We start from the raw sequence: 278,767 nt of genomic DNA, 5'->3' as shown, positions 1-278,767 counted from the left end.
GAGCAGATAACGGCAGCGTTGACAACAAAGTTGTGCACGTTTACCTGCTCCCGCATCCAGATGGACGTGAATGCTACTTGCCGGGTGTAGTAAATGAATGCTCGTAGCTGTCTGGGCGCTCAAACAGCGTACATGTACGTCTATAGCCTCAAAATGTAAAATTGTGGACTTCACAAAACGAAAGAACATGGTAACATATGAATATAACATCAGTGAGTCACAGTTAGAATCGGTAAACTCGTACAAATACCAGTGTATAACATTTAGTAGCGACATGAAATGAAATGATCCAGACAGGACTAATAGGGTATATTGAACAATTTCAGAAAAGGGCAGCAGGAATGGTGAAAGGATTGTTCAATCCATGGGAAGGTTCACAGAGATGTTGAAAGGACTGAACTGGCAGACTCTTGAAGACAGATGTAAGCTATCTCGCGAAAGCTCACTTATAAAGTTCCAAGAACGCGTGTCAATGATGACTCTTGGAATATACTCGAACTACACCCCCTACGTATTGTTCTCGATAGGATCGTGCGGACAAGACTAGATTAATTACAACAAGCACGAAGGCATTTAAACTGCCATTCTTTCCGTGCTTCATACTTGAGTGGAAAGGGAAAAAGCCTTAATTACTGTTAGGACGGAGAGAACCCGCTGCCATGCACTTCACAGTGGTTTGCAGAGCATAGATGTAGATTTAACTTATACTAGAGAGATTACTCAGACCCAAATACACTCCTGGAAATTGAAATAAGAACACCGTGAATTCATTGTCCCAGGAAGGGGAAACTTTATTGACACATTCCTGGGGTCAGATACATCACATGATCACACTGACAGAACCACAGGCACGTAGACACAGGCAACAGAGCATGCACAATGTCGGCACTCGTACAGTGTATATCCACCTTTCGCAGCAATGCAGGCTGCTATTCTCCCATGGAGACGATCGTAGAGATGCTGGATGTAGTCCTGTGGAACGGCTTGCCATGCCATTTCCACCTGGCGCCTCAGTTGGACCAGCGTTCGTGCTGGACGTGCAGACCGCGTGAGACGGCGCTTCATCCAGTCCCAAACATGCTCAATGGGGGACAGATCCGGAGATCTTGCTGGCCAGGGTAGTTGACTTACACCTTCTAGAGCACGTTGGGTGGCACGGGATACATGCGGACGTGCATTGTCCTGTTGGAACAGCAAGTTCCCTTGCCGGTCTAGGAATGGTAGAACGATGGGTTCGATGACGGTTTGGATGTACCGTGCACTATTCAGTGTCTCCTCGACAATCACCAGTGGTGTACGGCCAGTGTAGGAGATCGCTCCCCACACCATGATGCCGGGTGTTGGCCCTGTGTGCCTCGGTCGTATGCAGTCCTGATTGTGGCGCTCACCTGCAAGGCGCCAAACACGCATACGACCATCATTGGCACCAAGGCAGAAGCGACTCTCATCGCTGAAGACGACACGTCTCCATTCGTCCCTCCATTCACGCCTGTCGCAACACCACTGGAGGCGGGCTGCACGATGTTGGGGCGTGAGCGGAAGACGGCCTAACGGTGTGCGGGACCGTAGCCCAGCTTCATGGAGACGGTTGCGAATGGTCCTCGCCGATACCCCAGGAGCAACAGTGTCCCTAATTTGCTGGGAAGTGGCGGTGCGGTCCCCTACGGCACTGCGTAGGATCCTACGGTCTTGGCGTGCATCCGTGCGTCGCTGCGGTCCGGTCCCAGGTCGACGGGCACGTGCACCTTCCGCCGACCACTGGCGACAACATCGATGTACTGTGGAGACCTAACGCCCCACGTGTTGAGCAATTCGGCGGTACGTCCACACGGCCTCCCGCATGCCCACTATACGCCCTCGCTCAAAGTCCGTCAACTGCACATACAGTTCACGTCCACGCTGTCGCGGCATGCTACCAGTGTTAAAGACTGCGATGGAGCTCCGTATGCCACGGCAAACTGGCTGACACTGACGGCGGCGGTGCACAAATGCTGCGCAGCTAGCGCCATTCGACGGCCAACACCGCGGTTCCTGGTGTGTCCGCTGTGCCGTGCATGTGATCATTGCTTGTACAGCCCTCTCGCAGTGTCCAGAGCAAGTATGGTGGGTCTGACACACCGGTGTCAATGTGTTCTTTTTTCCATTTCCAGGAGTGTATATGAATTAAAATCGTCATAACTTCTGAACTGTTTGCGTTAGTATGTTCAAACTGCACTGTTGGCCGTGGGGCATGATGGCAATTAGTATGTGCTGTATGGTTTGGTTTATCAACGAAGCCCACTTTCGTGTAGATTGGTTCATCAATAAGCAAAACTGTTGCGTTTGAGGGACTGAAAATCTGCATTTCGCGATCGAGAAGTCTCTTCTCCCTCAACAGGTGTCTATGTACTGCGAAATGTGCAGTCACAGAATAATCAGTGCAATACTCCTTGACGGCACGGTGACTACCGAATGATACGTGAGGGTTTCGGAAGACGATTTCATCCCCATTATCCAAAGTTTTGTATCCCACCTGGAAGGCGGTGCGTGGGTCTGCTCCTGTAAACCGAAGGGTAGGCCGAATGTAGGAAGCTAGGAGGAGCAGGTGAGGTAGAACTCTCGGTACTGCAATTAAAAGTGGTTTTACTATATAACAACACAATAACTTGAATATAAAAATTGTAACTTAACTTTGGCTGAGATGAGCACGTAGGTGTGAAGCTGTACGAGGTGCATTCAAGTTCTAAGGCCTCCGATTTTTTTTCTCCGGACTGGAAAGAGATAGAAACATGCGCATTGTTTTAAAATGAGGCCGCGTTCATTGTCAATACGTCCCAGAGAAGGCAGCACTGTAAGGCAGATGGAATTTTACCGCCAGCGGCGAGAATGAGAACTGTTTTAAATACTTAAAATGGCGACGTTTTCCTTACTTGAACAGCGTGCAATCATTCGTTTTCTGAATTTGCGTGGTGTGAAACCAATTGAAATTCATCAACAGTTGAAGGAGACATGTGGTGATGGAGTTATGGATGTGTCGAAAGTGCGTTCGTGGGTGTGACAGTTTAATGAAGGCAGAACATTGTGCGACAACAAACCGAAACAACCTCGGGCTGGCACAAGCCGGTCTGATGACATGATCGAGAAAGTGGAGAGAATTGTTTTGGGGGATCGCCGAATGACTGTTGAACAGATCGCCTCCAGAGTTGGCATTTCTGTGGGTTCTGTGCACACAATCCTCCATGACGACCTGAAAATGCGAAAAGTGTCATCCAGGTGTGTGCCACGAATGCTGACAGACGACCACATGGCTGCCCGTGTGGCATGTTGCCAAGCAATGTTGACGCGCAACGACAGCATGAATGGGACTTTCTTTTCGTCGGTTGTGACAATGGATGAGACATGGATGCCATTTTTCAATCCAGAAACAAAGCATCAGTCAGCTCAATGGAAGCACACAGATTCACCGCCACCAAAAAAATTTCGGGTAACCGCCAGTGATGAAAAAATGATGGTGTCCATGTTCTGGGACAGCGGGGGCGTAATCCTTACCCACTGCGTTCCAAAGGGCACTACGGTAACAGTCGCATCCTACGAAAATGTTTTGAAGAACAAATTCCTTCCTGCACTGCAACAAAAACGTCCGGGAAGGGCTGCGCATGTGCTGTTTCACCAAGACAACGCACCCGCACATCAAGCTAATGTTACACAACAGTTTCTTCGTGATAACAACTTTGAAGTGATTCCTCATGCTCCCTACTCACCTGACCTGGCTCCTAGTGACTTTTGGCTTTTTCCAACAATGAAAGACACTCTCTGTGGCCGCACATTCACCAGCCATGCTGCTATTGCCTCAGCGATTTTCCAGTGGTCAAAACAGACTCCTAAAGAAGCCTTCGCCGCTGCCATGGAATCATGGCGTCAGCATTGTGAAAAATGTGTACGTCTGCAGGGCGCTTACGTCGAGAAGTAACGCCAGTTTCATCGATTTCGGGCGAGTAGTTAATTAGAAAAAAAATCAGAGGCCTTAGAACTTGAATGCACCTCGTATAACAACACAATAACTTGAATATAAAAATTGTAACTTAACTTTGGCTGAGATGAGCACATAGGTGTGAAGCTGTACATCAGTCAAATCTAACATCGGCTAGAAGTTACAAAGGCAAAATCTGTAGTGGCTTGCTCACTAGGAAATAGAAATAATGTTACTTGGTCGTCTACACAGAATCAAATGGGGAGAATCTGGAGTGGCTAGAGGGCGCTGTCGTCGGTGTCAGTGTCGTAGTTCCAACCTAAGAACTTGTATCTACGCCGTGGCATCGTAGCTATCGATACCACATCGCTCCCCCCTGAAACGGCGCACCGTCATTCAGTAGGGCTACCGACGGCAGGTGGAGGGCTCAGGGGCGGCGTAACTGAGGGAGCGGACAGCGAAACTGCCGGGGCGTGCTGCCCACCCGCGACCCCGAATTGCTCGCGAAGGGGCGAGGAAAACGCCCCGTGGAAAACCTGCCCAGGCTGCGCACCGCAATTGGGTATGCTCGGATGAGGAGGCGGAGCAACGACCACCATGAGCGACGGCGGCGGCGGCGTGACGGCAGCCTCAGCGTCCATCGGTTCCGGCACCGCGGAGCAACATGGCGGAGAGGGCGTCGGCTGGAGGTGGGGACGTGACGGCGGCGAGAGACGCCCATCCCGTGCAGGTGCCCAGACCGGCAGCGGCGACGATGGCAGGAGTGGCGGAGGCTCCGTCGGTGGAGTCGTGGGCTGAGGCGGTGGAAGCCGCGAAGCCTCCAATTCTGCCAGAAAACAACCAGCGGCAGTAAACCGAGGACGGCATAAACGGATCCGGTTCTGTTGTCGCTTGACAGTGCCAGAGGTACCAGAAATGACAAATAAGGTGTGGCCAAGCTGGCGAAGAATGCACCCCTGCACCTAGTGCTGCCTGCCAGAGAAAACGCGATAGAACACCAAACCGTGCGGCGCCAAGCCAGAACGAGGCGAAGCAGCGGGAGCGCGCGGTGGCAGGTGCAATAGCTGCAGGCAGCGACCGATGGGCATGGCCATGTAGCAATTCCACTGGGGAACAGGTGCTGTGCGGCTGGGTGCGATATGAAGTAACGGGGGGGGGGGGGGTTGGGGTTGGGTTGTTTGGGGAAGGAGACCACAGACAGCGAGGTCATCGGTCTCATCAGATTAGGGAAGGATGGGGAAGGAAGTCGGCCGTGCCCTTTCAGAGGAACCATCCCAGCATTTGCCTGGAGTGATTTAGGGAAATCACGGAAAACCTAAATCAGGATGGCCGGACGCAGGATTGAGCAGTCGTCCTCCTGAATACGAGTCCAGTGTCTAACCACTGCGCCACCTCGCTCGGTGATATGAAGCAAGGAAAGACCAGAGTGCGTGAAAGTGCGTGCCGCGCAAGTTGCTCGGCTGCGACTTAACGCACAAAGCGTTCAGCCTCGCCGATCGATTGAGGGTGGAATGGGGCTGAGGTCAGATGTCGAATGCCATTAGCAGTACAGAACGCTTCAGACTTTGAGGACACAAACTGGAGGGCATTGTCAGAGACAATAACTTCAGGAAGGCCCTCAATGCAGAAAATAAATTTCAAAGCCCGAACAGTACTGACAGATGTAGTAGAAGACATAGGTACAACAAAAGAGAAGTTGCTGTACGCTTCAATAACTATCAACCAGCGGGTGTCCCGGAAAGGACCCGCAAAATCAATATGAATGCGCTGCCAAGGCTCAGTAGGAGTCGGCCACGCAATGAAGCACTGGCGGGGAGCAGATTGATGCTCCGCGCAAGATTGACAATTAGCAAACAAATTCTCAATTTGTTTATCAATGCCGACCCAAGTGCAGTGACGACGCCCTAATGCCTTCGTCCGCACTATACCCCAATGACCAGTGTGCAGTAATCGAAGGATTTCCAACTGAAGCGAACGAGGTACAACCACACGAGACTGATCATTGTCAATTGTTACAAGATAACACTATGGTATACAGAAAAGTTGTGACGTTGCGCAAAGTAACGTAGAACAAGTGGATCACGAATCTGCGTAGCAGATGCAGGCCACTGAGTATGAATATACTACAAAAGAATCTGCAAAGAAGCATCGGCGGCTGTCGCGGCAGCAATGCGACGAAAATCCATCGAAAAACCATCAGCTAATTCCTTATCTTGCGAATCCATAAACATGCATGACAATTCAGAAGAATCAAACACGTCGTCAGGACCTATAGGTAAACGAGACAAAGCATCAGCATTGCCATGCTGGGTCGAAGGCCGAAACAAAATTTCGTAATTGTAGTCAGACAAAAACAAGGACCAACGTTGCAACTTTTGTGCAGTATGGGCCGGAACTGGCTTTGACGGATGGAACAACGACGTCAAAGGCAGTGACCAAATAGAACTTACGACCGTACAAAAAATCATGAAACTTTGTCACTCCATATACAATAGCTAAGGCTTCTTTCTCGATTTGAGAATAGTTTTGCTGGGCAGAATTGAGCAACTTAGACGCAGAAGCGATCGGGCGATCGACAGAATTAGTGCGGTGCGAGAGAACCGCTCCTATGCCATGAGAAGATGCATCGACAGCCAAAACAACGGTCTAGAGGTATCGAACGGAATCAAACAGTTATCACTCAACAAAGCAGATTTGAGCTTGTGGAAAGCAGCATCACATTCGGAAGACCAAACAAAAGAAACGGTTTTACGACGAAGGCGATGCAGAGACGCTGCAATCTGCGCTGCATTTGGTATAAACCGAATATAAAATGTAATTTTGCCCAACAGACAATTTCTTTCAAGTTCCTAGGTGCTGACAAGTCTCTAATAGCACTGAGATGTGACGGCGAGGGGTGGATACCCTGTCCGTTAATCATATTCATAAATACTGAATTTCAGTTTGAAACAATTTGCAGTTGTCTCTGTTGCGCTTGAGTCCTGCCTGCGAAAGTACAGTAAATAAGGCACGCAAATTCTGCAAATGTTCGTCAGGGGTGCGACCTGATACAACAATATCGTCCAGATAATGGGAACAACCAGGGACAGTGGCACACAACTGCTGCAAGTAAGACTGAAAAATAGCAGGAGCCGAAGCACAACCGAACGGAAGGTGGCGAAACTGGAACGATCCAAAGTGGGTGTTGATCACAAAATAGCGCTGTGACTGTTCGTCGAGCGGAATCCGAAAGTATGCATCCCGCAAGTCAATCGTGGAAAAGAATTTTCCCGCACCAAGTCTTCAGGACGCGGTAAGGGAAACATAGCGACCACTGTCTGGGGATTTACAGTAGACTTAAAGTCAGCACAAATACGAAGACGACCGTTTGGTTTTTTCACACACACTATAGGCGAAGCCCGTGGCGAAGCAGAAACAAGTTCAATGACAACATTGTCTTGCAAATGCTAAAGTTCTCAGCTACGGTCTCGCGCAGTGCGTGCGGTACCGGGCGTGCACGCTGGAAAATACAGGGTGTTTCAAAAATGTCCAGTATATTTGAAACGGCAATAAAAACTGAACGAGCAGCGATAGAAATACACCGTTTGTTGCAGTATGCTTGGGACAACAGTACATTTTCAGGCGGACAAACTTTCGAAATTACAGTAGTTACAATTTTCAACAACAGATGGCGCTGCAAGTGATGTGAAAGATATACACTCCTGGAAATTGAAATAATAACACCGTGAATTCATTGTCCCAGAAAGGGGAAACTTTATTGACACATTCCTGGGGTCAGATACATCACATGATCACACTGACAGAACCACAGGCACATAGACACAGGCAACAGAGCATGCACAATGTCGGCACTAGTACAGTGTATATCCACCTTTCGCAGCAATGCAGGCTGCTATTCTCCCATGGAGACGATCGTAGAGATGCTGGATGTAGTCCTGTGGAACGGCTTGCCATGCCATTTCCACCTGGCGCCTCAGTTGGACCAGCGTTCGTGCAGACCGCGTGAGACGACGCTTCATCCAGTCCCAAACATGCTCAATGGGGGACAGATCCGGAGATCTTGCTGGCCAGGGTAGTTGACTTACACCTTCTAGAGCACGTTGGGTGGCACGGGATACATGCGGACGTGCATTGTCCTGTTGGAACAGCAAGTTCCCTTGCCGGTCTAGGAATGGTAGAACGATGGGTTCGATGACGGTTTGGATGTACCGTGCACTATTCAGTGTCCCCTCGACGATCACCAGTGGTGTACGGCCAGTGTAGGAGATCGCTCCCCACACCATGATGCCGGGTGTTGGCCCTGTGTGCCTCGGTCGTATGCAGTCCTGATTGTGGCGCTCACCTGCACGGCGCCAAACACGCATACGACCATCATTGGCACCAAGGCAGAAGCGACTCTCATCGCTGAAGACGACACGTCTCCATTCGTCCCTCCATTCACGCCTGTCGCGACACCACTGGAGGCGGGCTGCACGATGTTGGGGCGTGAGCGGAAGACGGCCTAACGGTGTGCGGGACCGTAGCCCAGCTTCATGGAGACGGTTGCGAATGGTCCTCGCCGATACCCCAGGAGCAACAGTGTCCCTAATTTGCTGGGAAGTGGCGGTGCGGTCCTCTACGGCACTGCGTAGGATCCTACGGTCTTGGCGTGCATCCGTGCGTCGCTGCGGTCCGGTCCCAGGTCGACGGGCACGTGCACCTTCCGCCGACCACTGGCGACAACATCGATGTACTGTGGAGACCTAACGCCCCACGTGTTGAGCAATTCGGCGGTACGTCCACCCGGCCTCCCGCATGCCCACTATACGCCCTCGCTCAAAGTCCGTCAACTGCACATACGGTTCACGTCCACGCTGTCGCGGCATGCTACCAGTGTTAAAGACTGCGATGGAGCTCCGTATGCCACGGCAAACTGGCTGACACTGACGGCGGCGGTGCACAAATGCTGCGCAGCTAGCGCCATTCGACGGCCAACACCGCGGTTCCTGGTGTGTCCGCTGTGCCGTGCGTGTGATCATTGCTTGTACAGCCCTCTCGCAGTGTCCGGAGCAAGTATGGTGGGTCTGACACACCGGTGTCAATGTGTTCTTTTTTCCATTTCCAGGAGTGTAGAAGACAACGCAGTCTGTGGGTGCGCCATTCTGTACGTCGTCTTTCTGCTGTAAGCGTGTGCTGTTCACAACGTGCAAGTGTGCTGTAGACAACATGGTTTATTCCTTAGAACAGAGGATTTTTCTGGTGTTGGAATTCCACCGCCTAGAACACCGTGTTGTTGCAACAAGACGAAGTTTTCAACGGAGGTTTAATGTAACCAAAGGACCGAAAAGCGATACAATAAAGGATCTGTTTGAAAAATTTAAACGGACTGGGAACGTGACGGATGAACGTGCTGGAAAGGTAGGGCGACCGCGTACAGCAACCACAGAGGGCAACGCGCAGCTAGTGCAGCAGGTGATCCAACAGCGGCCTCGGGTTTCCGTTCGCCGTGTTGCAGCTGCGGTCCAAATGACGCCAACGTCCACGTATCGTCTCATGCGCCAGAGTTTACACCTCTGTCCATACAAAATTCAAACGCGGCAACCCCTCAGCGCCGCTACCATTGCTGCACGAGAGACAGTCGCTAACGATATAGTGGACAGGATCGATGACGGCGATATGCATGTGGGCAGCATTTGGTTTACTGACGAAGCTTATTTTTACCTGGACGGCTTCGTCAATAAACAGAACTGGCGCATATGGGGAACCGAAAAGCCCCATGTTGCAGTCCCATCGTCCCTGCATCCTCAAAAAGTACTGGTCTGGGCCGCCATTTCTTCCAAAGGAATCATTGGCCCATTTTTCAGATCCGAAACGATTACTGCATCACGCTATCTGGACATTATTCGTGAATTTGTGGCGGTACAACTGCCTTAGACGACACTGCGAACACCTCGTGGTTTATGCAAGATGGTGCCCGGCCACATCGCACGGCCGACGTCTTTAATTTCCTGAATGAATATTTCGATGATCGTGTGATTGCTTTGGGCTATCCGAAACATACAGGAGGCGGCGTGGATTGGCCTCCCTATTCGCCAGACATGAACCCCTGTGACTTCTTTCTGTGGGGACACTTGAAAGACCAGGTGTACCGCCAGAATCCAGAAACAATTGAACAGCTGAAGCAGTACATCCCATCTGCATGTGAAGCCATTCCGCCAGACACGTTGTCAAAGGTTTCGGGTAATCTCATTCAGAGACTACGCCATATTATTGCTACGCATGGTGGATATGTGGAAAATATCGTACTATAGAGTTTCCCAGACCGCAGCGCCATCTGTTGTTGAAAATTTTAACTACTGTAATTTCGAAAGTTTGTCTGCCTGAAAATGTACTGTTGTCCCAAGCATATTGCAACAAACGGTGTATTTCTATCGCTGCTCGTTTAGTTTTTATTGCCGTTTCAAATATACCGGTCATTTTTGAAACACCCTGTAGGTATGGCATTGTCTTTAACTACAACATGCGCTGCAAGGTCTGCGGCGCAACCAAGGCCATCAGAAAGGAGTCCAGCAAAATCATCGCACACGGCAGCAACACTGTCTGCATGGTCTAGCGTCGATGCAAAGTACTGTACATTATCCTGAATTGTGAGGCCAAAAAGTTCAAATGCGTCCATGCCAAAAATGTTCGTAGCATCACTAGAGCGGAGCACATGGAAAGACACCGTACGTGTCGTTGTACCATATGTGGCTTGCAAACTACACACGCCGAGCACTGAGATTTCCTGTCCAGTAAATGCAGTAAGTGTGTAATGGGAACGACGAAGTGGGGGTGAACCAAGTAAGTCATACGTTGATTTGTTCAGTAAAGAAACTGACGCACCAGTGTCCAGCTGCATGCGAACAGAACGTCTACAAATGTGCAAAGTTACAAAAGGTTTCCTCGCATCGCACTGAATGAAAGAGGAAGCGTCTGGCAAAATTTGATTCACACGAAAAGCTGTAGAAGAACGTGAAGCAGAAGGCTTTGAATAAATGACATTAACGTCCATAGGCTGATGTGAATCATGATCACGGCGGTTTCCGTTGAGGCAACGCCCATGCGAGTTACGCGAATGGGAGACAGGGTGTGAATTAGTGTTTCTCTTACTACACACAGCTTGCACGTGTCCTTTCTTAGTACAAAAATAACACTGTGCTTGATTGGATGGGCAACTGTCCCGTGGGTGGTCACGAAAGCAGTTCGGACATGATTTCAGTTTCTGAGTAGGTTCCAGGTGTGAAACTTGTTTACGTGCGCGCGAGTGGCGCGGCGTGGCTGGCTGTGCTGGGGCCAGGCGGGAGGGAACATGTGCCGCGCTAACAGTATACACACCCGGGTCACGTTGAATGCGGCAGTAGCCATGTCTAATGTATCTTGTCTGTGTAGCAAGTCCACTGCTTCCTGCAAAGACGGGTTTTTAAATTTTAGGATTTGCTCGCGGATGCAGTGATTCGACACATTCTGTGCAATAGTGTCTCTAATCATTATACTCACATATGAGCATCCACATGACCAATTAAAGTCACAATCAGATGTTAGTCCCTGAAGGTCCGCTAACCATGACTTAGTGGACTGAGTAGGACCACGCCGGAGACGAAAGAATCTGTAGCGTGCAGCTACCACATTGACACTGTCTTGGAAGTGGGAGTTCAAAGTATCAATCACTTCATCGTAAGTTTTAGTTTCTGGGCGGGTGGTGGGAAACAATATTACGAGCACACGGCATAACACAACAGCCGCATTGGCAATGAAAAAAGCAAGCCGCTCTGTACCTGGTATGTTGTATGCTGCGAAGTGTGCCTCGAGCTGGGCGATGTATTCTGGCCAGCGTTCAACATCAGGATTGAAGGCAAGAAATGGAGGCGCCGAAGTAGCTGCAGTTTGGAGTGTGACCAGTCCATTTATGGCAACAAGCAGCTGCGTCATTTGCTGAGCCTGAAAACGTACAAGATCGAACAGCGAAGCCTGTTCCTGTGGCAAAGTCATGGCTTACACAAATGAAAGTCTTATAGCGAAAGGTGGGAGCACTCAGATACAGTCACACTGGGCAAGCACGAAAAGAAAGCAGTACCGAGCAAGAAAGACTCGTCGCCAACTTTTGTGTCCCGCGTGTGGGTCTGCTCCTGTAAACTGAAGGGTAGGCCGAATGTAGGAAGCTAGGAGGAGCAGCCGAGGTAGAACTCTCGCTACTGCATTAAAAAGTGGTTCTACTATATCACAACACAATAACTTGAGTACATAATTTGTAACTTTGGCTGAGATGAGCACTTAGGTGCAAACCTGTACATCAATCAAATCTGACATCGGCTAGAAGTTACAAAGGCTGTAGTGGCTCGCCCACTAGGAAATAGAAACAATGTTGCTTGGTCCTCTACTCGGAATCAAATGGGGAGAATCTGGAGCGGCGCTCGTACAGCTGCACAGCGCCGGCTAGTGGTCGCTGTCGTCGATGTTGGTGTCGTAGTGCCAACCTAAGAACTTGTACCTACGCCGTGGCATTGTAGCTATCGACATCACACAAAGTGACCATAATTTCGACAAGATGTGGTTCACGCAAGACGGACCTCGACCTCACCGAAACAGGAGAGTGCTTGATGTCCTGGAGGAGCACCTTGGGGACTGCATTCTGGCTCTGGGATATCCAGAGGCCTCTGGCACAAGCGTCGATTGGCCGCCATATTCTCCACATCTGAACACATGCGACTCCTTTTTATAGGGCTATATTAAGGACAAGGTATACAGCAATAACCCTAAAACCATTGGTGAGCTGGAAACAGCCATTCAGGAGGTTATCGACAGCATCGATGTTCCGACACTGCTGCAGGTCATGCAGAATTTCGCTATTCGTCTGTGCCACACCATTGCCAGCGATGGCAAGCAAACTAGTCATAACTTAAATCCGAATATCTTTAGTGACGTTTACATGTTGAATAAAGTGTGTGCACGCCGTAGTTTGTAACTAATTTTTTTATTTTCATATTATTTAGTAATTGTCAAATGGCTCTGAGCACTATGGGATTTAACTGCTGAGGTCATCAGTCCCCGAGGACTTAGAACTACTTAAACCTAACTAACCTAAGGACATCACACACATCCATACCCGAGGCAGGATTCGAACCTGCGACCTTAGCGGTCGCACGGTTCCAGACTGTAGCGCCTAGAACCGCTCGGCCACCCCAGCCGGATGGAATTGTCACCCTGCATTTATTTCAGTTCTGTTAGTCCAGCTCCTCTTTGTCCCCTCCTCTCCATACATCTCCTCTGAACCCTCCCCCCTTTATGGCCATCTCTTTCTCTCCCTTTCTCTGTCACCTCCTCCTCCCCCCTCCTCACCACCCACCACTCTCTGTCCATATCCTCCTCTTCCCGTTCTGCATCCATCTCCTCCTCGCCTCATATCTCTGTAACTACATACAGTACAACGTTATACATACATCAAAAAAATTTGGCATCAAAGAGAGACAGGAACTGTCGATGACATGACTCGCTCAGGCCGCCCAAGGGCTATTACTGCACTGGATGACCGCTACCTACGGATTATGGCTCGGAGGAACCGTGACAACAACGACACCTTGTTGAGTAGTGCTTTTCGTGCAGCCACAGGACGTCGTGTTACGGATCAAACTGTGCACAATAGGCTGCATGATGCGCAACTTCACTCCCAGCGTCCTTGGCGAGGTTCATCTTTGCAACCACGACACTATGCAGCGCGGTACAGATAGGCCCAACAACATGCCGAATGGACCGCTGAGTGTGCTCCCTGCCGCCGTTGGATAAGCAGCTGCAGCAGCAAGTCGTATACTCCAAGCTCACTCATTTGTTACACAGTTTAATTCTTAATTTCTTTGCGTGTTTTTGGTACTTGCATTGTTTAATTCATAAATTTCGGGCGTATTATAGTATTTGAGAGTTGTAGCATCGCGTTTTAGTACCTGAATAGTGTAAAATCGCGTAGTCTCCTTCCGCCGCCGAGCAGTGTGTCAGCAGTGTGCAAGTAGCAGCATTACTGCATTTACTAGGCAATCTTGTATTTTAATAACCGTTTAAATTTTGTGTCGATTTGTTTGCGCTCTCTGTAAATTAGTTCAGACGTTCTTTGCACAACAGTTTTTAGCATGGATAGGGACTTCAACTGCTGTGTTCGGATGCAGGCTGAGTTGGCATCCCTTCGCTCCCAGCTTCAGGTAGTGTTGGCTTCGGTCACACAGCTTGAGGCTGTTGCCAATGGGCATCACTGTGGGGGTCTGGATGGGGGTTTGTCGGGGACGGCCAGCTCGTCCCACGCATCCCCCGATCGAACTACGACTGTGGTTGCCCGGGATACTGCCCGCATTGAGGCTGATCCCTCACCTGTGGTAGAGTGGGAAGTCGTCTCAAGGTGTGGCAGGGGGCGAAAGACATTCCGGAGGGCTGAACGGAAGGCCTCTCCAGTTTGTCTGACGAACCAGTTTCAGGCTCTGTCTCAGGCTGATACTGATCTTCGGCCTGACATGGCTGCTTGTCCTGTTCCAGAGGTTGCCCCTCAGTCTGCAAGATCCGGGCGGTCACAGAGGGTGGGCTTACTGGCAGTTGGGAGCTCCAACGTCAGGCGCGTAATGGGGCCCCTTAGGGATATGGCAGCAAGAGAGGGGAAGAAAACCAATGTGCACTCCGTGTGCATACCGGAGGGAGTCATTCCAGATGTGGAAAGGGTCCTTCCGGATGCCATTAAGGGTACAGAGTGCACCCATCTGCAGATGGTCGCTCATGTCGGCACCAATGATGTGTGTCGCTATGGATCGGAGGAAATCCTCTCTGGCTTCCGGCGGCTATCTGATTTGGTGAAGACTGCCATCTCGCTAGCGGGATGAAAGCAGAGCTCACCATCTGCAGCATCGTCGACAGGACTGACTGCGGACCTTTAGTACAGAGCCGAGTGGAGGGTCTCAATCAGAGGCTGAGACGGTTCTGCGACCGTGTGGGCTGCAGATTCCTCGACTTGCGCCATAGGGTGGTGGGGTTTCGGGTTCCGCTGGGTAGGTCAGGAGTCAATTACACGCAACAAGCGGCTACACGGGTAGCAGGGGTTGTGTGGCGTGGGCTGGGCGGTTTTTTTAGGTTAGATGGCCTTGGGAAAGTACAGAAAGGGCAACAGCCTCAACGGGTGCGGGGCAAAGTCAGGACATGCGGGGACCAAGCAGAAATCGGTATTGTAATTGTAAACTGTCGAAGCTGCGTTGATAAAGTACCGGAACTTCAAGCGCTGATAGAAAGCACCGAAGCTGAAATCGTTATAGGTACAGAAAGCTGGCTGAAGCCAGAGATAAATTCTGCCGAAATTTTTACAAAGGTACAGACGGTGTTTAGAAAGGATAGATTGCATGCAACCGGTGGTGGAGTGTTCGTCGCTGTTAGTAGTAGTTTATCCTGTAGTGAAGTAGAAGTGGATATTTCCTGTGAATTATTATGGGTGGAGGTTACACTCAACAACAGAGCTAGGTTAATAATTGGCTCCTTTTACCGACCATTAGTGGCAGAACAACTGAGAGAAAATCTGGAATACATTTCACATAAATTTTCTCAGCATGTTATAGTCTTAGATGGAGATTTCAATTTACCAGATATAGACTGGGACACTCAGGTGTTTAGGACGGGTGGTAGGGACAGAGCATCGAGTGACATTATACTGAGTGCACTATCCGAAAATTACCTCGAGCAATTAAACAGAGAACCGACTCGTGGAGATAACATCTTGGACCTACTGATAACAAACAGACCCGAACTTTTCGACTGTGTATGTGCAGAACAGGGAATCAGTGATCATAAGGCCGTTGCAGCATCCCTGAATATGGAAGTTAATAGGAATATAAAAAAAGGGAGGAAGGTTTATCTGTTTAGCAAGAGTAATAGAAGGCAGATTTCAGACTACCTAACAGATCAAAACGAAAATTTCTGTTCCGACACTGACAATGTTGAGTCTTTATGGAAAAAGTTCAAGGCAATCGTAAAATGCGTTTTAGACAGGTACGTGCCGAGTAAAACTGCGAGGGACGGGAAAAACCCACTGTGGTACAACAACAAAGTTAGGAAACTACTGCGAAAGCAAAGAGAGCTTCACTCCAAGTTTAAACGCAGCCAAAACCTTTCAGACAAACAGAAGCTAAACGATGTCAAAATTAGCGTAAGGAGGGCTATGCGTGAAGCGTTCAGTGAATTCGAAAGTAAAATTCTATGTACCGACTTGACAGAAAATCCTAGGAAGTTCTGGTCTTACGTTAAATCAGTAAGTGGCTCGATACAGCATATCCAGAAACTCCGGGATGATGAAGGCATTGAAACAGAGGATGACACGCGTAAAGCTGAAATACTAAACACCTTTTTCCAAAGCTGTTTTACAGAGGAAGACCGCACTGCAGTTCCCTCTCGAAATCCCCGCACAAACGAAAAAATGGCTGACATCGAAATAAGTGTCCAAGGAATATAAAAGCAACTGGAATCACTCAACAGAGGAAAGTCCACTGGACCTGAAGGGATACCAATTCGATTCTACACAGAGTACGCGAAAGAACTTGCCCCCCTTCTAACAGCAAGTCTCTAGAGGAACGGAAGGTTCCAAATGATTGGAAAAGAGCACAGGTAGTTCCAGTCTTCAAGAAGGGTCGTCGAGCAGATGCGCAAAACTATAGACCTATATCCCTGACGTCGATCTGTTGTAGAATTTTAGAACATGTTTTTTGCTCGAGTACCATGTCGTTTTTGGAAACCCAGAATCTACTATGTAGGAATCAACATGGATTCCGGAAACAGCGATCGTGTGAGACCCAACTCCCTTTATTTGTTCATGAGACCCAGAAAATATTAGATACAGGCTCCCAGGTAGATGCTATTTTTCTTGACTTCCGGAAGGCGTTCGATACAGTTCCGCACTGCCGCCTGATAAACAAAGTAAGAGCCTACGGAATATCAGACCAGCTGTGTGGCTGGATTGAAGAGTTTTTAGCAAACAGAACACAGCATGTTGTTATCAATGGAGAGACGTCTACAGACGTTAAAGTAACCTCTGGCGTGCCACAGGGGAGTGTTATGGGACCATTGCTTTTCACAATATATATAAATGACCTAGTAGATAGTGTCGGAAGTTCCATGCGGCTTTTCGCGGATGATGCTGTAGTATACAGAGAAGTTGCAGCATTAGAAAATTGTAGCGAAATGCAGGAAGATCTGCAGCGGATAGGCACTTGGTACAGGGAGTGGCAACTGACCCTTAACATAGACAAATGTAATGTATTGCGAATACATAGAAAGAAGGATCCTTTATTGTATGATTATATGATAGCGGAACAAACACTGGTAGCAGTTACTTCTGTAAAATATCTGGGAGTATGCGTGCGGAACGATTTGAAGTGGAATGATCATATAAAATTAATTGTTGGTAAGGCGGGTACCAGGTTGAGATTCATTGGGAGAGTCCTTAGAAAATGTAGTCCATCAACAAAGGAGGTGGCTTACAAAACACTCGTTCGACCTATACTTGAGTATTGCTCATCAGTGTGGGATCCGTACCAGATCGGGTTGACGGAGGAGATAGAGAAAATCCAAAGAAGATCGGCGCGTTTCGTCACAGGGTTATTTGGTAACCGTGATAGCGTTACGGAGATGTTTAACAAACTCAAGTGGCAGACTCTGCAAGAGAGGCGCTCTGCATCGCGGTGTAGCTTGCTCGCCAGGTTTCGAGAGGGTGCGTTTCTGGATGAGGTATCGAATATATTGCTTCCCCCTACTTATACCTCCCGAGCAGATCACGAATGTAAAATTAGACAGATTAGAGCGCGCACGGAGGCTTTCAGACAGTCGTTCTTCCCGCGAACCATACGCGACTGGAACAGGAAAGGGAGGTAATGACAGTGGCACGTCAAGTGCCCTCCGCCACACACCGTTGGGTGGCTTGCGGAGTATAAATGTAGATGTAGATGTAGATTGGCATCATTTCCTCTTCACCGATTAGTGTCGCATATGCCTTCAACAAGACAATCGTCAGAGACGTGTTTGGAGGTAACCCGGTCAGGCTGAATGCCTGAGACACACTGTCCAAGGAGTGCAGCAAGGTGGAGGTTCGCTGCTGTTTTGGTGTGGCATTATGTGGAGCCGACGTACGCCGCTGGTGGTCAGGGAAGACGCTGTAACGGCTGTACGATATGTGAATGCCATCCTCCGACCGATAGTGCAACCATATCGGCAGCATATTGGCGAGGCATTCGTCTTCAAGGATGACAATTCACGCGCCTATCGTGCACATCTTGTGAATGACTTCCTTCAGGATAACGATATCACTAGACTAGAGTGGCCAGCATGTTCTCCAGATATGAACCCTATCGAACATGCATGGGATAGATTGAAAAGGGCTGTTTATGGGCGACGTGACCCACCAACCACTCTGAGGGATCTACGCCGAATCGCGGTTGAGGAGTGGGACAACCTGGACCAACAGTGCCTTGATGAATACAGGCATGCATCAATGCAAGAGGACGTGCTACTGGGTATTTGAGGTACCGGTGTATACAGAAGTCTGGACCACCACCTCTGAAGGTCTCACTGTATAGTGGTACAATATGCGATATGTGGTTTTCATGAGCAATAAAAAGGGTGAAAATGATGTTTATGTTGATCTCTATCCCAATTTTCTGTACAGGTTCCGGAACTCACGGAAGATGTCTGGAGAACATGCTGTCCGCTCTAGTCTAGCAATGTCGTTATCCTGAAGGGAGTAATTCACAAGATATGCACGATAGGGGCGCGAATTGTCGTCCATGAAGACGAATGCCTCGCCAATATGCTACCGATATGGTGGCACTATCGGTCGAAGGATGGCATTCACCTATCGTACTGCCATAACCGCGCCTTCCATGACCACCAGCGGCATACGTCGGCTCCACATAATGCCACCCCAAAACAGCAGCGAACCTCCACCTTGCTGCACTCGTTGGACAGTGTGTCTAAAGCTTTCAGCCTGACCGGGTTACCTCCCAACAAGTCTCCTGGTTGAAGGCATATGCGACACTCATCGGTGAAGAGAACGTGATGCCAATCCTGAGCGGTCCATTCGGCATGTTGTTGAGCCCATCTGGACCGCGTTGCATGGTGTTGTGGTTGCAAAGATGGACCTCGCCATGGACGCTGGGAGTGAAGTTGCGCATCATGCAGCCTATTGTGCACAGCTTGATTCGTAACACGACGTCCTGTGGCTGCAAGTTCAACAAGTTGGCGTTGCTGTCAGGGTTCCTCCGAGCCATAATCTGTAGGTAGCGGTCATCCACTGCAGTAGTAGCGTTTGGGCGGCCTGAGCAAGGCATGTCATCGACAGTTCCTATCTCTTCCATGTCCGAACAACATCGCTTTGGTAAACTCCGAGACGCCTGGACGCTTCTCTTTTTGACAGCCCTTCCTGGCACAAAGTAACAATGCGGACACGATCGAACAGCGGTATTGACCGGCTAGGCATGACTGAACTACAGACAACACGAGCCGTATACCTCCTACCTGGTGGAATGACTGGAACTGATTGGCTGTCGGACCCCCTCCGTCTAATAGGCGCTGCTCTTGCTTGGTTGTAAACATCATTGGGCGGGTTTAGTGACATCTCTGAACAGTCAAATGGACTGTATCTGTGATACAATATCCACAGTCCACGTCTATCTTCAGGAGTTTTGGCAACTGGGTGATGCAAAACTTTTTTTGATGCATGTATTTCAGTTCTCTTAGTCCATCTCCTCTTTCCCCCTCCTATCCGTAAATCTCCTCTGACCCGTCTATTAAAGAACTAGGCCCAACATCGTAGAGATTAGGTCTACAGAGCGGTACTGTTATTGCATTTAAACGAATAAGGATGGTATTAAGAGTTCCAGTATTCAGTTTTGTTTATATTTGCGGTCAATTCTGAGATCCTTCTTGTCGAAAACTTCAGTCACAGAGTTGTAGGACGAGTAAAACGGCAACAAAGCAAGTTGAGAAGGTCCTGTTTGCGACTGTGTATTTAGAAGATCAGTTTTTATTCTCTGCAACGCCGAAAATGATCTTTCTGCCAAAGCACTTTTTGCAGGAATGGTTAAAGCTAATTTCCTTAGTTTTGCTGCACAGGAGGTGAGATACTCACTTTGTCTAAATATCGGCTGGTTCCAGAATTCCTCTGAAGAATGTACACTACTGGGCTATTACAATTGTTACACCACGAAGATGACGTGCTACAGACGTGAAATTTATCCGACAGGAAGAAGATGCTATGATATGCAAATTATTAGCTTTTCAGAGCATTCACACAAGGTTGGCGCCGGTGGCGACACCTACAACATGCTGACATGAAGAAAGTTTCCAACCGATTTCTCATACACAAGCAGCAGTTGACCGGCGTTGCCTGGTGAAACGTTGTTGTGATGCCTCGTGTAAAGAGGAGAAATGCGTACCATCACGTTTCCGACTTTGATAAAGGTCGGATTGTAGCCTGTCGCGACATTGCTACTCGCGTTCGACGAGATCCAATGACTGTTAGCAGAATATGGAATCGATGGGTTCAGGAGGGTAATACGGAACGTCGTGCTGGATCCCAACGGCCTCGTATCACTAGCAGTAGAGATGACAGGCATCTTACTCGCATGGCTGCAACGGATCCTGCAGCCACGTCTCGATCCCTGAGTCAACAGGTGGGGACGTTTGCAAGACAACAACCATCTGCACGAACAGTTCGGCGACGTTTGCAGCAGCATGGACGATCATCTCAGAGACCATGGCTGCGGTTACCCTTACGCTGCATCACAGACAGGAGCGCCTGCGATGGTGTACTCAATGACGAACCTGGGTGCACGAATGGCAAAACGTCATTTTTTCGGATGAATCCAGGTTCTATTTACAGCATCATGATGGTCGCATCCGTGTTTGGTGACATCGCGGTGAACGCACATTGGAAGCGTGTATTCGTCATCGCCATACTGGCGTATCACCCGGCGTGATGGTATGGGGTGCCATTGGTTACACGTCTCGGTCACCTCTTGTTCGCATTGACTGCACTTTGAGCAGTGGACGTTACATTTCAGATGTGTTACGACCCGTGGCTCTACCCTTCATTCGATCCCTACGATACCCTTCATTTCAGCAGGATAATGCACGACTGCATGTTGCAGGTCCTGCACGGGCCTTTCTGGATACAGAAAATGTTCGACTGCTGCCCTGGCCAGCACATTCTCCACTCTCTCACCAATTGAATACGTGTGGTCATTGGTGGCCGAGCAACTGGCTCGTCACAATACGCCAGTCACTACTCTTGATGAACTGTGGTAACATGTTGAAGCTGCATGGGCAGCTGTACCTGTACACGCCTGCCAAGCTCTGTTTGACTCAATGCCCAGGCGTATCAAGGCCGTTATTACTGCCAGAGGTGGTTGTTCTGGGTACTGATTTCTCAGGATTTATACACCCAAATTGCGTGAAAATGTAATCACATGTCAGTTCTAGTATAATATATTTGTCCAATGAATATCCGTTTATCATCTGCATTTCTTCTTGGTGTAGCAATTTTAATGGCCAGTAGAGTATCACAGTTAGCTACGTTCTTAGTCAAGGGATATCAAAGTGTCCAACGTAGGATACCAGCAAGGAATTAAATGCAGCCTCAGGGGAGTTATCTGCATATTGGCTATACTTTCCATAGTTCATAAATGAAAGAAACTCTAAATTATCCAAGTCAGTATACCTGTCAGTTAACTGACGGAAAACAGTATCAACGATTTCAGTTACGCCGTCCCAATGCTTTTTTTTCTTGGAGGCACACCATCGCTTTCTTCTGTCTCGGTTTTAGATCACACTTCTAATTAACCACGAAGTTCCTGTAAGTCAGTCTTAAAGTGGCCTTCTTTCTTTAAACAATAGTCCACACCAAACAGTTTAGTTTGTAGTGTTTTGAAAAGAGCTGCTGACTTTGGAAATACATATTAAGCAAGAAACTACTTTTGGCACATGCTCGTGTTTCACCACGCCATACATTAGAATCATCAAACACAGACTTGAAAAGCCCTTCTTATTCAGTCCTATAGTTCGCCAGCAGATCAATTAATCTGCTTCTTTTTATAATCGTGGTATTTCATAATGAAGGGGAAACGTCGTTTGATGAATTCACCCAAAGCGTTGGATCTTTTAGATGATTTGGAGAAGAAAGAGGCAAATCCGGAAATCGTCTGAAAAAATATTTTGCACTCCCTTATATGTTTAAAAATCTGTTTCAGTACTAAATTCGGTTTATGAGCATAGCAATGTGCGAGGAGAGCTGAGGAGTATTTGCCTCTCACAAGTTTTTGTGCCCCATTATGTTGCCCAGCCATGACAGCACAGCCATCGTATGCTTCAGCTACAAGTTTTCTAGCACAATCAAATTCACTTATGCAGCCAAAGACATGCTATGCTATGCTAGCGGAATTTCGGTTATCAGTTAACCAATCCGTAAATCTCTCACACATACTGCAAAACAGCTGAATGTTGGAACTGGCTTGAAACATCAACCATTTCATCCATTTGGCGTTTCTTTTTGTTATTTCAAAATAGCTGTGCGAATTATCTCAGCACTGGAATCGATGAGGTCATTCTGTATCTCACTTGGGATACCTTGAAAAACAGTTACCGTAAGCCTGCAAGTGAATTCTCGGACATTCATCTTTATGTGCCATTAAGTGTAACGGATCAACATAATTGCTCCGATTATCACTGTTCTCTGTTTCATCGTCACCTCCGAAAGGAAGCTTTAGTTCAGCTAGGAAACATGTAACATCAGTTAAACAATCCACAACGTGTGTATTTTTCTTTACTTGATCGTTGTGTTTCTGAACATTTATTATCAAGGCACTGTTCAAACAAAAATCTATCCGTGTACTGCCAAATTTAATGAGTGTCCACGAAAATGTGATATGGTCCTTGTAATTTTCGTGCCGTTTCCTTAAGTTGTTGAAACCGTTAATATCAATCACGCCATTTTTTTGTCCACAATAAGTCAAAAGAAAACAGAACACATGGCCGACCGTACAATTTTTGTGACTCTTCACAGCCACATAATCATCTGTAAGAGGAGTATCAAGATTTTCCATACTGTTGTTACTATATTTAAATGTGGAAGACTTGTTGTAGGCCGTCTCCTGTTTGATCACGTAATTTTTTCCCTCAAAACTACGTCCTCCAAACGGGTGTTACCACAGACTTTCTAGGACATATTTATAATCTAACACGTTTGTATCTTTTGAGGAGCCTGCTACTTCGTCCATATTGCTTCAGAAGCCTAACTTCACATTTATGTAGAAACTAATTTAAAATCAAAAAAAAGTTTACCTGTTCACTGAAACTACAATGCATATATAATCAATGTACTACAACACTATGAAACACTAAAATATGTTACCTGATTTGTATCTGAACACTTCAGCACTGTATAGCACAAAATAGTAATACAAGTGTCTTTAGAAGAGCTAGAGGATCGTCGGAGCTATGCTTATTATCAACTGTCTGTAGCCCTTGAGTAACCCCAAGGGTAACTTCTTTTTTTTGTTGTGTTGTCGCCCATACCGGTTTTGCACAGATGTGTATCTGTGTAGCTTCGAGTTCCACTTTGAAGGCCAGCATTTCTCTATTGTTGTGTTTCTATTTGGATAGGTAAGTTATTTATTTTTCAGTGTTAAATGTCTATATCATTGAGTTGAAACAAAATATCGTATCATATGCTAGTATAGGGAGAAAGCTGGTTCTGGGCCACTCTGCATTGCTGCCAGATGTATGCAAGATGGCGACGATGACATCATTCAAGTTGGCGGATTTTGGCGGGAAAATTTAATTTTGGTGAGAAAGTGCCACGCCCCCTTCCCTCCCCTCCCCCAGAAAAAAGCTGGGAAGTTCAAATTCCAATAGGATAATGCATCACACCACAGTTATCTATAGTGACCTAAGACAATCGCAGGTAGATAGGACAGTTGGGCTGCCTCCACTACCCTAAGTCACCCGACTGCCACCTCTGCCTAGGAACTGGCGCCAAGTTTGAATTTTGGCAATAAAGAAAGGTCACTTGGGGTTTCACTACCAACCTAAGAAAATCACGGGAAGATAGGTCACCTGGCCTACTTCTACTAACCTAAGTCACCTGACCACCACCTCTTCTTAGGAACTGGAGCCAAGTTTGAATTTTGGCAGTAAAGAAAGGTCACTTGGGGTTTCGCTACCAACCTTAAAATTGCTGCAAATAAAGGACACTTGGACTAAACTCAGTCACCGGACCGCCATCTCTTCCTAGCGATTCGTGTGAAATGGAATCAGCCTGTACTGGGCTGCTGGAGAGGGGAAGGAGTGAACTTTATTTATTTTTGAACAATTTATTTAGAACTGGAGATATTTATCACAGTGATACAGAACACACAATCTGACATGTCACTCAGCATACAGACCTCCAACTACTCCTAAATAACTCATGTATAATGCTCCACACATGTGCCTGCCAATTGTAAACTGTCAAAATAACGCATTGCACAGCCTACAGACATGCAAACCACTCGTAAACAATGCAATACATTTACATCCAGAGAGCCAAACAACTCCTATACTGCCAAAGTAATAATCCATCTAAAAAAATTCTGCAAACATGCTTGCTAATCGTCAACGATCGAAATCATGCACCAGTCTTTTTTCAAACAGTTATAGACAGCACCACCATCCAGTGTGTTCGCTAGGGGGTCGAGACTGCAACTGACTTGGTACACACTACCACCAGCAGAGGGTGCTGTTGTCAGTGATGTCATCTGATAACACAACTACCGTTATTGTAGATGTTGGCATACATTGTGTTCACCTTGAGGCCTAGTACATATTGACACCACCAGAGAGCGCTACCGTGGACTTGGAATGAATTTTCGCAAATGCCACTCCCACCTGGACTTGGAAGGAAATAGTTAAAGTCTCCACCACGATCCACAACCAACTGCCATGTCCCCTTACCAACCCATGGTGGGAAAACGACTCTGCCTATGATGCGCAAAAGTTTTCATTTTGCAAGCAATGTCTCCACGACGAGATCTAGAGTCCAACTGACCTAGTACACATTACTGCCACCAGAGGGTGCTGTCATCCCTCCTGTGACCTAATCCCAGATGGTGGTCTGGAGGTGGAAAAATGGCGTGAAAATGACTCAGACACCGCTGGGCTGCTGGGAAGGGTAAGGAAGGAGTGTACTCTATTTATTTTCGAACACTTTATTTAGGATTGGAGTATATTTATCACACTGATACAGAACACACGCTCTGATATGCCACACAGCATACAGACCTCCAACTACTCCTAAATAACTCATGTGTAATGCTCCACACATGCGCCTGTCAACTGTAAACTGTCAAAATAACGCATTGCACAGCCTACAGACATGAAAATCACTCGTAAATAATGCAATACATTTACATCCAGAGAGCCAAACAACTCCTAAATCGTCCAAATAATTATCCATCTAAAAGACTCTGCAAACATGTTTGCTAATCATCAACTATCGAATCATGCACCAGTCTTTATTTAAACAATTATAGACAGCACCACCATCCAGTGTGTTTGCCAGGAGGTCTGGACTCCAACTGACTTAGTACACACTACCACCAGCAGAGGGTGCTGTCGTCTGTGACGTCATCTGATGATGCAACTACCGTTATTCAAGATGGTGGCATACATTGTGTTCACCTTGAGGCCTAGTACATATTAACACCACCAGAGAGCGCTACCGTGGACTTGGAATGAATTTTCGCAAATGCCACTCCCACCTGGACTTGGAAGGAAATAGTTAAAGTCTCCACCATTATCCACAAATTACTGCCACGTCCCCTTACAAACCCACGATGGGAAAACAATACTACCTATGATGGATATAAGTTTTTATTTTGAAAGCAATGTCTCCACCACGAGATCTAGAGTCCAACTGACCTAGTACACATTACTGCCACCAGAGGGTTCTGTCATCCCTCCTATGACCTAATCCCAGATGATGGTCTGGAGGGGGAAAAATGGTATGAAAATGACACAGCCTGCACTGGGCTACTGGGGAGAGTAAGGAAGGAGTGTACTCTATTTATTTTCGAACACTTTATTTAGGCATAGAGTATATTTATCACACTGACACAAAACACACGCTCTTACATGCCTGGGGTCACGCTGCACAGTCCACAGATCTGTAAACTACTCCTAAATAATGCTCTCCAGACATGCAAACAACTCCTAATTTACCGAAGTAATTTCAGTACAGACATGCAGACTACTCCTAAATAATGCAGCACAGTGATATGTGGACACGCCCAGTACTCGTAAACTATCCAAATAACACACAGCGCAGCCTACAGACCTGCTCACAAATTAATGCAACAGACACGCAGTCAATGCATGCAGACACCGTCCACCACCCCCTGTCCAGTAGAGCGCACTGAAGGTTAGTGGCAACCCCTGTGAAGTGACATGACCATCAGCTGTCAAATTACACACGGATGCCCTCAGGCATGAGGCGGCGACGTCCCATTCATACTTGACACCAGAGAAATTCCTATTCAAAAATGTGTTCACCTAGGCACCGATGCTGGCATAACTGGCCAGGGACGCACGTGTTCTCACAGTCACAAGCTGCCACCGGACACAGGTGATAGTTGCATCTATTTTCAGGTATACAGTGGCTGTTATACTGACATCACGGAACTCCAAGCCACAGCCCCATAAGCAAGACACCTCCAGACAGCACTTGTCTTTATTGTTGATGACAGAGTAGCTACAAACCTTCGCAAGCGCATATAACAATGTTCTCAATCTTATACTCATATCACATGACTATGCAAAAAAAAAAAAAAAAAAAAACCTCGCAGAAATTTTATACTGTCCCAGAAATAGTTCTCACTTTCTTCGTGTCTCAGCTTGTATGCATGAAAATCCTTGCCCTAACAGAACGTGTTTGCGAAAATAATGCAGAACAACGTCGAATGCAGTCTTCCCAGCGCTCCTAACATGATAGCCTTCAACATATGTAAATGTTCTCACCGATATGTAGAGGCTCTTATATCCCCGCACAAAGGATCTGTATGAATCGAGCATTATGATTGGCTCTTATCGAATTTACCCGCCGAATTACTGTTGTCATCAGTATTGAAGCAACATACACCTTTTCTTTCTTTCTGCAGACGGGACTTTCAGTGGTAAAATTATTTTGCACGGATCGCTAAAGTGTATTGACAGTTAAACCTGTAAAGTTGTTTACAGAACATCAAATACATGTGAGACTCACAAGGATATTGGAATCCAAGAACATATTTACCAGTGTAACTGCAATTAAATATTATGATTGCTGCTACAGTCTGACACCGATCGATGTACAGGTAATGTCACCTGTTGACAGCTGTGCTTCTGGAACGAATCTCAGTAACTATAGCGCACATAATTTTCCATGTAAAAAATCTCTCACGGTTACCAATGTGCTGAATGTGTACGTACCTCACGATAGGACACATAGTCATCCTCTCTAGTCATGCCACAACATAAACCACAGTAACTTTACAATGCAATATATACACATTTTACACACTATAAGCCACAGTAACTTTACAATGCAATATATACACATTTTACACCAACAGTACAGTTATCTTTGATATCTGTACAGAACATGACAAAATTATGGTATACCTACACTCACAATGGCTATATGTCTCGATACTCCTCAGTCCTAGGGAAGCACCGTCCACCTTTTCTTTCTTTCTACAGACGAGACTTTAAGTGGCAATAAACTATTTTACACTGAACGCCATATTTCAGGGACAACTTAACCTCGCAAAGTGCCATACATATTGTCAAATACAGAAAGACTCTTACTCAGTTACACTGATGACAGGAGCTTGAATACAAGAACACAAGTATTTTTGCATCGTTTACCATAATATTAAATCATTTTTGCAGTTCTTCCCCCAAGCACACAGCAGTAGCCTCCCGATCGCTCATGCAACATAATTCCAAAGATATACACTGGAAATTATTTCTCCACAAACCTGAAACTTTAGCTAAGTGGAGTGAGCTCTAGATCACTGAGTAACTAGAAACAAACAAATGAACAATTATATTTCCATCTGCGAATACCGATCTCGCTAGACACAAAATCATCCCTATAATTTACAAACCAACTAAGGTGTTTCTCATGTCTAGAGAACAAGGAAACGTCTCTTTCACCTGCTAGATGCACACCCCACAATCGATCTTCTCTCAACTAAATAAAGGTGCAAAATGTGCAGAAGCAGTCAACCAAACAATTTACATGGGAGGACATAACAGTCCAACGCAAACGCACCTCGCACCTCCATATTCATTCTCAAATTTCCACTTGATCACGAAAGCTATCCCACACATACTAAGTATTAGTTCAATATTCGGTCGTCTAGAGGATGGCAAAGTTAACTCAGATACATTCCTACACTCCAACAGGCCTTTGCATTCAGACAGATGCTGCTGTTAACAGGAAACGTGAATCATTCCCACCACATGCCATGCATACACGGAATCATTCTAGAAAATCCGTTCCATATATGTTTTACCCTTATACTTACAATTAAATGTTACGATCACGGTCTCGATTGAACAGCATTCGACAATGAGCGAAGTATAGGAAATACACCCTGCTGAAGGTTGTGGCTCTGAAATGGAAATATATGTACCTTCCTTACGACTGGACATAGTCATTTCCTTTACACAAACACATACTTAATAAACGCAATGCTCAAGTGCGAACATATTACACATCCCCTACTACTAAGTATAAATCTTCGTCAATAGCTGATTGCCTACGATACGAAATAATACTGTCCAAAAATCAGTGATGGGTGTGGATGTCTCTTAGATTTCTTCCTGCGAGTGCTACCACTGTATCTTCGAAAGAGAGATGTAATCGGCCAGATGTTAAAAAAAAACCAATCACGACAACTGCTCCATGATACTGTCACATGCGATCTTGGTTCTACAAGTGCACACAAATATCCATCTTAAAAGCTATACCCACTTTACAAATCGAGATACGACATTACCTCTGAATAAGGTGGTTTTCTTTCCAGACAAATTCCGTGACGGTGATCGTAGTTATGTGTATTATCAGCCCACAATGCAACCTCGTCATAAAATTACCGCATTTTGAAAGTGTTTCAGCTAAGGAACGTGGTATGTAAGCGGTATTTGCGACTCCCTCACACCGCCCCAGCTAGATAATTCTATAGTACTTTTAGCGCATTCTGTCTCAAGACCATATCAGAGGTTTCGCAATATATCCACTGAGTTATAGGCGATGACTGATTGAGAAGGAACACAAACAGTAGTAGTAGATGGTGTACCAATTGAGGTCGTAAGAAAATGTACACTAGCTTCCCAGATCTCTAGTGTTACGCTATCCATTCAAGCACATACCTGCATTGGATCCTATTGACAATTGATTTAATGATTACAACCACTACTTAATCATATTTCTGGCACTCTCATATCTCGAAATGAGTCAGCTTTCCCGAACCTAGCTACTACAGTAAAATTCCAACATGATTTTAGTCACCCCCTACGCATCTTACAACTGCTCCCATTTCTACAGCTTTCTGCATGTGATCATTCCAATTTAAGTCAGAAGTGAGAATAAGTTGGATAAACACATATCCACCACCTTCTGCAACACATGTAGAAACAGGAAGACCTGAGTTACTGCAACAGGACCATGTTTTGGCCATTTGGTGGAAATGCACATGATGTGATACATCTCCAAACTAGATACAGATACTACAGTCCAAAGCAGATCCGCATCCATTCAAATCAGTCAGCTCAACATGCTATCATTGTTAGTCTTTACCTCCCAAGAGAGAAAAATTTTGAAATATAAAGCTCAACTAACTTCATCCGATATAGAAGTCACCCAGGCATCAATGCTGGCTTGATGATGGAAAGCTGTGGTTGGGCTCCAGTGCGGAGAAAGAAATTTCCCAATGCTCCCCAGAATAGTGCAGCGTGCATCCATCCAACCATTCCTAACGGTATACACAGTCCCTCACCGAATTTACACCTCAAACTGCTGTTGCTACTGCCTCCTGTGTGGCACGATCCTATTAAATATACAGGCACTGAAGAGTCCACTTTTAAGTTCGATCACCTATACTCTAGGCGAATGATCGTAACCCACAGACTATACTAAGTCACAAAAGACGTTCCCTCTGGTCCTGTTTAGTTGTTTGAAACACTGTTTTCTAACACGCTTTTGTACAATGTCAAACACTTCGTTTTTCTGCCATGACTTCGAGGCCTGTGCCAGGTTCTAAACTGACATTAAAAAGTTCTGATCCACGGCCTTTTGCAGGAAACTAGACGTTGCACAGTGTAAATCATGTTCTTATGGTGGATACCATAACATGCAACACATCACTTTCACACTGACGGAATAACTGATAACTCTACGTTCCTCATATTGCAGCCATCACTGTTTCGGTGCAATCTGCCCCAGAAGGTCATAGCCCAGCTACCAAAACTCAATCTCTAACTCAAACAAGCGATGTCAGTCAATCATTATGTGGTGACCAATAGAGTGCCAAGTGCACAAATGGGATGGAAAAGACACCATCAATGTACTCTAATAATAAGCATCACAGTTGATAGTGCAAACCATTTTAGCAATGACAGTAACCTCAACACCTGCCAATGATGTGACAGCATGTTTCCTCCAGTTTCAGTATCATAGCTAAACCACCACGTCTCCACTTTGCGAGTATCATTGCAAATATAAATAGATGACTGTGCAGTACATCCATTCAGTGTTAATTCTCGAACACATGAATCATCAAAGTATGCCCCACAGTGCTCCACATATTTCCATCACATCGAGCATAGTTTTTAATTTACCATTTATCTCCCTACATATGGGAGTCACAGAGGATTTTCGCGGTCTTAAGGTAAAATTAGAGAGTGAAAGACCCTCCTCGTACTGTCATTGACCAACACGCCCTGCAGCACGATTAGTGAATTAATCTGCAACTGATCAGAAGTATACCGCTACACTTCACGTCTCATCGAGCCCTCACCCATCCAAGTGTATGAGATTTCTCGAGATGCGCCCATGTCGAGGAGATTAGCATTCCTTATCGATGTATAGTAACAGATTTCAAAGTATCATGATGTAATAGCATATGGTTAAGAAGAACAAGAAACGAATGATTTTTATACGCAATGGATCTCCAGACGAATGGAGTTCGACGCATTTTTACTTAAATCAATGGTTTTATCAACTCTAAAATATTGTTCTAGAATCTAGGATCGGTACCTGGAAGGTATTGGTAAAAGAGAGCATAAACACACACACTCCTAAGGCTACAATGTTCTGCACTTAAAATGCGATAATGTTAGATCGCATGCGTTTCCAACCGACCAGCCATATGGAATATAACGCTGTTAATATTCCAATGTAAGAAATATATTTCATGCGCAAGACATACACCCTTCTTCCCGATATCTCTTCGATAAACTATCTAATTGAACCGCAAAACGAAAAAAAAACTACTTCCTTAAAACTTTGACTCTGTGTGATACAAGAACAATACAGCTGCCAGCAGGGGTTGCCGAGTGGTTCTAGGCGCTACAGTCTGGCACCGCGCGACCACAAAAGTCCTAGGTTCGAATCTTGCCTTGGGCATGGATGTGTGTGATGTCCTTAGGTTAGTTAGGTTTAAGTAGTTCTAAGTTCTTGGGGACTGATGACCTCAGAAGCTAAGACCCATAATGCTCAGAGCCATTTGAACCATTTTATACACGCATCAGACCTATATAAAATGATTGTTAGTAACAGCCAATAGCTCTTAGAAGGAAACAGATAAAGGCATAGCACCAGTGTCCGACATGCGTAAATTACAGGTCATTCCATCACAAACTATGTAAACAGCAACTATGTCGGGCAAATGTGTACACGAGGATTGCAGCACCTCACAAGCACCTATCGCTAACTTAGTTTTGACACTGAAGTCTCGATTTTACACCCAAGTCTAGATCTCATGGTGGAGACATTGCTTGCAAAACAAAAACTTATGTCCATCATAGGCAGAGTCGTTTTCCCACCATTTCCCCCACCATCTTGGATCGTGTCATGTGCTGTGTACGTTAGTACACGTTATTGCACGTTAGTACATGTTAGTACACATTACTGCACGTTAGTACACTTTAGTACACGTGAGTGTGAGTTAGCCCGACAACATGGGTTGGTAAGGGGACGTGGCGGTCAGTTGAGGTTCGTGGTGGAGACTTTAACTATTTCCTTCCAAGTCCAGGTGGGAGTGGCATTTGCGAAAATTCATTCCAAGTCCACGGTCGCGCTCTCTGGTGGTGTCAATATGTACTAGGCCTCAAGGTGAACACAATGTATGCCACCATCTTGAGTAATGGTAGTCATGTCATCAGATGACGTCACGGACGACAGCACCCTCTGCTGGTGGTAGTGTGTACCAAGTCAGTTGGAGTCGAGACCTCCTGGCGAACACACTCGATGGTGGTGCTATCGATAATTGTTTAAATAAAGACTGGTGCATGATTTCGATAGTTGACAATTAGCAAGCATGTTTGCAGAGTCTTTTGGATGGATTATTATTTTGACGATTTAGGAGTTGTTTGGCTCGCTGGATGTAAATGTAATGCATTATTTACGAGTGATTTGCGTGTCTGTAGCTGTGCAATGCGTTATTTTGACAGTTTACAATTGGCAGGCGCATGTGTGGAGCATTATACATGAGTTATTTAGGAGTAGTGTGAGGTCTGTATGCTGTGTGGCATGTCAGAGCATGTGTTCTGTACCACTGTGATAAATATTCTCCAGAGCTGAATAAATTGTTCGAAAATAAATAAAGTTCACTCCTTCCTCTCTCCAGCAGCCCAGTGCAGGTTGCTTCCATTGCACACGAATCCCTATTGCAGCCATTTTCTGATGTTGGTAGCGAAACCCCAAGTGACCTTTCTTTACTGTCAAAATTCAAACTTGGCGCCAGTTCCTAGGAAGAGGTGGCGATCAGGTGACTTAGCTAATTGGAGGTAGACTAGCTGACCTATCTTCCCACGATTTTCTTAGGTTGGTAGCAAAACCCCAAGTAACCTTTCTTTAGTGCCAAAATTCAAACTTTGCGCCAGTTCCTAGGAAGAGGTGGCGGTAGGGTGACTTAGGTTAGTGGATGTAGCCCAATTGTCCTATCTTCCCACGATTTTCTTAGGTTAGTATGGATAACTGTGGTGTGATGCATTATCCTGTTGGAATCTGAACTTCCCGTCGTTTCTCTGGAGGAGGGGAGGGGAGGGGAGGGGGGTGTGGCACTTTCCTGTCAAAATTCAAAGTTCCCGCCAAAATCCGCCATCTTGATTGACATCATGGCCATCCAACTTGGATGACATGATTGCAGCCATCTTGGATACATCTGGCAACAATGCAGAGTGGCCCAGAAAAGGCTTTGTCCCAATACTTATGGTTCGCATTGCATTTCTGTTTCTACTCTTTTTACATTTTCGTTGATGTTTACAGTCACACTTACTGCTAATATTTGGATGTCCATACAAAACAAAAGAAGGAATGTTGAGATAACTTCAGACCCAGCAACATTGTTGGCTTGGTTTGACTAACTTTGTTATACAGAGGAGGATCTCATCTTCTTTGATGATAGGTGGTTGATTTGTGGAAGGGCACCAAACAGTGAAGTCATTGGCTCTTCTTTGATGATTCTGAAGGAGAAGAAGACTACGTAGCGCTCAGTGACCACCAGCCATCTTCTCAGCTGACGATGTCAGAGGATGAAGAACAAGATGTTTCAAGTGACAATGCAAATGAAGGATACTTCTTAGATAAAAATAAGAGACAAAATTGCTGAAACAGAAGCCCCCAACCAACACACATACTCGGGCACACAATAATATATCTATCTGACTGGATCGCGAAATATAGCCTGAGAAATCAAATTTGAATCTAGCCTGTTACGGCTTTTCTTTGTTGATACTGTCATTAGAATAATAACCAATTCTAGAAATATTTACATTGAAATAGCCAGGTCTCATTTTGGCAGGGGTCGAGATGCCCATAGTACTGATGAAACAGAAGTCAGAGTATAGTTGAGTTTCTGTATCTTATAGGCACAAGACCATCTAGGAAAAGCACTCATCAAATTTAGGACAGTTCCAAAGGCAATGGCCTATAATCATGTTGCCTATCAGTGAGTGAACAAAGATCTCACTTTCTCTTACGATCCTTACATTTTGATGATGTAAGAGACAGAAACTTCAGAAATGAAACTGACAAGTTAGTTCCCACAAGAGACTTGTTTGAAACAATAGTACATAATTTCCAGAAATATTTCTCATCAAGCAAGTACCGTACTGTAGATGAACAAATGTTAACGTTTACGGGTAACTGTCTTTTCGGCAGATCATACCTAGCAAACCCGCTACGTTCAGGTTGAAAACCTTTGCCGTAGTTAATGCTAAGACAGCATAAAAAATAAATTTAGAAATCTTTGATGGTTTGCAGTCTGATGGATCTTATAAACAAAGCAGTAGCCTAAATGATGTAATAAGAGTGGTGGAGCCAAATGCAGGCACTAACAGAAATTTAACCACCAATAATTAATTTTCGACACATCTTCGTACTGGAAGTCTCAAAGACAAGGGTCTCATGTATGTGGGAAAACTTCGCCGAAATAAGTGCTAAGTGCCTTTGGAGTTTCTTCCAGGTAAACAAATAATAGAAATCATACTGTCCCAATAAGAATAAAGCTGCCCTTGGAATTTCTACAATGCACCAATGTTATCGACAGCCTGAGATCTTAACATTTTACAGCATGACAAAAGTTGGCATGGACTTGGTTGAACAGCTGTCTCAAAAAAATGATGTGGTTCGAATTACAATTGCAGTGTTCTACAGTCTACTACACTTAGCTGCAATAAATGATTTATGCATTTATAAATTCAATAAAAATGAAGATAAAGCGCTGAAGAGAATAACTTTCCTAACTAATTTTGTATGAAAACTTACAAAGCTCCAAATAGAAATGAGGCGTTAACCACCCCCCTTTCTAAGGAGGGTCAGAAGACATAGACTTCTACTGCTTGGAATGGAAGAGACTGTGTACAGGCCACAAGAGGAAAGAAAGGGGAGAACTGGAAGATGTTAAAAGCGTGGTAGATCGCGGCACAAATCAGTCAGCAAGTAGTGTGTTGGGTGCGGTAAGTGGAGCTGTCCTGATCATTTGAAGAAAGTTTGTGCCAATTGTTTGGACAGTTCGACCTGAAATAATACATATGTCAGAAAGTGATTTTGGAAATATTTGTTTAATTGTTATATTAGTGAGACTCATACACAGGTTTTGAATTATATGGCTCACAAACCACACTTAATCATTTTTACTGTAATAAAAGTTCACTTTTGTTTGTTGTCAAATGTTATGTGTGGTTATTGTAATTTATATAGTGCATTCAAGTGAAGAGTTGAGTAATTTATTGAATCCCATATCATTACGAAAGCATATATCCTAATTTGTTTCATCATTTTAACAATGAACACACATTTTAACAATGAACACAATAACACTGAAAACAATAACGGGTTTTAGCTCTCACCCACACGACCAATAATGTAGCAAAAACTACTGCAGGGCTAACAGCTACACAATTCTCCTCTTTCTCTAGCAGCAGCGAGAGAGGGGATGAACCTTGCAATGGGATGCGTGCGCACCGTTAATCCCTGTTACTGGGAAGTTACAGGAGTCTAGCCTATAGCTGGCCAACTCTGTGGCCATTGAAACTGGAGCCTGTCACACTGACAGCCATTAATGTCTTAAATGCCCCCGGGTTAACATTGCTTTTTATAAGTATGCCGGCAACTGGAATTGTAGATAAAATATATATCAAGAATGTCTAAAAGAAAAAAAAATGTATTTTATCTGTAACTGAAGTCGGTGATTACTGCAGTTTCCTGCATGCCTCACCCCTGGTTGTCAGAGAAAAAAGGTTTCGTAAATGTTCGAAATTATGGTAAAAATGGCTCTGAGCACTATGGGACTTAACTTCTGAGGTCATCTGTCCCCTAGAACTTAGAACTACTTAAACCTAACTAACCTAAGGACATCACACACATCCATGCCTAGGCAGGATTCGAACCTGCGACCGCAGAGGTCGCGCGACTCCAGACAGTAGCGCCTAGAACCACTCGGCCACTCCAGCAAAATTATGTGTAATGTTTGTTGCAAGTCAGTAAGTACTCACTTTTTCAGATACTGGATACGTTAGAGTAGCCACACATCATGCAACATGTATTAAACGTGCAAAACGATGTTGACATTCGGCGCGGTGGCTGATGGAAGAGACTGCAAAGGCATTTCCCATTTACAGCCCCAAGCATCAGCCAGCGTGTCGAGTGTCAACTTTGTTTGCGCGTTTAATATATTATGCAACAAATTTTGTTGTATGGAGTAAGACAGTATAATCGTATCACGCCATTGAAACTGGAGCCTGTCACACTGACAGCCATTAATGTCTTTAATGCCCCCGGGTTAACATTGCTTTTTATAAGTATGCCGGCAACTGGAATTGTAGATAAAATATATATCAAGAATGTCTAAAAGAAAAAAAAATGTATTTTATCTGTAACTGAAGTCGGTGATTACTGCAGTTTCCTGCATGCCTCACCCCTGGTTGTCAGAGAAAAAAGGTTTCGTAAATGTTCGAAATTATGGTAAAAATGGCTCTGAGCACTATGGGACTTAACTTCTGAGGTCATCTGTCCCCTAGAGCTTAGAACTACTTAAACCTAACTAACCTAAGGACATCACACACATCCATGCCGAGGCAGGATTCGAACCTGCGACCGCAGAGGTCGCGCGACTCCAGACAGTAGCGCCTAGAACCACTCGGCCACTCCAGCAAAATTATGTGTAATGTTTGTTGCAAGTCAGTAAGTACTCACTTTTTCAGATACTGGATACGTTAGAGTAGCCACACATTATGCAACATGTATTAAATGTGCAAAACGATGTTGACATTCGGCGCGGTGGCTGATGGAAGAGATTGCAAAGGCATTTCCCATTTACAGCCCCAAGCATCAGCCAGCGTGTCGAGTGTCAACTTTGTTTGCGCGTTTAATATATTATGCAACAAATTTTGTTGTATGGAGTAAGACAGTATAATCGTATCACGCAACATATATCAACCAAGAGAAGCACTTTCAGAAATACGATGAAGTTCAACAGCTTTTTCAAAGAGAAAATATTTTTCCCGAATTCGCGTAATATTCTTCGAATCGATTAAGTACCTTGTACTACACACTTTACACTGAATAGTGCCTGCCTGAAGTCCTACAATCTTTGAAGAACCTATGACCAAAGTCAAGAGTGGATACATGGTTCCCCCATCACGACAATGCTCCAGCTCACCGCGCCAAAACATGCATAAAGTATTTGTAGGGTAGAGGACAGAAATTTCTTGAGCATCCACCTTACAGTCCAGACTTTGCTTCTTGTGTCTTTGCACAGTTCTAGGTGTGAAAATGAAGCTCAAAGTAGTGCAGCTTTCAAATGATGAGTACCTCCCAAGGGCTTGGGACAAGTAGTGTGCCTTACTCCCTACAGAAACTTGGGAGAGGTGATTTAGGGATTGGTTTTGGAGGACGGAGAGGTGTATTCAATGTGGCGGAAACTATTTCGAAGAAATTAAAGAAATAAAGCTGTATTGCAAAACTTTCCTAGTTCTATTCGTATATTTAAAAGTTCTGTGTTAGTTTTTCACACATCTCAGTGTTTATGACATCATATGTTCTGAACTTTGTGTTGTACAATGATATAATTTTTTAAGTATTACATTCATTGGCGACACAAATAAAAGTGGCCTGGTGAACAGAACTCCAGGATACAAAGAAACACAGCAGAGGAATGGAAATACAGTACTAACATGACTATAGGAGGTGTTGATAGTGACCACCATCCATCTGTTGGTGCTTTTGGGGCCTGACCAGCAAGTTGCTGAAGGCAGATCAAGGTTAGACTGCTGGAATTGCTGCAATCTCATCCGAAATGTTCTGCTACAGTTCTTAAGACTATTAGGTTTGTCACAATACACTTAAGACTAGTGGCCACCCAACATAAAATAATCACACACTGACAGATCAGGTGGCATGGGTGGCCAGCTAGGGCTGCGACCACACTGACCTCTGTTAACAACTCTGTAAGGGGTGAAGATTGTGTAATGTGATTCAAGGTTTGCCTGGCAGTATGGGCAGTTGCTCCATGCTGTTGGAAGTAACTGCAGGTCTTTTCCTGGCACTTTTTGGAGTGTTTTCTTACTTATTCAAAATAGATTCTGCCTGACACCATTTTCAGACTAAGCATTGCATGGCACTCTTCACTGACACTTTGACACATTAAACGTCTAAGTGAACAACTGGCCACACTGTTTCCACTACTTTGTTGTCATGTAACTTTCCTCAATGGACACCCGCTGCTCCACTGTGAGTATCATCCCCTTTCCACAGCTCCACTCACACTGACACAGCCCACACTACACTCTGAACTGGTGTGAATCATGTGACAGGCATACCGATGGTGTGCATGTTACGGAGAGTGGTTATTTGCATACATTCCCGTACAACGGTATCCAATCGTCTAGACTACTGTCATTTGCCACACCTTATACATGTGAACACTGCCTGCAAAATATGCTGCGGACAGTAGTAAAGAAGTAATAAATTAAAACGTCATGCCTGATGTGAAAAAATGTATTTAGCGATAAACTTTTTTCCTTTCATCATTATGTGGCGGCTGTCAGCAAGGAAAAGTTTCATAAAGGCTTGAAAATTTGTTGCAAGTCACTTAGTGCTCTCGTTCTTAAATACTGTGTAAATAAAATCTATGTATTTGCATGTCATGCTCTACACTTCTCTTTCACCACACCCTTACCCCTGTGATACATCCCCTCAGTGTTTTTTTCCAGACAGTGAGTGATATGTGTACCACATTTGGTTGAAATCAGGCAGGTTATTTCGCAGGAGATGTGAAATGTACATACACACGTAATAGGTATGACCGTCTTGTTTTTTGTGATCCAATTTTGACGAAATATATTGTGTACGGTGCACCTAACTACACTGAAGTTACCAGTGAAATCCCCACAAAATCCGTGTAGTATTTTTGGAGATTAGCATGTTCACAGAGACAGACAAGAAAGTTTTAAAACACAAAGGAATTATAGACATTGGTTGTGGATGGACAATAATTTAAATCAATGGAGAAAGTTGAAAATTTATGCCAGACTGGAATTTGGACCCGGATCTCCTGCTAACTAGGCAAATGCACTGACCACTGTGCCATTCACTGACCACTGTGCCATCCAGGCCCAGCAGTCATCGTAGCAGCAGAGACTACCTTATCACAGTTCCCATCAGATCCAAATTCTCAACTTATCCACACACTACCAATTATCAGCATTTTACCAATTCCTGTAAGAATTCAAGCCAGATGTGCATCTGCACTGAGAGATCATTGGCTGTACTCACCTTAATTATATATACATGTGTGTGTGTGTGTGTGTGTGTGTGTGTGTGTGTGTGTGTGTGTGTTGTTTCAGAAAACATGCCACTAGGAGCAGAGACCACATATAAAAAAAATTGTAAATCTTCTTTAAATCATGGTATCTTCTTTTGTGATTAGGTTTTGATGAACTAACTTCTATATGGTACCCTGACCTACGCTCAAGTTACCTCTAAAAACCCACGTGAATTCATCTAGCAGTATTGGAGATTACCGTGTCCAGAGACAAACAGACAGCCACAATGGGTTAATTGGTTACAGATTTATTATTAGTATTGATCGATAACACAATGTTTCACTCCAAGGTAACAGGAAATACTCAGAAGGACTTTAGTTTGAAATATGATGAGTGTTAATTAGCTATCACATCATCTTGGATCTTTCTGTGGCTGTAATCGGTTGCATGTACTTGCTTCCTATAGTTAGTGAAGTAACAAAATATCCTTAGTGGAATATAAATAATGGAAGTAGTAAAGGCCATTGTGGTCTGTAGACACATGGACAAAACACAGAAAACTGTAAGCTTTTATACAAGTTCTTTTTCATTTTATGAGAAAACTGCCTTTTGCATGATACTGTTTAATAAAATACTTCTTACATTACATTTTTATTTATACATTACCTTCAGTAGTCTTGCTATGCTAGTCCTGTAGCATTATGGGAGAGAGTTTGTAGGATTTGGAAGAAATGTCCAGAAGCATCTGAAAAGTTGAGGATCAGCCAAATTGTCCATTATATTCATTGTGCCAGAAGTGCTAGTCCCACAACACCATAGAAGACTGTGGTGTCTGGAAGAAGTATGGAAAAGCTTCCAGGCCACACTGTGATGTATGCCAGGTCACGCAATTGGTTTAACAATGCCCCTGTAATGCATTCTGATGTATTTCAAACTTGCAGAATTCTTGGGTGTTTGCCTGGATCACATTGTAACTTCTTCACAATATTTCAGAAAACAGTCTTGTTGCCATCTTCAGATGGTTCCTAATGACTGCTGCTCTGCTTGCTGATCACTACCCCTGAAAGATGCATTCAAGGTTCAGGTCTCAAACTAATACACCATTTTAACTAGTCACATGTAACAGACCTAGCATACATTCCATATAATGCACAGAAATTCTATCCCTGTTAATGCACTGTATCTAGAGCAGTAAAATAAACATCTTATTGTGAAATTTTTGACAACAGAAAGAAATCCATCTGAAGTTAGTGGCCTGTAGCTTTCATCTGACCTGGAGCAATACATGAACAAAATTAAGTTTACAAAGCAATGAAACTATATTTTGTGCTCAAAATCAGTAGTTTGTGAGGACACGATTGTTGCAATAAGATGATGCAAATGATGGTAGTAAATCAAACAGGCTTTCAGGCTGAAACTAAGAAATACTAATGACTTCTTTTTTATCCTCACAGGATGAAAAATGTGTAGAAGTGCAGTAAGGACACACAGTAGATGACATATTTTAATTCTTTCCCAAAATATTCTTAGAACATTATGAATTTTACAATGTGTCAGGAAAAATTACAATAGACACTGAGTGATATAGTGACATTACAGGTTAAATTGTTCAGCATGTGTACCGACAAAGAAAGAGTCACTGAAGAACTCAAGACTCTTTGAGCCAGCACTCTTTGATTGAGCCAGCACTGAACTGCAATTCAACAACACCTGCAGATGGAACCAATACCAATGAAGAAGCAGCAAAAAATGCATATGTTCCATATGCTGGAACTGTTTGTGGGAGGATGGGGGAATTATGATTCCAAATGTATACAAATTTCCAAAACTAAAAAATATACTATGTTGTGTGAATTATATTCTAAGACTCTAAAACCTGAATGCATACCACATGAAATGTCATTGTGGTAAGTCATGTTTTGTACAGATTAAAAGAATAATTGAACAAGGAAGTAAAGAACACAAGCAGTACATCTGTCTAAAGCAGCCAACTAAATCAAATGTCACTGAACAATCCTCACCTGTGAGCATAAAATAAAATACAAGGTTATCAGTATTATGTTGCGTCCTGGGGATGGTATATTAAAGGAATTAACTGCGATGAGAGTGACAGATAAATTAATCAACACTGACAGAGCCTTTAGCTTACATAATTCTCAGGATCTGGCTCTTCGTTTATTCAAATCATGTCAGAAAAGGTTTCAAAGCTCTCTCTCTCTCTCTCTCTCTCTCTCTCTCTCTCTCTCTCTCTCTTCTCTCTCTACTCATAGATGAACATCTATCTAGAGGATTTTAGTGAAGAGTTTCATCTTGTAGCATTTTCCTTAGTCAAACTTTGTTAAATTTTAGCACAACTTTTCTGTTGGAAATGATGGACCCTGCTATTGTTTAATGGCCCCAGAAAGCAATTGCTGGCCCACTGCAAAGCATGTACTGTCCAAAGTTTGGTTCGAGTCCAAACACCAAGCAGCAAAATCTGAGCTCAACACATGACAAAGACAACTAGAGAAAGTCTTGATATGATAACTTGTTGTAACCCACAAAAGAAACTATGTTAGTTTGGATGGAGATACAAGGTTAGGATTCCAAGTACAGATGTCTTGGTGACTTCTGTTCAAGTTTCATTGTTACTTTTAGTTACATATTTTGTAACAGCTGTGACAGGCTCTTATTAATCTATCTGTGTGTTCTGCTGTAGCAATGTCAATAAGAAAAGTGTCAATATAGTTGTTTTATATATTTCAGATTTTTTGTGAATATAGAAAAGCGTCATAACTGCCCTCCCTCCTTTTAATAACAGTAATCTAGTTATGTCAGGTAATGCCCCATTACAGTTTATGCATTTCTGTTTTAATGAAGCACACTCAAGCTCTCTTAGTAGAATGGATGTTGATTGGATTAATGACTAAACATTCCTTTCTTATCCAAGTTGTTGAGAAAATAAAGGTATTTTATCCCATCCTTATAATCCATGTGGTTAAAATAAGGGTCGCATACTCCAAGATACAAGACACACCTTAAGATGGATGCTGAAGCGACCCCAGCATGCACAGTGCAAGAGGACTGGTAGTAATGACCCGCCTGCAGCTAAGGAACACTTGGTGTTTCAAATCCATACCAAGCCATTAATTAAGTTCTCTCAGGTGAGTGCCATTCTGAACAATCCAATATATGCATATGGTTTTGTGGGAGTATTACAGGTAGGTTGAACACTGAAAATGATACATTGTTGGAACATCTGTCCTGTTGGCTAATTTTCCAAATGTTCCCACATCTAAAACAATTTGTGGCAGGAAAACTTCTTAGTTCAGTGTGAAGGTTATGGAAGATGTGGTTAGATATTTTACAAATTTTCAACTCACATATCAAAGATGAAACATACTTACTAGAGAAGCAATGCATGGAATGGATTAAGAAAAGAGGGAACTTTGTTTAAAGAATAATGTTTTTCACTTAAAAACACAGCCCTCCACTGCGAGGCCTAGAACTCTATTCCTTATCCATATACATTACTTGCTGTACTATTCAGACAATGTTGGCTTTATTTATTTATTTATTTATTTATTGTTCCATGGGACCAAATTAAGGATAAGTCTCCATGGTCATGGAACGAGTCAATAAATGAAATTATAACACGATATTAGAAACAGATAAAATGAAATATAAAAAAACATATTCAGGTGACAAGTCATAAGTTTAAATAAAGAAAATCAACAATGTAACACTAGAATTTGCTTAATTTTTTAGCTCTTCCAGAAGCTCCTCGACAGAATAGAAGGAGCGAGCCATGAGGAAACTATTCAGTTTAGACTTAAAAGAGTTTGGGCTACTGCTAAGATTTTTGAGTTCTTGTGGTAGCTTATTGAAAATGGATGCAGCAGAATACTGCACTCCTTTCTGCACAAGAGTCAAGGAAGTGCAATCAACATGCAGATTGGATTTCTGCCTAGTATTAACTGAGTGAAAGCTGCTAACTCTTGGGAATAGGCTAATATTGCTAACAACAAACGACATTAAAGAAAATATATTCTGTGAGGGCAATGTCAGAATTCCCAGACTATTGAATAGGGGTCAACAAGAGGTTGTCGAACTTACACCACGTATAGCTCGAACAGGCCATTTTTGAGCCAAAAATACCCTTTTTGAATCAGAAGAATTACCCCAAAAAATAATACCATATGACATAAGCATATGAAAATATATGAAGTAGACTACTTTTCATGTTGAAGTGTCACTTATTTCAGATACTGTTCTAATGGTAAATAAAGCAGCATTTAGTTTCTGAACAAAATCCTGGACATGGGCTTTCCACAACAGCTTACTATCTATCCGAATGCCTAGGAACTTGAACTGTTCCGTCTCGGTTATAATATGCCCATTCTGTCTGATCAAAATATCGGTTCTTCTTGAATTGTGAGTTAGAAACTGTAAAAACTGAGTCTTGCTGTGATTTAGCATCAAATTATTTTCCACAAGCCACGAACTTATTTCATGAACTACATTATTTGATACTGTTTCAATATTACACACAAGATCCTTCACTACCAAGCTGGTGTCATCAGCAAATAGAAATATTTTTGAATCACCTGTAATACTAGAAGGCATATCATTTATATAAATAAGAAACAGCAGTGGCCCCAGCACCGACCCTTGGGGAACGCCCCACTTAACAGTGCCCCATTGGGACTGAACATCACTACCACTCTCAATATTGCGGAGAATTACCTTCTGCTTTCTGTTCTTAAAGTAAGAGGTGAACCAATTGTAAGCTACTCCCCTTATTCCATAATGGTCCAACTTCTGCAGTAATGTTTTGTGGTCAACACAGTCAAAAGCCTTCGTTAAATCAAAGAAAACACCTAACATTTGCAACCTTTTATTTAATCCATCCAAAACCTCACAGAGAAAAGAGAATATAGCATTTTCAGTTGTTAAACCATTTCTAAAACCAAACTGAACATTTGACAGCAAATTATGTGAATTTAAATGCTCCAGTAACCTTGTATATACAACCTTCTTGATAACTTTAGCAAACACCGATGGCATAGAAATAGGTCTAAAATTGTCAACATTATCAATGTCTCACTTTTTATAAGGTGACTTCACTACCGAGTACTTTAATCGGTCAGAAAACTGACCACTCCTAAAGGAAAAGTTACAGATATGGCTAAGTACTGGGCACACATAGAACAATACTTCAGTATTCTACTAGATACCATGTCATATCCATGAGAGTTCTTGGTCTTTAGTGATTTAATTATTAACTCAATCTCCCTCTTGTCAGTATCATGGAGGAGCATTTCAGGTAACAGTCTTGGAACACTTTTTTCTAAGAGCACTATATGATTTCCTGTTGGGACTAGGTTTCTATTTAGTTCACCTGCTATATTCAGAAAGTGATTATTAAATACTGTACATATAAGCGACTTATCAGTAACACGGACATTCCCACTACGCACTGATTCTATATCCTCGACCTGTCTCTGCAGACCAGCCACTTCCTGTACGACTGAGCATATGGTTTTAATTTTACCCTGAGACTTAGCTATTCTATCTGCATACCACATACTTTTTGCCTTCCTAATAACATTTTTAAGCACCTTACAATACTGTTTGTAATGGGATGCTGCATTTAGATTTTGACTGTTTCTAACGTTTTGATATAATTGCCACTTTGTTCTACAAGATATTCTTATCCCTCTAGTCAGCCACCCAGGCTGCCTGTTTGTGCTAGTACCCTGTTTTGAACGTTCTAATGGAAAGTAACTTTCAAAGAGCATGAGAAAAGTCTTGAGAAAAGCATTATATTTATCATCTACTGTATCAGCGCTATAAACATCTTGCCACTCTTGTTCCTTGATAAGGTTTACAAAGGTCTCTACAGCAACTGGATCAGCTTTCCTAAACAGCTGATGACTATATTTAACATGTGTTGCAGCACAAAAATCTTTTAGAGTTAAAATTTGTGCATCATGATCTGAAAGGCCATTCACCTTTTTGCTAACAGAATGCCCTTCTAGTAATGAGGAGTGAACAAAAATGTTGTCTATGGTTGTTCTACTGTTCCCTTGCACTCTCATTGGAAAGAATACGGTTTGCATAAGATTATATGAATTAAGGAGGTCTACCAGCATCCTCTTCCTTGCACAATCACTTATACAATTAATATTGAAGTCACCACATATAACTAACTTTTTGTATTTCCTATAAAGTGAACCAAGAACCTCCTCTAGCTTTAGCAAAAATGTTGTGAAATCGGAGTCTGGGGATCTATAAACAACAACAGTTAGAAGTTTAGCTCCATTAAATTTAACCACACCTGCACAACATTCAAACACATTTTCAGTGCAGTACTTTGAAATATCAATTGACTCAAATAGGATGCCGTTTTTCACATACATGGCTACTCCCCCACACCGCAAAGGGCTCCTCGAAAAGCTGCCAGTCAACCTGTATCCTGGTACAGGAAGCCTCTGAATTATCTCCTTATTTAAGAAGTGTTCAGATATACCAATAATTTCAGAGTCAACATCTATAAGCAGTTCACTAACTTTATCTCTAATATCTTGTATATTTTGATGAAATATACTAATTCCCTCATTACTCGGATACGTAAGCTTTGTCAAAAGTGGTTCCTTTGTTAGAGAGACTTCCCTTAAGCAGGAATACCTATCAGCTGACTTCAATCTAAAAAAGGTGCAGCTCTAACACCCACTACTGCAGGAATTTTCCCATGAGTGATCCCACCCACCCCACCTATGCTGTCACCTATAAGCTTTGCCAACCTCCCCTTCCCATACCTGTTGAGGTGCAGGCCATGTCTAGTGAAATCTGTCCTGCTGATAGACTCCACTGACACCACTGAAATGTGACCCATGCTGTCTGTCATCAGCGCACCCCCAAGTCTCATGTTATTACGCCTGACGGCTGTATTAAGATGAGGCCGATCGTGATGCTGAAACAGTTCCATGAAATGCACATTCGTGTTGCCAGTCTGAGTGGCTATCTTTTCCAGGTCACCATCTATGTCATACTCCCCATCCCTATCAATACTATTACCAGCCCCACCCACAATCACTACCTGATCCTCTTTAGTAAAATCCCTACATAACTCCCCTATGTTAACAGTCACCTGAGCCAATCCTGCATTAGGCTTCACAATGCTGGTGACCTGCTACTCACTCCCCAGCACTTCCTGCAACTGCTGGCCTACACCTCTGCCATGAGAACTACCTAACAGCAGAACTTTCTTCTTCCTCTTCGACTTTGCAACTGTTCTAGCCACCGTAACTACTGAGGTCTGCTGCATGCTTCCTACATCTACAGCTACTAGAGATTCCTCTCCCCTAGACTCTGACAGTTGGTCATATCTATTGTAAACACCAATAGTAAAACTATCTGAAAATCTTCTTCTCCTAGTAGATCTCTTGCCAACATCCAACTCCCATTCCCCAACCCCCTTCTCCCTCCTCATCCTATCTAGCTCCTCCTGTGCATTTTTCAACTGAACCTGAAGGGCACAGATCTTACGCTCCTGCTCCTCTATCAACTTAATCTTGCTACATAACCTGCAGTTCCAGGAGAGGATCTCACCAGAATGCCCACTGGCTTCCCCACTGCATTCCCCCCAGTGAAAATACTTCGAACAAGTCTCACACCGCAATCCACTACTCACGAACCTACGGCAAAGCCCACACTTCTCACTCATGATAAAATTTTACTTTTTATAAGTTCCGCTACTACAATAAGATGTTAAAAACCTGACTACAATAATCACAAACTTACTCTACAAGGGAAGTAACTACTATTATTAACAGTATTAATAAACAACAAATGTGAATATAACAAAAGACTAATACAGAAAGAGAATCAAACGTCTAATGACACAGTAACGAAGCTGAAAACAGTTCCCAAAAGGTTCTTCTGAAATTATTCACCAGAAAACACTAAAAACACCAGTTGAAGACTACTTAAGTTCCTAAATAAACCACTATACACAAACAATTAATTAGTACTTAGCTTTCGATGTGCCGCTACAGCTGCAACTTTAGCAATTTATGTACACATAACTATCAATTATAATCATTTACATGTCATAAATTACTTTGAATGTTACATAGTATTCAAACCATTCATGTGTATCCTCCATGATACTGCACTTTCCCCAATAAGAGTATCATTATTATTATTTCTTAAATACTCTCAACAAACACTCAATTACTTTGCTTATTTATTTACCTTGACTTCAAGTTTGATAGATCACAGCATGAAGAAGAACCTCAAGGTACGTATAATGAATGAGAAAATATTTTAGTATGGATGTCATTTACTATAACTTCTTCTAGAGTTTAATTTTTTAAACACACAAATCTATTCAAACTAAATTACTGCTCTGTTACAGACACTAAGCCAATAGTAAGAGTGGAATGCTTAAACCAAAAGACAATCCTAAAACTGAATAGGATCCAGAATGAGATTTTCACTCTGCAGCGGAGTGTGCGTTGATATGAAACTTCCTGGCAGATTTAAACTTTGTGCTGGACCGAGACACGAACTCAGGACCTTTGCCTTTCGCGGGCAGGTGCTTTACCAACTGAGCCACCCAAGCACGACTCACGCCCCATCCTCACAGCTTTACTTCTGCCAGTACCTCTTCTCCTACCTTCCAAACTTTACAGAAGCTCTCCTGCTAATACAAAAACAATAATTGATCACAACCCTAAATAGGTATGTAGGAACACAAATGGTATCTCCACCCAAATATGTTGATCATACAGTCATTTAAAACCTGTTGATAAGAAATCAATAATCGATGACATGCTAGATAGGTATATGAGAAACATAGATGATGTCTCCAGCCAAACAAATAAGAGTTTATAAGGCACAACAGAAAGGGGCTTGTTGCACAACCTTATACAAACATGTTCACTTTGTTGCTTGCTCTGAGATAAAAGGGTAGCTGTGCAGAGCCCAAGGCGAAAGTTTAACCTCGCTCACATACTGTAGGTAACTAGAGAAATGGAAGCCATGTTTAAGAGATTAATGAAGATGAAAAATTTCTACAGCATTTTGACAGCAATTTTACCCAAGAAAAAAAACAGGATGAGATAGGGAAAAACATTAGATAACACCTGTGATTGAAGTATCTGGCAGGCGGAGAGAGTTCTATGTCACTCAAAGAATAAGCAGTAAAGATGGAATGAAGAACAATGTCTATTGTAAAATCTTACCAAAAAATGTAAAACTTTTCTCAACATTTTTAAACAGAAAGCAGATCAAAACAATAGCAGAAATATTATTTAGTTCCTGACAGTTGTGACTCAAATGATATATTACTATGACTGCTCACCCAACTCATATACAATCTTGTCCTCCTTTTAACAGTGGCAGCAAACTCAATTACATATAATACACAATGGCACTAGTATTGCAATCAGTGCAAGCACACATACGCAAACAGAAGAAATGGTAAACAATGTCTTTAAAAGTATCATTAACTGGTTTTCTATCAATGGGCACAATCTCGATTTTAAAAAAAAAAAAAAAAAATTAGTTCTGCACATCTAGCAGTACTATACCAATGGTAAGTATCATATTTGGCGTGAAAATAGAGTGGAAACTTCCAAATTCTTAGGCACCCGTATTGATGAGAATTTAAACTGGAAAAAGTACGCTTTAGAATTCCTAAAAAAACTTGTTCACCACATTTCTGCTTAGAATCATTGCAAATTTTAGGGAGAGACAAATCAGTAAGTTGGCTTATTTTGCATGCTTTCATACAATAATAATGTCATATGGAATAATGTTCTGGGGAAACACATCTTTAAGAAAGAAAGCTTTCATTGCTCAAAAATGTGCTGTAACAATAATATGTGATGCCTACCCACCATCATCTTGTATTCATCTGTTTAACCTCTTAATATATGTATTATTTACTATATGATGGTTCTTTTTTCAACTTATTTTTTTATTGCCAAAATGAAATATTCAGTGAAGCACAATAATGACAGTAACAAAGAAATTATTTTTTAGGTGCTTAACAATGGATATTTTCACCTCTAAATAGCCCCTGGTTTAACCTTTTTTTTTTTCTTCTTAAAATTACAGTAATTCTGTGCATCGAAGAACTAAAAGTGAACAGCAACACTAACCATTAAAATTTAGAGCCATTTTTTATATGCTTGTGACTGTGTGAAATAACCTGAAGCAAGGATCAATACACAAAGCTCCCTCCATGCCTTCTTCCCTCTGGCATCACACACACTACTGCACATCCTACACATTCTTGTCGGATTCTGCTTCTTCTCAGTCGGTGGAATCATAGACGGAAAATGCCGTCCAACAAGTCACGTTGGGGTTGATTTTGCTGATGGATGGCCCGCTGCTTTGGGTAAACATTCCTCACCCTGATGTTTGGCAATGAGCTGTTCAGCGACAGCCGCGCGAAAGTCAAGGGCAGTAAGCTTTCCTCCATGTTTTTATATAGGACAAAGGCCTTCGATTCTGCTAATTCCAATAGATGAAAAAATATCCTCTTGTAAAACTTTTTACCCCTCTTGCATGGCAATGGATTGTTTGCAATGTGCTGATCAACTTTATCCACACCCCCCATTGTGTCATTATAGGAAAATACAGCCACTGGTTTGGCAATATATATTTGTTTCTTACTTTCCGTATTTGTATTTTTGCATTGTGGATAGTGGACAGCATGCAGACGTCTCTCTTATCTTTCCATTTCACTGCAGTCAGTTTACCTCACTGGAATGCTGCAACCTCCCCTTTCTTCAGTTTCTTGGTCAGGAAAGAAGGCGGCATTTCTTTTCTTGCAGGACGCACGGTGACATACATATCTGTTCTTTCTGTTAGCAGAAGGTCAACAAGCTGGGGAGAACTTTAATAATTATCTAGAGTCAAGCAGTATCCCATATTTAGCAAGGGTTGCATTAGTGTCATTACAATTTGTGACAGCATTGGCAGATCCTTGTATTCTTCCTCAAATATAGTGCCATTGCCAATGTAAATAATTATGGACAAAACATATCCAGTCTGTGACTCACACAACATGAATGTTTTTATGCCAAACCTAGCTCTCTTGAGCGGCAAATACCGGATCCATCCCAGTCACCCTTTATATAACAGCAGGCTTTCACCTACGGTGACATCTCTTTCTGGAACACAGCTGTTTCTAAATTTAGCCGACATGTAGCTCACAATAGGCCATACTTTATTCAGTTTGGGTTGTGGATGGCTTTCTGCATTATAGGTTGCATTGTCCGAAAAATGTAAGTTCTTCTTCAAATTGACAAACCTCTTGAATGGTAGATCCTCTCTAAAAATTGGTGTGGCTAATGTAGCTCTTTTTGTCCAGTACATCTGATATTTGGGTTTTTTCACAATGCTGTGTAACAATATTACAGCAACAAATATGTACATCTCATCAATTGTTGTTGGCTTCCATGCATGGACGTTTGTTTGTGTTGCATATTTGTTGGTCTTGGTAACTAAAATTTGCATGTATCCGTCATCAATGAACTGTCTAAAATAATGCAAGACATCTTCAATACAGGGTTCACCATTAATTTGAGGTTTACCTGTGAAAGGAAAACGTGGTGGAGCAGGTGGCAGTGGCTTAGATGGATCTATCTCGTACCACACTCTGGTGCTTGCAATGTCACACTCAGAAGAAACTGATTCATCACTTCCTTCTTCCAAACTCTCTTCATAGCTATCTTCAGAACTCTCAGACCCACTAAATTCAATATCAAACTCATCTTCACTCTCCATTTTCATAAAACGTGAGAAAATAACAGGCAAACTGCAAGAACAGATTGTAGAGTGACCGCTAGTACAACTCCCTGATTCAGAGACATCTCTTGCCAGAAATATACACTTCAGAGTAACACACCACAGTGACATCAAGGAACTGCCAAAACATGAGATAGAACGAGTAAATTTGGCCTTTTAAAACGTGTGCCAGTCAGAAATGATAAGCCCAAGTATACTCGACATTTTATTATATCGTCAGAATTAAAAAAACGAGTATACTCGGGATTTTTTGTTAAGCGGTTAAGGAGTTGAGCATACTGACTACTGCTTCACAGTATATTTATTATTATGAAGTTTATCATCATGAGGTTTTTTGTAAATAATCAATTGCAATTCAAAAGGAACAGTGATGTTCATAATTACAATACTAGAAGGAAAATTGACATTCATTATTTGACTTTAAGGTTGTCTTTAGCACAGAAAGGGGTGCACAATGGTCCAACTAAAATTTTTGATCACTTACCCAGTGATATAAAATGTCAAACAGACAACAAAGCAAAATGTGAAAACAAACTGAAAAGTTTTTCCTTGATAACTGCTTCTATCCCAGAAAAGAATTTCTATTATTGTTATGTCTAAAAGGTGGCAGATAGAAGTTATTAACTCACATCTTTATGATTTATCATGCAAAATAATCCATGGAACATGAGACTACTTAATTAATTTATTATCTCAAAGGCTAATGCAGTGGTTTACTCTAGCTGGTACTGCATCACCACGAATTGGCTTCTCGTAAATGTAACACACCTTGAGCAGTATGGGAACCATTGGATGGCACAGTCTGTGGAATATATTATTGCAGAGCTCATAAAAAGTGAGGAGTTAACACCTGCACATTTTCATTCACTCATTGATTGAATGAATGAATATGACTGATGCAATGCCTTTTACTAAATTAGAGCGTAGCATGGTGGTCATCTGAATGCTTTGGATAAGAGGCTATTTGCATGACTAATTGCCAGAATCAAAAAACCTGACAAAACAGACTTCATCCTGCATATGAAATTTCCACTGTTGTAACTGTAAGATAAATGGAATTTTCTAGTAGATTAAAACCATGTGCAAGACTGAGACTCAATCCCAGGATGTTTGACTTTCACTGGCAAGTGCTCTACCAACTGAGCCATTCAAGCACAAGACATGACCCAGTCTCACAGCTTTACTTCTGCCAGTACCTCATCTTCTAGCTTCAAAACATATATTTTATCTACCAGGAAGTTTTTTTATCAGAGCACACTCTGCTGCAGATTTGAAAAGGAAAAATTCATTTTGTATAACATAAATGCGCCAGAAAGACAGAGCTGCAGATTATATATGGGTGCTGTGGAAATAGCTACTAACAAAAACAATATTCCAACTTGGACTAAACTGTGGAACAGGAAAATTTAACATCTTCCATCAAAACATAAGCAATCTTCTTTTAAGAAGATTTAACATGTATATCGATACACTAATAGACAGAGCATGAGGAATGCCACATGTTTAATGTGCTTATCAGAGCATCCCTTTGAAACATCTGAATTGAAACAGGCAAATCTAGATAGATATAAGCTCAAATTATATTACTGTATATCAGTAAAAGGAAATGGGTAGTGAATATGAAAGGTCAATTGAATCTGATCAGCAAATGAAGTTCATTGCTAATACAAGGTACATAAACCACAAAAGAAGGCATTATACATGGACCTCATCAGGAGATAGAACTAGACACCAATTAGATTACATTGTGGTGGATAACAGACAAGCAATGCAGTGAAAAACTCTCAGGGACCGGCATTAATAGCAATCATGTGATAGTCATGATAGAAATGAGCATAAAACTGTTAGATGACCCAGGTATTTTCACCTCTGGTGAGAAAAATGAGATGTCAGGATGACAATACATTTGTTTAAGTAACTTCTTTACTGTGACCCTCAGCCATTGTACATCAGGAAAAGATTGGAGGTGTCCAGTTGCCTCTCATGCAAAACAATAGACGTCCTGCATTGGTGACAGCGCAAGTGGTGGGGCCGACCTCGTCATCACTTGAATGCTGTTGTCAGCGATACCTCCAGCTGCAACTGTGATGACAGTACAGCAGCAGCTGATGATACCACAGAGGCATTCATGACCTCACTTCAGCAATCGGGCAGCTCTCTGCTCCAACAGCTGCTGCTCTTGTGACTTAGGGCAGGCTGTCACATCCCACGGCCAAATGGATATCCCACACTGCATTCCAGGATGTCGCTCTGGGTGTCACAGGCTCACGGTGTAGGCTGTGATACTGAGAAGAGAATATTGTAGTACACAAATGGCTGGTTACTTATACATTCCAGACTATGTTCATTTAGGGCTTAAGGCACATACTCTAAGCCCTTTTGTGGTGACAAATGAGAAAAGACTTCTGTCCTACCACTAGCATATTGCAGTGTCAGCTGATCTGTACCTCACTGCACTGGCTCTGCTTTACAACACCTGTCGGCCGTGTTTTGCTTCACTATGCATAACATTCCCGCCCACTTGTGGCTAGCTCTATTGCAACTCACTTCCGCTCTAGTATACTTTATGACCAAATACAGAGTGAGGACATGGAACCTGAACATAATAGAAGAGAAGAAGGAATGAGAAAACTGAAAGAGAACATAACCCAAACCGACAAACACAAAATGAAAAGTGCTGTAATTGAAACAACAAAAGAAGAAGTGGGTCACTTCCAAGGAACCAGAGCAAAGAAATTATGAGCAACAACAGTAACGATAAAAACAAGGAGGATGAGAATGATCAATGTTCAAAAGACTGAATAAAGAATGAGATAAGAGACACAGAAAGGAAGGGAGCAGTGCTTAAAAGAAGAATGTAATGACATAGAAGATCTGACATAATTTATAAGAAGGTGTGGAGAGCTGCTTAAGATAAACAGACTGTGAACTGTAGAGGAAGAAAAACTGAGGATGAAAATGTTTAAGATACCATATGAGGAAGAAGAAATAACAAAGAGACAGAATGGGCATATGGAAGACTTATATAGAGTAAAGGAGAAACCTGATCTAATCATTGAAATGGAAGATGAAATAGAGTCAGAGGAAAAAGGAACTTCATTTCTGATCTCTGAAGTAGAAAGAGTGGCAAAAGAAATGAAGAGAGATGAATCTGCTGGATTTGGTGGTCTTCCTATAGAATTATTTGAGTGTATGGATGAAAAGGGCATAGCAAAAATGACAGTTTTGTGCAATGTGATATACAAAAGTTGTACATGACCAGTACACTTTGTCAAAAAAGTTACCAAGAAATGCACAGAATACAGAACAGTAACTAGCCTATAATCCCTCATGCTGCCTAAATTATGTTGAAAGTATGGAATTATATATTGGTATGTCTAATGGGAGAGAACACAGGGGAAGAGCAAATTGGATTCAGAATATGGACAGGTATAAGAGATGCTATTGGATAATTATTATGATTGTTGAAAGATATATTGCAAGAGGAGAAGGAATGAGTTTGTGTTTGATAGATCTGGAAGAGGCCTTTGACTCAGTGAAAGTGGATAAGATGATGGAAATTCTAAAATTGAAGAAAGTGAACTGGAAGGACAGGAGACTAATTAAGCAGTTCTACACAAGGCAGAAGGCAACCCTGGATCTTAGAACTAGTATGAAAGACTGGTTTGAAATTGCAAAATGAGCAAGACAAGGTTGTCTTTCACCAAGTCTGTTTACCATACATACAAAAAATTTGGCAGTGAAAACACAAGAAGTAGGGGAGGAAGGAGTAAGCATAGGAGGCCAAAAGATCAACTGCATCAGATTTGCTGATGACATGATACCGTTAGCTGAAAAAAACAATATCCTTTCAAATAACGCTATCCAGACTTGACTGCAAGACTAGAGAATGAAAATTGACCAAAAAGAAACAGTACAGATATTTTGGGAGCATGTTAACTGATAACTGAACAAGTGGAAAGGAAATAACATTAATAACTGCAATGGCAAAGCAAACCTTTCAAAAAAAGAACTACTTATTTTGCAACAATTGGGGTTGCAGTTACGGAAAAGGTTTGTATGTAGTGTTTTTTCTGCAGGACTGTGAGAGCTGGACATGGAAGAAGAGAGAAAGAGACAAAATTGAAGAATTCAAGATGTGGGTTTGAAGAAGAATGGAGAAAATAAAATGGATGGATAAAGTGAAGAACAGTGAAACACTGCAAAGAGAAAAGGAACAAAGAACCTTTGCTGTGATGTGGATTGCATCAGCTGTGTAATTAAAATTGGCAATATGCTGAGCATTTACATGATAGCAGCTACTTTTATTTTTAGAGTTCATGATTTATAGTTAGCTATTTTCACTTATGTATCTCTCCCCCTCTCCTTCTCTCTCTGAAAAACACTGTGATTAGACATTCAGAAACGCTACTTTGCAGTAGGAGTTTTCAACCAGATATTTCATTTTATGTTGACAGAGCTCAGTTTCTTACAGACATTATTAATATGTTTTTTTCCATTTCAGGTCATTATCCACAAGAATACCTAAGAATCTAGCAGATTCTACTTCTTCCAGCCTTGTTCCATCAACCTCTAAATCCATGTCTACAGCATTTTCCTTTATTTTAAACACTGCATACATAGTCTTTTTTAGATTTATAACCAGTTCATTTTCCAAAAGCCATTGAGCTGTGACATTTACAGATATGTATGCTCTTCTCTCAAGCTGTTCCATATTTTGGTCTCTATTTAGTATTGTCATGTCATCAGCATACAATATTTTCTTTTCTTCCTCCTCAACACCTATATCACTAAAAAATACATTAAATAACAATGGCCTCATTACCGAACCCTGATAAGAAATTTTATCCTCAAAGTTGAGTTATCCCAAAATATTACACCATAACACAGTATCGGGTAAAAATAGTAAAAGTAAGCCACATTTCTAACATTCTTATTTCCAGAATCTGCTGTTATCCTTAACACAAAAGTTCCAGAACTCATGCATTTCACAAGATCAGTTACACATGACTTCCAGCTCAGAGTCTATCAATATATATGCGTACTGTGAGGATTTAGAATATTCTGTTTCATTAACTGATGTTCCCCCATGTCCTTCTTTTTTTTTTGTCTGATAGCACTGATCAATGACATCAATAGTTCTCAACGTCCAGTTTTGGACTGTTTCTTACAATAAAGTTCCCAGTTCAAACTGAAGGCCATACTGCAATAGTCTCTGACAAATTTCTCTTAAACTGAAATATTTTCCATGATTTTGGGGTAAATTCTACTGCAAATATTTTACCTAACCATGCTGGTCAAATGATAGCAGTAAAATATGCCCAGGTCCTCCTGTGCAACATATATGTCTTAAGATATCTATTTGGAACAGTCAAAATCTGTTTCTGTAAACATAAATACAACTGTGCATGACAAAAATTATTTAACAGAAACAGTAATTATGATCATCTCTAGATGACAATAACGTTGTACTTTATAAAAAGATAAATATTGTGACATTGTTGTCTTTCCTGGCGAGTTGAACTAATAAAGTTTGAATTTCCAGCTGAGTGAAACCATTCTTGCCAGAAGAAACTGGGAGTAACTGCTCATTGAAATATTGCAACATTTTAATGAATTCATCTAGGTGAAATCCAGGATAATTTACATGATGAAAATATTTAAAGTTAACAGTGTTGATGAAAAATGTATTCCTACAGCAGTATGAGTATTGTTTAAAAGCAAACATGTATGAAATGAAACAAAATTAAGGACAGTGTATGGATAACACCCGCATATGAAGTATCTTGGGCCAGGAAGCCAGAGCTCTACCTAATTCAGAGCAAAAGCTGTAGTGCAAACTCCATTACCAGAATTATTGCAAAGTCCTTCAGTCTGTTATCTGAAAAGCAGATCCATGTAGTGTGTAGAAATAATAAAACATTCCAGGAATAAAGGAAAACAAACTGTGACAACATATGGACATGCCTAATAAACTGTGAAATATACCGTAGATAAAGCAGATTCTGTTGAGTATACACTATACACACTACTAACAGGCGTCAGTGTAAAACACTGTACACTACCCACAAAGGCAAAACAAAAACCATTAGTTCACAGACAAACCTGAATAGGAGAGATAAATATATGGCTGAGCTTCAGGCAGAAAATTTATGCCGCCCCCCTACCCCCCACACCCATCACACAAAGTAAGATCCCTGTGGTTATTGATTCAGATGGGTTCCTTTATTGGTTAGATAGCAATCAAATATCCAGTCGTGAAAGAAGTTACGACGACTGAGGAGCCACACAAAGAGCTTAAGAATGCACAGAAGAGTATGGTTACCATATTTCATCACAACATTAGGGTCTTGCCTAGCAAGGAAGAAGAGCTTCTTGTCTGTTTGAAAAACTGAGAGACCTCTGACGAGACAGATGTCCTGTAGCTATCTGAGAGCAACATATCCAAAAGGTTAGAGAAGTTAAACATAAAAGATTACACTCTGGCACCATACTTATGTAGAACCAATATGGGAAAAGGAGGAGTTGTTACATATATAAAGAGAGAACACAAGATAAATTGAATCAAGTTGATTATGTAGTGATCAGCGCATATAAGTGTGTGCGTGTGAATTAAAACTGAAAAATAGCTCACTTTTAATTATAACTGTGTATAGATTGCCAATGGGGAATTTTGAACTGTTGTGAGGCATATGGATTCATTAGTATGCTATCTGTCAAACAGCAGCAAGCAGTTAATAGTTGGTGGTGCCTGCTGTTGATCTTCTAAAGGATTCTGATAGGAAAAATAGTCTGGAAACATTATTTGAATCCTACAATTTCATCTCAGTAACTAATTTTCCAATAAAGATGGATAAAGACAGTAGGACTCTAATTGTTTTCTTTGATGAAGCTCAAAGCACAAAAATATTTACCCTGTAACATACGCTCCTACGATCAGGATAGTAAGTTATTTAGAATAAATAAAACTCTATATTACAGCATAGACTCCTCAGTGGAAATCTTGTAGAATAATTAATGATTTCAGGGCATACCGAAATTTGTTTGAACATTTTTAAGAATAGTTTGCAAGGGGTGACTTGGACTGCAGATTCTGACACATAATGTAATCTATTCCGTAATATATTCATAACTAAAGGGATAAAATATCCTGTGAAGGAAAAATGGAAATGTATCTGTTGGCAAAAACAAGTAAAGATCCTGCTGTAGTTGCACACTTCAAAACCTACTCAGCATTACTAACAAAGGTTATTAAAAAATCAGAGACCACACACATTATGTTATACATTACTAGTTCCAACAACAGACTTCAGGAACTATGGAATATACTAAAATGACCTATCCATAACTCTGCCATAGCCAGTCTCAAGCCCGGTTGGGAAAGGAGGAGGGGGAGGAGTAACAGCTCATTAAAAAACCTTGGTTCACCTGGCCCGGGTGATAGTACCTTGTGAGGGCCCCTTGCCAGGGATATGGTGTAGACCTCAACAGCAGCAAAGGTGGAGAAGATGGACTTCGGTATGGCGGAGTTGGCAGAAGAGGCAGCCTCTTGTCCAATGCGAAAGTGGACAGAGAGCTTGACAGTTCCACATGTTAGTGGCGGTACCCCAACAGTGTCTGTTCCACATGTTATTGGCGGCTGAATAACTAATATTCCAAGCTAACAACCTGGTCTTACTTTGTGAATTCAGGGATGACTTTGCATTCCCTACTGTTTACAATTTACAGCTTCAAGTCGCAAAATGGAAAGTTCGCATAATGGATGCTCTACCCCAGGTGGTAACTCTGATGAGGAATCCACCATTACATCATGTAATGTAATGGGACATAGGATTCTGGGGAGTCCCAACATTTGAGATGGGATGTATTGAAAATCGTTCCAAGTTTCAGTTCAAGAGGTACTGCTTTGGAATATTAAATATAAATTCTCTTCTGAAAATTGGGAAACAAAAGGAATTAGAATTATTTCTGCAGAAGAACGATATAGAAATTATAGCAGTCCAGGAAACATGATTCTTAGATGAGAATGTAGTTGATATACATCATTATAGTATTTATAAAGGGAAACCAGCAGTGAGAATAATGGAAAACATGCTGATGTTTGTAAACAAACAAATTGTAGACAGTGTAACAGAATTTAGATTGAATTCAGAAAGAATATCCATGTTAACAATAAAGTGCAAGAATAAAAGCTACACCCCATATACTGTCATGCACCTATAAACGCAGACAACAAAATAAATTTGGAGAAAGTCAATCAATTCTGGGATCTTTTAGAATCTGAAATTTCTATCATACCTAAAAACAACATTAAAATACTTCTTGGTGACTTCGATATGCAAATTGGGAGGGAAAATTGATTTAGGACTATTGTAGGTGAATATCCAGCACACTCAAGAACAAACAGAAATGGCGAAAGACTGATCAATATGTGTAAAATGTTCCAGTTAAAACTCATGTCCACACATTTCTGTAAACTACCAAGAAAAGCCAAAACTCGGAGACATCCAAATCCAAACCTAGGAGAATTTCAACTGGATCATATAGCCATATCTAAAAGGTATATCACAGAAATTATGAATGTTAAAATAGTCAGAAATGGGGAATTCAACTCAGATCATTATCTCTCTAAGATTAGGATAAAATTTCTCCCATCTAAAACAAAAAAGGCGACCAAGAAAGTGATCAGATACAACACCACTACAGCTAATGTTACAAAAGAAAATATAGAAAAATTTAGAGAAGAAATTGAGACAAATAAAGAAGGTGATTGGTGTGAACTCCAGATGCAAATAACTCAAGAAGCAGAGAAAACTTTAGGATTGGCCAAGAATAAAAAGAAGACATGGTGGAATGAGGAGTGTGAAGAAGCACTAATAGAAAGAGTTCAAAAATGGAGAAAGTGGAGATGTTCAAAAAAAGAGGAAGACCTTGAACAATTCAGACAACAAAGAAAAGAAACATCAAAAATAATCTGGAAAATCAAAAGAAACTTTGAAAATTCCCAGCTAATTGAAATAGAAGAAAATTTCACCAAAAATAATACTAGAAACTTCCACCAAACTTTTAAACACATACTTCAAGGATATCAGGCACCAAGTATTTGTTCAAAGATGAAAATGGCAAATTGGGATTAAATAACAAAGAAAATTGTGAAATTTTAGCAAATTGTTTTGAAAAGCTGTTAAATTGTCCAGTTCCAACAGATAAATTAGAATTTCCAGTGACATGTCAAAATCTAGAGGAAGATTTCTCACCAATAGAGTTAGAAATTCATGAAACCATCAAAACATTCAAAACAATATAGCAAGCAGTGAAGACTCCATTACAGCAGAATTATTGAAGTGGTCAGAACCAAAAATCATAAAGGATCTACAGCGGCTTTTTGACAACATTTGGAAAACTGAAAAGATTCCAGTTGAATGGAAAGCAGCATTAATCCACTCGCTACATAAAAAGGGAGACAAAGAACTGTCAATAATTACAGAGGAGTGTCACTTCTGCCAGTGGCATACAAAATATTATCAAAAATTCTCCTGAACAGAGTGTTAGATACTTTAGACAATCAACTGGGAGAGTATCAGGGTGGTTTTTGAAAAGGAAGATCCTGTGCAGAACAAATTTTTAACTTAAAATCAATAATTTACCATAGAATGTTAACCAGCAAATTAATAATAGTGCCATTTATTGATTTCAAGAAAGCATTTGATTGTATAGACAGAGAAACAATAGATAAGATCTTTAGAGAATTTGGTATTAAATCAAAATTAGCAAATATTTAATTCATGAAACACTAACAGCTACAATATCTAAAGTCAAATTTATGGGAGAAGTAACTCAGCCTTTTGAAATAAAAACCGGTGTTAGACAAGGTGATAGTTTATCACCTTTACTGTTTAATTGTGTTCTAGAAAAAAATTTTAAGGATCTGCAATTTGGAGCTAAAAAATCACAAAACTGAACCAATAACTCTAGGAAGGGCAACAAATGGAATTAAGGTAAACTGCTTGGCTTTTGCCAATGATTTTGCAATACTTTCAGAAAACCTGACAGAAGCAGTTATTCAGATAAACCTTCTGGGAAAAATAGCGAACAGAACTGGTCTCAAAATTTCAGCTGAAAAAAAAAAAAAAAAAATTCATGACAAATATAAAAAAATGTGCCAAAATTCATAGAAATACAACTTGGAAAATTAGAGTGAGTAAATAAATTTAAATATCTTGGAGAGACAATACAACAGAATGGACTAAAAAAAATCTGCAAGAGATGTAAGAATTAACAAAATGGAAAGAGCATATGTATTGACCAAAAATATTTACAACAGGAAATGTGTATCTAGAAAAACAAAACTGAAACACTACACCACAATGGTATGACTAGAATGTTTGCGTGGATCTGAATGCCTAACAATGAACTATAACACGGACAGACTAGAGGTACTGGAAAGAAGGGTTATTAGAAAAATAATGGGTGCAATAAAAACTGCAGGTGGTTGGAAAATAAGAAGTAATGAGGAGATCTACAAAAATATAGAGAAAATATCTGAAGTAATGGCCAAACGAAGATTAACCTTTTTTGGACGCCTCTACCGAATGGATGTAAATAGACTAACGAAACAAATACTCCTATATTTCTGAAAGAAGAAACTGACAGTAGCATGGAGTCAGAAATAAGGAAAGATCTAGAAAGAAACAACATCAAAGAATCAGAAATAGCTGAAAGAAACCATTTTAAAATAAAATGGAAAAGCAGAAGAAATAAAAAATTGGGAACAACATGGACAGAAGAAGAGAAGAGACTTCATGGGGAGAAAATGAGGGAATACTGGAAAAACAGGAAATAACAACAATAAAAAATGACTGACAGGACAGGATAACACAACTATTAATTTAAATGGAAAGGCTATAAATGATCAGTCACATGTAGCAGATACATTTAATAAACATTTCTTAAAATATGTAGTAGAAAATGTAGGAAAATCAAAAACATGTTGTTGCTGCACTGAAATTATTAATTTAGAGTGGCTGGGTAAAAATTAAGAAACCTTCCTCAGTTAATGCAGGAAGTCAGAGAAGCATGTCAAGTCAGATGGTAGGGCAGAGTTACCCCAGAGTTATCTGCTGATGCACCAAGTACTGCTGCCAAAGTGTAAAGGTAGTTACCTCATGTTGTCACCAAGCAGAGAGGCCAACAGTGTAAATAACACCAACACAGTAGAAAGGCCCATCAAAGCCACAGGCATTTGGCTTATGTGATAAAAACTGATGCTGTAGCAAAACTATGATTGGCCAATACAATACAGACACTCATCATTTTCAGCCAAAGGTATCACAGTCTGCCAGGCACCAGTCCTGAGAAGGCACCTACATCGGTCCATGATTCTACAAGTTTCCATGGCTCACTCATTCTCTCTGGACTCCACCTGCTACCAGCTGTAGTCCAACCACTAGTGCCTAGTCCGATGCCGTGGACATAAGGGCCTCCAACAGGAGTGGACCACTTGGGGGACCAACTTCAGCTGCTGTCAGTATTTCAACATGGAGGTCTGTGGATCTCATCCAGGGCTGTGCAGCCATTCAATTGCCATCACCCTTGTGGGCAAACTCGATGCCGCCTACCTCTGCTTTGGGTAGACAATGCTGTCGTAAGCTGCTCTTTCTGCACCAGGTTCACGGGATGATCCTGTGCCCCACAGCATGCATTGTCCATTTCTTTGACTATATGAACCATGAAATTCTGTTTGATAAACAAAAATATAACAGCCGTAATGGGAACATCTATCTTTCATGTGCAGAATATTACCAGGAAAACGGAATTTAAGTCACAGTGAAACAACTGCAATGCAGGTATTCAAAATAGGAGAGCATGAAGTACAAAGTCCCATAAGATTCAGTGTTGGAAATACTTCTGATCTAATCCCACAAAAATGACATCCTAATTACTTCAAATGACTGCAAGAAACAGTTGTGTCTGATTATGACAAGTGTGTCACTCAAGAGCCCAAATTCAACCAAACTAAACACAGACCAGCCAATATCTGAATAGGCCTAAATATGATACAAAGGAAACAGTTCAAGCATCAATCTCACCATGACACATACTACACTTTTTGAAACACTAAAACCTATCCAATGCTACCAAAAGTAAACATTAAAGATCAGTCGCCATATTAAACACATTGGGCAAAATTCCTTGGTTAACAATAAAGTGGAGTCACCATTCAAAATGTTTGCACTCTGCAGGGTATCTCACTGTATTGAGTTGAAGTAAACTGCTTTAATTAATAGTCTGGGGAATACACTCTGTATTCCAAACACAAAAACGAGCTATCAGAATCAAATGCAATACAAAAAGACAAGATTCATGTTGTCATGTGTCCCCATGTATGAAAGTAGTAGCATATTCAGCGATGAGCTTGTTGGAGATGATGCAGAAATCCTACTTTACCATTCATGTCAAGGTCATGGGGGAGCTGGTTTGCCATTACCTTTCTCCAAGGGCATATCTCTATTGTGTGAATGACTGTGATGCATGCATGTGCAGTGTAATGTGGGGTTTATGTTTCTAAAGATGAAAGGAATGGAGAGGATTAAACTTGTGCCAGCACATAGCCTATTCCTTTCAAAGAATATATGTGATTTTATCTCCGCTGTATCTTCTATTGACTTGTCCTACATCTATATTAAATGTTGTTTCCCTGATACGTCCTGATTTCTAGGCACGTTTTAGCGTTTTTCCCTGAAAATCTTTCGGTCTAAAGGGTAAGTTAAGATGTAAGTTGACAAGCTGTCTTTGCAGTTACAGTACAAGGAACAATATTGAAAACGAGGAAATATCTAAAAAAAAAAAAAATTGCAAGCAGATGGTGCTTCCCGATGTGAGCAAACATCTTCTATAATAACATCAACATCTCTTGTAATGAACTGCTTTAGATGGAGAAAGGAAGACAAATATTATATGCGTGTTTTGTTAAGGTCACTGATGTCATTTTCGTTCAATAAAATGAAACACATTTGGTGAAAAAAATACACATTTTCTTGGAGTCGCAAGTCAGATTTAAAATACCTTCACTGATTTCAGAAATAACCTCAGAGAAAAGTAAGCCTCTTGAAAGAAGTTCAGAAGGTGGGGAGGGATTGTGTAAACCAACACTGTAGGTGACCACCAATAAAATGTTGGTTCTACTATGTTCATTGTAGTCGTTTATTACCCACTGTGTTATAGCTACTTTTTTGCAGGTATTAATATTATTTTCCATTGTTTGATTTTATAGATATTGTGTAATTTTTCTTTCGAGAAATATATGAGTACATAGTTTGCAAACCACCAGTGACTGACACAATTTTCTTCTTCTTATCATCCATTTCTAACATATAAACTACTTTTGAAGTGCCAAAATGTACTATAACAAATAAAATGTCTACAAAACACCACATTGTACAACATGTTTATGGTGAGGCAGTCGCAATTCCTGAAATCCATTGCCCATGGCCTCTGGTCTGCTGAGGAGCACCGCAGTCCTCAGTCCATGAATAAAGCACAAAGATCTGGTTCATTATGCCATGCACAAACAGACCCGGTGTGCGGGCAGATGGGTGAGACTAGATCTGATGGGCAGGGCCTGCACATTAGTGGGACCTGAATGGCTTCAGATCGGCAGGCCCAATCCATTACAGATAACCAGAGAAATAGCCTGCAGTTTTGGCCCATTGCGGAAATTCACTCATGTGGCCAGTTATTCATGGGCCACAGACAGTATGTTGATGAAATGAGATCACGGTGATCAATCCATGCAACAGATAACTTGTTCAAATACTCTGAAATCAATAATAATGAGGATAGGTATCAACTCACCATAAAGATGATTGCAGAGCCACAGACAGGCACGTAGAAAAGTCAATCACACTCTCATAACTAAATTTTCTGCCCCAGCTTTTGTCAAAAATGAGAGCACTCACCCATTCACATAATTACTCAAGGCACAAGTCCTGCACACATGGCCACCATTTACGGCCGCTGTGTCTACAGTCTCTGAGAATCATTACCAACAAACAACTTCTCATGTGTACCTGCTTCTCTTCAGCACCTGCCAGGCTAGCAGCAAGAAGTGGTGACAGCACTGACTGCAAGCCGAGGGCGAATGGTAGGAAGGGCAGAAGCAGTGGTAATGAGGGAGTAGGGAAGCGATGAACATACTCAGCTGCAACCATCCAACAATGATGCAGGACCCCTCGGTAAACGAACCATTTCATCTACTGAAACAAAAACAATATTTTTCCAGTGTTTTCTTTCAAATTTCCCTGATGAGTTTGAAATTCCCTGATTTTCAGAACCTGTGGCAATCCTGATTATACTCTGTGGTAATGAAAGTGAAGTAAAAAAGGTATTTATTCAGCAAAACCATGCAGCAGGAGTATTATTTGAAGCAGATAACCATATCTCATGATCAGTCCTCTTCAGAGACTGTGAAGTTCCTACCATCACTTGCCATCACCTTTCCCATATAAAAATGTTTCAGATGAACTGCAGTTCGCACAATCAGAATGTAAGACACAAAGTCAATTTGCACCCTGTTGTCAAAAATCGGGATAGGTTCTCATATTCAGATGCACAGGTCCTCAACCTTTTGTTATCAGACATAATGGGTGAAAAATTAAATCTCTACACATAAAAAAATGAAAAACTTACCTTACTATTCACTCCTACTAATTACATCATTTAGATTGAAGAACTGAAAACTTCTGTTGGTTAAATGACAAATAGCTAGGGTTCCATAGTTACATATGCTGATAGTGATTAAACTTTGATTTTTAAATGTAAGCTTCCAACAGGAGATAGATGCCAGTTCCATAACACCTGGAAGTAAACAGTTTTACATCTTTTTCCAAAGTACTGGCTTTCTCCTAATTTTACTATATTGAATTTATTTTGTGTGTAAACCACATTGACACATGTTGGTGGGTTGTTTGATGTGTGTAAGTTTTTGAGAGCATATAAGTCAGTAGTCTGTAGCTTCAAGAAGTAGATGTTAAAGTTCACCCGTCACATAAAACAAGATTTGTAAAATACTTTGGTGTACAAATGGACAACAAAACCAAATTGTAATAAATATATAGCCTATTATTAGCTACTCAAAAGATTTAAGCTTACCATACTCAGTACTATTTCTTACTGCGAGATCCTATTAATGTTAATCAATTATCCTCACATCTGACAGTTTCTGTTTACAGGAACCACAATGAAGAAAGAATAATGTGAACTTCAGGCTTTCACTAGCAAAAATCTCTTAATTATAGTCACACATGAATGAAATACGAGAACTATTGACTTGTGTCCCCTATTTTGATTATGTTTATTTTGATGTATCATTTATTTTCATTTCCATTTTTATTCATCAGTGCTGTTATTTGTATCTGATTAATGACTCCAGATTGCATTATGATTAATTGTATATGTTCTGCAAGTGTAAAAAAGGTACTTGCATGTTATTTGCTACTTTTATTATAAAGGCACTATATATGTTGTTGCAAATGCATATTCATTTTTCTAGTGACTGACTCATGTTACCATACATTTTAGGTCCACATTGTTTTACATAAAGGGCATTACTTTTTATTTATTACTGAAGACATTTGATTTGTTAATTTGCTTTTGTGAAATGACATCCATCAGTAATCACTATTACAAAAAGGCAATAATTTCAGCCTAGTCTGAAAACTGCAGTGTTCCTGTTTCACATAGATTTCTGACAGATCATAAAATATGTTAGCTATAGTAATTATTGAAAGGCTTTATTGAATGATTATGAAATTAGAATGATACAATCGATGCAGCTTATAAACTACATTATACATCTGTGCAGCATCTCAGTACTATTTCAGTACAAGGAGGAATGCATTTTATTATTCTACAACAGTCTTAAACATCACACTTCACACACGCTTAACACATTTTCATTATCCTGCAACACTCTTTAAACATAACACTTCATATGTACTTAAATGTCAATATTGTTATTATGTTTTTCACAGTTAATGGAGTGAATAACTGATCATTGTTTAGAAAAATCATAGGCCTTATGACATTTCAACGAAATATATACTGTACTGTTATTTTCACACATTTCTAACACTGAGGTGAGAGAAAATATAAAATACATTCAGTAATAATAGGCAAGACTGTGCCAATTTCCTAACAAAACATGTATATTCTTAAGTTTAGCACAAAAGTGTTGAACTTTGGATTTCTGATATGTAGCCTAGTAATAAACAGTACCGGTAAAAAATGTACTGATGCATACAGATATTCACAGCAATGTGGTAGGCAATGTCAGATGTGCAAATGATAATTTTCTTGTTTGTCAGTGAACAATCACTACAGTGAAAAAAAAAAAAAGAACCTGACATCTCAAATGAACATTGACTGTCATTACCTATATGAAGCAATTTTATCTTCATAAAACAGCTGGAAATCGCTACTTTTCTGATTACAAAATCACTAAAACTCTATTAACAAAACAATTTACAAAGTTCATTAAACCCATTATTAAAAGCTATTTGTGCCACAGTTGCGTTATTTACATTTTTGCAGTTTTTTATGGCAAGAAATACAGCATGTTTTACGTTCTTTAATTCATTTAACTCTTTCAGCACTGTGTTATTCTTTTTGCTTACTCTAATAAACATAGATTCAATCAGTTTTAGAGTCTCTGTAATTTCTTTTTTACCTCCTTCTTGAGCGAAATGTAGTGGTGTTTTTTTGCCTGTTTTGGTTCTTGCATCGTATACTGCACCATGTTGCAATAAGGTGCACAATATTCCATGATGCCCAAATTTTGCTGCATAATGTAGTGGAGTAACACCATTACTGTTACTCAAATTAATACTGGCCCCATTTTTAAGCAAAACGTTAACAACGTCTAAATGTCCTTTCCATGATGCATACATAAGTGGAGTTCCATACTTCACGCTTCTGCTGTTGACTGGTGCCCCTTCTTTAACACATTTTTCAATTTCAACACACTTGGCTCTTGTCACAGCTTTAAACAGATTTTCAACAGCACACAATAAAGCAATTAATTCTTCGTTTCTTCTCATCGCAGCAATTTGTGAAACGGTAATGTTATCAAAGAAAGATACGGTCGTCACATCATAATACGCACCGTTCTCCAACAGGTATCTAGAGGTTGCTAAATCGCCATACTTAACGGCTACGTGCAGAGCTGTTTCATCGTTGCTTCCCTTTGCATTTATATCAGCTCCGTTTTCGATGAGAGCTCGCACAGTATTCATTTTTGAGTGCTGCGCTTCTGCACCCGAGTGTCCCGACGCCCCTAGAGGAACTAGGATGGAACCCTCATCTGCTGCAAAGTGAAGTGCCGTCCAGTCTGTGTGATCGCGAGCATTAACTTCGGCTCCTTTTGCCAAAAGGTATTTAACTACTTCGACATGCCAGTAGTCTGCTGCAAAATGCAGTGGTGTAGTCTGCTTTTCAGTCCTCGCATCAATTTTAGCACCGCTGACAGTTAGAATTTTTGTAGTATCCAAATGGCCGTCGTAAGCTGCGCTATGCAATGGCGTCCACATCCTGTCGTCAGTCGCATTAACATCAGCTTTGTTTGTGACCAGGATGTTCACTACATCGGTGAAATCAATCGCTGCAGCAAGGTGCAGGGGTGTTCGTCCAATCTTTTCCCGCGCATTCACGCTAGCACCTTTCGCAATCAAAAGTCTAGCGGTTTCCGCTGGGTATCCACTGTGCGCTGCATTATGCAAAGGGGTCCATCCCTCTTCATCTGTCGCATTCACATCTGCTCCACTATTTATTAAAAACTGACTTACTGCGGCTTGTCTGTTCTGTATAGACACGTGCAATGGAGTGAAGCCTTCCAGATTCTTTGCATTAATCGCGGCCTGGCTCTGGATCAGCAGTTTTACTATGTTAACATTTCCCATTTCTGCTGCGAAATGCAGTGGTGTCACACGTTCTGAATTTCTAGCATTTACAACTGCACCGTTCTGTACAAGAAATTTGGCTACGTCTTCAAAATTCTGCGCCACAGCGGAAACAAGTGGGGTGACTTTTAGGTTGTCCTCAGCATTTACGTCTGCATTCGCAGAAACTAGTGCCTTCACTACCGACAAATGGCCATGTTGTGCGGCAAGGTGCAGTGGAACCACTTTGGAACTATTCTCAGCGTTCACTTTAGCGCCAGCACTAATCAAACAAAGCGCGAGGTTTGGGTCAGCGTTTCTGACAGCTAAATGTAACGGTGTCATTCCCCGCTCCAGCTGATTGAACAATGGGGTAGCGCAAGCCGCGAGTGCATTTACGTTACAGCCCCTTGCGATAAGCGCTTTAAGAATGTCCAAGTGGCCTTCCTCCGCAGCAATATGGATCGGTCGTATCTTAAAAATGTCTGCGGCTTCGACGTCTGCTCCTTTCGACAGCATTTCCAGGACATCTTGCAAGTTGCCGGCTCTTACAGCAGCGTGGAGTGATCTGATGATGTCGTTTGCATACATGGTTTACAGAGTATGTCACGGACACTTTACGGAGAAACACCGCACGTACCTCCTCACTGATCAAGACTTCCTTACAGAGTATGTCACGGACACTTTACGGAGAAACACCGCACGTACTTCCTCACTGATCAAGACTTCACGCCGAACTGCTACCAGCATTCACTGTTGTATCAGCAATTGTTTGCAACACTTGAGCACTCGCAACTGAAATACGCCACCCAGGTACTCCAACATCTGAAACATTAAACAACGTTGGTAATGCAGAAGCAAGAAAAAAATTATCTACGGACGTGGTCAAGGTGATACTGCCGCAAAATAATACTGCGATCACTAAACAGATTCACTGAAATATTAATATTATAAACTAAATAAACTACCCAAATATGAACACTACGGCGGATTGGTCGGTTCCTTACCAAAGAGAAAAATTTACCCGGTGAATCCCTGTTCGCTATACTAAAAAGACGTACTTAATGCTATTAATAACTATGTAAAAGTTCCTTGTCGGTAAGCAAACAGTAATATCACAAATCTGTAGGTGAATTCTTGATACATATATGAGCGCGGAAACTACCGGATGCTGCTGCCAACTGTGGGAACGGCGCTGTCTCCTCTGGTCTGCGCCATATGTCTTACGCTTCCCCCATCAGATGTCGCGCGTGCTTCTTATCCCATGACTTTAATTGACAAACTGGGAAACGGTACCTAAACAAAAGGAAGCCAAATAAGCTTATCACCTGTGGGCAACCGGCGACCAACGGGCCGGATCTTGTTTCAGTCCAGCCCACGGAAGAAACTCGTGAGAGCGAGGGGCTGCAGCATTTTGCCGCTATTCTAAAACTTCGTAAGTAAAAACATATTCATGTCGCCGAAATACATGTAAACACATGTAGATTGAGGTGAACATAAGATGAATGTACTCTCAATAACGCGTTTTTGAGGCACAATTTGTTTGCGTATCGTGTCGAGAAAGGGGTGCCATTAATAGCGGCGCGTTACCCCACAAAAATTAAACGACACGGACGCTGTAGTTATGAGTTCATGCGCTAAAGGTATATCCACAGGATGCAGACACACGGCAATAGAAAGGTATGCACAATAAATTTGTGGAAAGAACGCACTTACGCATGGGCATTCTCGTGTCCACTCGTTGCCTCATTGTGCAAGCAGTCTCCTATAAATTCCCTTCTTTGGTTGCGAGCTTCTGTTGCGTTTATTGTGCTGAAAAGGCGACAGAAAAAGGAAACACAAAAGCGGCTGTAGGTAAGTAAGTATCCAAATAACAGAGGTACGAGCAATACGACGTGATGACAGTGTTTTGTCTGCAATTTTCAAAAAAGGTCACAGCGAGAGTTCAGATTTTCTGCTTGGGAAACTGCAGTGACAAGGCTAGCAAAAAAATTTCGTTGGCTAGTAAATGGCGATTTATATACCAGTTTCAACTATTTATTCCTCATTTCATAACAAAGCACTTCAGTGATTATTCCTGAAACTGAGAAATATTGAAGGGAGGCTCTTATTCATTACCTGAAGGTTATTTAACGTTCAATTCGTCGCTTTTTATTTGTTTACATAACTTTAATCATGAAAGATGATGTGTAGATTAATATCGTCGCACTCGATAAATATGGGAATTTCATTAACGCCAGCCAGAATCAACTAGAACGGACGTTGTATTTTTCAATTTTTTTTTTTTTTTTTTTTGCATCATGAATGTGCTTCATTTCAATTTTTAGTAGTTTTTTGAGGAGATAAACATACCCCATCACTTCTTTTGTACAAATGTCAGGCTTTCCAGTTGTCGAGCTTTTAAGTCGCCATAGCATGAATATTCGTCCACAGTTTTCATTTAGGCCCACACTTTTCATAAATTTTTGGCTTATTCTTCTCAGTTTTCTACTTCTAAATTTACAGTATCTTATTGTTTACAAAAATTTGATCGGAGACCTTTCTTGTAATACTTGACGCTCAGGCCAATAGATCTCGAATTTTTATTTAAATAATCTTCAGAAGGGGCACTCAGTACGACTTCCTTCTTTGTCTGCAACTATCCTTAAACTTAAGCATCTGTCCTTTGGAGTTAACAAACATTATTCGCTTCACGGGGTAAGCTCAACACATTACACAATCAAACACACACGAGCTTCAGCTACCTGTCGCCTACTAAAAAGCGCAAAGATTCCAACCGAACGCATGTAGCAATGTGCTGTTGGAAAATTACGTGCATGCGCAATGTTGAACACGAAAATGGCATTGTGTGGACGCACTTTAAGTACGCTACTGTGGCGTCACGTGACGAAGTGTCCCGTGAGTATCAGTAACTATGTGAATCAGGCCACCCCCCACAGAATTTTTCTCCTGTGCCAACCTCTTCATCTCAGACTAGCACTTGCAACCAACGTTCGCAATTATTTACTAGATGCATTCCAATCTTTTTTCTTCGTCTACAGTTTTTACCCTCTACAACTCCCTGTAGTACTAAGGAAGTTATTTCTGATGTCCTACCATCCTGTCCCTTCTTCTTATCAGTGCTATATATTCCTTTCCTCGCCGATCCAGCGGAGAGCTTCCTCATTCCTTACCCTAACAGTCTACTTAATTTTCAACGTTCCTATGTAACACTACATCTGAAATGCTTCGATCCTCTTCTTTTCTGGTCTTCCTACAGCCCACGTTCCACTACCATACAATGACGTGCCCAAACGTACATTCTCAGAAATGTATCCCTAAAATTAAGGTCTACGTTTGATACTAGTAGACTTCTCTTGCTCAAGAAAGTTTTGTCACCAGTGCTGGTCGGCTTCTGATATCCTCCTTGTTCCGACTGTCATGGATTATTTTGCTGCTTAGCTAGCTGAATTCCTTAACTTCCTCTGCTTCGTGATCACCAATCCTGATGTTAAGTTTCTCGCTGTTCTCATTTCTGTTACTTCTCATTACTTTCGTCTCTCTTCGATTTACTCTCAGTTCATATCCTATACTTCTTAAACTGTTCATACCATTTAGCAGATCCTGTAATTCCTCTCACTTTCACTCAGAATACCAAAGTCATCAACGAATCTTATTACAGATACCCTTTCACCTTGAATTTTAATTCCATTCTTGGACCTCTCCGTAACCGCTTCTTCAATGTGTAGACAAAACAAGAGGGACGAAAGACTACATCTCTGTCTTACACCCTTTTTAATCCGAGCCCCTCGTTCCTCGTCTTCCACTCTTATTATTCGCTCTTGGTTCTCGTACATATTGTACATTACCCTTATTTCCCCTATTTTTCTCAGACTTTCGAACACGTTGCACCATTTTACATCGTAGATCGCTTTTTCCAGTTCGACAAATTCTATGAACGTGTCTTGATTTTTCTTCAGCCTTGCTTCCATTATAAACCGCCACGTCATGATTGCCTCTCTGGTGCCTTTACCTTTCCTAAGACCAAACTGTTCCTTATCTAACACACACCCAGTTTTCTTTTCCACTGTTCTGTATATTATTCTTGTCAGCAACTTGGATGCATGAGCTGATAATTTGATTGTGCGGTAATTCTCGCGCTTGTCAGCTCTTGCAATCTTCAGAATTGTGTGGATGATGTTCTTCCGAAAGTCAGATGGTATATCGCCAGACTCATACGTTTCATACACCGGCGCGAATAGTCGTTTTGTTGCGACTTTCCCCAATCATTTTACAAATTCTGATAGAATGTTATCCATCCCCTTTGCCTTATTCCATCGTAAGACTTCAACAGCTCTTTTAAACTTCCCTTCTAATACTGGATCCTGTATCTCTTCTATATCGACTCCTTTTCTTCTCCTATCACGCCATTAGAGAAGTCTTTCCACTCACAGAGGCCTTCAGTGTACTCGTCCCACGTATCTACCCCTTCTCTGCATCTAACAGTGGATTTCCCATTGCACTCTTAATGTTACCATCTCTGCTTTTAATTTCACTGAAGTGTATCTCTGTATTCCTGAGATTCCCTGAACATTTTTGTGCTTCTCTCTTTCATCGATCAGCTGAAGTATTTCTTCTGTTACCTGTTTGTGGTTTCTTTGCAGTTATGTACTTTGTACCTACGTTTTTATTTCCAACTTCTGTGATTGCCCTTTTAGAGATGTCTATTCCTCTTCAGACGAAATGCCTACTGCGCTATTTATTGTCACAGTATCTGTAGCCTCAGAAAACTTCAAGCATATCACATTCTTAGCTTTACTGTATGATTAAATGATGATGGCGTCCTCTTGGGTAAAATATTCCGGAGGTAAAATAGTCCCCCATTCGGATCTCCGGGCGGGGACTACTCAGGAGGACGTCGTTATCAGGAGAAAGAAAACTGGCGTTCTACGGATCGGAGCGTGGAATGTCAGATCCCTTAATCGGGCAGGTAGGTTAGAAAATTTAAAAAGGGAAATGGATAGGTTAAAGTTAGATATAGTGGGAATTAGTGAAGTTCGGTGGCAGGAGGAACAAGACTTTTGGTCAGGTGATTACAGGGTTATAAATACAAAATCAAATAGGGGTAATGCAGGAGTAGGTTTAATAATGAATAAAAAAATAGGAGTGCGGGTTAGCTACTACAAACAACATAGTGAACGCATTATTGTGGCCAAGATAGACACAAAGCCCATGCCTACTACAGTCGTACAAGTTTATATGCCAACTACCTCTGCAGATGATGAAGAAATAGATGAAATGTATGACGAGATAAAAGAAATTATTCAGGTAGTGAAGGGAGACGAAAATTTAATAGTCATGGGTGACTGGAATTCGTCAGTAGGAAAAGGGAGAGAAGGAAACATAGTAGGTGAATATGGATTGGGGGGAAGGAATGAAAGAGGAAGCCGCCTTGTAGAATTTTGCACAGAGCATAACTTAATCATAGCCAACACTTGGTTCAAGAATCATAAAAGAAGGTTGTATACCTGGAAGAATCCTGGAGATACTAAAAGGTATCAGATAGATTATATAATGGTAAGACAGAGATTTAGGAACCAGGTTTTAAATTGTAAGACATTTCCTGGGGCAGATGTGGATTCTGACCACAATCTATTGGTTATGAACTGCAGATTGAAACTGAAGAAACTGCAAAAAGGTGGGAATTTAAGGAGATGGGATCTGGATAAACTGAAAGAACCAGAGGTTGTAGAGAGTTTCAGGGAGAGCATAAGGGAACAATTGACCGGAATGGGGACAAGAAATACAGTAGAAGAAGAATGGGTAGCTCTGAGGAATGAAGTAGTGAAGGTAGCAGAGGATCAAGTAGGTAAAAAGACGAGGGCTAATAGAAATCCTTGGGTAACAGAAGAAATATTGAATTTAATTGATGAAAGGAGAAAATATAAAAATGCAGTAAATGAAGCAGGCAAAAAGGAATACAAACGTCTCAAAAATGATATCGACAGGAAGTGCAAAATGGCTAAGCAGGGATGGCTAGAGGACAAATGTAAGGATGTAGAGGCTTGTCTCACTAGGGGTAAGATAGATACTGCCTACAGGAAAATTAAGGAGACCTTTGGAGAGAAGAGAACCACTTGTATGAATATCAAGATCTCAGATGGCAACCCAGTTCTAAGCAAAGAAGGGAAGGCAGAAAGGTGGAAGGAGTATATAGAGGGTTTATACAAGGGCGATGTACTTGAGGACAATATTATGGAAATGGAAGAGGATGTAGATGAAGATGAAATGGGAGATAAGATACTGCGTGAAGAGTTTGACAGAGCACTGAAAGACCTGAGTCGAAACAAGGCCCCGGGAGTAGACAACATTCCATTTGAACTACTGATGGCCTCCGGAGAGCCAGTCATGACAAAACTCTACCATCTGGTGAGCACGATGTATGAGACAGGCGAAATACCCTCAGACTTCAAGAAGAATATAATAATTCCAATCACAAAGAAAGCAGGTGTTGACAGATGTGAAAATTACCGAACTATCAGTTTAATAAGTCACAGCTGCAAAATACTAACGCGAATTCTTTACAGACGAATGGAAAAACTGGTAGAAGCCGACCTCAGGGAAGATCAGTTTGGATTCCGTAGAAATGTTGGAACACGTGAGTCAATACTGACCTTACGACTTATCTTAGAAGAAAGATTAAGAAAAGGCAAACCTACGTTTCTAGCATTTGTAGACTTAGAGAAAGCTTTTGACAATGTTAACTGGAATACTCTCTTTCAAATTCTGAAGGTAGCAGGGGTAAAATACAGGGAGCGAAAGGCTATTTACAGTTTGTACAGAAACCAGATGGCAGTTATAAGAGTCGAGGGGCATGAAAGGGAAGCAGTGGTTGGGAAAGGAGTAAGACAGGGTTGTAGCCTCTCCCCGATGTTATTCAATCTGTACATTGAGCAAGCAGTAAAGGAAACAAAAGAAAAATTCGGAGTAGGTATTAAAATTCATGGAGAAGAAGTAAAAACTTTGAGGTTCGCCGATGACATTGTAATTCTGTCAGAGACAGCAAAGGACTTGGAAGAGCAGTTGAACAGAATGGACAGTGTCTTGAAAGGAAGATATAAGATGAACATCAACAAAAGTAAAACGAGGATAATGGAATGTAGTCAAATTAAGTCGGGTGATGCTGAGGGAATTAGATTAGGAAATGAGACACTTAAAGTAGTAAAGGAGTTTTGCTATTTAGGGAGTAAACTAACCGATGATGGTCGAAGTAGAGAGGATATAAAATGTAGACTGGCAATGGCAAGGAAAGCGTTTCTCAAGAAGAGGAATTTGTTAACATCGAGTATAGATTTAAGTGTCAGGAAGTCGTTTCTGAAAGCATTACACTTAGCCATGTATGGAAGTGAAACATGGACGATAACTAGTTTGGACAAGAAGAGAATAGAAGCTTTCGAAATGTGGTGCTACCGAAGAATGCTGAAGATAAGGTGGGCAGATTACGTAACTAATGAGGAGGTATTGAATAGGATTGGGGAGAAGAGAAGTTTGTGGCACAACTTGACTAGAAGAAGGGATCGGTTGGTAGGACATGTTTTGAGGCATCAAGGGATCACAAATTTAGCATTGGAGGGCAGTGTGGAGGGTAAAAATCGTAGAGGGAGACCAAGAGATGAATATACTAAGCAGATTCAGAAGGATGTAGGTTGCAGTAGATACTGGGAGATGAAGAAGCTTGCACAGGATAGAGTAGCATGGAGAGCTGCATCAAACCAGTCTCAGGACTGAAGACCACAACAACAACAGCACTTCCGTATCCCACTTCTTTGCGCACTGATTTTTCCTAACTAGCCTCTTAAACCCAGTCTACTCTTCATCACTATTATATTGCGATCTGAGTCTACATCTGCTCCTATGTACGCCTTACAATCCAGTATCTGATTTCAGAATCTCTGTCTGGCCACGATGTAATCTAACTGAAATCGTCGGCCAGAGTGGCCGAGTGGTTCTAGGCACTACAGTCTGGAACCGCGCGACCGCTACGGTCCTTAGATTAGTTAGGTTTAAGTAGTTCTAAGTTCTAGGGGACTGATGACCTCAGAGGTTAAGTCCCATAGTGCTCAGAGCGATTTGAACCATTTTTAACTGAAATCTTCCAGTATCTACCGGTCTTTTCCAAATATAACTCCTCCTCTTATGTTTCTTGAATAGAGTATTCGATATTACTTACCGAAATATTGTAGAACTCAATTAGTCTTTCTCCACTCTCACTCGTAGCACTTCCCTCACATTCACCTGTAACCCTTTCTTCCACTACTTTTCCTACAACCGCCTTCCAATCCCCCATGACTATCAGATTTTGATTTTCATTTACGTACTGATCTACCCGCTCAGTATCCTTTTGTATTTTCTCTGTTTCTTCATCTTCTGCTTGTGACGTTGGCACGTATATCTGGCCTGATTATACTCATAAGGCAAATTTGTGGTATTTTGAACTCCTGCCCTTACTGATGAAATGGGAAACACGGAGACCCAGCATGATCACGACTGGGACGAAAGTAGTGAAGCAATGTCAGAGGAGATAGAATGTCTGTGTTGAGAGCTTTAATAATACAGTATGTGCTTCTCCATCTTTGTTCGTAAGTAATTTCGCTAGGTGTCGGGTTCGCCCTGTAACTCGCGAAGTACACCAAATTAATATGTGAACACTGACGTCGCTGAAGGAAGCGTTCTCTTGTCAATTTAGATATTTTTCCCACCTCTGCTCCTTTGTTTGCATTTGTTACAAGACTATTTGCGGACACTTACCACCGGAGGATCTTGTCAATTGCGTGTCAGGGCCCTGAACTGAAATATCCTTTTGCGGGAGCGTAGCTGTTTGTCATTGAAATAACTTTCCTAGACCTACAGATGGCACGTAAGCACTGAATTGAAAGTGTGTCGCCGGCCGAGGTGGCCGAGCGGTTCTAGGCGCTACAGCCTGGAACCGCGCGACCGCTACGATCGCATGTTCGAATCCTGCCTCGGGCATGGGTGTGTGTGATGTCCTTAGGTTAGTTAGGTTTAAGAAGTTCTAAGTTCTAGGGGACTGATGACCTCAGAAGTTAAGTCCCATAGTGCTCAGAGCCATTTGAATTTGAAACTGTATCGTGTGGACGAAAGATGTTGACAGCAGCATGTTCTATGCACGGGTATCTGCGTAAATACCTGCGCAGACCGATCCATGAGCAAGGACCGACTTAACCGTAAATATAGTTGGTCACACATTCTTTTGAATTAAATATGACAAACTGTATAGTACTTGTCGAAGAATGCTCGCGTAACGTCATCTTTTCAGCTCATGTTTTCCATTCGGAAGCGATGCAATCCATACGATCAAATTCAAGGTGGTATTTGCACCTTTACTTCACAATGACTTTCGCGTCAGTAGGTGGTACTCAAATTATTCAACCTCACACTCTCTGGTCGCAAACCCAAACATTATTTACTAATCTTTTTGTTGTCAATATGGTACAAGCACGGTTTCAAGCGGGAGGTCATGGGGTGCACAACGACAACTCTATATTTTTTGTAGTATCAAGTTTGCTTCAAATTAAATATTTCTACACTACTGGCCATTAAAATTGCTACACCAAGAAGAAATGCAGATGATAAACGGGTATTCATTGGACAAATATATTATACTAGAACTAACATGTGATTACATTTTCACGCAATTGGGGTGCATAGATCCTGAGAAATCAGTACCCAGAACAACCACCTCTGGCCGTAATAACGGCCTTGATACGCCTGTGAACTGAATCAAACAGAGCTTGGATGGCGTGTACAAGTACAGCTGTCCATGCAGCTTCAACACGATACCACAGTTCATCAAGAGTAGTGACTGGCGTATTGTGACGAGTCAGTTGCTCGGCCACCATTGACCAGACGTTTTCAGTTGGTGAGAGATCTGGAGAATGTGCTGGTCAGGGCAGCAGTCAAATATTTTCTGTATCCAGAAAGGCCCGTACAGGACCTGCAACATGCGGTCGTGCATTATCCTGCTGAAATGTAGGGTTTCGCAGGGATCGAATGAAGGGTAGAGCCACGGGTCGTAACACATATGAAATGTAACGTCCACTGTTCAAAGTGCCGTCAATGCGTACAAGAGGTGACCGAGACGTGTAACCAATGGTACCCCATACCATCACGCCGGGTGATACGCCAGTACGGCGATGACGAATACACGCTTCCAATGTGCGTTCACTGCGATGTCGCCAAACACGGATGCGACCATCAAGATACGGTAAACAGAACCTGGATTCATACGAAAAAATGATGTTTTGCCATTCGTGCACCCAGGTTCGGCGTTGAGGACACCATCGCAGGCGCTCCTGTCTGTGATGCAGCGTCAAGGGTAATCGCGGCCATGGTCTTCGAGCTGATAGTCCATGCAACTGCAAACGTCGTCGAACTGTTCGTGCTGATGGTTGTTGTCTTGCAAACGTCCCCATCTGCTGACTCAGGGATCGAGACGTGGCTGCAGGATCCATTACAGCAATGGGGATAAGATGCCTGTCATCTCGATTGCTAGTGATACGAGGGCGTTGGGATCCAGCACAGCGTTCCATATTACCCTCCTGAACCCACCGATTCCATATTCTGGTAACAGTCATTGGATCTCGACCAACGCGAGCAGCAAGTCGCGATACGATAAACCGCAATCGCGATAGCCTACAATCCGACCTTTTCCAAAGTCGGATACGTGATGGTACGCATTTCTCCTCCTTACACGAGGCATCACAACAGCGTTTCACCAGGCAACGCCTCTCAACTGCTGTTTGTGTATGAGAAAACGGTTGGAAACTTTCCTCATGGCAGCACGTTGTAGGTGTCGCCACCGGCTCCAACCTTGTGTGAATTATCTGAAAAGCTTATCATTTGCCTATCACAGCATCTTCTTCCTGTCGGTTAAATTTCGCGTCTGTAACACGTCATCTTCGTGGTGTAGCAATTTTAATGGCCAGTAGTGTATTTCACTGTTGCTTCGATGTTTGACTCAACGTACAAGAATGAACACGGAGGAGGGGGCCGCCATCAGATCAACAGCAGGCTGCAGTCTGTGCATCACTGCTTTAAATCGATCCCAATGCGTAGTCACAGTTTAGGTGGGTTCGAAAGTTTCCAGTGATTAGTCATTTTTGAGAGCATTTCTTGTGCAGAACAGCGGTTTTTCTTAGTACTTCAATATGAATGTAGACAGTCTTGACAACTACAAACCTTTATTTTTGTAGTTACCGATTTCGGTCGATTACTGGCTGTCTTCAGACCTCATACCATGTTGGCAGGCGGTGGTGGTGAACGAAGCAGGCGTTACGAACTACCCGAACAACTGCTAACCGCTAACCACAAAAATTAAGGTTTCTTGCGGTCGATACTGTTTACGTTCATTTTAAAATTTCCAGCGATTGTTTGGAAAAGGTGTAATCATATAATAATGGAACTTGTCGCCTAGTATGCATAATACGATACATTTCGATATGTTTACAATCAATGGTCAACTGAATATTCTGGCATTATCCACTGGGCCATTTATATACCTTATGAGCAGTAACGTTGCTTCAAAACTCCCTCATCGTATAAATAGGTGTGCCACATGTCCCGATATATCGGGAGCGTCACCGTAATGGATCTTCTTACCCCAACAAGACTCAATTTCGTCCCGATCTTGCAAAATACTGTTACGAGCTTGGCTCAAGTATTGAAGTAACGCCACCTATTAGCTCAACATGTAAATGCAGCATCGGTTAGTTTTATTTCTGTCAACAAGTTTATTTCGACAGATGGCGTAGCATGTTGCGAATCCTGTATCGACGACGCAAGCACCTTCTAGATATAGCGCCATCGTTCGAGAAAATACCAGACTTCTCCCATAGTACGGAGCTGGTACTATTTAAGCAGCTCCAGGCTGAAGATTGGGGAAGCTGTTTCTCGTCCAGCGTGAACGGCTCCATGTTTTTTCGATTTTTAGTGTCTACACTTTTTGCCCACCGTTTTGACTGTCTTCTCTGTGCCACCTTTATGTACTACTTGTTGTCAAACTCAAGGCTGAAGAGCGGCGTATTGTGCTGCTGACAGCCCGCCTTTGTATGAGGTGTTTAAAATCACAATAAAGAAAAAAAGAAAAGAAGAAGATCGGGCAGTTCCCATTTGAATAAGGATCTGATAAGACGATTCTTTCTCAATGTAATGCGAACGCAGAGCGCATGTTAGTAATGTTTGAAGCGTTTACTGCGGGGATATAGGGCGTGAAGTGTAAAGTGACGTTTACTTCGACGACTAAAGTGTTATTGTCGACTGTTTACCGTCTAATAAACTTACCATAGCTTACGACAATCCGTGAGGATGAAAAGAGAAAGTGTCACTTTTCGGATGATTACACAAAAGCCGGCCGGTGTGGCCATGAGGTTCTAGGTGCTTCAGTCTGGAACCGCGTGACCGCTACGGTCGCAGGTTCGAATCCTGCCTCGGGCATGGATGTGTGTGATGTCCTTAGATTAGTTAGGTTTAAGTAGTTCTAAGTTCTAGGGGACTGATGACCACAGATGTTAAGTCCCATAGTGCTCAGAGCCATTTGAACCATTTGAATACACAAAAGAGCGGCCTTCTATGAAGAAAGGACGTAGGGATCAGGAAGTGTTGTGCGAGATCTGTAACTTTTTCATCTCAGTAACTCACGGAGGTAAGACAAATGTGAGACATCACATTTCTATAGATTCGCGTTAACATCGACATCAAAGCTTATTTCTATGGTTTTGATCGAAGAAAATACCCAGAAGGAACTGTCCGTTGCTATTGCAGAACTATCAGCAGCTTATAAAGCTTCCGAGCATCATCAGTCCTTCAGTTCAATTGGCTGTCCCGTAAAACTGAATGCCGCGATGAATCCGGAATCAAAAGTCGCCGCAAAGCAGTCTACAGCCAGGACCAAAGCTACAGAGATTGTTAAAAATATTCTCGCGTCAAACTCCCTGTCCAAATGCATAACACAATTGCAAGAAGATTCATTTTACGGCATAGGCAAAGAGGCATCAAATCACAAGGCTGAAAAGATGTTTGCTTTAGTTGTTCAATACTTTACTGAGAATATACCAGAGATGTTGAAGTTTGATTCGCTGAATAATGAGTCGTAGACAACTGCAAAGTTTTGTCTGGACATTTAGGACAACTGCATATTCCATTATATAAATTAATCCCTTTTTGTGGAGACAATACCAACTTCGGAGGGCTTCATCGACGCGGCCAGCCGAATGTGTTTCACCAGATTAAAGAAAAACTAGGATAAAATGTAAAAGGAATTTCATGCCTTACCCATTTTCTCCACAATGCTATATCAAGCGCTGCTGGGATGTTAACTGACGACGCTGAGATAATCGTCATGAAAATATTTAATTATTTCTCAATACAAACGGTAAGGACAGAGAAGTTCAAAGAGTTATGCTGATACGTTCATGTCAATCATCAGACTCTTCGATCTCACTCAAAAACAAGATGGCTGTCCTTACAACTTTTTTGACGGCGAAGACAGGCCACTTAAAATAATTTCAGATTTTTTCAGCAGTCCGATCAGTGAACTTTGCTTCATGTTTCTGCAGTCAAACTTGGCTCTGTTTGAAAGGAATATAAAAAGCGTGAAGAAGAATGAAGTCTCGATAACGGAAATGAGAAATATATTAATCGATACACAGAGATGTCTGAATGAAAGGAATACTGCCAATTTTATTGGCATGCAAACCAAGATGAGTTTGAACAAATTAAAGAATGTGAACCCTAACCATGAAATAATTAATTTTATTTAGAAATTTGAGGAAGAGACATTGGCTTTCTATGCCATAGCATTCAATTACGTAGAGAAATTGGCTATTTCTTTTAATAAACATGAAGTATTTGACTGGATGACGCTGTCTGAAACCCCAGATTGGGTGATGACTGAAAACACTCCATATACCTGACTAAAAATGGTGTGAATATTTCAGGCGATAACTGTTTTCAGGAATATATGTATCTGAAAAACTTTTTAGAGGCTAAGTGAGACTCGGAAGAATGGAAGTCTAAACACTCCATGGAAGAAAGGTGGATTTGTTTGCTTAAGGAAATCGAAAATCCTGAACACAATTGCCAATTGCTAAAATTATACGAGTGTTATTCTATTCGCGCACACAATGACACTGTGGAAAGAGTATTTTCGCATATGCCGGCCCAGTGGACGCACGAAAGAAATTGACTGCTGCAGGGACTGTGGAATCAATCTGGCAGTGCCAGTTTAACTACGAACTGACTTGCATGGAGTTTTACAAATACGTAAAAGGGAAAAAAAGACTTGCTGAAAAAGGTAAAATCTTAAGAAAAATATGGCTCCACTACTACTGGCGCGACACGTTCTGTGTAATTGTGTTCTAAATAAAAGCTAATTACATTAAATACATTTTTTACTTCATTTCTACACCTCCATTTCAGAGCGTGCCGACGAGCCCCCAGCTAGATATCGCAATCTTAGATATGCCTGAAGCTACTTTGACCGGTAAACCCGAGGTAAAATACAGTATATGCCACTGTATTCATATGTTGGAAGTATTGCTAGATAATTTGTAAAAATGTGACCTTCCACATATCTTTCAACAAACTGTCTCTCCTTGCAACAATATATAAGCTACCCAGTTTCACTCATTGTCTCTTTGAGGACAGATGTGTCTACTAGTGCCTGGGTAAAAAATACTCCGAGCGTGTGACAGTGTAGCTCTGTAAGCGCTAAGCTTTGGGAACAGACTGCACATTCGAATACGATAAAGACGTGGCATCTCGTATACAGAACATTGTACAAACGAATATCATATAAGGAATGAGTCTGAGAACGGAAATAACTACATTTCAGATAGTAATCGTAATACAGACGCTGAGTAAGAGGTCGATAGTGATGGTTTAGAAGATGTGGCAGCAATATCTGAAGCAAGTTATTAAGTAAGGGAAAAAAATCTGCACCACCAAGAAACATTTGTCCTCAATTATCAAATCTACTGTGAGGTCCATCACAGGAATGGACGAGCAAAGACATAGCAAAGCTATGTGTCCCCAGTGAGAGCCCACAAAACTAAAACTATGTGCAAGGCTTTCTCTAGGTTATATATAAGGAACATTAATAGTCAGTCTGCAAAGAATGTATTGGTTATGATATTGATTATAAAAGAGAACCCCCCCCCCCCCCCCCGTAATAAACTGTCTTCGTGAGATTTAATTTTCGTCATTATAAGAAGTGGGTGTTTACATCTTAAAAGTCGTTAAATACACTTTCAAAATATTCTAATGTTGTGATATATTCACGCACATTCCAATTTCCTGAATAGTTTTATGAAAATGTTATTTTCTGAATGGGGTAAAAAACACCCAACGTGTAGAGTAACCTCATGAAAATACGAGCATGTGGTTACGGGTTAACCATCTGAAGGTTTCCCTCCGTTAAGAGCGTCATACTGCGCTCTACTTTTGAGGAATTTTTCAGTCCAATCACATAGCTGGTCTGGTGTCTTGCTCGCTCGTATTTTTTTTTTCTTCTGTGAGGTAACTGCCGAATATTATCGAACGCTAACTTGTCTGACAGTTGGTGGATGGCTAAAAGGGAGGGCAGGACATGATGCTTGATCCCAACCTCCTGAATCTGGAGTACAGAGATTTTATTCGTTACAGAATTCTCGTACGCTTCTAGAGATGATTCACTATGTTTCGCTTTGGTGCAAGTTCAGGCATTTTAACGTACCGTAGACGACGACAGTGTACAATGCCATGCCTTTAGCAATTGTTGCATAACTTATTTATGTTTGGTTGTCCCATTGTTCACGGAAAATTACGCCGTTTCTTTCGGTGCAGTTGTGTTTTTATTCTGACCTAAACTTGAAGCAAATGCTGAACAGTGCTGAAACAGAGCCCCAAATTTTGTTTCTAAAGATCCCATACCCGACGCAAAGACTATCAGGTTTACACGGTCGTGTAAAGTGTTTTATAGCAGTTGTACTTGTTTCAGTGCCAACAACGCTTTTGTAGAAATTTTGCAGTCGACTGAATAGTAATACACATTTTTATCTATCATGTAGTCCATACTTGGCGCGAGATGGCGGCTTTGTACAAAAGCTTTAATTTTTCTAGTTTTCCAGAACAATATGTTATTTAAAACTTGCTGTAAATTGTTTACTTAAGTTTTCTGTCTGATTTAACTTTTTTTCAAGTACATAACTACCGTTTTTTTTGCTTTATTTAGTGATTTACAAAGACTGGCGAGAGCCTGGACGAGCCCTGCGGAAGGTCTCATCGTGCCCTTTGTTTCGATTGCAGAAATAGCCAGCTCCATATCTTCGTCAACTTTTAAAGGTCTGTAAGGTGGACTTGTGTAATAATTTCAACAAAAGAAGCTATGTTTTATTACGTAGTATTGTATGTCATTTAACAATAAAAATTGAGTATGCACACTCTCGTCAACCATCCTGCCTCCCTTTGTTGTGCGGCACAACAGTCGGTCCATAGTTAAGAAAACATTTTTTATTGATTGTTGCAGCTGCCGTGAGGTACTGAAAACTGAACTGAAAAGCTGCCCAAGTCCTTGGACTTGGGATGTTATTTCATTATTTGAAAATGTATTGTGTCATTTTAAGAGGAAAACGCTGGACTCGGAAAGTTCTCGGCAGGCACGTAGCTCTAGGCATGTATATTCAGTTTCACATTAAAAGTGAAAATTGACCAAAAGTAGACTTGGGGTGTTTCTCCATTCAGATCTTCATATTTGCTGGTCGCGGGACAACTCGTCACGTGACGCGATAGCAGCACTCCTAGCCACAAAGTCAAACTACAGCGTCCTTGACCTTTATGTTTATGAGACGACGCATCGATATGAGTAAGGCGCCCGCCCGTCCCACATTTTGTGGGAGCGTACTTGGTACTTGTAATTCCACACTTGAAGAATTAACAAAAAAGTCCCGCAAAATGCCTAATACGTTACGCATGTCACCCATTCAGGTAATTTTCACATTCACCAATCACTTCTTACTTCCATATGTCATAGGAAGTATCAATCAACTTATCAACACAGAATCTCTGTGTGACTATGTGCCGTAACATTCGCCGTCAGCTTCAAATGAAACAGAAAGAGATATAGCATATTTTAGACAAGGTGAAAAAGCACCAGTACGGCTCCCGCGAAAAGGTGGCCGATTAGTCTGTTACGCGTGGGATGCGGAGGGGAAGTTATCTGGTTTTGCTTGGAACGAGAATGTGAAAGGGAAAATGTCGACGCTAGCGTCACCAGCCTAGGGTTGCGCGTGCCTCGTACCAGACAGCTGCTGTCGCATGCATTTCACGCAGATGTAACATGCATCCTTGAAAGCGAATTATAAAGGCCTTCATCTTGAAATTCGGTACCTATTTTTAGAAGAGAAAATGAAACTAATGTAAAGTGTTGTAATACAACGCAATTATCTTAAGAAAAATAGCGAACACTGCGAGGTCACTGAGGTTGGTAGAGATCTGAAAAACACCTTCGACGCGAAGCGCTGTGACACTACATTGTTAACTCTTGTCTGTCTGCCTTGCCCCGTTTTGTGAAGTAATCTTATTGTTTTACTTAGCAGTGCGGCCAACTGCGAAAAAGTGAAGTTGTAAATTCACGAAATACTTGCAAAAAGAGTTCTCTTTTTTTATAGAGGTGTTCAACACCTTCTGAAGTACGGTGCAATGTATGCAAAGGGTGTTTTTAATTGCTCACGGCGGCAAACACGATATACAACAGCATTTAACATCGGACAAGCGTAAAAAACCGCCGTCACTGTCAGCTTACTTCTGTCAAGAAAAATACGGCTATCAAGAACTAGCACAAGCCGAAGGTTTGTGTGCCTTCAACGAGGTAAGTCACAGAGTTTTTGATCGATGGAGTGCACTTGTAAATCAATTCAAAAAGTATTCGAAAAGAAGTTTCGCTCCGGGAAAACTATAATCCGTTTATGATAAGAATAAACCTGATGCAAACAAACGCATTGATTGGTCAGAAGCCGTAGCACACGTACACTGGTGCTGTTACGCTCTTGGAAGTGGGTCCTACTCATGTATTAGATACTATTACTAAGTTAAGTTAGTTGAAACTTTAAGATATTCAAATGTATTAACAGCCATCAACGTTTTTCTTAATCACGCTTTAGTTGCGTAGTTTTTATTTAAAAAATCGTGTAGTCCAGCCTCTGCAGCGTTGTGCTCTGATTGTTGCGTTGTTACTGCGCAGAATGACAATGGCTGAGGCTACTTTCTTTTCCATAGTGAACACGCGGGTGGAACACGGTTAAAAAGTGCCGAGAAATAGGCTGTTTTTCATAAATTTACGGAGATAATCGGCTTTGAAGTTTTCGCAGCGTTCTATATATTGCAGCTGATGATCAATCACAAATTCAGCTTGTAGTGCAGTCGGTAGTGTGATGAAAAGTGAAGCAGTTCGTGTATTTGTTCAACGTTCCCCAGTCTCATTTTTTTCTAGCTCTATTTTAAATACCTACATCTCGTAATTATATAACTCCTCATCATTTTTTATGAATAATGTACGTCTTCTCGTTTCTAATTACATATATTGGACGCGAAATTTCTGTTTCCGTTTCAAATACAAATTCTTAATTACCGATGTTTTATGAAAGACCGTCCATAAAAGTTGTTTAAAGCAAGAAAACATAACAATTTAATGTTTAAGGCGAAAATGAAAAACAAGATCCTCTTTATTTAGACTATGTCCATCGTTTTATAACACAGATGTAGATGAATATCACTTTCACAGCATCGAACACACATACAAATGCTGGATTTTTACATTTGCTATTGGAACTACTGACGGCCTTGGGAGAGCCACTCCTAACAAAACTCTACAATCTGGTGAGCAAAATGTATCAGACAGGCGAAATACCCTCAGACTTCAAGAAGAATATAATAATTCCAATCCCAAAGTAAGCAGGTGTTGACAGTTGTGAAAATTACCGAACTATCAGTTTAATAAGTCACAGCTGCAAATTCTTTACAGACGAATGAAAAAACTGGTTGAAGCCGACCTCTGGGAAGATCAGTTTGGATTCCGTAGAAATGTTGGAATACTTGAGGCAAAACTGACCCTAGGATAGATTAAGGAAAGCAAACCTACGTTTCTAGCATTTGTAGACTCAGAGAAAGCTTTTGACAATGTTGACTGGAATACTCTCTTTCCAACTTTGGAGGTGGCAGGGGTAAAATACAGAGAGCGAAAGGCTATTTACAATTTGTACAGAAACCAGATGGCAGTTATAAGAGTCGAGGGACATGAAAGGGAAGCAGTGGTTGGGAAGGGAGTGAGACAGGGTTGTAGCCTCTCCCCGATGCTATTCAATCTGTATATTGAGCAAGCAGTAAAGGAAACAAAAGAAAAATTCGGAGTAGGTATTAAAATCCATGGAGAAGAAATAAAAACTTGTAATTCTGTCAGAGACAGCAAAGGACTTGGAAGAGCAGTTGAACGGAATGGACAGTGTCTTGAAAGGAGGCTATAAGATGAACATCAACAAAAGCAAAACGAGGATAATGGAATGTAGTAGATTTAAGTCGGGTGATGCTGAGGGAATTAGATTACAAAATGAGACACTTAAAGTAGTAAACGAGTTTTGCTATTTGGGGAGCAAAATAACTGATGATGGTCGAAGTAGAGAGGATACAAAATGTAGACTGGCAATGGCAAGGAAAGTGTTTCTGAAGAAGAGAAATTTGTTAACATGGAGTATAGATTTAAGTGTCAGGAAGTCGTTTCTGAAAGTATTTGTATGGAGTATAGCCATGTATGGAAGTGAAACATGGGCGATAAATAGTTTGGACAAGAAGAGAATAGAAGCTTTCGAAATGTGATGGTACAGAAGAATGCTGAAGATTAGATGGGTAGATCACATAACTAATGAGGAGGTATTGAATAGAATTGGGGAGGAGTTTGTGGCACAACTTGACAAGAAGAAGGGACCGGTTGGTAGGACATGTTCTGAGACATCAAGGGATCACAAATTTAGCATTGGAGGGCAGCGTGGAGGGTAAAAATCGTAGAGGGAGACCAAGAGATGAGTACACTAAGCAGATTCAGAAGGTTGTAGGTTGCAGTAATTACTGGGAGATGAAGAAGCTTGCACAGGATAGAGTAGCATGGAGAGGTGCATCAAACCAGTCTCAGGACTGAAGACCACAACAACAACAACAGTACCATTACAATATGAACCCAACAGAACTGATCTGGAGCCAAGCTACGGGATTTGGCCCGAGAAGTAACAAGACTCTTAAGCTGCCAGACGCACTGGAACTAACGCACGCAGCTTTTTCACACATCACTGCCGAACGCTGGCGAGATATATAACAGCTCTTATAAAAGAAGGGAAAATGCTGCGCCTGGTTGGCTTCGTGGATTTTGTTGTTGATAGACCCGTTATCAACATAGCAGGTGGCACTCCCAGAACTGAAATGTATTTCGCAAATTCGGATAAGGAGCTAAGAGATTACCAGACGACTGACTGTAAGTAATATCTTCAGTGGCTTCAATATTTAACTATGCAGTGAAATCCTTCAACACTCTCTTACGTTACACACAGCTTCGGCAGAAAAATTACCCTGTGGTTAAGTCAGGAATTTTCATCATTCTTGTTTTTAATTACAGTAGTACGTTAGCTAAAAACGATTACGTGTTGCCGTTTTCGTCTAGTCGTGCGTATTGTGGGAGATTTGCAGCGTATTATTTCATTCTGCTTAAAAAAATAAATGACATTCGAAGCTGTATTGCTCTTCTGCTCGTCTCTTTTTACGTGTAAACTGCAGCTGGCCACGTCACTGCTGGCAGCTGTACCAGCTGACCGGCCAGTGCTGTCCATGTGCGAGGCAACCGTAAAGAATGTAATTGCACCATACTCTGACAGCCTGAAGACAGAACTTCCATTTACCTGTGCATGTACATATGTTTCAAACCATGAATGACGTCAAAATACAGTATTTCCAAAGTTAGTGCGGTACTATCAGCATGCAATTGGAATTAACGTCAGAGCTCCTGAATTTAACTGGCGAAACTGCAGTCATTATATATGGTTCTTTGCTGGACTTGCTTGAAAACCACGGCCTTAAAGAGAAAGTGATTGGAATCTGTGGTGATAATGACAATACAAATTTTGGTGGAGTTCAGCGTAAAGAGCAACGTAACGTTTTTTTCAGACATAAGCAGATTTGTTGCCAGTGGGCATCGAGTATATCGTTACGAAGATATGTTCATACTTTTATATATACTCAGTGCGTGTAGAAGCTCTCAAAGATTTTTCCCAAGAGGCAGAGGTGCCGTACAAAATAATTCTGGGATGTAATAAAACAAGACGGCTTGCATAAATGTATGTATCATTGCAAGCTTAGTTTTCATCGCAAAAAAAAGTCCAGCTGTACTATATGCATCCTTGTCTAAAGGATGCTCGGAGCAGAGGCTAAAATTCGCACATGTTCAACCTGTAATATTTAACGATTCCTTGAATATGATGAAAGTACACAAAATTACACTGAAGCGCCAAAGAAACTGGTATAGGCATGCGTATCCAAATATAGAGATATGTAAACAGGCATAATACGGCGCTGTGGTCGGCAACGCCTATATAAGACAAAAAGTGTCTGGCGCAGTTTCTGGTCGGTTACTGCTGCTACAATGGCCGTTTATCAAGATTTAGGCGAGTCGGCGGCGGCGCGCGAGCAATGGGACGCAGTATCTCCGAGGTAGCGATGAATTAGGGATTTTCCCGTACGACCATTACACGAGTGTACCGTGAATATCAGAAATCCCGTAAAACATCAAATCTCCGACATCACTTCGGCCAGGGAGCACAAATCCAGAGAATTTTCTCCCTGGATAGGAGACATGGACATCCCCATTTCCAACTTCGTCAACACAGCATTTAAAATTCTTCTTGGAGGCAAAACAAACCAATACAAAATTATCAGACCTCTCTTCCTCATTATCTGTCAACTTTTGTAAGGTTTGGCCTTCATCATCTCCTGTTTTTAAATATCCCTCATCCTCAGATCCCAGCATACTGGTTGAAAAAGTTTCTGATTCATTGTCTGTATATCATCAACTAATTAATTATTTGCAGCAATCAATTCCTTCATGCTGTGGAACAAGGTCTTTTTTTTTTAAACTGATTTCGTTTTGCTCACCACTGCTGCTTCAAATTCGTCTTTGGAGTATTAGTGTAGAGTACAGTTTTCATTTGTCTCGATTTTGCTTCTCACCTCACAGCTTTTGGGAAAGATTTCCAGTCTTTAGGAGTCAGCATTCCAGTTAGGCCTGTATCTGATGTAGAAGATGAAGTATTACACGATGTTGCAGGTTCCACAGAAGAAGGTGCATCACAACTTGATATGGAGGCTGCTGGAAGCTCAGTTACTGCCGAGAGCTTCTTCAGTGAATGCCAAGAATGACGTCCTATGAAGTGGCCACAATGCAGGCCCAAAAACGAATTTCACATGTGTGTGAATTGCTAAGGAGGAGGAGGAGGAGGATATTAGTGTTTAACGTCCCGTCGACAACGAGGTCATAAGAGACGGAGCGCAAGCTCGGGTGAGGGAAGGATGGGGAAGGAAATCGGCCGTGCCCTTTCAAAGGAACCATCCCGGCATTTGCCTGAAGCGATTTAGGGAAATCACGGAAAACCTAAATCAGGATGGCCGGAGACGGGATTGAACCGTCGTCCTCCCGAATGCGAGTCCAGTGTGCTAACCACTGCGCCACCTCGCTCGGTCCGTGAATTGCTAAGGGACTCAACTGCTGAGGTCATCGGTCCCTAGGCTTACACACTACTTAAACTAACTTATGCTAAGAACAACACACACACACACACACACACACACACACACACACACACATGCCCGAGGGAGAAATCGAACCTCCGGCGGGACGGGCCACGCAATCCGTGACATGGCGGCCCGTGGTGCAAGTCTTTTTAGTTGACGCCACTTCGGCGACTTGCGTGTCGATGAGGACGATATGATGATAACACAACACCCAGTCCCTGAGCGGAGAAAATCTCCGACCCAGCCGGGGGAATCGAACCCGGGCCCTTCGCATGGCATTCCGCCGCACTGACCACTCGGCTACAGAGGCGGACATTATAAAAGTAAAATTAAGAAACAGAAAGTTGGCCTCGGTTCTGAATGAGGCCTGGAGTAACAGTGGACAGAATCCAAACTTCGCCTCTTCGACTGTCCACACTTGCCCCAAGGGGGCCATTTTAGAACTGAAACAACATGTAGCGAATGTATTTTATACTGACGAAACGTCATACAAGAAAACTAAACGCTTATGTTCCTAGATTCATAAACCACAATTTACCATATTTTCAGTACTATACTCCGATTAAATTTACTTTGTGACTGACTGATTGCAGTGGTGGTGGACCATCCCATGCAGTTTCAGCCATGACCACACTTACTCCATAACGGGTAAAGTATGAGCACACTCTAGGTATCTTTTTTTTCAGTTGATGGTCGAACTGTCGAGATTGCAAAGAATTTGTTTAATGCTTCTCTTATTGTCGATCTGATTAAGCCAAAGTATTAAATTCCAAAAAACTTATGTCAGACGGTTTTAAGATACAACATGAAGCATAAAATGTGTTTACACTAGCCCCACTTAAAAAAAAAACTTCCATTGCAAAATTCTGCAACGCCGTTATTAAAATAAAAGCAGTATTCACGACACGTAAAGAAATGTAAACATCTGAAGACAGCGCGCCAAACAATGCTGAAACATTATCATGGAAAAATTAAACCCCACAAAATCAACTGGTTACAACTAATTTGTTATAAAATATCTTCTATTTCAACAGTTTTTATTGGCTTTCGGAACGTCCCCACACAGCCATCTCAACACTGGAAATGTTATACTACAGTTTGTTTTGACAATTAAGAGAATACATTAGTTTATATCGTAATTTGGCATGAAGTCACATAGGCTTGGCAAAGGGCAGATTCTGATATAAAACAAATTTTACATCCACAGTATACTGAAAAAAAAAATGGCTCTGAGCACTATGGGACTCAACTGCTGAGATCATTAGTCCCCTAGAACTTAGAACTAGTTAAACCTAACTAACCTAAGGACATCACAAACATGCATGTCCGAGGCAGGATTCGAACCTGCGACCGTAGCGGTCTTGCGGTTCTAGACTGCAGCGCCTTTAACCGCACGGCCACTTCGGCCGGCCAGTATACTGAAAAGAATAAGTAAGACAAAATATAATACAGTATGCACAGAGGTAGTATGCTATAAAAATCCTACTGGTAACACAGTAAAAAATGATAAATCGTGGTTGGTACAAGATTGAGATACTGTATTCACAATTCGGTCCATATTAAGACTTTGTATTTAAATTAGCAATAAAATGTTCATTTGTATGTCTTGTAAGACATGTTTCAGAATTTCAACAGTTGCAGCGTCCTAAACGTCCGCAATGGACAGGAATTGTTTACTAACGTTAATATGAGGAAGAACGAAAAAAATACCACAATGAGACAGTCAGTAAGCAATTAGGAGAAAGTCTGCGATTTTTGGCCACAGCCAGGTCATTGAGGTTTTTGAAATTGAATGTGTTAATACCCACAAACACTATTAGTAAGCATTTTTTTATATTTGACCATCAATGCTTTTGATGACTGATCGCATAGGCATGAGTTGTTCGTGCAACACTAAATAAATTAAACCACGATTTCTTCGTTTATTTTAAAAACTTTGAAAGTCTAAATTGCTTGAACTTAACATGCTAATATATCGGCTACATCACACAGAAGCCCAAGTGGAAATTGTGAACAACAGATCGGCGAAAATCCGAAAATGTGTCACGGGAGAACATGCGAGCACCTCGCTCTTCCATGAATTTCTTTCTCTGGCCGGGTTGAAACCAATAGCAGGCCGGAATCAAGACGTGGGTTAGAGAAAGGAGACATTCTGTCGCAGAAGAAGTCAGTGATTTTGTTTTTTTTTTTATTTAAAACACTCAAGAGCACCGCTTTCATCTTCAAATGTCTGGCGTTAGTGTTATGATAAAATGGTAGTGACAACTCGTTCCGTAGCAATAGTAACGCCGGCTCTTTGACACACTGTCGTATTTTGTGGTGATTTTAGGTATTCTTCTTGTGCTTGTGCTGCCGCACACCGGTGGTACCAACAGCCCTATACACTGAGGTAAGTCATAGGATAGCGATATGCCCAAATACAGATGGTGGCAGTATCGCATACACAGGATGCGTTGGCGGAGCTGTCATTTCCACTCAGATGGTTCACGTGAAAAAGTTGCCAATGTGATTTTGGCCGCACGGCGGGAATGGTACGTGGATGGATGGGACATTACATTTCGGAAATCGTTAGAAAATTCAATATTCCGAGATCCACAGTGTTAAGAGTGTCCCGAGAATACCAGATTTCAGGCGTTACCTTTCACCATGGACATCGCACTGGCCGTCGGCCTTCACTTTACGACTGAGAGCAGCGGCGTTTGCACAGAGCTGTCAATGCTAACAGACAAGTAACACTGCGTGAATTAACCGCAAATCAATTTGAGACGTACTACGAACGTATCAGTTAGGAGAGTGCTGCGAAATTTGGCGTTAATGGTCAGTGGTAGCAGACAACCGACCGAGGGCCGTTTGCTAACGCACGACATTGCCTGCGGCGTCTCTTCTGGGCTCACGACCGTATCGGTTGCACCCTGTACGACTGGAGAACTGTAGCCTGCTCAGATGAGTCCCAATTTCAGCTGTTAAAGACTGGTGGTAACGTTCGAGTGTGACGCTGACCCCACGAAGCCATGGACCCAATTTGTTAACACGGCACTCTGCAAGCTTGCAGTTGCTCCATAACGGTGTAGGTTGTGTTTACAAGGAATGAACTGGGTCCTCTGGTCCACCTGAACCGATCATTAACTGGAAATGGTTATGTTCGGCTACTTGGAGCCATTCATGGTCTTCATCTACATCTATATCTACATGTACATGGTTACTCTGCAATTCACACTTAAGTGCCTGGTAGAGGGTTCATCGAACCATTTTCATACTATTTCTCTACCATTTCACTCTCGAATGGCGCGTGGGAAAAATGAACACCTAAATCTTTCCGTTCGAGCTCTGATTTCTCTTATTTTATTATTATGATCATTTCTTCCTACATAGGTGGGTGACAACAAAGTATCTTCGCATTCGGAAGAGAAAGTTGGTGATTGAAATTTAGTGAATATATCTCGCCGCAAAGAAAACTTTGTTTCAGTGACTGCCATCCCAACTCGCGTATCATATCAGTGACACTCTCACTCCTATTGCGCGATAACACGAAATGAGCTGCCCTTCTTTACACTTTTTCGATGTCCTCCTTCAGTCCTACCTGGTAAGGATCCCACATCGCACAGTAACATTCCAGCAGAGGACGGACAAGTGTCGTGGGTTTGTCGCATCTTCTGTGTTCTGCTAACAAAGCGCAGTCTTCGTTTCGCCTTCCCCACAATATTATCTATGTGGTATTTCCAATTTAAGTTTCTCGTAATTGTAATTCCTAGGTATTTAGTCGAATTGACAGCCCTTAGATCTGTGCGATTTATCCTATACCCAAAATTTATCGGATTTCTTTTAGTACCCATATGGATGACCTCGCACATTTCTTTGTTTAGTGCCAATTGCCACTTTTCGCACCATACAGAAATTCTCTCTAGATCATTTTGTAATTCTAATTGATCGTCTGATGATTTTACTAGACGGTAATTTACAGCTTCATGTGCAAACAATCTAAGGGGGCTGCACAGATTATCACCTAGATCATTTATGTAAATCAGGAACAGCAAAGGGCCTGTGACACTACCTTGCGGTACGCCAGATATCATTTCTGTTCTACTCGATGATTTACCGTCTATCACAACAAACTGTGATCTCTCTGCGAGGCAATCACGAATCCAGTCACACAACTGAGACGATACTCCACATGCACGCAATTTCATTAATAGTCACTTGTAAGGAACGGTATCAAAAGCCTTCTGGAAATCTAGGAATATGGAATAGATCTGGGATGCCTTGTCGACAGCACTCATTACTTCATGGGAATAAAGAGCTAGCTGCGTTGCACAAAAACGATGCCCAACAACGACGGAAATTTTATCGACAACAATACACCACGTCAAAGGGCCGTAATTGTTCACGATTGGTTTGAAGAACATTCTAGAGAATTCGAGCAAATGATTTTGCCACCCAGATCGCCCGCCATGAATCCCATCTAACATTTATGGGACATGATCGAGAGGTCAGTTTGTGCACAACATTCTGCAGCTGCAACACTTCCACAATTATGGACGGCTATAGGGGACTTGCAACGACTCCTTAAGTTCATTACACGCCGAAATGCTGCACTACACCGGACAAAAATAGGTCCGACAATATGTTTGGAGGTATGCCATTATTTTTGTCACCATAGTGGAATTCAGTGTTACCTCTGAATATGGTAATTCGTCCGAAACTATTCGTAACAGTAAATAAAACTTTGGATAGACTGTTTCGTTCATTACATGTTTGCTTATAGTTGCGATATGTTACTGTTAATACTTTGCTTGGAAGTAAAATTTAAATTCTCAGCTCAAAAAAAAAAAAAAAAAAAAGTTATTCATAGCTACGTGACTAAGTAAAGTAGAATATCTTAATTTTATAAAATAAGTTATAAACCTCAGCCGCTGCGTCATAGGCTTTTAATTCGAAAATTGCTCTAAAATGCTACTTTTGGTAGTTTGTTATTTCAAAATTATTTGGCCGTGTGTGGCGCAGCTTCTCGGGTATTACACTCCTACAAGATAAACTCGATTTGAAATTACTGTAGAGCTGACCATTCCAAAGCAAGTAGTGCGGCGAGCGTCACAAGAGAACACGCCAGGCATTCAGACAGTCCCACTGTGTTTCAGACGATACAGACCACGCATGACGTCATTAACTTCAATCCAATCTCTCGACCAGGTATCCACTTGGAGACTGCTTCAGAAATACTGTTCAGTTTATCTTTATCTGAACTGTGGTATTTTTTCGGTATACTTATTTGTATTACATTAAGGAAATCTTTCGGTACAATTGATTGCACCGAAAGATATGTGGAAACGAGAAATATGTTGTTCTACAGGAGGTTGTTTTAAGGCTATAAACAAAATTTTGAACACGTTTTTTAAAAGATAGGTTGTATATCGGTCCTCATGTAAAACTCGACGAATAACGAAGATTTTTAGACAGTAGAATGTTAATATCTGAGTAACTACAAGAGTTTTCTCTTTAACCACTGTTTTCTAATATATTATGCTTCTTAAATTGACATTGTTTCGATCGAAATGATCGTATAGCATTGTTGACCGGGAGGCCCCATTCGGAGGGGTTCGGCCGCGGTATTGCAAGTCCTTTAGTTGCGCCACATTGGCGACTCGCGAGTCAATGATGATGACAATGATGATGGACACACAGCACCCAGTCCCCTGACGGGAATCGAACCCAGGCCTCCTGCGTGATAGGCGGTAACGCTACCGCTACGCTACGGAGGCGGACATTGTTTCGATATCTGTATGGGATTAAGCAAAAGTCATAAAATAAACGCTTACTTTATGTAAACGAGGACATTACGGGCAGAAATGGATGTCATATATACTACTATATACAGACCAATCATTGTTTAACGTCGTTACCAAGTATCTCGAAATTCTCTAACGAACGTTCAGCTGGACATAAGCTACACATTTATATATATACTGTACAAATGAGAAAGGCTGTTAGCAAAAATTACGAAAAGTTTTAGACCTACTTTCTTCAAATTTTTTCACAAGACTGATAACTTTCAATGGACATAGGCTACAGATTGTTAGTATACACAGTATATAAATACATATACTATTTTACAAAGGGAAAATGTAGTTGGCATACCCTCCAAATGTTTCTGACGCATTTACTACAAATTTTTACACAATACTCTAAAAAAAGTTCTAACTAACATAGACTGCCTATTTTTTTAATGTATATGGTACATAAATACCTACATACTATACAAAAAATGGCATAAGTTGTCGGCAAAAATTTCGAAAAGTTCTTCACCTATTTACTTCATATTTTTACACGATACTCCACTAAATACATGTACGGACCTAGGCTATACATACTTTAATAAATGTAATGTATCTGTACTACTATATAAACACAAGTCGTCGTTTAACGTTCTCACTAAAAATCTCGAAAACTTCCTGACCGATTTACTTCAAAATTTTACACAACGCTCTACTAAACGTTAGGACGGATACATCTTTCTTAAATAATTATTTTTTATAAATATGTATATAATACATAAAGAGGAAAGGTTGTTAGCAAAAATCTCGAATTGTTCTACACTGATTTCCTTCAGACGATACTCTAGTAAAATTTGGACAGTCATAGACTATACGATGTAATATGCAAACGTTGTTAGTAAAAATCTCGAAGAGTGCTTGATCGATTTACTTCAAATTTTTGCGCAGTGCTCTAAGGCTAGACGCGCACAGGCGATTTTCCGTCGTGCGATTAGTTTGTCTCAAGAATGAAACTCGGTGGCTGCAATACGAGCGCGGGCAGCTGCGATCAAACAGTAGCATCGATTTAAGAAACGCAACCTGCTCTATTTCACGTGTGACGCGATAGTCGCAGATATTGAATGGATCACACGCACTGGCCTGCACGCACTGGCGATGCTGTTTCTCAGTCGCTCTCGCAGTGTTTGCAGACAGACGCGTTCTGTGCGCCAGCAGCATGTCTCGATGACGAGAGTTGCGCTACGGAAGACATTGTAAGTTGTGTTGTCGATCCAGAAAGACTAAATGCAGAAGTAGAAAAGAGGCCCACTCCCTACAGTAGGATATTAAAGGAGAATAGTGATCGCAAAATGAAAGATAAACTACGGGGTGAAGTGTGCTGCAGGATTATTCGGAACTGGACTGAATTGTTTCAACCAGAGAAGGATAATGAAAGCAGTGGCGGCTGCTGTGTAAGAGCACAAGATCATGTGAAGACCCTAGCTTTCGGCACCTAGCGGATTTTTTTTCTTTGAATGCTGTTAAACCTAACACAGACACAGCAATCTGAAATATACGGCACTTACATCTACCGCGCAACTGCCCCTCTCGACTCAGTAAAACTTGGCAACAGGATCGCGGGCACACCTTCACTTGTGCATGTTTTAAGGACCTTTTGCGCATGCGCAACTTTCATGACATAACTGCCCTATAGGACAAATGCATAAGGATTTAATAAACAATGTGCACGATTCACGATGTGCACAGCTATCCCTCAAGCCACGCAACTAGAAGTTTACGTCAGTGCCACCAAGTGATAACGCACTGCGGTAGACTTTTATCCCAGTTCGCTCGGTATAAATCCTGGTATATAGATGATTGTACATGACAGAAGTGCAATCCTTCCACAAATTGCTGCAGATTTCAATGCTGGGCTATCAACAAGTGTCAGCAGGAGAACCATTCAACGAAACATGATCGATATGGGATTTCGGAGCCGAAGGCTCACTCGTGTACCCTTGATGACTGCATGACACAAAGTTTTATGCCTCACCTGGGCCCGTCAACGCCAACGTTCGACTGTTGATGACAGCAAACATGTTGCCTTGGTCGGACTAGTCTCGTTTCAAATTGTATCGAGCGGATGGACGTGTGCGGGTATGGAGACAAGCTCATGAATCCATGAACCGTGCATGTCAGCTCAAGCTGGCGGAGGCTCTGTGCGGATGTGGGGCGTGTGCAGTTGGAGTGGTATGGGACCCCTGATACGTCTAGATACGACTCTGACATCCAACACGTACGAAAGCATCACCCGCATTCATTAGTGTTCATTGTGCATTCCAACGGACTTGGGCAATTCCAGAAGGACAATGAGACCCCCCACGTCCAGAATTGGTATAGAGTCGCTCCAGGATCACTCTTCTGAGTTTAAACACTTCCGCTGGCCACCAAACTCCCCGGACTTGTACATTATTGAGCATATCTGGGATGCCTTGCAACGTGCTGATGAGACCTCCACCCCCTCGTACTCTTACGGATTTATGAACAGCTCTGCAGGATTCATGGTGTTCCTTTCCCTGCAGCACTACTTCAGACATTAGTCGAGTCCATGCCACGTCGTGTTGCGGCACTTCTGCGTTTTGGGGGGGGGGGGGGGAGGGGGGGCTACACTATATTAGGCAGGTGTACCGGTTTCTTTGGCTCTTCAGTGTAGCTTGATGGAAGTTTCTCACTTGTTTGTGGATCTGAAAAACAAGTACACAAGCCAATTAAAAACGATTATATTCCTCTGAGCATACGAAATGAGTTTAAAAAATCTTATGGAGAGCGGACAAATGGACAAAAATTATTTTATCGGGCATATACGTAACTTCTATCGCATCTGCATCCAGTATCTGCAGAAATATATTCATTAGTATAGTGAATTTGAAACATATCATCGATATGGGATTTCGTAGCCGAAGGACCACTCGTGTAACCTTGATGACTGCACGACACATAGCTGTATGCCTCACCTGGGCCCGTCAACACCGACATTGGACTGTTGATGACTGAAAACATGTTGCCTGGTCGGGCGAGTCTCGTTTTAAATTGTATCGAGCAGATGGATGTGTATGGATGTGGGTACAATCTAATGAACCAATCGTCCCTGCATGTCAGCAGGGGACTGTTCAAGCTGGTAGAGATCCTGTTATGGTGTGAAGCGTGTGCAGTTGGAGTGATATGGGACCATCGATACATCTAGATACGACTCTAACTGGTGACATGCATCCATTCATGTTCACTGTGCGTTCCGACGGACTTGGGAGATTCCAGAGGGACAATGCGACGCCCCACACGTCGAGAATTGCTACAGAGTGGCTCCAGGAACACTCTTCCATGGCCGCGGAACTCCCCAGACATAAACATTATTGAGCGTATCTGGGATGCCTTGCAATGTGCAGTTCAGAAGTGATTTCCAGCCCCTCGTACTCTTACGGATTTATGGACAGACCTGCTGGATTCATGGCGTCAGTTCCCTCCAGCACTACTTCAGTCATTAGTTGAGTCCACGCCACGTCGGTTTGCGGCTGTTCTGCATGCTCGCGGGGGCCCTACACGATACTAGGCAGGTGTGCCAGTTTCTTTGGCTCTTCAGTGTATTTTGTGGGTTTCTGAATGAGTTATAGTATATTAAGTTATGAAATTTATCATACAGTAATCTGTTTGAGGTGCTGAGAATTGTAAGGGCATATAGCAATATCACCGTAGATTGTGAGATTGTAGCATTTATTCATGCTTCTGAAATCTGTTGATCTTGTGGTGAGTCACGTTTATCTGTGCTCTAGGCGCACATCGCATATATCAAAATTCCAGAAGAGCTGTGTCACTGGGTTCTTTGTTTTTCACTTAAATGTGGGGTCGATGGCGGTGAGTTTTAGACCCTTATGGGTCTCAGCTCTTCATTTGTATTGTAGTTAAGTGACCATATTGGTAGGCATTACTACTTGAGTTTAACCATTTCCACAAACGGAACTTCGTGTTTCGAGTTGGTTGTTTGCTATGGGGGAACCGGCTTTCGTGTTCAGTGTAAACAAGAATTATGTTGAGTCTATTTTAAATACTAACAGAAAAGTAAAGATGTGAGAACGGGTTGGAGTCGTGCTTGGGTACTTCAGTCGGTAGAGCACTTGCCCGCGTAGGGCAAAGGTCTCGAGTTCGAGTCTTGGTGTGGTACACAGCTTTAGTCAGTCAGGAATTTCATATCAGCGCACACTCTGCTGTAGAGTGAAAATCTCATTCTGGGAACAAAAAAGAAAATTACGAGGAATAGTTAGCCGCAAAGGAACTAGGACCTCTGGGAATAGATCCTTTGATTGAGGTAGCGACGAAATCGAATAAGCGTGATTAAAAGCGAATTTTTTTTAAACAAGGAAGTTTACAGTCAGCACAAGTCCTTGTATGCGTGCAGCAGAAGAATATCTAATTTTCAGCCCGGAAGGTAATTGGTGAACTAATACAACTCTGAGGGATAAAAAAAAAGCACGAAAACTCCCACTCACACAAAAATGCGAAATGGAGAGTTACGAAAGCTTACCTACTATTGTTTCGTTATTGCTCTAAACTGTACTCAGTTACGTAAAAAACAACAAAATCCCACCAAACAACTCTTTCTTTTGTCAGATAAGTTATCCATTTTATTATTATTATTATTATTATTATTCATGTTGTTATTGTCATTGGCTGTAGTTGTATAAATTTGTTGATAAGCATAACTGTTATACAGGGTTATACAGCAGATGCTATTAATTTCACCCTTGCAGATTTATCTGAATATTAAAACTTGTGGACGCCCAGAATGTATACTCACAAGCAGTCACTGAACAAAGGTATTTCAAAGTTCAGTAATTTTATACATTCATGTAGACAACGTTATTACTACAATTTATATTTTGTGATATATCAAAGGTACTGATCCTTGTGGAGTCACAAAGCAGTTTGCAAAGTAATCCCTAATCTGCGTACCACTCATATCAGCTGTAATTCCTGAAGGCCCACAGTGTTGCTGAAGGCATTCGTATGACTCGTCCTCGATTCATACACCGTCATTTCTTCTTACGAATACAACATGCTTTTACGGTTATGTCTGAAAAACCGACATCCACATCGAGAGGCAGATGAAATATTCTCCATTTGTTAGCCAAAATCCCAAAAGTACATTCCACCATACTACGAGCACGACGAAGTCTATAGTTGAAAACACGGTGTTTCATTGTCAGGTTTCTACTAGAATAATACCGCAAAATATGTCTAGAAGGTGCAAATGCTTCATCCCCTACAAAATTAAAAGGCTAAGTTCTCCTTCCTCGTCGTGAGGTAATTTTTGAGGATTTGTAAAGTTTAACTGATTAGGTTTCAGTCTTTGATAGAAGTTGGATTTCTTGAATACATTAGAATCCCCACTACCGCCGTGTGAGCCCACGCCTATCACAGTGAAACAAATAGTCAGCGTCCACTACACCCAAAAATCGTGTCGAAAAAAAATTCTTATAACTACAAAATTCCGAGCCACTGTTAGCAAGCTTCTTCAGTCTTACGTGCTTCCCGTTCACAGCATCAATGCAATTTGGAAAGTCAGTTCTGTCTAAAAGCTGTTGGGCAATAATCATCCAGTTTTTTCTGCCATACGAACGGGATGTAGACATTTCCACAGCGCTCGCATGTATCCTTCACAATTTCTCTGATTGTAGTGGCTCCTAGCAGATATTCGTTGTGTAATGAGCGAGAGCTGTTTCCAGTTGCAAGATATATGGAAGAAATAATATTCAGTAACTGAATTAATATTAGTCATAGGAATATTAGGCTACATACTTACAATAAAGTGTATCGTACACAGTGTTAATTTTATTCATGACAGGTAAATAAATTCAAAAGAAGTGGAAGAATCTGAAGGACTGTTTCGCGAGAGAATTGACGTCGCAGAAAAAGTCTCCTCTGGCGAGACTGCAGGAAAACGGAGAAAGTATCTGTACTTCGATGCAATGTTATTTCTGCTCCCTCGAATGGAAGGCAAACTGATCTGCAGCAACATCGAAATTCTGGCAAATAGTAAAGGATACAAGGATGGATGTGCGCCCACCAGGTTATCTTCACAAAACAACAACAACGATGCAGCACAGAGCACAAAAGTAACACATCCTACTAATAGAAATGCCAAGAAGATTTCTTCATACGATGGATATCTTTAAATATATTAAAAGAGAAACCAAAGGAAGAAATTAATGAAGACAAAAACTTTGCTCTAACGCTTGTGCCAATGCTGGCGAAGTTAAACGAAGAACAAAAACATTACGCGAAAGTGGAAATACTGAACTTGAAGAGGAATGTCACATATTATCAGCATCCACCAATTTTTCCACAGCATCTGAATATGCGTTATAGCAATACCTCTCATGCAATTTTTTCTCCAGCAACTTCATTCGTTCAGCTGTATTCGTAAAATTTATTTAATGAAATGGAACCCCCGCAAACTGTGTTTCTGTGCCCATCTGCTGTGTTGAATTACTGTGCTGAACAAGATCCTTTGCCCTGTCAATCTTTACACTGAAGGAACATAAACGAACCGTACATCTAGCCTGGTGTTTGTCATCTGTCTGACTAATGCAAGTGGAGAGTCTTTCATCTTGCAGCTACCCCTTTTTAGAAGCACAAGAACTATGAAGACTTTTTTTCTGAGCAGAGACTCCATATTTTACGTTAAGTATTTCTGTAATAATCAAAATAGTACCGGAATAATAGATTTTAAAGGAGGCAGGTATACCCGAAGAAATTTTGCCCACAAAGCAAGGATTACACTGAACAACAAATTTGAAGTGAAAGTGTGTAAATTGCATGATTTTGAGTTAGTTATGTTTATTTCAGTATAAAATGACACAAAATCATCATCTTCATAAATATTTAGCTCTAGTTTTTTTTAAAAAGTAATCTACATTTTATATAAATAACGCACTAACTAAATATGCATTCATGTTCCAAGATTCAACATAACAAATTTTAAGTGAATAATTACTTGAATCATTTTATGTGTTATGCATTGATAAATTTCAGTGGCATTCGGGAAGAACAACAGCAAAATATTAAGTAAAAATGGATATAATATTACGTGAATGAAAATACTTTGTAAGTCTACTTTGTACCAGAACTATGTAAAGCACAAAAGAAAATATATAAATTAACTGGTGACAAATGCATATAAAGGATTACAAATGTTAAATGTCCATATGTACAGTATATAGAATTACACATTTTGTTCAGAGATAAATTCAGAAGATGACCGTTTTCACTTGCCTTGACGTTTATACACATTCTCGGGGACATCCCTTATGACAGTCCACTTTCCGGCATATCTCTTCTCAAATGTGGCAATATCTTGATGAAAGAGCTCCCCATGTTCATCAGTTACTACACCACAATCTTTGGGGAAATGCATTTTAAGTTACATGTTGCAACAAAGTTTTTCGTAAGATGACAACATGTTATCTACAATCTCCTTGTAATTTATTGCTCGTTTGTTCTCTAAGAACTGTAAACAGACTGTCTTAAAACTTTTCCATGCATGCTTTTCTTCCCCTTGTATGATTTCAAAAAGCTCTCAAATTGTGGGCTTACAAAGATGCCCTCCTTTAATTTGGCATTACTTAAGTAAAGGAATTTTCGCCTTAAGTACTTAAACGCGTCACCATCTTTGTTCATTCCCTTAACAAAGTTTTTCATGAGACCCTACTTGATGTGCAAGTGTGAGAGCAGAATCTTTTTAGAGTGTACTAGAGAGTCTTTCTTAATGTTCTTTATACCTGGTTGAAGAGATTTTCTGGTGCTCCATTCATGTTTCCTGTAATGAGATGTACGTGCTCGGCTATCCCACTCACAGAGAAAGCCGTAATATTTAGTATACACTAACTGCATACCTAATAGCAGTGGAACCATTTTCAAGTCACCACAAATCTGCCATTGCGAGTCATTATACTTGATGGTTTCTAGTAAAATTTCATGTTTTGGTATGACTCTTTCATATGCACACTATGCCCAACTGGAGTATAAGGAAGCTCATTACCAATATGTAAAAGCACTGCTTTTAAGCTCAACTTCGACGAATCAATAAAGAGTCTCCACTCATCAGAGTTGCAATTAATTCTGAGAGCCTTCATTAGACCATTTATGTCTACACATGCCACAATACTATCTTGCATGTTAAAGAAAGGAATGAATTGTTGCTCTCTTCTGCAGTAGAATGAAACATTTACATTGCTTTCCAGAAAATTGCGCTGCTGCAGTCTTGATGCTAAAATCTCGGCCTTAGCTTTAGAGAGCTCCAAATCTCTAATGAGATCTCTTAACTCGTTTTGAGACAATTTTTGTGGATCATCAGTTAATGATATATTTGGAAAAAACTTTGGACCTTGTGATGTCCATGGCTCAGGACATTCAGAATCTCCATCAGAAGTAATCTCGTACTCTGTCGGTGGTAGAACTGGAGGTGGTAGAACTGGACGTATGGCAGATGGAATGTTAGAATAGATCACTGTCCGCTTCTCCTTCTTGATGGAAGGAACCATACAGTAGCAGTCACTGACATGATTAGTTGGCTCACGCCAGATTATGAGCACTGCAAAGGGCACTGAACGTCCCTTCCCAGGCATCCATTTCCTGAGGTTGTTGGCACAAGTGTTGCAGATCACATGTGGAATCCAGTGTTTATTCTGATCATCTATTTTGCACCCAAAATAGCAACTGTAAGCTTTTTTAATCAGTGGAGTTATTTGTTGTTTTTATGAAGCAAATGTCACTTTTCTACACACATAGCAAAATGTGTCAGCACTGTTAACACAAACTCGTAGCATTTTTGTTAACTTCAGTAACAGTCAACTTTAACAACTGGTAGTTAATCTGGAAACAAATGTCCAAAAATTATTTCATGTATTATTAAAGTCACTGAAGTTGAAGAGGAGGGAGACAAAAAGATCGTTAAAATTGGTATCAAAATATTGCACACAAGTAAGACTAGGGACAATAATATAATTACTAGTTATTATTAATTTGACAAACCATTATAATATTTGATTTTAAACTTAACATAAAAATCGGTATGTAATTATCTCACCGTAATAGAGTAAAATGAAAACTAGAACTAATTTTCAATTGTCTTTGTGATATTCGCGATCAGCACATTAGAACTGATAGGAATTGGCTATTTTCATTCGATTTACAGTTTCATTGTAGCACAGTGTTATACACGATTGAAATGAAGTTGTAATAGACTAGTATACTGTTCAAAAGAATTAGGGGAATATGACTTCGGGCCTCTGTCGTACTCCATTGATCAGTCATTAAGGACTGAGTATGTTATTAACTTAAACCTTTATCATTTGCAAGTTAAGTATACAACAAAACATCATTTCATCATCGATTGTTTACGTAAAAAGATCTGAAACGTCCGACGTATGTCATAAACAAAGTGCAATTAATCATTCATCCCATCATCCTGAATGTCTTTCTTTGGACTTTGAGAGCGTCAATAACGTGTATGGCTTCCGTGACCTTCTTTTGCTGTCTGTCGCCCATCTGACAAGTTCTGTATAAGTTTATGGATATCACTCTGTGGTATCCATTCCCATTCTTCAATGGGAGCCCACGAGAGTTCATAGAGCGTCTCTGGAGGAACAGGATGACTAAGATCAAGTCTGTCCCCTATATGCATTATGGGGTTCAAGTCGGGACTCACTGCCGGCAATTCCATTACTGCAATGTCCAGGCAGTGCAAGACATCTCTGCTGACGCCCGCCACATGGCCCCTGCCATTAGAAGGAATTCCGGACCATCACCGTATGCAGCATCCAACACACGGTCCAAAAGGATCTCTCGATGTAGTGCCCAACGGGAAGGCGACCATGGACAACGACAGGATCCATATGGCTGTCAACACCGAAGCCTCCCCACAATATCACACAACGTTGGAAGTCTGTCGACTTTCTAGACAACATTTGGCAGGCACCACTCACCACGGGTCTCTGTACACGAACACGGCCATCACTTTGCGTCAGAGGATATCTGGACTCGTCTGTGAATAACACTTCCCGCCAGTGGCGAAGTTGTGAGTTGACTTGAGAACTGCAGAACTGAAGGTGAACCGATAGATGTTGTCTTTTCGATTGAGGTATTCGAACAGGACGTCTGGGCTGTAAGGTCCTTTCTCGCAGCTTGTTCATTACAGTCTGATTCGTCACAGAGGCTCCAGTGGCCCTTCTGAGATTTTCTTGCAGTGCTTTGGCGGTAGCTGTACGACGCCGCAACGCCAAGATGGCCAGATATTGCTCTTCCAGTGAGACTGTAATGCGTCGGCGACCTTGCCCAACTCGCCTTCTGTACTGACCTGTCTCCCTGTGTCATGTCCACACCCTACGGATGGCGCATGGAGAGGCATTGGCATCTGCAGCAAACACGACAGCAAGCCCATCCGTCTTGGATAAAACAGACTGCCCTTGCAACTTGCACAGGATTTAGATGTCGCATTGCAAGTGCCTCGTCCAGTAAAACGTCCACGTATCACAACTGTTATTTGTGTGCCTCACCAGAAAATACCGAGACACTGGTACTCAGTTCACAGCACGCGGCGAGTGATTTTGATTGTTGCCTACAATGAAAGCGAAGATCTCCCGCCAGGAAATAAGATCACAGGTACCGCCCATATCAAAATGCATTTAACATACCGGACGTTGATTCACTTGTTTCTCTAACTCTTTTGAACTTACCAAACCAGTAGGAATCGTCCTTCCTATTGTGTTTTATTAATTCACAAATAGGTTAGACACGCTTACGAAGCACTGTTCACGATAAAGTAAAACCGCCACTGTGCTCAATTCTGAGTTCAACTCATTAACCGGTGCACGGTGTGGGCTGACGGATGCGGGCGGCGGCAGCCGAATGCTGACGGACAACGCTCGGTCAATGTCACAAAGGCAGTCCGTGCCGACAGGCAACAGCGAAACATATGTTTATTGACTTGATTTTGAAAATCAGTAAACTAGCGGACTAGTTTTACACGAAAAGAAAGAATGAATGATTCAGTCAATATGCGAAGCTACAACAGACGTTGTTGACTGTTTTAATTGGTTCTCCTGAAAAGAATGAAAGAATAATACGACCGAAGCGAAAAACTACAATCGAACAAGAAAACTGTTGTGATTCTTCAGTTTCTCCCGGCGTATTTCTTGCTCGAACAGTCCACGGGTGTACTGGCGGTCCTTAGTGTTCAACATGTCGCCATCGTAAGGTGCGCTGACGAACTGAGCCCCTGACGGCGGGGGGTCGTCTTAAATCCCCTCCCCTCGCGAGCCGTTCTCTCCGCGGTCTGCGTCCGAGCGCCAGCGGTCGGTGAGACGCTGGCGTCGGCATCTGTGGTGGCGTCGATGTAATTGCCTCGCCCGCCCTGGTCGCCCGTTCGTTTCCTTTGCTGAGTGTCTTTTTAATTAGACTCACTGCTGGTTCCCATGTCCTGCTGAGATTGTAGCCGCAATCTCGGTTGATGAGTCCGTCCCTGGTACGAATTTCGACAGCCTCTCTAATGAGACGCTGTCCCAGTATTTAGATGTCTGTGCCAGGACCCTGGTATGTTGATAGTCCATTTCGTGATTTTCGGACAAACAGTGCTCTGCTACCGCCGACTTGTTGGGGTACCCAAGTCGAGTGTGCCTCTGATGTTCTCGGCAACGATCTTCGACGGGGCGCACTGTCTGTCCAATATAGTCTTCCCACGTTGACACGGAATCTGGTATATGCCGGCCTTTCGCAAACCGAGAGATCGTCTTTGACACTTTCCAATAATGCTCGCCTTTTATTTGGTGGGCAAAAGACAGTTCCTACTCGGTGAAAATGGAAATGAGCGGATGGCATCGTTGGCCGGGAGGGCTCTATTCGGGGAAGTTCGGCCGCCAAGTGCAAGTCTCATTTCAGTCGACGCCACGTTAGGCGACTTGCGCGCCGGTGATGAGGATGAAATGATGATGAGCACAACACAACACCCAGTCCCCGAGCGGAGAAAACCTCCGGGTATCGAACCCGGGCCCGCTTGCATGGGAGCGAGCACGTTACCACCCAGCTAAGCAGGCGGAGTCCTACTCGGTGTTTCCTCAATATTAGTCCTAATTTCCCCGATAGTGCGCCAGTATACGGTATATAGGCAGTGGTTCTCTCTTTCTCCGTGACTTCTCCCGTCTCCACACGCTGTACTGCAGAGGTGGGGCGGAGAGCACGTCTGATCTGCCATTCCGAGTACCTGTTTTTCCGGAATACAGTTTTGAGGTGCTCCAGTTCTTGGGGCAGACTCTCTGCGTCAGAGTTGGGCGCGCCCTGTGCACCAGTGTTTTTAGCACCCCATTCCTCTGCGCAGGGTGTTGGTAGCTATCCGCTTGCAAATACAGGACGGTGTGCGATTTCTTCCTGCATACCCCGTTTTGTTTTCCAGCAAGCGACAGACTCGATTGTTTCCATTCGGTTGTTCCAATTACTACTTTGTGGAATTTTTCTAAAGCCTAACCTATCGTCACGTGACAGATCCTTAAATTTCTTTCCCATTCTTCTGTATTTTATCTTTGAGATCATCTTGGACGCATGAGTCGTTAAGATGACTGTGCTGTAGTTGTCACTCTCATCTGGCCTTGTTATCTTCGGGATTATGTGGAATTTTTTTCCGAAAGTCTGATAGTATGTTACGAGACTCGTAAACTCTACAAACCAAATTTAACAGTCGTTTGGTTACCAGTCCCCTCGTCAAAAGTCTTTCATACATCTTTTAAGCTCTGACTCTAATACTCGATGCTCTATATCTTCCATAGGACTCCCTTTTCATCGTCTATCATGTCAGTAGAGAGTACCTCGCCCTCAGAGAGGCCTTCAGTGTACTCTTTCCATCTGTTCACGCTCTGAGCTGCGTTTAAAGGACCCTCGACGTCATAAGGGCTGAAAAATGGATTGTTTTTATGTAATGAAATTCTGTGATTCTTCCTGATTCTAAAAATGTAGTCACATGAGAGTGCCTCATCATTTTCGTGTTAAATGGCTTTCTAAAGCAGATGCGGCTCGTGAACGCCTAGCTGTCACACTACTGTCAAACACAAAATCTTTCCTACAATGTCTCGTTATTTAATTTGGTGCCGCTGTTTCCATAGCAATTCGTTTGCGTAATATCCTCGACGAATATAACGATTATACTCTGAGCAAGGATTTCTTGCAACCGATCTCTCTGTCGATACAAGTTGATTACTTGAGTTTACTTACGTTTTCGCGCATGTTCGTCTTGTAAACTTACTGTGACTGCGTATTTCAACCATTTTACGCCGTAAAATGCCAGAAACGAAGAAGTTTAATGAGAGTTGTAAATTTTACGGTAATCAACACAAGCGTAGTGATGGAAACTGCAAAAAAGATGAAACTTACGCCACAGCGAAGTGGGGTTTGGTCCAAAAGTTCGCCAAGGTAGTGCTTCAAAACGCAAGTTGAAACATCTTAACTAAAATGAACAAGATACTGGTGTTATAAATAATGAAAATAACTGTTACATTTTAATTCTTAAGTGCAAGATTTCAGAATTGCTTTTGTCTGTTGCTAAATGTAAATACTGTAATAGTGAAAAATCCCTTACATTTAGCGAGGATAAACGTAAAATTGTAGTGGAATGTCAATCTACTGCTATTGTTGCTGTGTTAGATGGTTCCTAGCAGAAGAGAGGCCATACATCACTGCATGGTGTTACCTCTGTAGATACAGACAAGGTGCTGGACTATGAATGCAGCAGCGAGTGGTCGCTGAGGCTGAAAAAGCTGATTAAAGCCTCACAAAGGAGGCCAGAACAACAAAGAAAAGAAATAAAACCAAAGAAGAGGAAATAGACACTCAGAATCAGCAGAATTATGGAGATGGGACGTTTTGACACATTATCATTGAGAAGAAAATGACATGTAAATGTTTACTTTCAATCTCCCGTAGTCAACGTTTTTGCATACATGAATATCATTATCTCAGTCAACATTAAAGCTACAAAAACAGAATTTTGCGCAAATAATAATACAGTTCTTGCCTACTTAGTAAACCACATTAGCCCACAATGTATTAAATATTTTAAGCTGAAGCATGCAATATGTTCTCAAATTATTAGGAGAGAAAATTGACTTCTAAAAAAACATTTTTTTAAATGCACAAAACAGCAAACTGGTAAATGTTCTTGGTTTACTGTTTCAACAAGTTAATAATTAAAAGCGTAAAATTTGTTTTGACCTTTTATTCTGAATCGTGTGGAAGTACAGTGTACCTAAAATAAAAATTACACATAATTCAGTACGTAAAATAAAAATCAATTTTCACTCCAATACGTATTCCACAGTTTTAAAATCTTTCACTTTAAGATCACAATATACTACCTATTTGGTTAAAATTTTATTGCAATATTTATGAAAGTGTCTGAGTTATTAAATTTCAAAATACTAGTAAAAACTACAGAGCATGACGTCCAGGTCCCGTTAACAGTGAAATTCCCATTGCATTCTTGACGTTGATGCCCTTAGGTTTAGTTTCACCGAAAGTTGTCTTCACTTATCAGTTCTCCCGACGACCATTTCTTTTTCGATATCTCCCCATTTTTTCTACAGCCATTTCGCCTTAGTTTCCCTGCACTTACTATTTAATTCATTCCTGCCAGTTTTTGAACATTTCTGTACGTGCTTCTTTTGTCAATTGAGTTAAATATTTCTTACGTTAACCGAGGTTTGTTCCTTGTAGCTATGTTTATCTGTCCAGTTTTTATGACTGGCCATTTTACCGGTGTTTTTCTTTTACGTAAGCACAATGGCGTGAAGCTTGTAACCGCTCAATGTCATTCAATACGATCACGACCACACCCCTCGATTGACGTTAACACTCGTGGTGTCACTCTCCTTCATACATGGCAGTGGACGTTTGAAAATTCGTGACGCTAGCCCAATGGCCGTCAATTGATTTAAATGTTATTCCCGGCTGCCACGGGGATGAGGAGAAAGAACACATCCTGATGGTACCAGCATTATGCGTATTTAGATGTTCGATTAATCTGAATGGTTTGCAATGTTCCAGCGATTCTATTCGAACTCTATGCTGATGTACCGACAAGGACCATTTTCGCAGATAAACATGCAAGTACGTAATGGATGTTCAGTTTCTCAATATAGTTCGTCGCACTCACACATTATACATCCGCTGTAAGAACAATTTCATGCATTTACGTTTTTGGTGTCCCACAATATTGGTTGGCTAAATATTATGGCGATACGTTGTATACAACTTCCACAGATATTGTCTATCATCTACATCTACATCCATACTCCGCAAGCCATCAGACGGTGTGTGGCGGAGGGTACCCTGAGCACCTCTATCGGTTCTCCCTTCTTTTCCAGTCTCGTATTGTTCGTGGAAAGAAGGATTGTCGGTATGCTTCTGTGTGGGCTCTAATCTCTCTGATTTTATCCTCATGGTCTCTTCGCGAGATATACGTAGGAGGGAACAATATACTGCTAAACTCGTCGGTGAAGGTATGTTCTCGAAACTTTAACAAAAGCCCGTACCGAGCTACTGAGCGTCTCTCCTGCAGAGTCTTCCACTGGAGTTTATCTATCATCTCCGTAACGCTTTCGCGATTACTAAATGATCCTGTAACGCAGCGCGCTGCTCTCCGTTGGATCTTCTCTATCTCTTCTATCAACCCTATCTGGTACGGATCCCACACTGCTGAGCAGTATTCAAGCAGTGGGCGAACAAGCGTACTGTAACCTACTTCCTTTGTTTTCGGATTGCATTTCCTTAGGATTCTTCCAATGAATCTCAGTCTGGCATCTGCTTTACCGACGATCAACTTTATATGATCATTCCATTTTAAATCACTCCTAATGCGTACTTCCAGATAATTTATGGAATTAACTGCTTCCAGTTGCTGACCTGCTATTTTGTAGCTAAATGATAGACTACGTAATGAAGCCGAAATCGTGGATAAAATTGAAATGTAATTTGTTTAATAACACTTTTCTTCTCACTAACTAAATATGAAATATGAATCGGGATTGGAGGTTGCAATGTAACGACGTATAGGTTTGTTTATAAATGGTTTTCTTTCGACCTATGACCATGTGCAGACTTCGTCACCTACGTCAGTTACAACCAACTTCAAAATGATTTATATTCTTTTTAAATTGTCACAGAATGGTTCTTGAACGAAACTGTAAAACATCAGTTGAGTCGTAAGCAAAGAATTTCGTCACTTGGGCCAATTGGTTTGCGTAAACTCTTTCAATTTAAATTTCGTTTGTTTCTCCTCAGAACTTATATTGACACACGTTATCTTGACTTAATCGATATCAGAATCACACATTGACTAAACTTTTCAGATTCGAAGTTGCGATGAACGCTGTCAAAATCCAATAATCTTGTCAAATATATTATTAATCAGTTCACATAATTCTCCATAAATAAATCCTCAGAACACGTGTTTCAACTTTAGTAACCTCCACTAATTTATTAGCTTCCTACATACATATGTGAACTTGACCGTTAACAAACTAGGACTGACATTTTCAATAAGATTAAGCTCTCTATGACGTCATTGTTATACAAAAAGAGTACAAAAAATTCATTTTCAATTTTTAGAAGCACGACGCAACAACTCGGTTCCAGGATCTTCTGTTGCTCTTTGGCTGTCGACCCGCGACGTATAGTGGCCAGCAATTTCCTCTCTGGTCGCGGCAGCGAAGATGCTGTCTCCGTTCGTTGCGCCGCCCTCTCCGTACATGAAACATAAAAAAATACAAACTTTTAGATAATTCACCATCATTACAAAATATTACAAAAATACATAAACAAACTAAATTAAACTTATATTCACCTGCAAACTGGGCTGATACTGGTGGATGGGTGACGCTTCCATTTCGCGTCCCACTACATACCCCACCCACAAGCTCAGTTTGTCAGGTTTTAAGCGAAAATAAAACTTTTCCTATATACCATATTTAACTGGTAATACATTTTTCTCACATTTTACGTAAGCTAGAGTCCTTGTTCTTAGATAGATTTCATCCTTTTACTACGATATTGTTGTGACTATTTGTCATTTACTCTTAATTGTGCTATTATGGTAATTCATAACCGAATATATGGAGATTACTCCTCTTCATTTAATAGTTGCTAGTAAATAATAATTTAGTACGTTCTTTCACGTGGTTACATTAGGACAGAGCGTTCAAATTGTGATAAATTAGTTTTAGTATTATTCATTTACTAGAGTTATTCTTTCCAAAAATGTATTTCACTAATATGTTTCTCACAATAACTAATAGTACTATTTACTTTACTTCATTCTTTTCCCTAATGCCTTATTTATGCCTGAGGTCAAGAAGAAATCAAGCGAACTTTCTTTAGAATCTCGGCACGGCTTTCTTTACCTTCGGATACCTTGTTGGGTAATGGCAATTTATTTAGGAGAAACAAGCGAGAAAGCCCCGTTTGGTGTGTTCTATATTAACACTATTACAAACCTCTATTAAAGGCACTCTGGTATGTTCTCGTGAGCCATATAGCTCTGGACGCCCATGGTCCCTAAAGTTATTGACCATCCCCTTTGGTTCCTACTATCCGAGTAAACATGAAAATATACAAAATTTCTTTTGACCTAATAGCAAAATTTCTTCCATATAAATCCCCCTTTTGGTTATCTTTCTCTTTTTGAAGTACCAGTAGATTATTGTAGAACACTTGTTTAAGCTTTCTGTTATTTCTTTAAAATAACACGTAACTATCACGAAACTTCACATGAATGAACTATGAACGCTCTTCCGTATGTAACATATACTAAATATTAACTTATTTAGGAATGAAGGGTTTCATTTGATCAACACTATATAATCCTTTAATTACACCTGATGAACGTTCCATAAGAAGTAACGCTTTGGGATGTACAATCTTATGTACAACATATGGACCTTCAAAGATAAAGAAGAATTTTCTACATTCCTTACCGATCTTAGAACTTTTAGGATGAGATCGTACTAGCACAAGATCTCCTACCTGAAATGAGGGTTCTATAGCATGTTGATTATAACTTTTAATTCTCCGTTCGGCATTTTTAATAATCTGTTCGCAAACTTTTTCGTCTGGGATGCATTGTTGGATCTCATTTGCTGGTGGCCAAGGTAGAGCAGCTAGTAAAGGCTCACCTATAATTCGTTTGCCTAAAATTTCTATAGGTGATAATCCCGTCGTTAGGTGAGGCAATTCATTTAATATCTTTTCGAATTCAGGCATTAGTTTGGCCCACCGAGTATGTTTATGTGCACAATAAGTTCTACATAATCGTCCTAATTCTTTCATGACTCTTTCTACTAAATTACTTTGAGGGTGATATTTCGAAATTAAAATATGATTGATTCCATATTGTTTTATCATATCTTGAAACTTTTGGCTAATAAAGGCACTACCGTTGTCAGACATAAGTCGTTTAGGAATGCCCCAGTTAACAAAGTAATTTCGGGTGAGGCAACGTGTAACGCTTGCTGTATTCGCTCGTTTCAAAGTATATAGCTTCACATGTTTGGACCAACATTCCATTACAACAAACACATAAGTTAATCCTCCTGAACTACAAGCCAGAGGGCCGAAAAAATCTAATGACAGTAGATCCCACAGACCTCGAGGAATTACAGCATATAATTTATAACGCTTAGATTTGTTATTAACTTTAACCTTTTGACAGGTTTCACAAGCCCTAATAATACTTCTCACAATACGGGACATATTTTTGAAATAATAATACTTCATTAGATGTTTAATACATTTATGAATTCCAAAATGCCCGTAACCTTCATGAATATAAGTAATTAACTCGTACACAACAGTTTTCGGAATGCAGATTTTCCATCTCTGGTGTTCCCTCTGTGCTTTCCAATACAACAAGTCGTTAAAATATAACCACACACCCCGGGTGTTAACTGTTTCGTCCCCATTATTAAGGGTTTGTATAAGGTCCCTATATTGATCATCATTTCTTTGAGTGCATCTAATAGCTGTTACTATCCGTTTAACCTTACGTTCGTTCTCCTGAGTTAAAAGGAAATAAACATGGTAATTTGTTCCTGGTTCTTCTGCAATGTTAATATTCTCCATTCCTACGGGGAGTCTCGACAAAGCATCCGAAACTACATTCTGAGATCCTTTTATATACCTAATCTCGTACTGAAATTCTTGCAAGCATAATACCCAACGTAATAGTCTACGGTGAAGTAACCGACAATTGTTCAAAAAGATTAAAGCCTGATGATCAGTATATACAATTGTTTTTCTTCCCATTAATAATCCTCTAAATCGTTGAAAACCCCATACCACTGCGAGAGCTTCCTTCTCGGTTACAAAACAATTCCTTTCATGTTTATTTAAAGTTCTACTAGCGAATCCAATAGGCCGATATAATCCCTTTTCATTGGTCAGATCACCTTGGAATATTACGCAAGATACACCATAATCAGAGGCATCCGTACACATACAAAAGTCCTGATTGAAATCTGGATGGTATAACATCTTGGCTTCTGTTAACGCTCCTTTTATCTTATTAAAAACTTCCTCTTCCTCTTTTCCCCAGAGCCATACTGACTTCTCTTTTGATAAATCTAGTAATTTAGGATTGACAATATCCTGCCCTGGAAGAAATCTTCTTAGAAATCCTACCATTCCTAAGAATGATTTCAGTTGTTTCCGATTTCTAGGACTCGGACATCGAGCAATAGCTTCAATACATGCTGAGTCTGGCCTAATACCTTTACTGTCCACTATATGCCCCAAAAATCTCACTTCCTCCTTTCCTCCTTTAGATAATTTTAATGTAATTCCTCTGTCAATTAAACGGTCAAACAATTCCCGTAATATCGTTACGTGTTCTTCCCACGTTTTAGTGGCTACCAAAATATCATCTACATATAAAATAATCTTTTGTAACTATTGCTGACCCAAAGCAGAATCTAATGCCCTAATGAAAGTTGACACTGATATATTAAGACCAAAGGGTAAAACTTGGAACTGATATGATCTGCCTTCAAAAAGAAAAGCCGTATATTGCCGTGAATCCGGGTGTAATATTACTTGATGGTAGCCAGCAGTTAAATCCATTGTACTCATATAACGTGAACCAGCAATCTTAAGAAGTACGTCCTCCATAGGAATAGGTCTGTCTCTTTCCATCTCTATAATTTTATTTAACTCACGGGCATCCAGAACCAGTCGTACCCCACCAGTAGCTTTCTTAACTACCCACAAAGGACTGTTAAAAGCGCTACATGATCGTTCGATAATGTTTTGTTCTAGCATCTTACTTATTTCTCTACTAGCCGGTTCTTTGAATTGTACTGGAATAGGATAAGGTTTCTTAAAGAATGGTTTTTGATCTTTAATCTTAAGTTTACAAACGTAATCTTTAATTCTCCCCGGTTCATCTGAGAAGACGGCTCTAAATTCTAACAACAAAGATTCCAACTCTTCCTTTTCTTGTTCGGATAGACAATTCGTAGAATAACATTTTTCTTTCACTTCGGTTTCGATACTGCTACTAGCCTGACCTTGGTATACTTCATATTCAAGATCACTAAAATCTGTTAATAGGCTCATGGTCTGTGCGTACTTAATCTGTAAGGATTCGTAGCAATTTTCAGGTACTTGATTATCAGAAAACCTCACTTTAAAAGCACATGCCTCCTTATGGATGGTTAAGGAAGAGTCTTTAAAATTTAATATAGCTTTATATTTACACAGCCAATCTATACCTAAAATTATGGCCACATTTAAGTTGGCTACGACAAGTACAGAGTGAGCAATTAATTGTTTAGCAATCTCAAAAGTTAAATAAACTTCCTCAGTAATATTTTGACTTCTTTTACCAGTAACTCCTATAATTTTCACCCCAGTTACAGGCAAGGTTGGGAAATTCCAATATTTTCTTTTAAGCTGGAATAATTCTTTCGATAAAATACTTACTTCGCTACCCGAATCAATTAAAATATTTACTTCGGTATCTTTAATATAACCTTTAATAGCGGGTTTATAAGTTATATTCTCCCTTATCTGATTGTCTTCCTGAAGTAAATCTTGTTGCCAATCACCTTCCATTTGGCAGCTTAATGATAAACTGCAATTGGGTCTTGTATAATCTCGACTAACAGTTCCCTTTAGTTGACCCGTACTAAAGGACTTTACTAGTTTTCCGAACTTTCTATGATAACGTCACCTACAACTTGACCTTCATTAATTACTTGAGGGTGGTTTATCTCATGATCGTTATTGTGTAATTTCCGCATTTTAGAGTTATTACCATGATTTTGTTGGCTCTCTTTATCTTTAGATTGACGTTTTATATAACAAAACCGGCTATGATTATTGTTGTTAAATTTTCGTGGTTCTGAATTATTATTATTTCGAGGATTGTCATTTCTACCAAATCTAAATTTCTCGTCTTCCCTTTCTCTGTTAAGTATATCTAACTGTTCTAAATATCCTAATAATTCACAAGGTTGTGACCATTCCTTTTCTATCATTCTTTCCTTTACATAATACGGTAACCTACTAATTAGGACTCGTATTAGGTGACTTTCAATAATTGGTTCTTCAATTAATTTAGCACGGTTTAAATGCTATTCGAAATAATTCCTATAACCTCCCCACCGTTTAGAATATGGAGGAGGGTCTAGCAACTCTAAAGTTAAGTGTTGTTGTTTTCCTCTTGACCAATAATGTTGTTTAAACTGCTTAACAAAATCATCCCAGTCCCTAAATTCATTTCTATGCAGTACTGCCCACTCCACAGCTTCTGCTTCTAAATGTCCTATTACAAATTGAATCCTTTTTTCATTACTCCATTTAGGAGATAATGAAGTTTCAAAAGCTTTTATAAAGATTATAGGGTGAAGTTCGCCTCCTGGTTTGAATACAGGAAATCGACTTGCTACATTTGAATTTGTCGTTATATCATCCAAACATTCTGCGAGAGACATAGTTGGATTTTGTTTAGATTGCAGAGACGGAGTTGCATCGGATTGGCTTGCCGTGATTTCTTTATTTGTATTGTTGTCGTCCGAGCTAGCAAACAAGATGCGACTGTTGTCTCTGATTACGTTGTTACTTCTACTACTTGAAATGTTTTCATTATTATCTAATTCCGATAACCGTTTAGAAATTTCCTGTATTCGCATTTCTGTATTGGATACGCGATTAGCCAGTATCGATTCTTCACTGTGTTCACGATGTGAACGCTCTGTACCTTCGTCAATGTTATTATCTTTGGAGGTCTCAAGGTTACTGCATATTTCAGTAATTAAAAATTTCATGTTTTCTATTTCAGTATGATCTTTTTCTACTTGCTGAGTTAATGTCTCTAATTCTACATTATCTATTGAAGAAATCTCCACAGGTTTGGTAGAGACCTCTTTAATAGATTCTAATAATTCTCTACGAACAGTTTCTGTTTGCATAGAAAATTCATCTCGTAACATTTCGTTATTTTTCTGTATTTCATTTACAACTAAGATATTGACATTATCTAGTCTCTCGGTTAAGTCAGTAATATCATTTCGCATACGAGCTTTTTCCACACGTGATTCCTGGATATGTTCTTCTAACCTTTTACAATTATCCGCAATCTTATTACTGAGTCCTACTAGTTTTTCCTGCATTTCAACTTTAGAAGCCTCTATTTTATCACTTAATCTAGCAGTAGATTCTTCATTAGATTGTTTTAATTCCTCTTTTAATCTAGCAATAGATTCTTCGTTAGACTGTTTTAATCTAGCAGTAGATTCTTCGTTAGACTGTCTTAATCTAGCAGTAGATTCTTCGTTAGACTGTTTTAATTCCTCTTTTAATCTAGCAGTAGGTTCTTCGTTAGACTGTTTTAATTTAGCAATCGCCCTAAAAAGGGATCTCATGCTCCTATCGGACATAGACTGCTCTTCGTCTGACATTTCACTTCCCGACATTATTGTAAGATATTAACTAGTTACACACGCAGACTTGTGATCAACAATTCTGTAAAAGCACACTCCCTATGTACAACACTCCACTTCCAACTTGAAGCAGACTCACCGGACACTAATATTGTAATTTGTAGTTCTCGATGATCAGTGTGCTGCAATGGGCTGCAGATGTAACAGCCGTCGATGCAGCCGCTGAGATGCTGCGACCCCGCTTCCGCAACCGGCAGGACGCTGAGTCGAACACCGGAGACGTCACTGGCTGCAACCACGCCCGGCACCGCCGTAGACAGGCGAAGCCCTCAGCAACACCTCTAATACCAGCCGGAGGAACGCCCCCCAGCTGACGCACTGGGCCTGTTAGTTTAGGAGAAAAAGGTTGTCAGGATTTGCAGCGTTCAGCTGCTGTCCAACAGATGCGCCTTCTCGTGGAATAACTGCGTGACCGTACTGCTTGGCTGCGCTCCGTCAGATGCCCACACCCGCGAAGTCGCCACTGGCTGGTGAAGGCTCCACGAAAACTCGCGTTGCTCTCCCGAAGGACTCTTGATGTTTTGTTTCGTACCTGTGTGCCTTAATTGCACACAAGTCCTGTTTATAAGGTCGCCACGGTGCAGTGTAACGACGTATAGGTTTGTTTATAAATGGTTTTCTTTCGACCTATGACCATGTAAAGACTTCGTCACCTACGTCAGTTACAACCCACTTCAAAATGATTTATATTCTTTTTAAATTGTCACAGAATGGTTCTTGAACGAAACTGTACAACATTAGTTGAGTCGTAAGCAAAGAATTTCGTCACTTGGGCCAATTGGTTTGCGTAAACTCTTTCAATTTAAATTTCGTTTGTTTCTCCTCAGAACTTATATTGACACACGTTATCTTGACTTAATCGATATCAGAATCACACATTGACTAAACTTTTCAGATTCGAAGTTGCGATGAACGCTGTCAAAATCCAATAATCTTGTCAAATATATTATTAATCAGTTCACATAATTCTCCATAAATAAATCCTCAGAACACGTGTTTCAACTTTAGTAACCTCCACTAATTTATTAGCTTCCTACATACATATGTGAACTTGACCGTTAACAAACTAGGACTGACATTTTCAATAAGATTAAGCTCTCTATGACGTCATTGTTATACAAAAAGAGTACAAAAAATTCATTTTCAATTTTTAGAAGCACGACGCAACAACTCGGTTCCAGGATCTTCTGTTGCTCTTTGGCTGTCGACCCGCGACGTATAGTGGCCAGCAATTTCCTCTCTGGTCGCGGCAGCGAAGATGCTGTCTCCGTTCGTTGCGCCGCCCTCTCCGTACATGAAACATAAAAAAATACAAACTTTTAGATAATTCACCATCATTACAAAATATTACAAAAATACATAAACAAACTAAATTAAACTTATATTCACCTGCAAACTGGGCTGACACTGGTGGATGGGTGACGCTTCCATTTCGCGTCCGACTACAAGGTGATGATCCTATCCTTCATACATGGTAGTTAATAAGCGAACTATTTTCATGCTGGCGCGTTGTTTGTATCAATTACTCCCCGAAAGGACAACAGACCTAGGAGTGTTTCTAATTACCCTTCTAGTCTAGGCCATGGGAAGCACCTTGATGATGATGGTGATGATAATGATGATGATGATGATGTCTCTTCTCTTAATGTTCCGTGCACACGCGTTTCACAATTTTATAAAATGCGGAATTACGTAAACTATAGCTTTCCGTTGCGTACAACTTTCGTGGGTTCCACAACCATAATAGTTTCCCAAGTGTATTTTTCCCAGCTAACAAAAAAGTTCGAATTATGTGGTCGGAATCATTTTCACTTCACCCGACAATAAACGTCTCTGGTCACTTCGTCACACGTAATATATTTTAAACCTGCTTGAAGAGTCTTTAAATAATCTCCTTGACGTATTTCGCAGTCGCGTACCACTTTTTCATCGACTAGCCCGATTGCGATAACTGAAGGTAGAGAGCTCAATAATGTGTTACATGTTTTTTTATATGTATTGACAAACGAACGCGCCCGTAAATCTTTCTGTTCCGCTTGGTCTTTGCTACTTTGCTTTTTATTACTTTTCATTATATTGCTTCTTAGTAATACTGTGCAGTTATTAAAGTTTCGTATTACTTTCCCTTTTTTAATTCTTCCCCGATTTTAATTAATATGGTTCAAATGGCTCTGAGCACTATGGGACTTAATTTCTGTGGTCATCAGTCCCCTAGAACTTAGAACTGCTTAAACCTAAGTAACCTAAGGACATCACACACGTCTATGCCCGAGGCAGGATTCGAACCTGCGACCGTAGCGGTTGCGCGGTTCCAGACTGTACCGCCTAGAACCGCTCGGCCACCCCGGCCGGCTTAATTAATGTGATTCTTATTGACACGCCTGCCCGCAAAGTACCGTTATAGGCTACAGTTTGCCTCGGCTTCAAATAGCGACGTCGGCTGGCACAGTGAGCTTCTGCTACAGAATGTGCAACCTCTGCACGGAGATAGCGCAGCTGCTGGCGAACTGATTAGGGCAGGGCGATCTCCAGCGCAGGGCGGCAGGCTGGGCTCAGACAGCCGCAGCATCGCTCCTTCCGTACAAAAGCCTTGCAGTCGGCGGCAACAGTTGACTATCTCTCTGGCAGGCGCGACGCACGACTCCCCGTTTCTGATGGGCGAGACGTATAGTTTAGCTGAATGCAGTAAGAAAACCGATTACGAATTCTCTCAAGACTTGTAAAGTGTCCGGCCACATTATTGTGCCAACCTGGCAAAAGCCTGAATAATCACCGTTTGCAGCGCGGACCGGCTGCGAGACATGCAGGAAGTGCGTCAATGAAGTTTTGGAAGGTACCGACACGGATATGGAGCCGTGCCGACCCCAGAACATTGGCCAACTAGATTTATCGGCTGAGGATCTGTGGCACGAACAGCCCGACTGAGGTGGTTCCCATAGTTTCACGGTTGGGATAAATGTAAATGTCGTGTGAATGGGGCAGACCGTTCGCCGGTTGCAAGTCTTTTGATTTGACGCCACTTCGGTGGCTTGCGCGTCGATGGGGATGAAATGATGATGATTAGGACAACACAATACCCAGTCCCTGAGCGGAGAAAATCTCCGACCCAGCCGGGAATCGAACCCGGGCCCTGAGGATTGACATTCTGTCGCGCTAACCACTCAGCTACTGGGGGCGGACACGGTTGGGATTAAATTCGGGGATTTGGTAGACAGGGCAGTTCAGTGCTCTTTGAACCACGCACGTATACTGCAAGCTGTGTGACACGTTGCATTGCCCTGCTGCGAGATGCCATCGTGAGGAAGAAAAACAAACTGCATGTAGGAGAGGACATGATCCCAAACGATAGATACATACACCATTGGCCATTAAAATTGCTACACCAAGAAGAAATGCAGATGATAAACGGGTATTCATTGGACAAATATATTATACTAGAACTTACAAGTGATTACATTTTCACGCAATTTGGGTGCATAGATCCTGAGAAATCAGTACCCAGAACAACCACCTCTGGCCGTAATAACGGCCTTGATACTCCTGAGCATTGAGTCAAACAGAGCTTGGATGGCGTGTACAGGTACAAGCTGCCCATACAGCTTCAACACTATACCAGAGTTCATCAAGAGTAGTGACTGGTGTATTGCGACGAGCCAGATGCTCGGCCACCATTGACCAGACGTTCTCAGTTGGTGAGAGATCTGGAGAATGTGCTGGCCAGGGCAGCAATCGAACATTTTCTGTATCCAGAAAGGCCCGTACAGGACCTGCAACATGCGGTCGTGCATTATCCTGCTGAAATGTAGGGCTTCGCAGGGATTGAATGAAGGGTAGAGCCACGGGTCGTAACACATCTGAAATGTAACGTTCACTGTTCAGAGTGCCGTCAATGCGAAAAAGAGGTGACCGAGACGTGTAACCAACAGCACCCCATACCATCACGCCGGGTGATACGCTAGTATGGCGATGACGAATACACGCTTTCAATGTGCGTTCACCGCGATGTCGCCAAACACAGATGCAACCATCATGATGCTGTAAACAGAACCTGTATTCATGACGTATTGCCCTTCGTGCACCCAGGTTCGTCGTTGAGTACACCATCGCAGGCTCTCCTGTCTGTGATGCAGCGTCAAGGGTAACCGCAGCCATGGTCTCCGAGCTGATAGTCCATGCTGCTGCAAACGTCGTCGAACTGTTCGTGCAGATGGTTGTTGTCTTGCAAACGTCCCCATCTGTTGATTCAGGATTCGAGACCTGGCTGTACGATCGGTTACAGCCATGCGGATAAGATGCCTGTCATCTCGACTGCTAACGATACGAGGCCGTTGGGATCCAGCACGGCGTTCCGTATTACCCTCCTGAACCCACCGATTCCATTTTCTGCTAACAGTCATTGGATCTCGACCAACGCGAGCAGCAATGCCGCGATACGATAAACCGCAATCGCGATAGTTACAATCCGACCTTTTTCAAAGTCGGAAACGTGATGGTGCGCATTTCTCCTCCTTACACGAGGCATCACAACAACGTTTCACGAGGCAACGCCGGACACCTGCTGTTTGTGTGTCCGGTCAACTGCTGTTTGTGTATGAGAAATCTGTTGAAAACTTTCCTCATGTCAGCACGTTGTAGGTGTCGCCACCGGCGCCAACCTTGTGTGAACGCTCTGAAAAGCTAATCCTTTGCATATCACAGCATCTTCTTCCTGTCGGTTAAATTTCGCGTCTGTAGCACGTCATCTTCGTGGTGTAGCAATTTTAATGGCCAGTAGTGTACTTATGTTGATCCATTGTGGCTTGCTGTATGACGAGTTCGCCCATGGATTGCCACGAAAACATTCCCCTGACCACAATGCTCCCTCCTCCAGCCTGGGCTCTTTCCCAATCAGAAGTTTCACGCCGTACTAACCAACGGCGATCTGTCTGATGGTGCATAAAACGTGATTCATCTGAGAAGACCACCTGACGCCGTTCAGTCGACGGCCCATTTGCGGTACTGACGTGCAAATTCCATCCTTCGTCAGCGATGGACAACATTCAGCACAGGTACTTGAACCAGGCGTCTGCTGCAGAGGCCCATACGCGCAACGTTCGCCGAACAGTTGTTGAGGAGACACTGTTGGTAGCCCAATGGTTTATCTGGGCAGTCAATTGCTCAACAATTGCACGTCTCCTCGACCGTACACATGTCCTCAGCTGTCGTTCACCTCTGTCGTCTACGGTCTGTGGTGCACCGCAGTTGCCTCAGTGCCGGTTTTGGATAGCCCCATATTGCCAATCACTGTGCACTTTAACCGCGGCAGCATGCGAACAGTTTACAAAATTTGCCGTTTCGGAAATGCTTCCCATTTCGCTGCCCCCCCCCCCCCCTCCTCGCCCGGCCCGAAAGCCATTCGTCATGCTGTCTTGAAGGTGAATCGCTCTGTTTCCGCATTAGGCGACGACTGCACTGATCTCCGCATCCCACCGACACTCTTTAAATACTGTCCAGTACTAACGCTACCACTTACTATTTTGAATGATTATTGCACGCTGACGTCGAACATAGCCGGAAGACACATTAATGTGACTGGGCCATGTACAACTACATAGACATATACGAGTATTCTGTGCAAGCTACGGTACAGTTGTAACCCTTCTGGATCGCACCTGCAAGCTTCTTGTGGTCGAAATTGTGAACGCTAGCGCCAGTTATCCGGTTTCTGTGAATGGCTGGTCTCCAGCCTGGGATAATGGGCTTCCTTTAATCACACTAAATGGGTGGTGGCCGTAAACGTTCCTGCTGTTTTCAAGGGCGACTGATTTGCACAGGACGGCCGATTTTTCCTAATACCCTTTGGAAAAGACGTTTTTCAGAGATTTGGTAGGAAGCGGCATCTTGCTCCAAGAACGAGGCCGGCCGGTGTGGCCGTGCGGTTCTGGGCGCTTCAGTCTGGAACCGCGTGACCGCTACGGTCGCAGGTTCGAATCCTGCCCCGGGCATGGATGTGTGTGATGTCCTTAGGTTAGTCAGGTTTAAGTAGTTCTAAGTTCTAGGGGACTGATGACCATAGATGTTAAGTCTCACAGTGCTCAGAGCCATTTGAACCATTCCAAGTACGAGAGGCATTCAATAACTAATGCAACACTTTTTTTCTGAAAGCAGCTTGATTTTATTTCAATGAAACGGCCTTATGCTACGTTAGTGGTAGGGCCTGTCTGCCCGCTGGTCGACGCCGGAGTCAATGTCTCGCTTCATCATCATCCACGTGCTACTTCTCGGGGAATGCATCCCTAATTGGGCCAAATAGGAGAGGTCTGAACCGCGAGATCCGGGCTGCATTGTGGATGAGAAAGAACAGTCCCAGTTAATTTATCTGAGCCCCCTTTCGGGTGTGCAGACATGTTTGAGACCTTGCATTGTCATGGAGAAGGAAAAGTTCGTTTGGAGTTTTGTGGTGATGAACACACTGTACTCGTTTCTTCAAAGACTTTATAGAATGCTTTCCAATACTTTGTACAGTTTATAGGTGTTTCGTTTAGTTTAGTGCATGTCATGTGCCATTCCCACGTCGTCTGGCTTGTAAATAACTGTGAACATCCCGCTGGAACTGTCGGTGGCATATGAGCATGTCTTTGTCACGAGTACGAAGGAATTCTCTGTATGTACGATGGAATTCTTGGAACAGGGCAAGAGCATGTGGGGGAAGAGGAGGGTGGTCGTAGTATAGAGTGGGATATGGTTGGAAATGGCATTAGAGATGGTGTGCTGTAGGAAGCCAGCCTCACTTTGAATGTCCTCAGGATATTGAAGGTTGGAATCAGGGATTTCGATGAAAGTATGAAATTGTACATGATATGCTTTCAAATCTGGAATAGGACTGGATATTTCAGGTTGAATGATTAGGAGTGGTGTAGGTTGGGTTGGGTACAGGGTATGAGATCTGAAGAACAGGTAGGTGATTACTCCCAGTTGGATCTGTGACTTCTACTGTGGTTCGCTTCAAGATTTTTAGGGAGACAATAACGGCATTGTGGGTGTTATCTGTGTCAGGGCAGGTGTGAACAGGGAGATGGATATCGTCGCCATTGAGGACGTTGATTAATTGACGCGACCGCCGTTTTTCGGCGGGTCGGGAATGAAGATTACCCTGTGGTAAAGGTTTGGTCTATATGGATGAGGAAATCGTAAGGCATGGGATGGTTATGGGGATGTAGATAGTGGCAAGGATTACCGTGGGCTTTGGGAGAAAGGTGGTGAGGATTAGGTGCTCAGTTGGATCATTGAGGAGCGGTTGGGGAGCAGAGAGGATATTTCGGAAATGGGCGATGGTCACTCCACCATGAGGAATAGAATGGCGATTGCCAGTGCTATGTAGGATGTAAGGAGACATGTAGATGGAGTGGTGGGGTTGGAGAAAGATTTCATTGAGGAGGAGGACATGGATTTCATGTTGATCGAGTGTATGGATAAGAAGAGGTTTATTAGAATGGAGGGAACGGATATTCTGATAGAGGATGTTGCATGTCTGCTGCACCATTTTCAGTAAAACAAGGAGTTTGAGGGGTAGGTTACACTAGTGTTTCGAGGCGATCGAAAATGAAATGGGCTTGATTTTGGGAGCAAATGACGTAGGTATTGAGATGGAAAATGATGTGGGTGGCGAGGGTTATTTGTCGTGGGATGTGGGGTCTTTCAAAAGTATAGATGTTTCGCAGGATTAATGTTATGAAACGGATTACGAGTATATCTTCATTGCTGGTTGGAGGACGGAGGAAGTTGTTTGTGTGGAGCAGGTGGTAACTGTGTATATGGGGACGGTGAGTTCAGGGTTTTGGGGAGGTGACTTGGATTATCATTTGTGGGACTGGTTGCAGGTATTGCTGGTAGGATGGGAGTTTAGGCTCGGGCATTGTTTGTGAAGATGGGTTTGCTTGCAATGAGGACAGGTGGGTGGGTTCCTGCAATGTTGTGTCACGTTGTCATTGTATTGGAGGCGTTGCTTACAGCTATAAGCTTGTGTAGTGGATTGAGATGCCTCCTGCGGTAAATCAAGGCCTCATGTTTTATAAGTGTATCAGTGATGTCGGATGATTCTGAGAACACTCGTATTAAGAAGCGTGATCCTTTACCACTTTGAATGTGGAGTGCACATTGACCCCGATAGCTAAGTGGTCAGCGAGACGGATTGCCGTCCTACGGGCCCGGGCTCGATTCCCGGCTGGATCGGAGATTTTCTCCGCTCAGGGACTGGGTGTTGTGTTGTCTTCATCATCATTTCATCCCCATCGAGCGCGCAGGTCGCCCATTGTGGCGTCGAATGTAATAAGACCTGCACCAAGGCGGCCGGACCTGCCCTGCAAGGGGCCTCCCGGCCAATGACGCCAAACGCTCATTTCCATTTCCATTGATTCCCGGCTGCGAGTTGAATTCACTTTCGATCTCTTCGTTGGACTACTCTAAGTTGACCTTTTCGATCACTGCTGTGAATATGAGGGTTGGAGGTTGCGGTTGTTTAGACAGAGGGTTTCCTCCAAAAGAGTGAATAATTCGGAGGAGGATGAATGGGAATGAGAAGTGTTAGTTCTAATGATAATGAAATCTCTCCTAGGAGTGAGCTGCTGGATTTGCATTGCTGGTATGTAGCGCTGAATGTGAGTTAGGACTGTCTTTGGATTGAGAAATTTGGGCTCACATGTGCTGAGCAATACGGAAGAGGAATTTACTGGGTGTTGCCGTTCTGGAAAGATTTCGATATTCATGTCGTCAGTATCTTGGAGAGTTAGCTAGGACCGTTCAGTTTCACCTCGTGAGCACTGGTACTCGGCCTTTTGTTATTTTTAATTATAGTTTTTGGCTGGGTGTGGAAGGGAGGTTGTGGGATGACTGGCGGTTGGGAATGTTTACATGCTGGTATCGGAGTATGCATTGTAGTAGGAGTTGTGGCTGCTGATGTCGGGGCTGCTCGTGGTGATGTTGCGGCTGCTACTGTTGCTGGCGATGGTGCGACTGATGACACTGCTGGCGATGATGTGGCATGGGCTGGGAGAGCTAGCGGTGATGGAGATGGTGCAGTGGTCTGGGCCGTCGGTGGCGCTTTTGGTGGTGCTGGTGTCTTGTTAACAGGTTCTGCGGACGTTCAACAGGTAGTTGTTGCACATGTTGTTGTCCAGGTAACAGTGGGTAATGTGTATTTTGCGGCTGTATTTGTTGTGGCAGCGGTCCTGAGCGATGTCGTAATTCTGTAACCTTGGTCGCCGTATAACAATCCAGCGATAGAGGTAGCATCCGTCCGCGACAGAAGAAGCCGCCGTCTCGGCGACGATTTTGTAAACCCTGCTGGCGATGGGCGTCGCAGCAGCGGTGACAGTCCGATGTGGTAACAGCGGCTTTGACTGTCAGATTCTGAATCTAGAAGAGCAGTTTCTAAGGAGTCAGTCATTGCTAGTTAAAGGACTCCAGCACTTGCTGGAAAAGCAAGTGGAAATGTAATGGCAGGCGTAACTCAGGCCCTGGGTGGAATAGTCCGCAGCCGGCCGGAGTGACCGAGCGGTTCTAGGCGCTACAGTCTGGAGCCGCGCGACCGCTACGGTCGCAGGTTCGAATCCTGCCTCTGGCATGGATGTGTGTGATGTCCTTAGGTTAGTTAGGTTTAAGTAGTTCTAAGTTCTAGGGGACTGATGACCACAGCAGTTAAGTCCCATAGTGCTCAGAGCCATTTGAACCATTTTGAATAGGCCGCACAGGTGTGTAGGGCCTGCTTAACAGAGGAAGTAGCCCTAGCTGGCACTGTTTTCCCTTATACAGGGTGATCCATTGATAGTGACCGGGCCAAATATCTCACGAAATAAGCATCAAACGAAAAAACTACAAACAACGAAACTCGTCTAGCTTGAAGGGAGAAACCAGATGGCGCTATGGTTGGCGTGCTAAATGGCACTGTCATCGGTCAAATGGATATCAACTGCGTTTTTAAAAATAGGAACCCCTATTTTTTATTACCTATTCGTGTAGTACGTAAAGGAATATTAAGATTTTAGTTGGACCACTTTTTTCGCTTTGTGATAGATGGCGCTGTAATAGTCACAAACGTATAAATACGTGGTATCACGTAACATTCCGCCAGTGCGGACCGTACTTGCTTCGTGGTTCATTACCCGTGTTAAAATGGACCGTTTACCAATTGCGGAAAAGGTCGATATCGTGTTGATGTATGGCTATTGTGATCAAAATGCCCAACGGGCGTGTGCTATGTATGCTGCTCGGTATCCTAGACCGTTCGCCGGATAGTTACGTAAGGAAATAGGAAGTGTTCAGCCACACGTGAAATGTCAACCATGACCTGCAACATATGATGATGCCCAAGTAGATGTTTTAGTTGCTGCCGCGGCTAATCCGCACTTCAGTAGCAGACAAATTGCGCGAGAATCGGAAATCTCAAAAACGTCGCTGTTGAGAATGCTACATCAACGTCGATTGCACCCGTACCATATTTCTATGCACCACGAATTGCATGGCGACGACTTTGAACGTCGTGTACGGTTCTGCCACTGGACACAAGAGAAATTACGGACGATGACAGATTTTTTGCACGCGTTCTATTTAGCGACGATGCGTCATTCACCAACAGCGTAACGTAAACCGGCATAATATGCACTATTGGGCAACAGAAAGTCCACGATGGCAGCGACAAGTGGAACATCAGTGACCTTGACGGGCTAATGTACGGTGCGGCATTATGGGAGAAAGGATAATTGGCCCCATTTTATCGATGGCAATCTAAATGGTGCAGTGTATGCTGATTTCCTACGTAATGTTCTACCGATGTTACTACAAGATGTTCCACTGCATGACAGAATGGCGATGTACTTCCAACATGATGGTTGTCCGCCACATAGCTCGCGTGCGGTTGAAGCGTTATTGAATAGCATATTCCATGACAGGTGGGTTTGTCGTCGAAGCACCATACCATGGCCCGCACATTCACCGGATATGATGTCCCCGGATTTCTTTCTGTGGAGAAAGTTGAAGGATATTTGCTATCGTGATCCACCGACAAAGCGTGACAACATGCGTCAACACATTGTCAATGCATGTGCGAAAATTACGTAAGGTGAACTACTCGCTGTTGAGAGGAATGTCGTGACACGTATTGCCAAATGCATTGAGGTTGACGGACATCATTTTGAGCATTTATTGCATTAATGTGGTATTTACAGGTAATCACGCTGTAATAGCACGCTTTCTCAGAAAGCATAAGTTCACAAAGGTACATGTGTCACATTGGAACAACCGAAATAAAATGTTCAAACGTACCTACGTTCTGTATTTTAATTTAAAAGACCTACCTATTACCAACTGTTCATCTGAAATTGTGAGCCATATGTTTGTGACTATTACAGCGCCATCTATCACAAAGCGAAAAAAGTGGTCAAACTAAAACATTCATATTTCTTTACGTACTACACGAATATCTAATAAAAAATGGAGGTTCCTGTTCAAGAAAACGCAGTTGATAGCCGTTTGACCTATGGCAGCGCCATCTAGCGGGCCAACCATAGCGCCATCTGGTTTCCCCCTTCAAGCTAGACAAGTTTCGTTCTTTGTAGTTTTTTCGTTTGACCCTTATTTCGTGAGATATTTGGCCCGGTCACGATCAATGGACCACCCTGTATACCTTTGGCACCAGTCCGAGAGGCCCGAAACGACACGTCTGCGGAAGGCGATTTGGATGCTCATAGCAGCTCCGGCCCGCCGCGGGATCGAGCGATTTCAGTTGACGTGAGGAGTCACCGCCATGTTCTAAAATATCACAGCTCGTCCATCACATGAACGGTGTCCGTCCCAACATTAAATTTACCATCAATATTGAGAAAGATGGCAAGCTACCATTCTTTGATGTTTCAGATGAGAGGAATGCAGGACGCCGGCTTGGTCATTCATTGTACAGGGAAACCAAAGCACACTAATCATTACTTGAGCGCCGATAGTTTTCACTACCCTGTATACAAGAAAGCGCCCACGAACGCGTGAACACACAGAACAAAAGTTATTTCTGACGACGACCACCTAGTGTCTCAATTGCAGCACTTGTGACACATGTTCGTAGAGAATGGTTATAGCAAGAGAGACACTGCAAACGCTTTCAGGTGTCACCGAAGAAGGAAGCATTGTGAAGTGGCTGAAGAGCCCAAACCGGCTGCTTTCCTGCCTTACTGTGGAGCGACGAACAGCAAGTTGGGATGTGTGTTGCAGAGACAAGGACTGAGACCAGTGTTCTGGCCCATCCCCAAGATATGAGATATGCTGTGCCCTGTTAAAGACGACTAAGCTCTTCGTGTGCTCGGTGTGTATGGTGTCCCTTGGAAGTGCGGCAGCGTCTGTATAGGTCAGACAGTTCGCACAGTTGCAGAGCACTGTACCGAGCACAAGCGACTAATTAAACAAAGGGAGCTTGACAAGTCGGCCATAGCTGAGCATAGCCTGGAAAATACTGTTTGAAAACACAGGAGTACTGGCTCATGCGTCAACATACTATGATTCCGTTATAAAAGAGGTTGCTGAGATTAGAATGAACAGCAACAATTTTAACAGACATCAGGGGTACACACTGAGTAGGGCGTGGGGGGAGGGCTTTGGATGCAACAACGAATACTTGACGTTTGTAGGGAGGCGGGAATGGCAGTTTCAAACATGCCTGCCCCTCGTGCCACCTGACGTCACTCAGGCCCACGATAAAAAATGGCTCTGAGCACTATGGGACTTAACTTCTGAGGTCATCAGTCCCCTAGAACTTAGAACTACTTAAACCTAAGGACGTCACACACATTCATGCCCGAGGCAGGATTCGAACCTGCGACCGTAGCGGTCGCGCTGTTCCAGACTGTAGCGCCTAGAACCGCTCGGCCACCTCGGCTGGCGCCCACGAGAAAGACAGGCCGTGGCGCATACATTACAGCACGCGACTCTGCAGGTCTTACGAATGCCAGCAGCTGTCTCTGGCAGGGAGCGAATAACTATTTCAGAAGTATTTAATGATTCCTGACTACGCATTTAAATGCATGCAAGTTCTCGGTAGCACACGACAAAATTAAGACCATTAGTCAACAGGCTTTTCAATTAAATATTGATTCCTTGAGGGTCCTGCATAGAGCCGAGCGTTCCCGAATTGTGGCGGACAAGCCTACTAGTGTGACGTCACCAGTTCTTTGCAGGGCCAGTATAGCTCGTTGGCCCCAGTCCCGCGGCTAGTCAGAGCTGCTATGAGCTGCCCAATCACCATTCACATACGCGTCGTTTCGGCCCTCTCCAATTGGTGCCAAAGGCCGCAATCGTGGCTTTATAAGTGAAAAACCCTGCCAGACCCGGCAGTCAGTGGTTTTACTCGTGACGATGATGGAAGAGATGACCACCAAAAACTCGAGAATTTTATTTCAGTTGCCGCTTGGGATTAGCCGAGCGGTCTAAGGCGCTGCAGTCATGGACTGTGCGGCTGATCCCGGCGGAGGTTCGAGTCCTCCCTCGGGCATGGGTGTGTGTGTCTGTCCTTAGGATGATTTAGGTTAAATAGTGTGTAAGCTTAGGGACTGATGACCTTAGCAGTTAAGTCCCATAAGATTTCACACACATTTGAACATATTTTTTATTTCAGTTGATGCAGCTTGAAAACCGAGAAGATTTTATTCAGACATGCCACCGTCAAAGACTCTGAGGACACAAGAACGCAGTCCCTTGAAAGGGATATTTTCTAGTCCTTGATTACAGCCCTATTTCTTTTATTTTGTAAGACGGCTATAATTTCGCACCTTACAAGCACTCATCCACATACTTTGCCGTGATTTACAACCGGAATTAGGTATCATTTGATAGGTTGTATATCGTATATATGAATATTTAAAGAAGACTGACATTGTCACGTACACCTTGTAAATAGTTGTTAACGCTTATTGCATGAAAGGTGATGGTGTGTCTTTATTATCAAAACGACGTAACGAATGATTGCCTATACTAGTAGAGGTTGGAACGCCAGTGGAAATGAAACAGCAGGCGTAACTCAGGCCGTGGGTAGAATAGCCCGCACAGGTGTGTTGGTCCTGCTTAACAGAGGAAGAAGCCCTAGCCGGACGGTCGGGGCACCTGAGCGCTGAAGCACAGTGGAGCGGCGGCTGGCTGGTGTTGTAGCTAGGCCGGAAGGATAACAGGAAACTCTGAAAATATTGGACGCAACAGAGAGGAACAACGAAGCCTTACTTCGGAAATCACGCACTCTAGGTTTCTCCGAGGATTTTTACTCTGAGAAGCGTGCCATTGTATGAATTCCTAATTAACGGGGATAGGTATTTCCTCGCGAACTTTCCGCGCTGGACGACAAAAGACTGAAATATGGTTGGTCGGCGTTCGGAAAAATCAGTAGAGAGGGAGAATATTTCGTGGTTTCGAGCATACGATTCGCCTTCTGCAGTTATGAGGGAGGGGAGCCGAATTTTGCTGGGAAGCCAGCGGTGGAAAGAAAAGGGTCTTCCGCTTTTAGCGCCAGTGTTTGACGGTCGCTCAGCATCAGATTTAGTTGGTACAGACCGATTTGCTGTCTTTGCTCTCAAGAGATTTAGAGTTAGAACGGCTAGGCACTGTACTGTTGCGAATTTATACGATTCTAGACTTCGCCTCCGGGTAGGGATTGAGAGCAATTCTTCTGCCTATATTAATACGTTGAGACGTTATCTGAACTCCGTCCTCGTGGCTGGGAGTTCGCGTTTCTCGTCTGTAGAACACACAGAGGAGAAGACAGTATTAGATTATACTAGTCAGAGGACCGTCTTCTGCCGTCCTAGTGTTTGAGTGAGGCTTTTTTTTATATATTTGTGGCTGGAGTTCTTCCGTCGTCGCAGACGCTGCTCACCAGTGTAGATCATCTTTGAAAGTAGTGTCTTCTAGTGTTTGGTACGAAGATGATGTCAGTCATCTCGCGTTATTTATATTAAATCGCGTAGCCATAAAAATGGGCAGATTTGGGAACTTGATCAGTCATATTTCTTAAAAAATTTATTTGTATCTCTATATGTCCATTGGACATTGATATATAAACATTTGTAATATATATTGGGGTTTTAATCTAAAATAAATGTATAAAGAGAAACAGCATTTATCATTTTGTAGTTACTAGTCCCCTTAATGATTCATTTATATTTATGTTGTACTTTACATGTTAACGAGCAAGAAGGTAGAAATAATAACACCATTAAGAGATCCTAAGGTCTGCTTCAGGGGGTAGTCAGACAGGGCCAAATCTTCATTTTCGCGTTCAGTACTTGTATTTTCCGTTGCGCACATTCATTTTTACACCCACCTGGAGTAGCGTCTTGGAATTTCTAATTAATTATTCATGAAGTTTTAATAATTTGTGAGGACCAAATAAAATATTTTTTCATTATACATCACACTTGTTAGCAACATTATTTGATCTAACGTTAAAAAACCACATATTTCTCAAAAACTGTTCAATCAAGTGTTCCTGCATAATGCTTAAATCCCTGACAACTTTCCCCTGCAGGGACCAAGAGGTTACCCCAACAGTGACGGAGGAAATGGCTGTACAAAGGTCACAATAAAAAAGCCTCTTCCTTCGTCTGGACATGGGCTGAGAGATGTGGTGGAGATTGCTGTGGTTGCCAGTGGTGTTGAGGTCGTTGTCCCTGGGATGAGGAAGTGAGCTGTAGTAACTCAGGGACCCGACATCAGGAGGTACACCTGGGCAGTGGCATGCATAGACAGCGCAGGACTCCATTAGCTCACAGAGATCACACTCCATGGCTGATGAAAGCCAGCCACGTCCAGGCTGCTTACACAACTCGGGCACTCAAACTGTAGGCCCCAGCATAGGCGATGTCGAAAGCATGTTCCCACATTAGGGGGTTATCAGCGACAAGGTGGGCCACAAGGACCAGAGCGCAGCGATAGTATAGCCAGGCAGCTACCAGTGTGGACTCAAACACATGTTCCACCAGGAAGGTGGACAACCTCAGTAGGTTGTCATCAGTAAGTGACACAGTGGTGTGAAGACTCCAGGTAGAGCCGGTCGAGGTGGCCGAGCGGTTCTAGGCGCTTCAGTCTGGAACCACGCGACCGCTACAGTCGCAGGTTCGAATCCTGCCCCGGACATGGATGTGTGTGATGTCCTTAGGTTAGTTAGGTTTAAGTAGTTCTAAGTTCTAAGGGACTGATGACCTCAGATGTTAAGTCCCATAATGCTCAGTGACATTTGAACCATTTTGAACTCCAGGTAGTGCACACGCAGTCTTCGTCTCAGAGCTAGAGGCTCATGCTACCAGCAGAGCTCAGCGTCATACATATGGACAATGCCTGAAAACACTTGGCACATTGAGCACTTCTGAGAGATTAGGTCTGATGCAAAAGCTGTTTATGTTAACCAGGCCAGCTAACGTATTTCCCTTTGTGAGTCCTTTCAGCTGGAAACAAAAACAAGTTAGTGTACTTCCCCGAACACATGAGGCTATAGCGACTTCAGTTGGCCTGATTTTCTCGCGCATTCAGCTTTTCTGGCCACCCTGTCATGGCTGAAAATTGTCTCAGCTTTGATTTTCAGAAGAGTCAGCGGGGATATTTTTCAGCATCAGTGTATTGAATAAGTACTTCATAGTGCATAATCACCTTAATGGCGGCTCCTCTCTCACGATGACGTCGTTCTGCTGCTTTGGTGGGTGAGTTCAATACTCTAGACTAGGTCATGGCACAACACCCCGAATCTGTGAACTCCATGTCTTCACGAGCTGTAAATTTTCTAGTCGCCCATTGCACATTATCGCTGTTGACTCGTAGACAAAACAAACTATTGTAGCTTTGCTGTAGTACTGATGGTGACAAGTCATCTGTCGCCTTCTGGAAGCTTCGCTCGGTTCCTGCGGTTGCTTTCATATGGAGGATGCTTCCTTCTAAGTCTTTTCCCAAATTTGAATTATTTCGTTTCATTTCTGCTCTAGCTGTTGACAGATTTCCTACTTCTGTCTCGACTCAATTCCCTCTTCTTGCAGCGATACTCTCCATACATCTACCAGTTTATCTATCCTCATCCCGTTCGTGACTCCTCTCGTTTCTACCACCACTCCGTCTCATTTTGCTCTGCAAACAGGCCTTAGTAAGCTCCCACCCAAGTGAACACTTTATGTCCCTCCTTGGTATTTCTAGCTGCTATTGTTGTTGCTGTGGGTCCGCAGCTCGTGGTCGTGCGGTTGCGTTCTCGCTTCCCACGCCCGAGTTCCCGGGTTCGATTCCCGGCGGGATCAGGGATTTTCTCTGCCTCGTGATGACCGGGTGTTGATTGATGCCCTTAGGTTAGTTAGGTTTAAGTAGTTCTAAGTCCTAGGCGACTGATGACCATAGATGTTAAGTCCCATAGTGCTCAGAGCCATTTGAACCATTTGTTGTTGCCGTGGAGCTAGTGACGTCACTTGCGTGAACAAGGTGAAAAATCTGGGGTTTACACAGAAATAGCGTTGAAATCAAACGAATATTCATTCTTTTTTTTTTGTTAAATAGTGCGCAGCAATGTAGCCAAGTATCAGCTTTATCTGCTAAGTACTCATATTTAAGCGCCTCTCTAAACTACTCATGGTCTGTTTCATTCTAGTGGATAAATAAAAATACTTCTTCATACGAACTCTAAACGCTGGAGTGTTTGTCTAGAATTGGCAATATAAACCACTGGACCGAAATCAAGCAAGAGTGGTATACACTCGTGTAGCCCTTACTGTCAGGCAACAATCACTGTGCGGGTACGAACCACCTACCTGTTATAGTTCAGCTGATGTGACATCAGAAACATTGAGATGCGTGAAAAATTTGCGCATCGCGCATTACGTTTAAATTTATTGCTTCTGTGCTACTAACTCTATTCTGAATAAATTTCGCAGCCAGTATCCACTTACGCCGCTAAATGCACCTACAAAATTATATCACAGTACGACACATAATCAGGAGATATGACGTCGTAAACACTGAGATGTGTGAAAAACTGCCGCGTTGTGCGTAGATTTTAAATTTATTACTTCTTTGCTACTAACACCATTCGCAACATATTTCGCACACAGTATCCATATATGCCTTTGAAAGTGGCTACACAAAAATATTACTGTACGACATATAGTTCAAGAGACAAAATGTCATAAACACTGAGATGTGTGAAAAAATGCTGCATCATGTATGACGTTTTAATACATATACTCGTTACTAATAAGACACTCCTACAATCGAGTCATCTTAAGGAAATCCCTCACAGCTTTCAACTGCGGAGCGCAACGACTGTAGCCGAAAGCAATTGTCGTCTACGGCGCTATGAAGAGGCGTTGCCATAGACACGTTTATAAATTCGCGTTGTAGACTCGCAAAGTAGCTTCACACAGCGTGCAGAAACTGTCTCGGACCATCTTACACCGAGTCTGCTGTATAATTTCTGAGATATATTCACAAATACATGGGACTGAAATTTTTTCCATATTACCCTACAAACACAGTTCATTTTTTATTTCCGTTTTTAACAGAAAATTGTTAAAGGGAATATCTGGACAATACTGGGTTTGTCAGCTAGTAATCATATAAAAAACTGAATATTCCTATACAAACGTAGAGCACACAATAAAAAAAGTACCATTTTGTTTATAGAGGTTGAACAGTATTATTAATGTACGAGAACATAATTTTTTCGTGTAACAATAATGCTTTTCGTATGTCTGTATCAAATATGGTTAGTGATTAAATACAAGAAAATGTTATTTTTATTTAAAAATTACGATTCCCTATGTGGTAATTAATATTTCTATTGGTTAATAAAAATAGAATTTATAAATGTAAGTAAAAAATTGCTGTTAGGGAGAACTGCACTAAGGGCCTTGGTAATACGTGCTTTTATGCAACACATTTTCTTTTTTTCCGCCAGATTTCCTCAACTATGCATCTTCATTCGCTCTCCACTCTATGCGTTATTCAACTACCTTCTTAGCTATATTCTTTTTTAAAATAATAACGCAAGAAAAACATGGAACAAAATCATCTGCCTTATTAACAAATCAATTTTGTTATTATTTCCTAAATTTTATAGTTGGCAGTTGAATGAAAGGTGACCGAATGCTTTCGGCTGCCAGCAACTCTTGAAATAAACTGCAAAATTAAGAACCTTCAGCATCGCAGCGCGTCAGCAATCGTTGGTTAATATATTAAAAAACTAAAAACCCGCCTCGATTTCGCAATCGAGGGTTTTTTTTGTTTTTTTAATAAGCTGCAAAGGTTTTGTATTTAGCAGAGCTCATAAATCTTCTAATAGTCACAAAAAAAATTCCAGATTTTTTGAGAATTGCATCTACATCTACATCTACATTTATACTCCTCAAGCCATCCAACGGTGTGTGGCGGAGGGCACTTTACGTGCCACTGTCATTACCTCTCTTTCCTGTTCCAGTCGCGTATGGTTCGCGGGAAGAACGACTACCGGGAAGCCTCCGTGCGCGCTCGAATCTCTCTAATTTTACGTTCGTGATCTCCTCGGGAGGTATAAGTAGGGGGAAGCAATATATTCGATACCTCATCCAGAAACACACCCTCTCGAAACATGGACAGCAAGCTACACCGCGATGCAGAGCGCATCTCTTGCAGAGTCTGCCACTTGAGTTTGCTAAACATCTCCGTAACGCTATCACGCTTACGAAATAACCCTGTGACGAAGCGCGCTGCTCTTCTTTGGATTTTCTCTACCTCCTATGTCAACCCGACCTGGTACGGACCCCACACTGATGAGCAACACTCAAGTATAGGTCGAACGAGTGTTTTGTAAGCCACCTCCTTTGTTGATGGACTACATTTTCTAAGGACTCTCCCAATGAATCTCAACCTGGCACCCGCCTTACCAACAGTTAATTTTATATGATCATTCCACTTCAAATCGTTCCGCACGCATACTCCCAGATATGTTACAGAAGTAACTGCTACCAGTGTTTGTTCCGCTATCATATAATCATACAATAAAGGATCCTTCTTTCTATGTATTCTCAATACATTACATTTGTCTATGTTAAGGGTCAGTTGCCACTCCCTGCACCAAGTGCCTATCCGCTGCAGATCTTCCTGCATTTCGCTGCAATTTTCTAATGCTGCAACTTCTCTGTAACGCAGTGCTTCAGGAAATTAATGCCCGAAAATCCCATAAGTAAGAAGAAAGTTGAAGGGATAGAGGATTCCAGGTCTGCTTGTACGTCCAGCCGTTGCCTCACAGGGAAATGCTGCGCGGTACTGGTTAAGCAACAGTCTCTGAATGCTCGCTCATGCGTAGCTTCGCCCGCGTTGCCCTACCCGCCGTGGCGTGACTCGCGGCGTGCTTTCTTGTCGCCGCTACGGGCGGAAGCGCGCCTTTCTGCGTAGTTATCAGCAGCGGAAAGGCTGGAATGCGCTATGGGTTCGTGGAACTGGGGCCAGGGACGTAGAAATTATGACTGGGATGTCGCGCCGACAAGCTGAAGCCTGCGACACTCGGGCCAGCTCTGTGCTTCTGTATCAAATCGTGGAACGCATTCCGCGCCACAGAATTCCTCGAAAGAAATACGTCATTATCCGTGAATAGTTCGGTTTTCGTGCAGGATCCGGTGCGATAAGCCAGCGCTGTCGCGTACCCGCTGAGAAGTTCATAGCTCAGGGACGGTGCTTTTTTACATCGAAAAGACATGACGCACGCATCTGCAGCGCTCCTTATACAGGGTGGTCCATTGACAGTGATCGGGCCAAATATCACACGAAATAAGCAACAAACGAAAAAACTACAAAGAACGAAACTCGTCTAGCTTGAAGGGGGAAACCAGATGGCGCTATGGTTGGTCCGCTAAATGGCGCTGCCATAGGTCAGACGGATATAAATTGCGTTTTTTTTAATAGGAACCCCCATTTTTATTACATATTCGTGTAGTACGTAAAGAAATATGAATGTTTTAGTTCGACCACTTTTTTCGTTTTGTGATAGATGGCGATGTAATAGTCACAAACGTGTAAGTACACGTAACATTCCGCCAGTGCGGACGGTATTTGCTTCGTGATACATTACCCATGTTAAAATGGACCGTTTACCAATTGCGGAAAAGGTCGATATCGTGCTGATGCATGGCTGTTGTGACCAAAATGGCCAACGGACGTGTGCTATGTATGCTGCTCGATATCCTGGACATCATCCAAGTGTCCGAACCGTCCTCCGGATAGTTACGTTATTTAAGGAAACAGGAAGTGTTAGCCACATGTGAAACGTCAACCACGACCTGCAACAAATGACGATGCCCAAGTAGGTGTTTTACCTGCTGTCGCGGCTGATTCGCGTACCAGTAGCAGACAAATTGCGCGAGAAACGGGAATCTTAAAAACGTCGATGTTGAGAATGCTACATCAACATCGATTGCACCCGCACCATATCTCTATGCACGGCGACGAATTTGAACGTCGTGTACAAGTGTTCAAATGTGTGTGAAATCTTATGGGACTTAACTGCTGAGGTCATCAGTCCCTAAGCCTACACACTACTTAAACTAAATTATCCTAAGGACAAAGACGCACACCCATGCCCGAGGGAGAACTCGAACCTCCGCCGGGACCAGCCGCACAGTCCATGACTGCAACGCCTTTGACTTCTCGGCTAATCCCGCGCGGCCGAACGTCGTGTACAGTTCTGCCACTGGGCACAAGAGAAATTACGGGACGATGACAATTTTTTGTACGCGTTCTATTTAGCGACGAAGCGTCATTCACCAACAGCGATAACGTAAACCGGCATAATATGTACTATTGGGCAACGGAAAATCCACGATGGCTGCGACAAGTGGAACATCAGCGACCTTGGCGGGTTAATGTATGGTGCGGCATTATGGGAGGAAGGATAATTGGCCCCCATTTTATCGATGGCATTCTAAATGGTGCACTATATGCAGATTTCCTACGTAATGTTCTACCGATATTACTACAAGATGTTTCACTGCATGACAGAATGGCGATGTACTTCCAACATGATGGATGCCCGGCACATAGCTCGGGTGCGGTTGAAGCGGTATTGAATAGCATATTCCATGACAGGTGGATTGGTCATCGAAGCACCATATCATGGCCCGCACGTTCACCGGATCTGGCGTCCCCGGATTTCTTCCTGTGGGGAAAGTTGAAGGATATTTGCTATCATGATCCACCGACAACGCCTCAGAACATGCGTCAGCACATTGTCAATGCATGTGCGAAAATTACGTAAGGCAAACTACTCGCCGTTGAGAGGAATGTCGTTACACGTATCGCCAAATGCATTGAGCTTGACGGACATCATTTTGAGCATTTATTGCATTAATGTGGTATTTACAGGTAGTCACGCTGTAATAGCACGCTTTCTCAGAAATGATAAGTTCACAAAGGTACATGTATCACATTAGAACAACCGAAATAAAATGTTCAAACGTACCTATGTTCTGTATGTTAATTTAAAAAAACCTAACTGTTACCAACTGTTCGTCTAAAATTGTGAGCCACATCTTTGTGACTATTACAGCGCCATCTATCACAAAGCGAAAGAAGTGGTCCAACTAAAACATTCATATTTCTTTACGTACTACACGAGTATGTAATATAAATGGGGGTTCCTATTTTAAAAAACGCAGTTGATATCCGTTTGACCTATGGCAGCGCCATCTACCGGGCCAACCAACCATAGCGCCATCTGGTTTCCCCCTTCAAGCTGGACAAGTTTCGTTCTTTGTAGTTTTTTCGTTTGACGCTTATTTCGTGAGATATTTGGCCCGGTCACGATCAATGGACCACCCTGTATATAATCTTTTTTAGCTGAACTTGAAGAGAAGTTTTAGATCGTTTCCTCGTGGCCTTGTACTAGGGCACATACTCTGCAGCGACATCCCAAATGATAATACGAGGGCCGTTCAATAAGTAATGCAAAACTGCTTTTCTCGGCCAATTTCATTTGAAAAATGCAGAAGGTGTTGTGGGGCATCGTGGACTATTCCCGCTTCAGACTCTATAGTTTCATGAAGTTCCGACTGAAAGCGGGGCTAAACTTAGCCTTCAAAATGGCGTCTGCAACGGAGGTGCGTTCCAAGCGGACAGCTGTCATTGAGTTTCTTCGGCGGATAAACCAGATCACAGATATTCACAGGCACTTGTAGACGTCTACGGAGACTTGGCAGTGAACAAAACCACAGTGAGTCGTTGGGCGAGGCGTCTGTCACCATTACAACAAGGTCGCGCAAACCTGTCAGAATTCCCGCGTGTCGGCCGCCTACACACCGGTGTGACTCCTGCAATGTTGAGATGTGCGGACACTCTCATTCGACGTGATCGACGGATCATAGTGTATCATCTCGCTGCTCGACTGGACGTCTGTTTTGGTAGCGCTGACATACTCGTTACCGGTTGAGGTAATCAAAGGTGTGTACCCGCTGGGGTCCTCGCCGCCTAACAGAAGATCATAAAGAGCAGCGGAGGTCCATCTGTGCGTAGTTGATTGCAAGTTACGAAGCCGATCACGACCATTTCTTGTCGAACATCGTCACAGACGATGAAACATGGGTTCATCACTTCGAACCGGAAACAAATGGAATTCATCGAGTGGCGCCGCGCCACCTCCCCTCCGAACAGTAAGTTCAAAGCCGCACCCTCGGCTGGTAATGTGATGGCGACGGACTTCTGGGGATTATTCTGTATCATGTCATCCGTCAAGGTGCAACTATGAACTCTGTAGTTTATTGTGCTACCCTCAAGAAACTGAAGAAACGACTTCAGCATATTTGTCGCCTCAAAAATGCAAACTAACTTCTCCTTCTCCATGACAATATAAGGCCTCACACAAGTCTGCGCACCCGAGAGGAGCTCACAAAACTTCACTGGACTGTTCTTCGTCATCCTCCCTACAGACCAGATCTCGTACCTTCTGACTTCCATCTGTTTGGCCAAGGAAGGATCAATTCTGCGGGAAACAGTACGTGGACGATGGGGAGATTATTGTTGTAGCAAGACCTTACCTCCGACGTCGACCATTAGAGTGGTACCATGCAGGCATAGAAGCCCTCAGGGTAAGGTGTCATAAAGCTGTTGCATTGAACGGAGACGATGTTAAAAAATTGGGTTTTGTAGCCCCTCGTAATACTCTGTTGCTACTTTCTGTCGGTAATTCTCGTCGCACTGACGTTAATTACGTAGTGTGTCCTAAACCTTTAAGGTGGTAACTGTACAGCGCGTTTTAAATAAATGTGTCCCATATTCACGCAGAAAGTAGTAATGGTCATAACTGGGAAAAGTCCTGTAAACGTGTGTCCAGAAGCTGGACATTTCACTTGTCAAGAGAACGGTCACGGATCAGTGGTGTCGGCTGCTGACATTGACTGCTCATTCCTTACTCGTTGTGTTTCTCTCTGTCTTCAGTCCATCGACTGTGAGGCTATTGTCAGACACAGAACTTACAACTGCCAGTCCATAAATACCGTTTTGAAGTTCTGCTGGCATCCGAACAAGACCGCGAACAAAGTAAACCCTGAAATGGAGTCGTATTGTTCTATGCATTAAGTGGCAGTCATGCCTTTACTTCATGGTTTGTCCCACAAGTGTCCTGTACGTCTGCAAAGCCTCTTCGCACCGGCGAGCTCCGTGTGTCTCGCTTTGCCGGCTGTGTAAGGTTGGCAGCACATTCATGTCGCTATGCAAGCTTGAGGCCGTGATTCACTGCTACTGGATGCAGTTATGTTCTTTTCGTTCAAAAACAACCGAATGAGATAATAGCAGGCTTGATAACTGATGCTTCTTTTCATCAGTGAGCTGCTTAGGTTACTTCAGTTTCGCAATTACTTTAGCTGAAAATGTAGAAACTTTCGTTGTCTTCCGGGAAACATTGTTCTGCATTTATTATTTGTGACGATCAAGCTTACTTACGCTGGCCGCACGGCAGTACGGCTCATGTACTGCTTCCTTCCGTATTACCTGTAAGTCAACCTCCAAAATGCACCGTCGATCCAACATTTCGCTTTCTGCACTGAGAAGTCGATATTTCCGTCCTCTCTCGTATGCTACTAGTACCCAGGATACAATCCACTATCAATTTTTCAACAATTAGGAATGTGCATGTAATTGCTGCGTTTCCCAAATTCAATTTCAGTTGCGTCTGCATCCTGATACTTGTGTATATTGTGCGTAGTGCCCCTATAATTCTACAGTTCTCCAGTCGCAAAACTGGTAGTTTTGCTTTTCACAATACCTTTTGGAACAAAGTGCTTGATATCACGTTAGCCGAGGCGCCCGTGTGTAATGTTACAGTAACTGGCATTCCTTCGACAGTAGCAAGGATTTCCGACACTGGCACGAAAGGATCAACTTCGACACACTGACATATATCCTCACACAGTTCCTCCGAGAATTCAATTCCACCGTTATTCCGTAGCATCTGCAGCTGCTCTGGTCGTAGCCCCTATTCGAATCCCTGACCGTTTCTCTGGAGCTCGAGGAGGTCGCTGTTAGTTTGTTGGACGCTCGTCACTTTCAATGCTTGCGCCGTCCATTACCTCCGTAATTACTGCCTATCTCCTGGCGTAGATTGCGGCTGATTCTGTTGTGCTGTTGCGGAAAGTTATTGTTCCAAAATTGGCTAGATGATGGTTGCTGGTTGTTAGATTGGACTGGACTGTACCTAATAAATTTGTTTCTGGCCGGTCGGAAGCCACTGCCTTTTCCATTTCCAGCTATTGTTTGGATTACCATTTGGTGCATTGGTTCGATTTGCTTTATCCATTTCGCTGGTCCTTTGTGCATTACTACTACACTGAAGAGCCAAAGAATCTGGTACACCCGCCTAATATCATCTAGGGCCCCCGCGAGCACGAAGAAGTGACGCAGCACGACGTGGCATGGACTCGACTAACGTCCGAAGTAGTGCTGGAGGGAACTGATATCATGAATCCTGCAGGGGTGTCCATAAATCCGTAAGAGTACGAGGGAGTGAAGATCTCACCTTGCAAGGCATCCCAGATATGCTCAACAATGTTCATATCTGGGGAGTTTGGTGGACAGCGGTAGTGTTTAAACTCAGAAGAGTGCTCCTGGGCAGCTCTGCAGCAATTCTGGACGTGCGGAGTGTCGCATTGTCCAGCTGGAATTGCCCAAGTCTGTTGCAATCCACAATGGACATGAAAGAATGCAGGTGATCAGACAGGATGCTTATGTACGTGTCACCTGTCAGAGTCGTGTCTAGACGTAACAGGGGTCCCATATCATTCCAACTACACACGCTCCACACTATTACAGGGTCTCTACCAGCCTGAACAGTCCCCTGCTGACATGCAGGGTCCAGGGATTCGTGAGGTTGTCTCCATACCCGTACACGTCCATCCGCTCTATACAATTTGAAACAAGACCCGTCCGACCAGGCCATATGTTACTAGTCATCAACAGTCCCATGTCGGTGTTGACGGGCCCAGGCGAGGCTTCGTGTCGTGCAGTCATTAAGGGTACACGAGTGGGCCTTTGGCTCCGAAAGCGTATATCGATTATGTTTCGTTAAATGGTTAGCACGCTGCCACTTCTTGATGGCCCGGCACTGAAACCTGCGTCAATTTGCGGAAGGGTTGCACTTCTGTCACGTTGAACGATTATCTTCAGTCGCCGTCGGTCCTGTTCTTGCAGGATCTTTTTCCGGCCGCAGCGACGTCTGGGATTTGATGTTTTACCGGATTCCTGATATTCACGGTACACTCGTGAAATGGTCGTGCGGGAAAATCTTCGCTTCATCGCTCTCTCGGAGACGCTGTGTCCCATCGCTCGTACGCCGGCTATAACACCACGTTCAATATCACTTAAATCTTGATAACCTGCCATTGTAAGAGCAGTAACCGATCTAACAACTGCACCAACCGACCGCAGCGCCGGAGCTGCCTGTTTATATATCTCGCATGACTATACCAGTCTCTTTGGCGCTTCGGTGTAATTTCACGGTCACTTGGCGAGTGATAGAACTGTTCCCATTATTATACCCGTTATTCGATCCCGACGTTGACTTCAGGACTTCTTGAATAAGGTCGATCGAATCTAACACAGACAAAAATTCCTCCAAATATTCGTCTGACACATTAACTAGCTGATTTCTGGCACTGACGGGAAATCTATGTTTTGATATTCTCAGTATTTCCTACTGTGGTAAAGGATCGTCCCAGTAGCGATATTTACTGAGACATTTTTCGAAATACTTTCTTAACGTCCTTTGTTTGAATAAGAATCGTTCAGGATAAAGTATTTCTTGGTGGAACCTTTGTTGAATTTCACGAGACCAGTATTTTCCTAAAAATGCGTGTTGAAATTCATCGGTAAGTCCAACAAGATTCGCGTGCGCCGGTTGCCCATAGTGCACCTTCACCTTGAAACTAACCTGATACAAAACTTATCTTCCGCGTATCAGTACAGTTCCTTGGCAAAAAAAAACTCCCCTGGAGCTTCGCTCGAACACTGCGGAATTTACCCTCCTCCTCTTATCAGGATTTCCGAAATTGCCGATACTTGAGAATATTCACTTATATATTAGCTGTGAAATACATGTACTGGCCCGCAGCGGCTTCTTGTGGACTACATGAGTGAGTATAGTACGGCGAATACACGTTTGAATACGTCGACAGAACTCGATCGCGGAGCTTGATATGTCTTGCTACCTCGAAACGCTTCTAGCTTTCCTTTGATGATGTTAATAGATTCCTCGACTTGCTCCTTCCATTTCACAAAATCAGAACCTAGCTAAGTATAACCTTTTCTAATCCTTTCTTAAGGAAATTCTCTTCTGGCAATTCATCCGAGGAAAAGGATGAGACAGCAGATTTTACACTATCTGTTATCGCCTGATTCACCCGTTGTTCTTTCACCTTAGTCCAGTTATCGACCTCTTTCGAAAAGTAACTCTTATGCATCTAAAAATTTCCTTTGACTTTATCTTCCAGTCCTGAGGAAATATTTTTCACTGTTTTGCTGAAGCTAGTAACCGTTTCTTCTACCTGATTTTGTTGGTTCATAATTTCGTTGAAAGTATCACCCGTCTTTCCGATCTATATTGGAAATTTGTCCTGAGCTAGTCGCAACTCTTGTAACTCATTCGACGTGGCCTCTTGCTTTCTGATAAGATCAGCTATCGTCTCTTGCACATCGCTTTCATTTTGCACTATCAACGGAATTAACCGGTGGCTGGGTTTTGGACTGCGCTTGTGCCATGGTTGACTGCGCTTGCACGATACGAGACATATTACCAGATAGCAAACTAAGCTTTGAGGTGAGGGGATTAATCGGGGATGCTGAGGGTCTAGACAGAAACTGCACCGCAGCGGTGGGGTCGTCTATAGCGTCCGTTACGTTGGTCGCGTTAACACACAAATTAACTTGAGTCACTATTTTACACGATGTTAAACTATCATAACACTTCACAAACTACCGCTACAGAAGTTTATCTACAGAATGATAGCGAAAATGGAAAACTGTTCTTTACATTGAACAGCAACAGAGTCCTTGCCATTTTTACTCACTACAAGAACCAAGTTGGTGGCATAAAAGATGCCGAAAGGTAACTGATGAGAGGTCCTGCATTCATATGTTGTCTTCCGTCGAGTTTTTTGGTCCTAAATTCGCATGTGACAGACCTACGTAGTGTGCACCCAATGTCGTAACAGCAGTAATAGTGGCATGAAACAGGTACACGCAAACATTATACACAGAGTCCTGGCCTAAACGATCGCCAGTTTAACTTCCCTCCCACGAAATTTGAAGTTCAATCAAAATGACTGAGTAATATCTAGTTACTTGAATGGAAACTTTTGGGGGAGAGAAGTCGCTTACCCATTATTTTCACACAATTATCTTCGAATTTTCCAGGTATAAAATTAATTATTCCACCTGGAATAAAACCTCTGTGACTTTACAGAATTCCGGCGATCGTCGACTCTGAAAATTCTTAAAATAATCAGAGGCATACTGGTAGTCGTACGCCATGGGAAGCCATCATGGATGCTATGACGTACTCAGTCTCCAGCATGGAAATCAGTGTCCGAGCTGTGTATCAATTTCGATAAAGTTCAGAATTTAATCTCTTGAAAATAGAGCACAAACAACAGTGGTGCAGGCTCTACTGATTTCCCAGGATACAAAAGTTCCTTACGACCTACGACAACCAAATGTTGTTCCGAGCCACTGACTAGAGAGAAATTAAAATAACCAGAGAATTGAACGCACCTTTCTGTCATGAAATTATAATTTTCCATAAACGATTTTCCTAGCTACATTCAAACATACATCATTCTCTTATATGAGATGAAATATTATAACAAATTTCATACCCTATTTAAGATGGCAGCTTACGACAATGCCGCTAATTACAGTTCCACTGCGATCAACTCTCCGCAGTTCTAAATCAGAAGTCCATTGTACACGTAATGTTCCACATTATACTCACAGAGTTTTTACATCACGAGTCAGAGATAATCTGTCTCTCGCAGTCGCCAGGAGTCCTTGAGCCATATAAATCACTTGCTCGGTGATCCATCTTTAATTTTAATACAGGCTACGCATAAACATGAGTGCTAAATGAAAACAAATGTTACTGAAAGATAATTGTTCATCCACTCCGCCCATGTTTTGACAAAGTCTGGGTTGACGTTGGCTGAGGTGACAAAGTCATGGTACAGCGATAGGTACATATACAAGTGGCGATAATATTTCATACACAAGGGCAGTGCAGTGGCGGAGCTGTGATTGTTACTCAAGTGGTCCATGTGAAAAGGCTTCTGACGTGATTGTGACCGTACGACGGAATTAACAGACTTTGATTGCGGATAGATGGAGGTAGACACATGGGACTCTCCACTTCGAAAATCGTTAGGGAATTCAATATTCTCAGACCCACTGTCAAGCGTGTGCTGAGAATACCAAATTTCAAGCATTACCTCTCACTACAGGCAACTCAGTGGCCGACAGCTTTCACTTAACGACCGAGAGCAGCGGTGTTTGTGTACAATTGTTAGAGCTAACAGACAAGGAACGCTGCGTGAAGTAAATGCAGAAATCAATGTGGGATGTACGACGAACGTATCCGTTAGGACAGTGCGCCGAAATTTTTTTAGTGGTCTATGGCAGCAGACATCGCCTCTTGTAGGCTCGTGACCACAAAATTCTGCATCGGCAACACTTTCGCAATTATGGACGGCCTATAGAGACAGCATGGCTCAATATTTCTGTGGGGAACTTCCAACGACTTGTTGAGTCGATCCACATAGAGTTGTTGCGGAAGGGAGTCCGACACGATGTTAGGAGGTAGCCATTGAGTTTTGTCAGCTCACTGTTTGTATTACATCACTTTATTACAACTAGAACAAGATGAAATACAACATGTATAGAGTACTTATGTATGTATCACTTGGTACAGAACGAGACACGAGTATCTTTTCCCAAAGTACAACTGACTATACACTTTTATGCAGAGTTCCGTCTAATACAACTTTCACACTGCTCCCTCGGTCGAGAGCTAATGTACTGTGATGTTATTGTCAGTATGTTCAACTATTTTTAAGACCTGTCTACATGAGGTTCTGAGTTAATTCACTTTCGAACATTTTACATGTCATGGGTGTAAATATTTGTGTGTAAAGCTAACAGACACGAGGTACATAAAATTTTATGATATTTACGTCAGTGGCACATTGTTTCATGTAATGTGAAAATTATATATGCAGGAGCCTTTTAACCACCGGTTTGTTATTACTTAGTAACATAGTAATTAGTCAGCTCTTTATGTCCCCAAATCTGATTCTTCATATTCTTAAACCACTCTGCTAAAACAGTTTTAAATGTACTCTAGGGATCAGAATTTGAAGTCTATTGAAAAATCTCTAGATATTGGTGGTTGTTGTGAACCTACTGTAGGGTATATCAACTAGTTGTTCAGTACTTGTGTTCATTTAAATTCTCTTTAACATTGAGAAGCAACTATTTAACATTGAGAAGCAACTATACATACTGAGGATAGTGACTGTCATAATACTGAGCTCTTTGAAGTGATCTGTACAAGATTTTCTTGGAATAAATGCTGTATACACTGTGATAGTCTTTTTTCCCACTGGAATACAATGTTTTGATTGAGGCATAGAAGAGTTTCGTTGGTAAGATGAGAGCGGAAAATGAAAAATGTGCATACACGACTAGGATTTTGCTTACATTATTCCTCAATTTGGATGACAGATAAATCACAGAAACAGATTGGAGCACAATTTTTCTGTGTGGCTCGTTCAGCTGAGTTTCTGATCTAAACTGAAAACAATATCTTCAGTTTTATTTTTATTAATTTGCAAATAATGTACCTGGAACCAGTTACTGCTGATTCCCCTGCTATATTTACGTTTTGTCGCGGCCCCTGTAGATATCAAGTTGTGTGATTAGAGTTGTATCATCTGTGTACAATACATCCTTACATGGGAGGTCTGAGAATTTATATACATATACACTCCTGGAAATTGAAATAAGAACACCGTGAATTCATTGTCCCAGGAAGGGGAAACTTTATTGACACATTCCTGGGGTCAGATACATCACATGATCACACTGACAGAACCACAGGAACATAGACACAGGCAACAGAGCATGCACAATGTCGGCACTAGTACAGTGTATATCCACCTTTCGCAGCAATGCAGGCTGCTATTCTCCCATGGAGACGATCGTAGAGATGCTGGATGTAGTCCTGTGGAACGGCTTGTCATGCCATTTCCACCTGGCGCCTCAGTTGGACCAGCGTTCGTGCTGGACGTGCAGACCGCGTGAGACGACGCTTCATCCAGTCCCAAACATGCTCAATGGGGGACAGATCCGGAGATCTTGCTGGCCAGGGTAGTTGACTTACGCCTTCTAGAGCACGTTGGGTGGCACGGGATACATGCGGACGTGCATTGTCCTGTTGGAACAGCAAGTTCCCTTGCCGGTCTAGGAATGGTAGAACGATGGGTTCGATGGCGGTTTGGATGTACCGTGCACTATTCAGTGTCCCCTCGACGATCACCAGTGGTGTACGGCCAGTGTAGGAGATCGCTCCCCACACCATGATGCCGGGTGTTCGCCCTGTGTGCCTCGGTCGTATGCAGTCCTGATTGTGGCGCTCACCTGCACGGCGCCAAACACGCATACGACCATCATTGGCACCAAGGCAGAAGCGACTCTCATCGCTGAAGACGACACGTCTCCATTCGTCCCTCCATTCACACCTGTCGCGACACCACTGGAGGCGGGCTGCACGATGTTGGGGCGTGAGCGGAAGACGGCCTAACGGTGTGCGGGACCGTAGCCCAGCTTCATGGAGACGGTTGCGAATGGTCCTCGCTGATACCCCAGGAGCAACAGTGTCCCTAATTTGCTGGGAAGTGGCGGTGCGGTCCCCTACGGCACTGCGTATGATCCTACGGTCTTGGCGTGCATCCGTGCGTCGTTGCGGTCCGGTCCCAGGTCGACGGGCACGTGCACCTTCCGCCGACCACTGGTGACAACATCGATGTACTGTGGAGACCTCACGCCCCACGTGTTGAGCAATTCGGCGGTACGTCCACCCGGCCTCCCGCATGCCCACTATACGCCCTCGCTCAAAGTCCGTCAACTGCACATACGGTTCACGTCCACGCTATCGCGGCATGCTACCAGTGTTAAAGACTGCGATGGAGCTCCGTATGCCACGGCAAACTGGCTGACACTGACGGCGGCGGTGCACAAATGCTGCGCAGCTAGCGCCATTCGACGGCCAACACCGCGGTTCCTGGTGTGTCCGCTGTGCCGTGCGTGTGATCATTGCTTGTACAGCCCTCTCGTAGTGTCCGGAGCAAGTATGGTGGGTCTGACACACCGGTGCTAATGTGTTCTTTTTTCCATTTCCAGGAGTGTATAATAAACAGGAATGGACCCTGTATAGAGCCCTGTGGAATGCCTTTTGTAACAGGTAATGACTCTAAACTTTGGTTGTTTGTAGCTACCATCTGCCCTCTGTTGCTTAGATATGACTCAGTAAGGTGAAGAGCATTCTCTGGAACTCCGTAGTTCTGATACTTTTTGATAAATATACTGTAGGAGACAATAACAAAAGCTTTCCTCAAATCCAGACGAGTTGCACAGGTTGTTTTTTACTCTCAAAAGAATCATATGTTTTTGTGATGATGGTCTCAACTGCTTTGACAGTGGAAATATGAGGTCTGAAAACATACTGTGAGAAACATTTAGATTACTCTGCTCTAAGTGCTGGTTCATACGTTTGTGCATACGATATGTGAGTCAGCCTCCACCTCTGCCCACGCGAAAATATTAAAGTGTTTTAACAGAATGAAGACTGTAATGCCAGATTGGTATGAGGAGCGGCGCAACGGAGGATGTGGACCGACTAAATTTAACATATGTAATCATCATATCGCTATTTGGTAGTCGCTCTAAACTATACGACTGATTAAGAAAAATCAGACTTTTTCTGAATGACTGCAGGTTTCACACAGATGGTAGGTAAGAATGGACACGAATTGCGCGTTTTTTTTTTTTTTTTTTTCAAATCAGTAATGATATCAAGCCTATGGCGAATCGGTGTCACATTGAAGTGCTGCGTCTTCCCTGCTAGAAATACTGAAAACTAAAACTCGTAATGCAATGAATAATGAAACAAACATGTAAACATGTGGACTAGTGGATTAATGCTAAAATACCATTTAAATAACTCAGTTTTATACGTCGAAAGCTGAAAACGGGAAGACAAATGCGAACAGCCAGGCTTCTCCTTGTTGCTCTCTGAAAAATTTGAAGGCTGCGCCATCTTTTATCACACAGATAACGCAAATATGAACATCGACTCTTTGGTTGCAAGTCTGTGTGTGGTAGTCCCGAGGCTCCGGATTCATGAAACATTTGTAAAGTGACACAACATTCTTGAAAGGATGCACTTTTATTGTTGCATAAAGAATTAAAATACACAGAGAAATAAATACAGAATAGATAAATATTTTAGATCCATTTCTTTACTATAGATGAGGACATAGGTTCGTAATATAGAACTAGTCATCTTTTTATCATATTCTGCCAACGGGAAAAAAAATGGTTCAAATGGCTATGAGCACTATGGGACTCAACATCTTAGGTCATAAGTCCCCTAGAACTTAGAACTACTTAAACCTAACTAACCTAAGGACATCACACACACCCATGCCCGAGGCAGGATTCGAACCTGCGACCGTAGCAGTCCCGCGGTTCCGGACTGCAGCGCCAGAACCGCACGGCCACCGCGGCCGGCTGTCAACGGGAAAGACTTGGACATTGTTCGCGGCGGGAACAACACGGCTTTCAGACAAAACTAAACGCTCGTCCTGTTTTGGGATAACATATTGCATATCTACAAAGTTCAAAAGTTGTTGATTTCACGCCGGACTCGGTAGCCGAGCGCTTCAAGGCGCTTCAGTCCGAAGCCACGCTACTGCTGCTGTCGCAGGTTCGAATCCTGCCTCGGGCATGGATGTGTGAGATGTTCTTAGGTTAGTTAGGTTTAAGTTGTTCTAAGTTCTAAGGGACTGATGACCTCCGATGTCAAGTCCCATAGTGCTCAGAGCCATTTGAACCATTTTTTGTTGATTTCGCAAGAATTTTGCCCATCGATTTTGTTTTCTTTTACGCGTTTTCTTTACGCGTATTAACGTTACATATTAAATCAATGATCAGTAATGTGCACTGCACAGACGTCTAACGACAACTACGTTTTGTTGCTGGGAGGCCACGGCTTAGTTCAGATGCGACTTTTGGACTGTACGTGGCGCACCGTGTGTATGTGATATGGGCTGTGTCAGCAAGGACTGGTGTTGGAGATGCATTTTGGGTTCTTGTGCATGGGAATCCACCGACACCCTTTCGAAATCACACTCTCTTCAAGGAAGCGACTTCAATTCGTTTCTGAGGTAAGTGTACAACTTATATCCCGCACAAATGTGGTTTACTTGTCCTAATGTTCGTTTAGCACATTACCGGGGATCAGGATTACACATGAGGTACTAATTCTCTGTACCAACACACGATTGGTCACTGTTCATCAAATGCATACTACTAGTTTGTTTTCCACTATAACAGAACTCTAGGTACCTCCGTATGTAATTTCTTGTCAACTATGCACTTTTCCTCTATAGTTTTTCTGTTCAAGTCATTTTATCTCCTGATATAATTCTTATTACCAGTCACATGTTTCAGCAGAGTTCTCCTAACATTTTTTCGGCTTTTCAAAATGCGCTTTAGAACCTTGTTTACTACCCGCACATGATGAAGTTAGTATTTCAAATAATTACGTACACATAACATTCAGTTTAGAAAAAAGTCACTACAATGCATCACTACCTTAAGTACGTGAGTGCAAAATACTGACTAACTATCAAAAACGCTTAATTACAAAATAAACAAATGCTCATCAAAAAAGAACAGGGGAAAGAACCTCTAAATACAAGTTTCGCATCAGCAGAATACTACAGTTTTTGTTGCTTAGCGATGTTTGCGTAAGTGTAATACTGATGTTTACCTTGTTTGTTCAAAAAAATGGTTCAAATGGCTCTAAGCAACTATGGGACTTAACGTCTGAGAGCATCAGTCCCCTAGACTTAGAACTACTTAAACCTAACTAACCTAAGGACATCACACACATCCATGCCCGAGGCACGATTCGAACCTGCGACCGTAGCAGCAGCGCGCTTCCGGACTGAAGCGCCTAGAACTGCTCGGCCACAGCGGCTGGCTGCTTTGTAGACCTCTACATTACACAGAGACCGTGCAGGATACGGTGGTCGATTTGCAGTAACCAGGTTTCGTCCATAGCTTTGGGCGAGTTCATTCGTTTGCTCGGAAGGGGAGGCTGATATTGTTTACCGGCTTCCGGCTGGTCGGCGACGGCAAAATCGAGGCGCACTCCCTGCAGCCTTTCTCAACCGCTTTTACGGAAAGTATTTACTAAAAAATTTCATTTTTGCTTTACTTATAGCTTTAGAAAAAAATGTGTGTAATCTTATGGGACTTAACTGCTAAGGTCATCAGTCCCTAAGCTTACACACTACGTAACCTAAATTATCCTAAGGACAATCACACACACCCATGCCCGAGGGAGGACTCGAACCTCCGCCGGGACCAGCCGCACAGTCCATGACTGCAGCGCCTTGACCGCTCGGCTAATCCCGCGCGGCCATAGCTTTAGACCTCAGTTTCATGATGATTTGCCCATCATTTACTCCATTCATTATTTACTGTATGGCAGTAGGACACAAATGACAATATAATTACTTAAAATTGAGATAATTATAGTTATAAACAAACATCCAACATATTTATATAGGCTATTGTTTCTGGAGTCGCCATCAGGAAATCTTCAGATTTCCCTTCATAAGCTGTCTGAGAGCATTCTTCTGTGATGTGTTTTATGATTTGGATTTCACAATATTCACAGAAGGGCGTTGATTTATTGCCATATATTTATGCAGGAAATAGACACATCTACGATGCTGGGTCCGTATTCTATTCAGAGTTGACCAGGTTTTACATGGTAAATCAAAACCCGGAGGTTTTCGGATAATACATGGAATTTCGTTACTCTGCTTTGTGGTCTATTGTTGATGCCAGGCTGTTGTCAAGCTGAATTTTTTCCTCTGTGGCTGTAATTGCCGTTTTGATAGGGGCCTTTCTGGATCTAAGGCTGCTGTGGGTGGCATATTGAATGTTCTCAAGCATTGGTAGGTTATTGTTGCTCAAGATCTTCCTGTACTCTCTCGCGAGTGCGTTTATACGACGCAAAAATAAAAAAATAAAATAAAAATTGGTTCAAATGTCTCTGAGCACTATGAGACTTAACATCTGAGGTCATCAGTCCCCTAGAAGTTAGAACTACTTGAACCTAACCAACCTAAGGACATCACACACATCCATGCCCGAGGCAGGATTCGAACCTGCGACCGTAGCGGGCGCGCGGTTTCAGGCTGAAATACGACGCAAATTTGGAGTGCCAAGGCCTGACCGTGTACCTGGGCCTTGTTCGGCCGGTGCTCGAGTATGCAGCCGTTGTGTGGGGTAATGCAGCTGCGATGCACATTGCGGCGCTCCAGCGCGTCCAAAACAGGGCGCGGCGCATTGCGCTGCACAAGCCGCGTGGCTATCCACCAAGGCTGCTCCATGAGGAAGCAGGTACCCCTCTACTGCGGGATCGCTTCCGCCAGATCGCCAGGGTGTTCTACAATAGTGCAGAACACTCTGGCAGCCGTTTAATTCGTTGGCTGGGCCGGCAGGTCCACCACAGGCCGACGACACTTTGGGGAGTAGTGTCTCCCGCAGCACCGAGGTTGACACAAAGAGCGTCTCTACAGCCAGAGTCGCTCACACAGGCCAACTCGAACTGCTAGGACCTACAGTCAACCAATTAGGTCCATGCACGAACAGCAGCCAAGCTGCTACCGCTACCTCTACACCTGGCTTATGAAGCCAGTGTTTTGAGAGAGCGAGCGAGCAAATTTAACGGTGGTATATGGCTCATTACTGAGAGCCATTCCATAGGGGTAGATTTGATGACTCCTGCAGTCATTCCCATTGTGTTGTAACGTGGGCTCTTATTCTAGAATTGAGAACAACTGTGTAAGTTGAAATGACAAGTTCAATGTCGCAAATTGTAGCACAAAACTTAACAGCTTTTACACAGTCTTCAACTCGACAACATAAAAACAGCGCAATGGATAGCACACCTCGCCAACATCAAAAAGTGAAATAATCCTATACCCAACACTATTAAATATTAACTCTCTGAAAGAACATTAATCCTAAGCACTATAATATGACAGTTTAATTGGAAGTTTCTTTACAAAATTGCTCCTACACATACGTTATGATGTTGCTCAGCACTACGAAAATCGTCCAATTCCGGTTCAAAGTTCGGTCCTATTTAGAATGACAATCAAGTCTACGGTGGATGTTTAGTTGTGTGACAAATTTGAGTTCAAGATTACCCAAGGCTGGTCGAGTTTACAGTGGACGTAAGCTGGTGAACCAATAAAGTTTAAGCCTCTGCACGCGGTATTTACCTTAAGCTGCGACGAGCAGCCGACTGCAAGGCCACTCTGTCCCACTGAAATTGCTATGAAACTAATCTGGCCTTTACCTATCTTTCCAGCAGAAACTTTCCCTATGTTTCTCGTTATGCGAGAAAACATGTAATCATCCCTAGTCTTTGCAGGTGGCAATATACATGTGCATGGTTGGAGCAGTGTGGATATTATAGTGCCCTCTCAGTTCTCGCAAGAACAATTCACTAATTTGGCTGGTTCGTTTCTCCACAGTTGGAGCTACAGCTAATTTCTAGCTGTATTGCAGCAGCTGTGAACACAGTGTCCACACAGATTTCTTCTCTGCGTCATACAGAGCGTTAAGCTCTCCGTTCTGCACTTGACAAGAGCTCATAGAAGCGTTCTCGAAAATTTCTCTCTTGTCCTACTCATGGCCGAACTTCCTCCCCCACTTGGGTTAATTCATTCTTCACGTCATGGCCCTTTTCGACCAATAGGAGCGTTCCTCTTATTTTGTGGAAACTCTCTCTACCAGTCGCAATTGCCCTTCTATCAAACTGCGTCGAAACTTCAGTATTTTTCTCCTTCCTCGTGCGTTTCCGCCAATCGGACGTTTTGTGCTGGACACGTGATTGAAATGCGTCACTAATTTTTGTTCATGCCCATTGGAATTCCGAAACGCAGCTTTCTAAAGCTTTCTCTCTGTCCCTTGTGCAGATGTGCCGCTACACCCGGTTCTCCCTCCTGAATCACTTGGTCGGGCTCATTGACATTCCTCCTGCCAGCCCTTTAAGTGGTTTCCTTCGTAACCCCTGCAGTGTGCCTTTGCTACGCTGTTGTCCGCCTGGCTTTTCGAACTGAAAACGACTCGAGCCGGCCGGAGTGGCCGACCGGTTCTAATCGCTACAGTCTGGAACCGCGCGACCGCTACAGTCGGAGGTTCGAATCCTGCCTTGGGCATGGATGTGTGTGATGTCCTTAGGTTAGTTGGGTTTAAGTAGTCCTAAGTTCTAGGGGACTTATGACCACATCAGTGAGTCCCGTTTGAACCATTTTTTTTTAAACCGACTCGCATTTCCTGTTATACCTTCCGCTCAAAGACATGCATTGTATAGGAACGGTGTGTTAATTACCATTGATTGACTGTCATCCTTTTTTGCGTTACATACTGATAGGCAAATGTTCTCATAACCGCCGAAATACATTAGGTGTCATATTCACCTTCTCATTGTGATGTATAAAGCTCTCATGTAGGGTGTGAATCTGACCATTTATTCTGCCACCTCACAGTGTTATTCAGTTGAGTGTCAATTTTATGAGTGTGAGGACTGTTAAGCCACACTGGTGCACAGTATTCAGCAGGTGAGAAGACTAGGCTCAGAGCAGATGAGAGTAGGACAGAGGCTGATTCTCCCCATGTTGTTCCACAGTACAATATTGTTCCTCGATTTTAATTTCTCTGCTGTTTTTGTTTTATGCTCTTTAAATGTGACAGTTCTATCGAGTGTCACACCCAGATATTTTGGTGTTTTATTGTGAGTGAGCCATGTGCTCTGAAACTGTGTTCTAAGCTTCCTTGTGGCAAGTTTGTTGTTCAGATGAAAGTATGTAACCTCTGTTTTACTGGCGTTTGGTTGGAGACGCCATTTTCGGAAGTACCTTCCCAACTTCTCCAGGTCAGTCGTAAGGACCACCTCTGATTCTTCAAATGAGCTACATCTTGTTGCAAGTAGCCAGTCATCGCCGTAGCTGTGCTTTTTAGATCTCGTCTCTGGCATGTCTGCGATACATAGGCTGAATAGGGGTGGTGCAAGTACCAATCCTTGTGGCAGGCCATTCTTAAGTTTTCGTGGTGAGCTTACGTTGGACCTCATAATAACCAGATATGTTCTGTCATTCAGCGTGTCATTTTGCAGACGAGCTGTTGGTTTGCATCGGATCACACGTAATATTTTATGAATCATGCCTTCTCGCCAGACAGTGTCGTAGGCGGCTGATACAACTGCATTTATAGGATGCGTTTTACCTTGAGGTCAAATATCATTTTGAGGTGCGACAGTAATTACTATCAATGAATGCAGAAGATGTTTTAATCTTTCTTCGAAATCCCGCTTCAATATAAGTTGTAAGCGAGAGAACTTAGTCAGCAGAGCTTCGTTTTGGTCTGAAACCTGCCTGTTCGACTGGTATTACATCAAATACGAGTGTAAGTCAATTATTATCCGCAATTTTGTTATATTTTTGTTTATTTTGGTAGTATTGTTGTTTTACGTTGATGACGCATGCTTTGTTTATTTGTTGTTATATCTTTGCAATTTTCAAGCTGCTAGTTTCGTTTCATTATTTCTGCCGTGCTGTTAATCATGGCTGCTCCGCTGTCTATTTGCACCAAAGAAGAGCAACGTTGAGTGATTCTTTTTTTTTTTTTTTGTGGTCGGAAGGCATATCAGGGGCCGAAATTCATCGAAGACTTTCAGTACAGTACGGGAACAGTGTTTTGCCACAACGGAATATCTACGGAAAGATTGAAAAATTCCGAAATGTTCGCACAAGTGTTACGCACGATGAAGGAGCCGGACGACCGTTTACCACCACAAATGAAGAAACCATTGAGCGTTCATGTGAAATGATTCTCTTAGATAAGACGATTAACTATTGCCGAAGTGGCACATTGTCTGTAAACTAGTCAAGGTTCTGCCTACGAAATCATCCACAACAGACTTGGGTTTCATAAAGTTTGTGCAAGATGAGTCCCAAAAGAACTCACACAGTTGCGTAAACAAACGCGCTTGGACATCTGCAAAAAACATTTGGATCGCTATGGTAACGAAGGGGACAACTTCTTAGACATGATCATTACTGGTGACGAAACATGGATCCATCATTACGAGCCTGAGAGTAAACGGCAGAGTATGGAGTGGAAACATCCAAATTCGCCGTGCAAGAAAAAGTAGACCCAAGCGTCCGCAGGAAAACTGATGCTTACGGTTTTTTGGGACACACAAGGTCCAGTACTGGAACATTATGTGGAAAGGGACACAACAATAAACAGTGTACGTTACAGTGAAATGCTTACTGCAAGGCTAAAGCCTGCAATTCGAAGCAAACTCCGACAGTTGTTGCCAAAAGATGTTGTGTTGCTGTACGACAATGCCCGACCGCATACTGCTGCCCACACTGCTGAAAAGTTCCAGAAACTCAAATTTGAAGTACTGGGTCATCGTCCATATAGTCCCTATCTTGCCCCTTCTATCACTTGATTGGTCCACTCAAACAGGCATTAAGGGGCCGTCGATTAGCTTCGGACGAAGCAGTGAAAGGAGCGATGTATTACTGGCTCGCAGTTCAATAGAGAACCTCCTTTTATGAGGGCATCCGGAAGCTAGTACAACAATGGAGCAAGTGCGTTGAAACGCAAGGAGGCTATGTCGAAAAATGATGTTCTTGTCGTTTCCTATTTGATTACAATAAAATTTTATAACTACTTTGTGGATAATAATTGATTTACTCTCGTATAGGCTGAGAAATTCTGCTGTAGATTAGTCTTTCAAGTAACTTTTATGCTACTGATAATAATGGAATAGACCTATAGTTCTCACGTAAGTTTGCTGCATTCCCTGGTTTTAGGATGGCTATTATCTTTGTTCGTTTGAACTCTCTGGGTAGATTACCAGTTTGGATGATGTCGCTGAAGAATCTGGCCAGCTCCAGCTTTGCGTGTTTTCCACAGTTTATTAGGATTCGGGGCTGATGTCGTCGAATCCTGATGCTTTCCCTGGGGTGATGTTCTTGTGCCGATAAGATTTCTTCAAGTGTGAAAGGGCGAGCATATTCAGTCTCTGTCGTCTGATTCCACATATTTCTGAGTTTACGATTTATTTCTACTGTGTGTGCTTTTGGTGTTCTGGACGTTGCTGTTATGTGGGAGGGTACGTATTTGAAGATATGTTTGCTTTTTGCCGTTGAATAGGTGTTCCGCTTCCTAATTTTCATAGCGACGGCTTGATGTCCGAAAGTTCAGACTTTCCAACGTTTCCAGCCATTTCTGTTGTCTCACATCGTCAACGTTATGGTGAAGCTCGTCTGCCACTTCTTGATCACCCGACTCAAGGAAGCTTTGGAAGAGGTTGTCACTGTTTTCGTACCACCCTGGGATATATTCCCTTCGGTATCCTCGGGGAATAAACTTTTTAGCGGTGCTTATAACTGCTCCGAGAAACTTGTCATAATTTTTGCTAATTAGTGGTATCCAGCTTAGGCATTTATCAAGGGGTGCAGAGCTAGTTCGTCTCCACGTGGTGCACCCTGGATAACACTAAATGAACAAGGAAATACTGGCGGTCAGACAAACCAAGAAAGGTTCTCCTGACCAAGCAAGACACAAAACAGTAAATCATTTAGTCAGTAGTCATATTTGCATTCAAGTAAGACACTGCCCGAAATTCGAAAAAGTTTACTGTGAGAAAATGGGGTCGCTATGATTTTGTGTTTGATCCATATTACATAATATCCAGCTGTAAATGAAATTTAGCTAACACACTGAATTTTTCTTCAGACTTGAGTGGAGGTCCCTACCTGTCACCAATCTAGAGAAAATTGATCTGGTGTAGCACACACATATGCGATCACGCGTGCCAGTGATAATGCCCCAATGAAATATTCACAACATTCCTCATATTTCATAAATGGTTTCAGATATCGAAACGAGAATCTGGCATATGATAGCATGCAAAGAGAAGAGTATTTCGCCATATGGTTATTATGCAAAATATCATTATTTACCATGTTATTTCACTAACTACAGACTTTTTCTACGAAAGAATGTAATTTTTCGGAGTCATCGATAGCCGGTGGAACAAGAAATACTCTGGATTTGGTACAGCATAAGTGAATAAATTACACGTTTGTTTTTTTTTTTTTTTTGCTGTAAGGAGGTATTTTTCATAAGCTATTGACCTTACTTTTCCTCAGGTCCTCACTTAAAAAACCACTGTCCCAGAATTCTCTCGCAGTTGCGTCGGCACAACACGTTAGTGATACGATATTGCAGTGCCTGTGTTAATCTGATGACGATGCGGCGACCACGGCCGTTACGAAACACATCAAAGGAATTCGCTACCATCAGCAGTGGTTCAAAAGGTTCAAATGGCTCTGAGCACCATGCGACTTAACCTCTGAGGTCATCAGTCGCCTAGAACTTAGAACTAATTAAACCTAACTAACCTAAGAACATCACACACATTCATGCCCGAGGCAGGATTCGAACCTGCGACCGTAGCGGTCGCTCGGCTCCAGACTGTAGCGCTTAGAACCACACGGCCACTCCGGCCGGCACCATCAGCAGTAGACGCATGGTTGACCACGTATGAAAGTTTGGGTATGGCCGTGAGTCGTGCACAGATAGCCAGATGGTAAGGCCATCGTTCGCGAAAGCAGGAAATCTGGGTTCCAGTCTTGTGTTTTGGAAAAACAAGTAAATTTTAATAGGGAAACAAGAGAAATGTAAGTTTTTCCCGAAATTCGCCATTGATAATGCTTCTCTGAAAGGGTTAACGAGCCAGGCGAAAATGGATCTCTGTTTTTGTTGCATTTTCAGCGCAATTTTTTGTAGATACTATCCAAAGCAGAGATTACAGCAGATCTTTTTGAGTGGTCACCATATGGCACTTCCCCTCCAGCTCTCGGCATCTCCCCTACAATGCCTGCCCGTAGTTCCTACCGTTCTCCAGAGGCATGCCCTGCTGACTGGGAATCTACCGACAACGTTATTCTGCACACACACAACATGCGTGTGATTTGTTGTGTTTAGATGGTGTATAGCACACAAAGCAGTGCATCTGCATAAATGCTTTCATCTCTTGACAGGGCGTCATTCTTCAGCATTTTACTATTTGTACAGTTTTTTTCGTCAATTCATGACCATCCTTCACTTTCTTCACAAAGGATTAAAATGCGCTAAGCATACGAAGCAATCAGAAGCAATGCACACAGAGAGACATACCCTATACCCGTACAGTGAAAATACTTGACGTTACAAGAAACATTGAAAAGTGAGCTGGTGCTATTGCACATCTTCTTCAAAGCAATGCATGTGTATACATGCAAACAGACAAATACAATTCCAGTTATTGTGGATCTTGTATCACTGATAATAAGCCTGTTGCAAATTTAATGCTCATTCTGAAACGAAGCCAGGAAACATGATATTTCTTGGGTTTAGTTCATGTGGTTTTCAGTATAATGTATATTCCCATAGCTAGTATTTACCTGTAATATGTCGGCCTCATTAGCTGAACGGTCAGCGCTTTTGAATATCACGCACGGGGGCCCGGTTTCGATTCCCGGCTGGGGTGGAGATTTTCTTCCCTCAGGGACCGGGTGTTGTGCTGCCTGATCATCATTTCATCCCCATTGTCGACGCGCAAGTCGCCCAATGTGGCATCGCACTCAATAAGACTTTCACTTGGCGCCCGAACTTCCCACCTGGGAACTCCCGGTCACTGACGCCAAACGATCATTTCCATTTTTCCACCTTTCACATTGTTTATTAACTGATTTTGCGTATTCTGAAACTTCTTCAAATCTTTGTGTGGGTACAAACCTTGAATCTTATTGCTTCTAGGACTTGGGAGCAAATAATAATCTGGGCGTTAAATGATTGTGATGATATATGGTTCTTTATAAAGTAGAGCCCACTTGCTGTTTTTTCGTTTGAACTGTGAAGATTTGCGAAGAATTTAAGGTAAGACATAATCTCCTACTTCACAATTTTGCGTGTTTCTGAGATTCTTGTCATACTGGGATTTTACAAGATGAGAGGGTCTACCTACTGGTTGCTTTCTCTGACATTTAACATGAAGTCTCTAGGAATGTATTGTGTGTCATAAACAGGAAGATGGTTTACTACCTGCTCAAACAAATCAAGAGATAGCACCCGACGTTATGCTTGTGAACCTGTTCAATTCGGGAAACGCTCGTCTGCAGGAATTTGTTTGCGGGTTAAAACGTGATACTAAAATTATTTGTATACCATTATCTTGCAAGATTGTCTCCAGTTATAGCCAGTGAAGCAAGATGCATTGTCTGTGAGTAGTGACTTGGGTTTATCCACGGTGGGAATGAAATCATTTAAGATTCTTTTGATTATTACAGCAGCTGTAGCAGACTTTGCAGCATAAAGCTTTACAAACTAGGAAAAAAATGTCATATAATGCAATAACATACTTCACACCTCCACAGGTGGTCGGATATGGACCAGCAGTATTAAGGGCTACACTTTCAAGAAGTTTATAAGGCAAAATAGAGTGGAATTCAGCCTTACTAGTTTTGTTGAATGATTTCAGTTTGTGGCGAATGATGCAAGTGATCAGTAATCAATGTATTTTTCGTCTCATATTGGAAAACAAAAGAAATGGGTTAATGAAGTTCCAACGTAATGGAGGGTAGGACCAGCAACTTGGGTATGAAAAGCTTATATTTTTTTCCGGTATCCGTCACAGTTGAGATATTAGTCATCTCTTTGTGGCGTCTAGTTTCTAACCACCATGTCCACTTTCAAACCTAGCCTCAAACGTAAGTATAATCATACAGCCCACCAACGTACATATGAGTAACAGATGTTCATATTCATCGTTAGAAACCATTTCTTGAATACATAATGTTAGATTTCATTGCAGTTTTTGCGTTCGATTGGAAGGAAACCACACTATATACTCGTGTGAAGTCTAACAATTTGTATTCATGTAATGGTTTCTAACGACGAACATAAACATTTATTACTCATGTGTAAGAGAACCCAGGGCAGAACGAGTTACCAGGGCGGGCAGAAGATCGACGTTTTTATGTGCCAAGGAAGTGTTGGCAGCGAGCGGCAATAAGTTGAATTATCGTGTTTTAATGGGCGCTGATGTGTGAAGTTTCTGTTGTGTGATATTTTGCTCCTGTCTTGTGAATCCTAATCATTTTATAACCAAGGTAACGTTTACATACATGTTTACATTACAGCTCCTGTTTGTACATGATTGAAGTGCAAGTAACTGACTGTTGTGTCGTGTTGTTGAATGTTTGTTTACGTATCTTTCTCAAGTGACTTTATTTCCAAACCTAAATCGTGTCCCTGGGGCAGAACAGGTGCGGCGGAGTGGGGTAGTAACCCGTTCTGTTCCGCACTGGTCTGAACTAAGACATTGTTTTTAGAAGGTCCCTAATTTATTTTTCTTTGATTTCAGATGGTTCGAGTCTATGGAAGAAAAAGAAAGAGGCAGTCATGATCCACTGAGGTAATGAGTAATGCTGTCGATGCGGTTATTTCTGGCCAATATGGGCAGTTGAAGTCATCAACCCAATATGCTGCTCTCCAGTCTACTCTGGAAAGAAACGTAGAAAAAGAATAGAGGTTGTTGACTAAAGAACTGATAAAACGGCTAGAAAGTTTAAAAACCTATTTACAGAAGAACAGGAACTTGAGCTCATTAACTACTTAAAACAATGGTGACTAGGTTATTCGGTCTAACAATGAAAGACTTGCGGAACTTGGCTTATTAGTTGGCTGCAAGAAATGGCATTGCTTAAAGATTTAAAAATGAAATCGCAGTCGAAAATTGGGTTAACGGATTCCTTAAAATCCAAAGCAGCATCTGGTACAAGAGCCATGGGCCTTCATAAAGTAGCTGTAGATACTTTTTTTTTCGTTGCTAACAAGTTTGTTTGACAAACACGAACTAACCGCTTGTCAAATATTTAATTTCGATGAAATAGGCGTTTCACTGAACCCTAAACACAAATCAAAAATCATAGCTTGCAAGGGCAAATGTCAAGTCGAATCGTTACCATCTGCAGAAAGCGGCGAAAGTGTAACCTGTCTCATTTGTACGTCGGCAGGCGGACCTTACATGCCCTCGACGCTCATTTTTTCTCGAAAGAAGGAACAGAAGGAATCTGAGTTAGGATTGCCACCAGGAAGTTGGACTGAGGTACACAGCACTGGATGGACGACTGCAGAGACATTTTTTGTATGCTTTAGAAAATCTATGGAATTTTCTAAGGCATCAAAAGATTTCCGAGTTCTTCTTATATTTGATGGCCACTTAACACATACCAAGAACCCTGAAGTTATAGTCTACACGAGAGAGAGTGGCGTTTCGTTGTTGTTTCTATCACCATACTGCTCTCACAGGATTCACCCTCTTGATGTTTCTTTTATGTAGCCTTTAAGTCTTCATTATGGCAAAGAGTTTCGAAAATTGCGGAAAAGCAACCCAGTAAAAACCGTAACTCTCTTTCAAATTTCTATCTCTTTTTGGATTAGCTTTTATCAAAAGTGCAGCAATGAAAACTGCCATAAAAGTTTCGAAGCTACTGGAATATGGCCAACTGACCCACCTATACTCTTCGACGCCGATTTTCTCCCAGCGGACACAACTGACATTGAACCTGAAAGGCCCTATAAGTAAAGAAGTAATTATTTATGGAGCTGAAAGAGGAATTTCCTTCGTATAGTAGGCCCACACCAGTCAAGAGAGACATCCCTACCAGGTTAGATGATTAAGCTGTCAAGGTTTCAGCTAACTGTAATCGATGGTGCGCCGGCTAAGAAGATCTGCTTTGATGAGGATAACTGTTCCACTCCTGGGTGCTCGTGGATGACAACAGAGAACAGGGCCCCTTCATTTCACTATTCTCCTGAAATTCCAATGCCTTTGTCAAAAGTCAGTGAACGCATGAAAAAGGGCGAATTGAAAGGGGGAGAAAGCAACGCTCTTAACTGATCTGCGATACAAAAGAGAGTTAGAAGCAACTTCCAAAGTAAAAGAGGAAAAGAAATTTGCCAAAGAAGGAAGGTCTAAGGAAAAACACTATTTAAGAAAGATAATAAAATTAGGAATGTAAAAAGAAAAAGAAAGAGCCCGACGATAAATTCAAAATAAGAAGAATAGAGAACCAAACACTAATGAGAGTGACTCTGACGAATGTTCTGACTGTGAATGTTTTTAATGTAATGACTTTTCTCCAATGTCAGTTGAAGACTGGGTCGCTTGTTCCAAGGGTAAAAAATGGGCACACAACTCATGTGCGCGACAAGACATCGAAGGTGATGCGGTTGTCCTAGTGTGTGACACAGGACACAGGCGATGAATACTGTAATTAAATCTTTAATATCTCTTAAGTACAGAGCAAAAAAAGAAATCTGGATTTCTACAAATTTTGTACGTTTTTATAACTGCTTGTCCTTACCGCCCCATTGTACCCCATTTCGGGGGACATACTTTTCTCTTTTGGATTAGAAAAGTTTTGTTCTTTTGTTTTCCTAAGATATTATTGTATTTATGTGATTAAAAACTATAATGAGTTCACAGAAAAACTTGCAGCTCTCTTAATTAACCCCTTTTGTGTTTTTAAAAAGTATTTCCAACATTGTTCCTCTTTCTAACGCGGGTTCCTCTACATTGGTAGACTGTTTGATTGCACTTACGTTTAAGGGCATGGTTTGGAAATGGTCCGAAACTATTTGGCACAAACTGTGATGGACATTGGAAAAAATTTTAAAAAAATTAAATTTTCTTACACACTTTGTGGTAGCATGATGTCCCTCGGCATGATGTGTACACCAAATCAGTTTCTCTACACTTTCAGACAGAATGCGCACACACCAAGTGTCTGTATTAGGATGTCTCCTATAGAACAATACGTCACTGTTAAGATGTAATATCGTTTCAAACGGCCTGCGTTTTCTGTTTTAACACTGTTCTCACCTTGTGCCAACATGAATCTGTTTCTTTTAGTTCTTTCATGTTTCTGTAATATCACTCGTTCTAGTTAAAAACCATTCAAAAGCCAAGATCGCACAAAATATTTTTTCTGCGAGACAACAGCTTTCAACAATCTTTGCTTGGTTTTTAACAGTTAAAGCAGATCGCCCTTCAATGCTCTCCTAATGAGAAAATTTAGTCAACTTGTTCTAATATTTTTGCATTTTCCGTATGACGTTCTGGCAGTCTGGATAATGCGTCAGCTACAGTGTTTGTTTTCCTGCTATAGGAATTACTTCAAATGAATATTCATTTAAAACCAATGCCCAATGTCCTAAACATAGGTGTAATAATTTTTGCAAATCAGAAAACTCAAAGCTTGGTGAACAGTATATAACTTTACGTTTTTACGTTTTACAGTGTGACAATTATTGAACTAGGCGAATAAAAACGTAAATTAGTTACAAACTACGGCGTGCTCACACTTTATTCAACATGTAAACGTCGCTACAGGTTCGGATTTAGGTTATGACATGTTCGATATGCCCGCCATCATTGGCGATGGCGTCACGCAGACGAATAGCGGAATTCTGCATGACCCGCTGACTTGTCGGAACATCGATGCTGTCGATGACCTCCTGAATGGCTGTTTTCAGCTAAGCAATGGTTTTGGGGTTATTGCTGTACCTCTTGTCTTTAATACAGCACCACAAAAAGAAGTAACATGTGTTCAGTTCTGGAGAATATGGCGGCGAATCGGAGCCCATGCCAGTGGCCTCTGGGTACCCCAGAGCCAGAATGCGGCCCCCAGAGTGCTCCTCCAGGACATCAAACACTATCCTGCTTCGACTGGGTGGAGCTCCGTCTTACGTGAACCACATATTGTCGAAATCAGGGTCACCATGCCATCAAGGAATGTCGCAGCGATTATTCCATGTCTGGACACTACACACCACACAGTCGCCCGTTGATGGTGAAGAGACTTCTCGATCTCAAAATGCGTCTTCACAGTCCCCCTAATGCGCCAATTTTGCTTATTGACGAACCCATCCAAGTGAAAATGGCCTTCGTCGCTAAACCAAACCATGCATGCCCATTCTAATTCCCATCATGCCCTGCGGCCAACCGTGCAGTTTGAACGTCGAAAAACAAATGATTTTATTTCATATAATTCAATAATTGTCACCCTGTACCCAATTGCTAGTGTTTCTAATGCTCGCATTCAGTGAGTGTGCTACTTGCCAAGATGATCAGTTTTACTTCATACTTACCATGTTCTCGATCAATTTGAAACAGACGTGAGCCCAAGCCTGTGTTTGGGCCATCTGTATCGACACAAAAATCTCGGCTCATATCAGGATGATACAAGATATCTGAATTAACTAATACGTCTTTAATTGTGTTAAAGTCATTGGTGTATTCTTGTGTCCAAAACCATGAAGCTTTCTTCTTTAGTAAACTTAGTAATGCTGAACGATTTAATAATTGGGTTGGAACAAAAAGTGAGAAGAATGAGCAGAGCCCAAAAAAATGATTTTAACTGTTTCTTGGTGTTTGGATGTGTGAAATTCTTGATTGCACTAATTTTATCAGTATCCGGTCGTATTCCTTGTGAGGATAATATGTGCCTTGAAAATATAATCTCCCTTCTTGCAACCTTAGATTTTGTAAATTTGCCTTTACACCCGCTTATGAAACTTTTCTAGTATTCCTTCTAGAATGTGTAGGTGTTTTTCTCAAGTATATGTTGCTATGAGAATGTCTCAACATAAAGTGTTGCACTTTCTAATAGTTCTTGGACCTAGACTGTGTCTGAAGCAGTGAGGAATACTTCAGAGTGTGAGGTAACGGGCGAATTGCGGCGCCCTGAAAATGTTGTTAAGTTCGGAGTTGGTGTGGCCGCACGGACCGGTCGGCGGGCGCGGGTCACCCCCACGTCGTGCCGGACGTTGGCCGTAGCAAGAAGGGTCCAGCCCGATCGCGTGGCTGGGAATTCCATGTTGACGCTGTGACGAGGATGGTGCTTTGTGTCGATGAAGGAGATGCCGACGCCGGAAGTGCCAAAGATGGCGCGGACTTTGTGAAACCATAATAGCAGATATTTCACAGTTCATATAGAAATTAATAGTAGCCAGATGAATGATGATACGTCAAAAAGAAACATGTACATTACCATTATTTGCACGAAGATTCTGATGGTGTAATCAGATTTTGAATATCTTTATATAAGTTTAAAGCTTATTATCCGACTGTAAATTATACAAGTAACACCCAGCAACGAATTTCCGAAATCTAAACGCTTCATCCGATTTTCTCGAACGACGTGTCTTTAGAAAGCTATTAGTGTAAACCTAAATTGGTATAAATTACAGGCTTTTAACTTGAATAGTACATGAGTTATTGGAGGTCAAAGTAGCCGATTACTATCGATCGCGTCAGGCCAAAGTACTCCACAGTTACACGAAAAAACGGTAGCAGCATGCTTACAAATATATTTATTCGTCTATGTCTTTGTTTATATCCGATATATACTATTCATGAAGAAACTGGTCAAATATTTACTGTGTTTCACAAAGCACAGAGACATTAGGCTACTGGCCTACTATTGCTTGCTAGTCCTTTGATATATGTTTATTTAATTTGTTTATGTATTTAATAATGTATGTTAGAGCGTGTTTATGGTCCAGCCGTAGGAATATTTATTTAATTTCAAATTGTTTAAATGTAAATCCAGCATTTCGTATGTGTTTCAATACGTTTGTGAGTATGCGTTGGCTTGGATACATGGAGGGAGCGCTCTAGCTAATCACAGCGCTCGTGAATGGGGAGACTGGATGGAAGGGGGAGAAGAGCATCGTTTCCGGGGAGGACACGATGGCTAGGGAAGGGTGCAGCGCGAGGGGTGCGACGGCGTGGCGGACGGACGGAGGGTCGCCAGGGTCACGGGGAGAGACTTAGAGAGTGTGGAGCGGTTTGCGCGTGGTCGCGGCGGATAAAAATACTTCAGAGTGCCGACTTGTGCACTTGTGAGATATCCGTGGCTTCTACAGTGAAGAGTAGTGTGCGTTTAGAAGTGAATATCTCACGAGTTATGTTGTTGTTCATGACCAATTACGTGCAGTAGGAATCTATTGTTTCCCTGTTATTCAACTTATATTTTATTTAATTGCTGGGCCATCGATACCAATAAGAATTTTGCAGAAATATACCGCATTTTCAAAACTACTTCTACTGTCGTAATCATCATTTAAAGTCGTTAAGATAGTACCTGCAGATTTTATTTAACTGCAATCTTTCATTTATGTATTTCTACGTTACATTCGCAATTGTCGAGTGACAGGAACCTTCGACCAATCGATTCATGTGTATATTCATATTGTATACTGTAGGCTCAGCAGTATTTGGCTTGTAATGCGGCAACTACGTATCCCAGGCCCTAGACAACAAAACCAGCCAAAACGTTTAATATTTCAACTCTGAGTCAGACCGAAAGGTAGCACACAAAACTGATGACTCTTGCCAAAGATAAAAGCCGTATACTTTATAAATACTCGTGTTAGTTTAACCTGCCAGTATGAACTTTTCAAATCAGTACTCGTAATGTATTTGACGCAGTGGAATTTTTGTAATTGCTCATCAAGGTTTCCAGGTCTTGTGCATAGAGGTACAAATACATATTTTACTTATGGCTTTTGCGTCTAACACAAGATTAATACTTCCATTGGGCTTCGTTACCGCTAACAGTCTACTACAGTTTGGTGATATAGATGGTTCGGTTATGTTCCTGTCTAGCATTTGCTTGCTCTCATCTGTCACTACTGCTCACTTCAACTGGGGGGGGGGGGGGGAATCATATATTTGTTGTGGCAAAATACATCAAAATGGTTCAAATGGCTCTGAGCATTATAGGACTTAACATCTGAGGTCATCAGTTCCCTATACTTAGAACTACTTAAACCTAAGGACAGCACACACATCCATGCCCAAGGCAGGATTCGAACCTGCGACCGTAGCAGCAGCGCGGTTCCGGACTGAAGCGCCTAGAACCGCTCGGCCACAGAGGCCGGCCAAAATACGTCATGGGGAGGAACTTCCATTTGTAAACATAGGTTTTAATAACATTTGGTTTTCGTGTAGATACCTGTAAATAGTGTAATAGTAGATCATATAACTTACCTTGTTGTTCTTTTGTAATTACTGTAGAGTCAATCACTTTGTTGCCTACGAGTTCCTTTAAGTCTGAGATTTCGTCTTTTGTTACAGGGTGCCTAACGTTATGACTATCATAGTGTGTTCCATAGCTCTGGCGGTGTTTGACATGATTTAACTTTTGTCTGTACAGAATTACGTCAATTTTGTCGCTATTGTGCAGCAAGAAGTATTTTCCTACGGAGAAATCAATTATTGCTTCTTTCTCTCCCAGAAAATCTAGACCTATCGGACAGTCAGTAACTAAATGATCAGTTACTAGGAACAGGCGTTCCATAGCTCTATCATTGTAATATAACTGCCACAAAAATCTGCATCCCTACCCAGTGCGACTTAACGCCAACGTCACTCATGATTCGGCATCTGTGCACAGGAGAAAACAGAATAGAGCCTAGTTCCCTCAGTCTCTTATGTAAATCGCATGATACAGCGTATATTGCTGCTCCCATACCTATAACAGTTGTGGTTGGTAGACTGCCCACGATAGCTTGTGTCCAGCCCGTATCACTTCATTCTTTGGGTTCGACGTTTCATGTTTTCTTCTGTTAACTCCTCATGAATAACCATGTTTACGTTGTACCATAACAAAAATGTAGGATCTATCTGATTACTACGCGGTTCATTATGGTTCTTTTAACTAACTCGTGACAAAGTGTTGCCCCCAGGATGATTCCGGTTAAAACTTATTATGTGTCAGGGTTCCCGGGTTCGATTCCCGACGGGGTCAGGGATTTTCTCTGCCTCGTGATGACTGGGTGTTGTGTGCTGTCCTTAGGTTAGTTAGGTTTAAGTAGTTCTAAGTTCTAGGGGACTGATGACCACAGATGTTAAGTCCCATAGTGCTCAGAGTCATTTTTTTATTATGTGTCATATTGTGCCCTTCTAATGTTGTTTATTTGTTACTAGCATAGATTGATAACACTTTCCGCTGCAGCTCTGAATGTAACGTGGCGTATCGTTTGATTGTTGTTTTACTTGTCCATTACCTGTAACACGACCAAGTTGCCGTAATGCAAGTGAGAGTCCAGCTGATACCATCTATAATTTCTTTCTTTTCTTACAGTCATGATTTAGATTTGATATGACTGCAGAATCATTTGATTTAGATTTGATACAACTGCGGAATCATTTAGTAATAAGATTCTTTGCACAGCGTTTCTGATCTGAATAATTAATTGTTTATGTTTAATGTTGTGGAACATGAAACTTGTGAAAATTTCATTACTGTTCCCAGATTACATGATAGATGGTAGAACAGTGGCTTGTTGTGACTTTTGTTATGCGTGTTACCAAGCTGGTTGGTCATGTGCCACGTTACCATAGTACAAAATCATTGTAAAAGCAAGCACTGCTTCCAGATTGTAGGGAGGGTTGTGACAAAATAAATTTTGTACAGCTTGTTACTGTCGTGGCTGGTTTCAAAATAGTCTTTCTAGTTTGGTAAAACATCTCCGAAATTTGGATAGCGTACACGCAGAATAACATGGTCAGTAGATACGCAGTCGGCAGGGCTCGCGTGGGGGGAGCAGTAGTGGCGGGGTTTGCGGGCAGGCACCGTAAGCGTCGCCCACACTTGTAAGGTGACGTTTCAAAAACGCCCATTGTCACCTCTGTTTTTTTAGTATCTTACGAGAATTCCATATCTAATAAGGATTCTGCTGAAAATACGACAAAAACAGTGATTTATTTTCGCCTGGCTTATTAACTTAACAGAGAAGCGGCGCCATGAGTGGCGAATGTTGAGTAAAACCCACATTCCTCTTGTTGCCATATCAAAATTTGCTTCTTCTGTCAAAAAAGTGGAGTTTACATAGTGCCACGTCACGAACATAATGTGCAAATACAATTGCGAGAAAATCTGAAGCAAATTTTACAAGTTTTATTACATGAGGAAAAGTTGAAGTCAATAGTTTATGAAAACGCACATACTCAGTACAAAAATAAACGTGTAAGTCTTCACTCATATTGTTCCAAAACCCAAAGCATTTCTCGCTTCACCAGCTATCGATAGCCCATAAAATTACAGTCCTTCATCGAAAAAGTCTGTAGTTAGTGGAATAACACGTTAGATGATGAAGTTTTACATAATAACCGTCTGGAAAATACTCTCCGCGTGCTGTCATCTGCCAAAATCTCGTTTCGATATCTCAAACAGTTTATGAAATATAAGGAATGTTGTGAATATTTCAATCTGACTTTGTCGCTGACGCGGGCAATCATAAATGAGTGAGCAGATCAATGTTCTCGAAACTGGAGACAGAGACCTCCGCGCAAGTCTACAGAAAAATTCAGTATGTTAGCTAAATTTCATACGCAGTAACATATTATTAACGTCCACCAAACGCAAAATCTTAGCGATCCCTCTCTTTCATTACAAACTTTTTCGAATTTCGTGCAGTATTCCAATAACTACGACCACTAACTAAATGATGGGCACGTCAACAAGAATCTGACATACAAAGCTATAAGTAATGCAAAAATGAATTTTTTTATCGAATAGTTTCTGTAAAATAGATTGAGAAAGATAGCAGGGTGTGTGCCTGGATTCTATCACCGCCGACCGGCCGAAAGCCGGCAAACAATGACGGCCTCCCCTTCCGGACAAACGAATGGACTCGCCCAGCGATCTGGACGAAAATTGTTCACTGCACATTGGTCACCGTATCCTTCGTGGACTGAGATTATCGAGCGTGCGTAAACAAGCATCAAAATCAACTCATGTTACCATTTGTTCGTGAGTCATGTTGAGATTGTATGACCATTTTGCTGCCTTCTTGTAGACAATTCTTGAGCAAACACTCATAACAGGCTCATAGTAGATTTAGTCCCCCATCAAGCTGATTTTCAACAATCTGTCACAGTTTGAAAACAATAGTACTATTCGTAAATATAAAACTTGACGGATAAATGATTTTACTATCCATCGTTCAGCCTTAGTAGGGCACAGCCACAGAAAACTTTGACCACCTGCCCACTGATATAAAGAATTTAATGGATAATGAAATTAATTTTTAAACACAAACTGAAATTATATATCCTTCACAACTCCTTCTCGATAGGAGAATCTCTGAATGTGTACTGGCATGAATTTGTGTGTGTGGGAGGCCTGTTTAAGAGGGAAAGAGAGAACATAGCTGAGGATTTTCCGTGAAGTCGGTAGATGAAATTTTACTTTCGAATTTCTGAACGCTTCATGCCAAGCGGCGTCCACAAAGGACGTGTCGCTGATCGCGGCGCAGCCGGCATGGGCTGCACACCGCGCCGCTCTGCCCACGCAACACCGAACAAGTTCGGCTGTGTCGGTACATCAAAGGAAACGGCTCGTTCGTACGCGTTCCTTTTGGCCGGGTTTCTCGCCACCGGTCTACTAAGTGACGGTAGTTTATAGACAGTATATGTGTAAATTAATTTGCATTCTATCTCAAAACGGGTTTCGAGAGAAACCATCAGAAAATAGAAAGCTTGATGGATTTGTGCCGAGAACAAACGGACTTGTGGAAATGGAGCCATAATGAAGACCACGTAAAAAACGGGGAAAAAGATGATACAGAAACGCACTCCTGAGTTAAAATCCTGTTCAGGACAATTCTGAACCAACGGCCCACCAATCACCTCTTAATCCTTCAGTTTTATAGTTCAGTGTATCATGAAGAGCTCTGCACACTTGATGTACCATCGTCGAAATGATTTGCTTGGGTACTTTGAAGAAATACATCAAGCTTATAAAGGAATTCATAAAACGAGTTTAATTGCCATTCTCTTTTTAGAGTGTTCTGCATCTGTATAATTAGTGCATATGACTGTTTCAATCATGTATGTCTGCAAAAATGTATCTAGGTGAGACGGCAAGATTCTAAAACTCCTATTTTTTTATATTGCACACTTGCAAGAAGTGACATAAGTCGAAAAATGGCAATTTTTAGTTTGTGTCATTAAAAACTACGTATGAAGTCCCCCAACGTGCACGCAAAACGACCATCTTTATCCCGCAAATCGTCCACTTGAGGGCAACTGTGTCAGTTTTATAGTACGCCACTTCATGATTCGCCACGGCAACGTTGCTACCGTCAATTGTGCATGCGTTATTCAAGAAGAGCGGCACATTTGAAGTTGTCACACTTTTCGTGTATAATCTAAATGGAATGCATTTATTATTACAATGTCTTTGTTATTCCAGTATCTGTGTCTTACATTACATTGTCCTGCAGATATGCAAGCATGTCTGTAAAAACAGACATTGTTTTGACGATTACATGTGTTGCAAATAGTACGAAATCTCGTAATACTGACGACATCTAGACACAGTATAAACACAGAGATCCTAATAATCGAAGATACAGATGCCTCGTGGGGTAAAATGACGATAATAAATAAATCTTTGTTCTACCTGTGCGGGAATGACAAGTGGGAGCATAAATGATATGTACAACGTGACATATAAGTACTCAAAGTGCAGAAGAGTGACCCAGGCATCCCTTTTGTGAAAACACGTAGGAGCAAAAAGAATAAGCACAACAATACCAAGCGCAAACAACGAAACATCTCTGCAATGCAGTGCGTTGCAGCGTGCGAGAAAGAATGGAAATTTCTGCTATAAAGAAAGCTCATGTTGATCCCTTTTCTACGCGAATTTATTCCTACACTTTACAGGCCCACTTCTGATTCTATGTTTTCGTAAACTGTGTTTCTTACAATGTACCTAATTTATGTTTCTTATTAAACTATATTAATTATCATAAATAATAATTTTGCGTTTTGTTCTTTTCTAATGTAACAATTTCTACCCGTTTTTCGTTCTTTATTGTAACGTAAGTGCTAATTTTGCCTATGTAGGTTCTAATGTCAGTGAGTGAAAAAATATATTACTTGGATTTCGAAAGAGGCAAAACTGTAACATGAGAAATTATATCAAAAAAAGTTAATGATTTTATTTGTGTGTGGAGCCACAATCATATAAACTTTTTGAAAGATATAACCACCATTTGAGTGTACAAGAGGTTTTATTCCACAATCTAGATTTCGGCCTTAGGCCATTATCAAGTGTTACAAGTAATACAAGTCATTAGACTTCAGTAGAACACAAGTCATCGTCAAAATATGTATCTTAAGTTATATAAACCAATTTCGTTCAAAGTAAAAGCAAGAACGTTTGTCTACATCTACATCCATACTCCGCAAGCCACCTGACGGTGTGTGGCGGAGGGCTAATTTACTGTCAATTAGCATGCCTTCTTCACTTGATATGTTTGTGGAATAAAATGACCTGTGATTTGCTCAACTATTTTATTCCGCAACCATATCAAGAGAAGGAGATGCTAATTGCCAGTAAATTAGCCTATTATACAAATGTTCTCGCATTTATTTTTGATAATATTGGTTTATATAACCGAAGACACGTATTTTAACGAAGAGTTGTGTTCTGTTCAAGTCCAATGATTTTTAATATTCACCGAGAGCAGAACTACACTTCCTTATTCATACTGTATAGAATACAATGTGATTTACTGCGAAAATCAGGCACTTACTTGAAATGTAAGGAATATTTATACTATATACTATTGCAGCAGGTGCTCCTCTAGTATTGCATTTTTGAGTTGTGTCACTGCTCTTGCCGGTGTGTGATATGGATGACCTAATTTTGTAAACTACACACAAAATTTATTACACACCAGAGAATTAATGATTACACATAGCATATGAGAGTTTTGTAATTTAACCACATAGCTGGTCTGATATTTTGTACGCTCGTATTTTGAATCATGAGGTAACGCATAGTAGTCTGCAGTGGGGCTTTTGTGTAACGGTTCGTATCAAATTTTGAAGATTAAAATTTTATTGCAGATTCTGTGAGGATTTCCAAGCCTTCATAATTTTGATCAGCATATGCCTGTCAAAAGCGCATTTACGATATTCTTTATCCACTCATGCTTAACGTTATCAGTGCCAGAGATGAAATTATCGTGTTGGCTGCTCAGATAACCAGAAATGTTTCATGTCGCTCTTCCTATTTTTTTTTATGTTTCTATTTACACCCGTATTCAGTGATACTGTAAAGGACTTATGATCCGTGATCGCCTGTTCTACAGTGAGTCGAAAAGTTCGGGCATGTTGGTAACCAGAGGATCTAATACGTTATTTTCACGAGTTGAGTCTCTAATTGACTGCTAATTGTAAGTATAACAATACGTATACAGCAAACAAGTCGCGTATTAGAGAAGCATGAGAGGTTACTAACTTTTTACAGAGAAAATAAGGGCTCGCGGACGATGCCTACAAAACAAACATTTCTGGAAAGAACAGCAGGAATATATTTAAAAAGTGCATGCATACTTTATTTTACACTATTTTTATATTTATGTATAATCTTTGATTATTTTGGCAAAGATTCTACCAATTTTACATTTGTAAAGAACTCTCTACAGTTATAATTTCAGTTGTGCTTTTAGCAATTGAAATCTTGGCAGAGTCCTTTGAGGTCTTCTCCTTGTTTGTATGACCAAATGATATTAAAAATATTGATTCCTAAATTAAATTCATATCTACGTAATTTTAATTTGCACCAAATAAAATAAAAAAATAGTATTACGAAATTAACTTACGGCTTACCTGTAGTTTTTGCTTGCTGAGAACAGTCGGTATTGCCACTATGAGCCACACTAAATTCGCATTTGCAAACAGAACAGAAGGTTTTTAAACCATTACCTTTCACAGGGTGAGTCCAGTAAAACGTTTCTTCTCAACATGAACGATAAGCGCATATGTTTTTATTTTTTTTCTTTGAGGATGACTTCACGCTATCTTCATCGCTACTCGTATCAAATCCAACAAGAACACTGCTCACGTCCTCTATCTTGATGCAATGCCGTCCTTTCTCTAAGGTGGGGGGGGGGGGGGGGGGTTCCGCTTTCCTTTGTTCTGAGGTAGGGTTGCGACCACAATAATATGAAACTAAGAGTGTGTCACAAATGAACGCAAGCCCTCTTGCCCAAAAATATGTCGGATTAACCGCTTGCTAGTTGTCATGACACCTTGCGGACCCCGGAGGTAGAAACACGCCCTCTTCTCTCCCACGCTCCAGTTACGCTCACGAAGGGTCAGCCAGTATTATAAGGCGATAGCCCGTAAAATACAAACAGGAAACACTATGCAATGGTGAGAGTCATTTCAATATTTTCTCCAAAGTAAAAGCTTTAAATGCGTACATTTTAGGTTGTGCTTTACCGTGACTGTTATTGGCATTAAATGAAACAAGTTTACTATTACCAGTCACTGTTCAGAAATGTGTTTAAGCTCTTTTTGTATTCTGTCTGTTGGATCATTATGCATTTCTGTTTTGTTCTTGGTTTGGAAGAAGTCTAAAGTTTTTTTTTATATGTATGTTGCTGTGTTTATTACAACAATTGTATTACCTTTGTCAGCTCTTACAATTATTGAATTATTCATGTTTAATTTATTTTAATGGTACATGTAAGGGCTTTTTCTCCTTTCTTGTATGCTAGGAATGGTTTTGCAATTCCCTTCTCAATAATTCCGTTAATTTTGTGGCAGGTTGCTGTTCTGTCATTTTGCTTCTTTAAGGCGATGGTTAAATCTGAGTGACAGTAGTGACGAGCCTCTCTCGGTTCTTTTGGTCCAGTGGATCTTCAACATTGTGTTTTAAACATTTACAGAGTAGTGCCTCTTCTTCTGCAGTGAATAATATATTGGTGCTGTGGTGACTAGTAACAGTAAACTTGTTGTTTCAAAGGAAAAGCAGTGAACAGAGCTTAATTTAAGCGCTCTCTGGCCGACCGACAAAAATTCATCAGTTAAGACAGGACATAGTTGGCAGCCATGGTACTAAGCAACGAAACAGAGCAACTGAGTCGCAGCAGACTAAGTTAAATTGAATAATACATACATTCAGGCACATAGTGACAAACCATTGCTCTTAAAACAAAGGCAAGCAGTACTGTCGTTAAACAATGTTTCATTGTTGCACCATTCATTACTCCACTCATCGTGTTCTACAGATACCATCAACAAAGATATCCTTCAGAGATATGTAACCAGTCAAGGTATTCGTTAGCAAATGATAAGCAAATTGCAGAAGCTACTGTGTTAGCAACAGCCTGTATACTACCTACTGGCTAACAAAACTTTTTTCCCATTATTCTATCTAACCACGTAGCTTGGACAGGGGAGGTTAATGGGGTAAGTTTTTAATTCATTGTAGGGATTTCCAATTTCTAGCTTCATGATGGATGGGAGTTTCTGAATAACTTTACACCTCAACCCTGGACAAGGATTCAGCAAACAGTAGACTGTAAGAAAAAAAAAAGTTTTGTCTCTGTTCAGCTGCCATTGTATTATCTAGACGGAGATCGGGAATTACTTGTTTCTTATTTGAAAAGCTATGCTGACGCTTCCCATGTCTTAAAAATAGAACGTTAGTCTTTTGTTATTGTAACTTTAGATGAACAGCAGCAGATCACAATTTTAAAAGGTGTGTTGATCACAATGCTGTACGTTGAAACATCAAGCAGCGTAATATCAATCAACATGTACTTAAATAGAGTCATCATTAACATTCTCGTTACCGGTCAGTCCGACAATGTGTCTAATAAAGGAGGTGGCTGGATTAATGTGTGCCAAGAGTGCGTGGGATACCCTCTAATCACTGAGTTAAAACTCGAAAGTGACGTCTCTGGAGATACCGTTATCATCTGGGAGCCACAGGTGCAAGTCTGACATCGTCAAGAGGAGCTTGGTCGCCTCTGAGGCAGAAGAATACATGCAGATGTAGGACAAATGTCGAGGGATTTCGTAATCGGTTTTCTTATTGAATTCAGAATGAACCACTTTAATCGTGCGGGTCTAGTATCAGCACCGGTGCTTGCCAGAGAGATAAGTGAAGTGTTACCGCCGACTGCAAGAGTTTTGTGCGGAAAGAGCGTTGCTGTAGCGGGTGACGCACACTTCACATGACTCACGATGTATCGAAGACGAAAAGAGCTGTCTACAGACTTGCACGATCGTTTGATTCATAACACGCGAGGCGAACATAATGTTCAGAACGACAACATTCACTTCACGTAGAGAGAATTGGAGTTACGCTTTTTCTTTACTGCGGAGTAAGTGAACCACGAAGTTATATCTTTTATAAATGTTTAAAGTTCTACTTTCACGTGGACTGGTCTGTGGATAAGGGAGAAGTTAAAAGTTTGACAAGATTTAACTCCGAAACTTACTGAACAAGTTGTACTAACCATTTTTCCTAATACGCCTTCATCAACCCTGAAAGTGAGACGACTTACTGTTTTACAAGCAAATAAAAACCCGAAACTAGCCAGCATTGAATCCAGTAATATATATATTCAACAGTGTTCGTCAAGGTATCTGAACAATATACGCTTATTTTTAGAAACTCAAAACTAGTTTCATGAATTGGTCTGTAATTGGAAAAGGTGGGGAGCCATCCCAGCAAACGAATTAAAGTAGAAGCTCATTTATCTTGTGTCCAATGAATAAATGCTGTTTCAATAAACCAACACACTGAGGATCTCTCGAAAACGCATTGCCGTTAGTAAAATTTGTTGTGATAAAATGACGAAAAGCATTAGTATTGGTGGTTAAAGGTGTACTTTAATTGAAGACTTCTGTTTGGAAAAGAAGTGTAGTAAAAGAAACTCGTAAATTGTCTTTTATACACTTTACAGATGGCTGAGACTAAGTTATCTTTTAATTCTGAAGTAAGTATTAGTTTTTCGGTGCTTTTTATTATGAATGGTAGTTCGCTTTACCAGATGTGGATATTTATTTGCATTTGCATGTTTCATGATTAATCTGTAAATTGACAATGACAACTCAGAAATGAGAAAGAGAGAGAGAGAGAGAGTGAGAGAGAGAGAGAGAGAGAGAGAGAGAGAGAGGCGGGGCTCACTTTGCACACAACACAGATTATTACAGAAGAAACTTTCATACTTCTGTTAGCTTACTAACGACGTCCCAGAACCGTGAAGGCGGAAAAAAAGACGAACCACCTTCATAGCTAAAGTGCAGTTTGAAACTAAACGCTTACAACCACTACACCACAATGCCTGCCTTTGTACTGCAAATCACACCTAATCAAGGCTTTCACAGCCGATACGTCATTATTCGATGTTCAAGCATAACAAATCGCACTGAGAATGAAGCGCTTTTTACAAATTTTTATGTGCGATTGCTTGAGACGGTATGCTCTCATAACGCGCAAGTTACGATACGAAATTATAATATGGTGTTTCCCAAGCGCCCAGCATGAATGCTAACGAAAGTCGATAGTAGTTCCTGCGATCATCGATAACTGCGTGGAACGTCAAAATGGTTATGTTTGCACAAAGTCTTGTGAACTGTAGGTTAGCCTGTTGTGGCTGGGTGCATCCCAGCCAGCGGTCCTCAACTGGAGACCGTTCAAGCTTAGTAAAGGAGAGGAACACTGAGGTACATAAGCAACCAACATCCCGCCCTTACGCCCAACCCGAGTACGGTATATCGCCAGAAAGAAACAATAAGGATCATATTTTCTGTCTACCTGTTGCGCACATTAACCAAAATGGAATTGGTATTTTAGATCGAACCCTTTTCACTGATGAAGTTTGGTTTCATTAACTCACAAAATTCACGAATTTGCTCATCAGAAAATCCACATACCTTAAGAGAAACGCCATTGCACACAGAGAAAATCGGAATGTGGGTTGCCATGGCGCGAAGAGGAATTATAGGACCGATCTTTTTCGATACTACCATCACTTCCGATGTCTATTGTTCCACGTAATTTAGCCATTTATTGCCCTGCTGAATGAAAATGAGATCAGTCATTCATTTTCTAACAAGACAACGCTACTGCTCATACGGTACACCAGTCCTTACGACTTTTATATTAAATCTTTGGAGACCGAGTAATTACGAAAGGTATTTGACCCCTACGCTCACTGAATCGGTCTCCGCCCAATTATTTCCTTCGAGGTGTGGTTAAAACATTTGTGTATAAGAAAACGGATGAGACAAGAAAGAGGTAAACGTTTGCAGCAGCTTTTGTGATACTGCTGAGTACAGTGTATTTAATTGTATTTAATATAAGTAATTCATTTCATTGTTTTACTTGTAATAATGTAGAATCGCGCCTCCCAACATTACTGCAGCCACTGACAGTGAATCCCTGCCCCTATCTTATACAGCGACATGAATGTGATGTTAACCTTATGCGCCCCGCAATGCGAGACACGCGGAGTTTGCCGTTGCGGATAGACTTATGGAAGCAGTGTAGATAACGTTCTAATAATGAAGCCCGAAGCAACAAAATAACTGTTTACCCACTAACAAATGCTCTTACAGACGGAAATTCGTCATTGGAAATCAGATAGAATAATTAATGACGCAGGAACAAATGTTTTAAGAGTGGTTTGCAGGAGATGATCAAAGATGAAATCTATAATGAACCAAATGCCGAAGTAAAATTTGTTCCATCCCATCATAAATTCATATCATTATGTGGAAATAGTTTTCCACATAACCTGATCAGAAAGGACAGCAAACTGCCACGTAAAAAACCATGGTTCACTAGAGGGACTAAAATATCTTGTAAAAGGAATAGGGAAAGTATCTGTTGGCAAGAACAAGTAAAGATCCTGCAGCAGATATAGACGTTCGCGTCTAACTGTTTATAAGGCCTTAGAAGATCTTGAGGTCAAAGTTGCTAACAAAGGAGCACAAGTTCTTTTGCAAGGACCATCTGTGTTTTGTGGGTGCATTATTAATTTTACACTTACCCAATTAGATACACATCAAGCTGGCAATGGTTGGATTACAGTTGCTGTTGTTCGTTATAATGGCAATATATATATATATGCATTTATATAACCTGATCAGAAAGGACAGCAAACTGCCACGTAAAAAACCATGGTTCACTAGAGGGACTAAAATATCTTGTAAAAGGAATAGGGAAAGTATCTGTTGGCAAGAACAAGTAAAGATCCTGCAGCAGTTGCACGCTACTCAAAATTACTTAGAAAAGTTGTTAAAAACTCAAGGAACATGCACTTTACGTCATATATCAGAAATTCCGACAGCAAACGTAGACTATATGGAAAGTGGTGAAATGAGAGACAGGACAATTGGCTACAGAACAAGCTAACATCTCTATTAAATTAAATGGAAGGGCTATAAACAATGTGTCACATGTAGCAGATACGTTTAGTAATCATTTCTTAAATATTGTACAGTACAAAGTATAGGGACAACAGTTCAAGAAAAAAATCATAGCAGTATGTAGAAAAAGCAACTCTCATAAAATTCCATCATAAGAATGTATGACCAGCTTCTCCTTCTAAAATTAAGAAATTATATATTCTCTCAAAAAAAAAAAAAAAAAAAAAAAGGTTCATCTGGATTTGATGGTGTTTCCAACAGAGTACAAAAAACATGTTCCTGTATAACAAGCCCTACCTTAACTGAAATACGCAATACAGCACTAACTCAAGGCATTTTGTCCAGAGTGATTGAAATATGGTGTTGTTCAACCCCTCTATAAGAAAGGTGATAGTAAAGATGTAATTAAGTATCATCCTGTTTCACTACTGACATCATTTCCCAAAATTTTTGAGAGGGTGGTGTATTCTAGAATAGTATCCCAACTGAGCAACAATAATATCCTGAGTAAATCGCAGTTTGCGGCTAAGAAGAGTTGGCAGTTGATATTTTGTGCGACCAATCCAAGGCGTATGAGTATATAAAACACAGTATTCTCTTAGGTAAACTGAGGACTTACAGAGTCGATGATATAGCCAACGAATGGATGATGCAATATCTAATAAAAAATGCAGGAAATTGAACTTAGTAATTTAGCCAAAGTAATCAGGGGAGATTCTTCTGACTGAAGATAAATCACATATGGAGTTCCTTAAGATACAAACATAGGTCAGCAATTGTTCATCAAACATGTAAGCAATCTTCCATACAACAAGCAGAACTAGTTCTTTTTTCAGATAACATTATTATTGCAATCAATCCAAGCATACATACAGCAACAGAAGAAACTGTAGATGATTTTCTTTAAAGTATCGCTGTCTGGTTTTCTGCAAATTGTCTCACTCTCAAGTTTGAGGTGTCCATATCAACAAGAATTTAAATTGGAAAATGTGCATTTTGAAACTCTTAAAGCAACTTAGCTCAGCCATATAAGCTCTTAGTGTCATTGGAAATCTTGAGGGGAGAGAAATCAGTAATTTAGATATTTTCATTTAATAGTGTCAAAAGGAATAATGTTTTGGGAAACTCATCTTTAGGAAAGGGAATGTACGTTGCTAAAAACCATGGTGTAATAGTAATATGTGGTGCTCACCCAAGATCATCTTGTTGACATCTGTGTAAGAAGTTGGGCATTTTCACTAACACTTTACAGTATATCTTTTCCCTTACGAAATTGTTGTAAATAATCCACTGCAGTTCAAAAGGAAAAATAATGGATATAATAACAATATGCGAAGAGATAAGTGAAATACATTACTCCACATTCAGGGTGTCTTTAGCACAGAAAGGGGTGCTAAATACTGTAACTAAAATGTTTGATCATTTGCCCAGTGATGCAAAATATCTGACAGACAGTGGAGCAAAATTTGAAAACACACTAGAAGTTTCTGATTGACAATTCCTTCTATTCTGTAGATGAATTTCTATTATTTTTATGTGTAAATGGTGGTGCGTAGGAATTACTAACTCACATTTGTATATTTAAAAAAATACATGAATGGAGCCATATTTACAAATTAATTTCTGATATGAATATGATGCCCAGTGATGCAAAATATCTGACAGACAGTGGAGAAAATTTGAAAACACACTGTAAGTTTCTCCTTGACAATTCCTTCTATTCTGTAGATGAATTTCTATTATTTTTATGTGTAAATGGTGGTGAGTAGGAATTACTAACTCACATTTGCATATTTAAAAAACACATGAATGGAGCCATATTTACAAATTAATTTCTGAAATGAATGTGATATTACTTGTTCAACCCCACTACAATTTATTGTGCAAGTGATCTGTGGAACATGAAACTAACTAAACCCCCTCTATTTTCTGTTGATGTGTCCTATATCTGTATGAGATGTCATAGAACAAAAACAAATAATTAAATTCAGGGGCAATATAGGTGAAGTAAATAATGTTTGTATTCAGCAACACCAAATAGTGATAGTATTGTTTCAATTTGTTAACTATGTATCTTTAGAGACTCACTTTCGAGTACATTTCCTGAATGATGATATGATCAGCTGCAATTTACAGAATCACAATGGAAGATACATTGTTAATTTCCATGTAAACTGTATGCCTTTGTCAAAATTTGAGGTGAGTTCCAAATCTTGTGATCAGGTATTCAACGTTATTGGCTGCATGACAAGTAGCAGTGATCACTTGAACAGGCTTTTATAGGTACATGTATTGATAACTATAAATCTTTTTTTTTAAGTGTGAACTAACAATAGGAGTTAAAGACCGGTTAGTTAATACACTTGAGGAAACAGTTATTCCACTTTTTCCATAATAGTGTATTTTCTCCTACTTTAACTATGTTAAATTTAGTTTGTGTAAAAGAAGAAGAGAAAGAGAAAGAGAGAGAGAGGCAAAGAGGAAGAGAGAGAGAAAATTTGGTAGTCTGTACTGGGAGCTACCAGAAGTAGTCAATGTTCACACACTACATCAAACCACATTTGCATAATTCTTTCATGTACAGATAGATAATAAAACCAAGTTATAATGAACAAACATAGCTGGCTACTCAAAAGGTTTTAAGCCCACCATACTCTGTACCACCCCTCGATGTGTTCACCTACATATTAATTTTAACTAATTCTCATCATCTGATGGTTTCTACAAACTGGTATCACAATTAAGAAAGAGTAATAATAGAAACTTTTAGGCATTTACTCTCTTATTTGACACATTGACTGCTGTGTGGCCACAGCCGGCACAGCAGAACAATATGTCTGATGTCATGTGGCTTTGGAGGCCACAGTAGAGCCTCATGCCTAATGCCATGTGCCTGACCTGGCAATGAAACATCCATCACTAAGCATGCAGCAGTCAGCATGTTATAGCTGTACATAAATAAAAAATGAGAAATATTGAGGTATGCTTTGATTATGTTCCCATTTGTATCCATTATGCCACTTTTTCCATTTTCACTTTTAATCATTACTGCTGTTATTTGTGCCTCAGTAATGATTCCAAATCATACAGTTATGGGCATTTTACCTATTTTTAGTGTTACCAGTAGCTGTTTATTTAAACTGTACAAGTTCTATATGTGTAAGCACATTAATTGGATGTTCTCAGTTGGTTTCATATTTTATTATAAAAGCACTTTATGTGGTGCAAATACAACAAAAGCTGCTAGAAAATTGAGTAGATTTCATAAACACAAGTAAAGCTTAGACCTATACAGTTTACAAATATGCATAGACTAAATACAAATTATATATTTCTATCCTGTAACTCAAGTAACCATACATTTTAGTCCAAATTTTTTCTTACATAAAGACCATTACTTTTTATTTAAAATTTCTGATTTTTTATTTGCTGTAGAAATGCCCGAAATCTTCATTCAGTTATTATAAAACGAGAATCATAAATCCAAATAGTTTACAAATATCAACTGCAGTATATATCTTAGCAGCATCCCATATAGTTATTTCAATAAAGGGAACAATTTTCTGTTATTTTAAAATACATCTTAAAAACGAAACTTCGTTCATTATTAAATGTCATCTTGAACACGTTTCTCACAGTTAACAAATTGTATAGCTGATGTGCTGTTCTGGCCTTGTGTGGTTTGAAAAGAAATATTTGACACACTTATCATGGCATCTTCACATTCTTCTAACAGTGAGCTGAGAGAGAACATAAAATACATATGGAAATAACAGGCAAAATTGTGATTACAAAAACACTAAAATATACTTTGACAGTGTGCAAAATAACAGAAAATGAATATCAGTTCACATAATTTGAACTACTTCTGTCAGAATATTCACTGATATAAATGAATAATAAACAAATATTCTTCTCCATTACAAATTACAAAACAATTCACAAAGTTCTTCATATCCATTTCTTGAAGCTATTTCTGTCAAGGTTTCTTTATTTTCATTCTTGCAGTTTTTTATGGCAAGAAATTCTGCATATTTTATCACTTTTAATTCGTTTAACTCTTTTATCACTGTGTTATCGTTCCCGCTTATTCGAATGAACATACATTCAATCAGTTTTAGAGTCTCTGCAACTTCTTTTTTTCCTCCTTCTTCGGCGAAATGTAGTGGCGTCTTTTTACCTATTTTGGTTCTTGCATTGTATACTGCACCATTTTGCAATAAGGCGCACAGTATTTCATGATGTCCAAATTTTGCTGCGTAATGTAGTGGAGTAACGCCATTACTGTTGCTCAAATTAATATCAGCCCCATTTTTAAGCAAAACATTAACAACGGCCAAATGTCCTTTCCAAGATGCATGGATAAGCGGTGTTCCATACTTCACGCTGCTGCTGTTGACTGGTGCCCCTTCCTGAATACATTTTTCAATTTCAGCACACTTAGATTTTTTCAGAGCTTGAAATAGCGCTTCAGTAGCACGCAATAAGGCATTTATATTCTCGTTCCTTTTCATCGCAGCAGTCTCTGAGACGGTCATGTTACCTAAGTAGGGGGCAGTCTTCACATCATAATGTGCACCATTTTCTAACAGCCATCTTGCAATGACGGGCTCGTCACACTGTACAGTAACATGGAGAGCTGTTTCATTATGGAGTCCCCTTGCATTTATATCTGCTCCGTTTTCGATGAGAGCTCTCATGGTATTCAGTTTAGAGGCCTGCATCTGTGCACTCGATAGTCCCGACTCTTTGAGAAGGACTTGGATGGGACCCTGATGTGCTGCAAAGTGAAGTGGCGTCCATTTCCTGTGATCAACTGCATTGACTTCGGCTCCTTTTACCAAAAGGTATTTAACGACTTCTACGTTACAGTAGTCTGCTGCGAAATGCAGTGGCGTAGTTAGCTCGTGGGTCTTCACATCAACTTCTGCACCCCTAGCGATAAGAATTTTTATGGTATCCAGATGGCCCTCGTAGGCGGCGCTATGCAGTGGCGTCCACATTCGGTTATTAGTGACATTAACGTCAGCTTTGCTTTCGATCAGGATGTTTACTACAGCAGTGAAATTGTTACGTGCAGCAAGGTGTAAGGGTGTTGTTCCAGTCCTGTCCCTCGTATTCACGCTGGCACCTTTCGCAATCAAAAGTGTGGCGATTTCTGCTGAGTTTTCGCTCTGTGCTGCACTAAGCAATGGCGTCCATCCGTCGTTATCTCTCACATTCACATCAGCCCCACTGTTTATCAAAAACTGACTTACTGCGGTGTGTCTATTTTGTATGGCCAAGTGCAACGCAGTGGAGCCTTCTCCATTCTTTGCGTTAATCGCGGCCTTATTCTGGATCAGCAGCTTTGTTATGTTGACGTTTCCCTTTTTTGCTGCGAAATGTAGTGGTGTCGAACGCTCCGAATTTCTGGCATTTACAACAGCACCGCTTTGCACAAGAAATTCGGCTACGTCTTCGAAATTCTGCGCCACAGCGACAATTAGCGGAGTGTCTTTCCTGACGTTGTCCCCGGCATTCACGTCTGCATTTGCAGAAAGCAGTGCCTTCACTACGGGCAAATGGCCGTGGTGTGCTGCAAGGTGTAACGGATATACTCTGGAACTACTCTTGGCATTAACATTAGCGCCCGCACTGATCAAAGTTTGCGCGATGTTTGGGTCAGCAATTCTGGCCGCTGAATGTAACGGCGTCAGACCCCGCTCAAGGATCCCCACTGGAGAAGGGGCAGATGCCTCTGCATTTACATCACAGCCCTTTTCGAGAAGAGCTTTAATAATTTCCAAATGGCCTTGCTCCGCAGCAATGTGGAGCGGTCGTACCTTGAAACAGTCGGCAGCATCGGCGTCTGCTCCTTCCGCCAACATTCGCACGACAGCTTGCAAGTCGCCGAAAGCTACTGCTACGTGGAGTTTCTCTGTCTTGTTGTCGCTCGCGAACATTGTTCACAGAATATGTCGCGGAGACTAACACGGAGAAACACCGCACTGTCACACAAGCGCACTATCCCCTGGACAACACTCTACACTGTCGCACCTCGAACTGACGTTCTCCCCCACACAAGCACTCATATAAAAGATGTACGCCATACAGGTTCACCAACATTTGAGACACTAAACCATCTTAGGAATACAGAACCAAGAAAAATTTCCTTACAGAAGTAGCCAAGCTGCTACTACCGCAAAATAACACTGAAAAGCCACACTGAAATATTAATACTATACTTCTGCACTGGTAAGATACGTTCCCATAACAGTGTTGGTCAAATACATTGAGGTATAATTAGGGGAGATGGCGCTACAACCATAGTCTGTTCCACACATATGTTCGGTGCCATTCTGTTTGGTTCAGTTCGGTCACAGCCGACAAGTGTGAAACGATGGTTCGGTTTCTATTCAGTGTCTAACAGAAACAGTAGAACACCGAATACTCCCTCGACACGAACAAGTTTCATCAGGTTTCTATAAGGGGCAAGCAGACAGCAACCGAGGCGTTCACACACGCTCGGTTCAGATTCTGCTTCAACCTGTCAGCCAGTAGATCTCTTTAAAAATTATCTCTTATTTTCAGTTTTTGGTCACTTTTTTTTCTAAAAAAGTGAGCATTTTACCAGATGTTGACATGGCTCAGCTGATTTCTGTTGTGCAATCAATCCAGTGCTGTGGGGCAAAACTTGTGAAAGATATAAGGATTATTTTAAGACACAGGAAGAAATTGTCAACGACTTTGATGGTTTTGGCATCACTAAGTACTGAATAACCGATTTTTGTCGAATAAGAGCCATATTACCTAGGAAAACTGGTAAATTTACCGCAATTTTGACGAAATATAAAACGGTGTGCTTTGAAAATAAAAAAAATAAACCATGACATTTACTTAAATACCTTACATATCAAATTATAATACAGTAAACAGTTGATTACATTCCCTTATAAATGTATCTTACCGTAGAAGATGGTCCTTTAGCTCCACCTGTAATTCATCAAATGATGTCGACATCCTGAAGTAGTTAAAAAAATTATTCATGGTCTCGCAACTTCGGGAAAATCGTATAGAATGCTTTAAATTCCTTCTGTAAAGCGATGAGAGGGTGTCTCAATGAATTCTGGTATTCCTCCTTTGCTTTTTATTTATTCTTCTATAGAGAAACAAAATGGCAACTACTTGACTTCTCTCCGTGATCACTACTGAGCCGGTATACGGGAGAAAACACAAAACCTAATATGAATCGTCTGAGAACCTTGTATGTGTGCGTTGCAACGGAAAACGAAGCGAACCGAGTGCAACCGCATACGGGTGAAACAGGTCTTATGCTGTACGCTTCTTTGAAGCATGTTAGTTTGTTTAAAACGGTAGCAGACGATCACTTCTTGTTCTTAATTTTTGTCGTGTACTCGCAACGGTTATTTTAAACAGTAAATGATACAGTGCTTTTGTGAGTAACTCAGCATCATTTTTTTGTCTTAAGTGCCTATTTGATCCAATAATACTACACATATCGCCTCATTAATGAAACTTTCTATTTGTTATAGGCCTATGTTTCTAAACACCAAGAAGAGAAATATTTGATATGAAAAGGTTGCTTTCATAATCCAGCATTTTTCTTAATATGGGCTGACGAAACTGATATTCAGTCAATGTTGTCTACCCAAAAATGATGAGAACATACTCGTATTGAGCCATGTTTGGTTGGTTTCTAGTCTTTCCTTTACACAGCGTTCACAAGAGTGATTTTCCAGAAGTCTAAATTCAAATGACAGAAATTGAACCACTACAGTAACCAGTGCAACAAAAAGTCATGTGCAGAATAAAAAAAATCTCTCTTGAATCCGCTTACGAATGAAATGTGATTCCTTCACTCTTTAGATTATAAACAGGACAACTAGCACACCTACAAATTTTGCAAGCCCCCATTTTTTTTATCAAAACACTTCCACAGGAAGCTAATATTTGGGCATACTAACATGACGACCGTCGGCTTCAAGTTTGTGACGTCATGACAACTCCCTTTATTATAACTTCATGGTCAAATAGGAACGCCACTGTGGACACGTAGATTCGTTTAAAAAAAAAAGTGTACAGGGTGAATATCTTTAGTGATATCAGCAGGTACATCCAACTGAAGTAAAGTAATTCGTGCGATTAACACTTGTATACAAGTTTATTCTCGGTAAATGTACAGGAATCAGTGATACTACAAATCCGTAAGCAAAAAGTGACGTCCGACCTTTTTAGAATATGTGCCCGCAATCTACCGGGAGCCGTCGCCTCTTCTCTGCTGGCAAACGCCTCGCGCTTTTCCCAAGAGATGGCGATTGTGCTTCTTACGGCTGCGGTCGCAGTGGAACAGGAATCTGTCTGTTGTTTCCGCCGACGAGCGACATTGGCCGAAGATGGCCAATCTTTTCAAATCAGTGCGATATTACATCTACGTCTTCATTCTTCACCTACACTTTGGAAACCTCCCTGAAGTGCGTGGCAGAGGGTACATGCCATTGTACTCGTTCCAATCACGTATGGAGCGCGGGAAGAGAGATGGTTTGAATGCCTCTGTGTGCGTTGTAATAATTATGCTAATCTTGTCTTCACGATATCTATGTGAGCAATATAGGTGTTGTAGTATATTTGTACAACCACTATTTAAAGCCTGTTTTTGAAACTTTGTTAGTAGACTTTCTTGGGGCAGTTACATCTATCTTCCAGAGCTTTAAGTTCAGTTTCTTCAAAATGTCTGCGACGCTTTCCCCCGGGAAACCTGTGACCATTCGTGCTGCTCTTCTCTGTATACGTTGAATACCCCTGTTAGTCCTATTTGGTATGGGTCTCATACATTTTAGCAATATTCTAGAACGGCTTGCACGAGTGATATGTAAGCAATATCCGTTGTAGATTGACTGCACTTCCACAGTATTATACCAATAAACAGAAATCTACCACCTGCTTTACCGACTACTGAGCCTGTGTGATCGTTCCATTTCATATCTCTACAAAGTGTTTCGTCCAAGTATTTCTACGAGTTGGTCGCTTCCAACAGTTGCTCTTTGATATTATAGTCATAGGATAATACAGTTTTACGTTTTGTGAAGTGCGCAATTTTACATTTCTGAACATTTAAAGCAAGTTGTCGATCTTTGCGCCACTTTGAAATCTTATCAAAATCTGACTGAATATTTATACATTTTATTTCAGACAGTACTTCATTATAGTCATCTACATCACCTGCAACAAGTCGGAGTTTATCATTAATATTGTCTGCAAGGTCATTAATATATAACATGAGCAGCAAGGATCCCAGCACACTTCCTTGGAGCATACACAAAGTTACTTCCATATGTGACGTTCACTCTCAACACAAGATAACATGCTGCGTTCATCCTACCAAAAAGTGCTAGTTAAAAATTCAGTTATTGCCTCATATGACCGTATTTTTACCAATAACCGTAGGTGTGGTATTGAGTTAAATGCTTTTCGGAAATCAAGGTAAACTGCAAGTACCTGATAGCCTTGCTCCAAAGCTTTTAGTATGTCATGTAAGAAAAGTGCGAGTTGAGTTCACATAGTGGATGTTTTCCAACATAGTTCTTGGGGGATTGGGGCACACCTGAAGTTACTTCTACATCTGCCAGGGTCTCTCCATCCCAGACAACATGCTGCATACCCCCTATCAAAATGTTCTTAATCGAAATTTCACTTGGTATCCCATATTATCGTACTTTTCACAATAAGGGTAGGTGTGGTACTGAGTCAAATGTTTTTTCTGAAATCAAGAAATATTGCATTACCTGACTGCCATGATTCAAAGCTTTCAGTATGTCATGTAAGAAAAGTGCGAGCTGAGTTTCACATGGCCAGCCTCTGTGGCCGAGTCGTTGTAGGCGCTTCAGTCTGGAACCGCGCGACCGCTACGGTCACAGGTTCGAATCCTGCCTCGGGCATGGATGTGTGTGATGTCCTCAGGTTAGTTAGGTTTATGTAGTTCTAAGTTCTAGGGGACTGATTACCTCAGATGTTAAGTCCCATAGTGCTCAGAGCCATTTTTTGTTTCACATGATGGATGTTTTCAGAATCCGTGCTGGTTGGCATGGAGGGGTACATTTTGTTCAATAAGCTCAATATATGTTCTAAGATACTGGACGGTAGTTTTGTGGATCACTTCTGCTATCCTTCTTGTGGAGGGTGGTGACTTGTGCTTCTTTCCAACTACAGGGCACAGTTTTTTCTTCGAGGGACCTACGATAGATTGTAGTTAAAAGAGGGGCTAACTCAGTCGCAAATTCGATAAGGAATCTGATAGGGATTCCATCGGGCCCTGGAGCTTCGTTCAGTTTTAATGATTTCAACTACTTCTCAACACCACTGACACTAACACTGATTTCGCTCAGCTCTTCAGTCGTACGAGGATTAAATTGGGGCAATACTGCTGGTGCTCACTTTGCAAAGGAATATTTGAAAACAGAATTAAGCATTTCAGCTTCTGCTTTGCTACCCTCAATTTCAGTTCCCGTCTCATTCGCTAGGGACTTGACACTGACTTTGGTGCCACTAACAGCCTTTACTATTTGGCTTGTGAAAGATCGGTTGACACCATGCTACTATGGTAGTCACCGAAGACTTCTCACATTGCTCTCTTGAAAGCCAAATGCATATCATCCAGTATCTATGGTCCTAAGCTTTTTTTTCCACCTATTATGCAGTATTCTCTGTTTCTTTGGAAGTTTCTTTACAGTGAATGTATAGCCTGGAGTGTCCCTCCCATTATGATTTATTCTACTGGTACATATCTAACCAGGGCACGGTCAATTATTCTTTTAAACTTGAGCCAAGATTCCTCTACATGCTCCAGCCCTGTGCTGAATGATTCAATTTCCTCATTGAGATATGGCACTACTCTTTTTTTATCTAGTTTACTGAACATGTAATATCTCTCTGGTTGATTAGTTGTCCTTTGTTCTTTGGTAATCAATGTTGCCACAACCGCGTCATGGTCACCGATACCAGATTCGATGTGGACCTCCTCAAAGAGATCAGGTCTGTTTGTCCCATGAGATCCAATACATTTCCATCTTGATTGGGGTTCTGAAATATTTGTGCTAGATAGTTTTTAGCTAAAGCATTTAGTATCGTTTCACAGAATGTCTTACTGCGCCCACCACTACCACCATGCCCACCACCAGACTACATGCAAGGTCACGCTGTAGCACACATCATCGTCCAAATGTACAGACTTTGGACGACAATCAGTGAAATTCAGATCAATTTGTTTTCTTCGTTCAAATCAACCGATGTTCCCACATACGGAATATGGACTGTTAGAACCTGGTAAGTTTAGTCCAAACCAGGGTGAGCTCTGGGCAAATTCATAACCAGGATATGATTTGAACTCTACTGGCTGAAATCATAGGTTTGTGGGACACTGAAAGTAGACAAAATCTTTATTGGAAATTTTGGGCGTAAATTATAACTTCAAAAATAATTTGTTCAAGTGAGAAGAGTGGCGCACTTCTGTTTATTGTTACTGTACTGGATCTTTTTTGGGTTGTGTTGGAGTGGGTATTAGCTGCATACAGATTATTTGGGTTTTATACCAGTATAGTGCTGATTCTGTTATGTGAACTGGTTTGCAATGTGGTGTTTGTTTTTCCTCTTTTTTGTATTTTACATTATAGTGAGAAAAGTTCATGGGATAGTGACATACATACATACGAGGGTCGTTCAATAAGTAATGGGCTACATTTTTTTTTTCTCAGAACATATTTATTATTAAGAGACAAACTTTGGTGACACCATAAATCAGAATGTCTTGCCCATGTCCTATTTTTATATGTAGTCTCCATCAAGTTCTATGGCCGTACGCCAACATTATGGAAGGGCATGTATTCCCTGCTGGTTAAAGCTCTTGTCCTGAAGGTGTAGCTATGTTTTCACAGCATGACTGACACAATCGTCACCCTCAAAGTGTGCTCCCCGTTGGTCTCAAAACGCTCCAAAAATTCAGATGCAATGGCCCTTCTTTGAATCTTGTGGTATGTTGTGAGCTTTCGCAGAATCCATCGTGAGCACCTCTTTGAATATCGGAGAGCCTCGGTCAACGCAGACGCACTTCCAATGCTGACCGACAACTGTAGAGCCAGTTGTCGAGTTATGATGCGCCGGTCCGCACGAATAATGGCATTGGCACGATTCAGCATGTCTGTAGCAGTGGCTGTGACAGGACGTCATGCACAGCTAACCTGAGTTAGTTTGTTTTCCGTACTTCCAGGTTGAATTTTCGAAACCACAGTGGAGTAACATCAAAGTCCTTGAGTTTCTGGGACTTTACAAGCAAGAAATAAATTTGTGAAATCCTGCTATGAGGAACTACAAAAATCAGTATGCCACTGCACATATGTGGTCGTTACATCCAACAAAAATTATTTATGAATTGCACCATAGCAGAATTTGAAAAAAGGAGTCTTCCATACCAACTCATCGCCTGTTATTTTGAGTTCAGTAATTTCAATAAGCAGTTAAAAATCTGTTATTGACATACCACAAATATTATCAAACTGTTCTCTACATTCAGCCATCAAATAGTGTAGTAACTGAGGTCCATCACACATGGTAACTGATAACTTATATCTAATCTGAAATTTACTCATTTCGAAGTGCATGAAATGTTATAGCTCGCAGTCTTCTTTTATAGCTTTCCTTTTATTGCTTTGCAATGATAAAACATAATTTTTCACTCTCAAAACCGCGAATGTACAACCGGCCGCGATCTGTGCTTCAGAAACATTTACGTTGACTCTACACAAATTCAGCTAGATGAGATAATACATGGGTACTGCCTCATAAATATTGTCCAGTGTTGGCGTCAACATTGGCACGAAGCCGTGGACGAAGTGTTACCCCCAACAGATGCTTTAACTGATGTTTCAGACCCGTATTACACTGCCAAAGTTATTTGACATATCTCTTTCAAGAGCTAGGACCGCACTCTAATTTTTATAAAAGATACGATAAAAGTACCCCAGTCCACCGCCAACAATTTTATAACACGTCATTTATAAAATATTTTCGCCAAAAGTGGTATGCAGTGTCCACACGCAACGAACTTCCCAACATCATATCTGAGCACACAAGTTATAGCTTGTGGATTGGAAATTTGTGCAGTTATGAAATGTGCACAAACCTGGAATTACAACTGGAAATTTGAGCAAAATTTCTTCAATCTGTGGACACAAATCACATCTGTGCAGACAAATCGTAGTGTTTGGGATGATGTCGTTGCAGATCTGGTCCACGGAATGCGTTTGAGTCAGCTTTTTTTTTTTTTTTTTTTTCAGTCGGGCGTTCGTCAGCTTTGCGTGAACGCTGAATTCTGCAGCAGCTGATAAGCGTCAGTTCTCTGGAGAGCTCCTTAACTGAGTTTATATAAATATTTATTAGACATACACATTTGTGGAAAGTTGTGACCAGCGATCGATATAAAACGGTAGTTACTTACAATTCTATTACTGATTAATAAAAAATGAAAATTTCGTTTACCATAAACAGTTAAGCAAATCAACGAAATCTATTCGATTTAGTTCCGGGGGCGAAAGAACATGTAAGACAACTTTGTGGTATTTTCAGCACCTGTTCTTCTTCTTCTTCTACTTCTCTCTGCCTTTCTATCTCACTACTCATATTTCACCCCCTTCGCCCCACATGGGCAAGTGTGGGCAGACAATGGTACATTCAACCCACTTTTCAGCCAAGGGACAAGTAACACTAAGACATGAAAAAACTAAAGTAGAAGTATTTACAAGCGAACTTAAAAAGATTTGAAAGGTAAAATTAATGCAAGGTATCATATATAAGAAAACTGTCTTTCTCCGTTTTTAATTTAAAGCCGGAATAATAAACAGGTAAACCGAAACAACGAGAATACAATTAAAACTTGATGTAAAACATCCCTGTTAAAAAGAAGTGCTTATGGTTACGAAAACTTGGAGACCTCCACCAGCAAAGGTACTCTATTTTTGAAGGGGAAGAAGTTAGGGTGTTGAGGAGGTCCGAAGGATGTGGGGTATAAGGATGCAAAACTGATTATTATAGATGGAGAAGCGCTGTTTTGGCTACAGATGTGAGGACTTAATAGATACATGTACGTACCCATGACCATTCGGAAATAATTAAGTCTGATGTCAGGTTTGCCCTATAACTCGTTTAGTACATTAATATGTGAAAATTCCCATGTTGTAAGGAGCCACTGTCTTGACCATTTAAGTCGTTCTTTGCACCCCTAACATCTCGCATTTTTTGCAAGACTATTTGTGAACACTCAGAATTTCGTCAGCTACTGGTTATGTCATGAATTGAAATATTCTTTTGGTGAAGCATAGCTGCTTACTGCCTCCTATACCGACTAATTTTAGGAATATTCTTTCTCCATTTTGAAAGTTATTTTGTCTTTTTTCTGCCACCTCTGTGACAGACATCCAACATGCTAGTGTAGAGGATTGGTTTTGCTGGATCTAGGACACAAAGACAATATAAATTCTGTATTTTATATATAAAACAACAGATTTTTAGAAATTTAAAATAAAGTCAGTATATTTAAGTAACTAAACCATTCTAAAACGTTAACCAAATACCTATTTTTTACAATAATACAACTAATTAAAATAACTAAGTGATATATCTAAAATACAACATGATTTGTAGCACAATAGCATGTCTTAGTTAAAAAAAAATAAGTTAATTTAAAAATCACATTGTGTAAGTAAGTAAATTAATTAAAACCTATTAGTTAATAAAAATAGATTATTTTAAAACTCACATTGTGAATATAAGAAAATAAATAAAATGTATTAGTTAAAAAAAGTAAATTATAATAAAACTTAGTTTTTATTTTTTCTATCTTTCTGAAAATGTTTCAGAAATGTATTTAAGCATGATGTTAACTTTTCATAATTTTTTTAAGTTTTTCATTCATTTATATAGAAGCAAATGACAATAATTAAAAATTATCAGTAAGTAATCTATGTTGTGCATCATAAGTAAAATTCTTTTTAGCATACATAATTACATGAGCAAGTGTATCATTTGGAATTTTATCATTACAAGATGCACAAAGTTTCATTTTTGTTTTTCATGTAGTTATAACATTTTTTCTACATGTCATATTGATTACATAAATTGGATAATTAGTTATAAAACTAAATGCATTAATATCAATATTTGATTTTAGTAAAGTAAAATCTAGAGATGCAACAAATGCTTTTAGAAAATTATTTGGTGGATTAATATTCCACATTTCTTGAGGAAAAACTTCATTTTTACTATTTTTTAAATATATATTCTGTAGTTTAACATGATCAAATAATGCTGAATCAAGTAATTGATTATTTTTACGATTTGTTAGAAAAACAATAAGAACAAAATATGGCATATCAAATTCTATAGAATTATAGTGATTTGAATTATATCTAATTCAAAATTATTTTTACCAGATAATCCAGCAATTTCTTCTGTTTGAAGTTCATAAAAAGAAATAAGAATTTTAGGATTTTTTAAAATCTTTTCACGTTGTTCAAGTTCATAATTCGGCTCATATTCAGCAACTGGTACACAAATTTCCATAGATTCTATAACTATTTTACGTTCTTTAGGAAGAGTATCTTTTATTTCAACGCCAGCATCAATTTCATCAAACCAACGCAAAATTGCATCTCCAGGAGAACAACAATGTGTAAAAACTACAGTTAAGTTTCCTTCCAACACAGTTTCTTTGTAATCTTTCAAAATTTCACCAAGTAATGATAATGGGTAAAGTACTTCATTTTCTACTGTTTATTTTTCCTGTATTAATAATATGTCCATCTAATGTTATTTTATCAGTAACAGATGCAGTTAAATGTAATAAAACTGTTGATGTAGAAAAGGATGTTCAGTTGATAATAATAATTAATTTGCTTTTTTTGTTATAAAGTCAAACAAACAGAATTATCAATTAATATTTATTTGATTTTCCATCTCAAGTTGGATAATCTATACCATCATTTCCAGTAATACTAAAATTCATGTATAATTGCGCATGATTTGGATGTAGCTACCCATCACCAATACTTATTTCAATTTCTATATCTTTGTTAGGTAAATTTAAATTATTTTTAGTTTTTTCATTAACAGGAAATGAACAAATTTATTAATATATTTTTAAAATAACTGTTACAGTAGCACCATTTAAAGTCAATTAAATTGTCATTTTCATCAGTTATAGTAACTCCTAAATCTTGAATTGTATTAATAAAGGAACATTTACAGGACAGTTTGGTTCATAAATTATTGGCCCACCAAATTCTGCATTATGTTTAAACGAATAAATAATTCTAGTTTCTTTATGAAAATGATCATTATGTTTTACATACATTCCATCAGCAAGATTAAAATTTATATTTATTAATTCAAAAGGAATTATTTTAGGAACATCTTTAGCTATACGGTAGCTTTTTCATTAGCTTGAAGAATTTGATTTTTAAAAACAAGTAAACTTCCAATTCTATCTGCCATATCCATATACAATTTTACATCACTTTCAATAACAATTCTTGCTTAAAATTTCATCTGTTGTAATGTGTATACTAGGTTTTCAAATGTATAAATTTTTTAAAAATATTTAAACAACAGGAATTTCTATTTTTTCTCCATCACAATAAAGTTCATTATTGAAAAACAAATGATTCCATATCATCATATAGAAGACTTATCACCAACTAAAAAAATTAATAGATTGGTCTCATGACATTCCTGCAAAATATGATTATACATTAAGTGAATCAGATATTAAAGTTGTATTTAATAAACATGAAGAAGAAAATAAAAGTAAAAATATAAATGAAAATAAAAGTAAAACTATAAATGAAACTAAAAAAATAAATATTAGTGAAAGAATGTTAAAATATATTAATCATAGTGAAGATCAAGTATTTGGTTTAAAACCTGTTGGTAAGTTTAAATGTGTTGGTAATTAACCTGTAGAATTTAAAGGCGATAAATTAAAAATTGGAGAAATATCATATGAAGGTACAGATGGATTAATGACACTTTTAACTGAAAAACAAATTACTATAAATGATTTAAATGAAAAGTTTGATGGTGTAGATTTATCAAATTATGCAAATATATTACTAAATTCACGTGCATTATATATTGATAATGTTGTTGTTGTTATGGTCTTCAGTCCTGAGACTAGTTTGATGCAGCTCTCCATGCTACTCTATCCTATGCAAGCTTCTTCATCTCCCAGTACCTACTGCAACCTACATCCTTATGAATCTGCTTAGTGTATTCATCTCTTGGTCTCCCCCTACGATTTTTACCCTCCACGCTGCCCTCCAATACTAAATTGGTGATCCCTTGATGCCTCAGAACATGCCCTACCAACCGATCCCTTCTTCTGGTCAAGTTGTGCCACAAACTTCTCTTCTCCCCAATCCCATTCAATACTTCCTCATTAGTTACGTGATCTACCCATCTAATCTTCAGCATTCTTCTGTAGCACCACATTTCGAAAGCTTCTATTCTCTTCTTGTCCAAACTATTTACCGTCCATGTTTCACTTCCATACATGGCTACACTCCATACAAATACTTTCAGAAATGACTTCCTGACACTTAAATCTATACTCGATGTTAACAAATTTCTCTTCTTCAGAAAAGCTTTCCTTGCCATTGCCAGTCTACATTTTATATCCTCTCTACTTCGACCATCATCAGTTATTTTGCTCCCCAAATAGCAAAATTCCTTTACTACTTTAAGTGTCTCATTTCCTAATCTAATTCCCTCAGCATCACCCGACTTAATTCGACTACATTCCATTATCCTCGTTTTGCTTTTGTTGATGTTCATCTTATATCCTCCCTTCAAGACACCATCCATTCCATTCAACTGCTCTTCCAAGTCCTTCGCTGTCTCTGACAGAATTACAATGTCATCGGCGAACCTCAACGTTTTTATTTCTTTTCCATGGATTTTAATACCTACTCCAAATTTTTCTTTTGTTTCCTTTACTGCTTGCTCAATATACAGATTGAATAACATCGGGGAGAGGCTACAACCCTGTCTTACTCCCTTCTTAACCACTGCTTCCCATTCATGTCCCTTGACTCTTATAACAGCCATCTGGTTTCTGAACAAATTGTAAATAGCCTTTCGCTCCCTATATTTTACCCCTGCCACCTTTAGAATTTGAAAGAGAGTATTCCAGTCAACATTGTCAAAAGCTTTCTCTAAGTCTACAAATGCTAGAAACGTAGATTTGCCTTTCCTTAATCTTTCTTCTAAGATAAGTCGTAAGGTCAGTATTGCCTCACGTGTTCCAACATTTCTACGGAATCCAAACTGATCTTCCCCGAGGTCGGCTTCTACCAGTTTTTCCATTCGTCTGTAAAGAATTCGTGTTAGTATTTTGCAGCTGTGGCTTATTAAACTGATTGTTCGGTAATTTTCACATCTGTCAACACCTGCTTTCTTTGGGATTGGAATTATTATATTCTTCTTGAAGTCTGAGGGTATTTCGCCTGTTTCATACATCTTGCTCACCAGATGGTAGAGTTTTGTTAGGACTGGCTCTCCCAAGGCCGTCAGTAGTTCTAATGGAATGTTGTCTACTACCGGGGCCTTGTTTCGACTCAGGTCTTTCAGTGCTCTGTCAAACTCTTCACGCAGTATCGTATCTCCCATTTCGTCTTCATCTACATCCTCTTCCATTTTCATAATATTGTCCTCAAGTTCATCGCCCTTGTATAGACCCTCTATATACTCCTTCCACCTTTCTGCTTTCCCTTCTTTGCTTAGAACTGGGTTTCCATCTGAGCTCTTGATGTTCATACAAGTGGTTCTCTTTTCTCCAAAGGTCTCTTTAATTTTCCTGTAGGCAGTACCTATCTTACCCCTAGTGAGATAAGCCTCTACATCCTTACATTTGTCCTGTAGCCATCGCTGCTTAGCCATTTTGCACTTCCTGTCGATCTCATTTTTGAGACGTTTGTATTCCTTTTTGCCTGCTTCACTTGCTGCATTTTTATATTTTCTCCTTTCATCAATTAAATTCAATATTTCTTCTGTTACCCAAGGATTTCTACTAGCCCTCGTCTTTTTACCTACTTGATCCTCTGCTGCCTTCACTACTTCATCCCTCAAAGCTACCCATTCTTCTTCTACTGTATTTTTCCCCCGATTCCTGTCAATTGTTCCCTTATGCTCTCCCTGAAACTCTGTACAACCTCTGGTTCTTTCAGGTTATCCAGGTCCCATCTCCTTAAATTCCCACATTTTTGCAGTTTCTTCAGTTTTAATCTACAGGTCATAACCAATAGATTGTGGTCAGAGTCCACATCTGCCCCTGGAAATGTCTTACAATTTAAAACCTGGTTCCTAAATCTCTGTCTTACCATTATATAATCTATGTGATACCTTTTAGTATCTCCAGGGTTCTTCCATGTATACAACCTTCTATCATGATTCTTAAACCAAGTGTTAGCTATGATTAAGTTGTGCTCTGTGCAAAATTCTACCAGGCGGCTCCCTCTTTCATTTCTTGGCCCCAATCCATATTCACCTACTACGTTTCCTTCTCTCCCTTTTCCTACACTCGAATTCCAGTCACCCATGACTATTAAATTTTCGTCTCCCTTCACTATCTGAATAATTTCTTTTATTTCATCATACATTTCTTCAATTTCTTCGTCATCTACAGAGCTAGTTGCCATATAAACTTGTACTACTGTAGTAGATGTGGGCTTCGTATCTATCTTGGCCACAATAATGCGTTCACTATGCTGTTTGTAGTAGCTTACCCGCACTCCTATTTTCCTATTCATTATTAAACCTACTCCTGCATTACCCCTATTTGACTTTGTGTTTATAACCCTGTAGTCACCTGACCAGAAGTCTTGTTCCTCCTGCCACCGAACTTCACTAATTCCCACTATATCTAACTTTAACCTATCCATTTCCCTTTTTAAATTTTCTAACCTACCTGCCCGATTAAGGGATCTGACATTCCACGCTCCGATCCGTAGAACGCCAATTTTCTTTCTCCTGATAACGACATCCTCCTGAGTAGTCCCCGCCCGGAGATCCAAATGGGGGACTATTTTACCTCCGGAATATTTTACCCAAGAGGACGCCATCATCATTTAATCATACAGTAAAGCTGCTTGCCCTCAGGAAAAATTACGGCCGTAGTTTCCCCTTGCTTTCAGCCGTTCGCAGTACCAGCACAGCAAGGCCGTTTTGGTTATTGTTACAAGGCCAGATCAGTCAATCATCCAGACTGTTGCCCTTGCAACTACTGAAAAGGCTGCTGCCCCTCTTCAGGAACCACATGTTTGTCTGGCCTCTCAACAGATACCCCTCCGTTGTGGTTGTACCTATGGTACGGCTATCTGTATCGCTGAGGCACGCAAGCCTCCCCACCAACGGCAAGGTCCATGGTTCATGGGGGGGATATTGATAATATTGATCTTAATTTGTTTGGATTATTATGGATATTGATAATAATCCAAACAAATTAAGATGAAGTAAAGGTAATAAATATTTATATTTAATAAAACCAATTGTTAATGATTATTTGCCAAATTTAAGAAGATAAACTATAGATTCTTCATATTTAAGTTCTTCTAAAAAACAAAAAATAGGAGCCAGTTTAGTTAAAAAATATACAGATAAATCAATGTAATATCTTTGGTTAAATGATGTTACATAATTAATTGATAGATTAGCAGTAATTTATAGTGAAGATTTAACATGGAAATAAAACTTACCATAATTTCAAAGTTAGCATTGCACAAATGTTAACAAATAAATTTAGTGATTTTATAAGTGCTAATCCAAAAGGAATTCCATATTTCATGAGATTTTTAAGTAATCTTTCACACACATCTTGTAAAAGTGGTAAATATGGAAAAGGATTATTTAATACTTTAATTAACAAATTACCATTTGAAATGCTTCTTCCAGGTTATAATTATTGTGGACCAGGTACAAAATTGGAAGAAAGATTAGCTAAAGGTGACACAGGTATAAATCCATTAGATGAAGCTTGTAAAAAACATGATATGTCTTATAGGAATAATAAAGATATAGAAAAAAAGACATGTAGCTGATAAAGAACTTCAATTAGTTGCAAAAGAATGAATGTATGCAAATGATGCTACATTTGGTGAAAAACTTGCAGCAACAGCTGTTAGATGAATAATGTATGGAAAATGAAATTTTGGTATGGGCAATAATGTTAATATTGATGAAAATGGTTGAGGATTATAAAAATAATTATAAATTTTTGAACTATATAAAAATCTATATACATTTTGATCTATATTAAAATAAATCTATATAAATGAAAAATTTTACAATTGTTTGTACTTTACTAGCTAGTAAAACTAAACCAAAAGCAATTAAATTAAAGTTAAATAATGAACAATTAATTGCAATTGAATCATTTCTAACAATTGTTCCAAAAAGAAGAAAAGAAAAGAAAGCTGGTGGAAATTTACTTATTGCATTAGTTATTCTTGTTGTTAAAAAATTATTGGATATTTAACAAAAAAGAAAGATGGTAAAGGATTAACACAAAATGAAGGTGGATTTTTACCATTATTGTAAGATGCATTACGATATTGAGCAACAATTGGTTCATTAGCTGCCACCAGCTAATGCAGAAATTGCAAATGCAGTATTAAACAAAAAGAAAAATTGTAAAGAATTAGAAGAACATAAAAGACATAATGAAAAGATATAGAAAAACGTACTAAACAAAAAAACTAAAAACTTTCGTGGTGTATACATGATTGATAAATTAGTAAATAAACTATTAAAAATTAAATGTGGTATAGTAAATTTAGATATATCTGATAATCCTGGTACTCATTGGATTTGTTATTATAAAAATAATCATAAAAAATTTGTTATTTATTCAGTTGGTGGTAATATACCAAAACAATTAGTTAACTATTTAGGAAAAAATGAACTATACTGCAATACGGAAAGAATAAAAAATTTTGATGAAATCATATATGTTCAGTTATGTTTATTTGTTTCAACATTTTCTTGTGAGAATTATGATTTTAACAGCATTTTAGATTGAATTAATGGACATTTTTGTAAATAAAATACATTTAAGTAAACAAAATGAACAACTACTTACTATACCTACATTCTGTAATATCTCTTTATATTCGATGAATTATTCTGATACAATTCTACCCTTGTATGAGGATTACTAATCTTCATACTCACAGAATCCATATGCAGAGAAGTTTCATACATTAGCTATGACATGAGCGCATAATTATTCTTTGTGGTACTGTCTCTGGTGGTTGTTAGAAAAAAGCGTCCGAGATTGTCTTCGTGCCCATTAGCCTGAGCATTGTTTGAAGACTTGTAATCTGAATATTGAGATTTATGACAAAAGATAACTGATACGAAATTGTATGATTAAAAGTGAAATATACGTATATATATTGCTCCTTCATACAAAAGGTGTGTAACAATTTACATTATTTGAAATTTGAGAATTAATGATAGTCATCAATATATAGCATAGTTGTTAATCAGAAAGGAACTTCCGAAAGACTGGATACGAACCTGTATTAAATAATCCAAGAGTTCCATTACTTCTTTGGAAGATTAAATTTCATCAAAGCCAAATATCCGCTTGATCTGAGGTTTCCCCACTGATTAAACAACGCTCCCAAAAATACGAGGCATTTTTTGTACAGATTAGCAGAATGCCGCAAAGCACAAGCCTGTAGAGAAGAAGGATCATCACCTAATTTCATTCTAACAAGTAAAATTTCTGAACCATTTTGAGTGACTGAGTTATGAGTGTGTTTCCTATTATGAATGATTGATTGTTCAAACGAATTGAGAACTACATAATTACATAGATAGGAAGAAAAATTACAATTCAATTCAGAAAAAATTGAAAATATTATTAAACAACTACAATCATCAATAGATCTAAAGATAATTAATGCAATTAAACAATTTTAAAAATAATTTAATGCTATTTTTAAAATAACTAATAGTAATATTGGTTTTAAAAACAGAAGAGTTGTTAATGTAAATGATGCAATTGATATAGAAGATATAGTTAACAACCCATATTTAGAAAACGAATGTTACAAAACCTGAACACAAAAGCATTTTAGCACAGTTCAATAATTATTTTACCAAAAAAGAAATATAAAAAATTTTCTGATTATTTCTCAAAAATATATTTAAGTCAATACTTAAAAAGTTATGTAATCTTAAAGATAAAGTATATGATAAAAAAATTATTGAATTAACTTATATGAAAGGTGGTGAACAAAAAATGTACAATTTTGAATATGGCTTCATACTTAAAAGGATTATTATTGTTGGTGAAAATATAAATAGAGATTTAAACTTAAATGATTTTGATATTACAGTAAGTGAAGCCTCTAAGCTATATCAATGAAATTACAATAATTTATCAACAATGGTACACAAATCAAATTTTATAAATGTAGTATTGAAAGATTCTGTTGAAACTGTTCCTGTAGATGAAAATATTATTGTATTTACTGAAATAATTTAAATTTTTTAATCTATATAAATCTTTTATATGGAAAATCGAACTTCACATGACTATCATATTTATTGCTTGAATTGTAAATAGTTTACTGCAACACAGAATCTACATAGATTATCAACTAAAAATGGAAGACAAAGAATTGGAGGTATTTGTACAATTTATAGATCTAAAAAAAATAAATTGTTAAAATAATTTTGTAGATAGTGATGGTTTAAGTAATAATATTCGTGAAACTATAATTAAAGAAGTACATAAACCAATTTGAGAAAATTTTAAAAGTAGAAATGTTGTTTCTTTTAATTATATGATTTATGGCAAGCTGATTTCATTCAAATGGAGTCTGGTAATTTAAATGGAATTTCAAAAATACACAAAGGTATTAATATTTATTAACAATAATTTCTGTTTTTTTTCAAATTTGCATTTGCTGTTCTTTTAAAGATAAAACAGCTAAAAATATAGTTTACGCTTTCAACAAATTTTTATAGTTAGAAAGCCAAATAATTTACAAGCAGATAACGGTAAAGAATTTTATAAGAAAGATTTTCAAGAATTAATGAAAAATATAATATTATTAATCCATGGAGAAGAAATAAAAACCTTGAGGTTCGCTGATGACATTGTAATTCTGTCAGAGACAGCAAAGGACTTGGAAGAACAGTTGAATGGAATGGACAGTGTCATGAAAGGAGGGTATAAGATGAAGATCAACAAAAGCAAAACGAGGATAATGGAACGTAGTCGAATTAAATTGGGTGATGCTGCGGGAATTAGATTAGGAAATGAGACACTTAAAGTAGTAAAGGAGTTTTGCTATTTGGGGAGCAAAGTAACTGATGATGGTCAAAGTAGAGAGGATATAAAATGTAGACTGGCAAAGGCAAGGAAAGCGTTTCTGAAGAAGAGAAATTTGTTAACATCGAGTATTGATTTAAGTGCAGGAAGTCGTTTCTGAAAGTATTTGTATGGAGTGTAGCCATGTATGTAAATGAAACGTGGACAATAAATAGTTTAGACAAGTAGAGAATAGAAGCTTTCGAAATGTGGTGCTACAGATGAATACTGAAGATTAGATGGTTAGATCACATAACTAATGAGGAGGTATTGAATAGAATTGGGGAGAAGAGGAGTTTGTGGCACAACTTGACTAGAAGAAGGAATCGGTTGTTAGGACATATTATGAGGCATCAAGGGATCACCAATTTAGTATTGGAGGGCAGTGTGGAGGGTAAAAGTCATAGAGAGAGACCAAGAGATGAATACACTAAACAGATTCAAAAGGATGTAGGTTGCAGTAGGTACTGGGAGATGGACAAGCTTGCACAGGATAGAGTAGCGAAATGCGCCTCTCATCCTTGGATATTCTCTGTTTCTGCTACCAATCCTACCTGGTAAGGTTCTCAGAGTGAAGGGCAGGGCACTCTCGAACAGATGATAGTTTTATAAGGCATCTGTCTTACCTGTGCTTAGCTTTATGTGGTAATTTCACTTTAAATCGATCCGTCCTGATACTCCTGGAATTTGATAGATGTGAATGTTTCCAGTGATTGTTTGGCAAACATGTAATCAAACGAGTTGAACCACTATCTCACATTCAAAGATCATTGAAAAGAAACTAAGCCAAAAGTGACTGCACAGAATAGCATCATAGTAAACTTACTGGCCTCAGTTGCGGCTCAGAGCCAAATGTACTCTGTTCATCTGCCTTGGCATTATGCTTCTCAGCAGCAGAAGATGTAGCAGAAGATGCAGCATCACTTTGGCAAAACTCCACAGATGCCAAAGAAACAGATACAGTGTTAAATGAAACTGGACGCGTTGTGACTGGCTGTGTACAACCAATTCTTATCACCAAAATTTATCAAATTATGGGTATAGAGCCACGTGATATCCACAGAAGAAGAAGAAAAAGAAGCAGGAATTCGATGCCAGACAACTCCTGTTCAGACATGAACCACAAAACATAGGCTGAGGTCGAGGAGGAGGTTCAAGTGTTCAACATCGGCAATTCCATCAGCACCTGGAACTCGCCAAACAAAGCTGTGACGAAATTAATTAACCGAAAAGTTTGGAGAGAACGTCAAAGAAAAACTTGACACTGGATTTCATGAGGCGTATGTGACATGGAGGGCACTAAACTGATTGATGACAGGAGTGCCATGATGCAAGACTAAACTTACGAAGTGAGGCTTCATGAATGAAGAGGAGGTCCATGAATGTTGTGATCTGAAGCACCCACATCCCCTGGTCTGCAGAAACCTGCCTGATCCTTGCACTAAAGAAATCTATATCAGCAAGTGATAAGGCCATCAAGACAGCAGAATTCTGGAGCTTACAATCCATCTAACAAAATAGCTATGGTGTCTCGCGGAATTTTGTTATCATTTTCATTATTTTGTATTATTTCCTTTGGGCCTTTGTCCCACTTCAAAGCAGGGTCCGCCTTATTACTTTGAATGTGGCGATGTCGGTGTCAGAGGGTGGCCGGATGCCCTTCCTGCCGCCACCCCACACCTCCCGGGACCGAATTAGTGGACCCCAGCTGTCTGCATCGAGTGTAAGGCATGAAATAGTGTGAACATTTTTTTTTTCAAATGGCTGAGACGCAAAATGGGGACCAGGCTGGCATTCACCTAGTGGTGTGTGGAAAACCACATCCAGGCTGGCTGGTACACCAGCCCTCGCGCTTAATCAGCCAAGCGGATTCGATGTGGGGCCGGCGTGCCTACCCGAGCCCAGGAAGCAGCAAATTAGCGCCCTCAGCTAACCTGGCAGGCTGTATTGTATTTTTATTATAGAAGTCCTGGACACATAAAATAAAGAAAATAAAATAACACTACTTGAAAACGACTGTTCACATGAATACATAGACCCAGATAAGGGAGGAAAGAAAATATTAGTTTCTTCAGCTGATTGCGTGTCAGGAGTATTGTTCCAGGTATTAAAAATCAGTACATCTTCTTTCTCCAGCTTTTTCAAAGTGGACTAAATAGACATTTGTTTTCTTTTTTTTCAATATTTGTTCATGAGCACAAAGACAATCAAATTTCGAACTTCACAATTCTCTGTTTTTTACATTGTGCAACTGCATTTCAAAGTTGCCATTGTCATTATTAATGAGAGAAAAATTTAATTCCGTTACAGCAGAATTAAGCATTTTTGTTAACAAAGGCTAATGTCACTTTGTTGTTTCTGAATTCCTGAAACCCGTTGAGAAATGCTTCCCCCACATTTAAAAATTGTTTTCATGAAATACCAAATTATTTCCTTGGAAACGTTTCAACCAGATTGTAAAGTGAATAAGCGTTTCTGATCGAAAATTTTGAAGAAGAAGATGTAATACATTTTCGAACAAATATATTTTCTAACAAAGGAGAAATTGTGTTCCCCTATAGTTTGCAATTAAGTTGATTTAGATGAGAAGTAATGTCTACCATGAGATAAAATTTTTGAATCAAGTGATCGCTCTTTAGTTCTGGATAGTGAACACACCTCTCAAGGAGGAATGCTTTCATTTTTGCTAATAAGGTAGCGATACATTTCCTTTAATAACCAACTTACCTTGTTATGCAGCAGAAGACTTGCATACGCACTGTCCATTTCAGCTAAAAATTATTGAATCTGGCAATGATTAAGAGCTTTAATGGAGTTGATAATCACCGATGTCATAACTTCGCAAATTTTCTCAGGAAATGTCTGCATACAAAGCATTTACTGATAAATGAAGCAATGGTGAGTAATTATCTTGAGATTTAGTTGTACCTTCAAAAAGCAACAGACCAAAAAGGAAGACATTGTTAGCTGCGCCAGGCAGAAGGCGTGTTTTGTTGGTGCTGCACATTTTAGAGCTTGTTTGTGGTTCACAGTTCTGACAAGAGGTACGTCATCACTAAAATTCATTGTATATCAGTGGAAATAAATGCGTTTTTGAGAATTTTTGGAAGCTACCATTGTCCTTTGCGTAATTTACGAGTAATTTGTAGTAAATCGGCGTTTGTGATTTAGTTACTGTAGCAGATATTCTAACAATGCATTGTGTTACATCTAGTTTTCCCTTAAAGAGGAGCAGCCCTATATATTACCTGTGTTTATCGTAAATTAATTCTGTTCCCGAGTTTTCTAACAGCTATAATTAACTTCAAAACGTTTCAGGAAACTAGTAATTTTTACCACAGATTTAACAGAAATCTCGTTTCGTGTATTTGCTTCAGTACTTACAGGGAATTAGCAACTGATTAGCTCAACTGATTAAAAGATAACCAGCGGCCTTAATTTGAAGTTCTTTGTTCATTGCTTTGTAATACATTGCGCCAGCCAAACTGCAGCCCCACTGTGAAAACTATTCTTGAATACGGAGTGAGTTGGTTGACTTTTGTGAACAGCTGAAACTCGCCCTGACTACTGTCAAACGATTGGCAGCTGCTGCGAATCGGCGTGTTGGAAGAGCTCAGAGTTGTGTGCCTGTGATATCAGTACCAGAGGTGCCTCGTACTGCTCTCTTCTGTGGATTCTATCTCCTCTGCAGAAAGTACAGGATCTGTCATTACTCGTCCACTTGACTGCGAGTGACATCTCAGTGTTGGATCTAGTCGTCCTGCACAGGGGTGGACGGGGACCAGGGAGGACTCAGGCTGTTGTACCAATACCTCTACCCAGCAATTTTGAGATTCTGTCTTTCACTGAAACTGAAACTGAACCAGTTGGACTCACTTCAGCTGTTTTGAGGAAACCTAGTTCGTCCAGTGTCGCGAGGAGGCAAACGCAAAAGGTTAGCGGTCTATTAATTGTCGGCAGTTCAAACATACAGCGAATGATGGTACCATTTAGGGAAATAGCAGCAAGGGACAGGAAAGGGCACCAGGTGCACTCAATGTATACTCCTGGGGGCCTCATTCAATACTTTGAAGGGGCCATTGCAGCAACCATTGAGAGGATGCAACCAACTGCAGATTGTGATGCACATTGGAACAAAGGATGCCTGTTGTGTGGGTTCCGAGGTCATACTTGGGTCATTCCAGCGACGGCAAAGAAGGTTCGGAAGACCAGCCTTGCGCATGGAGTTTCAACGAAGATCACAATTTGTAGCATTGTCCCCAGAAGTGATCGTGGCCCTTTGGTTCTCAGTCGAGTTGAAGGACTGGACCAGATACTTCATAAGTTCTGTGACAAGCTAGGCTGCGACTTCCTGGGCCTGCACGATAGAATTGAGAACTGTGGGGCCCCCTAATTGGTTGGGTGTTCGTTATACATAAGAGGGTACTACTCAAGTAGTTGGCTGTGTGTGGGGTGCACACAGGTGTTTTTTACATAAGGCGAATCTCCATAAAGTCCAGGTAACGATAGCTATAGGGAACCCAGAAGTATCAATATGAGAGCAAAAGAAGTACCTCCCTCAGGTGACGGTAAACTGGCGAAGCATTCGCAACGAAGAGCCGGAGTTTGAAGCACTCATGAAAAGTAGTGAATCTCACATAATACTAGGTACAGAAAGCTGGTTGAAATCTGAAATAGATAGCAGTGAGTTTTTGGGGAAAATTTAAGCATGTATCGAAAGGATGGACAAATGGGAAATGGAGGTGGTGTATTTGTCACAGCAGACAAGAAACTCATATCCACCGAGATAGTAACTGCAGCTGCATGTGAGATTGTTTGGGCTAGACTCAGTATCAGAGGTGGGCAAATAATGATAACTGGATCCTTCTATCGCCCACCAGACTTGTGTCCTGATGTAACCGAAAACTTCCTAGAAAACATCAGTCCGTGCATACGTAAGTTCCCTGATGATATTATAATCGTCGCTGGAGACTTTAATCATTCAACAACTAATTGGGAAAATTATAGTTTTGTTAGTGTTGGGCATGATAAGACATCATTTGAAACTTTATTAAATGATTTCAAACTACAGACAAGAACTAAAACAGCCAGAAAGATATATATGTTCAGTAAAGTAGATAAAAAACCAGTAGTGTCGTATCTCAATGAGGTACTTGAAATTTTCAGCACAAGGCAGGAGCATGCAGATGAACTGTGGTTGAAGTTTAAAGGAAACGTTGGCCATACACTGGATAGATATGTACTCAGTAGAACATTTCTAAACAAACAGAAACTGCTGCATGATGGGTGTAGCACAAAGCGTAAGACTGTGGATCGAGAGATGTTGAATGAAATGCGTTTGACTCTCAAGAGAGCAATTCGTGAAGCCTTCAGTCACTACCATAGCAGAATACTGTCAAGTGATCTTTCACAAAACCCACATAAATTCTGGTCATATGTAAAGGCTGTTAGTGGCACCAAAGTTAGTGTCCAGCCCCTAGCGAATGCGACGGGAACTGAATTTCAGGGTAGCAAAGGAAAAGCTGAAATGCATAACTCCGTTTTAAAAGCTCCTTTCCAAAGTAAAACCCAGAAGAGTTGTCCCAGTGTAAACCGCGTACCACGGAAAACGCGAGTGAAATAAGTATTAGTGACAGTGGTGTTGAGAAACAGCTGAAATCGTTAAAACTTAACAAAGCTTCAGTGCGCGATGAAATACCTGTCAGATTCTATACCTAATTTGCGGCTGAGTTAATCCCTCTTCTAACTATAATCTATCGTAGATCCTTCGAACAATAAACCGTGCCCAGTTCTTGGAAATAAGCACAAGTGACACCCGTCAAAACTACCGTTCAATATCCTTGACATCGATTTATTGTAGAATCTAGGAACATATTCTGAGCTCAAACACAATGAGGTATCTAGAACAGTACCAACCAGCATGGATTCCGAAAATTCATTTGACACTCAACTCGCACTTTTCTCACATGACATAGTGAAAGCTTTACATCAAGGCAGTCAGTTAGATGCAGTATTTCTTGATTTCCAAAAAGAATTAGACTCAGTACCACATCTATAGTTCTTATTAAAAGTACGATGACACGGGGCATCAACTGAAATTTTTGACTGGATTGAGCACCTTTTGGTAGGGAGAATGCAGCATGTTATCTTGGATGGAGAGTCAGCATCAAATGTAGAAATAACTTCAGGTGTGCCCTAGGGAAGTGTGTTGGGACCCTCGCTGTTCAAGTTGTACATTAATGACCTTGCAAGTTGTATATTAATGACCTTGCAGACAATATTACAGTAACCTGATACTTCTTGAACACGATGCAGTTATCTGTAATGAAGCACTATCTGATTAAATGTTCAGTCAGATCTTGATAAGATTTTAAAGTGGTGCAAAGATTGGCAATTTGTTTCAAATGTTCAGAAATGTAAAATTGTGCACTTCACAAAACGAAAAAACGTTGTAGCCTATGAGTACAATGTCAATGAGTCACAGTTGGAATTGGCCTACTAATAGAAATACCTGGACCAAATACTTTGTAGGGGTATGAAATGGAATGACCACAAAGGGTCAGTCATGAGTAAAGCAGGTGGTAGATTTCGGTTTATTAGTAGAATACTGGGCAAGTGCAAGCAGTCTACAAATGAGATTTCTTACAAATCACTCGTGTGGCCGGTTCTAGAATATTGCTCAAGTGTGTAATACCCACACTAAATAGGTCTATCAGGGGATACTGAAAGTATACAGAGAAGGGCAGCAAGAATGGTCAGAGATTCGTTTGATCCGTGAGAGAATATCACAGAGATATTGAAGGAACTGAACTAGAATACTCATGAAGATAGATGTAAACTATTCCGAGAAAGTCTATTAACTAAGTTTGAAGAACAGGGTTTAAATGATGACTCTAGGACTATACTACAATCCGGTACGTATCGCTCGCATAGGTATCGTGAATATGAGATTAGAATAATTACTGCGCACACAGACGCATTCAAACAGCCATTCTTCTCGCACTCCATACGTGAATGGAATGGGAAGAAACGCTAAGAACTGGTACAATGGGACGTAACCACTGCCATCCTCGCTGTGGTTTGCAGAGTATGTATGTAGATGCAGATGAAGGTGTAGACCTGTTTCTTACGCCGTCCATACTTTGTTTGTTGAAATTGAGACAATTTTATGGAATGCAGTATGATTTTTTTCGGTTGACTCAACTACGGCTTTAGCCTCACGCGTTAATAACCTCCGAGAGGCTATAATCCCAAAAGTCCTTTAAAACTTTAGCTCAAATAATCGTACAAAAAGTGAAACTTGCGCTGTACCATTTGTCACAAGACTCGTCAGTTGCAATTGATAAAGATGAAAGCAGTTTAACATCTGTGACCTGGTTGTTTACATTTGAAGACCTTTTCACTGTTTTAGCAGACAACGGTTACACTGTTGGAAGAGCCACACTCAACGAGCCGAAGAGTCGCACGTGTATCGCAAGCCACAGTTTGCTAACCGCTTCTCTAGGGGATTAAGAAACAAGATCACCCTCCTCACCTATCCACTACGCTTTTAAAACTTGTGCTTATGCATGTACGAACCCATTTGCAGCCGGACAGCAGTCCCAGGTGGAGTAAATAAACGTAATTATAATTACGATATCTAAACAAAATAAACCCTGCAATATTATTAATTTGTGACGATGCTGTAAGACTCGTAAATACAATCCTGCAACAGCGCTGACTGTGGACAGATCCACCGGAGCTCTAAGGCAGAATAAAAAGTCTTGCATTATTGGTGATAAGATGTCACTATAATACTCGTAAACAGATGCAGAAATAATACGAAGCATTTACGTCCTCGCCACACACAAGAAAGACATGTAAAAATGTAGGGTTCGAGCACCATCTGCTGATAAACCGATTTTTTGCTCCAAGTAACCGCGCGAAAATAGGCTACACAAACTCCTGAATGGAGTGGATCCCTGACCTGTGTGTGGAAGAACAGAATAATCTCCTCAGTGCCAACCAGCATGGATTCCGGAAACGTCGGTTATTTGACACGCAACTCGCACTTTTCGCACATAACATACTGAAAGCTTGGGATCGAGGCAGTCAGGCAGATGCAGTATTTCTTGATTTCCGAAAAGCGTTTGAGTCAGTAGCACACCTAATGGCCAAGAAATTTCATTGGCTCCAAGTAACCGCGGGAGAAAAAGCCTACGCAAATTGACAAATGGAGGGGGTCCGCCGACCTGTGCGTGTCGCTAGCAATGATGTCTTAATGATGTCTGAGAAATTCCTTTTCTTCCACGTGTGATCGGAGCGTCCAGAAGGCAGAGACCACTCCTGCGACTCTTAAAACGAAATGAAAGCTGCGCAGCATCCACACACTGCGAGTGACATCTCTCTCGATAAGCTTTGCTGTGTGTCGCCCGTAGGGAGCGCTATGCAGCCAGCGGGAACTGTATGAATAAAGACGCACTAAACCCATGGGAGAAAAATATGTGGATTTTATTATTTATGAAACGGGGGGATTGAAATGTCATCACAAATATACTTTAGCCGAGCGGTCTAAGGCGCTGCAGTCATGGACTGAGCGGCTGGTCCTGGCGGAGGTGCGAGTCCTCCCTCGGGCATGGGTGTGTATGTTTGTCCTTAGGATAATTTAGATTAAGTAGTGTGTAAGCTTAGGGACTGATGACCTTAGCAGTTAAGTCCCATAAGATTTCACACACATTTTTGAACAAATATGCTTAGAAGAAACAAAATCATAATACACATTGTGTAATCCGTCGAGAGGAGCTGTAACGAGTAGATATAAGGGAGGCAGTGACATATGCCGTAAGAGTGAAACAATAGTGCATTCTAGAGAAACGAGACGAAATTGTCATACTCCCACAGCTTTGTGTGCGTGGGGAAACGTTAATATTGTTTCATTCTGAATGATGTGGCATTCTCCACCCAATACGTGCTAGTTCCATTTCATACGTACTTGGAATCATAAAAAAATATTTGAATGCTGTGTAAGCGGAACGATTTCAGAAAAGAAAAACATTGACTGCGTATTGATGTCACTATAGATTAAATCATGAGACGTTTGCTAGTGCCGGCCGTCATGTCACACACAACATAGCTCAAGATCAATCGTACTTAGAAGATCATGTGAGTGGAAGGTTTTTTGCTACTACAGTGAATAATCACCATTAGCAAAAAAAAACATTTGCTGTTGGTGGTTATGTCACCATGATATGACGCAGTCGAGTATTTGTTGCACACTTTTACGAATACTAAGACAGAGTAACGTGATGTCTAAACCGGCATCTTCTGGAGAAGTAAATACTGTTGACTTGTGAGGTTGTGTATGTATTCCATGAAACCACATTAGACAATTGATTATAAAGCTATGCTATAGTTTTAATTATTTGATCGATTACATGAGCCTCTAAACAACAATACTAACAGTTCTACTGTGCACAGTTCGTAAGTTGGATGACAGTCTACCCGTCTTAAACAAACCGGTATGGGATACAACACCTTCCCATGGGTTCTTTTTCTAGTGTTAAGAATATGGAAAATTCTAGTGACCGAAAATATGATAATGCGAAGAACAACAATGCATCTCTAGAGGCTCTGACTGTCTTGCTGGCAGGGATATAGAATCTCCCCACTTCGGATACGTAAAGGAGGCAATGTAGGTCGAGCAGACTCAGATTACCTATTAAATTGATCGTACATGCAGTCGTAAGATCGTTCTGCAATTTGTCCACTGGCGGAGTAATACACTCCTGGAAATGGAAAAAAGAACACATTGACACCGGTGTGTCAGACCCACCATACTTGCTCCGGACACTGCGAGAGGGCTGTACAAGCAATGATCACACGCACGGCACAGCGGACACACCAGGAACCGCGGTGTTGGCCGTCGAATGGCGCTAGCTGCGCAGCATTTGTGCACCGCCGCCGTCAGTGTCAGCCAGTTTGCCGTGGCATACGGAGCTCCATCGCAGTCTTTAACACTGGTAGCATGCCGCGACAGCGTGGACGTGAACCGTATGTGCAGTTGACGGACTTTGAGCGAGGGCGTATAGTGGGCATGCGGGAGGCCGGGTGGACGTACCGCCGAATTGCTCAACACGTGGGGCGTGGGGTCTCCACAGTACATCGATGTTGTCGCCAGTGGTCGGCGGAAGGTGCACGTGCCCGTCGACCTGGGACCGGACCGCAGCGACGCACGGATGCACGCCAAGACCGTAGGATCCTACGCAGTGCCGTAGGGGACCGCACCGCCACTTCCCAGCAAATTAGGGACACTGTTGCTCCTGGGGTATCGGCGAGGACCATTCGCAACCGTCTCCATGAAGCTGGGCTACGGTCCCGCACACCGTTAGGCCGTCTTCCGCTCACGCCCCAACATCGTGCAGCCCGCCTCCAGTGGTGTCGTGACAGGCGTGAATGGAGGGACGAATGGAGGCGTGTCGTCTTCAGCGATGAGAGTCGCTTCTGCCTTGGTGCTAATGATGGTCGTATGCGTGTTTGGCGCCGTGCTGGTGAGCGCCACAATCAGGACTGCATACGACCGAGGCACACAGGGCCAACACCCGGCATCATGGTGTGGGGAGCGATCTCCTACACTGGCCGTACACCACTGGTGATCGTCGAGGGGACACTGAATAGTGCACGGTACATCCAAACCGTCATCGAACCCATCGTTCTACCATTCCTAGACCGGCAAGGGAACTTGCTGTTCCAACAGGACAATGCACGTCCGCATGTATCCCGTGCCACCCAACGTGCTCTAGAAGGTGTAAGTCAACTACCCTGGCCAGCAAGATCTCCGGATCTGTCCCCCATTGAGCATGTTTGGGACTGGATGAAGCGTCGTCTCACGCGGTCTGCACGTCCAGCACGAACGCTGGTCCAACTGAGGCGCCAGGTGGAAATGGCATGGCAAGCCGTTCCACAGGACTACATCCAGCATCTCTACGATCGTCTCCATGGGAGAATAGCAGCCTGCATTGCTGCGAAAGGTGGATATGCACTGTACTAGTGTCGACATTGTGCATGCTCTGTTGCCTGTGTCTATGTGCCTGTGGTTCTGTCAGTGTGATCATGTGATGTATCTGACCCCAGGAATGTGTCAATAAAGTTTCCCCTTCCTGGGACAATGAATTCACGGTGTTCTTATTTCAATTTCCAGGAGTGTACTAGCTTAGAAGTTTTATTTTTATGACCCCTATAATTCGAATACACAAACGTTATATTTTTAGCAGGACGTGAACATGTTGTGGATAACAGTAGTTTTAATGGATTATTTCATAATGGCGTGATGTCTTACTCAGTATTCTACCTTAAAAACAAGGCGATCAGGACCTATAATGGTTTATAAAACGATGTGCTGTATTCCTATAGTTTTAACGTGGAAATCGATTACGCAAAAACGTCGATACTGGCAGCTATTTCGTAGCTAATGTAATGGAGGAATTCAAAGTTACTCAGCTGGACGTGAAACTGACGTGCCGTCTACGCAGGAATCTTCTAGAGAATTAAAGTGAATACTTCAAATACATTTCATGTAATAGGATCCAATAATTGATAATAAAGCTATGCCCTGTATATCTATAGTTCTAATTATTTAAAGTTATTATTTAGGTAACATCTCCCTGCGATACTTCCTATAGATCCTAGACTGGGAAACTTGCTTCATTATGCCCCTGGCAGTTATGACTGGCAGAAACATAATTTTTCCAGGTGTGTTACGCTTCCAGTACGCAGTGCTAATGTCAGTATAGTGCTGTTAATACACTGAAGAGCCAAAGAAACTGGAACACCTGCCTAACATCGTGTAGGGCCAACGCGAGCATGCAGAAGTACCTCAACACGACGTGGCATGGACTCGACTAATGTCTGATGCAGTGCTGGAGGGAACTGACACCACGAATCCTGCAGGGCCGTCCATAAATCCATAAGAGGACGAGGGGGTGGAGATCTCTTCTGAACAGCACTTTGCAAGGCTTTCCGGATTTTCTCAATAATGTTTATGAGTATGGTGGCCAGCGGAAGTGTTTAAACTCAGAAGAATGTTCCAGGAGCCGCTCCGTAGAAGTTCTGGACTTGTGGGGTGTCGCATTGTCCTGCTGGAATTGCTCAAGTCCGTCGGAACGCACAATGGACGTGAATGGATGCAGGTGATCAGACAGGATGCTTACGTACGTGCCAGCTGTCAGAGTCGTATCTAGACGTATCAGGCATATCACTCCAACTGCACAAGCCCCACACCGTTACGGAGCCTCCACTAGCTTGAACAGACCCCTGCTGATTTGCAGGGTGCATGGATTCATGAGGTTGTCTCCATACGCGTACGCGTCCATCCGCTCGATACAATTTGAATCGAGGCTCGTCCGACCATGCAACATGTTTCGAGTCATCAACATTCCTTCGGCTCCGAAAGTCCTTATCGATTATGTTTCGTTGAATGGTTCGCACACTGACACTTGTTGATGGCCCAGCACTGAAATCTGCAGCAATATGCGGAATGGTTGCACTTCTGTCCCGTTGAACGATTATCCTCAGTCGTCGTTGATCTCGTTCTTGCAGGATCGTATTCCGCCTGCAGCAATGTCAGAGATTTGATGTTTTACCAGATTCCTGATATTCACGTTACACTCGTGAAATGATCGTACGGGAAAGTCCCTACTTCATCGCTACCTCGAAGATGCTGTGTCTCATCGCTCGTGCGCAGACTGTAACACCACGTTCAGTCTCACTTAAATCTTGATAACCTGCCATTGTAGCAGCAGTAACGGATATAACAACTGCGCCAGGCAGTTGTTGTCTTACATAGGCGTTGCCGACAGCAGCGCTGTATTCTGGCTCTTTACATGTCTCTGTATTTGAATACGCATGCCTATACCACTTTTTTTTTTTTTGGCGCTTCTAACTGTTTATCACGTACATGTACATGACATGTTTAGGATTTTCGTGGTGTGGCACGACAAAATACTAGATTTGATCAACAGTCTGATACACTTCTCATGTTGGTTTAATGGATGTGGGCTATAATTATCGCAAGAGCCGCTTCCACAGAAGTTTATTTTAATGACAGTCGTGTGCTTGCAGACATGTACTTCCAAACAAATACACTCATGGAAATTCACTCCGTGAATTCATTGTCCCAGGAAGGGGAAACTTTATTGACACATTCCTGGGGTCAGATACATCACATGATCACACTGACAGAACCACAGGCACATAGACACAGGCAACAGAGCATGCACAATGTCGGCACTAGTACAGTGTATATCCACCTTTCGCAGCAATGCAGGCTGCTATTCTCCCATGGAGACGATCGTAGAGATGCTGGATGTAGTCCTGTGGAACGGCTTGCCATGCCATTTCCACCTGGCGCCTCAGTTGGACCAGCGTTCGTGCTGGACGTGCAGACCGCGTGAGACGACGCTTCATCCAGTCCCAAACATGCTCAATGGGGGACAGATCCGGAGATCTTGCTGGCCAGGGTAGTTGACTTACACCTTCTAGAGCACGTTGGGTGGCACGGGATACATGCGGACGTGCATTGTCCTGTTGGAACAGCAAGTTCCCTTGCCGGTCTAGGAATGGTAGAACGATGGGTTCGATGACAGTTTGGATGTACCGTGCACTATTCAGTGTACCCTCGACGATCACCAGTGGTGTACGGCCAGTGTAGGAGATCGCTCCCCACACCATGATGCCGGGTGTTGGCCCTGTGTGCCTCGGTCGTATGCAGTCCTGATTGTGGCGCTCACCTGCACGGCGCCAAACACGCATACGACCATCATTGGCACCAAGGCAGAAGCGACTCTCATCGCTGAAGACGACACGTCTCCATTCGTCCCTCCATTCACGCCTGTCGCGACACCACTGGAGGCGGGCTGCACGATGTTGGGGCGTGAGCGGAAGACGGCCTAACGGTGTGCGGGACCGTAGCCCAGCTTCATGGAGACGGTTGCGAATGGTCCTCGCCGATACCCCAGGAGCAACAGTGTCCCTAATTTGCTGGGAAGTGGCGGTGCGGTCCCCTACGGCACTGCGTAGGATCCTACGGTCTTGGCGTGCATCCGTGCGTCGCTGCGGTACGGTCCCAGGTCGACGGGCACGTGCACCTTCCGCCGACCACTGGCGACAACATCGATGTACTGTGGAGACCTCACGCCCCACGTGTTGAGCAATTCGGCGGTACGTCCACCCGGCCTCCCGCATGCCCACTATACGCCCTCGCTCAAAGTCCGTCAACTGCACATACGGTTCACGTCCACGCTGTCGCGGCATGCTACCAGTGTTAAAGACTGCGATGGAGCTCCGTATGCCACAGCAAACTGGCTGACACTGACGGCGGCGGTGCACAAATGCTGCGCAGCTAGCGCCATTCGACGGCCAACACCGCGGTTCCTGGTGAGTCCGCTGTGCCGTGCGTGTGATCATTGCTTGTACAGCCCTCTCGCAGTGTCCGGAGCAAGTATGGTGGGTCTAACACACCGGTGTCAATGTGTTCTTTTTTCCATTTCCAGGAGTGTATTAGACAGGGATTCATTGTGTTTTTTTAAATGCTTGTCGAAACTCTAGGTCGCTTATAAGAGCATGACGCGAACATGACGTCTCTCTTCCTGAGACACACACACACATATATTATATATATATATATATATATATATATATATATATATATATATATATATATATATATATATACACAAACAACCAATATGGTGCCTTGTGCCACTCACAAAAATGGTGCTAGAGAGGAATACATCTATCGATTCCTAATTTCTCTTACCTTATGGGAAAATGCACTCTGGCTATGAATGTCACTCTCCTCAATAGCAAAAAGACTGCTGTCCAATACGAGTTCACATAACACTACGTTACTGTTTGAAAAAGTCCAGTTTTACGTTACTGCTGTTTGGAGAAGTCTTCTACTTAGTAGGGATCGTGTTACAAGCACGAAAGATTCACTGCTACGAAGTGTGGTCAGCAACACATGAGTTGATCATACTACTGTTTTCCTTCTTAATCATTAACTGTATGTGAGTCAGTCTTGTGATCCATTGATCATAATTTACTATCACATTCTCAGCTAGAACGTATTTTTAATTGCTCCCAGCATAATGATAAACATGACACAAGCTACGGCATATTTTTCTCAAAATGCTTTTTAATAGTACAGTCGACTTTCAGTTCTCGCTGTTCAGGAAACACTGCTGTTGTTCCTCTCAGAAGCATCAGGCTCCGAACTTGACTCCAGTATTAGCTGATTTGCGCCTCGTTATCAGTAATGTGTCCTACAGGTTTTTGTCTTACGACCTTGATACGTTTGGGCATTGCGTCTAACAGAGCTTGGATAGCGCGTACACGTACAGCTGCCCATGCAGCTTCAACACGATACCACAGCTCATCAAGAGTAGTCACTGGCGTATTATGACGAGTCAGTTGCTCGACCACCATTGACCAGACGTTTTCAATTGGTGAGAGACCTGGAGAATGTGCTGGCCAGGGCAGCAGTCGAACATTTTCTGTACCCAGAAAGGAACGTACAGGACCTGCAACATGCGGTCGTACATTATCCTGCTGAAATGTAGGGTTTCGTAGGGATAGAATGAAGGGTAGAGCCACGGGTCGTAACACATCTGAAATGTAACTTTCACTGTTCAAAGTGCCGTCAATGCGAACAAGAGGTGACTGAGACGCGTAACCAATGGCATCACGCCAGGTGATACGCCAGTATGACGATGACGAATACACGCTTCCAGTGTGCGTTCTCCACGATGTCGCCAAACACGGATGCTACCATCATGATGCTGTAAACAGAACCTGGATTCATGACGTTTTGCCATTCGTGCACCCAGGTTCGTCGTTGAGTATACCATCGCAGGCGCTCTTGTCTGTGATGCAGCGTCAAGGGTAACCGCAGCCATGGTCTCCGAGCTGATAGTTCATGCTGCTTGTGCAAACGTCCTCGAACTGTTCGTGCACATGGTTGCTGTCTTGCAAACGTCCCCATCTGTTGACTCAGGGATCGAGACGTGGCTGCACGATCCGTTACAGCCATGCGGATAAGATGCCTGTCATCTCGACTGCTAGTGATACGAGAGCGTTGGGATCCAGCACGGCGTTCCGTATTACCCTCCTGAACCCACCGATTCCATATTCTGCTAACAGTCATTGGAGCTCGACCATCGCGAGCAGCAATGTCGCGATACGATAAACCGCAATCGCGATAGGCTACAATCCGACCTTTATCAAAGTCGGAAACGTGATGGTACGCATTTCTCCTCCTTACACGAGGCATCACAACAACGTTTCACTATGCAGCGCCGGTCAACTGCTATTTGTGTATGAGAAATCGGTTGGAAATTTCCTCATGTCAGCACGTTGTAGATGTCGCCACCGGCGCCAACCTTGTGTGAATGCTCTGAAAAGCTGATCATTTACATATCACAGCATATTCTTCCTGTCCGTTAAATTTCGCGTCTGTAGCACGTGGTGTAGCAATTTTAATAGCCAGTAGTGTAACTGCGTCTTTGGAGAATCTGTTTATCAGCAGATTACGGACGATCTCTACATTTCTCTAAGGTAGTCTTTTCTTATAGTATAGTGGGAGAGAAGCCGCGACCCCTGTGAATCGTTGACTCTGCGTGTAGGAACAAGTTATTTTTGCTGCAGTGTGCTGCCTGCTCAGTCTCATGTGTGTTGCGACGGCCCTGGCGGATCTTGTCCACAGCCAGCATTCTTGCGGAATTGTATTTAGAAGCCTTATAGCATTGCCAAAAACTAATTCTGTTGCAAGGTTTATTTTATTTGGATACAGTAATTACGTGTATTCACTCCACCTGCGAGTGCTGCCTGGCTGAAAATGGGTTCGCCTATACATAAGCACAAGTTTTAAAAGCATGAATGTTGGTTGAATAGGGTTATCTTGTTTCTTATTGGTCTAGAGAGAAAGGAGTGCTTGGCGTTTAAATTGTTAGCAACATTTATCTGTAAAGGCCTCCATACATTTTCTCTGGTGAACGTATAGGTGTCTGCGAATTACGACTGATATGCATAGGTAGTATGCCCTCTCCGTGAATGATGGAGTGTCTTTCGCGCCATCCACCAGGCTGGAGGTGATCACACATATAATTATGGAACTTTCTCTACCACACTTGGGGAGATGGTCTGGTTAACACTGGGCAGACATGTAGAGGTCTCTCTTCACCAGTCGTGGATTTGGTGGCGGTCGCTTAAGATGTTCCATACCTTACAACCATTTCACTGGGCTTCCTCGACCTGTGACTGCTAGAGAGAGTTCCTTCTTTTCTGGGTATACATTTATAGCAGACTTTGATATTTCCACCAGTCTATTGGGATCTGTTTCCTGTTATTACCATGGGTGGCAGATCCCTCGGTCAAAACTGATGTAGCTGCAGTGGCTTTTGTGTCACCCACCAGACTGGAGAATATTAAGCATCTTCTGAGCCGTTGCTTGCATATTGCTCTTTGGTATACCACACACATCAGAGTTCGAGGAGTGTAGGCTGCCCTGCAGGCGACATGTTTTTCGCTGGGGTTGCTACACTTCTCTAGAGCACTGTGCTACTATCTTTGATTGAATCCATCAGAAGTTTACTATGATGTCACACAATTTAGAAATGGAGTGGTGGTTTGACAGAGGTTTATCTGTCACAGTGCGGTATTTCTTATACACACAATATCTTTGGCTGGAAATCGATGGTACTTACAGAATTTGCTATGACGTCATTTCAATGCCATGATGTCATTATTTCTACCAATGTGTTCGTTTCTGGTACATACACTATGAAATCACATACACGCTAGTAATGGAGTGGTGACTTAGCAACGGCAAATAAATCGGGACCATGCTGCATTGTGATTGGCTGAGAGCATCATGACGGTGACTTGACGTGATATGATGTTGATGTGACTACATGATATGGCGTGATATGATGTTGATGTGACTACATGATATGATGTGATGTTGACATGACGTCGAGATAGAACTCACATAATTGTGTAAAATGCTTAAAATTGTGGAAAATACTCAAAAATTAGAGTACTTACATATCTGTCTGGGTGTGGTGTCTGCTGGTGCTTAGAGTGACAGAATATTAAATTGCCATTAACAAAAGTGAGCGAGGTGGTACAGTAGTTAGCACACTGGACTTGGATTTGGAAGGACTTTGATTCAAATCCCCATCTGGCCACCCAGATTTAAGTTTTCCATGATTTCTCTAAATCACTCAAGGGAAATGCTGGGATTGTTCCTTTCAAAGGGAATGGCCGATTTCCTCCCCATCCTTTCTTTATCCAAGCTTGTGCTCCATTTCTAATGACCTCACTGTAGACAAAATGTTATAATCTGATCTTCTTTGTTATTAATAAATAGGTGTTGAGTGACATAATTTGTTATTAACAAATAGACACAGCTTAGAACCTCTCTCTATGCTGCCCAGCCCTTGAGTGATTTAATGCACCCAAATGGCTCATCATAAAAGATGAAAATGAGGAAGGGGAGGGGCGGAGGAGGGGGTGCTCGATCCTCATTGGTTCAGTGAGTTCCCTGCGATTTTATTGTGCTCCCATTGGCTGAGACGGGTTCCCCGCCAGTTTTATATCACACCATCAGTGTCTAGTCTACTTGCATAGGGAATATGGGTAGAACCACGTGACCACTGTCTAATTACATCATGATCTGGAATGTAGCTCACACAATTGCCTGGGTAATTCTCCAGCGTGACCTTGGTCAATTCCCAGTGATTGCCTGGTAGAGAGGAGTGGGGGCACAAAGGAGCAAGTGTGAAACCTGACACTGGATGTGTAACATGACATCGGATCTGATAAGCCGCGCGGAGTGGCCGCGCGGTTAGAGGCGCTATGTCATGGATTGCGCCACTCCCGCCGGAGGTTCGAGTCCTTCCTCGGGCATGGGTGCGTGTGTTGTTCTTAGCATAAGTTAGTTTATGTTGTGTAAGTCTAGGGACCGATGACATCTGCAGTTTGGTCCCTTAGGAATTCACAAACATTTGATGTGATAAGATCATCATCTCTCCCAGAAACGGCCCTTTTTTGTGTATGTTTTTATGTCGCTGGTGGTAGAGTCATGCTGTTAAGTTCGTTGACATGAACTGCATTTGATTTTAAGACGCTGACCATGTCACGTGAATTTTCGTTTTAATTGTTACACTAACGTATTTCAATGTGTTGTACAATGTCACAGTGACAAAACCGACGCAGGCGTCGTAATTTTTTCCTCTTCTTACATATGGATATCACTTCTGAAGTAATAAATTGTTGCATCATTTAAAGACAATACCACATAAAATTTATATTTTCACGTCTTAAGCGGGAAATATGTGAAATAGTGATATATACATACAGTTAGTTCCTGCAACTACTATGGTTATTAGTTATCCCTTATTAGGGACACCATCACATATTACTCCCCAGAACCACATCCCTCTTCACTCTCCCTAATCCCTCCACAAAATACTCATCTGAAATGCTACAGATCCCGTTATACTCCTGCCCCTGGCAATCTACATTAAGTCATTACTGCTTTCATCTGTGTATATATTTTAATCAGTCATCAAAACAGCTTTTTATCTTTTGACTTATGCAACTCACCATCTGTATTTTATTTTGTGAAAACATACATTTTTCTAGCGCCATGCAAATTATTACTGAGTTTTAAATTTTTAACATCGTTGGCTGAAGATCGGCATACAGTAATGGCTAACAGGGTACAACCCCCCCCCCCCCCCCCCCCCCGCCCGTAGCAATAAAGAAAAGTGATGTTACTTCCTCCGTGGAGATGAGTAAAATCTGTCATGCTACGTGCATTGCAATTTTTTCGCTCTGATTTAAGTTACAGAGGCAAGTAAATATTTCTATATAAGTATGTTTTTTATTCTGTCTCATGCTTCTACTTGAAGCTGCTTTAACTTCAGGTATTGTTTTTAGCGCTAGACAGTTGATAATGCCCAAAGGGGATGAAATTATCTAAACGCTAAATAATGAAATACAGTGGTAATTTCAAAATAAGACAGCATACGCGAGAAAATGACTTCCCTCAAGAAATTCAAGATGGTTGTGGACCGATACACACAAAAGATCGTTGGAAGAATCTTAAATAAATGTAATTCATCCACCAAAGAAGTGATTTCCAAACATTCTTGTGTATTGTTCATCAGTGTGGGACCCTTAACAAGTAGGATTATCAGAAGAGATTGAGAGAGAGAGAGAGAGAGAGAGAGAGAGAGAGAGAGAGAGAGAGAAGATCCAGTGAAGAGTGGCGCGTTTCGTCACGGAGATGCTCAAAAAACTCCAGTGGGAGTTGCTACAAGAGAGGTGTACCGTGGACTGCGTTACTGTTGGAACTGGGAGCAAAGACGTCGAATAACATATTACTTCCTCTCACATATCTGTTGCAGAATGACCACGACGAGAAAATCCGTTAATTCAGAGCGGTCGTGGATCAGAAGGGCTCCCCAGTCATTGTGGTGCTGTGGTGTTTCTACCCGCATTACGTTTTACTTTACTTCTACTTGCTATCAGTTAGACAAGAACTTGAGTAGCAACAGGGTAGGGAGTAGAGATGGGCAAAACTGTTCTTTTCAGAGATTGGATCAGAACTGTTCACTCCCTGAAATGAATTAGCTCTTTTTCATGACTCACCACTCATTTACAACAGAAAATAAATGGAAGGCACATTGCCCTTTAAACTTGGTTTATTCCAGTACTATACCTGTATTTTGATCTTATTTGATCCTATTTTGAAGTAACACAGATAATGAGTAAGAATTTTGTATTGTTTATTGAAATTTCCACGATATGACAAAGTTTTTGATTATTGATTTATTTTGCACTATCGTGGTTTTCTGGGTGATCGGAAAATGTTGTAACTTGAGATTTACATTAACAATATATTTGGCTATAATGTATTAAAATTTCATTAACCTCATACAAATACATCGCAAGCCATATATTTTTAAAGTGAACGTTTCCTTTCGAAGACGCCTAAAATCGCAAAATCCGTACCAGAATAAGAAAAAAAAATATAAATTTGACTGTAAAACGAAAGTGCTGCATATAGCCTTACTCAGAATAAAACAAGGAAAATATTGGTGTATCACATTTTGTGATACGTTTATCGGTTCGCTCGTAATTAAAGCATAAATTCGAGTGTCCATAATAAAAATCCTATAGTAAGAGGAGTCATCAGGAACCTAATCTAATCAGTTTAAATAAATAAAAATAAAATAAAAACAATTGATGTATACATAACATAATAATGTAATATACATAGCGGTATTACTACGAAGAACAATATCCAGTGGGGACGAACTCCGATGCAGAGGCGCTGAGTCAAGCAGGTCGAGCCGCGAGCTGTATTACTGCGTGAGCTGAGACCGCAGAGACCAGAGTGACACCTGAGTCGCTTTGCTCGACGCTCTGGCTAGAGTCGAGACGGTGGGGTGAGCGTTGAGCGGGCGAGTTCCGAGGGTGGGGGGGAGCGGTGAACTCACCCGCTCCGAGACAAATCGTCCGTTCCCTTGCGAGCAGGTTTTTGCAAGTAGTTCCTATGTTATCCGCTAGGTGGCTCTCTGTCCTGTTGCTAGCATCAACTGCCCAGAGGGCAGGACGTGCGACTGAAATGATCGCCGACAGAGTGCGATGCGAAGTTAAGCTGCGCCAGACACTGCACAGTGCACACGGCAGACGACGCACAGAGACGGCATGGCATATGTGAAACACAAAATCCAATGGGGCACTGCACAACGCAGGCAGCCAAGGTAGAAGCAGGGCAGAGGCCGGCGCTGGCTGTGTTGTGTGGCGTGCACTGTGCTCTGACCAGCAGAGGCGCTGCTGATATGCTCCGTCTCTCTCTCTCTCTCTCTCTCTCTCTCTCTCTCTCTGCCGTGGGAAACGTTTGGAGCTACCGTTCTTTTTTTCTGAATCACTGATTGTTCACTCCTTTGACAGATTGAACTCTATGAATTAGTTCAAGAGCGCATCCCCCATCTCTAGTAGGGAGAGAGTATCGTGCACTGAGTCGGGAGGCAGATGGTTTGAGAGCGTGGGAACGCAACTGCTAGCGTTTACTGCGTCATTCTGGAGTACCCCGTAGAAGTAGAGTGTAGACAGACGGGAATCACACACTGAGCGTGGGGCGGAGCAGTACAATGTTGTTAGATAATGTATATTACTTGAACACTGCTACGTACCTCCAGCCATACCGTCAACATTAGTTGCACTGATAAAAGGTTAATATTAATTTCGTTAAGCCATGAAAAAATCAAGAAGGGGCAGGATGATAGGATGTCTGTCAAGTGGGAACGACAGGGTGACGGACGAAAATATTGCTCAAATTCAGGATTTTTTTCCCTAAGTACAGGAATGTAATAGACAAATGGTATTTTCCGCAATGAATAAAGCATACATTCAAGTTTTTCTTGTTTTTTTATTGAAAATTATTATCTTCACTGCGTAATTGGGATTTGCCCGAACCAGCTCTGAAAGGAGGTAGATCGACGGTTGTCGCTGTAACTCCAGTTGCTGTTATCTGAAACATGAAATTAATATATCACACTGATCCTTAAAGATGTAATTTTAGTTCATCGTAGGGATTTGCAAAGAAAAAAAGGCAAAATTACAGTTATTTGAAAAATGGACCACTCTTTTTGGGCAGAAAAAATACTAAATATCGACTACGATGAACCGAAGAGAGACTGAAGGGAGACCAAAAGTTATCAAAATCGGATGAAAATTGTAACGTGGGTGACGACAACCATGCCCAAAAACATGGTTTTGAGAAGAACGCGTTTGAAGTTTGACAAACATTTACCATATAAAAAAAGGGACAAAGCTTGAAACTTACGGGATAACGTCGAGGCCTGATCTATAATAGCTATCGCCCTGGCAAGTGGATGGCCACTTTCGGCTTTGACCTGATAAGCCCTCACTTCCTTGCGGAAAACCCTTTTCGTCGCTGAGCGCATCGCCGCTAGCGTTTCTATCTTCACAGAATATGCGCATTTCATCACCGATTTTGATTTGAAAGGCATTTGCCACGTGCGTTAATGCAGTTTGGCATTGAATAGACATACAATCAAATTTGAAGCAATATTGAAAATTTCGCTTCGGCTGGATGTTGTTTTTGGAGCGTATCTCCAAATGAAACTTGATGGATCTCGATCTTCCACCATAATCGAGTCCATCAACATGATGTGGCAAATATGAGGTAGCCAAGGAGGTGGAAACGTAGTTTCTACTACGCCAAGAAATGGTTCAAATGGCTCTGAGCACTATGGGACTTAACATCTGAGGTCATCAGTCCCCTAGAACTTAGAACTACTTAAACCTAACTAACCTAACGACATCACACACATCCATGCCCGAGGCAGGATTCGAACCTGCGACCGTAGCGGTCACGCGGTTCCGGACTGAGCGCCTGAACCGCTAGACCACCGCGGCCGGCGCCAAGAAATGGCTCTGAGCACTATGGGACTTAACTGCTGTGGTCATCAGTCCCCTAGAACTTAGAACTACTTAAAACTAACTAATCTAAGGACATCACACACATCCATGCCTGAGGCAGGATTCGAACCTGCGACCGTAGCGGTCGCGCGGTTCCAGACTGTAGCGCCTAGAACCGCTCGGTTACTCTGGCCGGCCTACTTTGCCAAGACTGCTTAGTAGCTACAGCAGGAAAACACAATTAATTAGCAGGAGTACAAAATAAGAAAGTATTTATAACTTAACTTTGCTGTAGTCCATGATCAGTTGGTTGACAATTATAGAAGACGCGACTAGACTAAGCGTCTGTAGAATGACATAATTTTCAAGTCACAAATCTTGCAGTGACGAATTAATCTCTCGTACTCTTGAATGTCGAATCCGGTGAATCTGAAGACTAACTTGGAACGCAGCTACAAAGACTTGATGGCAGCAAATACTGAGCTGCAGACGATGACTAACATCGGCGCTGGCTGACCACTGAGCGCGGCTACGAACTGTAGACTGGCACAACTGCACTACTCTCCTGCTGCACATGAAGTGCCCTAGCGGCGCTTTTTTTTTCTTTATTGTTATTTTGCACCTCATACAAGATGGGCTGGCAGCGGAAAATTTTACTCCGCTCTTCAGCCACAAGCAGTACAATAAAAGAGAAAAGGAAGACAGAAAAGTAACAGACTGGTGGTTAAAAAACAGTAGATACAATAATAATTAAAAACATGAAGCCGTTCACACTCGACGAACAAACAAGAAAACTGTCGGCACTGTACACAAACACTGACGATTTAGACGACACATGCGAAAAAAGGAGCGTGGGCGGCGAAAAACACTGAGTCACAAACACGACGGCACATACACTAAACCGAGGGCGATGATCTCCGGCGCGCGAATGTCCACTTAACGTGTGCGAGTCCGGGGACCTGCCAAGAGGGGAAGAAGGTGGTGGGGGAGGGAGAGAGGAGAGCAGAGATGCCAATGGGAGTGGAGATAGGGGGAGGAATGAAGGTATGGGGGTAGGGGAAGCCCAGGGGAGGAAGGGAGGAGGGAGGGAAGGGAGAGAGGGCACCCTAAGGAAAAACACAGGAGGTGGGGGGGAGGATCAAAGTTGATAGGAGGGGTAGATGGAGGGGAGGAGGACGTCATCAGGGAGAGGGAGCTGGCAGAATCCACCTTGGGAAAGGGTAAGGAGGGTGGAGAGATGGAGACCAGGTGGGACGTGGGAATACAGGCGCGGCAGCGGGTGGGGACGGGAGAGAATCGGGGATACGAGCGGTTGAGGAGGATCAAGTTTGCGGGAGGTGTACAGGATCCGCATCCTTTCAAGGAAAAGGAGGAGGTGGGAGAAGGGGATGAGATCATACAGGATCCGCATGGGGGGGGGATACGAATGCGATAGGCATGGCGGAGAGCATGGCGTTCAAGGATTTGGAGGGATTTATAAAAGGTAGGGGGGCGGAGATCCAGGTGGGATGGGTGTAACAAAGGATAGGGCACATGAGGGATTTATAGGTGTGGAGGATCGTGGAGGGGCCCAGACCCCACGTACGGCCGGAAAGGAGCTTGAGGAGACAGAGTCGGGAACGTGCCTTGGCTTCGATTGTCCTGAGATGGGGAGTCCAGGAGAGGCGACGGTCGAGGGTGACGCCAAGGTACTTAAGGGTGGGAGTGAGGGCGATAGGACGGCCATAGACGGTGAGATAGAAATCAAGGAGGCGGAAGGAAGGGGTGGTTTTGCCTACAATGATCGCCTGGGTTTTGGAGGGATTGACCTTTAGCAACCACTGGTTGCACCAAGCAGTGAACCAGTCAAGATGGAATTGGAGAAGGTGTTGGCAGCGTTGCAGGGGCAAGGAAGGCGGTGTCATCGGCAAACTGGAGAAGGTGGACGGGGGGGTGACGGCGGCGGCATGTCCGCCATGTACAAAAGGTACAGAAGGGAGGAGAGGACGGAGCCTTGGGGCACACCGGCGGAGGGGAAAAAGGTGTAGGAATCTGTGTTATGGATGGTGACATAGGAAGGACGGCGGGAGAGAAAGGAACCGATCAGACGGACGTAGTTAATGGGAAGGGCGAAGGTTTGGAGCTTGAAGAGGAGACCGGAATGCCATACGCGGTCATAAGCGCGTTCGAGGTCAAGGGAGAGGAAGATTGCGGAGCGACGGGAATTTAGCTGGTCGGAAAGGAGATGAGTGAGGTGAAGGAGAAGATCGTCGGAAGAGAAGGACGGCCGAAAGCCACACTGGGTAATGGGAAGTAGGCGGTGCTGGCGGAGATGCTGGTGGATGTGTCGGGTGAGGATAGATTCCAGGACCTTGCTGAAGACCGAGGTAAGGCTGATGGGACGGTAGCAGGAGACGGCGGACGGCGGTTTGCCAGGTTTAAGGAACATGAGGATACGGGAGGTTTTCCACAGATCGGGGTAGTAACCGGTGGACAGGACTACATTGTAGAGCCTGGCCAGGGTGGAGAGGAAAGAGACAGGAGCTGCACGAAGGTGACGGTAGGTGACACGATCGTGACCAGGAGCGGTGTTGCGTTTTGTGCGAAGTGTAGCAATGAGATCCTGTGTAGTGATAGGGGCATTGAGTTCTGTGTGTGCAATGTTGTCCAAGTACTGGAAACCAGGAGCGAGGGGAGGGACAGAGGTGTCAGTTCAATCTCGGATATCCGGGAAGAGGGTGTAATCGAACTGGGGATCATCGGGGATGGAAAATACATCAGAGAGGTAGGAGGCAAAGTGATTGGCCTTACTAAGGGTGTCAGGGAAAGGGTGATCATCATGGAGAAGAGGATAGTAGGGGGAGGGTTTAGTTCCAGTAAGGCGACGGAAGGCCGACCAGAACTTGGACGAGTTGATTGGTAGGGTAGCATTTAAACGGGTGCATGTCTGTCGCCAGTCCCGGCGTTTCTTAGCCGCGAGCAAATTACGAACGTGTCGCTGGAGTTGCCGGTGGCGTCGTAGTGTGTCCGGGTCACGCGTGCGGAGGAAGGCACGGTAGAGACGACGGGATTCACGGAGGAGGAGGACAGCCTGTGGGGGTAAGGTAGGACGGTGGGGGTGGATGGCGACAGTAGGGACGTGGGCCTCCACGGCCTCAGACAAGGTCTGCTGGAGAAAGGAGGCGGCATGGGTGACATCGTCAGGGTGGTGGTAGGTGAAGGGGTGGCTATCGACCTGGGTGGAAAGGGTATCCTGGTAGGCATTCCAGTTGGCACGGGAATAGTCAAGGACGTACTTTGGGAGAGGGTCATTATGAGGGTCAGGGTGGGGGCGACGACCATCTGAAACGGTGAGGAGGACAGGGAGATGGTCGCTACCAATAGGCTCCAGGACATCCACCGTTATGCGGCCAAGGAGGTTGGGGGAGGAGAGGATAACATCAGGAGTGGAGTTGGATTCGGGACGGGTGTGCTGGGGGATGGGGATGAGGTCACCTTGAAGGGAGGAGAGGAAACGATGCCACCGCCGTAACTGGGCGGCGGAACGACTATGAATGTTGAGATCGGCGGCGATCACGTAGGAGGAGAAGGTTCGGTCAGTGTGGGAGAAGAAGTCAAAGGGAATAGGGGCGTTAGGGCGGACATAGATGGTGGCGCAGGTAACGGTAAGGCCGGGGAAGAAGACACTAAGGATCAGGTGTTCGGTGGTGTCGGGAAGGAGAGGTTGGAGCCGAACGGGGATCTGGCGGTGGTGACCAATGGCAACTCCGCCACGCGCAATTGGGAGGGGATTATCGGAGCGGTGGAGGAGATAGGGTGAGGTGTGGATGGAGTGGTGGGGTTGGAGGAAGGTTTCATTGAGGAGGAAGGCATCCACGCGGTGGGTGGCAAGGGTGAGCAGGAAGAGGTTCTTGTTGGCGGGAAGGGAGCGGATATTGTTGAAAAGGATACGTTGCTGTCGCCCCATGACAGGGATTTAGACGGCCGACGGTCAAGACGGGAGAATGTGAAATGGGCCTGGTTGTTGGAGTAGGCGGCGTACATCTTGAGTTGGAATATGGAACGGGTGGCGAGGGAGATCTGCTGGAGGGTGTGGGGGCGCTGAAAGGGATGAACATTTTGAAGGACGATGGTGAGGAACCTGATGATGTCCTCAGTGGTGGGGGGGGGGGACGAAGGGAATTGCCAGGAGGGGTGGGGGCGTCCAGGGGACGGACAGGGACAGTGAGTTCAGGAGTGGTCAGAGGGGGTCGGGCTTTACACTTTTGGGAGTAAGTGGGATGGGGAGATTGCAGGTATTGCAGGAGGGAGGGCATTGAAGGTTAGGGCACTGCCGGAGGAAGTGCGCTTGCCTACAATGCGGGCAGGTGGGGGCCTCGCGGCACTCAGCTGTTGGGTGTGCATTATAGTGCAGACACCTCTGGCAGTGCAGGGATTGAGGAGGGGAATGGGAGAGGTCGACCTTGTAGCGCTGGTTGAAGAGGAGGGCACCCTCCTGCAGGAGACGGTCAATGGAGGGGGCGTCCTCGGAGAAAACCCACATAAGGCCATTGGGGCCGGCCGAGTTGAAAATGCGGCAGACTGCCCGCACCTCCAGCGTGGGATGCGCCTTGAGTTCCGCCAACACCACCTCCTCCGTGATCGACGGACTGAGCCGAGTGATCATGGCGGTGAGGGTCGGTGGGTGACGCGGGGGTTGGGGTTGGCGGGTAGGAGATGGGGAAGGAGCAGGGGTGAGGGAGGCGTTGGGGCCAAAACAGGTGATGGGGAGGCGGGAGAGGATGTCAGTATGGAGGGTGGGGCTGGGGGAGGAGATGAGAACGGAATCCCGTCTGGGAGTGAGGAGAGAGATGGGTGCACCAGGGAAGTGTTGGCGGAGGAGGAGGGAGAGATTCCGGGCCTCAAAAAGGGAAGGATCGGGATGGGAGAGGAGGTATTTGTAGTAAGAGGGGGGGGGGGGGGAGGAGGAGGAGGAGGAGGAAGAGGCGGAGTGAGCAGGGCCAAGTGTGGAGACATCCATGGCACCCTGGGGGGGGGGGTAGGAGGACGGGGCAGGGCCTTTTTGGGAGCGGAGGAGGTGGTGGTGCCACTAGGGCGTTTAACGGCGGCAGAAGGGCGGGTGGTGATATGAGGGACGGGAGCTATAGGGAGGTGGTAGGAAGGGACAGGTCCCGGCGTGGATGCAGCAGTCGGCGCCAGAGATGGTGACGGTGACGGTGAAGGCGACGGCGACGATGACGGTGGCGGCGGTGATGGCGAAGGCGACAGGGAGAGCTGGGCATGGACAGTGGCCCGACGGGCCACCACCCTAGCCGGAGCTGCAGTGACAGGCTGGGGGAGTGGGGGGAAAGGATCAGATCGAGAGGAGCGGGAGGAAGAAGCTGGAGAGGGGGCAACAAAGAGCGAGGGCGAAGGGAGAGTGAGAAGAGGTGAGATGGAAGGAGGGGGGTGGGACTGGGCACACCATGTTATAGTGGTGGAGGCGGCGGAAGGGGAAGTGTAAACTATGGCGGTGGTGGTAGTGGTGGCGGTGGTTGTGGGGGCGGACATGACGACAGTGAGAAACAATAACGCACAGAACGAAAAGGAAAGGACACAAACTGGGGACAGACGAAGACAGACGGAGGAAGACGAAGACGGCCGAAGACCAGGGTCGGACGGCGACGGCGACGGCGAAGGCGACGGCGACGGCGGGGGGCAGGAACACCGCAGCTGCTGCTGCTGCTGCTGCTGCCGCGGACGGGGCCGGGGCTGCTGCTGCTGCTGCTGTTGCTGCTGTTGGCTGGTTCGCTGCTGTTGTTGCTGCTGCTGCTGCTGCTGCAGGAGGACTGGCTGGCTGCTGCCGGCGGGACCGCTGCTGCAGGCCGGGACCGGGACCGCTGCTGCCGCTGCTGCTGCTGCTGGACCGCTGCGGTTCTGCTCGGCTGGGCTGGGCTGGGCTGGCTGGCTGGCACCTGGAACACCTAGCACTTCGATTAGTGCTGGAATGGCACAATCGAAGGGCGGTAACCTTGCGGTGTACCGCCGGAGATGCCTAGCGGCGCCTCGCGGCATGCGTTAAGTACTGCGACTGCTGTGTACTCTTTGGTTAACACAGCCGTTCTTCTGTTCCGTTTATCGAGAGAATCGCATCCGGCGGATCGATCTCTCAGGCGGCGGTGTGATCGTATGACTGACGACATCACAAGACTATTGAAACCATCGTTCACATTTTGAGTAAAACCGCCCAAACAACTCTCCAGCAAATCAGGTTTACTCAAATCGGGATAAACAGGGGCGAAGGCATCGGTAACGACTTGTGGCAAACGGTTCTCTACTGCGGAGGCGTGCCGTGCACGCCCAGCTTCAAACGCTCACAGAATAGTTGCTTTTTGGAGTTCGCGCATAATATTTTGGGGAATAATTATTCAATATGTATACATTAGAATTCCGTAATTAAAAAGATGTCGAGTTTTTTCGACCGTCCCCCTGTCGTTCCCCCTAAGACCTCAGGTAACAACTTCCATGGTACTAGAGGGAGCTGTAGAGGAAAAAATTGTAGGGGAAGACACAGATTGGGATACATGCAGCAAATAATTGAGGACGTAAGTTGCAAGGGCTACTATGAGATGAAAAGGTTGGCACAGGAGAGGAATTCGTGGCAGGCCAAATCAAACCAGTACGAAAATAAAGCCATTAACTAAAGTTAAAACGTATATGAGAAGAACATTTTAAGTTGTTACTGGTGGAAGACGATGACAAGTCAAAAGCGCGCACCGATTAAGCAGGTGCCAGTGTTACTGTAGCTCACTACGGCTCAACTAGGTACAAGCGAGGCAACACGCATCGGGACAGTCAAGTTTAATACGTTGCCCATAATTGCTTGTCGCAGTTAACAATTCTTCAGGAAACGTTTTTGTGTGATAACTTACTGGAAATTTTCCATCAAGTATGAATTAATACGACACGCGCTGTGGATGGTACTGCGTAACGAGTTAAGGAAATAATTTGTCCTGTTGAACAGTGCCTTGGGGAACGGTTGTGTGAATTTATGAACATCCTCTAATGCTATGAATCATTAGATTGGGACTTGCTGCGGTGCTCTGAACATAGCTTCCGCGGAATTTGATTTAATTAATTAACATAATCAGGCTCTTACTTACGTTTCTTGACTACCGCAAACGTTGAGGTCAACTTTAGAAGACGCGAAGTAAGCAAACCGAAGTCAGCGATGCTGTTGTTGTTGTTGTGGACTCCAGTCCTGGGACTGGTTTGATGTAGCTCTCCATGCTACTCTATCCTGTGCAACCTTCTTCATCTCCCAGTATGTACATGCAGCCTACATCCTTCTGAATCTGTTTAGTGTATTCATCTCTTGGTCTCTCTCTAAGATTTTTACCCACCACGCTGCCCTCCAATACTAAATTGGTGTCCCTTGATGCCTCAGAATATGCCCTACCAAATGATCCCTTCTTCTAGTCAAGTTGTGCCACAAACTCCTCTTCTCACCAATTCTATTCAATACCTCCTCATTAGTTATGCGATCTACCCATCTAGTCTTCAGCATTCTTCTGTAGCACCACATTTCGAAAGCTTCTATTCTCTTCTTGCCATTGCCAGTCTACATTTTATATCCTCTCTACTTCAACCATTATCAGTTATCTTGCTCCCCAAATAGCAAAACTCCCTCACTACTTTAAGCGCCTCATTTCCTAATCTAATTCCCGCAGCATCACCCGAATTATTTCGACTACATTCCATTATCCTCGTTTTGCTTTTGTTGATGTTCATCTTATATCCTCCTTTCAAGACACTGTCCATTCCGTTCAAGTGCTCTTCCAAGTCCTTTGCTGTCTCTGACAGAATTACAATGTCATCGGCGAACCTCAAAGTTTTTATTTCTTCTCCATGGATTTTAATACCTACTTCGAACTTTTCTTTTGTTTCCTTTACTGCCTGCTCAATATACAGATTGAATAGCATCTGGGATAGGCCACAACTCTGTCTCACTCCCATCCCAACCACTGCTTCCCTTTCATGTCCCTCGACTCTTATAACTGCCATCTGCTTTCTGTACAAATTGTAAATAGCCTTTCGCTCCCTGTATTTTACTCCTGCCACCTTCAGAATTTGAAAGAGAGTATTCCAGTTAACATTTTCAAAAGCTTTCTCTGAGTCTACAAATGCTAGAAACGTAGGTTCGCCTTTCCTTAATCTTTCTTCTAAGGTAAGTGGTAGTGTCACTATTGCCACACGTGTTCCAGTATTTCTACGGAATCCAAACTGATCTTTCCCGAGGTCGGCTTCTACCAGTTTTTCCATTCGTCTGTAAAGAATTCGCGTTAGTATCTTGCAGCTGTCACTTATATTAAATTGATACTTCGGTAATTTTCACATCTGTCTACACCTACTTTCTTTGGAATTGGAATTATTATATTCTTCTTGAAGTCTGAGGGAATTTCGCCTGTCTCATACATCTTGCTCACCAGATGGTAGAGTTTTGTCAGAACTGGCTCTCCCAAGGCTGTCAGTAGTTCGAATGGAATGTTGTCTACTCCCGGGGCCTTGTTTCGACTTAGGTCTTTCAGTCCCCTGTCAAACTCTTCACGCAATATCGTATCTCCCATTTCATCTTCATATACATCCTCTTCCAATTCCATAATATTGTCCTCAAGAACATCGCCCCTGTATAGACCCTCTATATACTCCTTCCACCTTTCTGCTTTCCCTTCTTTGCTTAGAACTGGGTTTCCATCTGAGTTCTTAATATTCATACAAGTGGTTCTCTTTTCTCCAAAGGTCTCTTTAATTTTCCTGTAGGCAGTATCTATCTTACCCCTCGCGAGATAAGCCTCTATATCCTTACATTTGTCCTCTAGCCATTCCTGCTTAGCCATTTTGCACTTCCTGTCGATCTCATTTTTGAGACCTTTGTATTCCTTTTTGCCTGCTTCATTTACTGCATTTTTGTATTTTCTCCTTTCATCAATTTTATTCATTATCTCTTTTGTTACCAAAGGATTTCTACTAGCCCTCGTCTTTTTACCTACTTGATCCTCTGCTGGCTTCACTACTTCATCCCTTCATTCTTCTTCTACTGTATTTCTTTCCCTCATTCCTGTCAATTGTTCCCTTATGCTCTCCCTGAAACTCTGTACAACCTGTGGTTCTTTCAGTATATCCAGGTCCCATCTCCTTAAATTCCCACCTTTTTGCAGTTTCTTCTGTGTTAATCTACAGTTCATAACCAATAGATTGTGGTCAGAGTCCACATCTGCCCCTGGAGATGTCTTACAATTTAAAACCTGGTTCCTAAATCTCTGTCTAACCATTATATAATCTATCTGAAACCTTCTAGTATCTCCAGGATTCTTCCATGTATACAACCTCCTTTTATGATTTTTGAACCAAGTGTTAGCTATGATTAAGTTATGCTCTGTGAAAAATTCTACCAGACGGCTTCCTCTTTCATTTCTCTCCCCCAATCCATATTCACCCACTATGTTTCCTTATCTTCCTTTTCCTACTGTCGAATTCCAGTCACCCGTGACTATTAAATTTTCGTCTCCCTTCACTACCTGAATACTTTCTTTTATCTCATCACACATTTCATCAATTTCTTAATCATCTGCAGAGCTAGTTGGCATATTAAGTTGTACTACTGTAGTAGACGTGGGCGTCGTGTCTATCTTGGCCACAATAATGCGTTCACTACGCTGTTTGTAGTAGCTTACCCGCACTCCTATTTTTTATTCATTATTAAACCTACTCCTGCATTACCCCTATTTGATTTTGTATTTATAACCCTGTATTCACCTGACCAAAAGTCTTGTTCCTCCTGCTACCGAACTTCACTATTTCCCACTATATCTATCTTTAACCTACCCATTTCCCTTTTTAAATTTTCTAACCTACCTGCCCGATTAAGGGATCTGACATTCCACGCTCCGATCTGTAGAACGCCAGTTTTCTTTCTCCTGATAACGACGTCCTCTTGAGTAGTCCCCGCCCAGAGATCCGAGTAGGGGACTATTTTATCTCCGGAATATTTTACCCAAGAGGACGCCATCATCATTTAATCATACAGTAAAGCTGCATGCCCTCGGGAAAAATTACGGCTGTAGTTTCCCCTTGCTTTCAGCCGTTCGCAGTACAACAGCAAGGCCGTTTTGGTTAGTGTTACAGGGCCAGATCAGTCAATCATCCAGACTGTTGCCCCTGCAACTACTGAAAAGGCTGCTGCCCCTCTTCAGGAACCACACGTTTGTCTGGCCTCTCAACAGATACCCCTCCGTTGTGGTTGCACTTACGTTACGGCTAGTTGTATCGTTGAGGCACGCAAGCCTCCCCACCAACGGCAAGGTCCATGTTCATGGGGGGGAGGGGGGGGGGTGTCAGCGATGCTAGAAACTATAGTATTGATAGAACCTGGCATTTCTGCAAGGTGGGTTGGGCATTTTATGAAATCCACCGTGTAACGGATAGGTGGACAAATATTATAATAATGCCGTAGTGTTGTGTTGTTTTGGTCTGTGTTTGCGCAGGATTTTGCTGATTGGTGTTTGTTTTTTGCTGACTGGTGTTTGTTTCTTCGCGCATGGTTAGCTGGACGCCACGCCGCAGACTTGGGAACGGCGTCTGCTAGCCAGCGATGACAAGCGCAGGACGCGGGGAACACAAACGAAAGATGCCGACAGGGCAACGAACCGCCACTGACGTGAGCCCCTGTGTTCTACTGTACTGGCGTCAGACAGCGCGTCAGCTAGAGTGTGGGGCGCACTAACGCGTGGTCTGCTTTGTGGCTGCGAACGAGGTTCATCGCTATCGAGCGGAATTAGGCGTAGAGGGACCGGGTAGCACGATTTCAAGAGCACGAGTCCGGCTTCGGCTCCAAAGGACTTAGGCGGAAACAATGACTAAATTTTCTGATTCTAGGGTGTGATACCAATTATTTTCGAGTTTGTTAAGTCTTGTCACCTTGTCTTTCCAAGCGCATCCCTATCTTACCACATAGCTCCTTTCTTCCCCTTCCTTCCGTTACTAACGTCACTTGCTTTGTGCAGTCTTTTCTTAGACTTTGTTTTATTCTTGATGCTTTTTCCGCATTCTAACGATCTTGCCCCATTTTCGTATGAGACCAAACCAATTGTTGTGGTCCTTAGTCTGGAGATTGGTTTGACGAAGCTCTCCGTGTCAGTCTGTGCAAGTTGCTTCATCACCGCACAGATTAATCATTGAAACCTACATTCATCTTCCTGCTCAAATAGTACAATTCCTCTGCAACTTTAGTGTTCGTTTCTTAATCTAATTCCGTCTGCATGACTTGACAGTCGTTTTTCTTTGTGTTCATCTTATAAACTCCTCCGTTCAAAAGATTTCCAAATCCTTTCCCATCTCTGCCGGAATTACAGTGTCATCGGCAAACCTTTCTGTGGTATCGATAGCTACGATGCCACGGCGTAGGTGCAAGTTCATAGGTTGGCACTACGACGGACACTAACGACAGCGCCCTCTAGCCGGCGCTGTCCAGATCTACGAGCTCCGCTCCAGATTCACTCCATTTCATCAAGAGCAGACGGATGGGACACTTCGCTTCAGCTTCGCTTTACTTACGACGGGTCTAAGACTTCGCACCTCACACTGGACTCGCATTCGGGAGGACGACGGTTCAATCCCGCGTCCGGCCATCCTGATTTAGGTTTTCCGTGATTTCCCTAAATCGCTCCAGGCAAATGCTGGGATGGTTCCTCTGAAAGGGCACGGCCGATTTCCTTCCCTGATCCGATGAGACCGATGACCTCGCTGTTTGGTCTGTTCCCCCTAAAAACCAACCAACCAACTTCGCACCTCAGTGCAAAGTTATGTATTCAGTTAATATTGTGATATAGTACGACCATTTCTAAGAGCAGTACCGAGAGATTTTCACCTTTTCGTGCTCCTACTCACTTCCTACATTCGGCCTACCCTTCAGTTTACAGGAGTAGACCCACGCGCCGCCTTCCTGGCGGGATACAAAACTTCCAGTTTTTAATCCCATCTCTGAATTTTAATTTCCTTTTCAAACTTATCTTTGATTTCTATTATTATCTGCTTGAAGTGCATATTACTGGAATTGCTGTTCTCCTTTTTGCTGTCTTCTAAGGTAAGTCTTAGGGTCTATTTTGCGTCGTATGTTCTTGCTTTTTTTCCGTACCCCAAACGGGTCTTCCCCGACGCTAGCTTCTACCAGTCTGTCTAGCCTTCTGTAAACAATCCGTGTTAGTATTTTGTTGCCAGCGGTTGTGGGCGAGCGGTTCTGGGCGCTTCAGTCAGGAACCGCGCTGCTGCTACGGTCGCAGGTTCGAATCCTGCCTCGGGCATGGATGTGTGTGATGTCCTTAGGTTACTTAGGTTTAAGTAGTTCTAGGGGACTGATGACCTCAGATGTTATGTCCCATAGTGCTTCGAGCCCACCCCTTTGAGTATTTTGCAGCCACGAGTTATTAAACTGATGGTTTCATAATATCCACATCTGTCAGTACCTTCTTCTTTGGAATTCGCGTCCTGTTGTAGTTTGATGGCGTTTCAGGTACACTTCTCTGTTTCTTCAAGAAAACATCTTTTACCATTCCTCATTAGGCTTTTTATTCCTTCACTAATTTTCGGTGTTATTACGATATTCGACAGCTTCTCCTCACAATAATTTTCCACAGCCGCTGGTCTTCGCCGATCTCTCTGCGTCATTGTCCCTGCTTCTGCACCATCTTGCTGTTGCTGTGGTCTTTGGTCCTTAGAATAATATAGTGTGTGTATGTTTGAGGTTTTCGAGCGCTAAACAGCATGGTCATCAGCGCCCAAACGCATAGAAACAGGAACACATGCGGTGAAGGGACGAAGACGGACAGCGAACAAGGAGAACGGCTAAAAGACACAGACCTTACGCAGTTCCAAATCCTCACATACAGAGGCAAAACAAGAGGAGAAGAAACGCACTAAAAAAGGAAAGGAAACACAAGGAAAAGAGAACAAAAATCGAAGTGGAACAAGTAGGTAATCGTGACTGGCGGACCTCTTACCTAAAACCTGGGTGAGCCAGTCACCCAGCAGCACATTAAAATCCTCTCCCTAAAATCCAAGGCAACAAATTGCACAGGACACAAAACCGTAAGACCTTAACCACAGTCGTTGCGTCGTCTTGCAAAATAGAGGGCAAATCCGGTGGCAAGGAAACCACCGCCCTCTGGTCAGAGAATATAGGACAGTCAAATAAAATGTGGCGGGCAGTAATCTGGACGCCACAAGCACTGCAGATTGGGGGGTCCTCCCGCCGGAGTAAAAAACCATGCGTTAAGGGACTGTGCCCGATGCGGAGGCGAGTGAGGAGAACCTCATCCCGCCCGCATGACTTGTAGGACGTACGCCATGGCCACGTAGTGGCCTTGACCAGACGCAGCTTATTTTCACCGACTGCCAACCACTCCTCTTCCCATTGACGCATAACACGAAAACGCAAAAGGGAGATAACAGCATGGAGGGGGACGGCACGTTCAACAACGTGAGGGAGGGAACATGCGTCTTTGGCAGCCACATCCGCCAGTTCGTTTCCCCTAATACCCACGTGCCCCGGCACGCAGCAGAAAGAAACCTCCTTCCCCTGCCGTTTCAGGTGGAGTAGGGCATCATGGATGTTCTGGACGACCGTATGCGCTGGGTACTAGTGTTGCATGCTCTGAAGGGCACTCAGGGAATCAGAACAGATGAGAAACTTAAGACTGGGAACACATCTCATCTGCTCCAATGCCCGCAAGATGGAGCAACCAGGGAAGCTGGCGGGTAAAACCTTCGATTTGGGGTGCCACACGCTCCACACCAAGGGACTCAAGCAAATGCTTGGAACGAATCCCAAATGGTCTCGTTGCCCTGGGACGACTGGAAAAGAGACGTTCCATAGGCGGTCGGGTAACGGTAGGGTACGCAGGAGAGGTAGGACACGCAAGGAATTGACACATCCGTCGCACCATGAGGAGTTTCCGCCGGATGGCGAGCGGCGGTTCCCCTGCCTCAGCACACAGGCTGGGGATGGGACTGGTACGGAAGGCCCCAGTGGCCAGCCTGATACCCTCATGGTGTACTGCGTCAAGAATCTTCAGATACGAAGGCCTCGCTGACCCATACACGTTGCACCCATAGTCTATATAATATAGTAATATAATTTTAATACTTGTTACATACATTCTTCTCTTTGTAACCTTCGTAAACCTTACTGAACGTAATAGGGAACTGGTTTATTTATAACTTGTCTAGCCTAGGTATTCTTACTGAAATTTTTCTCGTATTACTCACTTTCCTTAGAAATTAACAAGGTTTTTCTGTTGTACTCTACACACGAATAGATAGTGCTTCCGCTTACTCTAATAGCCGGTATCTGATCTTTTGCCTTTTGCTTTTGCCATTAGTAAACCCTATTATCATCCTTGTTACTACATTCTGTTAACATATTTCGACTTTTCCGAAAAAGGGATAGTTTCTCATAAACTCACTTTCGCCGTCCAGGTGCCACATCGGAAAGCATACACGCCTGATAAATCAAGAAAATTTAGCGATTCTGTGAAAACAAAAACGACTGCACGTGACAGACTCATTACAGGAATAAAACGAAAGAGGTACTGCAGTAGACTTACTTCCCACTAATAGTATACTGAGACAGGAAAGACACAGAATTAAAGGGGGCATTTTACCGCGTGACACTGGGGCCGATATGCGTACGAGATGCAGCGCGAGCAGAACCGTGACGCTCAGATACTTCGGGAGAGATCGGTGCACACGAGCGAGTACCAGCCGCGCGTGCTCGCAGCGATATCGCGGCGCGAGAAGTCGTTTCAGTACAGACACGGCGGCATAACAGTCGGCGGCTATTATATCTCTTAAAAGAAAAATATAATGTAATGTTAGCTATTTATTTAGCGGAAACACTCTCCTAGTAAATTTATTTGCCCTTTGATTTATCGTGATCTGTTACTGATTTTTGGTGGAGTTAGTTTTACTTTTAGCTTTCGGAAAAATACAAAAGAGATATAATAAGCAAAATAATGAATTTCGTAGGTTGCCAATTACGTATTATATCTGGTTTTATCGAGCGCCAGGCTCCCTACAACTTACTGTAAATGCAATAGCGTAGTAGTACTCAGCTCTGAAATTATTACTATCACAGAAAATAGACAAGTTTTAATAAAATTATTTCACTGGATTACTTCAATTAATCTCACAGAATATTTTTACTTAGTTTCTTCCGCTCCGGCTATTAGACATAGTGCTGTGAAAAAATATTTTTAAATGTGCCGCGTAATGGCGGCTAATTGTTAACAGTCAGAGATTACTGTTACTCGCTCCGCAGCAGCTGGAAACATGCTAAATAATTTTCATTAAATATTCTTTTCATAAGATAAATGTGGCGTAGGTTCTTGAAATAACACACGGAGATCACATATTCTTACTAGGACACAGTTTACACCATTAAATATTTGTAATTACGTTACGAGAGAAACAAATGCTAGCGCAGCACAATAGCTTGCATATCTTATTCCAGCTCATACCAGAACGAACAGAACAAAACAGACTAGACAGAAGAATGAGCATTGCATTGTATTTTATACTCTAACAAAGATAATCACATTATAATCTCATACAATAAAAATAATGTCTTTTCTGCATTTATCGATATATATTGTATATTTTTACAGTTAAATCAATGATAAATCAATGTTTGCAATTGATTTTGATTCACATACAGTCATTTTTATTTATTTTTCACCTCGATAATGGTGCAAAAGGGACACTACACGGCCCCCTGGGCTACAAGGAACACACTACTTAATGTTTGGTCCTTGTAGACCACGAGTGTCACTTTTCTTTTGTTCGTTGGTCACTTTCAGTTCACTTTACCGTGTATCAGGTAATGGGTACATATTCATTTTGAGTCTTTCTACATAAAATGGCTGGGGACAGTTGCAATGTAACAAGCTCTTCCATTTGGACGAGGGCCGCAGGGAAACCCCAGAAAAACCTCGGCAGAGCTGATAGATTTAACCCTTTGTGTTACATACATAAGTCGGTTCTACATGTTTTGGTACTACAAGTATTTACATCAAATATAAAATTTTCTGAAAAAGGAACAAACATATAGTTTTTATATGAAAGTGTTCATCAAATTTTTTTTTGTGTTGGTAATATTTTGAGTTTTTTTTTTTTTTTTTTTTTTTGTCAGCGCATTTCTAGTCGTATGGTGTGGATGACGCTGTATGTCGCTACCGCTATGCCTCGTGCCCGTTGCCATGGAGCGTCGGCTGGAAACTATTGTCTTCTTTCTTGTCCGTAGGCGGCGGTCAGGATGTGGAGTACGGAACGACGTTATTTTGTCTGCGTGGTGCGTCTGCATTGTTGCGCACCGCTCGTTAAGGTTTTCAGCACGGGAGAGGATGTTGACTCGTGCAAATCATGAAACAAATGCACATATGTTATAGAACGGATTTTGTAAGATGTTATGGCTGTGGGTAAGAATTGATTAGTCAACATTATTGCATCATCGAGGCACAGGCTCAGTTACTTGGTATTTTCGTGTTCGTTTGCACGTACTGGTGCTGAATGATGCAGGAGATATGATGCTGAAGTAAGCACTGCACATCCCTGTTGTCATCACTTCGTATGGAATATTTATGTTTCACTATTTTTGTTTGATGGCGTTCCACCGTAGTTGCCGTTGCAGTAACGTCCTACTACGTGGTCCGTGACGTCATATTAATTGTTGGCGCACAGGAGGTAGTGTCCAAACTAAAAATGTTGTCTGTACAGTTTCGAACACACACTGATCACAGTTTTGTGTTTTCGGTCACTGCACACAGATATGTTTTGTTAATGTTTGTACCTCGCGTTTTTTCAGTTGTACAGCACATAAGTGTTCACTGTCCAAGTTGATCACTAATACAGTTCTCAAAGTTCACACTTCCTCCGCGAATACCAACACACTATTATAGTTCCTGTTAGTATTGCTTACAGCATGACTTTGATACAATTGTATTACATGATTACTGGTTTTTTTTTATATCACATAGTGACACAGATGTCTGTTCGTTTACACAATATGTTACAATGAAATTTCACAGATCAAAAGATGTTACATCATACATGCAACGGATTCTGGCCTGACTTGCAATATTTTTATATTTAAGCATTAATAAATTTGTCATAGGGTATATTCATTTGGGGATTAGGACCGCTGCGCATGTGCTAGCTCCATAAGCTGTTAGCGTAATCGCGTATCCTATAAAAGGTTTGCAACTGTCAAAAACAGGCTCTAAAGTAGAGCTCTTATTTAATCTCAAATATTGTGGCTAGATGCTTATACTTCCTCTTTTACGGTCAAAGCACAGCATCACAGATGTCACATGGTATGTGCACAGTCTTTTGCATATACCATTTCTATTCATTTTTCATGTGACAGATTACAATATTTAGTGCATTCTTTAAATAAACATTTATCACACAGCATAATAAAATTTATAGTTACTAACTCTGATAACCACTGAAAAACATCTTACACTTACTGATTATGTTTCTAAACAAATACTATCATTGGACTGATGGTCCTTTAGCTTCTTTTTACTAATTTTTGAAGGCTGATTTGTAAAACATTCCTTGACATAAAGACAAAACATCTTACATACTAAGCACAAACAAAACATCAAATTCTTACAACTACACAAAAATATATATTGAAGTCTGTGCAAAACCTACATATTACATAAAAATACGGTAAACCATTCATGTCCTATTGTCAGGTACCACAAATTTCTTTAAGTCCTTATAGGGATACAATCCTTTGATCTTCCCGCTCATCACATCAGCTGTAAGGTAGCTACAACCGTGCGGTATTTGTATAATTTTAAAAGGTCCATTATACAGCATTTGCCATTTCTTGTTTTTCTTTGTTATGAGTGACGACTTACGATGGTTTCTTATCAAAACTAAGCCGTTTATCTGATATGGGACTGTCCGTTTTATTGACTTGTCATATCGACTCTTTCGTTGACTAGCGCAGCTCGTCATGTTGCTGATGGCGTCCTTTATTTTATCCTCTTGCCTTTTATCTGTGCGCGGCAATTTTGGTAGCGGCGTGATCCATTCATTTAGTTCTGCAGTACTAAATAATAACTCATTGGGCGTGTATCCGGTAGCTGGATGAGGTAGATTGTTGTGTATATTTTCAAAATATTTACGGAGTGTACCCTGTTTGTGATCGTACATTTGCGGGCTGTATACTTCAGTCCTCAGGCGTTCTTGAATAGCCTTAGACCAGTATCTGTCTAGAAAAGATTTTTCAAATTGTGCCAGGCTATGGCAATTTTCTATGACTTCATTTGCCCATAAGGCAGCGTCGCCTTGTATATGTGCGATTATGAACTGAACTTTTTGGCGTTCATTCCAGGCACTCGGTAATACATTTCGGAATCCTTTTATGAAGATTACCGGATGCACTGTCTTCTTTTCCGCGTTAAATACTTGGAATTGTCTGTGTTTTATTAAGCTTTCATCAATGTTATTGCTTGTGGGAGTGGAGGCTGCCCCCATGGGGTTATGAATAGGAATGCTTCCTGTAAATTGTGTGTTTTCTCTTTCCGAATCGCTTTTTTGTTGGCATGAACTGTACGTAATATTCTCATTACCGTACACGTTCCTAACAGGCGTGCCACAGTTACTAAGCATTTGCAATTGTGCACGCTCGAGTTCACCAATTCTGTGTGTCGTCTCTTGATGCCACAGCGGTACTGACAATTTGTATCTCGCTTCGCTTTTTTCACCTGCGAGTGGTAGCGTGTCTACTGTGGGTTGTTTACATACAGCTGCTCCGTTAGTTAATTTTTGCAGAGCAGACTGTATTTTGCTTTCTACACGTTCTGTGATCTGGCTTTCTTTTTCAGTGAGCCAGTCATGGAACTCTTTTTCTACTTTCTGGGCTTGATCATTTAAATGCGTTTCTATGGTTTCTATGGTTTCTTTTTGTGACATCTCTAAATTGTCCATTCGGTTCGCAAGCTGTTCTACTTCGTCCCGGATGACTGTGTGTGCCGTCTGAAGCGTTTGCACATCTTGTGCTATGTTGCTTACAATGTTCGGCAGTTCGGCTTGGGCTTTCTTTATTTCTGTCATTTCTGAATATATCTTTTCGAACATTGTACCTATACTTTCTATTAAGACCTTTTCTCTTTCTTCGTTTTGTTCCCTTATCTGCTTGACTAGCTGGTGATTCCTCTCTTCCCTCAATCTCTCTCTTTCTTCGTTTTGTTCCCTTATCTGATTGACTAGCTGTTCGTTCTTTTTCTCTAATTTCCGTAAAAATTCAGCAAATGGATCCGGTATTGGTGAGCATACTGGTGTGGTAGTTGTTCTAATCATTGGAAAATTATCACTAGCCCTGCTAGTAGCACCTATCGGTTTTACTGTTTTCGTCTGCTGGCTACTTCCTGGCATATCACCGGAAACTAGATTGTTTACATTTTCTCCCCCTCGATCACTATTAATATTTAGTAAGTCAGTGTCACTATCCATATCGCTCAATAATTGCACATTATTTGTAACATTGGACACATTATCTGGTTGCAAATCTAACACACGTCCAATTTTTCCCATAATGACGATAACTTTCACTGAGCTAACAAAAAAATTGTTCCTAACTACAAATGCGGACTAAGTTCACAAGTCAAACTGCTTATTGTTTCCAAAATCACACAATATTCATATCTACAACACTGTACACCATGTACCATCTATGATACTATACTTTGATGATACGGGCCTATGTAGCAAGCTTTTATGCATAGTGGTCCTTACCTTGATTTCTTTTTTCTTTTCTTTTCTTTTTGCTATCTTGTCCTCTCAGGGTCTATACAGTTCTTCTCCGCTTTCCTCGTTCAAGTTTATACATGAAATGGAATTTGATAGACATTAGAATACATACAATACATGTTAACAATTACATACATACAAACCCTAAAAAAAAATATTTTATCTCTTCGGGCCCCACGTTGGGCGCCATTTATTATATCTCTTAAAAGAAAAATATAATGTAATGTTAGCTATTTATTTAGCGGAAACACTCTCCTAGTAAATTTATTTGTCCTTTGATTTATCGTGATCTGTTACTGATTTTTGGTGGAGTTAGTTTTACTTTTAGCTTTCGGAAAAATACAAAAGAGATATTATAAGCAAAATAATGAATTTCGTAGGTTGCCAATTACGTATTATATCTGGTTTTATCGAGCGCCAGGCTCCCTACAACTTACTGTAAATGCAATAGCGTAGTAGTACTCAGCTCTGAAATTATTACTATCACAGAAAATAGACAAGTTTTAATAAAATTATTTCACTGGATTACTTCAATTAATCTCACAGAATATTTTTACTTAGTTTCTTCCGCTCCGGCTATTAGACATAGTGCTGTGAAAAAATATTTTTAAATGTGCCGCGTAATGGCGGCTAATTGTTAACAGTCAGAGATTACTGTTACTCGCTCCGCAGCAGCTGGAAACATGCTAAATAATTTTCATTAAATATTCTTTTCATAAGATAAATGTGGCGTAGGTTCTTGAAATAACACACGGAGATCACATATTCTTACTAGGACACAGTTTACACCATTAAATATTTGTAATTACGTTACGAGAGAAACAAATGCTAGCGCAGCACAATAGCTTGCATACCTTATTCCAGCTCACACCAGAACGAACAGAACAAAACAGACTAGACAGAAGAATGAGCATTGCATTGTATTTTATACTCTAACAAAGATAATCACATTATAATCTCATACAATAAAAATAATGTCTTTTCTGCATTTATCGATATATATTGTATATTTTTACAGTTAAATCAATGATAAATCAATGTTTGCAATTGATTTTGATTCACATACAGTCATTTTTATTTATTTTTCACCTCGATAATGGTGAATATTGCAAAAGGGACACTACACGGCGACAGTCGCGCAACAGTACTGGATTGGTAATCAACGAGCGTGCGCGTAAGTAGATGGAAGCAGTGTTTGCTGATTTCATTGATGAAAACGTTAAAAGCGCAGCAGGATGTTTTGGACTCACCCACTGCTTGTTACTATACGGCTGCTGAAAGGAACGTTCGTGATTCTATTTATGGATGTTAGAGCGGAAAGAAAATTCTTTATTTTCGAATGATTGTACAGTCGGTTGACGAAGTAACATTAATGCAACGGCTTTAACGTCTGCTGATCATCTTTTACAAATATCTGGATAGTGGCTACTCTCTGATCTGCATTATCAATATAGAATCGACCACACAACACTGTGTAAAATAGGAATGTTTGTAAATCCGTGTGCGAAGTCTTACAGACACCGAAATTCACAGAAGGAAGGCGGCTGAAAAATGCCGGGGGATTTGAAAAGCATACTATGTGATCTGGACAATACAATCCCATAACCCAAGTGGAGGTTACACTCAACAACCGAGCTAGTTTAATAATTGGCTCCTTTTACCGACCTCCCGACTCAGCAGCATTAGTGGCAGAACAACTGAGAGAAAATTTGGAATACATTTCACATAAATTTTCTCAGCATGTTATAGTCTTAGGTGGAGATTTCAATTTACCAGATATACACTGGGACACTCAGATGTTTAGGACGGGTGGTAGGGACAGAACATCGAGTGACATTATACTGAGTGCACTATCCGAAAATTACCTCGAGCAATTAAACAGAGAACCGACTCGTGGAGACAACATCTTGGACCTACTGATAACAAACAGACCCGAACTTTTCGACACTGTATGTGCAGATCAGGGAATCAGTGATCATAAGGCCGTTGCAGCATCCCTGAATATGGAAGTTAATAGGAATATAAAAAAAAGGGAGGAAGGTTTATCTGTTTAGCAAGAGTAATAGAAGGCAGATTTCTGTTCCGACACTTACAATGTTGAGTGTTTATGGAAAAAGTTCAAGGCAATCGTAAAATGCGTTTTAGACAGGTATGTGCCGAGTGAAACTGTGAGGGACGGGAAAAACCCACCATGGTAAACAACAAAGTTAGGAAACTACTGCGAAAGCAAAGAGAGCTTCACTCGAAGTTTAAACGCAGCCAAAACCTCTCAGACAAACAGAAGCTAAACGATGTCAAAGTTAGCGTAAGGAGGGCTATGTGTGAAGCGGTCAGTGAATTCGAAAGTAAAATTCTATGTACAGACTTGACAGAAAATCCTAGGAAGTTCTGGTCTTACGTTAAATCAGTAAGTGGCTCGAAACAGCATATCCAGACACTCCGGGATGATGAAGGCATTGAAACAGAGGATGACACGCGTAAAGCTGAAATACTAAACACCTTTTTCCAAAGCTGTTTCACAGAGGAAGACCGCACTGCAGTTCCTTCTCTAAGTCCTCGCACAAACGAAAAAGTGGCTGACATCGAAATAAGTGCCCAAGGAATAGAAAAGCAACTGGAATCACTCAACAGAGGAAAGTCCACTGGACCTGACGGGATACCAATTCGATTCTACACAGAGTACGCGAAAGAACTTGCCCCCTTCTAACAACCGTGTACCGCAAGTCTCTAGAGGAACGGAAGGTTCCAAATTATTGGAAAAGAGCACAGGTAGTCCCAGTCTTCAAGAAGGGTCGTCGAGCAGACGCGCAAAACTATAGACCTATATCTCTGACGTCGATCTGTTGTAGAATTTTAGAACATGTTTTTTGCTCGAGTATCATGTCGTTTTTGGTAACCCAGAATCTACTATGTAGGAATCAACATGGATTCCGGAAACAGCGATCGTGTGAGACCCAACTCGCTTTATTTGTTCATGAGACCCAGAAATATTAGATACAGGCTCCAAGGTAGATGCTATTTTTCTTGACTTCCGGAAGGCGTTCGATACAGTTCCGCACTGTCGCCTGATAAACAAAGTAAGAGCCTACGGAATATCAGACCAGCTGTGTGGCTGGATTGAAGAGTTTTTAGCAAACAGAACACAGCATGTTGTTATCAATGGAGAGACGTCTACAGACGTTAAAGTAACCTCTGGTGTGCCACAGGGGAGTGTTATGGGACCATTGCTTTTCACAATATACAAATGAACTAGTAGATAGTGTCAGAAGTTCCAAGCGGCTTTTCGCGGATGATGCTGTAGTATACAGAGAAGTTGCAGCATTAGAAAATTGTAGCGAAATGCAGGAAGATCTGCAGCGGATAGGCACTTGGTGCAGGGAGTGGCAACTGACCCTTAACATAGACAAATGTAATGTATTGCGAATACGTAGAAAGAAGGATCCTTTATTGTATGATTATATGATAGCGGAACAAACACTGGTAGCAGGTACTTCTGTAAAATATCTGGGAGTATGCGTGCGGAACGATTTGAAGTGGAATGATCATATAAAATTAATTGTTGGTAAGGCGGGTACCAGGTTGAGATTCATTGGGAGAGTCCTTAGAAAATGTAGTCCATCAACAAAGGAGGTGGCTTACAAAACACTCGTTCGACCTATACTTGAGTATTGTTCATCAGTGTGGGATCCGTACCAGGTCGGGTTGACGGAGGAGATAGAGAAGATCCAAAGAAGAGCGGCGCGTTTCGTCACAGGGTTATTTGGTAACCGTGATAGCGTTACGGAGATGTTTAACAAACTCAAGTGGCAGACTCTGCAAGAGAGGCGCTCTGCATCGCGGTGTAGCTTGCTCGCCAGGTTTCGAGAGGGTGCGTTTCTGGATGAGGTATCGAATATATTGCTTCCCCCTACTTATACCTCCCGAGGAGATCACGAATGTAAAATTAGAGAGATTAGAGCGCGCACGGAGGCTTTCAGACAGTCGTTCTTCCCGCGAACCATACGCGACTGGAACAGGAAAGGGAGGTAATGACAGTGGCACGTAAAGTGCCCTCCGCCACACACCGTTGGGTGGCTTGCGGAGTATAAATGTAGATGTAGATGAAGTAGAAATGCCGAGCGGTCTAAGGCTCTGCGGTCATGGACTGTGCGGCTGGTCCCGGCGGAGGTTCGAGTCCTCCCTCGGGCATGGGTGTGTGTGTTTGTCCTTAGGATAATTTAGGTTAACTAGTGTGTAAGCTTAGGGACTGATGACCTTAGCAGTTAAGTCCCATAATATTTCTCACACATTTGAACATTTTGAACAAGGAGAAATGTTTTCGCTGATTACTTTACAGGCGATGCTGAAAAAGTAGCATGGCAAAACAAATGTAGCTAAATCTGGTCGATAATAATCCTAGTGAACACAGAATCACTTTATTCCCAAACTATTGAAACAAGTAGGTTGTAGCTGCAGTGCAAAATAACGGCTGTAGTAACAGAACTGACATTAAACTGTTATTTTTAACTGAAGCTTTGTTTATTTCGATGAAAGTGCTCTCGCCATAGAGCAAAGCATTTGCTGCTTAGCGCTATTTCAAGTGTTAAATGACCGTATTCAAGCAAAAAATCACCTCTACAATACAAAATAGTTTAACACAGGTTTTATGTATATCATTTCTCTCCTGAATGTGTTTGGCATCCAAACCTTCACAAAACTTTAGACACGCTGGAAACCATTAGGTTCACCTGATTATACACCGAAGCGCCAAAGAAACTGGTATAGGCACGCGTATTCAAATACAGAGATTTGTAAACAGGCAGAAGACGGCGCTGCGGTCGGCAACGCCTGTAGAACAAACAAGTGTCAGCGCAGTTAATGATCGGTTACTGCTGCTACAATGTCAAGTTGTCAAGATCTGACTTTGAACGTGGTGTTATTTTCGGCTCACGAGCGGTGGGACACAGCATCTCCAAGGTAGCGATGAAGTGGGGATTTTCCCGTATGATCATTTCACGAGTCTACCGTGAATATCAGGAATTCGGTAAAACATCAAATCTCCGACATCGCTGCAACCGAAAAAAGATCCTGCAAGAACGGGACCAACGACGTCTGAAGAGAATCGTTCAACTTGACGGAAGAGCAACCCTTACGCAGATTGCTGCAGATTTCAGTGCTAGCCCATCAACAAGTGTCAGCGTGCGAACCATTCAACGAAACATCATCAATATGGTCTTTCGAAACCGAAGGCCCACTCTTGTACCCTTGATGACTGCAGGGCACAAAGCTTTACGCCTCGCCTGGGCCCGTTAACACCGACACTGGCCGACTCGAAACTTGTTGCCCGGTCGGACGAGTCTCGTTTCAAATTGTATCGAGCGGATGGTCATGTACTTATGGAGAAAACCTCATGAATCCATGGACCCTGCCTGTTAACAGGGGCGGCCGGTGTGGCCGAGCGGTTCTAGGCGCTTCAGTGTGGAACCGCGCTGCTGCTACAGTCGCAGGTTCGAATCCTGCCTCGGGCATGGATGTGTGAGATGTCCTTAGGTTAGTTAGGCTTAAGTAGTTCTAAGTCTAGGGGACTGATGACCTCAGATGTTAAGTCCCATAGTGCTTAGAGCTATTTCAACCATTTGTCAACAGGGCACTGTTCAGGCTGATGGAGGCTCTGTAATGGTGTGGGGCGTGTGCAGTAGAAGTGATCGGGATCACTGGTACGTCTAGATGCGGTGACACGTACGTAAACAGCCTGTCTGATCACCTGCATCCATTCATGTCCATTGTGCATTTCGACTGACTTGGGCAATTCCAGGTGGACAATGCGACACCCCACACATCCAGAATTGCAACAGAGTGGCTCCAGGAACACTCTTCTGAGTTTAAACACTTCCGCTGGTGACCAAACTCCGCAGACGTGAGCACTATTGAGCATATCAGGGATACCTTGCTACGTGCTGTTCAGAAGAGATCTCCACCCGCTCGTACTCTTACGGATTTATGGACAGTCCTGCACGATTCATGGTGTCAGTTCCCTCCAGCACCACTTCAGACGTTAGTCGAATCCATGCCAGATCGTGTTGCGGCACTTCTGCGTGTTCGCGGGGACCCTACATGATATTAGTCAGGTGTAGCAGTTTCTTTGGCTCTAAAGTGTATAAACGACTATGAAGTTGAAGCTCTATTAACTAGAGAAAATCGGATTTATATACCACTTGAAATATGGACATTTAAGCTATTTTAACTTGGCAAAATCGGATTTATATACGATCCGAAATATTTATTCCAACGCATGAATTCAACACCTCAAAACAATGTTCTCCAAAATCCTTTAAAACTTATTCTGTAACAATGTTGTTACGATGTACGTTCTTTGTACTTTGTGATAATGTTTCTCTTCTGCTATATTATACTTGCACCTAACAGTGCTTGCACCTTGTCTACAAAATATGACAGTATACATGTGATGTGTTACAACAGTGAAAGGAACCTGTGTCCACTGAAGGTACTCTCTTTTACTTATTTTTTTCCGTTAGATATACGTTTAGTTTTTGTCAAAAGAAACCCAAAACCATGTTCTTAAATAGTTTTTTGTTTCTCCACTAGACAGTGTCATATGTTCCTCCAAACTATCGTAACACACACAGACACACATGTCATACTAATATATGTATATCCACCTGTTCATGGAGGTTTAAGCCTTTGAAACGTGTCGCGGAGATAAATAAACAATGACTGATAACAGTAAACTTGTTGTTTCTTTTAATCCTATTATGATACTTTTTGAGAGATATGTCATATATTTTAATATTTTTTCATCCCTGCAGTGAACAACAATACATCCAAACCGGCTGCATCCAAGGCGAGCTGTTGCTATAGTGCGTTTAAAACTAGTAGCGACTTTTGACGTTTGACTCACCGGAGGGCACACGACGCCGTTGCCCAGGTAACACCAATGCCGAGCCGGCTATCCCTACCACGCCGCCAGCAGTTCGGTTGGTAAAGCGCCCCTGTTGCCACGCTGTGGATAAACAGTACCATGTCGTGCCGCGCATTAGATGCACCCACGATCGTTAGTTCTCGTTGTAAAGTGATATGTTCTGGTGCTGAAGTGTTCTGCAGTAATCACGTATTGAACTAGTGTTTTGTGTTGGCATTGCGTTAATAAAAACAGTGCAGCACATCTGAACACGAGATTCGCAATAAAAGTTATCGTCCAAGAACACGTTCACCGGGTGTAAAGATAATGTTGTTCTGCTTAATATTCCTCCGAATTCGACAATAGTAATGGACAATGTGACATATCACTCCGACGTGACGGATAAAGCTTCAACAATGCATGGAGGAAGACGAATATTTTGCTCTGGATACGAAGAAATATTCCGTTGGATAAAGGTGAACATAACTTGTGTAACGCGGTGTTAATAGTACTTTTGTACAAGTCAAAAACTCCACGCTGCCAGGTCGACGAACTGGCTGACGCTAAAGTGCATAGTTCAATCAGGCGTCCTCCATATCATGCTTATTTAAATCCGACCGAGAACATATGAGCCTAGGTGAAAAGTAATGTGGCTGAGGAGACATGTATTCACGGAAGATTATGACAAGTTTTGGGTAATACGTAACTTCTCTTGTGCCATGTCTAAACACAGCAGAGTTTAAAAATATTCAACTCACTACCATTCTAATGCAGTTGAAATTGTGACAGAATCCTAAATCAGTGTGTTATTAAACTAACAACTGAGGGCAAGACAGGTCAATAGTTACGAGAAAGTCCATTCTCAGTATTAAAATAAACTCGTAACTTCTTCACATGTATTATTGCAAAACCCACAGCAAATCTGGTTTCACAAGTTATTGATGGTCCTTAAATGTTACATTATTTCATCTAAAAAACAGTAGTTGCTTGAATATCTCATCTTTACGTGCTATCATTTGCCAAAAACTTGTTACGGTATCTCAGACCGTTTATGAGATATGAGGGATTTACTAACATTTTATTCTGGCTTTTTCTCTGGCGCGTGTGTTTGTGACAGGGCCCTTTACATACATTCCATTTACACTGGAGACAGAGGGCGATATCCTTCCAGGTTTAAAGACTAATTCAATATGTCATCTAAATTTCATACGCAGCTGCATATGATCTAACACGCACCAAACGCAAATTCATGGCTACCCATGTTTTTCACTACAAACTCTATGAATTTCCTGCAGTAGTTTCCCTAACATCGAAATATCACATTAACTACACATTGAGTTATTGTGATCGCTTCTCAGTTTTGGTTATTTATAACTTGATAACACTGTCTGAGTTTAATATGTACAGCACCGAAGATGATCACTATGTGATCGAAAATCGATTCTGCTATCAATAAAACATCAATATTGCGACCAACGCTGACCATCCTTTTAATTTAACTATTACCAATAACGAAATGATACGCAGTTCATCATGAAGCTGACGAATAAAGCTATAAGATGTGCGAGAATCAGAGTTTATTCCAGAATAGTTACCGCAGCCTGCTGCCGTATGGGTTCGCGTCTTTCGCTGTGCGATGTGGCCGCAAGACGCTGCTTGGAACGTTTCCCCAAGCGCGTCAGAACGCTGCAAGACGGCTATTTTTTGATGATGTTACTAGGTGTGTTGATATTTGTAAAGGAAAATGATGTATTTGAAGAACTGTGGTCTGAGAAACAAGTTGTCAGGCAACAGTATCCATGTCTGCCATGGCAGCACTGTGGAGTCTTTGAATCTGACAGCCAGTAGTGGATAGCTGCTGCGTGCAGCAGGTGTTTTTTCTCGTTGAGTGTACAATGTAATGCAGGGACGCATTCTTGGAACTAGGTGAGTCGCAGGTTTAATACGAGAAGCAATGATGACTCAGTAGAGTGGCTGGATAATATACGGACATAAAGAAGGTTTCGAAATGAAGAACAACGTATTACTTGATGAGGTAAAACGTTTATTTTTATTTTTGTAGACCTGTATTGTTGGACCACTTCACCCTCGTCACAGTCGAGTTTTTGATAATTATTCTATTGATTGATCTTCTGAGTTAATGTACTGGACCACGGAAGTTATTAGATTAAATGAATTTTCGTATTAAAGTCTATAATTGTGTTCTTTGATACGTTCCTTCCTAATTGAAATTTCAGAACTTAAAGGTTCCGTCATGTGTTTCATTGGCATTCTGTATCAAGATTATGAACCCAGTTTCCCTGGACAACTGTAGTTAGATTGTAGTAATACGTTTTTAGCTGTTGCGGAGTCTTGCTGTTTTGCGGTTTCTGCCAGTGCTCCATTTTGCAGGTGAGATTCACAATACGTGATTGTTTCGTTTCCTTTGCTCAATACAGGTTCTGTCAATTTCTTTATTTTACAGGGCCATATGTCAGTTCAGAAAATTTCGTTTTGTTTTAGGCTACATTCTTATACAGCTCGACATCACAGCTCTTTCTTTCTTTTTTTAGATACTTTTTTTTTTTCAAACAGTTCGCACTAACCAGATCTACTGTGCATGAAATTATTGGTTTGCTTATTTATTTGCTTACGGATGAGTTCAGTTTTCACACACACAGGATGCTTTTCAGTTTCATGTAAGTGATGTGGCTTTGAGTTCAGTAGCACAAATAGTTGTCGCTTCACATTCCCATGTTTGTATTTAAGATAACACACACTCAAGTAAAGGCTACTCACTTCCAACTCAAAAAATTAAAGTATTTTTTTTTTATAATTTGACAGTTGTACGTGACAGAGTGATAGGACAACTACCTTTTGACACTGAGCCGTGTCGGCTCGTTCTGTGTTCTTAAATCTTTGCCTGCTGGCGCGATCCGTTTGCGTCTAGTCGCCGGGTGGAGCTTCGGTCTACTGTTAGTCTACTCTTTGTTTGTAGTTTCTTGGAGGAGGTTGTTGACCACATGAGCAGCCAGCCGGTCGCTGCCGGTGAGAGAGAGAAGCAGCACATAATTTATGATGTACTGCGAGCTGTGAACGGTGCTTACGGGCGCAAGATTGTCTAAGCGGCCGGTGGTCCGTAGAGTTGTGTTGGTCGGCAATACTTGGACCTGATGTCGACGCAGCCGATTTACCCTGGATTAATGAGGCATAGTTGCTGAAAGGGAAGCAGTGGCTGGCAAGGGAGTGAGACAGGGTTGTAGCCTATCCCCGATGTTATTCAATCTGTATATTGAGCAAGCAGTAAAGGAAACAAAAGAAAAATTCGGAGTAGGAATTAAAATCCACGGTGAAGACATAAAAACTTTGAGGTTCGCCGATGACATTGTAATTCTGTCAGAGACAGCAAAGGACCTGGAAGAGCACTTGAATGGAATGGACAGTGTCTTGAAAGGAGGATATAAGATGAACATCAACAAAAGCAAAACGAGGATAATGGAATGTAGTCGAATTAAATCGGGTGATGCTGCGGGAATTAGATTAGGAAATGAGACACTTAAAGTAGTAAAGGAGTTTTGCTATTTGGGGAGCAAAGTAACTGATGATGGTCGAAGTAGAGAGGGTATAAAATGTAGACTGGTTCAAATGGCTCTGAGCACTATGGGACTTAACATCTGTGGTCATCAGCCCCCTAGAACTTAGAACTACTTAAACCTAACTAACCTAAGGACATCACACACATCCATGCCCGAGGCAGGATTCGAACCTGCGACCGTAGCAGTCGCGCGGTTCCGGACTGAGCGCCTAGAACCGCTAGACCACCGCGGCCGGCATGTAGACTGGCAATGGCAAGGAAAGCGTTTCTGGAGAAGAGAAATTTGTTAACATCGAGTATAGATTTAAGTGTCAGGAAGTCGTTTCTGAAAGTATTTGTATGGAGTGTAGCCATGTATGGAAGTGAAACGTGGACAATAAATAGTTTAGACTAGAAGAGAATAGAAGCTTTCGAAATGTGGTGCTACAGATGAATGCTGAAGATTAGATGGGTAGATCACATTACTAATGAGAAGGTATTGAATAGAATTGGGGAGAAGAGGAGTTTGTAGCACAACTTGGCTAGAAGAAGGGATCATTTGGTAGGGCATATTCTGAGGCATCAAGGGATACCAATTTAGTATTGGAGGGCAGCGTGGAGGGTAAAAATCGTAGAGGGAGACGAAGAAATGAATACACTAAACAGATTGAGAAGGATGTAGGTTGCAGTAGGTACTGGGAGATGAAGAAGCTTGCACTCGATAGAGTAGCATGGAGAGCTGCATCAAACCAGTCTCTGGACTGAACACCACAACAACATAAGTTGCTGATGTGGGTGATGGAGTGCTGCTCATTTTCTAGTACCGTCTGTTCCGCCCTTTGGTGTTAAGGTGCTCGTTACTTGATGGTGTTGAAGTTGCTCCCGCTACGCTGGATTGCCTATGTTTCTCCGTCACTCTGTCTCAAGTATTAAATTTACCTTCATGCGCCTCTGTTTGAAACTATCAGTGCCATATTTGATGTGTTTTAAAATTTCTTTTAATTGCAACTTGTACAATGTCTGCTTATCTTGTCATTCGGCCCTGAAATTAATTGTGTCATGTGTTCTAGGTCGCCACGTGTATTAGTGATCACTGAGGTCGAAACAGTCTTATTTGTATTGAAAGTTGTTGCTTCCCTGACTGATCTCACGCCTACAAAATTGCCTATGGCCGTGGTAGGCAAACGCCAGCAGCGCAGTGAATCTTGGCTGATTTGGATAATTAAGTTCCATAACTTTGGTGAGATTTTGCCACTTAAAAAAAATTAATATTTATTGTTCTAAATACAATTATTATTGTAGTTGTTTCAGTATTAGCCCTCAGGATTAATTTGTTACCTTTTAAGCCATTAAGTTAGTGTGTTTGAGTAGCCCTGTGATTTCTTGGTTATTATATTAACTTGTTACATTTTGTTGTAAGACTAACCGATTAATCCTCTTAGTAGTTCTTGTTGTAATAAGTAAGGTTGGTTGAGGCTTGCGGCTACGCTCACATTGAGTTTCTTGTCTAGATCTGAGCATTTTTATGTATTCTATGATTATTATGCGTGAGTTATAAGTCTGCTTGTTTGTTCTCTGGTTTCCGAGCTGTTCGTAGCGTTTGGAGGCGCTGCCCGGGGTGTTCTCTGTTACCCACCGGTTCATCGATAGTAACACACTCTCGCCTGCTTTGTGTCTGTAAGCAAAACCACCAAAGTGCACTACAGCCAGATTGCACAGATTCTTTCAGGTTTTTACTACGAGTTGTTTAAAAACGTACAGCCCAAAAAGAGCCTAAAAGATCAAGTGATTTAACAAAAGTTTGCACTCCTTTTACGTTTTGTTTTTCAAAATAAATATTTTTCTTATTAACTTTCGTGTGTAGCGAACATGAGCTTCTACTGTGATATTTTTATTGCACGAAATAAAATGTCTGTGACAAAATTGCCGAAGGAGTCGGCTTAAATTTCGTGTACGGCAATTAAAAAGGCTTAAGTTCGTGAAATTTCCACTTTAACGTGCTGTAACGGGTTGGCTATTTCTTTGTACATAAACATTTAGCAAATGCAAACAGTTGGTTGTTCGTTTCGTTTCTTTATTAAAGTTACTGTCTGCTGGTATTCTTGTGAGATTTTATTCCGCATACTTCAAGCATTATGTTCATAATATATCCGTGTCTTAGGCTGAAATAACATTTAATGCATAGTTTGGCAATACATGGGATATGACTTTTTCAGTTTTACAGTCGGCTGAAGAATGAATTTCCAACATTTTGTTCATTTGCCTTCTGTCCGTGTGGAGGTGGAATCACGTGACCGGCCTATGGCCGTTGTGGAGGGGAGACTGCAAATTCCGTGTGAAACTTTTCTTGCGTGCGCGAGCGGGCGACGCTCTGCTTCGTGTCTCACCGTAGCCTCTGAGACGCTGCGGCCTCGTGGCTTGCTACGGCATCCACCATAAGTTGAGATTCTCTCTCGTAGCAATGTGGTGTATTTTTAACCTGAAGTGTCCGTCATTTTAAACCAACTTTCTCAGACCTGGCCGGCCGTACCTGCCCATTCCACGTCTTCCCTGTTTGATGTTTGGTTTAAACGTTAATAATTTTAATATTGCTGTAATACTCAATTTGTTAAATGGTATTTTATTACTTTTCCATGTCAGTATCTTGATTACGGCCAAAGGGGTTTCTCTGATTGACCAAGTATTGGATATTTCTGTCGAGAATTTTTGCTGTGCTCGTTGCATAAAATATTACCGGGCTTCAGCTCGTCAGATACCAGACTTGTGAAATTTCATGTCACTACACTTCTTATAATGTAAAGCACTCCTTTTGACCAGTCAAATGTTGGAATTGTTAACGCATCATCCCTGTCATTGTTTGGCCGGCGCCAATCGCGTTTTTTAATTATTTTTGGTTGTACTACTTGCTTGTTAGTCCTTTTGAAATTAGTGCATCTTATTTGTTTAAGTTAACTAATTAATCATAAATTGGTTTAACTGAAGAAATTTTGAAGCAACTGCCTGACTGCCTTTCCTTTATTATTTCATCTAATTTTCTGCTAAAATTTGAGCTGCTTTTAACATTTTAAATCTGTTGCTAGCGCTAATTAATGTCACGCACTAGTTGCGCCTTTTAATTACGTTCATTGCAAGTAGGTATTATCATTTGTATTTTATTAATGTTTGAGTATCAGTGAAGTAACAATTGAGTTGTGATAAATGGCCTCCACCTCTCCTATGCCCGTTTAGTTTTCCTTTATCCTGGGGCGCCCACTGGCATTTCAGACACCCATTTTAATTCAATGAAAATTTTGTGCTATCGAAATAGTGAAATATTTAAGCTTTTAAGAGAAGTTGGTTTTCCGTTAGTGAGCTTCAGAAGTATAAGGGGCATTCAAATGAAACCCGGTCACTAGTGTAAAGTAACGGTAACGATTTTACTAACTCAAAAATGTAGTTGTACACAGTTCACATACTCATAAATAGTCGCCAAAACTGTTGGCACATTTATCCCATTGCGACACTAGCTGGTCGATTGCGTCCTTGAAGAAGCTAGTAGGCTGCTGTCGGATCCAGGCCTGGACCCAGTCACACACTTCATCGTCCTTTGCGAATCGATATCCGCGAATAGCTTGTTTTAGAGGTCCAAACACTTGAAAGTCACACGGTGAAAGGTCGAGACCGTACGATGGATGTTCCAGCGTTTCCAACCGAAACTGCTGCAATGTCGTCTTCGCCGCAATGGCCGTGTGTGTGCAGGGCCTGCCGAGCGGTTCTAGGTGCTTCAGTCTGGAACCGCGCGACCCGCTACGGTCGCAGGATCGAATCCTGCTTCGGGCATGGATATGTGTGATGTCCTTAGGTTAGTTAGGTTTAAGTAGTTCTAAGTTCTAGGGGACTGATGACCTCCGATGTTGAGTCCCATAGTGCTCAGAGCCATTTGAACCATTTTTGTGTGGGCAGGCATTATCATGCTGGAGGATAACGCCAATGGACATGTCTCGGCGTTTCCTCTTGATGGCTCTTCTAAGGTTCTGTAAAGTGGCTTGATAACGCTGGGCATGAAATCGAATCACTCCTCGTTCCTGCTTACTCACCTGCATGTTCGGTAGTGGTCGCTGACTTGTGTGACTACCTTCTCTTCGGTTTGAAACCACACTGGCGATATGCAACATAAAACGGTGCGCACGCGTCAGTCTCTCTACCAATAGATGCGCCACCATCCCGCAGTTACGTGGTGCCACCTTACGTGTAAGGTAAAGGTTGACGCACTCACCAGGTTTCATTTGATGAACTACGATAACGTGCACGAACTTTCTGGCCAATAAAGTAACACTGAAGTAATAAATTAAAATGTCACGTACGACACGGAATTTTTAGCAAACGAACATCCGAAATATAGTAACGACAAATTTTTCCCCTTACATATTTTTGTGGATATCAAAGTGAGAAAAAGTTTCGGTAAGGTTTTAATTTCTTTTTACAGTTTGTTGGAAGTCGGTGTGTGCTACAGGCGCGGTGAGTGCGGCTAGACAGTAGAAAAACCTGTCAACTTCCGAACTCCGAAAATACACACAAGTTAATGGAAAGGTGTACATTATTGGGAAGAGTTCCCAAGAAGCGCAATGCAGTTTCACAAAATGTTATTATACCGTGAAGAAGAACATTTTAGTAACAAAATTGTTGCTCGACGATGCGGAGGACACTGCCTCATAGTGCAGACGTATCTGAAATTAATGAACAGTCCAAGGACAATATGTTACCCTTGGAAGGTGTCGGCGGCTGTGCCAATCTGAGGGATTCACTGTGAGGAACGGATTCGCTGATTATTGCAAACGGGCCGAAACTTAATCGTCGTTCATAGTACTGATCACAATATCATCGTCCAACTCATTATAGCCGTATAAAGGCTCAGTACAAATATAGTTACAAATGTATTACATCGGAAATAATCAAAGGCATTTCTTTTTTACTTGCTTCATTCATTCATTTGTCATTCTTTTGCATTTAGTTTTTCAACACGGTGTCAGTCATGTTTCGTAAAATATGCTGTTCGGATACCGGCTTGATAAGTTGCTCGTCCTTTGAAGCAGAGAGACGGTCACCTGACATTTCTGGTGAATGCTTCAGACCGGAAGAATTAACTGCCTGCGCGCCCGGATAAATACTGCAGCCGTCGCCTAGTCGTCGCTGCTACGCAGTTCGACTTCCCCCACTGCTCCAATGAAGCAAATCGGTGCGACGTGCGCGCTGTGAATTCCTTACTTTCCCACCACTCTTATTCAAGTTTTTGCGCCTGGTGTAGTATAACTACGTCATCTAACGGTTTTCATTCGTTCAGTATTGTGTACAGTTGTTTTAGTTCTTATTTTATATTCCGTGTTTCCTCAAGGAATATCAAAAGGTTTCCTTTGCTTCTATAGATATTTAAGTCTTAAGAAAGTACAATATCAAAATACAAGGGCCGGGCGCTGTGACCGAGCGCTTCTAGGCACTTCAGTCCGGAACCGCACTGCTACTACGGTTGCAGGTTCGAATCCTGCCTCGGGCATGGATGTTTGTGGTGTCCTTAGGTTTAAGTAGTTCTAAGTCTAGGGGACTGACGACCTCAGATGTTAAGTCCCATAGTGTTTAGAGCCATTTGAACCATTGTTTGAAAATACAAGGAAATTTTCCATTCACTAGGTTGCATCTCATTCTTTGCATGGTAGATAGTAGAAGAAAATTGAACATCCCTTATTGGCTAAACAGGATAATATAAGAGGGAGAGGGTACCGGAAATATAAGTATTGTACCCTCTAGCTGGAGAGGAACCGAGCGCCAGTCGGTTTGTTCGTCAAAAGGCGACTAACCTCCTACCTTCATGTGTTTTATTGAAACAACAGACAGGGAAAAATCGAGACTTGAATTTTCATTTAATAAATTTCCGCAAATCATTATGTGGATACATGCCTTTTATTTTACCATTTTTTATGTTTCCTATCAAGTAGCACCCAGTATGTGACTTGTTAACAATGGTGTATGGACCAATATATAACAATTGCCATTTTTTATTCAGTGCTTATAACTTCGATGATTTTGGATGAGTTCTTAGTAGTACCTCCTGTCCAGTCTGGAATTCTGTTAAGTTTTTCAATTTCCTACCGTAAATTCCTTTCCTTATTTGTGGTTGCTCTTCCAATGTTATTAGCGCTCGTCGTGCTTTCTCATCTAAGGCTACGTCTTTGTGCCCTAATTTAGGTATCGGTTTTGCCCATTCATCCAGTTCCACCTTTTCAAATATAAGTTCGCTGGTGTGTACCCTGTTGATGTCTGCGGTAGGTGATTTACTAAATGCTGAAACGGACCCAGATATTCTATCCATGTGTATGTCCGGATAAATCTATTAAATTCACGAAAGCATCATTCGACGGGACTTGCTTCCGAGTGGAACTTGGATACTAAAATATGATATACTTTTTGTGATTGCAAAAATGATTTCCATTGGTCACTTGTAAAATTTGATGCGTTATCAGTTAGAATTGCGCTGGGTTTCCCAACGAGTGGTGTGTAGTCTTCCAGAATCCGTCTTATAATTGGTCCAGACCTAACTGTTTTGACTGCGTATAGCTGGAGATACTTTCTAAAATCGCCAGACAGGGCTACGATGTATTGGACCCCGCCGCGGGATTTTGGGGATAACGTCCTGCGGTGTCAATACGTACAAGATCCCTTGGTTGCTTTGGTGTTATTGGGTGTAGTACGTTAAGACATGTCCTATTCTGATGCTTGACCTTTTGACAAACCGCACAGCGTCTGATAACTTGCTCTATACGTCGCCTCATATTAGGGAAATAACAATACGTAGAAATTTTGGCAGCACACTTTAGCACTCCATAGTGTCCCCAGGTGCGGTGCGTGTGTTGAATGAAGTTGTCCACATATTCCTGAGGTATGCACGCACATCACTTATCCATTCGTCGATCTCTCCGATGAAAAAGGACGCCATTATGTATAATGTAATACTGTTACAAATGTTCGTGTGTTCTAGACTGTAAATTTTTTATTACCTTGCTCCATCTTGGGTCTTCTTCCTGCAAACGTTGCATGTTTTTGCACATTTTGATATAATATGGTTTAGAACTTCCATCATTTATTAAAAAGTATCTTGAAATCTGACGTTTCTTCCTCTAACTCGTGAAAATCGGTGAGGCCTTCAGGTAACCGTGATAGTGCATCTGCCAAAACATTCTGTTCCCCTTTTATGTACACTATCTCAAAATCAAACTCTTGAACATACATGCCACCTCGCTGTTCTCTTATGTAACAACTTACACGTAAGAAGAAAGGGCAAAGCTTGATGATCACAGTAAACTTTAGTATGTTTGCCCCAAAAGCAATACTGAAATTGCGAAACGCCCGAACTACCGCTAACGCTTCTTAGTTACAGAATAGAATCTTTCACATTCCGTGAGGGTTCTACTAGCGAAACTGATTATATTGACTTCTTCTTTACCATCCTTTGTTATTATTTGAAACAGACACTCACAGAGCCCCTGATAACATGCATCGTTGCTTAAACAGAAGTCCAACTCCATACCTGGGTGTTTAACGATATGTGCGTTCATCAGCGCCTGCTTAATCTGCTGAAAATCATTTTCGCATTCTTTAGTCCACAACTAACTGTAGTTTTTACGCAGTTTTTACGCACAACAATTGTTGTGGCGGATATTTTCTGAAAAACGAGGCCAGTCCCACTAAACCTTTTAATTGTTTCTTTGTGTAGGGTGCTGGGAAATTGCGCATCGCATCTAGTTTACTGGGGTCAGGTAGCATTCCTACTAGTGAAATGATATGCCCTAAGAATTTTATTTTGTCTTTTCCGAATTCAGACTTTTTAAAGTTAACTGTGGTATCTTATTCATCAAATTTTTGAAAAACCTTTTCCAAAATACTTACGTGTTCATTCCATGTTTGGGTCGCAATTAACAGGTCATCAACGTAGAATGTAACCTGGCTAAGCAGTTCCGATCCAAGTACCCTGTCTAATACTTCAATAAATACACCAGCGAACACGTTTAATCCGATAGATAGCACCCTAACCTAGTAACTCCTTCCGGCATCTGTGAAAGCTGTGTACTTTCTACTCTCTTCATGTAACAAAATTTCCGACTATGAAGCCTTCAAATCGACAGATGTTAAGCACCTATCGCCATGAAACTTTAATAACTGCTCTTCTAAATTCTCTGATCTTGTTCTTATAGGTACGATGATTTTGTTTATTTCTCTCGCATCTGACACCAACCGCACCGTTCCGCCAGTTTTCCCAACTGCGAGAATCGGACGGCAGTAAGGTGAGTGCGATGTTTAATAACCTACCATCTAATCACACACTCTATTTCTTGTCTTACTGCCTCTTTATTTGCCCCAAGGAATGCCATATGACATTCTACAATAGGTTTCATGCGGGTATACTTCCATTTTATATTCATATCCCTTAATAAAACTGGGTTGTTTTCGAAAAATGCTATGATACTTAAAGAGTAATTTTGTCAATTCACTTCGCTGTTCATTGTTAAGACAAGTAGATTTACTTATTTTACTGTCTACTGTTTGCTCATCGGGGATCTCCCCGCCAACATCATCAACTTCCATTTCATTTGCCATTAAGATTTGAGGATAGATAAGTTTAACATTAATGTCAGGTGTCTGCCTAGTCTGATTTTTCATTGCAGTTCTTATAAAGTCTACTGCCAGTGTGTGGTCTCCACCATGAAATTGACATTTCCTTCTGCCGATGTCTATTTTTACCCCATATCTTCTGAACACCTATATACCAATTATACAGTTCCACTATAAGTTTGTCTACCAACAAGAAGGTACATTGCAAAATTACACCACATATGCTAATGGGTATGCTGGCCTGTAATTTTATAACTGTAGATTTTCTTCCCATCGCCGTTACGATCTTATAGTTCTCTACGGGTAGCAGGGGTACATTTACTTCCCGCACTCTCTCTTTAAACAAACTGATTGACATCGGGCTTGCTGACGTGCCAGTATGCAAAACGACTGGTATGTTAGTGTTTATGTCGCTAATATAATTACTGTGACACACTGGCAGTTCATTACCTTCTTCCTCTAGTCATGCTCGATTATTATTTCCTGGAGGCGGTAAAGGTATTGTTTCATTTTCTGCCGTCACTTCTACTATGTTCACCGTATGTTCGCGTGCTCGCCAGTTCGTGTCCCGGTTGTTTCGGTTTGACTATACTGGCTGCCGGTTCTTTCTCAGATCTCTGTGTTCCACATTCAGATCCTGGTAATTCATATTTACTTGTCGCCTAGTATCAAAATTTTCTCTCGAATTTCTCCTATTCGGCCATTGCCTTAGCAATGGGGCTGATATTTATTTTCGTGCCTTCGGTCACCCTGCGGCTGACAGGTAAACCGATTGTACTGATTTCAGTTGTGGCGCGGTGGTGCATAAAGATGTCGTTCATTCATACGCACACGACCATTATAGCTTCCAAATCTATTGCCGTTACCGTAATTGTTCCTGCCAGTTGGGTTGTGTTCATTACCGTTACAATAACGAGGCATGGCTTGCCCGTCCTCATTAATTAGATCTATTGAGTCGAGCACCGAGAGAAAATACTCGATCATATTCGGGAACGGTTACTAATTTTTCACTAACATTTGCACGCAACTTGTTCTTTAATATGTTCAATACATCAACATGAGATTTCGGATTATTCCAGTAGCGGGTCTTGTTTGGATACGTTTCAAAATAGTTTCTTAGCCCCGAAATTTGGATGATATGATAATGGGTTAAATACCTCTCGTCTTAATCTCTCCTGGATAGCTGTTGGCCAGTATTTATCTAAAAATGCAATCTCAAATTGATCATATGTCTCGCAGAGTTCCGACAGCTCAGTAGTCCACAAAAGGGCGTCACCTTCTGCGTTCCCTACCACATCTTTTGAGCTTCTGTCCAAGTCATAGGCAGTACATTCCTAAATAGTCAGACAAGCACTACCGGGTGCATTCGCTTTGTTTCATTTGAAAATACAGGAAACTATTGATGTTTTATTAAACTCTCGTCCATTAACAACGCTGTCCAGCAGGACGGAACAGCATTTATATGCGGTGATGTATCTGTCTCAAAAACGTTTTGCCTGTTGCTTGCGTCGCGCGACGGCGTGCGGTCGCGCGGGCATTGTTGTCCGCGCCACTGATTTCTCTCACCGGCGGACGGCTGTTTATAGCTCCGCTTACCGCCCCCAGCGATGATATTACCGTACTTTGTTAACTATTTCGTCCATTAATCTTTGTTCTACCTGTCTGATAGCATGTTCTACGTGTTTTAAAATTTCTTTTTCTTTGTCCCCCATTACTTCGTTTACCGCTTCCACATAAGTACGCTGCTCGCGTACGCATTTTTCCGCGAACGTTGTGTTTTCATCTTTTGAATTACCCTTTCGAGGAGACAAATATTCAGAAATGAAAAGACTAGCTATGGACAGATAAAAGTGTAAGAGGCTTAACCAATGACAAGACCTGCCGTAAGGCAGAATACCATATTACTACTACTACCACTTACTGTTTCGAAAAGTTGCACAATGTCTGAGTACATTCTTTTATTATGTTCTAACTTAAGTATTGCTACCTCCACTGTTATTTTCTCTACATTTTCTGGTAAGTCGTCACTGAAAGAATGCAAAAAAAAAAAAAAAATGTCTCTGAGCACTATGGGACTTAACATCTGAGGTCATCAGTCCCCTAGAACTTAGAACTACTTAAACCAACTTTAGGACAGCACACACATCCATGCCCGAGGTAGGATTCGAACCTGCGACCGTAGCGGTCGCGCGGTTCCGGATTGAAGCGCCTAGAACCGCTCGGGTACAACGGCCGGCCGAAAGAATGCAGCTTCGCTACTTCTAATTACACATTATCTATGTTAACCTGCGTATTCTTTTGCATTACCTGTAAATTATCCCGAGTTTCTCTGAAACCGGATAGCTCCTGTCCACACATGTGTTTCAAATTTTTGTTCCACTGTGCCTTTTAATTTCTCATTCGTATCGTGAAATGAAGTTTGTACTTGTTGGTTAATTTCCTGCGAAATATGCTGTGTGAACTTCGTATCCAGATTATTGAGTTCCGAGCGCAAATTTTTTACCTCGCCTGAAATGTGTGTCATGTTTGTATTTACCTTCCCATTCTCAGACTGGTTTCATATTAGTCATGTCCATTTGTATTTTTTCTAAACTCGACATTTTTGGATTTACTGTGTTCAAATTAGTTTTTGAATTTATGTCAGCATCTGCGTCTGTACTATGCGTACGACTTCCACTTAAAATATTCCTTTGCCTTGAGGAGTCCTTAATTTCGTCTACAGTAATCAACGCATTGCTTGTAATGAAATGTTATGTATGCACGGGCGTCGAATGCAACAATGGGATGTCGCGCCCAGCATCCAAATAATCACCGCTTGACGGTTCCAAACTCCTCATTGTTACGTTTTGCAAATGCAAGTCTACTACACCGGCATTTTGATTTTGAACATTTCCTTATTGTTTTCTCTATCCATTATAGAAACCTTTACGCCTCTGCAGTTACCCAAAATTAATATTTTCTCTTTTTGGATTTTACTTCCGCGCTATTTCTCGCGCGACAGACTGCATATACAGCTATATGTACTTGTAATTGTAATCTCAAGTGTTGTTCACTCAATATGCTTTTCGTACTGATAAAGAAACGTCATTCTCTCTACTTGATTGCAATTGCGTTAACCTCTGAAGCTTTAGGTTCTGGATTTTACGAAATAGGTGCTTGGATTTTCTAATAGTTCCACTAGGAACGCATTTTCTATATGCATTGCGCAGTCCTATCTTATTGTTGTCTTGTAACTGGAACCTCTCTCTATTGTACTTTTAGTTGTCCACTCTTGGTATTGTTGTCTTCTTCCTTCTAATTTATTTATTGTTTATTTTTCTTTCAGTTAGTAATATTCCAGTGTTACATCATCGTCTCCGTCATGTCATCAGATTACATGGAACATAAAGAAATTAATATACATGTATATTCTTTGTTTTAACAATACTAGTACTCACCGTTTTGCTCACTACGTATCGTGCCTATCACTTACCGTCACTTTATAATATAATAAAAAATATATAATAAATTTTTAGATATGCGGAAATAATGTGATTAATTTTTCGGCGTTCGGACAGGCACAATAAGCTGGGCTATGCCTGTAAATGGGTTCATATTAGTTCTGCATGGATGAAATAATCTTTCTCTTGCTGTAGATTTCTGCTTACCAATTAATATTATTACGTCCGATCGCCGTATCCACCTACAAAATCTTGACCGTGTCCATTATTCCTTTTGTAACCGGATCTTCGTATTAGCTCCGAAGTACACAGGTTGGTTTCTCCAGTTCTTCTGTATTACACTATTTCTTGGAATAACAACTCAATTTTTCATCAACAAAATACGAATATATTATTTCTTCTACACACATCAAAAATACGGACTTTTTTACTTATTCTCTCAACCCAAAATGGCTACCACTGATAACGTTCTAAAATAACGTCGTCTACCTTCGTTCATGAGCAGATAGCGATTCTTTCCTCTTACCGGGGAACAGGAAAAACATCTTACGTTTTTTAACATTTGAAAATCAAAAATACATGAAGGTAGGCGCAGGCTCTACACTGGGCTACCGCTTCACCTTCTCTCTTTGCCTTTAAAGAAAACGAAAACATAAAAGCAAGAAATGCAAAGAGTACATCACAGAAGCCACCCAGGCGCCGCCGTTTCTCCTCTTCTTTTACGACGCGCCGTTCTATATCCCGCCAGCGTTCGGCAGTGACGTGCGGAAGCTGCATGTGTTAGCTCCAGTACGTCTGGCAGCTTAACAGTCTAATTTCTCGGGCCAAGTTTCTTAACTTGGCACCATATTAGTTCTGTTGGGTTCATATTGTAATGGTACACTGGCAAATGTAAAAAATGCAGCGTTTGTATGGTGTGCTCGATGTTGTGAAAATGATTGTTTTTACGGCACATATCTACATCTGTGGTATAAAACAGTGGACATAGTCCTAATAAAGAGTATTTAGTTTTAATTTTTGCTTTAAAAATTAAATTATGTTTTCTTAATTTATGCAGCCCTTATTAACAGTCTTTCATAAAATATCGATAATTGAGAATTTTTATTTGGAATGAAAACAGGAATTTCCCGTGCAATATATGATTAAAAACAAGAAGACGTGCATTATTAATAAAAAATGATGATGAGTTATACAATAACGAGATGTAGGTAGTTCAAACTGAACGAGAAAAAAATAGACTCGATGACTCCTGAACTAGCGAACCGTTCTTTTCTATGAGTCACCAAGCTACTACGCTACCGATTACGCTGTACACAAAAGACATGCGTCGGATCGTTATCTAATAAAGTCCGTTGGAAAATTTCGAAGCTGATTAGCTCTGTAAATTTATGACAAACTTAAAAGAACAGCCTATTTCTCGGCACTTTTACACCGTGTTCCACACGCATGCTTCACTACGGAAGAGGTTGCAGCCTCAGTCATTTTCATACTGTGTATTAACAGCGTGACAATCAGCGCACAACAGTGCATAGGCTGTGACTATACACTACTTTTGAAATAAAAACAACATAGATAAAGCTGATGGCTGATAATACATTTGAATATCTTTTAGTTTCATTTAAAATAACTTACGAATAATATATGTAATACATAAGTAGGACCTACGTCCTAGAGCGCAACACCAGTGTAGATGTGCTACGGCTTCTGACTAATCATCGCGTTTGTGTTTGTTTACATTACGTTGATTCTTGTGATGGGTATAGTAGCAAACTGCTGTGGTCACGTCTCAGCTGAGTGCTGAATCCGCCATATTGCTTTTTGGTGCTTACCCTATGTTTTATTTATTTATTTAGCATCCAATAGATCACACATGTGATATAGGATTTGTAATTACACGTAACACATAACAACACATACATATAATAAATGGACAAACATATACAAACAGCAAAACAAATTACATACACATAGTACATAAGTGGTGTACAAGACCTTATTACACAAAAGCAAAGGTACGTGCTCATGATAAACAATTATAGATCATGAACTACGCCTTATACACAAAACGTATTACAGATATTTAACAGATTGTTCATAAGTACCATAATTACGAAGTTGAAACCATAATTAAATTAGTTTAAATTTTTTTAAAATAATTACAGGTTTCAATCCACAGTCTGAGACAGGTATTCATTTACACTGTAGTAGCATTTTTTCCATCAAGTATTTTTTTACTTCACGCTTGAAATTATTTTTGCCTTTCAATTCTGTAATTTGAGATGGTAGTGCATT

At 41.8% G+C, this 278,767-nt stretch overlaps 1 protein-coding gene across 1 annotated transcript; it reads right to left on the bottom strand.

Moving 5' to 3' along the window:
* Positions 1-35,773: 35,773 nt before the first annotated feature.
* LOC126153521 (putative ankyrin repeat protein RF_0381) lies at positions 35,774-190,894 on the bottom strand. The gene is made up of 4 exons (XM_049916077.1): positions 190,738-190,894; positions 100,566-100,621; positions 68,554-69,390; positions 35,774-35,917 (listed from the first exon to the last, which is right to left on the bottom strand). The coding sequence occupies exons 1-4, from the start codon at positions 190,892-190,894 to the stop codon at positions 35,774-35,776; spliced, it is 1,194 nt and encodes a 397-aa protein (XP_049772034.1).
* Between the last annotated feature and the right edge of the window lie 87,873 nt (positions 190,895-278,767).

This window comes from Schistocerca cancellata, chromosome 2 (assembly GCF_023864275.1).
Source record: "Schistocerca cancellata isolate TAMUIC-IGC-003103 chromosome 2, iqSchCanc2.1, whole genome shotgun sequence".
NCBI lineage: Eukaryota > Metazoa > Arthropoda > Insecta > Orthoptera > Acrididae > Schistocerca > Schistocerca cancellata.
This window is presented reverse-complemented; position numbering and strand designations above follow the sequence as displayed.

Coding starts and splice junctions, on each gene's coding strand:
- LOC126153521 (XM_049916077.1), bottom strand. CDS start 190,894: ATGAGAGCTCTCATCGAAAACGGAGCAGATATAAATGCAAGGGGACTC. Junction 69,391..100,565: donor CTGAAGAGCCAAAGAAACCG/GTACACCTGCCT, acceptor GCTGTGGCGCAG/AATTTTGAAGACGTAGCCAA. Junction 35,918..68,553: donor ACGATGAAACAGCTCTGCAC/GTAGCCGTTAAG, acceptor TTTTTCTTTTAG/ACATTCTTGATATATATTTT.